The 288358-nt window shown below is 45.1% G+C and overlaps 3 protein-coding genes across 3 annotated transcripts in view; 1 reads left to right on the forward strand and 2 right to left on the reverse strand.

Annotated features, from left to right (window-relative positions):
• Positions 1-21182: 21182 nt before the first annotated feature.
• On the reverse strand, positions 21183-22166 carry LOC138351479 (uncharacterized). Its single transcript, XM_069303310.1, has one exon. It carries the CDS (start codon positions 22164-22166, stop codon positions 21183-21185), a length of 984 nt encoding a protein of 327 aa, XP_069159411.1.
• A 2654-nt stretch (positions 22167-24820) lies between these two features.
• LOC123763246 (Enoyl-CoA hydratase, short chain 1) lies at positions 24821-218034 on the reverse strand. The gene is given in 9 exon segments (XM_045750353.2): positions 24821-25212; positions 46005-46112; positions 56280-56347; positions 100707-100826; positions 159424-159566; positions 163816-163955; positions 163957-164003; positions 209733-209933; positions 217873-218034. Coding segments are annotated over 8 exon segments (921 nt in total). The 5' UTR covers positions 218009-218034; the 3' UTR covers positions 24821-25212; positions 46005-46046.
• Positions 218035-259763: 41729 nt separating this feature from the next.
• The window catches only part of LOC138351372 (longitudinals lacking protein-like), a 44914-nt gene continuing 16319 nt past the window's right edge, over positions 259764-288358 (forward strand). Inside the window, exons 1-5 of the mRNA XM_069303177.1 lie at positions 259764-259898; positions 274202-274376; positions 276866-276962; positions 281616-281677; positions 283866-283935. Coding sequence (XP_069159278.1) covers positions 274212-274376; positions 276866-276962; positions 281616-281677; positions 283866-283935 — 394 coding nt within the window. The 5' untranslated portion in view covers positions 259764-259898; positions 274202-274211. The remainder of the gene's footprint in view (positions 259899-274201; positions 274377-276865; positions 276963-281615; positions 281678-283865; positions 283936-288358) is intronic.

Consider the following 288358-nt stretch of genomic DNA (forward strand, 5'->3'; position numbering starts at 1 on the left):
ACATACAAAAGAGGGAGACGGCTGCTGTGTACCACACTCACGGGCGTTAATCACCACCACCACGACCAGCCCACTACCTGGAGGTCACGGCTCCACCACCATCACCACCCCAGGGGACCCCAAGATGCAGCCCTCTCGGTCAGTCAACATTGGTCTACCCAGTGGACCCCAGGTCGTTCTGCAGACGACCCCAGACGACCCAGTAATGATGGAAGAGGAGCAACAACGACTCCAGTCTGTCCCACCAACATCGGTCTACCCAGGATGGACCCCAGGACGGACAGACCCCCAATGGACCCCAGGTCGCTTGTCTAAGACCCATGGGAGGAGGAAGAGAGAAGAAAGAAGAGAGAAGAAAGAAGAAAGAAGAAAGAAGAAAGAAGAGAGAAGAAATAGAGAGAAGAAAGAAGAGAAGATAAGACAAGCTGAGTGAGACATGATACCTAGTGTCCCTTGCTGGTGTCAGCATCATTGCATGGAGCGTAATTGCAAGACAGGATCGTTTGCCTTGACTGGCCGCCCCTCCTGCAAGCAGGTAGCTCTGTTGAGTGATTCTTCCTGTGTCATGCAGACTTGATGTGGCTGTCAGAAGTAGCTCTCTGAAGGAGGCGTGCTGGAGCAACAGGGAGGAAGAAGAGTAGGATGGGATTTCTACTGTTGGCAACTATATGAAGGTCTCGAAACTTGTAGTCCCTATAGCTGTGAAGAACCCCAATATACGTCTCTCATGGTGACTGACGTAGGGCCAATTACAGATCAGCTGGGACAACCGAATTCCACGGTCCTGTGCGCAGTTCAAGTAGTAACGGCTTTCGGGTTGACCAAGGGTTGTTGTGCGTTAACGACGGAGAAGCGACGGAGGCAGTTGTGTTGAAGAAATGTGGTACAGGATTATCTACAAGACCAAGCAGTGACGTCGCCCAGCCAGAGACAATGGACGTCTGTCTACATATTTCATTTTTTAGAGTAGGATGATGTATATTTGTTTAGCTAGGATGTATTTTTTTTTCGTTAATAAAGTTGTTGCACACAGCTAGCTTGCTTTAGCAGTGTTGCAAAAACTTTATTTCGGGGAGAAGGGGAGATGTAACACTGTAAAAGTGTTTGGGTTAGTTTATTTAAAATATATATAGAGTACACGAGTCACAGACAAGGATCTGAGAGGCGCCAGTTGTCTGCCTGAGATCTCACACCTCTAACCGTTAATGACCCCAAGTGACCTGAGGTCAGATCATGATAATTTCACCTTGCTTCCGCTAAGCGTATAATTGGAGCCGGGTAGCCTTCAAACATGCCGACGTTTAAGGAGTGGCTTGGTAGTGCCGGAGGCTATCTACTTGTGGGCGGAGTTAGCTACTAGGTTCCCCAATATAAACTCGGAGAGCTATCCAGCAAAAAGCATTAACAGACAGAGCAGCAGACGAGCCAGGAGAGCAGAGAGAAGACAGCCCTATCAGGGAGGCTGTCGGCCGGCAGGGCGGGAGTCTCTGTCAACTACAGACCCCCCCCCCTCTCTATCCAGCTATAGGCAGAGACACTTGGTGAGTTGAGCATTAAGGTGACTTGTCGTGTTTTACAAGTGTTGTGTGACGATCAGGGGCAGTCAAGTTGTAGGGTTCTCGAATTCTTGGATGATGACTCACTTTGCATATTAAACTGGAACATTTTAATTGGATTGCTAAATTATGATACTTAATGTGAAATATAATTGTTGAATTTATCATTTAAATGGACTTTATTTTGTTCCCTAGAGATTTGAGTTGAGGTGAGAAAGCTTCTGTGGTTACTGGTTTCATGGTTTAGAATGAGTACATGATAAAGATGGGAACTACTAATAATGAACTCATGATAACATCCTTTGAGAATTTTGTGATACAGGCAAGTTCCATTCCTTGTCTTGTATGTAATGATCATGAATGGATGGTGGCAGCATTTCGTCTTCTACTATCTACTCTTCTACTTCTACTATCTACTCTTCTACTTCTACCTATCTACACCTCTCCCTCCACCCCTCTCTCAACTCTCACTTTCAACTAATGACCATCCTCGCTCCTCCCACCTCTCTCCCTCTCACCCCAAACCCTCACTAATTACTTCACTATTCATTTCTTTCCTTTCGTTTTCTCTTATACGTTTGTGGCAATGATTCTGTATTCTAGAGTTCTCTCTAGAGTTTCGGGTAACTGATCAAGTTACGGCGCCTTGTAGTCTTAGCACCTAGGTAGTCAAATACCTAGGTTACAAGGTGTTGAACGAGAGAAGCTGCCTTAGGAACTCTGGAGGTGCTCTAGAATAGTTAGCTAACTGGGGACGGGATAACGGACTAGAGAGAGCTGTTTCCCCCGGCCTCGTTAGTTAACTGGGGGGGATGGAATAATGGACAAGATAGAGCTATTTCCCCCACCCCCCGTTACAATGTTGGCAGCGGTGTTGAACAATGTTGTAGGTAGATGGTGTTCTTTTAACATTGTTCAGTCCCACGTGTCTTTTTGCCGCTCAGGCGCTATCAGGGAGATCTTGACAGGTGTTTATTATTCGCGATTTAGCGAGCTTTGTTCAGGTTAGGAGATAGTGATTCTCGGGTGTTGTGTTTAGTGATTTTGTGAGTTTTGTGGTATTCAGAGAATGTTCACCAGAACTTGCGTGTGTAGTGATTTATGTTAGTAATAAGATTTGGTGATTTTGGAACTTAGCGGTTGGTGGGTAGTGGAGCTTACCTGAGTGTGACAGGTGACCTCGCATGTCCCACGGGGACACCCAGCCACCGCTGGTCTCCAGGTCAGTGGGGAGTGGCAGGTGTAGTTTTTAAGTAGTGGTTCTGCTCAGATTATTGCGATCGACTGTTTACTCCATTTGAACGCAATAACCCGAGGTGTACTGGTATTGTACAGCATGCTAGTGTGGACTAGTGTGTCAGTTGACTCACGTCTAGGGACGCCTGGCGTTTGAAGTCTGGTCACAGGGGTGGCAACAGTTTGGAGTTGTTTACCGGCGGAGATGCTAGGGAGACACTCTGGGTCACGTAGGTGGCTGTAGGTTAAGGGTGGGAGTAATGGTTAATTATGTACTTAAGATTAGGAACGGTACAGTTAAGTTTAGGCTAGTGTTTTGTCTATTAGTGTTGATTTTTTTTGTGACAAGTTAAAGGTAGTGATGACCTTATTCTCTCTTCTCTAACTTTCCTCTGTTACTGTCTTATGTTCCACCAAGTCAATATCATTCAGAGTTAATTGGATTATTTTTAAAAAATTTAAGTGTAGTTGTTGCCAGGAGGAGAGCGGTATAACTGGACTGTGTAACCCTATACAAACTACAGGGTCACATAACATATCTTGGGAGCACGATATTGTCGCCTTTCTGTTCACCCACAGGTGGGAGCCAGAAGAGAGGAGAGACGCACATACAAAAGAGGGAGACGGCTGCTGTGTACCACACTCACGGGCGTTAATCACCACCACCACGACCAGCCCACTACCTGGAGGTCACGGCTCCACCACCATCACCACCCCAGGGGACCCCAAGATGCAGCCCTCTCGGTCAGTCAACATTGGTCTACCCAGTGGACCCCAGGTCGTTCTGCAGACGACCCCAGACGACCCAGTAATGATGGAAGAGGAGCAACAACGACTCCAGTCTGTCCCACCAACATCGGTCTACCCAGGATGGACCCCAGGACGGACAGACCCCCAATGGACCCCAGGTCGCTTGTCTAAGACCCATGGGAGGAGGAAGAGAGAAGAAAGAAGAGAGAAGAAAGAAGAAAGAAGAAAGAAGAAAGAAGAGAGAAGAAATAGAGAGAAGAAAGAAGAGAAGATAAGACAAGCTGAGTGAGACATGATACCTAGTGTCCCTTGCTGGTGTCAGCATCATTGCATGGAGCGTAATTGCAAGACAGGATCGTTTGCCTTGACTGGCCGCCCCTCCTGCAAGCAGGTAGCTCTGTTGAGTGATTCTTCCTGTGTCATGCAGACTTGATGTGGCTGTCAGAAGTAGCTCTCTGAAGGAGGCGTGCTGGAGCAACAGGGAGGAAGAAGAGTAGGATGGGATTTCTACTGTTGGCAACTATATGAAGGTCTCGAAACTTGTAGTCCCTATAGCTGTGAAGAACCCCAATATACGTCTCTCATGGTGACTGACGTAGGGCCAATTACAGATCAGCTGGGACAACCGAATTCCACGGTCCTGTGCGCAGTTCAAGTAGTAACGGCTTTCGGGTTGACCAAGGGTTGTTGTGCGTTAACGACGGAGAAGCGACGGAGGCAGTTGTGTTGAAGAAATGTGGTACAGGATTATCTACAAGACCAAGCAGTGACGTCGCCCAGCCAGAGACAATGGACGTCTGTCTACATATTTCATTTTTTAGAGTAGGATGATGTATATTTGTTTAGCTAGGATGTATTTTTTTTTCGTTAATAAAGTTGTTGCACACAGCTAGCTTGCTTTAGCAGTGTTGCAAAAACTTTATTTCGGGGAGAAGGGGAGATGTAACACTGTAAAAGTGTTTGGGTTAGTTTATTTAAAATATATATAGAGTACACGAGTCACAGACAAGGATCTGAGAGGCGCCAGTTGTCTGCCTGAGATCTCACACCTCTAACCGTTAATGACCCCAAGTGACCTGAGGTCAGATCATGATAATTTCACCTTGCTTCCGCTAAGCGTATAATTGGAGCCGGGTAGCCTTCAAACATGCCGACGTTTAAGGAGTGGCTTGGTAGTGCCGGAGGCTATCTACTTGTGGGCGGAGTTAGCTACTAGGTTCCCCAATATAAACTCGGAGAGCTATCCAGCAAAAAGCATTAACAGACAGAGCAGCAGACGAGCCAGGAGAGCAGAGAGAAGACAGCCCTATCAGGGAGGCTGTCGGCCGGCAGGGCGGGAGTCTCTGTCAACTACAGACCCCCCCCCCTCTCTATCCAGCTATAGGCAGAGACACTTGGTGAGTTGAGCATTAAGGTGACTTGTCGTGTTTTACAAGTGTTGTGTGACGATCAGGGGCAGTCAAGTTGTAGGGTTCTCGAATTCTTGGATGATGACTCACTTTGCATATTAAACTGGAACATTTTAATTGGATTGCTAAATTATGATACTTAATGTGAAATATAATTGTTGAATTTATCATTTAAATGGACTTTATTTTGTTCCCTAGAGATTTGAGTTGAGGTGAGAAAGCTTCTGTGGTTACTGGTTTCATGGTTTAGAATGAGTACATGATAAAGATGGGAACTACTAATAATGAACTCATGATAACATCCTTTGAGAATTTTGTGATACAGGCAAGTTCCATTCCTTGTCTTGTATGTAATGATCATGAATGGATGGTGGCAGCATTTCGTCTTCTACTATCTACTCTTCTACTTCTACTATCTACTCTTCTACTTCTACCTATCTACACCTCTCCCTCCACCCTTCTCTAAACTCTCACTTTCAACTAATGACCCTCCTTGCCCCTCCCACCTCTCTGCCTCTCACCTCAAACCCTCACTAATTACTTCACTATTCATTTCTTTCCTTTCGTTTTCTCTTATACGTTTGTGGCAGTGATTATGTATTCTAGAGTTCTCTCTAGAGTTTCGGGTAGCTGATCAAGTGACGGCGCCTTGTAGTCGTAGCACCTAGGTAGTCAAATACCTAGGTTACAAGGTGTTGAACGAGAGAGGCTGCCTTAGGAACTCTGGGAGTGCTCTAGAATAGTTAGCTAACTGGGGACGGGATAACGGACTAGAGAGAGCTGTTTCCCCCGGCCTCGTTAGTTAACTGGGGGGTGGAATAATGGACAAGATAGAGCTATTTCCCCCACCCCCCGTTACACCAGTGTAAATACATAGGTCCGAGAAATATAGGGTTGTTTGATGTTTCCTTTTGTATTACATTTGTGTTCTTGTAAACAATTGTCGATAGATAACAAGGGCCAAGATTGAAGGTCCTGTCTACACCGATGACAAAAGGGTTGTCTTTTCCGGCAGCACACAAATGTTGCTTGAAATCTTCCAATTGCTCCTTGGAATATAATACCACACAGGGAACTTTGTTCTGTTTATGAATTATCTCCTTTACATATTCATGACCATTTAACATGCAAATTACAGTTAAAAGATCATCTGCAACATTGTGCCTATGGATAGGCTTACATTCCTTTTTCCTCTCATTGTATTTTTTATTCCTTATTTGCTTGAAGTCTCGTGGGGCTAAATCTGAATCTTCCATGAGCATATTTTGATAAACCTCTTGCGGAGGATGGCTCTTATAACCATCTCCCCTATCTTTTCTAAAACTTCAGGCCTAGTCCGAATATATGGAATTGTTTTTTTGGAATTACCATGCATGGTAGCTCCTGTAAACTTGCCAGAGTATTCTACGATAGCTACACTCTGCATCTGTTTAATAACCGTTACTCTTTTTTCAAAGCATTCTTGACCTTTGAGGGCTGTGTAATACTTGTGCATGTTGATGATAGTATCTGGGGAGGGCTGTGGATCTAAGGGTAAATAAATTGTTTCTCATATATATCATCCGCAAACTTTTGTTAGTGTTCAATACATAGTAACTGTTCACTGTGGCAGTTTTAGCACTGTTCCACACTCCACAGTCGTCAGGAAAGTTATTTCGTATTTTGTCACCCCTATTAAGATTATGTGAATTGTCAACCACATAAAATGTGTCTTCTTTAGCTCCACGAGGGATCTCTTTAAACACATTGCGTTTCTCTTGCAAATGCCAATAGATTTCTTCTGCAAGTAAAAATCTTCCATTGTGCAGCTTACCAGAATTTTCAATCTCGATATCATTCAACAATTTTTGCTTCTTCAAAACAGGTCCTGTCTCTTCAGTGTCATAATATATTTTGGACACACAGGGCATAGAGTAATTTCCAATTGGAGTTGAAGTGTATACAATTTGTGCAGATGATGTTGATCGACCCAAACTTTGAGGTGTAGATGCAATAGTGTTTAATAACGGGGTACTATCTATGGATATGTGACCCAGTGGAGGCAATAACATTAATGGAACGAAATGGTTAGGTGTCCATATTTGTTCTCCTAGCTTAAGATTGCCGCTCCACATAATGTAAATGGGATCCTGCCTCACTTCACACCGAGGCAAAAATGCTCTATTGAGAATAGACATATATTTGTCAAAGAGGCCGTTGATAGCCGGGTACACAGATATTATTTCTCTACTTACAACAGAACTCGTGCATGCATTGTCCAACCTGATGAATACTCTCTAGGCAAGGCACAATTGAGACAAGCTTCTTCGAAATCGGGAGACGCTAGGTGTAATCTTGTATCCGCATTGTGTGTTATATACCAGTCCCATTGGTCTACAAGCTCAATAGTTGTCCTTGCTTTAATTTCTACTGATCTAGTCTCATCCCCACATACAGCAACTGAGATGGCATTAAATAAACAATTCCGATCTCCTTTAACACTAACTGGCATACGTGTGTTGCTCTTAGTACTTCCAACACGTCTAATAATTTCTGCAGCTGTAATGTCCTTCGAAAATTCGACATTTTCAGGAATCTTAATAGAATCAAAAGAACATGCAGTCCGCATAAGTATTTTCTAACGACTGACTGCTATTTTCAGTTTCTCTATGCCTAAAGAAGCCGATTTCGCCAGGCGGGCTTGAGCCTGCTCAAAACAAAATTTGCCATGTGACTGGCAGCACCTGATACATCTTAATTTGTTTTTTGTGCGGTTAAGCTCAATCATGTGTTCAGTTGACAACTTCTGGCAATGTAAATGGTAGCGCAGATGACAAGTGCCGCACTGGACACTATGTGGGCCACAAGCATCTTGACAAACACCACATGAAGTAGCCTGAAACAAGAAATTATCCTAAGAGTCAGTAATGGTAAATGTTCAAATGCCTCAGTTCAAGGAAACACCACTTTCAATTTAAATGGAATTCACCCACAAATCCAGGCAACCCTGGAAAGCCTTAAAACACAGGTAAAGCAGAGAACCCATGGTAACCTTACAAAAACACACAGGGAGGCGCTACGCGCCCTTAAGGCTCGCCCAGACATTATAATTAAACCCGCGGATAAAGGCGGTACTGTAGTAGTCTGGAGAAAAACGAACTACACAAAGGAAATGGTAAGGCACCTCTCAGACGAGACGACTTACCAAAAAATACAGCAAGGCCACACAGCCCTGGAGAACGCCAGGACAAGGAGTAGAAACCTGGTCCTGAAATTCTTTAACAATAAACAAGCAAACTCAACAGGAGGTATACTTAGCTCAGCAGCAAGAGACTATTACCTTGCCTTTAAAGCAGAGCTTCCGAACCTATACCTCCTTCCTAAGATTCATAAAGATTTACACCCTCTTACAGGTACATGGCAGGGCAGACCAGTCCTTAGCGGTTGCAAAGCACCAACTCGCCCAATTGACTTGATCTGCACAGCATTACTAAACCCCCTTCTCTCTCTTTTAGATGAACGTCTGAAAGACACAACTGATCTTTTGCTGAAACTGAGGGATTTGAATGCAAGCAGAGGACCCGTCCCAGAGAACACGACCCTGTTCACCCTTGACATAGTCTCCCTCTACCCAAGCATCCCCCAACGGGAGGCAGCGAGATTGGTCTCGACGTACTTCGACGACCATAAACACCTCATACGCCAGCCCCTCAGAGACGCAGGAGTTTGGAGGCCCCCATTGTTATAATATAAAATGGTGGGCTGCTATGGGGGAACTGGTACTACTAAGGGGTAAGGGTAGTTAGAAGACAGAGTATCAAATATGGGAGAGCTAAAAGGCCCGGCCCCCAAAATAAACTATCCACAGTAATAATAACTTGCTACTAGACCATATATGTCAGTCTAAGGGTTGATCAATGCACTCCCACACAGGAAGAAGGGACACTCTGTTCTAAGGTACTTATTTATTAACCCCTTAACAACCCCCCATATACACTCACACCAATAACAATAATAATAATAACTTTACCACACTACCTTACGTTAAAAGTCTTGGTCCACATAAGCAGGATACAAGGTTTTACACTGAGCACAAGCTAGGGTAAAGCTCTACTATTGAATAACTTGAAGTTAGAGTCAGCTTAGGGGTAGGGGACCACGTGGTTCCAATGGGACCCCCTTTTGAATAACTAGTAATATAAACCCTAAAAACACCTACTACACACAAAATATAATACCCTACACATAGAACATGAGTATGCCAGATATTGAATAATGATGTGCTCAATATACTTATCTTGAACAAGACACAGAAATAATGAAACGAAGAGGAAGGGTAGGAGGTTCCTGTCCACACCACGCCAGCTCAGAAAAAGATGGAGTCTCACCTCCTTCCCCACAGCTGCCGGCAGACTGCTCAACTAATCGTACCGCAGCCCTATACCAAGTTTACCTGGTTGATACCTGGTTGATGGGGTTCTGGGAGTTCGTCTACTCCCCAAGCCCGGCCCGAGGCCAGGCTCGACTTGTGAGAGTTTGGTCCACCAGGCTGTTGCTTGGAGCGGCCCGCAGGCCCACATACCCACCACAGCCCGGTTGGTCCGGCACTCCTTGGAGGAATAAATCTAGTTTCCTCTTGAAAATGTCCTTGACATAGTCCTTGATGTCCTTGTCCTTGACCTTCGGGAAAATCTGAAGTTTACTCAGGTTTACTTTACAAATGATTAGAAAGTATTAGTAAGCAAAGTTGGTGCCTATGTTATTATTTAATAATCAACCCCCAGCTCAGTCTTTAAATGCTCTTTGAGAAACAATAATAGTCTTACGTCTGGCAGGGAAGATACAGACAATGACGCATAGGGTTGCATTCAGTTATACTATAGTTAAGTTTAATAACTCAATTTTGACCTCTGGTTTCCACTAAAGAACCCAGGGTCGTAACACCCATCAAGGGCTCTCCTGGAGGAAGCGATTCTGCATGTCATGAGGGATACAATTCTATCCTTCGATTCAGCAGCGTACAGACAAGTAAAGGGAACGGCAATTGGAGCATCAAGTAGTGTGGCTATAGCGGAAATCTTTGTTCACGTGGCCTTTGAGCACCAGAGAGCACTCCGCTCAGATAAACCAGAAGTGTACTTCCGTTATATTGATGATATTTTCGGTATAATGACTGGACAAGACACACTCCTCCAGTCTTTCTACGCCTGGACAAATACAGCCCACGAAAATCTGAAGTTCACCTTGGAGCAGAGTAAAACAGAGATAAACTTCCTGGATACGACAGTGTTCATTGGCAGTGAGGACAGGCTCCTTCACACGAAGGCCTACTACAAGCCCACGAACCTGCACACGTATCTACGATACGACTCCAGTCATCCCTCCTCCTTGAAGAACTCCCTACCCTACTCCTTAGGTCTATGTTTGAAGAGGATAAACAGCCTTGAAGACACACTTGCTACTCAACTTCTAGACCTCTGGGACATGTTCTCAGCCAGAGGATACCCAGAACGAGTAATAGCAACGGCTAAAAACAAACTAGACCTGAAGACGAGGTCAGAGCTCCTCATACAGGCCCCCACTCCAGACCCTCAGTCGAGATGGATCCTCCCATCGCTGTATTTTAACGGCCTAGCAAGCCCTCTCCATAATGCCCTGACTGACATCTGGAACTGGCTGAGAAACACCTATGGGGATCACCCTTCTTGGCCTAGGTTTGCCCAAACACCTCCAATGCTGGCCTGGAGATGAGGAAAGTCACTTAAGGATCATCTAGTACATTCCTGCCTCCACAGGACACACTGCCTTTAACCGAACCTGACACAGACCGATGGTGCAAGAGAATACCCCCTGGTTCCCTGGGTTGGGGCCACGAGGTTGAGAGGGCCCCCACAACACAATGCCTAGGGCCATTTTGTTCCCCCTAGTGCACCTTATCCCCAAGAGCAGTTTTTCGGGCCGTGGGAAGAGCCTACTTTCAAAATAGTAATAGAAAGTCTCCCAATGAAAAAGGCTGCCTATGATCCGACAATCCTAAGGCGCATAATAGAAGAGCAAATGTATAGCATAGCAGTAGCAGGAGCCACCCACATCTTCACAGACGGATCGGTGGACACAGAATATGAGAGTGCTGGCGCTGCTCTTTGCACGGCCAGCGTACAGGCATACTGGAGACTGGGAGGACTAGTATCATCAACCCAAAGTGAGCTGTTTGCCATACAACTGGTATTTGCATATGTGATTGCACAAAACACTCAAAATGCATTCATACACACAGACTCAAAAGCTGCACTTCAAATACTAGGACAAAAACAGTGGAAAGATAATGTGGAAATAATTACCACTATTTTGTATCTTGGAGCAGTCGCTAAAGGCAAAGGACTCAACATAACTTTAAACTGGATCCCATCCCATATTGGAATCCCATTAAATGAAAAAGCTGATGAAATTGCTAAATTGGCAACTCGTCATCCAGTGATACATAAAACAATTCAACCCAGCCTAGAGAACATAAAAAACATCATCACCAAAAAACTCTCACATCTCAACAAAGCCTACCTGCACCAGAGAATAGCTGAAGGTTCACCATCTGCAACATGGTATCTTCAGGCAACCAAATTAGAAAGGTTAAATATCCCAAAAGGAATCCACAGGGAATAGCAGTTAGGTTATATAGACTATGTCTAGGTTATAGATGCAGCTGGGAGATTGGTGAACCCCGACAGAGAGAGTGCATCTTCTGCCAAACTGTCACAGAAAAGCCATTACTTCACTATCTTCTGAAATGTGAAGCAACCAATGACCTTAGAAGAGCTTTAAGAGTTCCTGAATCATGCAGTGGCCACCCTGAAGCCATCAACACAGCCACTCTCCTGGTCAACAAAGGTGTTCAGCAGCTGGACACCCTCATAAAGACTGTGAAGCAGTATCTTCCCCCGCGATAACAGCTTGATGGTTAAATGGAAACTCAGAATACTGAGAAAAAAAAATTGTACCACTTACGGGCTATTCATGCCCGTGCCACCTCTTGGGTGGCTTAATCTTCATCAATCAATCAATCTTCCTCATCACGACCATTTGGTCACCATTTGGTCCGGGAGACATCTCCCGTCACGCAGGGTGTAGTCGCACCACCACAGATCTCCAGTATCATCTATTGATACTGGTGATGGCTCAAAAGGGCCACCACTTACGAGCTACTCATGCCCGTGCCACCTTTTGGGTGGCTTCATGTTCATCTTAACACATTCACTCAGGAGACATCTCCCGTCACGCAGGGTGCAGTCGCACCTCCACAGATCTCCAGTATCATCTATTGATACTGGTAATGGCTCAAAAGGGCCACCTCTTACGGGCTATTCATGCCCGTGTCACCTATTGGGTGGGCTTAATCTTCATCAATCAATCAATCTTCCTCATCACAATTGACTTGAGAATGGTCCAGGACGGACCGAAACGTCGTCATCCCTTCACCTTCTAGTGTGTGGTCTGGTCAACAACCATTGGTAAAACTTTTATCATGCGTAAAATAACTTATTTACATTAAATAAGTTAACAATGCACTGTACTGGTTTGATTAACATGGCTTGAAGGTTAACATCCTGAGAATAACCTTTTTTTTTTTTTTTTTTTTGAGATATATACAAGAGTTGTTACATTCTTGTACAGCCACTAGTACGCGTAGCGTTTCGGGCAGGTCCCTGGAATACGATCCCCGCCGCGAAGAATCGTTGTTACAACCAAGTACACATTTTACTGTTGAGTTAAACAGAGGCTACAGTTAAGGATTTGCGCCCAGTAAATCCTCCCCGGCCAGGATACGAACCCATGACAAAGCGCTCGCGGAACGCCTGGCGAGTGTCTTACCACTACACCACGGAGACTGTATATTAAACTTAGTAAGTGTAACAAGGGTAAATGTAATAATGTGTAACTTCCAGAGAATAAGTCTAACAATGGGGCTATTACATTTTACATTAGTAAAAGTGCTACCTTCGGTAAAATGACAGTGTAATACTGTAACATTCTATGCGGTTAACATTTAATTGCCGGGAAAGGGGGGGCGCCAGACGGCCCCCCCCCCCTGATAGATTAAGCACTTGCCCAAAACTATGTGGCTTTACAATAATTGTAAGAACACCACTGTTATGTACTCTGACAAATCCAATGTACCTTCTTGTATATAACACAAACAAATAGATAGTAATTTCTTCGGAAGAACAATATTGGATGAGAAGGGAGGATAGTAATTTACAGGATCCTCATGAAATGAATTGTTTGTGTATTTGCTATTTGTATCCATAGGCTAAAGCTGTTAGCTCTTGGATTCCGCCTTTCTAACCCTCTGCTGTCTAATGTACTGACTCCAGACCTAATTTTCTCTCGTATCTAGTATTACACACACACATTCCCAGGATAAAGATTCAGAGAATTTAATTCCTTTCACATCACTAATCTGATGTCTTTCTGCTCACTTAAAAAGTCCTCTGTCATATATGGTGAAATAAACCCATCTGGCCTTGTTGCTTTCTATTGATAATAACTTTAGTCTACACAAACATGTGTGCTTGGGTAACATTTAAGAGACATTCTTAATGGTTCAACTATAGACGAATGTGATAGAAATGCTACTGGATTTTTGTGGTCTCAATTCTTACCTGATCTGAAATGTTAATTAAAATGTTTTAATGGTTACTGGTAAAGTAGTAGTTCTGCTTAGAGCTAGCTATACGCTACTAATTTCAATTGAATACATTAATTCTAAAACATATTTTCATGTACTCAAAAGATCTTGAATTTATCAAGCGAGGAGTGAATGTAAATAATCTTCAAGGAATGAGTATGGGGTGCAAAATAAATTACTAATCACAGGATATGACACTATGATATTCGTGCTCTACTTTGGGGTAAATAAAATAATACATAATTGTTTTCAGAATATATACTTTAATAACAAATATTTGAAAAGATATTTAAAGTTGAAATATTTATCTTTAAAAAAGATAAAACCTCCTTGCATTACACAAGTATTGATGAAATATGACATATTTTCCGACTATAATGATGGCATTGAATGTAGTGTTCATGTGTCCGGATACCGGCGATTATGTAGTATTATTTATTTAAAAATATAATGCCTTTCACATAAATTATATATATTACTTGAAATGTAGCTACAGTAATGTCTACATCTCTGCCTTTCTTCTGACATATAAATCTTGAAGGTTAATTAGCATATATATGCATGTTAATTAGACAATTGATTTGCTGGTGTGTAGCTCTCCCCACACCCAGAGCGGGTCCATGTATTTTCCCAAAGCTATATCCATAGTTACCTAGTGCTACTCCAGCCTTCTAGCATTACACAAGTAATGAAGATATGACATATTTACCCCCTATAATGATGTTATTGAATGTATATCACACTACACACACACACACACCCAGAGCGAGTCCATGTATAGCGAACGCATACCAGTGAATAATCATCAGCATCTATATAACAAAACTATTGTCCCATGGAGTTAATTTCACTTCCAGACACCTATTTTTCAATACAATTTCAATATTTTCTGGCTATTTATGCTAAATATTATTGTAACTATGCATTATTGTAGTTTATACTATTACTGTATTTCAATTTGTGACGACGTGTGTACAAGAGGCTGATATGCCAGCAAACACTCTCCAGGCAACAATCTGTCTTGGATAAGTCGCTCCACAACATTGACGCTTGGATCGTCGACTTGATTTGGCGTCACCTGCTCTTTATTTTCGTCTAATTTCTTTATAAAAAGATACTTTTTCAGATTAAAATTATGTTTTTTCATGTTGTATGTTTAGCACCAACATTGTATTGAGTAAATATATCATATTTATTCATTACTAACGTATTGCCAGGAAGCTTTCGGAAGCTTGTGTAGCTTGTGTTAGTTTTTAATAATTAGACGGACCCAGGGAGGGAGGTGTTTGGTTAATCTGGTTCACTTGTTATATGGTCCACTTGTCCACTTGTGTGATTCAACTTGTGATGTGAAGGAATTATTAATTGTAACCTGTAATAGAATGGGCACTAACACAGGAACTAACTTGGAATGCAATTACACAATGAACTTTATTTAATTTTAGTTATACAGTATAAAATATATCCTACCTGAATGTTACTTGAAAAATTACAGACATCATAACTTCGGAAATACCGGAGCTGTGGGAACCGACCTGTGAGATTTATATATATTTAATTTATATGAATTTATATAGAATTTATATTAATGTTAATTTATATTTCGATAGCAATTTGTATGATGTTAAGTGGACTGTATTTCTGCAATAATCTCACAAATCGATCCATACACATTAGGGGGTTTATATTATATTTATATATATGCAGCCAATCAAACTACAATATTAAACTACATATATTAGTATACATTGAGGAGGTTCCTTATCTTATTATACAGCAGGATTAGTCCACCAGATATAACTAGGATGTAGACACCAAATTATCCTCATTTGAGGCTGCTTCCATCACCCAGTAACTGATTTACCAAGCTTGCTTCCTCTTCTTGTTCCTGTCAAAGGGCGCTAGTTGTAAAGCCAGAATCCTAATATATGACAGGTATATCAGAGAAAACACTGTATAATGAATCAGATAAGGACCAAGGCTTAAATTACCTTTAGTATGAGGCGAGTTCGCATTCTAACCGGTTCGCCCAATATCTACCTAACATTAATGGCCAAAAATCATTAGATAAGCGGGTTTCGGTAGAACACTTCCCTTCAATACAGTATTGTCGACAGCGTGTTGATGATGGTAGAGCACTAATATGATCTCCATTACACTTCGTCCAAGAGAAATTAATAGGAGCCGAATTTGCTCCCTGCGCCTCAGGTCTAACAACAATGGCTGACCTCTCCTTCCTCACTGACGCCTCCCTCACTTTGTAGAGATGTCAGTAACTGATAGAAGGGTCACATTTACTTTATTTTGATACTAATAATTAAGTTAATTTAAATGAGATGTTTTTATGATGGTAAAGTCCAAAGACTAATGTATTTAAAAATAATTCCCAACAGAATAGTTGGTGAATATATAATAGTACGTGGCAATGATATCCCGTTTTTTATAGACGGAAAATTCCACTACAAGCTACATTTTCTATGGGTTAACTTGTGTATACAATGGCAGCAAATATTATCTGAAATTGCATGTAATATTATTAAATGGTGTCGGATTTTCCGACAGGAGCCCCGGAAATAACGACCAGGGTACAACCCCCATATAGGTCATTAAATCGAGTGGATACTTATTTCTTTTTTGTCTCTTCGTAGGTTTACTTCGCTTTCCATTGAGGTAGTCTTGTCCTTTCTCTCGTGGCTGTTTCCAGACCGTCATCTTATGCCAAATACTGTTGCCTCTTACTGTGTGACGCTTGCGGAGCCGCTGCAGCTTGCTTTCGGCACCGATGTTACTTCTGCACCGTTTTGCAAGCTGTCTCAGGCGTTGTTTCACCTACGGTCTGCTCATGCACCGCTTGAGCTGTCCTGGTCGTTGGACAGGGTGCTCTTCTCTCTCTCTCTTTCCCTCGGTTTGTAGCGGCCCCTTCAGTTCAGGTTTCTCCAAGACTCTTTTTCCTGTTGGCATTGGCTTCTGGGGTGTCGGGTCGGTGCCTGACCCGGTCAGTGGCAGACATAGAATGCTACAAATCACATGTGCAATTAATTCTATATGCCACTGCTCCTCGTGCCTCTATGAGGGTGGCCAGGTTCTGGCTCGTGGTCCCCGGTAGGCCTAAGCACTCTATTCACACTGATGCTAATGTCTAATATACTGCTACCATATCAGCCTGGATAGCTCCGGGTCTCGCCCAGAAAATGGGATTTCATTACATTTAACGCTGTTTTTTGTTGTTTTGTTTTTGGGGGGGGGGGGCAATCTACCCATCCTTTCTACCCCTTGCCTTATTTTTGTGACAAAATTCAGTAAAGTTTGTTAACCAGGATTTTCCCTATCTAAAGCCATGTCATGCCTCTTATAATGTTAACTCCCAAAACATTCTACAATCCTTTTTCTGATTACAGTACTCTCTATAAACCTGCATAGAGTGCATGTTAATGACACTGGTTTATCAATCTGTCCTCGACCCAAGTTCATTCCATCCAGTGGTCGACCCCAAAAACACATTCATCAATTTTAACATGCTGTTCATTCAAAACAGTAATTTTCTAAAATATAAATGAATATTATAATATGTTAGCATATTGTACATATATTGGCATAGGTTAGGTTAGGTGTTTAAGTTCTGTTGGTGATTATTTGTTTGTAGTATGTGGGTGAAGCATTTACATTGTTGTGGTTCGAACAAAAATTTGTCTGTGAAGCAGAACAAAAATTTGTTCTGGAAGTGTTCGATCGTCATCAGTTAAGAGTCGTGTGTAAACCGTTTTTCATTCATAAACGGGGTTTGGTGGGTGGATGATATCACTTCCGTGTCTGTTTGGAGGACGGGCTAGGTTTATAGTTTAGTGCTTCATGTCTGTCTTGAATATTGGAACTACATTTGCCTTTTTCCAGATTTCTGGTACCTCTCCCATCTCTAGTGTAATATTGAACACAATAGCTAAGGGGCAACCCAAGATCCATGTGGCTTTCTTCTGTAACTATAGTAAGCAAGACAAACGCTCATCCTGAAAGTCAGGACATTCAACAAGGATATGCACAACTGTAAGAGGGACAACGCAATTTGGACAGTAAGGAGCAGGGTGGGGCTCTATTAAGTGACCGTGGGTTAAGCGAGTATGGCCAGTCGCAGCCTTGCTAAAGAAGTTTCCCACCGCCGGTTACAGTGGTAGGAGGAAGGCCACAGGGACACACTACATTTGAGAGTATGCAGCTTGTTACTAACTACAGAGGACCAACAACCCTGCTAACGGGCAAGGATGGAGGCAATAACAGGATAAAAGTTGGAATAAGGAATACCTTTACAGGAGATGGGAGAAGAACGGATAGCTTCCCTAGCGGCAGCATCCACACGCTCATTTAAAGAAACACCAATATGGCTGGGAACCCAGCAAAACTCTACTGACTTAAATTTACAAGAAATAAGAAACAGCCAATGTTGAATCTCGATGGCCACCGGATGGACAGGATTAAAGGATCCTAGAGCCATGAGGGCACTACAAGTCAACTACAACCACAAAGGAGGAATGACAATGAGAAAGCAAGAGACGGAGAACATAGAGAATAGTATAAAGTTCTGTTGTGAAGACGCTAGTCTCCGAAGGGAGGCGACACATACAAGTGCGGTCAGGAAAAACAACAGAGTAGCCCACACCGTCCGCAGACTTAGACCCATCGGTGAAGATGAAAATAGAGTGGGAGTGCGAAGAAAAGTGCTCAAGGAAAAGGCATTTCAGAACCGTAGGAGGGGTAAAAGCTTTAGTGATGCGGGTCAAGGACGTACAAAACTTTGGAAGAGAGGGGGGGGGGACTCCATGGAGGGAAGGAAGGAACAATACGAGGAAAAACATTAGAAATACAAACAGAAAGAAAATCCTGTAAGCGAGATAACCGGACAGAAAGAGGGAGGCGATGAAGAGAAACGGGAACCACAGGAGGGGTAAAAGTTAAAGAACGACAGAGGCGAGAGGAAGGATGTTGTAAGGACTGCGCAAGATAGCAAAGACAGTAGCGATCATGGTGGTCCTGGAGAGAGAGGAAGCCAGTGTCAACATACAAACTGAAGGCAGGAGTCGGACGAATGGCACCAGAGCTGAGACGCAACCCAGTATGGTGCAAAGCATCAAGACGGCGAAGAGTAGAAGGAGAAGCAGAAGAGTATGCAGGGCAACCATAATCGAGTTTAGACAGGACGAGAGAGGAGTGCAAATAGAGGAGCGTGCGCCTATCCGCTCCCCCAAGAAGTATAGGACAAAACTTTTAAGTAGGTTAAGGGCCTTAAAGCATTCAACTCGGAGGTAAGAGATATGTGTTGACCAAGACAAACAAGTGTCAAAGATTAACCGCAAAAGCTTAGCGGAATCCCTGTACACAATGGGATGACCATAAAGTGACAAAGAGGGACGAAGAACGACATGCTTCCGAGTAAAAGTCATAGCACAAGTCTTAGACGCAGAGAACTTGAAGCCATGATCGGTGGCCCAAGATGACACGGCATCAATCGCAAGTTGAAGCTGCCGTGGAAGGAGAGGCGAATCATCACCCCGACAGCAAAGGGTAAGATCATCAACATAGAGAGCGGAGAAGATGCCAGAGGGAAGAGAGGAAAGAAGACCGTTGAGGGCAACTAGAAAAAGAGTAGTGCTCAGAACACTACCCTGGGGTACAACCTCATGCTGCCTAAAAGGGGCAGAGAGAGTGGTACCAAGCCGCACACAAAAGGAACAATGAGAGAGGAAACTCTGGAGGAAGAGAGGGAGATTCCAACGAAGGCCAAAAGAATGAAGGCGAGACAGAATGATACTGCCAGGTAGTGTCATAAACCTTTTCCAGGTCAAAAAGGATGGAAACAACGGAGGTCTTCGCAGCAAAAGCAGTACGAATATAGACCTCCAAGTTCACCAGGACATGAACAAATCCACAAGGGCTGTGACGAGGATTCGAACCTGCATCCGAGAGCATCCCAGACGCTGCCTTAATCAACTGAGTTACAACATGGTCAAAAGGTTTGTGCCTCAGAGAGGCTGCAGGATCCAGTAAGTTCAGTAGAACTTCGGTTTCAACTCCTTTTGACCATGTCATTAGCCGAGTCGATTAAGGCAGCGTCTGGGATGCTTTGAGACGCAGGTTCGAATCCTCGTCACGATCCTTGTGGATTTGTTCATTTGATGCATCACGCAATTGTGATTTCTGTCTGTCACCAGGACATCCGTTGTGCTGCGGAACTTACGAAAACCAAACTGAGAAGGGGAGAGATGGCGATAGTGTTCTAAGAACCACATGAAACGAACGTTAACCAAACGTTCAAAGAGCTTGCAGACACAACTCGTGAGGGCAATAGGGCGGAAGTCCTTGAGAGACCTCTGGTTTCTAAACAGAGAGGACAACAGCATCGAGCCAGTCCTCAGGGACTGACGATGACTCCCAGACCCGATTGTACAGACTCGGTAAATACTGAGACGTGCACGGAGGGAGATGGTGAAGCATTTCATAATGAATGCCATCGGAGCCCACCGCCGTAGAACCGCAAAGGGCTAGGGCAGACTGAAGCTCAGAGAGAGAGAGAGAGAGAAGGGATCATTATAGGGAAGTCAAAGATGAGTACAGAAATTTAAAGGACGAGATTCAAGAATAGGCTTACGAAGAAGGAAGGATTGGGGAAGATGAGAACCAGAGCAAACAGACGAAAAGTGGGAACCCAGTTCGGTCACGACTTGCAACGGGTCCGCCACAAGAGCACCACGGAGGCGAAGGACCGGAGAGACATCGGGAACAAATTTACCCGCAATCTTGCAGATACGCTTTGGGAGCCGGTCGGCCGAGAGGACAGCACACTGGGCTTGTGATCCTGTGGTCCCGGGTTCGATCCCGGGCGCCGGCGAGAAACAATGGGCAGAGTTTCTTTCACCCTTTGCCCCCTGTTACCTAGCAGTAAAATAGGTACCTGGGTGTTAGTCAGCCAACACGGGCTGCTTCCTGGGGGTGGAGGCCTGGTCGAGGACCGGGTTGCGGGGACACTAAAGCCCCGAAATCATCTCAAGATAACTCAAGATAAGGCGACCCCAGGTGTTTGTCAGCACATCACCCCAAAGGGCATGACAACAATTGAAATCACCCAGCAGGAGCACAGGCTCCGGCAAGGAGTCTAGGTGGTGTTTAAGATCGGGAAGAGAAAGTGGGACTTAGGGGGTGGGGGGGAGATAAATGGAACAAACCATGTACCATTTACACACAAAGACACGGGCAGCAGAACAGTGGAGAGGCAAAGAAAAAAGTAAGGGGACGAAGGGAACATCTGAGCGAATCAAGAGAGCAAAAGAGTTATGGGCCCCCAGCTGGGTGGGGGGGGGGGGGAGAGAAAAGAATAGCCACGGAAGCGACCAGGACGAGCACCAAGCATCGGCTCCTAGAGACAGACACAAAGGGGCGAAAATTGTGAAATTGGAAGTTGGAGGTCAAGGAAATTGGCGTAATATCCACGGATGTTCCATTGAAGAATATACATCGGCAAAAAGAGAAAGAATAGCAACAGAGAGCAAAGAAGAAACAAAGGTGAAAAAGGAACACAGCACGTTAAAGAAGCACAGGGTCAGGATCAGGGTCAGCGAAGTCAGGGTTACGGGGGACATGGGTAAACTGAGTAAAGGAGGAGCGAAAGAAGTGGGGGGACAGACCAGAGGTGGACGGACAGGATCTGTAGGAGGAGGAGGAGGAGGAGGAGGAAGGGCAGAAAGAGGGGGAGCGCACCTCAGCAAGGGCAGTAACCGAGACGGAACTCGGGGCTAAAGAAACCCCCACAGTAGGAACAGGGGGCTCCACCACCAAAGCGGGAAGGGAGGGAACGATAGAATCAGAGATAGGGGGCGAAGAGAAAAGTGAAGCCTTTTTACCTACCGGGGAGGAGAAAGGAGAGGAGCCAGGTTTCCGTTTCTGACTCAAAGAGACAGGTGTCCCAGCAGCAATGTACTGGGCAACAGACTCTAGTGTCTCGATAGGAGAAGAAGAGCGAGAGCGAACAACATGACCACCAGGAGAGCGAACAACATGACCACCAGGAGAGCAATGGACATCGGCCTGCACAGTCAGGTGGCGTGGAGAGCCAAGAGACGGAGAATGACGGGAAGGAGGACAAGTGGGTGAGGAGAAAGAACACACAGGAGACATGACAGACTGGGTAGAAAGAAGGGGAACCCTAGACAGAGAACCTGGAGAGGGACCCTCCGGGACAGAACGGTGGGAAACAGGGGAGGTGGTGGTGGGCGTGTCCTGGTCTAAGGCGTGGAAATGGTTGTGAGACTGCGGAAGGCGGGAAGGACGAGGCGAGGAAGAGCGCACCACGCTAGCATAGGAGAATCCAGCGAAAGAGGGGAGACGATGAACTTGGCGCCGAGCCTCAGGAAAAGACAAACGGTCCCGGTGTTTCAAGTTGAGGACGGTCGCCACAAGTTTGTAACGTATACACGTGCAAGAGAAGATAGGGTGGGCCTCACTGCAATTGAGGCAGTAAGCCTGGGCAGAAGTGCACTCCAACTTAGAGTGACCCTCGCCTCCACACATGGCACAGAGACAGACAGGACTAGAGCATTTGAGGACACCATACCCTAACCTCCAGCACTTATTGCAGAGCTGAGGAGATGGAATATACTTCTGAACGCAGCATCTGGCACCAGCAAGAATGACAGAGGGCGGAAGGGTCTTACCATCAAAGATAATCTTCACCACCCAAAGGGGCAGACGGCGATGACCATGAGGGGGACAAGTAAACGTATCCACCTAGAGGACAGAATGACCCTGGGACTCGAGGATATGCTTGATATCCTTGTGACAGTCTTAGATTCCTAACACTGGTCACAACATGGTGCGGGACGAGAACAGTGCCAACACTGGCATTTAACCGAGCGTTTTTTGAGACCCGAACAGGGGTATCGCCAAGACAGAATAAGGCGGCGAAGCGGGTGACTGCATCCTGAGAAGGAGCAGCAACGACACAGGTACCAAGACGGGTGGGGTTGAAGGTAACAGTGGCATCTACTGAATCTACAAGATGCCTATGAAGGGAAAAATCGTCAGGAGGGGTTGAATCTAAAGGATGGAGGTCAAAGTACTTAGGCCACATAGCAGGACCAAACAAAGCATGGTACGAATTAGCATGGGAAGGGAGCATACGAGAGCGGCTGTGGTGGGGACGGTGATGAGAACCTTTAGAGAGACGGGTCATAAGGCGCAGTAGTCACAATAAGAGATGGAGCCGTGCAAGGGGACAGGGCGGTCACCACAGCAGGCTTGGGGCTCGACCCAACCACAGAGGAGGGGAGCAGGGAGGAAGAGTCCGATCTGGGCCTAAACCGGGCCCTGTAGTGGGGGCTACATCCGTGGGGGAAGATCCCGGTCTTCCAGGACAATCCGACTCGGGGGCCAGGGGCCAGATTCATGAAAGCACTTACGCAAGCACTTACGAACGTGTACATCTTTCCTCAATCTTTGACAGCTTTGGTTACACTTATTAAACAGTTTACAAGCGTGAAAACTTCCTATTCAACTGTTATTGTTATAAACAGCCTCCTGGTGCTTTGGAGCTCATTAACTGTTTAATAATTGTAAACAAAGCCGCCAAAGATTGAGAAAAGATGTACAGGTTCGTAAGTGTTTGCGTAAGTGCTTTCGTGAATCTGGCCCCTGGTCGCCCACCCCATGAGCCTGGGTAAGAGAAGTCGTGTCGTCATCCATGCAGCAAACAATATCAAAAGTTTGGGACCTGGAACCAAGGGATACCACCTACCAGGGAAGCCAGGGAGGCCGAGCACGGGTCAGTGCAGGAAGGGTGCGTCGTCCCCAGCAGTGCTCCCCCTTTTCAACAGGGGAGTCCTACTACATCGTCCATTCTCCCACACTGGTGCTAAGACCCCATTCCCCCTATCTCCCCAGCCTGGACACCCAACCATTCACTCAGGGCGACCCCTCACAGGCCAACCCATTCTCGCACTTTCTTACAGTCAATATTGACTTATTAAATACGTGCATATGTGTCATACTAAACATACTAGTTTACCTTGAAAAGCTTCATAAAAAACACCGACCTTACCTAACCTTCTTAGTATGTTAAGATAAGCATCTTATTGCTTATTACAATTATTACTTAACCTATACCTATAATAAGTTTATATAGGTTTAATATAGGACTTAACCTATACCTATAATAAGTTAAGTAATAATTGTAATTACGAAGCAATAAGATGCTTATCTTACCATACTAAGAAGGTTAGGTAAGGTCGGTGTTTTCTATGAAGCTTTTCAAGGTAAACTAGTATGTTTAGTATGTCACATATGCACGTATTTAATAAGTCAGTATTGACTATATGAAAGTGCGAGAACGGGTTGCACAGGCTACCCCTCCAGCGGGTGGTCTGATAGCTCACAAGGCCCCTACGTGGTGACCCTCAGCACGTGCACCACCCAAGGTGGGGGCAGGAGAGGGGGCAAAGGCAACCCACACCGGCCCCAGAGAGGTGTACACGAGCCCCTCACCACGGAGGGGCCCCTATCTGATCGGATGGTCTCGTACTGTTATTTTCCTCTGAATATGGCTATGCAATAGCTCAGGGTGGCTCTCTGCTTCTGCTACAATGTCATTTTCAAACTGCTGCCTCTGTACTATATAGTCCCTATATTTTTTCTATGCCTTTTTGCCTTCTTTTCCTCCTTATTCTGTTGAACATGGATTTGCTGTGTTTCTTCGTCAACTTCTCTTGTGAGAGGTACGAATTGTTCTGTTGCTTTTTTTCATTTTTGTGCTACGAGTATCATTTAATCTGCTGATTTTCCTTCCATTCAGTCTCCCACTGACCCTCCTGCAAACAGTCCCTAACCTTCTGTATTTTTTCATGTTCCGTGTCCTATTCCCAATTTGCTCTCAGCTCTTTAATATATTCAAACACAATAATGTAGTGGTCACTGGCTTCTAGTGGCACCTCATATTTAAAGCTCTCTACACCTTCATTTTGAGTAAACACCAGGTCTAGCGTAGCTGGTAGATCACCACCTCTTTCTCATATTCACTCCTTGATATGCTGCATGGTTGAAGTGTTTGCAGTGTCCACAAATCTTGTTCACCTTGTTTCATCTTCAATAATTAAAATACCACTGTGTCAGGATCTTTGCTCTGGCTCTCCTTGTTACTGTGGCAAGCCCTTGCAGGAAACAGAAGCACAACATTCATGTTTACAAATTTAATGGTAAACTTACATTTAGTAGCGTACATGATTTAAACATCACACCAAAAGTTCCTCAGATAAAATTGCTGTTATATACATTAAACTTATTAGTACTTTTATGTACATAATTATATATGACAGTATGGTAAATAACAGTATGGTAAATAAATGTAAATAACAAATTTTACTATGCATATAAAGCTTTGTTAGTAACCATTTATCTGTTCAGTGTTCCAATTTATTATGCAAGCTATTAGAAATTACATATGCAACACTCAAGTTTGCACTTCCTTAAATAATTTTTTGCAGAGCAGTACTGTATTCTAATTTGATACTTTAATATTGCTGCCCATTATAAACAGTCTAACTCTGCTGGACATGCCTCTTCTCTTCTGAAAAGAAAGAACATTAGTATTAGCTATGACACTTTTTCAAATTTATCCTAGTTTATGTAAGAAATATTTCATGGGCAAAATCTGAATTTTTTTTAGAGAAATGGAGAGGTTTCTGCAGAAACAGCCAAGTTGAGATGAATATGCAGCTTCCAAACTGCTGCCAGCCACTTTACCAATCAAGTTACCATGAAGTAAGCAAGCAATTATCAAAAGAAGGCACCAAACTGGGAAGGCTATATAGCACCATCAAATGTGCGGGATAATCAGAGGGCGCTAAATATCACCAAGGATGCCAATACGAGAACAGAAACGCATAAGGCGAACGATATCAAAAGTATCTGAATCACCAAGAATACTATCAAGGGACAAGCGACAGTGGGGGACGATCGGAAAACAAAACACACCCTTGTCCTGGAAGTCAGGGCATTCAAAAGGATATGCACGACCGTAAGAGGGACAATGCAATTTGGACAATAAGGCGCAGGGCGGTGCTCCATGTGACCATGAGTTAAGCGAGTATGGTCAATACGCAACCTCGCCAGAGCCGTTTCCCTTCGCCGTTTACGGTGGTAGGAAGACGGCCGCAAGGACACACAACTCTTAAGTGTACGCAGTTTGTTTCCAGTAACCGAAGACCAACAAGCCTGCCAACGGGTATGGATGGAGGAATGGATAACCGGGTAAAAATCGGAATAAGGAATACTGTACCTTTACGAGAGATGGGACAAGAGCGGACAGCTTCGCTGGCGGCAGCATCCGCACGCTCATTTAAAGAGACACCAACATGGCTTGGAACCGAACAAAACTCAACCGACTTAAATTTACTGTGAACAAGAAACAGCCAATGCTGGATCTCAACAACCACTGGATGAACCGGATTAAAGGACCCGAGAGCCATGAGGGCACTACGAGAGTCAACAAAAACTACAAAGGAAGATTGACCATGAGAAAGCAGGAGAAGAAGAGCATAGAGAATAGCATAAAGTTCCACTGTGAAGATGCTAGTCTCCGGAGGTAAGCAACACATATAAGTGCAATCAGGAAAAACAACGAAGTAGCCTACACCGTCTGCAGACTTAGACCCATCGGTGAAGACGGAAACGGAGCAGGAGTGAGGAGAAAAGTGCTCAAGGAAAAGGCGTTTTAGAACCGCTGGAGGGGTAAAAGCTTTAGTGATGTGGGTTAAGGATGTACAAATCTGCGGAAGGGGGACTCTCCACGGGAGCAAAGAAGGAACAACATGAGGAAAAATATTAGAAATACGAACTGAAAGAGAATCCTGTAAGCGAGATAACCGGACAGAATGAGGGAGGTGGTGAAGAGAAACAGGAACAGCAGGAGGGGCAAAAGTTAAAGCACGACAGAGGCGAGAGGAAGGATATTGCAAGGACCGCGTAAGATAGCAAAGGCAGTAGCGATCACGGCGGTCCTAGAGATATAGGAAGCCAGTGTCAACATACAAGCTGAGGACGGGAGTTGATCGAAAGGCACCAGAACTGAGGCGCAACCCAGTAAGGTGCAAAGCATCAAGACGGCGAAGAGTAGACGGAGAAGCAGATGAGTAAGCAGGGCAACCATAATCGAGCTTAGACAGGACGAGAGAGGAATGAAAAACGAGTAGAGTGCACCTATCTGCTCCCCATGACGTATGGGACAATACCCAAAGGAGGGCCAAGGGCTTTAGTGCATTCAACACGGAGGTAAGAGACATGGGGCGACCAAGACAAATGAGTGTCAAAAATCAACCCCAAAAGCTTAGCAGAATCCTTGTACACAATGGGGTGACCACAAAGCGACAAAGATGGACAAAGAACGACACGCTTACAAGTAAAAGTCATAGCACAAGTCTTAGAAGTAGAGAACCTGAAGCCATGATTGGTGGCCCAAGACGACACGGCATCAATCGCAAGTTGAAGCCGGCATTGAAGGAGAGGTGAATCATCACCCCTGACAGCAAAGGGTGAGATCGTAGACATAGAGAGCGGAGAAGACGCCTGAAGAAAGAGAGGAAAGAAGACCATCGAGGGCAACCAGAAAAAGAGTAGTGCTCAGAACACTACCATGTGCACACCTTCGTATTGCTGAAAAGAGGCAGATGACCATGCAGGCCAAAAGAATGATGTTGGGATAGAATATGATATCGCCAAGTGGTGTCGTAAGCCTTCTCCAGGTCAAAAAGGACGGTAACAACGGAGGTCTTCGCAGCAAAAGCAGTACGAATATAGACCTCCAAATTCACCAGGACATCTGTTGTGCTGTGGCACTTGCAGAAACCAAATTGAGAAGGAGAGAGGTGGTGATGGTGTTCTAAGAACTACATCAGACGAACGTTAACCATACGTTCAAAAAGTTTACAGACACAACTTGTGAGGGCAATAGGGCGAAAGTCCTTAGGGGATGTTCCCAGAGACCCTGGTTTATGAACAGGGACGACAACGGCATCGAGCCAGTCCTCAGGGACTGACGACGACTCCCAGATCCGATTATACAGACTCAGTAAATACTGAGACGTGCACGGAGGGAGATGGCGAAGCATCTCATAATGAATGCCATCGGATCCCGCCGCCGTAAAGCCGCATAGGGCCAGGGCAGACCGAAGGTCAGAGAGAGAGAAGGGATCGTTATAGGGAAGGCGAAGAAGAGTACAGAAATCCAGAGGACAAGATTCAAGGACAGATTTACGAAGAAGGAAAGATTGGGGAAGATGAAAACCAGAGCTAACAGAAGAAAAATGGGAACCCAGTTCGGTAGCGACCTGCAACGAGTCCGCCACAAGAGTACCACGGAGGTGAAGGACCGGTGAGACATCGGGAACGAACTTACCCGCTATCTTGTAGATACGCTTCCAGATCTGTGGCAGAGGAGTTTCAGACGTAATGGTGGGTACATAAGATGCCCAACATTCACGTTTAGCCGTATGGATGGGGCCACTGCATTTTGCCTTCCGAAATAAAAGAAAAGAATCGGCTGTCTGCCGGCGGTGGTCTCTCTTCCAGGCTGCATGCTTACAGTGGACAGCCCGTGCACAGTCTGTATTCCACCAGGGAACACACTTCCGTGGGCCCCGATAGGAAGAGCGAGGAATAGAGCGGAGGGCAGCGTCGAAGACAGTGTCATGAAAAAGGAGGAGAGAGCGAGTAAGAGGCAGAAGGGAGAGGTCAGAGAGAGCAGCATGGAGGGTAAATAGGTACCAGTCTGCCTTAGCAAACTGCCACCTAAGGAAGGAGAGGGGGAGGGTGAAAAGAGAAAAAGGTAACAAGGATGGGGAAATGGTCACTGCCATGGAGGTCATCTTGAGGTTATCTTGAGATGATTTCGGAGCTTTTTAGTGTCCCGGCGACCTGGTCCTTGACCAGGCCTCCACCCCCAGGAAGCAGCCTGTGACAGCTGACTAACACCCAGGTACCTATTTTACTGCTAGGTAACAGGGGCATAGGGTGAAAGAAACTCTGCCCATTGTTTCTCGCCGACGCCTGGGATCGAACCCAGGACCACAGGATCACATGTCCCGCGTGCTGTTCGCTCGGCCGACCGGCTCCCTCAAGAAACTGCCACATGAAATCTAAGTAAAGAGAAGACGAGCAAAGAGAAAGATCAAGACAGGAAAGGGTGCGAGTCCAAGAGTCCAAATGCAGTGGGCTCACCAGATTTCAGAAGAGACAGGGAAGAAGAGAGGATGAACGGCTCAAGAAGGCGACCCTGGGTGTTCGTCAAAACATCACCCCAAAGAAAATGACAACAATTGAAATTACCTAACAGGAGCACAGGCTCCGGCAAGGAGTCCAGTGGGTATTTCAGGTCGGGAAGAGAAAGCGGAACACTCAGGAGGAGATAAATGGAACAAACGGTGTACCATTTCCTCACAAAGATACGAGCAGAACAATGGAGAGGCGAAGGAAAAAGTAAGGGGACAAAGGGAACACCAGAGCGAATCAAGAGAGCAGAAGAGTTAGGAGCCCAGCAACAGCTGACGGGGGGGGGGGGGGGGAAGAGAAAGGAATAGCCACAAAAGCGACCAGGACGAGCACCAAGCATCGGCTCTTGGAGACAGACAAAGGGGCGAAAACTGCAAAATCAGAAGTTGGAGTTCAAGAAAATTGGCGTAATAACCACATACATTCCATTGAAGAATAGACATCGACAAGAAGAGGAAGGCCAGCAACAAAGAACAACGAAGAAACAAAGGCAAAAAGGGAACACAACATGTTAAAGAAGCACAGGGTCAGGGTCAGTGAAGTTGGGGTTAGAGGGCATTGGTAAACTGAGTAAAGGAGGAGGGAAGGTGGCTAGAGGACCGACCAGGGGCGGACGAGTAGGGTCCGGAGAAGGAAGGGAGGGGGGATAACCGAGGGTCAAGGACAGCAGCAGGAGGGGCAGAAACCAGGGGATGCACCTCGGCAAAGGCAACAACCGAGAGGGAAGCGGGGGCCAAAGATACCTCCATAGCAGGAACAGGGGGCGTAACCACTGAAATGGGAGGGGATGGAGCGAGAGTCAGAAGTAGGGGGGCGAGGAAGAAAGGGAAGCCTTTTTACCCGCCGGGGAGGAGGAAGGAGAGGAGCCAGGCTTACGCTTCTGACTCAGAGACAGGTATCCCAGCAACTACATACTGGGCTGGTTGATACCTGGTTACCTGGTTTATGGGGTTCTGGGAGTTCTTCTACTCTTCAAGCCCGGCCCGAGGCCAGACTTGACTTGTGAGAGTTTGGTCCACCAGACTGTTACTTGGAGTGGCCCACAGGCCCACATACCCACCACAGCCCGGTTGGTCCGGCACTCCTTGAAGGAAACAATCTAGTTTCCTCTTGAAGATGTCCACGGTTGTTCCTGCAATATTTATGATGCTCGCTAGTAGGACGTTGAACAACCGCGGACCTCTGATGTTCATACAGTGTTCTCCGATTGTGCCCATGGCACCTCTGCTCTTCACTGGTTCTATTCTGCATTTTCTTCCATGTCGTTCACTCCAGTACGTTGTTATTTTACTGTGCAGATTTGGGACCTGTCCCTCCAGTATTTTTCATGTGTATATTATTTGGTATCTCTCTCGTCTCCTTTCAAGTGAGTACATTTGGAGAGCTTTGAGACGATCCCAATAATTTAGGTGCTTTATCTCGTCTATGCGTGCCGTATATGTTCTCTGTATTCCCTCTATTTCAGCAATCTCTCCTGCTCTGAAGGGGGAAGTGAGTACTGAGCATTACTCAAGATGGGACAACACAAGTGATTTGAAGAGTACAACCATTGTGGTGGGATCTCTGGACTTGAAGGTTCTCGTAATCCATCCTATCATTTTTCTGGCCTGACGCTATACTTGCTTGGTTATACTCCCTAAATGTTAGGTCGTCGGACATCATTATTCCCAGATCCTTGTCATGTTGTTTTCCTACTATGGGCTGATTCGATTGTGTTTTGTACCCTGTATTATGTTTAAGATCCTCATTTTTACCGTATCTGAGTACCTGAAATTTATCACCATTAAACGTCATGTTATTTTCTGCTGCCCAATCGAAAACTTTGATAAACTACAAACAGATATTAACAATGTCTTCAGCAGAGGTAATTTTCATGCTGATTTTTGTATCATCTGCAAAGGATGACACGAAGCTGTGACTTGTGTTTTTGTCTATATTTGATATGAGAATATGGAACAGCAGTGGTGCAAAGACTGTACCTTGAGGTACAGAGCTTTTAACTGCGCTTGGACTCGATTTTACTTGATTGACTGTTACTCTTTGTGTTCTGTTCGACAGAAAATTGAGTATCCAGGGTCCTACTTTACCAGTTATACCCATTGACCTCATTTTGTGTGCAATCACTCCATGGTCACATTTGTCGAATGCCTTTGCAAAATCTGTGTATACAACATCTGCATCATGTTTTTCCTCTAATGCCTCAGTGATTTTGTCATAGTGGTCAAGTAGTTGTGAGAGGCATGATCTACCTGCTCTAAATCCATGTTGGCCTGGATTGTGGAGGTCATTGGTTTCCATGAATCTAGTGACCTGACTCCTGATCACTCTCTCAAATACTTTTATTATGTGGGACGTTAGTGCAACTAGTCTATAATTCTTTGCCAATGCTTTGCTACCACCCGACCGGCTCCAGGGAGCCGGTCGGCTGAGCGGACAGCACGCTGGACTTGTGATCCTGTGGTCCTGGGTTCGATCCCAGGCGCCGGCAAGAAACAATGGGCAGAGTTTCTTTCACCCTATGCCCCTGTTACCTAGCAGTAAAATAGGAACCTGGGTGTTAGTCAGGTGTCACGGGCTGCTTCCTGGGGGTGGAGGCCTGGTCGAGGACCGGACCGCGGGGACACTAAAAAGCTCCGAAATCGTCTCAAGATAACCTCAAGATAACCCTTGTGTAGAGGGGCAATGTCTGCTGCTTTAAGCGCATCTGGTATCTCTCCTGTGTCCAAGCTCTTCCTCCACACTATACTGAAGTGCCTGTGCTATTGGCACTTTGCATTTCTTTGTAAATATTGAATTCCATGAGTCTGGACCCAGGGCTGAGTGCATGGGCATATTGTCAATTTCTCTTTCAAAATCTGCCACGCTCGTGTTGATATCAATTATATTTACAGGTGTTTGAGTATCATTCATAAAGAAATTGTCTGGATCTTCCACTTTCATGCTGAGTATCGGAGTGCTAAACATGTCCTCATACTGCTTTTTTAGGATTTCACTAATTTCTTTGTCATCCTCAGTGTATGAACCTTCACTAATACGAATAGGTCCAATACTGGCAGTGGTTTTTGCTTTTGATTTAGCATATGTGAAGAAATATTTTGGGTTTTTCTTTATTTCTTGAATTGCTTTCTGTTCTAGTTGCCTTTCTTCAGTCTGATAGGAATGCTTCAACCTCTGTTCGATTTCTTCAATCTCCCTTCTTTAAATTATTTCTTCTTTGTATGGAGAGTCGTGTCTGCTTCAGCATTTCCGTTAATTTCTTCCTTCTTTTGTAATGTCGTCTGCGTTCTCTTTCTGCGGGCAACGGATTCCAGCGTCTCAACAGAAGCTGAACGTGAGCATACACGACGGCCGTTGGGAGAGCGATGGACATCAGTCCGTACTGACAGGCGGCATGGAGAGCCAATAAATGGAGGAGAAGGATGGTAAGGAGGATCGGAGGGAGACGAGGAAGAAGACAAAGGAGACATGACATACCGGGCAGAAAGAAGGGGAACCCCAGACAGAGGACCAGGAGGGGGACCCTTCGGGACAGAACTCAAAGGAATAGAGGAGGGGGCAGTGGGCGTATCAGGGTCCAAGGCCTGGAAACAGTTTTGAGTCTGAGGAAGGTGGGAACGATGAGAAGAGGAAGAGCGCAACATGCGAGCACAAGAGACATTAGCATAAGGTGGGAGCCGGCGAACTTGGCGCCTCCCCTCAGGAAAAGATAAACGCTCCTGGTGCTTCAAGTTGAGGATGGCTGCCTCAAGCTTGTAATGTATACACGCACGGGAGAAGGTAGGGTGAGCCTCGCCGCAACTGAGGCAGCGAGCCTGGGGAAGAAGTCCACTCCAACTTAAGAGTGACCTTCTCCCCCACACAAAGGACAAAGAGAGTTTTCCAGAGCAGCGGAGGGCACCATGCCCAAACCTCCAGCACTTATTACAGAGCCGAGGAGAGGGAATGTACTCCTGGACGGAGCACCTGGCACCAGCAAGAATGACAGAGGGCAGAAGGGTCTTACCATCAAAGGTAATCTTCACAACCCGAAGGGGTTGACGGCGACGACCACGAGGGGGCCGAGTAAACGAGTCTACCTGGAGGGCAGAATGGCCCTGGGCATCGAGGATATGACGAATATCTTCGTGGCAGTCCTGGAGATTCTGAACACCGGTAGCAACATGGGGTGGGAGGAGAATAGTGCCAACACTGGCATTCAACCGAGCGTTCTTGGAGACCCGAACAGGGGTCTCGCCAAGGCAGGACAAGGCGGCCAAGCGGGAGGCTGCATCCTGAGAAGGAGCAGCAACGACACGTGTATCGAGACTGGTGGGGTGGAAAGTAACAGAGGCATAGATAGAATCAACAAGGTGCTTAGGGAGGGAGAAATCGTCATGAGGCGCATAATCAAGAGGGAGGAGATCAAAGTATTTGGCCCACGAAGCGGGACCAAACAAGGCATGATACGCATCAATATGGGAAGGAATCGAGCGAGTGCGGCCGTGTCGATGACAGCGTTGAGAACCCCCCAGAAAGAGAGGGGGTTTAAAAGGCGCAGTAGTCACAACTAAAGACCGAGCCGTGGCAGGGGACGAGGTGGTCACCACAGGGGGCTTGGGACTTGACCCAACCACAGAGGAGGGAGGGGAGCCGAGAGGAGTAGTCGGAAAGGTCAAAGGAGGAGCAAGGTCGGGGCCCAACCCAGTGGGGGCTATAGAGCCCAGGTCCTCCAACAGGGTCCAACTCGGGGGCTTGGTCGCCCCCCCACGAGCCTGAGAAGGTAAAAGAGGAACAGAATTTGACGTAAATATGAAAAGAAAAACATTCATTCATGAATGCGCCCCTATACCCACTATGGAGCCACAATTAGAGGCAGGACACCCAACAAGAAGCTATTGCCGATCATGTCGGGGCACCCCTACGGATGCGTCGTGAGTATATGCCCCATAAACCTCACCTTAAGAACCGTTAGTCCAGTCGAGATCGGGTTTAGTGACGAAAGGAGGATTGACAATAAAAGGTTCCTCTCGCTCTCTATGTTGGGTACTACAGATCTACGGGTGCAAGTGTATGCCTCCTCAAGCACCCGAGCGTCAAAATAGAAGTAGTCCTAAAGGAATAACCAAAACAAGCAAAAGGTCGGCAGGAAACGACAAGCAGATAGGAGAAGAGTGGGGAGAAAACCGAAACATAAGGAAAAGTGATCCGGCACAATTGGAGAAGACAGCAGCAGGAGCATAAGGCCATAAAAGGACAGAGGACTGTCCTATGGCGCATCACACTCTGGCAGCCAATCACCAAGTCCCCTCACGGCGCCAATGGGCCGGACGAGGAGGGGGTACCACTAAGTAATTACAGTAATTATCCTCTGTTGTCTTTCGAGACCAAATTTGCATGTGCCGCCTACCTCTAAAGGCTAGCATCTTCACGGCTGTACTGTATGCAATCTTGTATACCCATCGTCGATTGTTTTCCGTCATCAGCATTCTTTCATCATTCTGGTTAACGCTCATAGTGCTCACATGGCATTGGAGTCATTTAATCCTATACATCCTGTGGTAGTCAAAATCCAATCTTGGCTGTTTTTAATCTCTAGCAAATTTAACCCTTAGACAGCAGTTATTATCAATTGTTAACCACTTAACTGCGCCAACCAAGTATTCTCAGTTGGTGGGAAACTGCGTTGAGAAAACTCTTTTAACCATTTTACCCTCTTTGTACCCATTTTAACACTTTCGCGCTTTATATTAGAGATAACTCGTCACTGGTTTTTCTTACGATTCCGCATAACTGCCTACTTTTCTCGTCAATCGAAAAAATATTTCTATAAATTCCATTTTTTAACCGAAATGGATAGGGATACTTTTGTTTTGTAGAGAATTTATTTGCGAATTTTTTGGTACCAGAATGAATATTATATCACATAAACTTCTATGAGTAAAAAAAAAATACACAAAGTATGTTTGGGGGTGTGGCGAGCGTGTGGCAGTGGGTTCCCTTTAGCCGTTGATATATCCAACACGTGGGAAATATTTGTTTATGTATATGTCTGTGTAGGGAATTTTACTGCGATCACTGTCATACAAATTATAAAATGTTTCAACAAGTATAAACATGACAAACATCAAACGAACGAAAACAATGCGTTCGTTTCTGCCGCGAACGCATACTGAGCGACGTGGTTCTATATTTGGCGCTTCTCTTACACATGCTTTGTACCAATGTTATACAGTTCATCTTATAGAAAATTTTATTGCAAACACATTGGTATAAAAAAGAAATACGTACATAGAAAAGTAGGGTCAGGAAACTTATAAACTTTCCAAGCATGATTTCCCCCCTGTGTTTTCGCCAGTGCGCTCGCGGCTAACTACTCTCCACTTCACACACTCTTGCGGGTGGGCAATTACCTATATTAAACATTCATATGCATATGTCCGTGTAGAGAATTTTATTGCAATTCCAATGATACCAAAATTAGCGATGTAGGACAACTGTAGGCTTCACAACCATTAAGAAAGTGGAAACATTTTGTTGCTGTTTGGCGCTCTCGGCGAGTGATCTGCATAGTTTTTTATTTGGTGTTGATACTCCTTATGCTTGGGCGGCATTTTATAGGTATGCTCTTATAGACAATTTCATTGCGAACACAGTGATACCAAATTTAAATACGTGCGCCTTCAATTATTGTCAGGACAGTCAAAAGAGTGTACACTTTTTCGGTCTTACCGCGTAGGCGCGCGAAGTGCCGAAAGCATCTGGGGTATTGTTTTTTTTTTGAGCGCCGAGAGCGCGAAAGTGTTAAATGTGTGCGCGGTTGGTTGTGTACGAAATGGACTCTTAGGACCTCCAGTGAGAGGCAGTCATCTTGGAAAAATTCCCAGAATGCCCTAGGGCTGCTGGGTGGGTTAGTACTGAGTAAGCAACCATGGGTGGCACACGCGCCTCAGGCTCCAAAACACCTTTCCGAAGCGGTGTGTAAAGATCGCACTGTCGGTGAAATTCAAACCTTATTGTATGAAGAACATGATGGTCATAATATTGAAGCTAAGCGCAATAAGGACCTAACACAAAGGTCGGATGCAAGTGATACAGCACCTATGAGGACGATACAGCGAGCGTATCCAGTTGTAACTCTGAGCGTCACCCTTGCCCACCTATGCTATCTCCAATTTATTTAAGATGACACATAGATGAATCGTTTTCTGCGTTCAGTGATGATGCATCTGATATAAGTAGCATAGATGAAGTGTTAGTGGTTTCCATGGTGGTGTTTTCCATAGATATTTTCAAGAATAGCTGAATCTCTTCTTGACTGACAGACACTCTTTGAGGCTAGCTGAATCTCTTCCTGTGTGTGACCTTACAAAGCGATCTTTTCAAGACTACCTTACAAATTTATCTTTTCCTGTAATCTTTTCAAAACTACTTTATGTTTTACAAGCTTGGCTACATACCACCTACAGGTACTAATGCCAAGGGTGTAGGTGAGTGCGTTATTTGCAAGCACACAGAACGAAGAAACAGGAAGCAAAAATCTATCTGTACCTGGTGCAACTGAGAGCGAAGTCGCTCTGTGTACCATGGACTACTTCGTTGATTATTACTCACTTCCGAAGTACTGAGTGTGTAATACAGTGTATTACTGTGTAAATTAGTGTGTGAAACTGTACATAGTGTAGTTTTAGTGAATTTTTAACAAGTAATATTGCGACAATAAACATTTATTGTGGACACATGTATCACAGTTCCACGGAACATTATGAACGTTCTACTGTATACATATTGTAAAGGACACAAATATGCATCATATACGATAAAAAAACAACAAATAAAACTGCATTGGAATTACATAAAACAAATAATTTAAAATATATTTGTGGCAACACCCAGTGTTTGAATGGCACGCGCGACCGTGTCTGGGCATGCCACGCACGGGCTACCAGCCCCTGATGACGTCACAGCGCACCTTGTCCACGTCCCTACAGCCAAAGTAAGTGGAATTTGGTATTTATTTTTACATAGACATGTTCAGGGAAGGGAATTTATCATTTTACGAAGAAAAAAAACAAGGTTGAATGTAATGAAAAGCCATTTTCTGGGCGAGTCCCGGAGGCTCTCTGGAGCTTACCCGGCTGATATGCTAATGTCAGACTTTGGCATCAGTCATATGTATGGAGTTCTTACAGGCCTACCAGGGACCACGAGCCAGAACCTGCCCCCTCAGAGAGGCAAGGGGAGCAATGGCCTATAAAAAACCCCGTGTGGTTGGAAGCATTCTGTCTGCCATCGACCGGGTTAGGCACCCAAAGAGGTAGGCGTCCCAAAACAAACCCCCTATTCTGGTGAAAATTGCAACCAAAAACCGAACGAGTGGATAGAACTCCCCAAACAAAAACGATCAAATTAGTATGACGTCATTCGTCGTCACGCCGCTGTCTGCGCAGCCCCCCTCCCTGGGAGGGGAAAGGGGGAGCCCCAGACTTACCGCGCCAGCGATCCACACCCCAGTTCTGAGGATGGACGTCAAAAACATGCGAAAAAGCGCCGACCGGAGGGGAGGGAGGGATGCCGGGTTGCCTCCGGGACTCAGCCAGAAAATGGCATTTCATTACATTCAACGCTGGTTTTCTGAGGGAAGCCCCTACGGCTCCCCGGACCTAACTACCCACAGAGGAAAAGAATAGGGATTGACCCAGGAGGCGGTCGCCACACACTACACAATTCGAAGTCGAGACAACAGGCCGCATCCGCTGTCCCAAAGCGACACAGGCCCGTCTGGGCCCAGGAACGTGTACAAGGTAATGAACAGCCATGGATCCTGTTCGACCTACCAAAATCCATGTGCCTGAACAGTCCTCCCAGGACACAGTACCAAAGATAGCGGCAAGAGCCGCGAACTTGCGGACGTCATGCACACGGAGATAGATCGCAGGCAGGAGAGCCTGAAGGACCCTGCAGACGACCTGGGAGACCTGCGCCCTCTAACAGGGAAGAAGGGAACCGGAGCATCCCAAACCGCGTCCATGGACCCAGAAGCCATGGCATGCCAACCACGGCAGAGAGCTGCAACTGGACAAAAACAAATGCACCCCCGGCCCAATCAACCAAGCATCAACAACCCATGGACCCCTTTGGAAAGCAGCAGTCTCATCCGTCTCCAGAAAAGAAGGAGAAGGCAGCAGACGACCAAACCAAACACCTCAACCGAAGGAGCAGAAAACCTCTGCGCAGGAGGAGAGCATGAAGCTCACCTACCCGACCGCCAGAGGCCAACGCCAACCGGGAAAGGGGCCAACGAGAAACAAACAGGAACCGAAGGGGCCACAAGAAAACGAGAAGAAAGAAAAGAGCACTATGTCCAATTACCAGGACGGCTCAGGCGGCGCAAGAACAGGCCGGAGGTGAAACAAGCACGAGACAGCTTACCAACGGCGCAGAGGAAATTCCAAAAGCACGCCGAAGCGGCTCCGCCAGCTTAAAACCTCCAGCAGAAAAGCCAAGCCCACGCCAACAAACGCAGCCACCGAAAAAGGGACAGAAGGAAAAGGAAGGACCTCCAAACCCCCCCTTACTGCTGCCAAGAAGCACACAGGTGGGACACCAACAACGAAGCCACCAGACCACCAACGGACGCGAGATCCCTGAGGCAGAACGTAATCAGCACTGCCAAGGATCACCCGAGCCTAGGAAGAGGCGGAGCTGCAGGAAGATCTTGGGTGCGACCACCAAGGAAGCAGAGCCGGTAGCCCAAGCCGGCAAGGAGACAGAACGTCCCGCCGAACAGAAAACTCTCCAACACGAGCAAGCTTGCCAGGGGACAGAAACCATGGGTCAGACGTGACACACCAGAGAAGGGACATCGCAAGACCCTGAAAAAAAAAAACAGGCAGGGCAAGCCAGGAAAACAAACCTGGCAACAAGAAGGCCAAAACCCACCAACAAAACACACAACAGTGTGAAGAAGGAAATGATAAAAAGACTAGCAGAAACACCCCAGCACCAGCGGCCAGGACAAGAGTGAAGCAAAAAACCAGCGTTGAATGTAATGAAACGCCATTTTCTGGGTGAGACCCAGAGGCTCCCCGGAGCTTTACCGGCTGATATGCTAATGTCAGACTTTGGCATCAGTCATGTGTATGGAGTTCTAGGGCCTACCGGGGACCATGGCCAGAACCTGGCCCCCCCTCAGAGGCAAGGGGAGCAATGGCCTATAGAAACCCCCGTGTGGTTGGAAGCATTCTATGTCTGCCATCGACCGGGTCAAGCATCCAGAAAGGTAAGCATTTCCAAAACAAACCCCTATTCTGGTGAAAATCGCTACCTAAAGCCGAACTAGTGGACAGAACTCTTCAACAGAAAATAAGGAAACTAGTATGACGTCATACGTCACCGCGCCGCTGTCTGCACAGCTCCCCCCTCCCCGGGAGGGGGAAGGGGGAGCCCCAGACCTTCCACGCCGGCTATCCACCCATCAGTTCTGAGGCTGGATGTCAAAACACGCGAAAAACCGCCGACCGGAGGGAGGGAGGGTTGCTGGGGGAGCCTCCGGGTCTCACCCAGAAAATGGCGTTTCATTACATTCAACGCTGGTTTTCTGGGGGGAGCCCCGTCGGCTCCCCGGAGCTAACTACCCACAGAGGAAGGTCAAAGGGACAGAACCGGGAGGCGGACACCACACACCCCCCCAAGGAGGCGAGACTAACTGGCAGCAAACGCCTAACCCAAGGCGCCACAGCCCCGAAAAATCCCTGGAACAACACGAGAACAACGAGCAGCAAGGCCCCTGCACGAACACCAAAAATCCACGCCCGAAAGACCGCAAGGCCACGTCGCCCAGACGGCAGCGAGAGCAGCGAAGCCACGAACGCCACAGGCATGAGGGAAGAACACAGGCAGCTTAGCCGCAAGAACACGGCTGACCACCCGGGAGACTATCACCCGCGAACCGGGAAGAACAGAACCGGATCAACGCAAAACGCGCTCCGGACCCAAACGCCGTGGCACGCAAACAACAGCGGAGGGCCGCCACTGAACACACAACACGACACACCCCCGGCCCGACCAACGAAGCACCAACAAACCATGGACCCCTCCAGAATGCAGCAGCCCCACCCCGCGCCAAAAAAGATGGAGACTGCTGCCACCGAACAACCAAAACGCTAAAACCGAAGGAGCAAGAAAACTCAGCGACTCGACCCCCAGAGGCAAAGGCCAAAAGGAAAGAGCAGACGAAAAAACACACCGGAACCGAAGGGGCACTACACACCGAGGAGAAGACAGAGCACGCTGACCAGAGACCAGGATGGTGCAAGCGGAAAACACATGAAAATGGCGTTTCATTACATTCAACGCTGGTTTTCTGGGGGGAGCCCCGTCGGCTTCCCGGAGCTAACTACCCACAGAGGTAGGTCAAAGGGACAGAACCGGGAGGCGGACACCACGCACCCCCACGGAAGTGAGACAACCGGCAGCAAACGCCAACCCAAGGCGCCACAGCCCCGAAAAATTATTTTTCTGGGCTGAGACCCGGAGGCTCCCCGGCAACCCTCCCTCCCTCCCTCCGGTCGGTGGTTTTTCGCGTGTTTTGACATCCAGCCTCAGAACTGATGGGTGGATAGTCCGGCGTGGGAGGTCTGGGGCTCCCCCTTCCCCCTCCCGGGGAGGGGGGAGCTGCGCAGACAGCTGCGCAGACAGCGGCGCAGTGACGTATGACGTCATACTAGTTTCCTTGTTTTCTGTTGAAGAGCTCTATCCACTAGTTCAGCTTTAGGTAGCAATTTTCACCAGAATAGGGGTTTGTTTTGGAATGCTTACCTTTCTGGATGCTTGACCTGGTCGATGGCAGACATAGAATGCTTCCAACCACACGGGGGTTTCTATAGGCCATTGCTCCCCTTGCCTCTCTGAGGGGGCAAGGTTCTGGCCATGGTCCCCAGTAGGCCCTAGAACTCCATACACATGACTGATGCCAAAGTCTGACATTAGCTTATCAGCCTGGTAAAGCTCCAGGGAGCCTCTGGGTCTCACCCAGAAAATGGCGTTTCATTACATTCAACGCTTGTTTTTTGCCACACTTCCCTACTCTATTGCGGCTAAAATATGCCACCTACGATTTTTTTTTGTTATTTTTTCCGTGATCAGGGAACAAAAATGAACACTTCTATAAGACGAAAGAATTTTTTGTATTTTTTTTTTTTTTTTTTGCGCCTAGTGGGTGTGAATTCCATTTGGGCCCCTAGCGGTTTGAGGATTAAAATTAACTACAAATTTGCGTGTCTAGCTGTAAAACGGAAGATCCATCAGCTGCGATATTCTCACATCAATTTCTGAAAATTGTGAACGGAAACGTGCCAGTTGATCTGACCTCAGGACAAATTTCATTGCCTCATAACTTCTGCAATTTAGTGACATCAAAAGAAGAATTGGTTGAAAAAGTATTTCCCAATATTCAAACCAATTATAAGAATCACGATTGGCTGAATGATCGAGCTGTTCTTGAGGCCAAGAACAAAGATGTCTACGAACTTAACAATATTATTCAGTCTAACATTCAAAGCGAGGCTGTCACATATAAGTCCGTCGATACTGTTGAGGAAGCAGATAAAGTGGTTAATTATCCAACAGAATTGTTGTATTCACTCGATCTGCCTTGCAGTAAAAAAATTAATCAGCAACGTCGTAGAAGCAACAATCTTGACAGGACTTTTCAATGGTGAAGATGTCCTCATTCCTCGCATTACTATGAATCAAACAGATATGCCATTTCAATTTAATAGATTGTAATTTCTAATTCAATTGGCGCTTGCAATCACCATCAATAAAGCTCAGGACCAATCTTTAGAATTGTGCACTTTATATCTAGACATGGATTGCTTCTCACATGGACAATTTTATGTTGCGTGTTCTCGAGTCGGCAATGTCGGAAAATCCGACACCATTTAATAATATCATACAGACAGATAATATTGCTGTGTTGTATAAACAAGTTACCCATAGAAAATGTAACTTGTAGTGGAATTCCCATCTATAGAAAACGGGATATCATTACCACATACTATTATAAATTCACCACCTATTATGGTGGGAATTATTCTTAAATACATTAGTCTTTGGACTTTACCATCATAAAAACATCTCATATAAATTAACTTAATTATCAGAATTAAAATAGAGTAAATGTGACCCTTCTATCACTTACTGTCATCTGGACAATGTAGACCAGTAGCGTCAGTTGTGAGGGAGTGGTCAGCCATTGTTATTGTACTTAGACCAGAGGCACGGGAGCAATTCGGCTCCTGTTAATTTTACTTGGACGAAGTGTTATGGAAACCAAAGGTGTACCATCATCAACACGCTGTCAACAAATACAAGTTAAGTGTTCTGCCGAAACCCATTTATCTATCATTTGTGGCCATTAATGTCATTAGATAGGGTGATCCGGTTAGATCACGAGATCGCCTCATACTAGAGGTCAAGACGAGGAAGCATGCTTTGTGTACCAGTTACTGGGTGATGGAAGCTACCTCAAAGAGGATAATTTGGTGTCTACATCCTAGTTATACCTGGTGGACTAAGGCCTGCTGTACAATAAGATAAGGAACCTCTTCAATGTATGTAGTCTAATACTGTAGTTTGATTGGCTGCATATATATAAATTTAATATAAACCCCCCTAATGTGTAGAGGATCGATTTGTGAGATTATGAGATTATTGCAGAAATACAGTCCACTTATCATACAAATTGCTATCGAAGTATACAAATTAATGTAAATATAAATTCTATATAAATTCATATAAATTAAATAAATATAAATCTCACAGGTCGGTTCCCACAGGCAAACCAGACAATCTCTATATCTCCACAGACAATGGAACAGCAAAAATATTGTATACCCACAAGCTTTGTGAAATTAAGCATATTAGAAATGTGCGCTTTCTCTTTTCTTTCTTTTGCATTTAAACAGACTGAGCCACAGCAACTAGTGGTGGGTACAGCTAGTGATGATTAAAATAAGTAACTGCAATTATTTTGCATTGATAGTATCATAGATGATCCTGAGTGTAATAATTATGATGTTCATAACACACTGCGGAGGTTTGTGAATCTAAGCATCATGCAACATGACATCATGATCCTTTAGAAAATAATCTTGTGGAAAATTTAAATAAAGATTTAAAAATTTTAACCCTTAAACTGCGCAACGCGCCTGCAGGCTCACGTCTGGTTTGCGCAACGCGCCTCCGGGTATTTGTATTTTTCACGTTCCATTCAAAACTCCCGCGGCTACATGGGGTTCACATCAGCTTCCTCAGGGCTCTTGTAAACAGACGCCATCTTTAAAAAAAATCGTGGTCCACATTCCCAGGTGTGGGAGCCTCAGTAGTGTGTGAGCAACCAAGGCTGGCGCTCGCAGCATGAGCGCACAGCACTGCTGTTCAGCATGTGACCACAGCATCGCCTAATAATGTCAAAATATATATATAACTTGTATTATTTAGCTATGATAGTGTTATATTAGAGCCTGAGTGTGATAATGACTGGGTACAATGTTCAAATATCAGTGACTCAATGCTGTTCACGATGTTCACAGCTCTAGTCACAGCACCACAGCATTATTTCGTTCATCTAGGAATCTTCAAATGATTTCTTAGGTTCCTTTTCAAAATAAACGTGTGGTCAATTATTCATTTACAGGAATTAGTGACCAGGAATGTGATAATAGCAGGATTGTGGTTATAATTAGCATTGTGCGTAGTACTGTGGAAGGAGGAATTTTGATGAGGGAGGGAGGGCGAGAATTGAGGTAGCCTCATTGTGTGTGTGGCTGCCACTCTTGTTTTGCTCTCCATACTAGCTTAGTGGTTCGCTATGGGCAACACATATGTACATGGGAATATATAGTGTGTGTATATAGTGTAAGAACAGCAACAGGAGAATGTTGAGAGGAGCTATTTTGGCGAGGGAGGTGACGTAATCGTAGCGTCGTCTGCTGTGTGATTTTTCATGCAGTGTATGGTGGCCACTGTACTGTTTGGACACAATACCGGCTTACTTGCATAGTTCTGGTAAATAAAACATGTAGATAGGTATATAGAACATGTGTAATAAGAACTATAACAATATGGTGGGAGGAGCAATGTTGGCGAGTAAGATGTTGGAGTGAGGGAGACTGGCTGGTTGTGGCTGCTCTCACTCGAGGTGTTCTGAATGTGTTCATGACCAAATGCTCCTATTGGCCCATACGAGGCAGCTGCTATTGGCCCTTACGAGGCAGCTGCTATTGGCCCATACGAGGCAGCTGCTATTGGCCCATACATAAGAACATAAGAACATAAGAACAAAGGTAACTGCAGAAGGCCTATTGGCCCATACGAGGCAGCTCCTATTCTATAACCACCCAATCCCACTCATATACTTGTCCAACCCGTGCTTGAAACAATCGAGGGACCCCACCTCCACAATGTTACGCGGCAATTGGTTCCACAAATCAACAACCCTGTTACTGAACCAGTATTTACCCAAGTCTTTCCTAAATCTAAACTTATCCAATTTATATCCAAACGGGGCAGCTGCTATTGGCCCATACGGGGCAGCTGCTATTGGCCCATACGGGGCAGCTGCTATTGGCCCATACGGGGCAGCTGCTATTGGCCCATACGGGGCAGCTGCTATTGGCCCATACGAGGCAGCTGCTATTGGCCCATACGAGGCAGCTGCTATTGGCCCATACGAGGCAGCTGCTATTGGCCCATACGGGGCAGCTGCTATTGGCCCATACGAGGCAGCTGCTATTGGCCCATACGAGGCAGCTGCTATTGGCCCATACGGGGTAGCTGCTATTGGCCCATAGGAGGCAGCTGCTATTGGCCCATACAAGGCAGCTGCTATTGGCCCATACGAAGCAGCTGCTATGCGGTGTTCTGAATGTGTTGATGGTGAATGTATATAGTGTGTGACAGTGTATAGTGTGTAAATAGATTGTATATATACACATATTAGCATGATACATAGTAAATATGTACTGCATATGTGTACACAAGTTTCATGCACGTAACACAGTGTCTACGGACAGTACGGATGTTGTACTGCGATATTATAGTGTGCGTGTTCATTACCCGCCAAACACACACCGAAACTACGACGTTGGTACAACGTTCGAACAAGTTTTAACACCTCCTAACCAGTTATAACAACCAATATAGCAAGTTGTAACAACGTTCTAATACGTCATAAACACGTTAAGCCAAGATGTAACAACTTTATTACAAGTTGTAACAAGCGGAAAATAGAGACAGTTTCGGTTTGTGTTTCCAGGGTATACATTGGATTGGCACATAAAAACAATGAAAATGTATTTGGAAAGGTGCGCCAAAAATGAACGAAAATATATTCGCAGCAACTCGCTCGCCCTGCCCCGGGCGCCCCACCGCCCCCGAGAGCTTATGGCACAGGCGCACGGGGAATGATGACGTCACGCCCCAACTTCCGGACCCCATAGCAGCCAAAGTAAGTACTATTTCGACTTTTTTTTTTTACATACCCATACTGAGGGAAGGGTTTTTGACACTTTAAAAAGAAAAAAGAATTTTTTCCAGAAGAATTTATTTCCTGCGCACTGCGGGGGTGTCACATTTGGAGGCAACGCAGTTAAGGGGTTAAGGAGTACTAATAATTTAGATGTTTTATTGAGTGGATTCTAGCAGTAAATGAGCTTTGCACTCTCTCCAGGTCAGCAATTTCTGCAGCTTTGAATGAGGCTGTTAGTGTGCAACAACATTCCTGTCTAGAAAACACCAGTGTCTTCAAAAGCATCATCACTATTGTGGCATCTCTTCTTTGAAAGACAAAAGGTGAAACCTTTGAAATTTTCATGTTGTGTTGTCCTTCCTTATTGTGGAGCCATCTTTGTTGTTGATACTGCTTATGTATTGAAATAACTTTACCTATTAAAATTTTTTACTTACTTTTGCATATTTGTTGAATCTCAGATATTATTCAAATTACCAATACAGTGCCTTCATGTTCCCTGGGACACAGTTCATGGTCCTCAACATGTTTCACAACACAGTACTTACATAAATTAATACAGTAACTAGAAGAATGCAACAAACCTTTAAAAAAGTGAACCTCTTGAATATTTGGAACCAGAAACCTTAGCTGTCAGTGAAGTTTGGTTTTCTCTTCTCAACAAATGCAGTCATACCTTCACTACGGTCATTCTGGAAGAAAAATAAAAGTAACTAATTCAAGAAATTACAATTATTTTGCAATGACATTTAAATTAGTTTATGACAGCTTACCACAATGAAGATATCAATCCTTAAACCGCTCAATACATATATAGACGATGGGAAGTAACTTTACAGAAACGTCGTCGCGCCGCTGTGCAGCTCCTCCCCTCCCCAGGTGAGGGGGGGTCGGGGGGGAAGCTCCAGTCCCCCGCATCGGCTATCCACCTCTCAGGTCTAAGATTGATGCTAGAGGCAGAGGTTGTGTGCTCTGGCTCCAGTGATTTTTCAGCACTGTTTAGAGTGTGGTGGCTGTCTTCTAGGGGGTACGAGAGCCAGGAATTATTCTACAGTACTCGGGCTGCATGCTCCTAGGGTTGCCTTCCCTAGGTGCCCTGTTAGTACTGCCCTTGGGACTACCTTCCACAGGTTGCTTGGGTCCTGCCTCTGCTGGGCTGTTTAACTGCATGGTTTTTCGGCCTCCCTTTTGGTGCTTGGATGATTTGTCTCCCTTGTTTACCTTAGGGTGAGAGGCAGCTTGCACTCGTACAAGGTGCAGGGTGCTGCACAGCTTGTTTTCACCATTCATAGCGGCCGGCTCTGTTCCCTTGGGTGCGTTGTCCTCTTGCATTTTTTTTCTTTTTGTTTGTGCCTTGTGGGGGAGGTCTGCCTTGCTTGCCCCTTGGTATCTGACCTAATACGGTTTTCTTCTGGTGGTGCCCCCTGCTAGATCCCTGTGAGTGTACATGTCCCTGAGGTTCAGCTTTAGAATGTTGCTTGGTAGTTTTGGGTGCCGGTTAGCAGTACCCTGCCTGGGATTCCCTGAGCTTGAGTTCCATCTTAGGACCCTGGGAAACCCCACGGGGGCGCGTGGGTCTGATGGATGTGACCCCGGAGTTCCACCCTCGCTTCGTGCAAGTTCGAGGGTTGCTCGGTCCCCTTGTCTCAGGGTGACTCTGTTTTTGCCTGTCATGCTGCCTGTTAGGTCGGTGACACTTTCGACCCCGAGTCCTGCTGCTTGCTGGTGATTCAGTTTACCCAGTCTAATGATCATCTTCTACAGGTACAAGTGAGGCAGGCATTGCATGTGCACTTTGGGTTGTTGCAAAGCGCTCGGTTGGTTGCTCACCCGGATGCCCCGAGGCTGCCCCGTTTTGCTTATAGGGACCGGGACTTGGGGGTGGGGGTCATTTCGACCTTGGTTCAGCCTGCACCTTCCCTCGTCCTTTCCCCGTTGTGGTTCATCCCGGTCCCCCCACCCCCTCGCCCCTGCTTCTGGCCCCAAAGCGTCTGAGGGTTTTGGAGTTGGGGCAGGGTTTAGACGGTCTTGAGACTCGGGCAGTCATGGGGAATGTCCCTTCTGGTGTGGCGAAAGAGGCATTCGAGTCCCGATCTCCCTGCCGCAGCCTCCGAGTCTGACCAGTGGACTCCCTTCCGTCCGGCTTACGAGGCTGTGCCGGCCTTTTCTTTAGAGGCCGGTGCTCTGGTGGATGACTCGGCCCCATGCCCTGTTGAGGAGGATCCTGGGGTGGGGGAGGGGCTGACTTGGAGGCCTTGGGCCCCGCTGGACCCCGCCTGGATTTTTCTGCCCTCTGAGCTAGGTTTATTGTTACAAGGAGTGGGGTTCTCTTTTCACCCCTCTGTGTACGAGTTGGATTTGGTGTCTGCCCCTCCCCGGGATCGGTTCCGTTTCCCCCCAGGTGTGTTGGTTCTTTCTTCCCGGAGGTTTTCGGCTTACCACATCCTACTGTCTGCAGATCGGGCAGGCAGCCCTAGCGGCTTACCTCCTACGTGATCCGGATTATGCCTCGCTTATGGATCCGTCTTCTTTCAAGTTTGGGACGTCGTTCCCTTTCTGGGTCCGTTACGAGATTCTGGAGTTGTCCTGGCTGGCAGACTGTCCTGTTTGCTTTGGAGGCTTGGCATTCCTTCTGTCGTTCCCACACGTTTGAGTGGCGCGAGGCTTCGACGGTGGTTCAGGTTTTCCTGGGGGACGACCTTGAGCATCTCAATGAGTGCTTGTTTGCCCCTGCCCTTCTCTGGGATGCTGACATCATGCAGCTCCATGTGCAGGTTCCCTCCCTTTCGGCTGCGCACCTTACTGAGGACTTGCGCGCCTGTGGCCTCTTGGCTTCGGCCTTGCATTTCTTTTCTCTCCTGGAGCTGTCTTCGTACTGGCTTGCGGAGGATGTGGGGGCGCTTGTGGCCGTTCCTGGGTTCGGTGCCTTGGGCTCGGCAGCTCACTCGTTGGCTGCCTTGTTGAAGCTCTTTGCGCCGATCTTGCGGGATGCAGTTTCACTGTTTTATGCTTCCCGGCTTGCGTGTCATGTCGGCAGGTGGTGCTTGCCTCCTCTTTGGAATTGGCCTGGGCCCTGGCTCTTAGGATGTCTTTGCCGTTTTGTCCACTGCTTTTTGAGGATTCTGCCGTGGAGCAGTATAAACAGGCTGCTTTGGCTACTTGTCACCCTATGTCTGACATGTTGGTTGTTCCGGGGTCCTTGGGGGACGTTCCCGGAGGGGTTGTGCCAGGGCTCGGGGTTCCTCTCATCACGGAAGGCCACGAGTGCCAGTTTCGGGTCCGGCGCCATCTTCGGACTCGCCTTCGTCTGGTCGGTGCGGTGGTCGCTCTGTGCGAGGTTCTGGGTCTCGTAAGGGGCACCGGCCTTTTAGCGGTTTACTACATTGACGGAGCGATGGGGGAGAGGCTTGTGCTGCTCACTCACTCCTGGTCCCACGATTTGTGGGCATTTCATGTCGTTTCTTTCAGCCTGAGGTGGCACTGGGTGGCCCCTCCTCCTTTAAGGGGGTTCGGGGCCAGCGAGGCAGGCCTCTTCTCCTGTGCTCTGTTGGGTCATCTGAGTGGGTTCGCTTGGGCGTGGTCGAAACAACAACGTCCTTCAGATGGGTTTCCAGTCTGTTCCCAGTACTGAAACAGGGATGTGTGGACCTGCAGTTCATTCTGGATTTGTCCCGCCTGAACCCCTGGTTTCATTGCCCCTCCTTTTCGGATGACTACGCTGTCCCAGGTTCGGCTTTGCCGGGCTCTTGGATGGTGTCCCTGGACCTCTGGGACGCTTATTGGCCCATCCCGATTCATCCGGGGTTCAGGGACTGGCTAGGTTTTGTTGTGGGGCGTCAGAGTTACCGCTTTCGTTGTCTCCCGTTTGGGTTGAACCTGGGACCTCGCATGTTCATACGCCTTACCCAGGGTCGTTGTGGCCCGTCTGCATCTCTTAGGTGTTCAGGTGTTGGCCTACCTCGACAACTGGCTGGTTTGGGCTCCCAGCCAGTCCTCTTGTCTGCTAGCCAGGGACTTGGTTCTTTCCCAGCTCGCCGGGTTCGGGTCCCTGGTGAACTGGAGGAAGTCCCATCTGGTTCCCTCCCAGGCTCGAACCTGGCTGAGTCTTGTGTGGGACTCTCGGACCGCTTCCTCCTGAGTTTCTCCTACAGCTTCGGTCCCGCATGATACTGTTTCTGGGGGGGCTCCCGGGTCACCCGGTGGTTGCTCAAGGATCTGTGTGGGAGCCTGAACTTCGTGACGATGGTCTACCCACCGGGTTGGGTTTGGCTTCGTTGGCTGTTCTGGTTCCTTCAGGGACATCCCTTCCGCCTCTCTCGCGATAGCCGAGTTCGGCCCCTGGGGGCCTTGCGTCGGCTGCTGCATCGCCGGCTTCCTCTTCAGGTTTTTCGGGGTTCAATGCTTTAGCGCCTGCCTGAGCCCTCGCTCGATGTGTTCACGGACGCGTCGTCTCTTGGCTGGGGTTTTGTGACCAATGCTCACCAGGCCGGCCAGGGATGGTGGTGTCCGTCCTTCTGTCGAGCCCACAGCATACGGTGCGGGAGTTCGCGGCGGTGTAGTTTGCTCTTCGGAGGCTTCAGGTCGCCCATGGATCGACAATCTGGGTCCATTAGGACTACTCCCCAGTGGTTCATTGCCTGAACCAGGGGGATTCGATGGGGTCCTTGGCTTTTTGGCGCTAGTCGCTTCGGGTGACTTGTCTGCCGAGTTCTCGGGGTTTGGCTCTCCTGGCTGTTCATGTGCGGGGAGTGTCAAACGTCTTGGCTGACGGCCTGTCTCGTTTCGTTCCCCTGTCTACGGAATGGACGGTCAACACCGACTCCTTCCGTTGGCTTTGCCAGACGTTCAGGGCGCCCCGAGGTGAACCTCTTCGCGTCGGCATGGTCGTGGCGCCTTCCTTCTGTATGTGGCTCCCTTCCCCAATTGCGAGGCCGTCAAGGTCGATGTCTTTCGGCAGGACTGGTTGAGGTTGTCGTTCCTGTACCTCTTTCTCCCGGTTCAGCTGTTGCTCCAGGTCCTGACTCACTTGGAGACTTACCAGGGGAGAGTAGTCCTCTTGGCCCTGTGGTGGCCGACCCAGCCGTGGTTTCGGGCGCTGCTTGTCCTAACCCGGAGGTTTTTCCATGGCTCCAGTCTTTTCCAGTAGATCGGACCAGAGCGTCACATGGCTGGTTCGATCTTCTCCTCGAGTCTTCACATATGGTATTTTATATTCAGGTTTATCATCATCTGTATGGTGATCAGGTGGCTTCCTTATTAGTGTCCCACCTGCGGGCTTCTTCTCGGCGGCAGTATGAAGTTCCCTGGCGGTCCTTCCGGTTCTTTTTGCGTCTTCGTTGTTGTGCTTTACTGTCTGTTAGGGTGGTGGTGTCCTTTCTCTCTTGGTTGTTCCATGGCGGTCATCTAATGCCTAACACTGTCGCCTCGAATCATGCGGCGCTGGCAAAGCTGCTTCAGCTTGCTTTTGATATTGATGTTATGTCTGCACCATTACACTAGCTGTCTCGTGCATTGTTTTCACCTCCGGCCTGCTCATGCACCGCCTGAGCCGTCCTGGTCATCGGACAGAATGCTCTCTTTTTCTTTCTTCTCTGAGGTTTGTTGTCGCCCCTTTGTTTCGGGATTGTTTCTCGAAGACTCTTTTTCTGTTCGCATTGGCCTCTGGGGGTCAGGTTGGTGAGCTTCATGCTCTCCTCCAGCACAAGGGGTTTCTGCTCCTTTGGTCGTGGCTATCGATTTGTTCGTCTGCAGCCGTCTCCTCCTTTTCTGGCTAAGAATGAGACTGCTGCTTTCCGGAGTTTTGTTGATGCTTGGTTCGTCAGGCCGGGGGTGCATCATGTTCTGTGTCCAGTTGCGGCCCTCTGCCGTTATTTGCACGCCATGGCTTCTGTGTCCGGGGACGTGTTTTGGGTTGATCCCGTTTCCCTTCTTCCCTGTTCACGGGTGTGGGTCTCCCAGTCGTCTGCAGGGTTGTTAAGGCTAGCCAACCTGCGGTCTATTACCGTGCCCATGACGTTCGCAAGTTTGCTGCTCTTGCTGCCGTCTTTGGCAACATGTCCTGGGCTGACATTCGGGTGCAGGGATTTTGGCGGTTGAACAGGGTCCTGGCTGTTCGATATCTCGTGAACATTCCTGGGCCTAGTCGGGCCTGTGTCGCTTTGGGTTGACGGTTGCAGCCAGTTGTCTCGACTTTGAGTTGAGGAGTGAGCAGGGACTGCCGCCCGAGTAAGTCCCTCTACTTTTCCTCTGTGGGTAGTTAGCTCCGGGAGGCCAACGGGGCTCCCCCCAGAAAACCAGCGTTGAATATAATGAAACACCATTTTCTGGGCGAGACCCTGAGGCTCGCCCGCATTCCGTTCCTCCCTCTGGTCGGCGTTTTTTTCGCGTGTTTTGACATCCACCTTCAGAACTGAAGGGTGGATAGCCGACGCGAGGGTCTGGGTGTCTGTTTAAGGGGTCAAGGGTCTGTTGTTGTTGTTGTAGCCGACCCGGGGGTCTGTTGAAGTAAAGCTGGCTGCGCCTCACCCAGCCAATAACACTCCCTTACCCTGGGCAAGACTGAAAGCCCTAGACCACCGACATACCCCAAAGGGATAAGACAACATCATGCATGAAGTCCTAAAACGGGGAGTGATTATCTTAACACCCCAAGGAAGATATCCCTGACATGCAAGGGCAGTACTCACTAAGCACCTAAGGAAGGAAGGTCACCCTAGCCTGTACATTAAGACACCTGGCCACCACACCATACATAGCTGGTACAGCTACACAAGGCAATAATCCAGAACAGGAACTTGTAGCCAGAGGTGACTGTCTGACCATTAGCACATCAGTTCAAGAACTGGAGTGGTGGGCTGCTGGTTTACCTTCCCCTCTCAAATGGGGGAGGGGGGGATAATGCTAACGAGCAGAAGAGCTAGTTGCCGAAGTGTTGCTTGTTGGGGTTCTTTCTAAGGGGAGTTATTTTTATCTTTTCAGATGTAGATTGCACAGGTTAACCAGACACGTCCGTTTTGATTCGCCTACTTTTCTGGGTCCTTTCCTGGTCGATGGCAATTATGACATACTTTAAATGTAAAGTGCTCATAGGCCATTGCTCCCTGCGCCTCTCAGAGGGGGGCCAGGTTCTGGCTCGTAGTCCCCGGTAGGCATAAGGACTCCTGTGACTGATGCCCTTAAACTGATATAGCACATACCAGCTCAGATAGCTTCAGGGAGCCAATGGGGCTCCCCACATTAAAAGTATTTTTAGGTTAATGTATCTGGATGTCTGGAACAGATTAATTAAATTTACATTATTTCTTATGGGAAAATTTAATTCGGTGTACAAATTTTTGGATTACGATCCGTCTCTTGGTATGGATAAAATTTACAGACCAAGGTTCCACTATACTGTATATAGTTTTTTAGTGAACAAATCCACAAGAGCCGTCACGAGGGTTCGAACCTATGTCCGAGAGGATCCCAGACAATTAACCACTTAACTGCGCCAACCGAGTATTCTCAGTCGACGGGAAACTGCGCCAACCGAGAAAGCTCTTTGATTTTTCGGTACCAATTCTAAATGTGTACAAGGTTGGTTGTGTACAAAATGGACTCTTAGGACCTCCAGTGAGAGGCAGCCATCTTGGAAAAAAATTCCAGAATGCCCTGGTCAAGGCCTGGTCAAGGACTGGGCTGCGGGGACACTAAAAAACCCCAAATCATCTCAAGATAACCTCAAGATAATCAAGCCCTAGGGCTGCTGACTGGCTTAGTACTGAATGAACAACCATGGGTGGCACACGCGCCTCTGGCTCCCAAACACCTGTCTGACGCGGTGTTGAAAGATAACGCTCTGTCGGTGAAATTCAAACCTTATTGTTTGAAGAACATAAGGGTCATAATATTGGTGAAGTTAGGTGCAATAAGGACCTAACACAAAGGTTGGATGCAAGTGATACAGCACCTATGAGGACGATACAGCGAGCGTATCCAGTTGTAGCTCTGAGCCTCACCCTTGCAATCCTATGCTATCTCCAATTTATTTACATGATACATTGATGAATCGTTTTCTGCTTTCAGTAATGATGCATCTGATACAAGTAGCATAGATGAACAGTGTTAGCGGCTTCGATGGTGGTGTTTTCCATAGATATTTTCAACAATACCTGAATCTCTTCCTAACTGACTGGACACTCTTTGAGGCAAGCCGAGTCTCTTCCTGTGTGGGACCATACAAAGTGATCTTTTCAAGACTTCCTTACAAACTGATCTTTTCCTGTAATCTTTTCAATACTACCTTATGCTTTACAAGCTTGGCTACATACAGCCTACAAGTACTAAAGCCAAGGGTGTACGTGAGTACGTTATTTGCAAACACACAGAATGGAGAAACAGGAAGCGAAAATTTATCTGTACCTGGTGCACTGAAAGCGAAAGTCGCGCTGTGTACCATGGACTACTTCGTTGATTATTACTCACTTCCTGAAGTACTGAGTGTGTAATACAGTGTGTTACTGTGTAAATAGTGTGTGAAACTGTACATATTGTAATTTTTGTGATTTTTAACAGGTAATATTGCGACAATAAACATTTATTATGGAAACATTACAGACACATGTAATCACAGTTTCATGGAACATGAACGTTCTACTGTATACATATTGTAAAGGACACAAATATGCATCATATACAATAAAAAAATAAATAAAACTGCATTGGAAATACATAAAACAAATAATTGAAAATATATCTGTGGCAACACTCAGTGCTTGAATGGCACGCGCGACCATGTCTGGGTGATTCACGCACGGGCGACCAGGCCCTGGTGAGGTCACAGCACACCTTGTCCACGTCCCTACAGCAAAAGTAAGTGGAATTTGGTATTTATTTTTACATAGACATGTTCAGGGAAGGGAATGTATCATTTTACGAAGAAAAAAGGAATTTTTTGGGAACACTTTATTTCATGCACACCGGGGGGAATTTCACAATAAACTCAGCGCAGCATGGTGGTTAAGGCAGCGTCTGGGATCCTCTCGGACATAGGTTTGAACCCTCATCACGGCCCTTGTGGATTTGTTCATTTGATGCATCACACTATTGTGATTTTCTATGTGTATTTTTTTAGTCCCTTGTCAACATCAGTAACTTCCCTGTGTGTATGGAGAATGACGACTATCCTACCTACAAAGGAATTCTTCATAGACTTTAACCGTGCTCCACCAACTCCATACTATACTTGACCTCTATCCAATCTCTACAATATCATATTAACACTTTGGCGTACCCCGCGCGCCACCCCTTAACTGTGCGATTTGGGTCCCAGGGTGTCACAGGAGCGCGCGTAAATTTTGAAAAGTGTATACTCTCTTCAACTTTGTCACCTTAATTCTCGTCCTACGAGATTAAATTTGGTATCATTGTGTTCGCAATAAAATTTTCTACAGCACTAAATGCATATAAACTCCAAAAGCCAGGCTAATTACCCGCAGCAAACAGAGAAAGTGCGAATGAGTTACCCAGGAGCGCGCAAACGCGATAAAATGTTTTCACTATTTTCACTCTGGTCACCTCAATTTTCGTCCTAGGTCTTTCATTTTGGTCTCAATGGGTTCGCAATAGAATTCTCTAGAGGAACATTAGCATATAAAATAAAAAACCTGGTCACGCTCCAACCGCCGACGAGTTGAAGACGGGCCACGCGTTAGCCGCGAGTGAGCGCTCAGACGCCTTCCAGCTACATTCCCAATTCCCGCCCCTTTCAAGCCTTTCTTTCGCAATTTTCTTCCTGGAAAGGCCTTGTTCATGATCACTATCCATCGTGGAGTAAGCGTAGATAGTTTCTAAAGCCGCAGTAAGAAATATAGCCACGGAAAATAGCAGAAATGTTCACACGTTTGAGATGCGAGGGGAGGCGACATTGGTCACAACAGTGGAGCGAAAACAATGGGCCCACGGCGTGTGCCAAGCCGCCTGAGGGCCACGAGGCTCAACAAAGAAAATGGGAAGACATCGGCGCCCATTTTAAAACCAGTCCCCCCAAAACTGGATAAAAACCTGATTTTTGGCGATTATTTAAAGTGGATGACACAATGCTGCGTCATCCCCGGTATTACCGCCAGTAAACGGATGACGCAATGCTGCGTCATGCCCGGGCGAAAGTGTTAAATTGGGTATTAATTTTCAATAAGACATTGCCACATTTTTTCTCTCCTGATTAATACAAGATTCAGTATTGCTGGGATATAAAGTTATCTTACTCATACTTTCCTTTAGAGGTAGATACACAAATGCCCTCAGGCTAGGGCACTTATGCCCTAGTCTGAGGGCATTTATGAATCTGCGACTAATTTATGTATCGGCGACATTTACGTATCTGAGACTAATAAGTGCAAACAAACTGCACTTATTAGTGAGGTGTTGGAGGCACACTTCATACATAACTTCAAATTCAATTAACGAAGCCTAAAAGGCTTGGGAACTTGTACACTGTTGGTTTTAAGTTTAAAATGCAGGCCCAAAGAGTTGATGCTGAACCCCCATAAGTATAAAAATGTTAAAGCACATGCTACTTCAGGCTATTTCCTGTTCTTCCCTGTGCGTGACCGGTCAACTGGTACTACACACATCATCTTAAATTTTCAGTCACACCAGAATAAGTGCGACAGTGGAATCCACAAAAATTTACATGGATGCTGCCTCCATTCACAACTTTAAGAGCAAATACAGCACAAAACCTAAACACGAGATTTAATAGCTTACTACAGTAGACATAAAAAAAGCTTGGAGGCAGGGCATATAGGGATAAATCACATTCATCATTGTCACTGATAGATAAGATAGGCACACTCACAAATGGTAATAAATATACTCACAGTAGCAAAGGTGCAATGGAACAATCTCTTCTCAAAGTGGAGGCCTTCACTCAGAGGTAGCTCATAAGCTGAAAGTGTAAAATAATATGTATTATATTCATCAGGTGCAAAGGAGTAAACTGATTTTGAAACCACACTACTGTATTTTAAATATTTTCCTGAACAACAAAAATTGTTGTGAAAATAAGTACGTATGAGGGAACTGAGAATTTAGTTAGCAATGAACGAGAGGAGTTCAAAGTCAAGATTTTGTGGATCAGATATTTGCATCAAGACAACTAGAAGAAAAAGCCTATTAGGAAATTATAAGGTTTAAATGGCCATTATGGAGATTTTAGAATGTTAATAACACTTTACCCTACAGCTGCACATGTTGAACAGGAACAGTTGCGGCATATCTGACCACATTGCGCAAGTCAGAAATGATTTAGAGAGGAGTATAATATTCAAAAATCCTACGCAGGTACTAGTTCGGTACCGTGTGGTACTGGTACTAGAACACATGGCCGTGGTGTTGGTGGTGTCACCAACAGAACAGGTGTACTTTCAAAGTACAAGGATACCTAAGTTTTTGTAGTTAATCCATTCCCAAAGACAGTACGAAAACCGAAATGAATTTTTCCATAAAACCAGCGTTGAATGTAATGAAACGCCATTTGCTGGGTTAGACCCGGAGGCTCCCTGGAGCTTATCCTGGCTGATATGTTAATGTCAGACTTTGGCATCAGTTATGTGTATGGAGTTCTATGGGCCTACCGGAAGCATGGTAGGAAGCATGGTGTGGTTGGAAGCATTCTATGTCTGCCATCGACCGGGACAGGCACCCAGAAAGGTAAGCGTCCCGAAACAAATCCCAATTCTGGTGAAAATTGCTACCACAAGCTGAACAAGTGGATAGAACTCCCCTAAAAGAAACGAGCAAAAGATCATGACGTTACAAGTCGCCGCACCACTGACTGCGCAGCTCCCCATCTCCCTGGGAGGGGGAAGGAGCCCCAGACCTACTGCACTGGCTATACACCTGTTCTGAGGCTGGATGTCAAAAAATGCAAAAAACCTCCGTCCCTCCCTCCCTCCGGTCGGGAGGGATGCCGGGGAACCTTCGGGTCTCACCCAGAAAATGGCGTTTCATTACATTCAACGCTGCTTTTCTGGGGGAGCCTCTTCGGCTCCCCAGAGCTAACTACCCACAGAGGAAATAAGAGAGACCTATCCGGGAGGAGGTCGCTGCACACTCAACTCAAAGTCGAGACAACTGGCTGCAACTGCCAACCCAAGGTAACATAAGCCAGAAATGGGCCCGGGAACGACCACGAGATATCGAGCAGCCAGGACCCTGTACGACCGCCAAAAGCCCCGTGGCCAAGTGTCAGCCAGGACATGTCGCCAAGACGGCAGCAAGAGCAGCGAATCTACGAACGTCATGGGCACAGGGATAGAACGCAGGCTGGCTAGCTTTAATAACACGGCGGACAACCTGGGAGACCCTCACCCACAAATAGGGAAGAAGGGAACCAGATCAATCCAAAGCACGCCCCGAACACAGAAGCTGTGGAGCGCAAATAACAGCGGAGGGCCGCAACCGGACACAAAACACGATGCACCCCCAGCCCGACCAACCAAACACCAACAAACCAAGGACCCCTCCGGAAAGCAGCAGTCTCATTCTGTGCTAGAAAAGAGGGAGACGGCCACAACCGAACAAACCTATCGCCATGACCGAAGGAGCAGAAACCCCTGCGCCGGAGGAGAGCAGGAAGCTCAACGACCCAACCCCTAGAGGCAAATGCCAACAGGAAAAGAGCCTTCGAGAAACAAACCCGAACCAAAAGGGCTGCAACAAACCGAGGATAAGAAGAAAGAACACGCAATCCAAAGACCAGGACAGCTCAGGAGGCGCATGAGCAAGCCGGAGATGAAACAAAGCAGGAGACAGCTTACGAAACGGCGCAGAAGTAACACCAAGACCGAAAGCAAGCTGAAGCGGCTCCGCCAACGCCGTACGAAACGAGGCGACAGTATGCGGCAAGAAGACGGCCCCAAACTTCTACTAGAAAAAGACAAGGCAACACCAACAAATGCAGCTACCTAGGATGGGACAGAAGGAAAAGGAAGGACCGCCAAAAAAAACCATACTGCCGCCAAGAAGAAGCACGCAGGTGGGACACCAACAACGAAGCCACCTGACCACCAACCTAAGTTGAGAGACTCGAGGCAGAACCTCAACAGCCCTGTCAAGGTTCATTCGAGCCTAGGAAGAGGCGGAGCTGCGGGAAGATCTCGGGTGTGACCACCGAGCAAGCACAGCCGGAAACCCAAGCCGGCAAAGGAGGAGATGGAACGTTTGACGAACAGAAAACTTCCCAACGTGAGCAAGCTCGCCAGAAGATCCGAGACTACGGGTCCGACGCCAGAGAAGGGACACCACGAGATCCTGAAAATGCCAACAGGCAGGGCAAGCTAGGAAAACAGGAACCCAAACCTGGCAACAGAAGGGCCAAAAGCCACAAACAAAACACACAACAGTGTGTAGGAGAAAACGAGAAAAAGAAAAAACAAGAAAAGAGAAATTCTCCAAAAAGAATTCAAGCATGATCATTATTAGGCAGGAGACACTGGTAAACTGAGTGTGGTGGACCCATACACGTGTATGAACAAACTCCAAACACCGAGGCAAACAACGAGTACCGAATCGAATTTTTCGGAGAAATTTGAAAAACCGAGTACCAAAAAATACGAGAACAGGGGGCATACTAGAACCGAGGTTCCACTGTACATCTGCACACCAAGTAAGGCAAAGTAGGGAGATTGAGTGTGAACTTTGTGCCACAAATTCCAACATTTGATGATACAGATGTTGGGGTTATTGACCTTTTCCCTTATATGATTCATATGAACTACTGTATTTTTGGTACACTTTGACAAGCCACGCATGGCACATAATGCTCAGAAAACAAAGAGGTATGCTCACAAGCTCAATGGAACAGAGGATATAACACCATATTCACAATTGCAGCAGTGGAGGAACACCACAGTACCAAAATTTTGTGTGTTTTTTGCTCTCTCTATGACGAAGCATTCAGTGAAACATGTAATCCAGTAAAACATGTAAGGCCTTGGTAAGTTAGGCAGGCCACCACCCTCCAGCTCTTTTACTGATGTAGTCGTGCTGAGTGGTCGCTGTCACTCTGGCTCCATGTTCTCGTTTTCTTTGGTGTTTCGCCCTTGCAGCAGTGTCATGAAACGAATGTGCGCATGTTACCAGGAGTTTCGAGTACTGGAGCAGCATGTGCCTAAGGCTTTCTTTCCTAGGTGCTCCGTGAGTACAATACTGCCCTTGCATCTCAGGGTAATCTTCCCTGTGGCATTTGGGAAACACTCCCCATTAGAGGACCTTCTTCGCTTGTGGTTGTTCTTACCCTTGGGGTGAGTTGGGAGTCTTGGGCTTTCTGCCTTGCCCCCAGGTAGGGGCGTGTTTGTTTGCTGTTGGGGCACACTGTGGCTAGCACAACCTGTATTGCTATCATGCGGCGGCAAATGTTTCTCTCTGGCTGTTAGTTGTGAGGTTTGGGGGAGTCTTTCGTTTTCACTTTGGAATTTTAGCCTGTTGTGGCAGTGGAGGTCTGCCTAGCTCCTTATTAGGCTTAGCCTAAGTTGTGGTGGTGGTCATCTTCTGTTGCCCCCAAGGTATCACAACTGCTACTTGCAGTCAGTTTGCCTGCTTCGGACAGGGTTTATCGGCTTAACTGGCCCCAGTGCCTGGGCTTCCCATGGGGCTTATTCACTCTACGGGCCCTGCAAAACCCATGGGCTCGGTCGTACCTTCGTGGTACTTCCGAGCTCACTCTCGCCTTGGGCGAAATTGTGGGTTGTCCATCGCCCCTGCCTCAGGGAGACGAACATCCATCATGCTGCCTGTGGGTCGGGGACACTTGTGACCCAGGGTCTGGCGGGATTTGTTCCCCGCTAGTGCACCTATTATTTATTTCCTTCTTTAGTGATCTTTGGGATCAGGCGGCAGCCGTGTTGCACGATCGGTTCTCCTTATTGCAACAGGCCAGGTTGGTTGCCTAGTTGCAAGCCCATGCAGCTGCCCCGCTTGGGTTTTTGGGCATTGGTTGTTTCGGTCTTGGTTCAGGCCTTGGTTCAGTCTTTTCCTCCTCCCCTTTTTCCAGCTCCCAAATGTCTGAGGGGTTTGGAGTTGGGGCGGGTTTTTGTTCTTCGGGGGCTGCCCCTTCCAATGTGGTGAAACCCCCTCTTTCCCACCAGGACTTCTGCGTCGATCCAGCAAACTCTTCTTCGAAGCCTATTCCCTGGACTCTGCCTTCCCTTTTGGGGCGGTCGGCATGGATAAGGGCTCTGCCTCCCGGGGCTGCTTCAGCAGGGGAGGTTTTTTTTTGTACCCTCTTTCTCTTTATGAGTGTGTTAGGTGCAGCTCCCCCTCCCCCACCCCCCAGTTCATTTTCGAGGGCCTTTGGTTTTCTCGGATTTGTTCCTTCTGAGGTTTTCTTCCTCTTGAATTACCTCTGCGGAGGTTCAGGGGGATATTCCATGCTTACCTCCTGTGGGACCCGGCTTCCACTTCAGTGCTGGATCCGGTTTCTTTTCAGTTCAGCTCCTCTTCCCATCTTGGGGGCATTCCGTGGTGCCTATGTTTTCTGGGTGGCAGACTCTTCCTTCTTTCTCTCTGGGCTCAGCGTAGCTATTGTCATACCTGCACTCTTGAGTGGCGGGAGGTTTCCAAGGTGTTGCTGGTGTTTTTGGGGGGCTCTTTGGAGTTTATCAATGAGTAATCAATGAGTTTATCAATGAGTTTATCAATGAGTGAGGGTGAAGAGTACCTCTTCACCCTCACACTTCCTTGTGATGTTGGTCTGGTGCAGCTGCATTCTTGGGCTCCCACTCTTTCGGCTGCTTTGGTGGCTGATGACTTCGACCTTTTGGGCTTTAGGCCACTGTCTTGCATTTCTTTCTTCTTCTGTAGCTGTCTTCGGATTGACTTTTGGAGAAGGTGAGAGCGCGGGGTGGGGAGACCTCGGCTCGGGTCCTGGTCTCTGCTGCTTGTAATTACCTAAGTGTAGTTACAGGATGAGAGCTACGCTCGTGGTATCCCGCTTCCCAGCACTCTTTGTCATATAACGCTTTGAAATTACCGACGGTTTTGGCCTCCACCACCTTCTCACTTAACTTGTTCCAACCGTCTACCACTCTGTTTACAAAAGTGAATTTTTGTATATTTCTCCGGCAGCTTTGTTTCGTTAGTTTAAATCTATGACCTCTTGTTCTTGAAGTTCCGGGTCTCAGGAATTCTTCCCTATCAATTTTATCGATTCCTGTTATTATTTTGAACGTAGTGATCATATCGCCTCTTTTTCTTCCATCTTCTAGTTTTTGCATATTTAATGCCTCTAACCTCTCCTCGTAGCTCTTGTCCTTCAGTTCTGAAGCCACTTAGTGGCATGTCGTTGCACCTTTTCCAGTTTGTTGATGTGCTTCTTAAGATATGGGCACCATACAACAGCTGCATATTCCAGCTTTGGTCTAATAAAAGTCATGAACAATTTCTTTAGTATTTCGCCATCCATGTATTTAAAAGCAATTCTAAGGTTAGAAAGTGTAGCATAGGCTCCTCCCACAATGTTCTTAACACTTTCGCGCTTTCGAGTAGAGATAACTCGTCACTGGTTTTTCTTACGATTCCGCATAACTGCCTACTTTTCTCGTCAATCGAAAAAATATTTCTATAAATTCCATTCTTTAACCGAAATGGATGGGGATACTCTCAGATTGTTCTCCATGAAATTCCCGTTCTCCCTCACCGAACACATGGCATCTCGGCCTACCCAGTCACGTGGTCGGCCCATTGTTTTGTTGACACGCCAAGTGCCCACACTGTGCTCCCCTCTCGCGGCAAACGTGACCCGTTTTACGCATTTATTTCCGTTCCGTTTCCGTTCTCGTGTACCTAAAACCCATTCAATACCTTCAACATGGATGCTGCACCAGGAACAAGCAGTGGAACGCAAAACAAAGGTAGGAAATCTAGGAAAGTAGAAGAGATCGCCAGGATTTTCGATCTGTATCGTGGGGTCAATCTCACTCCATCCAAGATTCCCGACGTTGTTGAAGCCTTTTCAGGGTCTTCTGATGATGATTTGGAGGCTGACGAACTGGAAAATGATGTTCTTTATGAGGTTTCCTCAAGTGATGAAGATATTTCGAGTGAGAGTGAGGATGAGAGTGATGAAGAAGCCCCAGCCCCGCCACGCGGTGACCGCACGTGTCCGGTACCAAAGAGGGCTAGGCTGGGTGATGAGTGGAATCGTAGCAATACTCCTCCCATCGTTGATAACTTTACTGCAACCCCTGGCCTAACAGTTCCACTACCTGCTACTCCATTGCAGTTTTTACAATTATTTTTCACTAGAGCAGTGGTTGAATACTTAGAGTATGAAACAAATTTGCATGCCACACACGTCATACATCTCATGGCTGAGTCAGCAAGAAAAACGTGGAAACCAGTGTCGGTGAAAGAAATGGCCCGATATTTGGCCCTGTGCATACTGATGGGCATAGTGAAGATGCCTACAATGAGGATGTACTGGCAGACGAATCAGATGTGGCATTGTCGATTCTTCAACTTGTTTATGTCGTCTGCTCGGTTCCAACACATTTCTAAGTTCTTCCACATGTTTACACATGTGGCACACTTAGACTACAACGTGGCGCCCCCAAGGATCTGCAACAAGTTGTAAAGGGTAAAATGGCAACCGACACGACCGTATACATGCGTAAGGATAACACCTTTGTTATAGTTTGGAAGGACAAGCGCCCCGTCTCTGTCATCACCAATATCCACAATGCCGACACTACTCAAGCACAGCGCAGGAAACGCGTTCGTAAAGGTGACGGGAGAACTGGAGTAGAAACTGTGAAAATGAACAAACCCAAGGCCATAGTGGATTACAATAAGTTCATGAAAGGTGTTGATCATTTTGATCAAATGGTCAAATATTATGAGTTTGCAAGAAAAACCCACAAATGGACCAAGAAGATCACTTTCTATTTTCTGCAAATGGCCATGCACAATGCATACGCATTGTATAACCACTACTCAACAGATACAAAAAAACTAACACTATTAGAGTTTCACGCAGTAGGAATAAAAGCCTTATTGGCGTGGAACAGCAAGGAATGGCCAACAACAACAAGTATACCACATGTTCCCGACATAGATGCCAGCGCAACTCCTCCTGCTGACGCGGCAGTTTCAACACCCGGGCCATCTGGTGCTAGGCGTCCTCTGTTCACCTCAACACCTCAAGCCCACTCATCAACCACAAATTCTGAAATGGACATTGAGGACATAGAACCACTTGATGTTTCTGATTTCATAGAAGATTCTACTACAAGTTTGGTGGTTCCTGTAGAAGACAATATTCTTCCAGTGAATCCAAAAAATACAAGAATTATAGATTCAGAACAACGTCTCAACTACAAGTTGACGCATGAACTCGTGCACTTGGCTAAAAAAAAAAGATGCCGTGTTTGTTACAAGTCTGGCAAAAGGAGGGACGTGATATATGGATGTAAAACTTGTGATGTGGCACTGTGCGCTGCGCCTTGCTACACAAGGTACCACCGAAGAAAGATATTTTGGGTGGAGAAAAAATAACCACCGGCAACAGCTTCACTCCACCTAAGAAACATCAGATGAGCAACTTCAGGATCAGAAGCCTGAAGATGGTGGAGTGAAGAAAAAATGCTCAACTGTTGATCTTCAATCAACATAGACAGGGTAAGTACACCTATTTGGAATTTTTTATCATCTATAAGAAGTTGTATTATATACGTTTTGTAGAGAATTTATTTGTGAATTTTTTGGTACCAGAATGAATATTATATCACATAAACTTCTATGAGTAAAAAAAAAAAACACAAAGTATGTTTGGGGGTGTGGAGGGTGTGGCTCTGGGTGTGGCGGTCGTGTGGCAGTGGGTTCCCTTTAGCCGTTGATATATCCAACACGTGGGAAATATTTGTATGTGTTATGTATATGTCTGTGTAGGGAATTTTGCTGCGATCACTGTCATACAAATTATAAAATGTTTCAACAAGTATAAACATGAGAAACATCAAACGAACGAAAACAATGCGTTCGTTTCTGCCGTGAACGCATACTGAGCGACGTGGTTCTATATTTGGCGCTTCTCTTACACATGCTTTGTACAAATGTTATACATTTCATCTTATAGAAAATTTTATTGCGAACACATTGGTATAAAAAAGAAATACGTACATAGAAAAGTAGGGTCAGGAAACGTATAAATGTATAAACTTTCCAAGCATGATTTCCCCCCTGTGTTTTCGCCAGTGCGCTCGCGGCTAACTACTCTCCACTTCCCACACTCTTGCGGGTGGGCAATTACCTATATTAAACATTCATATGCATATGTCCGTGTAGAGAATTTTATTGCGATTCCAATGATACCAAAATTAGCGATGTAGGACAACTGTAGGCTTCGCAACCATTAAGAGAGTGGAAACATTTTGTTGCTGTTTGGCGCTCTCGGCGAGTGATCTGCATAGTTTTTTATTTGGTGTTGATACTCCTTATGCTTGGGCGGCATTTTATAGGTATGCTCTTATAGACAATTTCATTGTGAACACAGCGATACCAAATTTAAATACGTGCACCTTCAATTATTGTCAGGACAGTCAAAAGAGTGTACACTTTTTCGGTCTTACGCGTAGGGGCGCGAAGTGCCGAAAGCATCTAGGGTATTGATTTTTTTTGAGCGCCGAGAGCGCGAAAGTGTTAATGTGGTCCTCAGGGCGACAGTTTTCTATCTACAACCACCCCTAGATCCCTTTCTTTGTCAGAATTCTTTAAAGATTTCTCACATAATTTATTGGTTGTGTGGGGTCTATGTTCTCCAATTCCACATTAAATAACATAGCATTTATTCACATTAAATTCCATTTGCCAAGTATTGCTCCATATACTTATTTTGTCCGGGTCTTCTTGAAGGGCATGAAAATCATCTTATCTTACCTATTATCTTAGCATCATCAGCAAACACATTCATGTAATTCTGTATTCCCACTGGCATATCGTTTATGTAGACAATGAACATTACCAGTGCAAAACTGAACCCTGTGGTACTCCACTCGTGACATTCCTCCAATCCGATACCTTGCCTCTGAATACAGCCCTCATTTTTCTGTCAGTTAGGAAATTTTTCATCCATGTTAGTAGCTTACCTGTCATCCCTCCAATATGTTCCAGTTTCCAGAACAACCTCTTATGGGGAACTCTGTCGAAAGCCTTTTTTAGGTCCAGATAGATGCAGTCAACCCAACCATCTCTTTCCTGTAAAATCTCTGTGGCTCGATCATAAAAACTGAGTAAGTTCGTTACACAGGATCTTCCAGTTCGAAAACCATACTGTCTGTCTGATATTACATCGTTTTCCTCCAGGTGTTCTACCCATTTAGTTTTAATTATTTTTTCCAATATTTTCACTATTACACTTGTCAATGATACAGGTCTATAATTAAGGGGGTCTTCCCTGCTTCCACTTTTGTAGATTGGAACTATGTTAGCCTTTTTCCACACATCAGCTACAACTCCTGTACACAGGGATGCGTGAAAAATCAGTTGAAGTGGAATGCTGAGCTCAGTTGCACATTCTCTCAGAACCCATGGTGAAACTGCATCTGGACCAACTGCTTTGTTCTTACTTAGCTCCTTGAGCATTTTTTCCACTTCGTCTCTAGACACCTCTATGTGCTCTATGTTATTCTCTGGAATTCTTATTGTGTCTGGTTCCCTACAGATTTCATTTTGTACAAACACACTTTGGAACTTTTCGTTTAGTGTTTCACACATTTCCTTTTCATTTTCCATGAATCTATTTTCCATTTTCAACCTCTGAATATTATCCTTTACCTGTAATTTGTTGTTTATGAATTTATAGAATAGACCTGGTTCTGTTTTACATTTGTCTGCAATCCCTTTTTCAAAATTTCTTTCTGCCTCTCTCCTCACTGCAGTGTAGTTGTTTCTCGCATCTTTGTATCGTTGGTATGTTTGGGGGTTTGGCCTCTTCCTGTATTGATTCCATTTTTGTGTCTTTTGGTCTCTGGCCCTCTCGCAATTTCTATTGAACCAATCCTGTTTCCTACTTCTGCATCTCTGTTTTGGTATAAATTTTTTTGTGCCTTTATCATATATTTCCCAAAACTTAACATACATCTCATTCACTTCCTTGCCTAGTAACAAGTCTGTCCAATTATACTCGCTAAAAAAATTTCTAAGGTTGCCATAATGTCCTTTCCTGAAGTCAGGTTTTCAACTGCTTCAACCTCCTTATTTTCTTCCAGATTATAACACATTGCATACTTTATTCCCAAAAAGACATGGTCACTTTTACCCAAGGGAGGAAGGTACTGAATGTCAAATCTCTCTTCCTCCTTCCTGGTAAATATCAAATCTAGCATGGAGGGAACGTCCCCTTTCCTCATCCTCGTAGCTTGCTTAACATGTTGATACAAGAATGTTTCCAGGATGAGGTCTACAAATCTACAGGTCCAAAAATCTTCTGTTTTAGCTTCATATGCTTCCCAGTCTATGGATTTCAAGTTGAAGTCACCGACTATCAACAGTCGTGATCTATCATTATCCACTCTCGCTATAATCTCTCTCATTATTGTTATAAGTAAGTAAGTAATTATCAAAAGAAGGCACCAAACCGGGAAGGCTATGTAGCACCATCAAAGACGCAAAATAATCAGAGGGCGCTAAATATCACCAAGGATGCCAATACGAGAACAAAAACGCATAAGGCGAACGATATCAAAAGTATCCGAGTCACCAAGAATTCTATCGAGGGACAGGTGACCGCGAGGGGCGGTCGGAAAGCAAGACATACGCTCGTCCTGGAAGTCAGGACATTCAAGAAGGACATGCACAACCGTAAGAGGGACAATGCAACTAGGACAATAAGGAGCAGGGCGGCGCTCCATCAAGTGACCATGGGTTAAGCGAGTATAGCCAATACGCAACCTCGCCAGAGCTGTTTCCCACCGCCGGTTACGGTGGATGGAGGACTGCCACGAGGAAACACAACATTTAAGAGTACGTAGCTTGTTACCAGTAACAGACAACCAAGAAGCCTGCCAACGGGTAAGGACTGAGGAATGGATAACCGGGTAAAAGTCGGAATACGGAATGCCCTTACGAGAGATGGGACAAGAGCGGACAGCTTCCTTGGCGGCAGCATTCGCACGCTCATTTAAAGACACACCAATATGGCTGGGAACCCAACAAAACTCAACCGACTTAAATTTACTATGAACGAGAAACAGCCAATGCTGGATCTCGACAACCACTGGATGAACTGGATTAAAGGACCCGAGAGCCATGAGGGCACTACGAGAGTCAACAACAACTACAAAGGAAGACTGACAACGAGAAAGTAGGAGACGAAGAGCATAGAGAATAGCATAAAGTTCCGCTGTAAAGATGCTAGTCTCCGGAGGCAAGCGACACATATAAGTGCGATCAGGAAAAACAACAGAGTAGCCAACACAGTCCGCTGACTTAGACCCATCGGTGAAGACAGAAACGGAGTGGGAGTGAGAAGAAAAGTGCTCGAGGAAAAGGCGTTTTAGAACCGTAGGAGGGGTAAAAGCTTTAGTGATACGGGTCAAGGAAGTACAAAACCGCGGAAGAGGGACCCTCCACGGGGGCAAAGAAGGAACAACACGAGGAGAAACATCAGAAATACGAACGGAAAGAGAATCCTGCAGGCGAGATAACCGGACAGAAAGAGGGAGGTGGTGAAGAGGAACAGGAACCGCAGGAGGGGTAAAAGTTAAAGCACGACAGAGGCGAGAGGAAGGATGTTGCAAGGACCGCGCAAGATAGCGAAGACAGTAGCGATCACGGCGGTCCTGGAGAGACAGGAAGCCAGTGTCAACATATAAGCTATGGACGGGAGTCGAACGAAAGGCACCAGAACTGAGGCGCAACCCAGTATGGTGCAAAGCATCAAGACGGCAAAGAGTAGAAGGAGAAGCAGACGAGTAAGCAGGGCAACCATAATCGAGCTTAGACAGGACGAGAGAGGAATGTAAAGCAAGGAGAGTGCGCCTATCTGGCCCCCAAGAAGTATGGGACAAGACCCGAAGGAGGGTAAGGGCCTTAGAGCACTCAACACGGAGGTAAGAGATATGGGGAGACCAAGACAAACGAGTGTCAAGAATAACCCCAAAAGCTTCGCGGAATCTTTGTATTCAAGGGGATGACCATAAAGTGACAAAGAGGGACGAAGAACAACCCGTTTCCGCGTAAATGTCATGGCACAAGTCTTAGAAGTAGAGAACTTGAAGCCATGATCAGTGGCCCAAGACGACACGGCATCAATTGCAAGTTGAAGCCGGCGTTGAAGGAGAGGCGAATCATCACCCTGACAACAAAGGGTAAGATCATCGACATAGAGAGCGGAGAAGACACCAGAAGGAAGAGAGGAAAGAAGACCATTGAAGGCAACCAGAAAAAGAGTAGTGCTCAGAACACTACCCTGGGGCACACCTTCGTATTGCTGAAAAGAGGGAGAGAGAGCGGTACCAAGGCGCACCCGAAAGGAACGACGAGAGAGGAAGCTGCGGAGAAAGAGAGGGAGATGACCACGAAGGCCAAAAGAATGAAGTTGAGATAGGATATGATAACGCCAAGTGGTGTCGTAAGCCTTTTCCAGGTCAAAAAGGACGGCAACAACGGAGGTCTTCGCAGCAAAAGCAGTACGAATATAGGCCTCCAAGTTCACCAGGACATCTGTCGTGCTGCGGCACTTGCGGAAACCAAATTGAGAAGGGGAGAGGAGGTGATGGTGTTCCAGGAACCACATCAGACGAACGTTAACCATACGTTCAAAGAGTTTGCAGACACAACTTGTGAGAGCAATAGGGCGAAAGTCCTTAGGGGAAGTACCCAGAGACCCCGGTTTGCGAACAGGGAGGACAACGGCATCGAGCCAGTCCTCAGGGACTGACGACGACTCCCAGATCCGATTATACAGACTCAGTAAATACTGAGACGTGCTTGGAGAGAGATGGCGAAGCATCTCATAATGAATACCATCGGAGCCCGCCGCCGTAGAACCGCAGAGGGCCAGGGCAGAACGAAGTTCAGAGAGAGAGAAGGGATCATTATAGGGAAGCTGAAGATGAGTGCAGAAATCTAAAGGACGAGACTCAAGGACAGGTTTACGAAGAAGGAAAGATTGGGGAAGATGAAGACCAGAGCTAACAGAAGAAAAGTGGCAACCCAGTTCGGAAGCGACCTGCAACGGGTCCGCCACAAGAGTATCATGGAGGTGAAGGACCGGTGAAACATCGGGAATGAACTTACCCGCTATCTTGCGGATACGCTACCAGATCTGGGCCAGAGGGATTTCGGACGTAATTGTTGGGACATAAGATGCCCAACATTCACGTTTAGCCGTACGGATGGCCCTACGGGCCACCGCACTCGCTTTCCGAAAGAAAAGAAAAGAATCGGTCGTCTGCCTACGGCGGTGCCTCTTCCAGGCTGCACGCTTACAGCGGACAGCCCGAGCACAGTCCGCATTCCACCATTATGGTGACCCTAGAAATTTTTTCAGTGAGTATAATTGGACAGACTTGATGCTAGGCAAGGAAGTGAATGAGATGTATGGCAAGTTTTGTGAAATATATGATAAAGGCACAACAAAATTTATACCAAAACAGAGATGCAGAACTAGGAAACAGGATTGGTTCAATAGAAATTGCGAGAGGGCTAGAGACCGAAAGACACAAAAATGGAATCAATACAGGAAGAGGCCGAACCCCCAAACATACCAGCGATACAAAGATGCGAGAAACAACTACACGGCAGTGAGGAGAGAGGCAGAAAGAAATTTTGAAAAAGGGATTGCGGACAAATGTAAAACAGAACCAGGTCTATTCTATAAATTCATAAACAACAAATTGCAGGTAAAGGATAATATTCAGAGGTTGAAAATGGGAAATAGATTCACGGAAGATGAAAAGGAAATGTGTGAAACACTAAACGAAAAGTTCCAAAGTGTGTTTGTACAAAATGAAATCTTTAGGGAACCAGATACAATAAGAATTCCAGAGAACAACATAGAACACATAGAGGTGTCTAGAGACGAAGTGGAAAAAATGCTCAAGGAGCTCGGTAAGAACAAAGCAGCTGGCCCAGATGGCGTTTCACCATGGGTTCTGAGAGAATGTGCATCTGAGCTCAGCATTCCACTTCACCTGATCTTTCAGGCATCCCTGTGTACAGGAATCGTAGCAGACGGGTGGAAACAGGCTAACATAGTTCCAATCTACAAAAGTGGCAGCAGGGAAGACCCCCTCAATTATAGACCTGTATCATTGACAAGTGTAATAGTGAAAGTATTGGAAAAACTAATCAAAACTAAATGGGTAGAACACCTAGAGAGAAATGATATAATATCAGACAGACAGTATGGTTTTCGATCTGGAAGATCCTGTGTATCGAATTTACTCAGTTTCTATGATCGAGCCACAGAGATATTACAGGAAAGAGATGGTTGGGTTGACTGCATCTATCTGTACCTAAAAAAGGCTTTCGACAGAGTTCCACATAAGAGGTTGTTCTGGAAACTGGAAAATATTGGAGGGGTGACAGGTAAGCTTCTATCATGGATGAAAAATTTTCTGACTGATAGAAAAATGAGGGCAGTAATCAGAGGCAATGTATCAGAATGGAGAAATGTCACAAGTGGAGTACCACAGGGTTCAGTTCTTGCACCAGTGATGTTTATTGTGTACATAAATGATCTACCAGTTGGTATACAGAATTATATGAACATGTTTGCTGATGATGCTAAGATAATAGGAAGGATAAGAAATTTAGATGACTGTCATGCCCTTCAAGAAGACCTGGACAAAATAAGTATATGGAGCACCACTTGGCAAATGGAATTTAATGTTAATAAATGTCATGTTATGGAATGTGGAATAGGAGAACATAGACCCCACACAACCTATATATTATGTGAGAAATCTTTAAAGAATTCTGATGAAGAAAGAGATCTAGGAGTGGTTCTAGATAGAAAACTAATAGAAAACTATCACCTGAGGACCACATAAAGAATATTGTGCAAGGAGCCTATGCTATGCTTTCTAACTTCAGAATTGCATTTAAATACATGGATGGCGATATACTAAAGAAATTGTTCATGACTTTTGTTAGGCCAAAGCTAGAATATGCAGCTGTTGTGTGGTGCCCATATCTTAAGAAGCACATCAACAAACTGGAAAAGGTGCAAAGACATGCTACTAAGTGGCTCCCAGAACTGAAGGGCAAGAGCTACGAGGAGAGGTTAGAAGCATTAAATATGCCAAAACTAGAAGACAGAAGAAAAAGAGGTGATATGATCACTACATACAAAATAGTTACAGGAATTGATAAAATCGACAGGGAAGACTTCCTGAGACCTGGAATTTCAAGAACAAGAGGTCATAGATTTAAACTAGCTAAACACAGATGCCGAAGAAATATAAGAAAATTCACCTTCGCAAATAGAGTGGTAGACGGTTGGAACAAGTTAAGTGAGAAGGTGGTGGAGGCCAAGACCGTCAGTAGTTTCAAAGCGTTATATGACAAAGAGTGCTGGGAAGACGGGACACCACGAGCGTAGCTCTCATCCTGTAACTACACTTAGGTAATTACCAGGGAACGCACTTCCGTGGACCCCGAGAGGAAGAGCGAGGAATAGAGCGGAGGGCAGCGTTGAAGACAGTGTCATGAAAAAGGAGGAGAGCGCGAGAGAGAGGCAGAAGGGAGAGGTCAGAGAGAGCAGCACTGAGGGTAAATAGGGTCCAGTCTGCCTTAGCAAACTGCCACCTAGGGAAAGAGAGGGAAGGGCGAAAAGAGAAAAAGGAAACAAGGATGGGGAAATGATCACTTCCATGGAGGTCATCAAGAACCTGCCACGTGAAATCTAAGTAAAGAGAAGAAGAGCAGAGAGAAAGATCAAGACAAGAAAGGGTGCGAGTCCGAGAGTCCAAATGAGTGGGCTCACCAGAATTCAGAAGAGACAGGGAAGAAGATAGGAGAAACGGCTCAAGGAGGCGACCCCGGGTATTCGTCAGAACGTCACCCCAAAGAGAATGACGACAATTGAAGTCACCCAGCAGGAGCACAGGCTCCGGCAAGGAGTCTAGAAGGTGTTTCAAATCAGGAAGAGAGAGCGGGACACTCGGGGGGAGATAAATGGAACAAACTGTGTACCATTTCCCCACAAAGATACGAGCAGCAGAACAATGGAGATGCGAAGGAAAAAGTAAAGGAACAAAGGGAACATCTGCACGAATCAAGAGAGCAGAAGAATTAGAAGCCCCAGCAATGGCTGGGGGGGGGGGGAGAAAGGAATAGCCACGAAAACGACCAGGACGAGCACCAAGCATTGGCTCCTGGAGACAGACACAAAGGGGCGAAAACCGCGAAATCAGAAGTTGGAGTTCGAGGAAATTGGCGTAATAACCTCGAACGTTCCATTGAAGAATGGACAACGACGAGAAGAGAAAGGACAAAAACAGAAAACAAGGAAGAAACAAAGGCGAAAGAGCAACAGAGCACGTTAAAGAGTATCAGGGTCGGGATCAGGGTCAGCAAAGTCAGGGTTAGGGGGCATGGGCAAACTGAGCAAAGACGGAGGGAAGGAAACGGGAGAACAGATCAGAGGTGGGCGGGCGGGGTCCGGAGGAGGAGGAGGAAGAGGAGGAGACAACGGAGAGGAGCAGTCAAGGACAGCAGTAGGAAGAGGGGGAGTAGAAAGAGGGGAGCGCACCCCAGCAAGAGCAGCAACCGAAAGGGAAGCAGGGGCCAAAGAAACCTCCATAGCAGGAACAGGGGGCGCAACCACTGAAACGGGAGGGGAAGGAGCAACAGAGCCAAAAGTAGGAGCTAAGGAAGAAAGCGAAGCCTTCTTACCCGCCGGGGAAGAGGAAGGAGAGGAGCCAGGCTTACGCTTCTGACTTAAAGAGACAGGTGTCCCAGCAACTACGTACCGGGCAACGGATTCCAGTGTCTCAACAGGAGAAGCCGAACGAGAGCACACACGACGGCCGTTAGGAGAGCGATGGACATCCGCCTGCACCGACAGGCGGCGGGGAGAGCCGATAGATGGAGGAAGAGGATGGGAAGGAGGATCGGAGGGGGACGAGGAAGAAGACACAGGAGACATGACAGACCGGGTTGAAAGAAGGGGAACCCCAGACAGAGGACCAGGAGGGGGACCTCTCAGGAAAGAACTCAAAGGAACAGAGGAGGGGGCAGTGGGCGTATCAGGGTCCAAGGCCCAGAAACGGTTGAGAGTCTGAGGAAGGGGGGAAGGACGAGGAGAGGAAGAGCGCAACACGCGAGCATAAGAGATGTTAGTATAAGGCGGGAGCCGGCGAACCTGGCGCCTCGCCTCAGGAAAAGACAAACGCTCCCGGTGCTTCAGGTTAAGGACGGCCGCCTCAAGCTTGTAATGGACACAGGCACGGGAGAACGTAGGATGGGCCTCACCGCAGTTCTGGCAGCGAGCTTGGGGAGAAGTGCACTCCGACTTAGAGTGACCTTCACTCCCACACAAAGGACAGAGAGAGACAGTCCCAGAGCAGCGGAGGGCACCATGCCCAAACCTCCAGCACTTATTACAAAGTCGAGGAGAAGGAATATACTCCTGGACAGAGCACCTAGCACCAGCAAGAATGACAGAGGATGGAAGGGTCCTACCATCAAAGGTGATCTTCACAACGCGAAGGGGTTGACGGCGACGACCACGAGGGGGGACGAGTAAACGAGTCAACCTGGAGGACAGAATGGCCTTGGGCATCAAGGATATGCCGAATATCATCGTGGCAATCCTGCAGATTCCGAACACCGGTTGCAACATGGGGTGGGAGGAGAATAGTGCCAACACTGGAATTCATCTGAACGTTCTTGGAGACCCGAACAGGGATCTCGCCAAGGCAAGATAAGGCAGCCAAGCGGGAAGCCGCATCCTGAGAAGGAGCAGCAACAACACGTGTACCGAGACGAGTGGGGTTGAAAGTAACACACGCATCCACGGAATCTACAAGATGCCGATGGAGGGAGAAATCGTCAGGAGGCGCAGAATCAAGAGGGAGGAGATCAAAGTATTTGGCCCATGAAGCAGGACCAAACAAGGCCTGATACGCATCAGCACGGGAAGGAATCGAGCGAGTGCGGTTGGGGCGCGAACGGCGTTGAGAACCCCTAGAGAGAGAGGGGTCAAAAGGCGCAGTAGTCACAACGAAAGACTTAGCCACACCAGGGGACGAAGTGGTCACCACCGGGGGCTGGAGGCTCGACCCAACCTCAGAGGAGGGAGGGGAGCTGGGGGAAGAAGTCAGGATGGTCAAAGGAGGAGCAAGGTCGGGGCCCAACGCAGCGGGAGCTACAGTGCCTGGTCTTCCAATACAGGCCGACTCGGGGGCTTGGTTGCCCACCCCACGAGCCTGAGAGGGTACAACGGAAACATTCAACGACATAGAGACGAAAAGTGACAAATTCATCCACGAATGTGCCCCCATACCCACCATGGAGCCACAATTAGAGGCAGGACCCCCAACAGGAAGCTATCGCCGATCATGCCGGGGGCCCCCTAGGGGTGCGTCGTGAGTATACGCCCCACAAACGCCACCTTAAGAACCGTCAGTCCGTCGAGATCGGGTTCAGCGACGAAAGGGGGATTGACAATAAAAGGTTCCCCTCGCTCGAGACGTCGGGTACTACAGTTCTACGGGTGCAAGAGTATGCCTCCTCAAGCACCCGGGCGTCAAAATAGAAGAAGTCCAAAGAAATAATCCAAAACAAGCAAAAGGTCGGCAGGAAACGACAAGCAGATAGGAGAAGAGGGGGGAGAAAAACGAAACATAAGGAAAAGGAAAAGCGATCCGGCACAATTGGAGAAGACAGCAGCAGGAGTGCAAGGCCAGAAAAGGACAGAGGACTGCCCAACGGAGCATCACACTCCGGCAGCCGTCCACCAAGCCCCCTCACGACGCCAACGGGCCGGAAGGGGAGGGGGCATTATTGTTATAAGACCTTGTTTACTATCTAGCTCCTCCTTTGACCATGTGCTGCTTGGCGGTGGACTATATGCATTTATGATCATTAGTTTATCATCCTCATGGCAGAGCTCTAGTGCTATTATGTCAACTTCTTGTGGATTGGCAGTCATTATTTCCTTCACCTTTAGGTGTTCTTTCACCAGCACAGCAACGCCACCGCCTTTCCTATTTTTTCTGACCCGTCTCTAAATTGAGTAGCCCTTTGGGAATATGACCTCATTTAAAATAACATCTTCAAGTTTTGTCTCCGTGAGTGCAACAATGTTTGATGTCTGCAGCTGTATTACATCACTTAACTCCAGAATCTTCGATCTCACTCCATCTACGTTGGTGTATGCAATCTTCAGGAACTTCTCCCCCCTCTCCTTATTCTTCACTCCCCCTCTCTCTATTGATTTTGTTGGTTTGCCTTTATGTACCACTTTACTGGTCTGCCTACCCCTAACACTTTGTAGAAAAAAGAATTGATTTCTTCTTCATTCCTGCTCTCATTTAAACGTTTTGCCTCGGCGAGGTTCAGTTTCAGCTTCTCTGTCTTCTTTTGAAAGATCTCGTCTTAACGACCACACTTTCCCATCCTTACCACTTTGTAATTTTCTAGCATTCCTTAGTACTTCTTCCATCTGTTTGGCACCTGTTTAGGGTGATCCTCAAAGGTTGATCTTTCCCTTTTACGTACCTGCCTATTCTCCTGTAGTTGCACACATTCTCTATGGTTGTAAGACCTTCTACGAAGCCAACAATTTTATCTACTACTTTTTCTTCTTCTACAGTTCTTTCTGACCTAGATGTTATCTCCTTTTCTTTGCAACCAAAAATTATCAGGGACTTACTCCGATCAACTGAGTTTTGCACCAACTTCGGATTAGATGCCAATTCCTTTCTCACTTCCAGCCTAATGTTTGTTTTATCCTGGTTGCTGCAGTGTTTGGCTTCCTTTCCTGCTTCTTCAATTTTTTCCTTCTCCTTGGCCACTTGTGCATAGGTGAGTTGCCTATCTTTCTTGCACTGTTCTATTCCCTGTGTAACTTCCTCCATCTGTGCTAACAAAAACTGTTTCTCTTGTTGAATTTCCTTACCTAACCTATTGTAGTCATTTATGTTTAAATTTACTTTAACTTCTTCCAAAGCTATTTTTAAGAGTTTATTTTCTTCTACCATGGCTTTGCAATTTGTTTAAAATTGATTTTTATCCATGCGCAAGTCTTTCACTAAACCCTCAAGACATAAAACTTTGCTATTCAAATGGTCATTACTCTCTTTCAATTTACTAATTATTTCTACATGAGAGTTCACTATAGTATCTAAGTTTACCAACTTGTTGTGTAGACTGCTAATATCAACGCTTTCTTCATTGAATCCTGCAAAATCAAGCTCTGTTTTGTTTTTCCTCTTGCCGGCGACCATCTTAAATGTTCTTCTCTGCACTGGAAACACTAGGGCAACTTTTTTTCATCCGATTTTTCACTGCCCTTAGCACATTCCTGTTATCTCACCTATTTTTCAAAAGCACTATAACTTTATGTTCTCTGGGACACCACTCACTATCATCAACCTGTACTACAATACTTATAATTGTTGAAATATGCTGGAGCTCCTCTGATGCAAGTGTTGACTCTAGGGGTGTCACCTTTTGAATCTCAAAAGTCGTTGAGCGTCGTTTGCCTTGCTGAAGCAGGGGGTGCCACCACACAAACGACCCTAATATAAAGGGGGGGGGGGGGAACACAAGGCAAACCACCCCACCAGGCAAAAACAAATATAAAAGAAAAACCACAAAAGTGAACAACATACCCAGAGGGAACAGAGCCGGACGCTGTTATAGGTGAAAACTAGCTACGCAGTCCCCTGCGCCCCACCAGTGCTATAACTACCACTTACCCCAAGGTAAACAAGGGAGGAAAACCCCCAAACACTCGGAGCGGCCAACCAACAGAGGTAGACCCAAGGTGACTTGTGGAAGGCAACCCCAAGCCCCAAGGGCGGTACTTACAGGGCACTCAGGGAAGGTGACCCTAAGCACATGCAGCCCGAGTACCTGAGACTACTACTACCAGCTCACACGACCACCGTAAGAGCAGCACTGAAAACAAGCCACAGCACTGAGACAAAACCGAAGCTGGAGCCACACGATCATGCACTATCCCATCAGCCGAGGAACTGAGGCGGGGATCGCCGGCGCGGGGGTCTGGGGCTCCCCCTTCTCCCTCCTGGGGAGGGGGGAGCTGTGCAGACATGTGGTGCGGCTCGTGTGACGTCGTGCTTGTTTGTTCGTTTTTCTTGATGAGTTCTGTCCACTCGTTTGTCGATTTTCGTTGTTAACCAGAATAGGAATTTGTTTTGTGGCGCTTACCTTTCTGGGTGCCTGTCCCGGTCGATGGCAGATATAGAATGCTCCAAATCACATGTGCATTTCTATGGGCCATTGCTCCCCGTGCCTCTGTGAGGGGGGCTAGGTTCTGGCTCGTGGCCCCCAGTAGGCCTAGAACTCCACCTTGTCAGCAGTTCTTCGTGTTGACAAGGGTGGACTTTCTTTCTAATGGGCAACTGACCAATCCTATGCAAACATTTCGGTGCCAGTATGTTAAAAATACAAGGATGGACTTTGTATTTGCACTTATTTGGACTTATTTGTCCAAATAATTTTGGATTTATTGCATTTGCACTTATTTGCATCAGTATAGACTGATGCAAAATAGTTAGGGTATCCATATCAGCCATGGATAGCTCCGGGGAGCTGTATGGGCTCCCCTCAGAAAAAGCATGTTTTTTCTGTTACAGGTGAAGCATGTATATAGTAGGCATATAAAAGAACTCGCCTATTCGAATGCAATGTTGTGTCAAAATTTCAAAGCAATCGGTAAAGAGGTTTCGAAGATTTCCCACAAATGAAAAACACACGAAAAACATAGCTTTTCAAAACAGCATGTTTTTTCCCGTCACCGACGTGACATCTATAAAGTATGTATATATAAACCCACTCGGATGCGCATGGAACGTTGTGTGAAAATTTCAAGGCAATTGGTTCAGAACTTTCGGAGATTAGCGATTCTGAACAAACGAACATTTCCATTTTTACATATATCGATGTGTAGCGAATAATTGTATTTTTAACATACTAGCACCGAAATGTTTGCATAGTATTGGTCAATTGCCCATTAGAAAGAAATCAAAGATTGCATAATACTGTATAAGTATTTTCTGTTAATTTAGAAACCACTTTAAAATCACTTTCAATGCATGCCTAGAAGAAAAAACCAACATTGAATGTAATGAAACACCATTTTCTGGGAGAGATCCGGAGGATCCCGGAGCTATCCGGGTTGATATGAATGTATTAGACCCTGACATCAATATGCATGGAGTTCTAGGCCTACCGGACACCACGAGTCAGAACCTGGCCCCCCTCAGAGAGACATGAGGAGCAATAGCCTACAGAAACCCCCGAGTGGTTGGAAGCATTTTATATCTGCCATCAACCGGGTCAGGCACCCAGTAAAGTAAGCGCCCCGAAAAAAAACCTCTATTCCGGTTAAAATATTGCTACTGAAAGCCGAACGAGTGGACAGAACTCCCCAAATGAAAATAAGCAAATGAGTATGACGTCACCTTGCCGCCGTCTTCACAACCCCTCCTCCCCAGGAGGGAGAAGGGGAAGGCCCAAAACCCCCCCCCCCCCCCTGGCTATCCACCTTGCAGTTCTGATGCTGGATGTCAAAACACATGAAGAACTGCTGACCGGAGGGAGGGTTGTCAGGGAGCCTCCAGGTCTCACCCAGATAATGGTGTTTCATTTAATTCAACGCTGATATTTTGGAGGGAGCCCTGTTAGCTCCCGAGACCTACTTACTCAAAAATAACACAAGAGAGAGAAACCCGGGAGGCGATCGTTAACGCAGCAAACTGGCCGCGATGAGGTCCACTTCCGGCAGAGCCAACTGAACAAGTTGGTGTCGACTATCCATTCAGCAGGTTTATTGGGCAGGGAAATGAACCTTGACAGGCTGTCCGCCAAGACGTTGGACACCCCAGAACGTGAACGACCAGGAAAGCCAAACCCTGAGAACTCAGCAAATAAGTCACACGAGGCGACCAGCCCCAAGGAGCCAAGGACCGCATCGAACCGCCACGGTTCAGATAATGAACCACAGTGGAGCAGTCCGAATAGAGCCGAATCGTCAATCCGCAAACGACCCGAACCCACTGAAGAACGATGGGTTCAGGTAACGCCGCCCACACCACCACAAACTCCCGTACCGTGCTGTCCGCCCGACGAAAAAACGGACCTCACCATTCCTAGCCGACCTGGTGAGCACTGGGCATAAAGCCCCAGGCAAGAAATGACACATTCGTGAACACATTTGAGCAAGGGCTCGGGTAGGCGCCAAGACGCTGAATCCCCCAAAAACGAAAAGGAAGCTGGTGACGCAGCAGCCGAAATTAGTCACCCGGAGGCCGAACCCAGAAATCGTGAGAGAGGCAGAAGGGACGTCCCCGAAGGAACCAGAACAACCGAAGAAACCAAACCCAACCCGGCAGGTAGACCATCATCACCTCACGGGTTGAGGTTACCGTGATGGTAGACCATCACGGTAACCTCAAGCATATCCTTGAGGTTACCTTGAGGTGATTCCGGGGCTCAGCGACCCCGCGGCCCAGTCGTCGACCAGGCCTCCTCGTTGCTGGACTGGTCAACCAAGCTGTTGGACGTGGCTGCTCGCAGCCTGATGTATGAGTCACAGCCTGGTTGATCAGGTATTCTTTGGAGATGTTTGTCAAGTTCTCCCTTGAACACAGCGAGGGGTCGGCCAGTTATGCCCCTTATGTGTAGTGGAAGTGTGTTGAACAGTCTCGGGCCTCTGATGTTGATAGAGTTCTCTCTCAAGAGTACCTGTTGCACCTCTGCTCTTCAACGGGGGGTATTCTGCACATCCTGCCATGCCTTCTGGTCTCATGTGCTGTTGTTTCTGTGTGCAGGTTTGGGACCAGCCCCTCTACTATTTTCCATGTGTAAATTATTATGTATCTCTCCCGCCTGCATTCAAGAGAATACAGGTTTAGGTTCTTTAGTCGGTCCCAATAGTTAAGATGTTTTACTGAGTGGATTCTAGCAGTAAAGGATCTCTGCATGCTCACCAGGTCAGCAATTTCTCCAGCTTTGAAAGGGGCTGTCATTGTGCAGCAGTATTCCATTCTAGAGAGCACTAGCGTCTTGAAAAGTATCATCATCGGTATAGCATCTCTAGTGTGAAACGTTCTTGTTATCCAACCTGTCATTTTTCTTGCCGTTGTGACGGCTACTTTATTGTGTCCTTTAATTTTTTTTTTTTGAGATATACACAAGAGTTGTTACATTCTTGTACAGCCACTAGTACGCATAGCGTTTCGGGCAGGTCCCTGGAATACGATCCCCACCGCGAAGAATCGTTGTTACAACCAAGAACACATTTTACTGTTGTGTTAAACAGAGGCTACAGTTAAGGATTTGCGCCCAGTAAATCCTCCCCGGCCAGGATACGAACCCATGACAAAGCGCTCGCGGAACGCCAGGCGAGTGTCTTACCACTACACCACGGAGACTGGTAAATGACTGGTAAATGGTAAATGTAAGTTCTTCCGACATCAGTACACCCAAATCCTTTACATTGCCTTTCCGTTCTATGTTACGATTTGACCGAGTTTTGTACGTGGTTTCCGTTTTTATATTTTCATTTTTTTCCATAGCGCAGAGCTAAAACTTATCTTCATAAAATACCATGTTATTTCTGTAGCCCATAGAAAGACCTGATTTACATCTGATTAGAGGTTTGCCGTGTCCTCTATGTTGTCTACTCTCTTAAAAATCATAGTGTCATCTGCAAAGGATGATACAGTGCTATAGGTTGTGTTCTTGTCTATGTCCGATATGAGGATGAGAAAAAGTACTGGAGCAAGCACAGTACCCTGGGGGACTGAGCTCTTCACGGTTGATGGGCTGGATTTTATTTTGTTGACTATTATTCATTGGGTTCTATTAGTCAGGAAATTGTAGATCCATCTGCCTATTTTTCCAGTAATTCCTTTTGAACGTATTTTATGTGCAATAACACCATGGTCACATTTGTCAAAGGCTTTTGCGAAATCTGTGTAAATTACATCAGCGTTTTGTTTGTCTTCCATGTCATAGTGGTCCAGCAACTGTGATAGGCAAGAGCGCCCTGTTCTGAAACCATATTGTCCAGGGTTATGGAGATGCTGTGATTCCATGTATTTTGTGATCTCATTTCTTAGCACTCTCTCAAAGATTTTTATGATGTGCGATGTTAGTGCTATCAGTCTGTAATTTCTTGCCTCTGCCTTATTTCCTCCTTTATGGAGCGGTGCTATCTCTGCTGTTTTTAATATGTCAGGGATAATGCCAGTATCTAGGCTTTGTCTCCAAAGAATGTGAAGGGCCTGCGATAGCATTTTTTTACAGTTCTTGATGAATATAGAGTTCCAAGAGTCAGGGCCTGGTGCAGAGTGCATAGGCATACTGTCTATGGCTTCTTTAAAATCCAGTGGGGATAGGGTGACATCTGATATATGATTTGATGTTGGAATCATATCCATGAAAAATTTATTTGGGTTATCAATCTTCAGCGTGTTCAGTGGCTCGCTGAAAACAGAGTCGTACTGATTCCTCAATATTTCGCTCATTTCTTTGTTGTCATCAGCGAAAGTTCCATCTCCCTTTCGCAGGGGGCCCGATACTAGATGTGGATTTTGATCTTGATTTTGCATAGGAGAAGAAATATTTCGGATTTCTCTCTATTTCACTGATGGCCTTTTGCTCTCTTTGCCTCTCCTGGGTTTTGTATGATTCTTGTAGCTTTAGTTCAATTGTTTCTATTTCTCTACCTAGCCTTCTTCGCTCTTCTTGAGATAGGGTGCGACTCAAGTTGTTACATGATTTGTTTTCTTTGCCTATAGAGAGAATGACGTTCCCATTCCAATCTGCATCTCTTCCTCTTTTTACTTAGGGGTATACGGTTTGAACATATTTCTAGTGCTACTGAGCTTATTTTTTCCAGGCACTGGCTCAGGTTTGCATTTTCTAGCTGTTCTTCCCAGCTTATTTCTGTGAAGTCTTGGTTTATTTGTTCCCAGTTTACCTGTTTATTATTGAAGTTGAATTTGCTGAAATCTCCTCCATCGGGACTGTTTTGAAGATTTATTCCCCATGCTAGTCAGAACTTCAATTAAGTTGTGATCTGAGTAACAGGTATTTGTAATCATTATGTTCCGGATCAATTCATCATTATTAGTGAAAATGAGGTCCAGCGTGTTCTCCTTCCTAGTTGGTTCTACTATTTGCTGGTTTAAGGCAAACCTGTAGCACATCCGTAGCAGGTCATTTGCATGTGACTGTTCATTTAGGTTACTTCCTGGAATTCTCTCTGATACAACCGTATCAGCTATGGTCTTCCATTTCAGGTGCCGTAGGTTAAAGTCCCCAAGCAGGATTCTGTTTGGGGCTGGATTTGTAAGGTTTTCCAAGCAGTGCTTGTTACGACCCTGGGTTCTTCAGTGGAAACCAGAGGTCAAAATTTAACTAAATAAGCTACTTTAGAGTAGGAAATCGCAACTCGATGCATCATTGTTTGTATCTTCCCTGCCAGACATAAGACTATTCTTGTTTCTCAAAGAGCATTTAAAGACTGAGCTGGGGGTTGATTATTAAATAATAACATAGGCACCAACTATGTTTACTAATACTTTAATCATTTGTAAAGTAACAATATGTTGCATAGGGGAAGATTTTTAATGTGCTTAGCTGCACGATCAATTAGGCTCCTTCCGGCACCACCACATGCGGGAGGCCTAAGCTGGTCACTGGGAGCGTTCTTCTTCTGGCTGGCGTTCGTGGGGACGAGACCTACTCTGTGGCTGCACCCCTACTCTCCTCCCTTCTCCTCTTACTTATTTCCCTTACCTGAAGTTCCTGTACCATTAAGTTAAGTACGGGGCATTTTTAAGTGTACCTACTCTGGTAGTAAATATTGGCGAGACCTGGGGGTAGTACTTGCCAGTGTTTTGGGTACCCCCTAAGTGTTGTGTTTTGTATTAGGGTCCCACGTGGTTTCATTACCCTAAGCTGCATCCAGCTTCAGTGCTTATCCAGTAGTACTTTACCCTAGCTTGTTCTCTGTGTAAACCTTGTATCCTGCCTACGTGGACAAAGGCTTTAATGTAAGATAGGGTGGTAAAGTAATTATTATTATTGTTATTGGTGTGAGTGTGTATGGGGGGGTTGTTAACACTTTCGCGTTCCACAGACTGACTATCTCGTCACTCATTTTTCTACTGAATGGGTTCCAACGACGCAATACTGAGTCACTCATTAAAATATTTTTTAAAAATTTAAATTTTATCAGATCAATCTGGTAGTGGTTTTAAAATAAGCGCCTTTAGATTGCACACAATTTGATACCAAAATCAAAGATATAACATGAAACTTGATGTCCAAACACTTGAAATATTATAAATAGGCCTATGGTCCGAATATTAAAATATTTGTTAAAATTCTATTTATTGTCCTATTATCTTGGGACTTGTTTTAAAATGTGCGCCTTTTTATTGCGAACAATTTGATACCAAAATGAAAGATGTAACACAAATATTTATGTCAGAACACTGGAAAGATATAAATAAATTTGTGATGATGAGCGTCCAGAACTAAAATATTTGTTAAAAATCCAGTTATTGCTCTATTATTCTGGGACTAGTTTTAAAATAATCGCCTTTTTATTGCGAACAATTTGATACCAAAATGAGCGACGTAGCACGAAATTTGATGTTATCAAATTGAACGAGTTGAACATTAGGTTGCAATGTACAAAATGGTGCTCGTTCACGGGTAACTTTAGGCTTTTCTGCGGGGTGGCACTCCAGCCTTTTGTACATTTTATTCATACACATCTGTAGGGAATTTAATTGCGAACACAATGATACCAAAACGAGCAACGTAGCACGAGAATTAGGGTAAAAAAATGGAACGAGAATGCACATGTTACTGATTTTGTGGGTTTTTGCCGACTTTACGCTTTGCTGTTGGGAGTCACGCTAGGCTTTTGGACATTATATTTATACACACCTGTAGAGAAATTAATTGCGAACACAATGATACCAAAACGAGCAACGTAGCACGAGAATTAAGGTGAGAAAGCTGGAACGAGTATACACATTTGGGTGTCACCGCGCGCTTACCCGCACGGAGGGGCTACCTAGCCCCTGTCAACCGCGAGTTTCCACGGAGCGCGAAAGTGTTATGGGGTTAATAAATAAGTACCTTAGAACAGAGTATCCCTTCTTCCTGTGTGGGAGTGTATTGATCAACCCTTAGACTGACATGGTCTAGTAGCAAGTATTATTACTGTGGATAATTTATTTTGGGGGCCGGGCCTTTTAACTCTCCCCTATTTGATAACTCTGTTTTCTAACTACCCTTTCCCCTTAATAGTACCAGTTCCCCCATAGCAAGCCCACCACAATTTATATTTATAACAGTGCTCTATTTTCATTAGTTGGTCTTTAAATTGCTGATGATTTGCCTCCGGTGACTTATATACAAGGGCAATAACTACATTTAAGATCTCTATTTTGATTATCAGCACTTCCACCATATCATTTGTGGTGTTTAGCAGCTCAGTACAGACGAGTGTGTCTTTGATGTAGAGGCTGACCCCACCCTGAAGCTGGTGTTTCCTATCACATCTGAAAAGATTGTACTCTGAAATCCATATTTCACCATCATGGTAGTCCCTGGTGTGAGTTTCCATTAGGGCTGCAAACCTCAAGATTTGCCTCATGTACGAGGTCATCTATGAAGTTGCTCCCCCGATAAGCTCCCCGGAGGCTCCCTGGAGCTTATCGGGCTAATGTATGTTATATTAGACCGGGACATTAGCTATGGAGTTCAGACCTACCAGGGACCAGTGCCAGAACCTGGCCCCTTCAGAGAGGTTTCAGGGAGCAATGGCACTGGAAAACCCCCTTGTGGTTGGGGTTTTCCTTATCTGCCATCGACCGGGGTCAGTCTCCCAGAAAGGTAGGCATGAAAAAAACCCCACATGGTAAAAAACTAAAACAAAAAACTGAACAGAGAGGTAGAAACTCCCTACAATCCTAAGGAAACAAGCAAACATCACACTTTACTGCCGCACCAATCGTCCGCGCAGCCCTCCCTGCCCCGAGAGGGGGAGGGGGGAGCCCCGGACCTACCGCGCCGGCTGCCAAGCTTCAGTTCGGAAGCTAAGCTTCAATCAACGCGAAAAAACCGCCGACCGGTTGGGGGGAGGGTTGCTAGGGAGCTTCCGGGGCTCACCCAGAAAATGGCGTTTCATTATATTCAATACTGATTTTCTGTGGGGAGCCCATACGGCTCCCTGGAGCTTCATACCCAAAGAGAAGAAAAAGAAAGGGCTAACTAGGGAGGCGGCCGCCACAAACTCTGCAACGCAAAGCCGAGACAACAGAATGCAACCCGTGACCCAAGGCAACAAGAACGCACAGGAGCAGACGCCCAAAAAAGAAGGGGCGGCCAAGAACCTGTACGACCCTCAATTCCCTGCACCCGAAATAAGCCCTAGACGTCGCCAACACAGCAGCAAAAGCTGCAAACGTCCGAACAACATGGGCACAAAGACAGACCGCAGGCTGGAAGAATAAAAAACTCTGCGGACGACCTGGGAGACCCGAGCCCTGAAACAGGGAACGAGGGGAACCAGATCAAACCAAAAGGCATCCCAAGACACGGTACGCAGGTAACGGCAAAACGCACAACCGGACAACACAGGACGCACCCCCGGCCAAACCAATCAAGCATCAATAACCCAAGAACCCCTCCAGAAACCAGCCGTCTCGACCGTCGCCAGGACGGAGAAAGGCTGCACACGTACAAATCTACCACCAGTACCAAAGAGCAGAAACCTGAACCGAAGGGGCTACCACAAACTGAGGGGAAGATAAGAAGGCACCCTGATCAAGGACCAGGACGGCGCAGGCGACGCATGAGCAAGCCGGAGGTGAAACAAAACACGAGAAAGCATACGAAACGAGGTAGATGTGACGTCCACCCCGAACGCAAGCCGGAGCGGCTCCGCCAGCACCGCACAAAACGAAGCAACAGTAAGAAATATCAAATAACTGTAGCCCTGAAAACCCAAGAAAGGGCAAGACAACCCGATGTGAAAGAGAAGACAACGTACAAAGAGCAAGAAAAAGTGCATAGAAACACCAGGAACATCATACTGTCGCCAAGACGAAGCACGCAGGTGGGACACCGTCAACAAGGCCACCTGAACACCACAGAGATAGTGATACCCACGTCAAAATACCAGACGTGAAGAGCCGAGGAGAAGGCCGAACCAGTCATGTACAGGACCGGTCCGACCTGCCGAAAGAGGCAGAGCCGCGGGAAAACGCCCCGGGTTTGGACACCTATGAAGCAGCGTCTGTAAAGAAAGCTGGGCCAGCCACCAAGGAACCATAAGGACTGCAACCGAGCCAGAACCCGAAAAGCATCCAACGTGAACGCCTCGCAGGTGGGTAAGGGCGCCACATAAAATGGGCGACGCCTAGACCACGCCGACTCGAAGACGTCCATGGCCAGGCGTCCATACGTCCGGCAGAGCCAACGAAACAAGTCGGCGACGACTGGCCAATTCGCGAACAGAGGAATGAACCGAGACAGCTGTCCGCCAGGACGCAGGACACACCCCGGACAAACTCACGGTTAGCCAAACCCCGAGAATCCAGCAAACGAGACACTCTAAGGAACCAACCCCCAAAGGTCAACACCTAAGAGAAACCCTGTGGTTCCGGCAAGAACCTGCCAGAGAACAGTCCGAATGGAGCTGAATGAAGCACCAAGTGACCCAAACCCTCCGAAGTGCAAACCAGACAGCCACGAACTCCCGAACCGTGCTGTGAACCCGACGGACGAACAGACTCCACCATCCCCGGCCGACCTAGTGAGCACTGGTCACAAAGCCCCAGCCGAGAGATGACCTGTCCGTGAACACATCGAGCGAAGGCTCGGGGAGGTGCCAAGGCACAGAACCCCGAAAACTCCAAAGAGGAAGGTGGTGACAGCACCAATACAAGATCCCCGGAGGAACGAACCCAACGATTGCAAGAGGCGAAAGGGGAGTCTACGAAGGAACCAACAGACGCCGAAGCCAAACCCGACCCCGCGGGCAGACCAGTACGTCGGACTCCCGCACACCCACTCGAGCAACCCGGGTCCCCCTCACGAACCGCCGAAGGCAGGACCACAGCCGCAGTAACACTTCTGGAGGGAAAGACAAGGAGTAGCCCAATAGCCCTAAACAAGGCCCAGGTCCGAACCCAGGACGGAAACCGATGGAATGGCCTCCAGATCACCAGGAAACGAAACCCAGCGATCTGGAAAGAACAACACCCCTGGCGAGCAGACAAGCGGACTGACTGGGAGCCCACACCAGCCAGTCGTCGAGGTAGGCCAGACACCGAATCTCAAGTAGACTCAGACCGGGCACCAAGATCCCGCAAAAATGCAAAAATACACCAAGTGCCAATAATTGACCTGGAGGTCTAGGGCCACCATCCAGGCACCCGGCCCCAACAGAAGCCGGACAGGAGACAACAGTCCTCCGAGGAGGGCATAGAAACCAGGGCGCAGACTGAAAAAGTCCAGAAGAACTGCAGATTCGAAAGGCCCATGTCTGCAAAGAGCAGACAGGAATCCCCAGAAGTATGGGGCAGATCGACCATGCCCAACGCACCCACCAAGATGACATGACGAAGCGCAGGGGAAGAAGCTCACCCCGCCAGCCCTGAACCCCCTTAAAGGGGAGGAAGCCGTCCACCGCTGCCACCAGAGGCTGGAAGACAACCAAACGAGCCCCCAATAACAGCAGGACCATACGAGAGTCAACAGAGCAAGCTGCTCCCCCAGCGCCCCGTCGACAGAGAAGGGAACAGAGCCCCTTCCGAAAGAAAAAGGAAAAAGTATACATACATATATACATATCATGTATATACACATACATATACACACACGTGTGTATGCACATACACAACAAAATCACAAAAAAAAGGCAAACCAACAAAATCATTAGAGAGAGGGGAAGTGAAAAATAAGATAATGGGGAACAAGTTCCTGAAGATTGCATACACCAACATAGATGGAGTAAGATTGAAGATACTGGAGTTAAGTGATGTAATACAGCTGCAGACACCAGACATTGTTGCACTCACGGAGACAAAACTTGAAGATGTTATTTTAAATAAAGTCATATTCCCAAGGGGCTACTCAATTTGGAGACGGGACAGAAAAATTAGGAAAGGCGGTGGCGTTGCTGTGCTGGTGAAAGAACGCCTAAAGGTGAACGAAATAATAACTGCCAATCCACAAGAAGTTGACATAATAGCACTAGAGATCTGCCATGAGGATGATAAACTAATGATCATAAATGCATACAGTCCACCGCTAAGAAGCACATGGTCAAAGGAGGAGCTAGATAGTAAAAGAGAAGGTCATATAACAATAATGAGAGAGATTATAGCGAGAGCGGATAACGATAGTACACGACTGTTGATAGTCGGCGACTTCAACTTGAAAGCCATAGACTGGGAACCATATGAAGCTAAAACAGAAGATTTCTGGACCTGTAAATTTGTAGACCTCATCCTGGAAACATTCTTGTATCAACATGTTAAACAAGCTACGAGGATGAGGGAAGGGGACGTTCCCTCCATGCTAGATTTGATATTTACCAGAAAGGAGGAAGAAATATTTGACATTCAGTACCTTCCTCCCTTGGGTAAAAGTGACCATGTCTTTTTGGGAAAAAAGTATGCAATGCGTTATAATCTGGAAGAAAATATGAAGGTTGATGCAATTGAAAAACCTGACTTTAGAAGAGGACATTACGGCAACCTTAGAATTTTTTTTAGTGGGTATAATTGGACAGACTTGTTGCTAGGTAAGGAAGTTAATGAGATGTATGTCAAGTTTTGTGAAATATATGATGAAGGCACAAAAAAATTTATACCAAAACAGAGAAGCAGAACTAGGAAGCAGGATTGGTTCAACAGAAAGTGCGAGAGGGCCAGAGACCAAAAGACACAAAAATGGAATCAATACAGGAAGAGGCCAAACCCCCAAACATACCAGCGATACAAAGATGCGAGAAACGACTACACGGCAGTGAGGAGAGAGGCAGAAAGAAATTTTGAAAAAGGGATTGCAGACAAATGTAAAACAGAACCAGGTCTATTCTATAAATTCATAAACAACAAATTGCAGGTACAGGATGATATACAGAGGTTGAAAATGGGAAATAGATTCACGGAAAATGAAAAGGAAATGTGTGAAACATTAAACGAAAAGTTCTAAAGTATGTTTGTACAAAATTAAATCTTCAGGGAACCAGATACAATAAGAATTCCAGAGAACAACATAGAGCACATAGAGGTGTCTAGAGACGAAGTGGAAAAAATGCTCAAGGAGCTAAATAAGAACAAGGCAGTTGGTCCAGATGGAGTTTCACCATTGGTTCTGAGAGAATGTGCACCTGAGCTCAGCATTCCTCTTCAACTGATTTTTCAGGCATCCCTGTTTACAGGAGTTGTAGCTGATGTGTGGAAAAAGGCTAATATAGTTCCAATCTACAAAAGTGGAAGCAGGGAAGACCCCCTTAATTATAGACCGGTATCATTGACAAGTGTAATAGTCAAAATATTGGAAAAAATAATTAAAACTAAATGGGTAGAACACCTGGAGAGAAATGATATAATATCAGACAGACAGTATGGTTTTCGATCTGGAAGATCCTGTGTATCGAATTTACTCAGTTTCTATGATCGAGCAACAGAGATATTACAGGAAAGAGATGGTTGGGTTGACTGCATCTATCTGGACCTAAAAAAGGCTTTTGTCAGAGTTCCACATAAGAGGTTGTTCTGGAAACTGGAAAATATTGGAGGGGTGACAGGTACGCTTCTAACATGGATGAAAAATTTTCTGACTGATAGAAAAATGAGGGCAGTGATCAGAAGCAATGTATCGGACTGGAGAAATGTCACAAGTGGAGTACCACAGGGTTCAGTTCTTGCACCAGTGATGTTTATTGTCTACATAAATGATCTACCAGTTGGTATACAGAATTACATGAACATGTTTGCTGATGATGCAAAGATAATAGGAAGGATAAGAAACTTAGATGATTGTCATGCCCTTCAAGATGACCTGGACAAAATAAGTATATGGAGCACCACCTGGCAAATGGAATTTAATGTTAATAAATGCCATGTTATGGAATGGGGAATAGGAGAACATAGACCCCACACAACCTATATATTATGTGAGAAATCTTTAAAGAATTCTGATAAAGAAAGAGATCTAGGGGTGGTTCTAGATAGAAAACTATCACCTGAGGACCACATAAAGAATATTGTGCGAAGAGCCTATGCCACACTTTCTAACTTCAGAATTGCTTTTAAATACATGGATGGCGATATACTAAAGAAATTGTTCACAACTTTTGTTAGGCCAAAGCTAGAATATGCAGCTGTTGTGTGGGGCCCATATCTTAAGAAGCACATCAACAAACTGGAAAAGGTGCAAAGACATGCTACTAAGTGGCTCCCAGAACTGAAGGGCATGAGCTACGAAAAGAGATTATAGGCATCAAATATGCCAAAACTGGAAGAAAGAATAAAAAGAGGTGATATGATCACTACATACAAAATAGTAACAGGAATTGATAAAATCGATAGGGAAGATTTCCTGAGACCTGGAACTTTAAGAACAAGAGGTCATAGATATAAACTAGCTAAACACAGATGCTGAAGTAGTTTCAAAGTGTTATATGACAAAGAGTGCTGGGAAGACGGGACACCACGAGTGTAGCTCTCATCTTGTAACTACACTTAGGTAATTACACATGTGCACAAATACAAAACATTAACAGGAATTGATAAAATCGATAGGGAAGATTTCCTGAGACCTGGAACTTCAAGAACAAGAGGTCACAGATTTAAACTAGCTAAACACAGATGCCGAAGAAATATAAGAAAATTCACTTTCGCAAACAGATTGGGTAGACGGTTGGAACAAGTTAGGGGAGAAGGTGGTGGAGGCCAAGACCGTCAGTTGTTTCAAAGCGTTATATGACAAAGAGTGCTAGGAAGACGTGACACCACGAGCGTAGCTCTCATCCTGTAACTACACTTAGGTAATTACACACACAGTGTACACATGTACATGCGTACACACACACATACAGAAGGAAAACAACAGTGAAAGAACAGGTATTGAAACTTAGAACAGGCGAGGACAGGTATACAGAGAATGACAGAGAGGTGTGTGAGGAACTCAACAAGAGGTTCCAGGAGGTCTTCACAATAGAACAGGGTGAGGTCACTGTGCTAGGAGAAAGGGAGGTAAACCAGGCGGCCTTGGAGGAGTTCGAAATTACGAGAGAGGAGGTCAAGAGACACCTGCTGGATCTGGATGTTAGAAAGGCGGTTGGTCCAGATGGGATCTCACCATGGGTACTGAAAGAGTGTGCAGAGGCACTTTGCTTGCCACTCTCCATAGTGTATAGTAAATCACTAGAGACGGGAGACCTACCAGAAATATGGAAGACGGCGAATGTGGTCCCAATATACAAAAAGGGCGACAGACAAGAGGCACTGAACTACAGGCCAGTGTCCTTGACTTGTATACCATGCAAGGTGATGGAGAAGATCGTGAGAAAAAACCTGGTAACACATCTGGAGAGAAGGGACTTCGTGACAAATCGCCAACATGGATTCAGGGAGGGTATATCTTGCCTTACAGGCTTGATAGAATTCTACGATCAGGTGACACAGATTAAGCAAGAAAGAGAGGGCTGGGCGGACTGCATTTTCTTGGATTGTCGGAAAGCCTTTGACACAGTACCGCATAAGAGGCTGGTACATAAGCTGGAGAGACAGGCAGGTGTAGCTGGTAAGGTGCTCCAGTGGATAAGGGAGTATCTAAGCAATAGGAAGCAGAGAGTTACGGTGAGGGGTGAGACCTCCGATTGGCGTGAAGTCACCAGTGGAGTCCCACAGGGCTCTGTACTCGGTCCTATCTTGTTTCTGATATATGTAAATGATCTCCCGGAGGGTATAGATTCATTTCTCTCAATGTTTGCGGACGATGCTAAAATTATGAGAAGGATTAAAACAGAAGAGGACTGTTTGAGGCTTCAAGAAGACCTAGACAAGCTGAAGGAATGGTCGAACAAATGGTTGTTAGAGTTTAACCCAACCAAATGTAATGTAATGAAGATAGGTGTAGGGAGCAGGAGGCCAGATACAAGGTATCATCTGGGAGAGGGAATTCTTCAGGAGTCAGAGAAGGAAAAAGACTTGGGGGTTGATATCACGCCAGACCTGTCTCCTGCAGCACATATCAAGCGGATAACATCAGCGGCATATGCCAGGCTGGCCAACATACGAACGGCATTCAGAAACTTGTGTAAAGAATCATTCAGAACTTTGTATACCACATATGTCAGGCCAATCCTGGAGTATGCAGCCCCAGCATGGAGTCCATATCTAGTCAAGGATAAGACTAAACTGGAAAAGGTTCAAAGGTTTGCCACCAGACTAGTACCCGAGCTGAGAGGTATGAGCTACGAGGAGAGACTACGGGAATTAAACCTCACTTCGCTGGAAGACAGAAGAGTTAGGGGGGATATGATCACCACATTCAAGATTCTGAAGGGGATTGATAGGGTAGATAAAGACAGTCTATTTAACACAAGGGGAACACGCACAAGGGGACACAGGTGGAAACTGAGTGCCCAAATGAGCCACAGAGATATTAGAAAGAACTTTTTTAGTGTCAGAGTGGTTGACAAATGGAATGCATTAGGGGGTGATGTGGTGGAGGCTCACTCCATACACAGTTTCAAGTGTAGATATGACAGAGCCCGATAGGCTCAGGAATCTGTACACCTGTTGATTGACGGTTGAGAGGCGGGACCAAAGAGCCAGAGCTCAACCCCCGCAAACACAACTAGGTGACAACTAGGTGAGTACACACACACACACACAAATGGTGGTTGACAAATGGAATGCATTAGGAAGTGATGTGGTGGATGCTGACTCCATACACAGTTTCAAGTGTAGATATGACAGAGCCCAATAGGCTCAGGAATCTGTACACCTGTTGATTGACGGTTGAGAGGCGGGACCAAAGAGCCAGAGCTCAACCCCCGCAAACACAACTAGGTGAGTACAACTAGGTGAGTACATAAAGAGAGACTACGGGAATTAAACCTCACTTCGTTGGAAGACAGAGGAGTTAGGGGGGACATGATCACCACATTCAAGATTCTCAAGGGAATCGACAGGGTTGATAAAGACAGGCTGTTTAACCCTTAAAGTGCGCATCACTTCATATGAAGTGTAAATCGTTTTACCAGTCAACTGCGCTTCACTTCATATGAAGTGTATGGGTACCGCGCACGATTTGAATGGCCCGCGGTGTAGCTGGGGGTCCCATACGCTGCCCAGGGGCTCTAGTAAACAGCGGCCATTTTGAAAAAAAATCCAGCTCACGATCCGATGGAATGGGAGGCCTCAGTTTAGCGAGAGTCACCATGGCGAGCGCACGGTCAAACACCTCACGGGCACCCCCACTCAGTCCCTCACCCCAGAGCAAATAGCCCACGAATTATTCTCTGAAGGTGAAGAAAGTGTGTTTGACGATTCAGACAACGATGAGGATTATACACAGTTGTCGGGTGATAGTAGCAGCAGCAGTGAAAGTGAGAATGACCGCCATGCCATGGCGAGGCCTATACGCTCTCCCATGCCTCCTCGCCCATTTTCTACCCCAATTCTACCACGACCTCACAGTTCCTGTGGATATTTTCTGTTTGAGGGTGACGAGTCAGAGGGAGGTGACTCCTTTTCTGGGTTTAGTGACTCAGATCAAAGTTTTATTGAGCCTGTGGCTGGTACCAGTGGTGTAACTGGGCGAGAAATTGTCGCGTCAGCAGCATCTCGCCCGGCCAAGCGCCACCGCATGGCACCACATGAGGGACCAAGACCCTCGTGTTCACGTGCACCCACCTCACGTGCACGTAGCCGCCGTGCTTCTCGCAGACGGTATTCAGCTCCTGGTCGCCGGTATGCATCGCTTCCTCGCCGTCTTTCCTCTGCATCTCGCAGGACGCCTGGTGTACTTGAGTGGAGTGATGGTGACGATTTTATTCCTAATATTCCTCACTTTGACGATAAAGATGTAGGGATTACAAACCTTTTCCCTAATCAAGGTGAGGACATGGCTGAGATGGAATATTTTACAGCATTCTATGATGAACCACTCATGGAATACATTGTACACCAAACGAACCTGCATGCTGCTTACCTGATTGAGAGGGAAATCACAGAATTTTCACGACTGCAGCGTTGGAAAAATACCACAGTGGCGGAAATGTATGTGTTTTTGGCACTCTGTTTGTTGATGAAGCACTGTCACAAACATGCAATAAATGACTATTGGAGCAAGGACAAGACAATACCAACACCTTTATTCGGGAAATATATGTCACGAGACAGGTTTCAGATACTCCTCAGGTGTCTACATTTTGGAAGTGTTCAGGACCGAACACCTGATGATAGACTGTGGCGAGTGAGGCACTACATGAACGATGTTATTGGAAAATTCAGAGATTTTTACGTACCAGCACAGAAGCTGGTGGTTGATGAATCTCTCATACTTTTCAAGGGACGTGTTCCATTCAAACAGTACATTCCCTCAAAACAAAACCGATTTGGCCTGAAATTTTTTGTTCTTTGTGATTGTGAGACAGGATACGTGTTACACATGATTCTGTACTCGGCTAGTGATGTAGACATTCCCGGTAACGACGAACATGGATTCTCGGGGAGTGTAGTGAAGACCATCATGGCTCCGTGGATGAACAAGGGACACATTTTATACACAGATAATTACTATACAAGTCCCTTGCTAGCTCGGTTCTTGCTAGAAAATAGAACCGGATTGGTTGGTACAGTAAAGCCACAACGAAGGGAAATGCCTGTGTTTGACAACGACATTGCAGTTGGTGAGTGTCAGAGAAGGAAAAGTGATAACATTCTGTCAGTTCGGTGGAAAGACAAAAGAGAGGTGAACTTGTTGACAACAATTCATGATGGAACAATGGTGAACAGTGGGAAAGTGAGCCATAAAACAAACGCACCACTATATAAGCCAGACTGTGTTTTAGACTATAATATCAACATGCGGTTGATTGATAAATCAGACATGATGATTGGCACTGCAGAGTGTGTGCGGAAGACATGTAGGTGGACGAAAAAAGTGCTCTTCCATCTTGTGGACATGAGCATGCTGAACTGTTTCAACATGTACCTTGTGAGAACTGGACGTAAGCCCACTTTCCGTGACTTTCTATTTGATGCTGCAATACAGTTATTAGGAAAGTTTGCAAAAGATGTCCCAGGTATTCAGCGGCCCATCATAAACCTACTGTTGCAGCATGCTGGTACTCCACGCCTCGCTCACACTGAAGGCTTCCTAGCACACAAACTTAAGTATTTGCCACCTGGTGTGAAGCGTGCAATAGCCCAACGTGATTGCTTGGTGTGTAAAACAACGACACGTAGAGACAAGAAACGGAAGCTTGTGCAAACATGGTGTGAAACGTGTGGTATCCCATTATGTGCTGTCGACTGCTTCAATGACTACCACAGTCTAGAAATCTTCTAAGTGTGCTTCAAAGTGTGTATAGCGTGTGCGAGTGTGTAAATATGTAAACATATAAGCAGATAGCGTGTGCGTGTGTGTAAATATATACAAATATAAGCAGAACATACAATATAATAGACTGTAATGACATATTATATTGCCGTAATTGAAAACATTTGTGTGCGCCTGTGTATACTCAAATATGCAACAATTATTGATTCAAAATATGTTCAAACAGTATTTGAAACACAATTAGTGAAAAAAAATTAGATAAAATGCGCTTAGACATTGTAAATAAATAGCGCGAAAATATATTTGTGGCAACTCTGGCTGTTTGAGGACCACGCGCAACACCTCCCGGGCGTGTACTGCATGAGCGAACATGCAGATTGTGACGTCATCACCGAGCTTCTCGGCTCTATTGCAACAAAAGTAAGTACAATAGAATTTTTTTTTTATTTTTCCCGTGATCAGTGAACAGAACTTAACAGATTAGCAAAAAATTCAAAATGACATGGGCCTGTGTGGATAGCAGGATATTAGACCCCGAGCACGTTAAGGGTTAACACAAGGGGCACACGCACTAGGGGATACAGGTGGAAACTGAGTGCCCAAATGAGCCACAGAGATATTAGAAAGAACTTTTTTAGTGTCAGAAGAGTGGTTGACAAATGGAATGCATTAGGAAGCGATGTGGTGGAGGCTGACTCCATACACAGTTTCAAGTGTAGATATGATAGAGCCCAATAGGCTCAGGAACCTGTACACCTGTTGATTGACGGTTGAGAGGCGGGACCAAAGAGCCAGAGCTCAACCCCCACAAGCACAACTAGGTGAGTACAACTAGGTGAGTACATACACTTGAAAAGAAAATTACAAGCCGCCAACCAGTGGGCACAGCACACGCCGGCCAGGTAAAGAAGGCACAAAACTGCATCAAAAGGCCCACCTCGTCAACAAAACCTCCCAAAAGTCCCAGCACGACCACAACACGTCCCAAGACCCAAAAAAATCAGTCTGCAAGCCAAGAAGACCCCGGAACTCCAGAAGGCAGAAACCGGGTCACACACGAGGAAACAAAGCCCCCTTAACCCACAAAGGGGGCCCCAAGAGGAAGAAACCTCCGGAATGAAACCAAAGAACCCAAAGGAACCTGGAATCGAACCAGGGGGAGCCCAAACCACCACATTTTGCCGGCAGAGAAACACCACAGAAAGGCAAAGCACAGCCCCCAGACAGAACCCCTGGGAAACGGTCATAACAGACCGAAAACCGAGGGACAAAGTGTGGGAGCAAGCATAACAGCCAGGGACACTAAGCCCAAACCCAAAGGCCCAGACCCAAAACAGGCAAAATGGGAAACCCGGTGTAAAATCAACACTCAAATGTTCCCAGAGGAACAGGAAACGGGCAGAAAACACCAGAAAAGCAAGGAAATGACAACAGGAGAATAAAACCCCTGAAAAAAGGTGAAAACTCACCCAAGAAGCTCACTCGCACACCCAGGCGCATGTAAATAAACCGCAACGCCGCCCTGGTGGCCACGCCGGGAAACCGGCAGACGAAAATGGCCGCCAGAACAGAAGGCTGTGACCGACGCTGAAGATACGAAAACACGCCAGCAAAAGTGGGAAGCAAGCAGACTGGATGGGCGAAAAAACGCTGCCCAAAAGTAGAAAACCCAGGCAGGGGCAAACCACCCCAGAACTGCTAGCAGGCATCCCCCACAGCCCCAGGAACCAGCAACAGAGGCCCCGGGGCAGAGGCGTCCTCCAAGCCCTCCGCCCTTAAAGAAAAGCAAGAGTTCATGGGAAAGGCAGCAAGAAAGGGCCACTGGTAAGTCCCAGAAGCCTTGGCAGGAGGAACAGGCTCGAAAACCTCCGTCCCCCAACCCGAATAGGGCAGCCCTCGAAAACTGCTCGAGTCTCGGCCCCAACGAAACCCCGCTGTGACCCCGAAACCTGCAGATGGTCCGGAGCCGGGAACAGAGAGGGAAAGGGGCGAACTGCACCTAACCAAAACGGGGCAGCCTCGGGGCATCCGAATGGGAAACCAACCTAGAATGTTGCAGCAACCAAACCTAGCTTGCAACACGGATGCCGCCTGTACTCTGAACAGTAATAACATCAGGAAAGTACTGGAGAACAAGCAGAGAAAATCTCTCGCACGACTCCAGGTCAAGGTGTCCGTGACCCAACAGGCAACATGACAGAGGTAAAAGTGGCGACTGTCACCCGGAGACAAGGGCACAGCAACCAACGATCCCATACAAGACGGGTTGGAACCCGGAAGACACATTCAATGGTCCACCGAGCCCAGACAGGGGTTTCCAGGGCCCGTAGGCTGACTGCTACGGGAAGCCTGAGCAAAGTGTTGCTAAACCGGTTAAGAAACCCAAAAATAACAAGAGGGTAGAGGATAGCACTGAAAACCCCCTGCGACGTGTACAATCATGGGGGCCTAGCAGAGGGCTGCCAAACACTACCAGTGGAACTATAGCCACACTGGGCAGACCCCCACCAGGCAATTGAAAATAAAAACAAAAGAAAACCCCTGCAAAAGTACACCGTCTCTTAGAGGCAACAGGAACTGGTCGCCGCTTGGGTGGCAGGCCGCGCAACACCTTGACGCCCTAACCAGCACAATACCAGTCCCTACCCAAGGTCAAACAAGGGCCCCAAGCCCCACCTTGTCCCAAGGGCGAGGGAAATGCAGAGCAGCAAGAACCTCTACAGGAATGGTTCCCGAACGCCCCAGGGAAGATAACCCTGTTACGCAAGGGCAGTACTCACAGGGCGCTTAGGGAAGTCAGCCACTAAGCGCATGCAGCCCCGGCACTGATGAGGTACTCCTGGCCACCGCACAACACAACACACGGCAGTGAACGCCACACAAGGCAAACACTGCCTAGGAAACTGAGGGCAGAGAAGCGTCTATCCGGGTTCACATTAGCTCACGAACTGAAGCTTGGCAGCCGGCCCAATAGGTCCGGGGCTCCCCCCCTCCCCCTCTCAGGGCGGGGAGGGCTACGCGGACGATCAGTGCGGCAGTAAAGTGTGATGTTTGCTTGTTTCCTTGGGAGTGTAGGGAGTTTCTATCTCTCTGTTCGGTTTTTTGTTTTAGTTTTTTACCATGTGGGGTTTGTTTTGTCATGCCTACCTTTCTGGGTGCCTGACCCCGGTCGATGGCAGATAAGGAAAACCCCAACCACAAGAGGGTTTTCCCAGTGCCATTGCTCCCTGAAACCTCTCTGAAGGGGCCAGGTTCTGGCGCTGGTCCCTGGTAGGTTTGAACTCCTTAGCTAATGTCCCGGTCTAATATAACATACATTAGCCCAATAAGCTCCAGGGAGCCGTAGGGGCTCCCCACAGAAAACCCTGGTTTGTGTCTCAGAAAGACTGCAGGAACCATTAGTAGATCAGGATTTCCCGGGTTGCAATTCTTTTACCATGTCTTAGCTCAATCGATTAAGGCAGTGTCTGGGATCCTCTCGGAAGTAGGTTCGAACCCTCGTCACGGCCCTTGTGGATTTGTTCATTCGAGACAAGAGTACTTAGTACACAGCGGGGGCAATAACCAAGGTAGATCCCATGCAGGCACACAAAAAAGAAAATGAAACCCTGCAAAAGGACAGCGTACCTAGGCGGAACAGAGCCGGCCGCTATGATTGGCGAAAACAAGCTGCGCAGTACCCTGTGCCCCTTACCAGTGAAAACTGCCCCCTACCCCAAGGCAAACAAGAAGACAGAACACCCGAGCACACAAAGGGCGGCCAAAAACCAAGCAGTAAGCGGCCTAGCAGAGGCAGAACTCAAGGAACTTGTGGAAGGTGATCCCAAGCCCCAAGGGCAGTACTTACTGGGCACCTAGGGAAGGGATCCCTAGGTGCATGCAGCTCGAATACTGAAGAATAACTTCTGGCTCGCGCACCACTTCGAAGAGTCACCACAAACAAGGCACAGTGCTGAAACAACCACTGGAGCCAGAGCACACGACTTCTGCCTATAGCATCAGCCTCAGAAATGGTCTGGATGGCCAGCGCGAGGGTCTGGGGCTCCCCCTTCTCCCTCTCGGGGAGGGGGAAGCAGCACAGACGGCGGCACGGCGACTTGTGACGTAATACTCGTTTGCTCGTTTCTGTTTGGGGAGTTCTATCCATTTGTTTGGCTTTTTGTAGCAATTTTCACCAGAATAGGGGTTTGTTGTTGGATGCCTACCTTTCTGGGTGCCTAACCTAGTCTATGACAGACATAAAATGCTTCCAACCACACGAGGGTTTCTATAGGCCATTGCTCCTCGTGCCTCTGTGAGGGAGCCAGGTTCTGGCTCATGGTTCCTGGTAGGCCCACAGAACTCCATACACATGACTGATGCCAAAGTCTGACATTAGCATATCAGCCTGGATAGCTCTGGGAAGCCGACGGGGCTGCCCCCAGAAAGAGAGGTTAATGAATAGTATATATACCAACTCAAAAGAACATTTCATTATTCCTACTCACCATTGTTTACTGATTCCTTGCACATGGCAACAATTAGCTTAGAATGTTGAGCAATTTTTACCCCAAGCTTGACAGCTTCATCTACAAGCTGATCAGGTGGGTGCACCGAGCTTACCAGCCCTGAAAGAATTGGAGAAAAATGGAGAATTAGATAACATGACCTTTAACCAACTTTAAAATAACCCCTTACTAATCTTTAATCTCTGTGCTACGCTGCATTTATTGTGACATTCTGATGGTGTGCTGTTAATAAAATGTTCCCAAAATTTCTTTTTTTATTTGTAAATTGTTAAAATCCCTTCCCTGAACATATACATGAAAAAAAAAACAAAAAAAAAACATCTACTTTGGCTGTTGGGGATGTGGAGAAAGTGCGATGTGACGTCATCGGGGCTGTGCACCCATGTGTGGAGCTCCCACAGGCAGTCGCGGGACGTCAAGTCTCGCGAGTGGCCACAGAAATATTTAATATATTTATTTATTTTTTCAATGCATTTTCAATTCTTTATAATTTGTTATAATTTGTTTTTATTATCGTATATGATGCACATTTGTGTCCTTTACATTATGTATACAGTAGAACGTTCATAATGTTTCAACGAACTGCAACACATATGATACTAATGTGTCCACAACAAATTATGCAATATTATCTGTTCAATATTCAATATATTTACAATACGTACACTTTCACACTACTGTATTTATACAGTCACACACTGTATTACAAACTTAAGAAGCCGTCGTAGACCAGCTGTGGGAGCGTCCTCAGCGGTCTCGCAGTCCAAAGTTCCACCCAAAGACCAAAAGGTGTCGTCTATTACTGTTCATGTAATGTATGTTTTTTTTTTAAATTTTTGGTTAGAAAGAGAAGGAGATAACATCTAGGTCAGAAAGAGCTGTAGAAGAAGCGAAAGTAGTAGATAAAATTGTTGGCCTCGTAGAAGGTCTTACTACCATTGAGAATGTGTGCGACTACAGGAGAATAGGCAAATACGTAAAAGGGAAAGATCGACCTTTGAGGATCACCCTAAACTGTGCCAAACAGATGGAAGAAGTACTAAGGAATGCTAGAAAATTACAAAGTGATGAGGATGGGAAAGGGTGGTCGTTAAGACGAGATCTTTCAAAAGAAGATAGAGAGAAGCTGAAACTGAACCTCGCCGAGGCAAAACGTTTAAATGAGAGCAGGAATGAAGAAGAAATCAATTCTTTTTTCAACAAAGTGATAGGGGTAGGCAGGCCAGTAGAGTGGTACATAAAGGCAAACCAACAAAATCAATAGAGAGATGGGGGGAGTGAAGAATAAGGAGAGGGGGAACAAGTTCCTGAAGATTGCCTACCCCAACATAGATGGAGTGAGATCGAAGATACTGGAGTTAAGTGATGTAATACAGCTGCAGACACAAGACATTGTTGCACTCACGGAGACAAAACTTGAAGATGTTATTTTAAATGAGGTCATATTCCCAAGGGGCTACTCAATTTGGAGACGGGATAGAAAAATTAGGAAAGGCGGTGGCGTTGCTGTGCTGGTGAAAGAACACCTAAAGGTGAAGGAAATAATGACTGCCTCCCTTGGGTAAAAGTGACCATGTCTTTTTGGGAATAAAGTATGCAATGCGTTATAATCTGGAAGAAAATAAGGAGGTTGAAGCAGTTGAAAACCTGACTTCAGGAGAGGACATTATGGCCACCTTAGAAATTTTTTTACTGAGTATAATTGGACAGACTTGATGCTAGGCAAAGAAGTGAATAAGATGTATGTCAAGTTTTGTGAAATATATGATAAAGGCACAACAAAATTTATACCAAAACTGAGATGCAGAACTAGGAAACGGGAATGGTTCAATAGAAATTGCGAGAGGGCCAGAGACCAAAAGACACAAAAATGGAGTCAATACAGGAAGCGGCTAAACCCCCAAACATACCAGCGATACAAAGATGCGAAAAACAACTACATGGCAGTGAGGAGAGAGGCAGAAAGAAATTTTGAAAAAGGGATTGCAGACAAATGTAAAACAGAACCAGGTCTATTCTATAAATTCATAAACAATAAATTGCAGGTAAAGGATAATATTCACAGAGGTTGAAAATGGGAAATAGATTTACGGAAAATGAAAATGAAATGTGTGAAACACTAAACGAAAAATTCCAAAGCGTGTTTGTACAAAATTAAATCTTTAGGGAACCAGACACAATAAGACTTCTAGAGAACAACATACAGCACATAGAGGTGTCTAGAGATGAAGTGGAAAAAATGCCCAAGGAGCTAAGAAAGAACAAAGCAGTTAGTCCAGATGCTGTTTCACCATGGGTTCTGAGAGAATGTGCATCTGAGCTCAGCATTCCACTTCAACTGATTTTTCAGGCATCCCTGTGTACAGGAGTTGTAGTTGATGTGTGGAAAAAGGCTAACATAGTTCCAATCTACAAAAGTGGAAGCAGGGAAGACCCCCTTAATTATAGACCTGTATCATTGACAAGTGTAATAGTCAAAATATTGGAAAAAATAATTAAAACTAAATGGGTAGAACACCTGGAGGAAAACGATATAATATCAAACAGACAGTATGGTTTTCAATCTGGAAGATCCTGTGTAACGAACTTACTCAGTTTTTATGATCGAGCCACAGAGATTTTACAGGAAAGAGATGGTTGGGTTGACTGCATCTATCTGGACCTAAAAAAGGCTTTCGACAGAGTTCCCTATAAGAGGTTGTTCTGGAAACTGGAACATATTAGAGGAGTGACAGGTAAGCTACTAACTTGGATGAAAAATTTCCTAACTGACAGAAAAATGAGGGCCGTAATCAGAGGCAAGTTATCGGATTGGAGAAATGTCACGAGTGGAGTACCACAGGGTTCAGTTCTTGCACCAGTAATATTCATTGTCTACATAAACGATCTACCAGTGGGAATACAGAACTACATGAACATGTTTGCTGATGATGCTAAAATAATAGGGAAGATAAGAAACCTAGATGATTGTCATGCCCTTGAAGAAGACCTGGACAAAATAAGTATATGGAGCACCACTTGGCAAATGGAATTTAATGTGAATAAATACCATGTTACGGAATGTGGAATTGGAGAACATAGACCCCACACAACCTATAAATTATGTGAGAAATCTTTAAAGAATTCTGACAAAGAAAGGGATCTAGGGGTGGTTGTAGATAGAAAACTGTCACCTGAGGACCACATTAAGAACATTGTGCGAGGAGCCTATGCTACACTTTCTAGAATATGCTAGAAAGTGTAGCATAGCTTTCTTTCTAGCTAGAATATGCAGTGGTTGTGTGGTGCCCATATCTTAAGAAGCGCATCAACAAACTGGAAAAGGTGCAAAGACATGCTACTAAGTGGCTCCCAGAACTGAAGGGCAAGAGCTACGAGGAGAGGTTAGAGGCATTAAATATGCAAAAACTAGAAGATAGAAGAAAAAGAGGCGATATGATCACTACGTACAAAATAGTAACAGGAATCGATAAAATTGATAGGGAAGAATTCCTGAGACTGGGAACTTCAAGAACAAGAGGTCATAGATTTAAACTAACGAAACAAAGCTGCCGGAAAAATATACAAAAATTCACTCGTGTAAACAGAGTGGTTGACGGTTGGAACAAGTTAAGTGAGAGGGTAGTGGAGGCCAAAACCGTCAGTAATTTCAAAGCATTATATAACAAAAAGTGCTGGGGAGACGGGATACCACGAGCGTAGCTCTCATCCTGTAACTACACGTAGGTAATTACTTAGTACTTCAGAAGCGAGTGATAATCAAAGAAGCAGTCCATGGTACACAGCAACTCTTCGCACTCGATGAACCAGATATAAACAGATTTTCGCTTCCCGTTTCTTCATTCTGTGTGCTTGCAAACAACGCACTCACGTACACCTTTGGCTTTAGTACCTGTAGGTGGTATGTAGCCATGTTTGTGAAGCGTAAGGTAGTCTTGAAAAGATTATAGGAAAAGATCAATTTGTAACATAAGTCTGAAAAAAATCACTTTGTAAGGTAGTCTTGAAAAGATTGTAGGATTGATAGGTAGGATTGAAAAGATCCAGGTATTCTTGAAAACATCTAGGAAAAGCTCAATGACAAAATTGTCTTGGTATCTCATAACTGTCCTGGTATCACTCATATCTTCACCTGTTTAAGTAAATGTGGGTACAACACCAACATCAGAATCATCAAATTGTGGTTTGTGTTACAGAATTATCACAGTCTTCCCTCGCAAATTCACCCGTGCTCTTTGTATTGCCACCACCAACCCTGTCAATAACCACCACCATGGAACCTCCTAACATACTGTTCATCTATGCTACCTGTATCAGATGCATCGTCACTGAATCCAGAAAAGATTCTTCTATAGTATCATCCATAAAAATTGGAGATGACATGGGTGAGCATGGATGGCACTCAGAGCTACAACTGGATACGCTCGCTGTATCGTCCTCATCAGTGATGTATCACTTGTATCCAACCCTTATGTTAGGTCCTTATTGTACCTAGCTTCATCAATATCATGATCCTTCTGTTCTTCAAACAATAAGGTCTGAATTACACCGACAGAGAGCGATATTTCAACACCGCATCCGACAGGGCATTGGGAGCCAGAAGCGCGTGTGCCACCCATGGTTGCTCACTCAAAACTGAGCCAGCAGCCCTAGGGCATTCTGGGAATTTTTGCCAAGGTGGCTGCCTCTCACTGGAGGTCCCAGGAGTCCATTTTATACCCAACCTTCCGTGTGCTCATTCTGATCAAATCTTAAATTCATGTTTTCTCGGCCTGCTCTTTGCCTGCCACAAGTATTGTCGGCCAGCACAGTTTAGTGGTTAATATTAAGGTGCCGTTAGATTAGTTTTGGAAAAGTTGTTCAATGTCAACCAATATTTTTTGACTAGTTGTATATGAAAAGGGCTGCAATTGTTCCAAGTTTCAGTACTGCAGCCTAAATAGAAAGGGAGAAATAAAAATAAAAAATTCAACAAAAATTACACATTTTCAAGTGAGTTCAAACCTTTCACCTTTTCAGATACTGTATAATCATTCTATGACACTTTTCTGACACATTAGCATATAATAAAGGATCTGTAGTTTGGGAGTTTCCAAAACATCTTCAGCTTTCCCAATACAAATAGCCAAAATTTGTATTAGGCTACAAATAGCCTAATACAAATAGCAATAGTGTATAGCCCCAAAAATTATGCAAATATGTCATGTTTATTGATATCATAAAATCAATAAATGAACTTGGAGAAACAAAACAACTTCAGATTTTAGAGACAAACTTTACATATAAGGTGTAAGGTTCATGTAAATTGAATAAAAATGAAAGAGTTTGAAGTCGTTTATGATACTTGAAAAATAAATCATTAAAATATAAAGTCTAAGGTGCTGCCATCTGTGGCCGAGGTTGACATCAACCAATTTTCTCCAAAATTGGCACCCTTACAGATAGGCTTATGTGCAGTCAGGTGTTCAAGTTTCATGCAAATCGTCCGATAAAAAAAAAAAATGAAAAAAAAAAAAAAAATAGAAAAAAATTATCTTCATTTTTTTAATAAAACTAATTATAATATTTTTTAATATATGCTATTGTGATAGCCGAGAGTCATAGACATGATTTCAGTTGACACTTGTATTTGATAATCGTTTTTGATCATTTTGGAAAAATTTTGACACCTACTTTAATATTTTTTTTCTCCCTTCCTATTTATGCTACGATGTTGAAACTTGGACCAGATGAAACCCTTTTCTTATACAACTAGTCGAAAAAGTTTGATTGAAATTGAACCAGTTTAAATTTTTGGCATATTTGAATCAGACAGCCCCTTAAATGCCTCCAAATATTTAAAACCAGTGAACTTTTTAATTAAAATTTTTAGATTTGAAAGCACAACAGAACTTGAATGATCAAAATAGTGTGAGGAAGATGAAGCCCTATTCACAGTGAGAATTAATCCCCTGCATTTTTGTTTATGAGCCTGAACAAAATCAGTGATAATATCTAGGACAAAAATGATGCAGGCTCAATCAGCAACAAACCTATGTTTCAACCCGTTCTCGCACTTTCGTATAGTCAATATTGACTTATTAAATACATGCATATGTGACATACTAAACATACTAGTTTACCTTGAAAAGCTTCATAGAAAACACCAACCTTACCTAACCTTCTTAGTATGTTAAGATAAGCATCTTATTGCTTCGTAATTACAATTATTACTTAACTTATTATAGGTATAGGTTAAGTAATAATTTTAATTACGAAGCAATAAGATGCTTATCTTAACATACTAAGAAGGTTAGGTAAGGTCGGTGTTTTCTATGAAGCTTTTCAAGGTAAACTAGTATGTTTAGTATGTCACATATGCACGTATTTAATAAGTCAATATTGACTGTAGTAAAGTGCGAGAACGGGTTGCATGTTTATACACAAATATCTCAAGCTTGGTAAATAAATTTGGCACAATACAATCCAACTTTGAATAGGGCAACTACTGTAACCCCGCGATTATCCGGGATTCAAACATCCGGAAAACGCCCTTATACGGCCAAAATCGTGATCGGATAAAGTTATCACAATATCCGGCCAAAATGGCCACAGGAACCGGATAAAAGCTGGTTTGGCCGGATAAAAATACGGCCATACCGTATTAATCCCGTCTGTGGCTCTAGACGCACTGTGGAGGAGGGGGTGGGGTGGGTGGGTGGTGTTTTGGTGCGTCAGGAGGGACCACCTGGGTACAGGAATTACCATTAATTTTAGAACAATTAATCATAGACAAAAACAAATGAAATAAGTACTAGTAATTAAGTAATAACAAATAAATAAGTTTCCTAAAAGCATTGTGCACAGGCTGAAGTTTCCTTCAAAAATATTGTGAATTTTTTTCCTCCTGGCGGCCTACGTAACGTGCTATAGCTGCCCCACCCCAAGTGGACCCGTCCAACACTGGTCAACCCATGTGCGTCCGTCCCTTGTGTTATACACAGTGCTGCGCCATTAGTGAAATAATTTTTTACATAACTCTTTTATTTTCAAAGTAACTTTGAACATTTTTGGCCAAGACTATGTCTGGTAGCAGCATCAGTCGTTCTGAAGGTGTTAAGAGGAAGAAAGTTGTCCTAACAATTAAAGACAAGTCACTGTTATACACCTCAACCAGTGCGGCCTCACAGTGCTGCGCCATTAGTGAAATATTTTTTTAAATAACTTTCTTAATTTTCATAGTAACTTTGAACATTTTTGGCCAAGAATATGTCTGGTAGCAGCATCAATCGTTCTGAAAGTGATAAGAGGAAGAAGATTGTCCTAGCAATTAAAGACAAGCTATGTGTTGTTCAACCAGTGAGGCGTCACAGGCAGCCAAGCGCCTTCAACAAGTGAGGCGCTACAGGCAAGCCAAGCACTTTCAACAAGTGAGGTGCCACAAGCAAGCAAGCGCCTTCAACAAGTGAGGCATCACAGGCAAGCAAGCTCCTTCAACAAGTGAGGCATCACAGGCAAGCCAAGCGCCTTCAACAAGTGAGGTGCAAGCAAGCGCCTTCAACAAGTGAGGCCTCACAGGCAACCCAAATGCCTTTAACTAGTGAGGCTTCAGCAGCTGGCAGTCAAAACTAACTTAGCTTAATGAACTGTACAGTGATTTTAAGTAAAAATCAGATTTTAAGTAAAAAACCTGTAATTTTAAGTGTTAATTTTAGTGTTGTGTTAGTATAGGTTACGTAAATTGTTAAGAATTTTTAACTTCAAGATGTGTGGCATCAATCAACACCAACAAGGTAAGTTGAGGTTTCTAGTTGAATATTTAATAATTGTATGTGGTAAGGGAATTCAAATTATGTCGTTTGTAGTATAAAAATAGTTGGAAATGGTCACTTTTGGACTCGTAGGTGAAAAAGTACCATTATCCGAAAAATGTGATAATCCGGCTGGGGGTCCTTCCCATATAGTCCGGATGATCGAGTGGAGACAGTATATGGGACCATCCTCAATTTAATTCGTTAGAGATATTTCTTGCAACCACAGATGTCTTCAGAAGGCTTTGTGAGATTCTATTTTTTTAAGGCAAGAATACATTACTTTCCGTTTCTTTCTTCAAATTTGTTCATTTACGGCTACCATTATAATGTGATTGAATCCATATTATACCCTAATATTATCCACACACACACTAATTTCACTAAGTGAAATTTTAGTTTGAACCTGTCTGTAACGAGATTTCACTATATCTAACATATTTCCTACATTGAGGTGAGGTGACAAGGGCAAAAATACCCGATGCACCTGAAAGGGGAAGGGAGAATCCAGGGAGCCAACAATGACCCACCAGAATGAGGCATTTCATTACATTCAATAATGGTCTTCTAGAAGGGCTCCATATTGCCTTCTCTCCACAAAGTATAAAAACACAAGGGAAACACATTACGCATGGAGGTGAGCAGAAGGCCACAACCCCCAAAGATGGGAAAATAGGGATAGGAAACCCAACCCAAAGCCACATAGGGCAGGCACAGATCTGGTATGAACCAGGAATCGAGTCGCCAAGATCCTGTCAAAACACAAGAAAACCCCAAGCCTGAAACCATCCCAAGACACTTTGACAAAACACAGCTGACAAAGCCACAAACACGTGCGCTCATCATGAGTATGAGGGTAAACTGCAGGATGGCAAAACTCAATGACACTGCAGACAACAAGAGATATACACTCCCTAGAACATGGCACCCAAAAAACTAGAACCACCAAAGAAAATGAGGAACAGGCGAAAGAAAATGCCCAAGACCCCCACACAATCGCTATGATAAACATGACCAGTGGACCTCCCACATACGTCAACTGGCCAAGACCCAGAACAATTGTAACCACAGCTGAGCCAATAGAAAAACCCCAGTCTACAAACACACGAAGCAGGAGCCAAAATAGCTATAATAGAGAACCCCCAATGGAGCCACGAAGGATGGAAACCACCCCATAGTGTCAGGTAGACACACCTTTTGTGAAATTCACCAGTGTTTAAATCCTGAAATTAGAATTCCCACCAGTACAGCAGCCAGTTCTGCATATGCACAGTGTAATTACCCAAGTGTAATTACCTAAGTGTAGTTACAGGATGAGAGCTACGCTCGTGGTGTCCCGTCTTCCCAGCACTCTTTGTCATATAACGCTTTGAAACTACTGACGGTCTTGGCCTCCACCACCTTCTCACTTAACTTGTTCCAACCGTCTACCACTCTATTTGCGAAGGTGAATTTTCTTATATTTCTTCGGCATCTGTGTTTAGCTAGTTTAAATCTATGACCTCTTCTTCTTGAAGTTCCAGGTCTCAGGAAGTCTTCCCTGTCGATTTTATCAATTCCTGTTACTATTTTGTACGTAGTGATCATATCACCTCTTTTTCTTCTGTCTTCTAGTTTTGGCATATTTAATGCTTCTAACCTCTCCTCGTAGCTCTTGCCCTTTAGTTCTGGGAGCCACTTAGTAGCATGTCTTTGCACCTTTTCCAGTTTGTTGATGTGCTTCTTAAGATATGGGCACCACACAACAGCTGCATATTCTAGCTTTGGCCTAACAAGTCATGAACAATTTCTTTAGTATATCGCCATCCATGTATTTAAATGCAATTCTGAAGTTAGAAAGCATAGCATAGGCTCCTTGCACAATATTCTTTATGTGGTCCTCAGGTGATAGTTTTCTATCTAGAACCACTCCTAGATCTCTTTCTTTATCAGAATTCTTTAAAGATTTCTCACATAATATATAGGTTGTGTGGGGTCTATGTTCTCTTATTCAACATTCCATAACATGACATTTATTAACATTAAATTCCATTTGCCAAGTGGTGCTCCATATACTTATTTTGTCCAGGTCTTCTTGAAGGGCATGACAATCATCTAAATTTCTTATCCTTCCTATTATCTTAGCATCATCAGCAAACATGTTCATATAATTCTGTATACCAACTGGTAGATCATTTATGTAGACAATAAACAGTGCACAGAACTGCCAGTGTCATAGTAGGAAAATGTCCTCCCAAAAACAGTGGAAACATCAAGAAAATACATACTGTAGACACGTGATTATCCGGAATCTGACCATCTGGAAAACGCCCTTATCCGGCTAAAATCGTTGCCGGATAAAGTTATCTCACTATCCGGCCAAAATGTCCATGGGAGCCGGAAAAGCAGGTGTTTGGTGGATCAGTGGCCTAACACTCGTTGTACACCACCACCAGATAGGGAGGGAGTCACCCCTCACTGCTGTTCACTTTCTCTATCCCCCCCCACATTCACTTTCCCTCACTCCCTCCCTCGCCAAGAGATCCTTCTGTAGGTGGCAGTAGATTGCCAGCCTGGAGAAGTTCCATCTACTACAATAAAGCATTCATGAAACTAGTAGTTATATAACTCTTTATTATCCTAATAATATTGCTAAATAAAATCTGTAACCAAAAATACATATGATCTTGTACTGTACATCCAGAATTTAAAAAACAATTCTGGCTACCGGTGACGAGTGTAGGGTTATCTGAGTGAGCCCGTCCCTCCCCCCACCAGCCCTACATCCCATAAACACACTGCTTAAAGGTCACAGTTCAACTGTCCATAATTCCCTCCCTAAGGGAAGGAGGGAGGAGTCGATCAGGAAGGGAAGGGAAGGGGAGGAGGGAGGGAGTCGATCAGGAAGGGAAGGGAAGGGAAGGAGGGAGGGAGTCGATCAGGAAGGGAAGGGAAGGGAAGGAGGGAGGGAGTCGATCAGGAAGGGAAGGGAAGGGAAGGAGGGAGGGAGTCGGTCAGGAAGGGAAGGGAAGGGAAGGAGGGAGGGAGTCGGTCAGGAAGGGAAGGGAAGGGAAGGAGGGAGGGAGTCGGTCAAGAAGGGAAGGGAAGGAGGGAGGGAGTCGGTCAAGGAGGGAGGGAGTCGGTCAAGAAGGGAAGGGAAGGAGGGAGGGAGTCGGTCAAGGAGGGAGGGAGTCGGTCAAGAAGGGAAGGGAAGGAGGGAGGGAGTCGGTCAAGAAGGGAAGGGAAGGAGGGAGGGAGTCGGTCAAGAAGGGAAGGGAAGGAGGGAGGGAGTCGGTCAAGAAGGGAAGGGAAGGAGGGAGGGAGTCGGTCAAGAAGGGAAGGGAAGGAGGGAGGGAGAAGTGTTTAGTGTAATTACCCAAGTGTAGTTACAGGATGAGAGCTACGCTACACTTGGGTAATTATGTGGCTACACTTGTGTGGGGGGTAACAGATGTGACTCGCTTAAGCCTACCAAGGAAGGTGGCATTGGAGGTGTTGCAAGAATTATATTGTTTTCTTATTGCTGTGGAGAGCTAGTTACGAATATTAAATAACACACTATAATACTTGAACAGTACAGTACAGTATTTGGTTTGCTATTTATTCATTTCAATATTTACAAGAAAATAAAGCTTGGGATTTAACAGAACTTAAGGAGCATATGTTAAAAGTCATCATACAGCGTGTCAACACCCACATGTTGACACACGTGGCAACAAGAAACTTTCTAAGTCAACACGTCAAGGGACAGACAAGAATGAGAGGAGGGGATGAACCAGCCTTGCTTGATCTGATATTTACCCCTAAATGAGTCGGATATAAGGGAAGTTAAGTTGGAAGCCCCCTTGGGAATGAGTGATCATAGTGTATTGAGCTGTGAGTACCTGGTTGAGCTAGGAATTATCACCCCCAAAAAAGAACTGGGAAACAAAGGGCTGGCGTACCGAAAGGGAAACTATGAGGAGATAAATAAATTCCTATGGGATATACATTGGGACACAGAACTCGGAACCAAGTCCGTACAAGACATGATGGACTATGTCACCCAAAAATGTCAGGAGGCTGTAAGCAGGTTTGTCCCAGCCCGACAGGAAAAAACAGAGAAGCAAAGGAAGAATCCATGGTTTAATAGGGAATGTATGAAAGCAAAGGAGCTGAACAAAAGGGTATGGAGGAACTTCCGTAATAACAGAACACCAGAAAGTAGAGAGAGATACCAGAGAACCAGGAACGAGTATGTTAGTGTGAGAAGAGCAGCTGAGAAAAGGTATGAAAATGATATAGCTAATAAAGCCAAGACCGAACCAAAGCTACTACACAGTCACATCAGGAGGAAGACAACAGTGAAGGAACAGATGATGAAACTTAGGGTGGGTGAGGACAGGTACACAGAGAATGACAGAGATGTGTGAAGAACTCAACAAAAGGTTCCAGGAGGTCTTTACAACAGAACTGGGAGAAGTCACGGCGCTAGGAGAGGTGGCAGCAAACCAGGTGACCTTGGAAAGGTTCGAAATTACAAGAGATGAGGTCAAGAAGCACCTATTGGAGCTGGATGTGAGAAAAGCTGTTGGGCCGGACGGAATTTCCCCATGGGTATTGAAAGAGTGTGCAGGAGCACTTTAATTGCCACTCTCCATAGTGTATAGTAGGTCACTGGAAACGGGAGACCTACCAGAAATATGGAAGACTGCTAATGTAGTACCAATATACAAAAAGGGTGACAGACAAGAGGCACTGAACTACAGGCCAGTGTCCTTAACTTGTATACCATGCAAGGTGATGGAGAAGATTGTGAGAAAAAACTTAGTAACACATCTGGAGAGAAGAGACTTCATGACAACCCATCAACATGGGTTCAGGAAGGGTAAATCTTGCCTTACAGGCTTGATAGAATTCTACGATCAGGTGACAAAGATTAAGCAAGAAAGAGAAGGATGGGCGGACTGCATTTTTTTGGACTGTCGGAAAGCCTTTGACACAGTACCCCATAAAAGGTTGATGCATAAGCTGGAGAAACAAACAAGCAGGAGTAACTGGTAGGGCGCTCCAGTGGATAAGGGAGTGCCTAAGCAATAGGAAGCAGAGAGTTACAGTGAGGGGTGAGACCTCAGAATGGCGGGAAGTCACCAATAGAGTCCCACAGGGCTCTGTGCCTGGACCTATCCTGTTTCTGATATACGTAAATGATCTCCCAGAGGGTATAGACTCATTCCTCTCAATGTTTGCTGACGACGCCAAAATTATGAGAAGGATTAAGACAGAGGAGGACAACTTGAGGCTTCAAGAAGACCTGGACAAGCTGCAGGAATGGTCGAACAAATGGCTGTTAGAGTTTAACCCAAGCAAATGTAATGTAATGAAGATAGGGGTAGGAAGCAGGAGACCAGATACAAGGTATCATTTGGGAGATGAGATACTTCAAGAGTCAGAGAGAGAGAAAGACCTGAGGGTTGATATCATGCCAGACCTGTCCCCTGAAGCTCATATCAAGAGGATAACATCAGCAGCATATGCCAGGTTGGCTAACATAAGAATGGCCTTTAGAAACTTGTGTAAGGAATCTTTCAGAACATTATATACCACATATGTCAGACCAATCCTGGAGTATGCAGCTCCAGCATGGAGTCCATATCTAGTCAAGCATAAGACTAAACTGGAAAAGGTTCAAAGGTTTGCCACCAGACTAGTACCCGAGCTGAGAGGTATGAGCTACGAGGAGAGACTACGGGAATTAAACCTCACTTCGTTGGAAGACAGAAGAGTAAGGGGGGGGACATGATCACCACATTCAAGATTCTCAAGGGAATCGACAGGGTTGATAAAGACAGGCTATTTAACACAAGGGGAACACGCACTAGGGGTCACAGGTGGAAACCGAGTGCCCAAATGAGCCACAGCGATATTAGAAAGAACTTTTTTAGTGTCAGAGTGGTTGACAAATGGAATGCATTAGGAAGTAATGTGGTGGAGGCTGACTCTATACACAGTTTCAAGTGAAGATAGGATAGAGCCCAATAGGCTCAGGAACCTGTACACCTGTTGATTGACGGTTGAGAGGCAGGACCAAAGAGCCAGAGCTCAACCCCCGCAAGCACAACTAGGTGAGTACACATGGAGGGGAGATGGGAAGGCCAGCATGAGGTGGGGGGGGGGGAGGAGGCCAGCGTGAGGCGGGGGGGGGGGGGGAAAGGCCAGTGTGAGGTGGGGGGGGGGGGGGAAGGCCAGTGTGAGGTGGGGGGGGGGGGGAAGGCCAGTGTGAGGTGGGGGGGGGAAAGGCCAGTGTGAGGTGGGGGGGGGGGGAAAGGCCAGTGTGAGGTGGGGGGGGGGGAAGGCCAGTGTGAGGTGGGGGGGGGGGGGGGAAGGCCAGTGTGAGGTGGGGGGGGGGAAGGCCAGTGTGAGGTGGGGGGGGGGGGGAAGGCCAGTGTGAGGTGGGGGGGCGGGGAAGGCCAGTGTGAGGTGGGGGGGCGGGGAAGGCCAGTGTGAGGTGGGGGGGCGGGGAAGGCCAGTGTGAGGTGGGGGGGGCGGGGAAGGCCAGTGTGAGGTGGGGGGGGCGGGGAAGGCCAGTGTGAGGTGGGGGGGCGGGGAAGGCCAGTGTGAGGTGGGGGGGCGGGGAAGGCCAGTGTGAGGTGGGGGGGCGGGGAAGGCCAGTGTGAGGTGGGGGGGCGGGGAAGGCCAGTGTGAGGTGGGGGGGGAAAGGCCAGTGTGAGGTGGGGGGGGGGGAAAGGCCAGTGTGAGGTGGGGGGGGGGGAAGGCCAGTGTGAGGTGGGGAGAGGCCAGTGTGAGGTGGGGGGGGGGGGGAAGGCCAGTGTGAGGTGGGGGGGAAAGGCCAGTGTGAGGTGGGGGGGGGGAAGGCCAGTGTGAGGTGGGGGGGGGGAAGGCCAATGTGAGGTGGGGGGGGGGAAGGCCAATGTGAGGATGGGGGGGGGAAGGCCAATGTGAGATGGGGGGGGAAGGCCTAGCGTGAGGGGGGGAAGGCCTGCGTGAGGGGGGGGGAAGGCCTGCGTGAGGGGGGGGGGGAGGGGGTGGGGGAAGACCAAGCAGGACGTGTGATCTGTCTCTGTCCAGTCTCGCCCACCAACCTGCCTGCATGCCCACCTACCCACCTGCCAACCTAGGCACCTGTTCACCCCACCTGCCTGCTCGCCCACCCACCTGTTCACCCACCAGCCTGCATGCCCACCAGCCAACCCACCCACCTGCCTGCCTGCATGCCCACCTGCCAACCCACCCACCAGCCTGCATGCCCACCAGCCAACCCACCCACCTGCCTGCATGCCCACCTGCCAACCCACCCACCAGCCTGCTTGCCCATCCGCCAGCCTGTATGCCCACCTGCCTGCTTGCCCATCCGCCAGCCTGCATGCCCACCTGCCAACCCACTCACTTGCCTGCTTGCCCATCCGCCAGCCTGCATGCCCACCTGCCAACCCACCCACCTGCCTGCTTGCCCATCCGCCAGCCTGCATGCCCACCTGCCTGCCTGCCCATCCGCCAGCCTGCATGCCCACCTGCCAACCCACCCACCTGCCTGCTTGCCCATCCGCCAGCCTGCATGCCCACCTGCCAACCCACCCACCTGCCTGCTTGCCCATCCGCCAGCCTGCATGCCCACCTGCCAACCCACCCACCTTCCTGCTCGCCCATCCACCTACCTGATATGCTTGCAAAGACAGCCTGTAGAAAACCAGTGGTAGACATTGATATGGGTGTTTCATTAGCAGTGACAAAGAGAATACTTAAACAAATATATAATGAAGATCTCACCAACCTAACAAATTCACAAAGACCTGAAAGTTGCAGCATTAAATATTATGATAGATATCGTGAGGAGACATTCACATATGGGACTAATGGAACAAGAACCCGGCAATGTGATGTTATAGTGGTCAGAATACGCCTGGGATATAGACGTATCTGGCAGCTTTCTCAAAACCCAAATGTCGAGTACACAATATATCAACTTTGTGAAAGAGAAAACATGCACTCACTTGAACATTATATTGTAGAATGTCCCATATTGACTGACTTTCGCCCTCCTGGGCTAAGGTAAACTGAACTCTGTAATTACTATACGAGTACTGGAACACTTGATGATATATAGGACTTGTACCCAAAATTGACCATGTATGTGATGTAACTATATAACCTGATCTTGTAAAAGCACCTTAATCACCTTCAGTGATTAAGGGCTTAATTGCACACTAGTTTCTCTATCAGCTATCTCACCCTGTCAGAGTAAAAGAGACAAATGTATGTGAATGCATGCGTGTAATTACCTAAGTGTAATTACCTAAGTGTAGTTACAGGATGAGAGCTATGCTCGTGGTGTCCCGTCTTCCCAGCACTCTTTGTCATATAACGCTTTGAAACTACGACGGTCTTGGCCTCCACCACCTTCTCACTTAACTTGTTCCAACCGTCTACCACTCTATTTGCGAAGGTGAATTTTCTTATATTTCTTCGGCATCTGTGTTTAGCTAGTTTAACCCTTAAAGTGCGCATCACTTCATATGAAGTGTAAATCGTTTTACCAGTCAACTGCGCTTCACTTCATATGAAGTGTATGGGTACCGCGCACGATTTGAATGGCCCGCGGTGTAGCTGGGGGTCCCATATGCTGCCCAGGGGCTCTAGTAAACAGCGGCCATTTTGAAAAAAAATCCAGCTCACGCTCCGATGGCATGGGAGGCCTCAGTTTAGCGAGAGTCACCATGGCGAGCGCACGGTCAAACGCCTCACGGGGCACGCATCACTCAGTCCCTCACCCCAGAGCAAATAGCCCACAAATTATTCTCTGAAGGTGAAGAAAGTGTGTTTGACGATTCAGACAACGATGAGGATTATACACAGTTGTCGGGAGATAGTAGCAGCAGCAGTGAAAGTGAGAATGACCGCCATGCCATGGCGAGGCCTATACGCTCTCCCATGCCTCCTCGCCCATTTTCTACCCCAATTCTACCACGACCTCACAGTTCCTGTGGATATTTTCTGTTTGAGGGTGACGAGTCAGAGGGAGGTGACTCCTTTTCTGGGTTTAGTGACTCAGATCAAAGTTTTATTGAGCCTGTGGCTGGTACCAGTGGTGTAACTGGGCGAGAAATTGTCGCGTCAGCAGCATCTCGCCCAGCCAAGCGCCACCGCATGGCACCACATGAGGGACCAAGACCCTCGTGTTCACGTGCACCCACCTCACGTGCACGTAGCCGCCGTGCTTCTCGCAGACGGTATTCAGCTCCTGGTCGCCGGTATGCATCGCTTCCTCGCCGTCTTTCCTCTGCATCTCGCAGGACGCCTGGTGTACTTGAGTGGAGTGATGGTGACGATTTTATTCCTAATATTCCTCACTTTGACGATAAAGATGTAGGGATTACAAACCTTTTCCCTAATCAAGGTGAGGACATGGCTGAGATGGAATATTTTACAGCATTCTATGATGAACCACTCATGGAATACATTGTACACCAAACGAACCTGCATGCTGCTTACCTGATTGAGAGGGAAATCACAGAATTTTCACGACTGCAGCGTTGGAAAAATACCACAGTGGCGGAAATGTATGTGTTTTTGGCACTCTGTTTGTTGATGAAGCACTGTTACAAACATGCAATAAATGACTATTGGAGCAAGGACAAGACAATACCAACACCTTTATTCGGGAAATATATGTCACGAGACAGGTTTCAGATACTCCTCAGGTGTCTACATTTTGGAAGTGTTCAGGACCGAACACCTGATGATAGACTGTGGCGAGTGAGGCACTACATGAACGATGTTATTGGAAAATTCAGAGATTTTTACGTACCAGCACAGAAGCTGGTGGTTGATGAATCTCTCATACTTTTCAAGGGACGTGTTCCATTCAAACAGTACATTCCCTCAAAACGAAACCGATTTGGCCTGAAATTTTTTGTTCTTTGTGATTGTGAGACAGGATACGTGTTACACATGATTCTGTACTCGGCTAGTGATGTAGACATTCCCGGTAACGACGAACATGGATTCTCGGGGAGTGTAGTGAAGACCATCATGGCTCCGTGGATGAACAAGGGACACATTTTATACACAGATAATTACTATACAAGTCCCTTGCTAGCTCGGTTCTTGCTAGAAAATAGAACCGGATTGGTTGGTACAGTAAAGCCACAACGAAGGGAAATGCCTGTGTTTGACAACGACATTGCAGTTGGTGAGTGTCAGAGAAGGAAAAGTGATAACATTCTGTCAGTTCGGTGGAAAGACAAAAGAGAGGTGAACTTGTTGACAACAATTCATGATGGAACAATGGTGAACAGTGGGAAAGTGAGCCATAAAACAAACGCACCACTATATAAGCCAGACTGTGTTTTAGACTATAATATCAACATGCGGTTGATTGATAAATCAGACATGATGATTGGCACTGCAGAGTGTGTGCGGAAGACATGTAGGTGGACGAAAAAAGTGTTCTTCCATCTTGTGGACATGAGCATGCTGAACTGTTTCAACATGTACCTTGTGAGAACTGGACGTAAGCCCACTTTCCGTGACTTTGTATTTGATGCTGCAATACAGTTATTAGGAAAGTTTGCAAAAGATGTCCCAGGTATTCAGCGGCCCATCATAAACGCACTGTTGCAGCATGCTGGTACTCCACGCCTCGCTCACACTGAAGGCTTCCTAGCACACAAACTTAAGTATTTGCCACCTGGTGTGAAGCGTGCAATAGCCCAACGTGATTGCTTGGTGTGTAAAACAACGACACGTAGAGACAAGAAACGGAAGCTTGTGCAAACATGGTGTGAAACGTGTGGTATCCCATTATGTGCTGTCGACTGCTTCAATGACTACCACAGTCTAGAAATCTTCTAAGTGTGCTTCAAAGTGTGTATAGCGTGTGCGAGTGTGTAAATATGTAAACATATAAGCAGAACATATAATATAATAGACTGTAATGACATATTATATTGCCGTAATTGAAAACATTTGTGTGCGCCTGTGTATACTCAAATATGCAACAATTATTGATACAAAATATGTTCAAACAGTATTTGAAACACAATTAGTGAAAAAAAATTAGATAAAATGCGCTTAGACATTGTAAATAAATAGCGCGAAAATATATTTGTGGCAACTCTGGCTGTTTGAGGACCGCGCGCAACATCTCCCGGGCGTGTACTGCATGAGCGAACATGCAGATTGTGACGTCATCGCAGAGCTTCTCGGCTCTATTGCAACAAAAGTAAGTACAATAGAATTTTTTTTTTATTTTTCCCGTGATCAGTGAACAGAACTTAACAGATTAGCAAAAAAAAAAAATTTTTTTTTTTTTCAAAATGACATGCGCCTGTGTGGATAGCAGGATATTAGACCCCGAGCATGTTAAGGGTTAAATCTATGACCTCTTGTTCTTGAAGTTCCAGGTCTCAGGAAATCTTCCCTGTCGATTTTATCAATTCCTGTTACTATTTTGTATGTAGTGATCATATCACCTCTTTTTCTTCTGTCTTCTAGTTTTGGCATGTTTAATGCTTCCAACCTCTCCTCGTAGCTCTTGCCCTTCAGTTCTGGGAGCCACTTCGTAGCATGTCTTTGCACCTTTTCCAGTTTGTTGATGTGCTTCTTAAGATATGGGCACCACACAACAGCTGCATATTCTAGCTTTGGCCTAACAAAAGTCATGAACAATTTCTTTAGTATATCGCCATCCATGTATTTAAATGCAATTCTGAAGTTAGAAAGCATCGCATAGGCTCCTTGCACAATATTCTTTATGTGGTCCTCAGGTGATAGTTTTCTATCTAGAACCACCCCTAGATCTCTTTCTTTATCAGAATTCTTTAAAGATTTCTCACATAATATATAGGTTGTATGGGGTCTATGTTCTCCTATTCCACATTCCATAACATGACATTTATTAACATTAAATTCCATTTGCCAGGTGGTGCTCCATATACTTATTTTGTCCAGGTCTTCTTGAAGGGCATGACAATCATCTAAATTTCTTATCCTTCCTATTATCTTAGCATCATCAGCAAACATGTTCATATAATTCTGTATACCAACTGGTAGATCATTTATGTACACAATAAACATCACTGGTGCAAGAACTGAACCCTGTGGTACTCCACTTGTGACATTTCTCCATTCCGATACATTGCCTCTGATTACTGCCCTCATTTTTCTATCAGTCAGAAAATTTTTCATCCATGATAGAAGCTTACCTGTCACCCCTCCAATATTTTCCAGTTTCCAGAACAACCTCTTATGTGGAACTCTGTCGAAAGCCTTTTTTAGGTCCAGATAGATGCAGTCAACCCAACCATCTCTTTCCTGTAATATCTCTGTGGCTCAATCATAGAAACTGAGTAAATTCGATACACAGGATCTTCCAGATCGAAAACCATACTGCCTGTCTGATATTATATCATTTCTCTCCAGGTGTTCTACCCATTTAGTTTTGATTAGCTTTTCCAATACTTTCACTATTACACTTGTCAATGACACAGTGTGTGTATATATGTATGTATATATGTATATGTATGTATATATGGATGTATATGTATGTATATATGTATATGTATGTATATGTACTCACCTAGTTGTACTCACCTAGTTGTGTTTGCGGGGATTGAGCTCTGGCTCTTTGGTCCCGCCTCTCAACCGTCAATCAACAGGTGTACAGATTCCTGAGCCTATCGGGCTCTGTCATATCTACACTTGAAACTGTGTATGGAGTCAGCCTCCACCACATCACCCCCTAATGCATTCCATTTGTAAACCACTCTGACACTAAAAAAGTTCTCTCTAATATCTCTGTGGCTCATTTGGGCACTCAGTTTCCACCTGTGTCCCCTTGTGCGTGTTCCCCTTGTGTTAAATAGATTGTCTTTATCTGCCCTATCAATCCCCTTCAGAATCTTGAATGTGGTGATCATGTCCCCCCTAACTCTTCTGTCTTCCAGCGAAGTGAGGTTTAATTCCCGTAGTCTCTCCTCGTAGCTCATACCTCTCAGCTCGGGTACTAGTCTGGTGGCAAACCTTTGAACCTTTTCCAGTTTAGTCTTATCCTTGACTAGATATGGACTCCATGCTGGGGCTGCATACTCCAGGATTGGCCTGACATATGTGGTATACAAAGTTCTGAATGATTCTTTACACAAGTTTCTGAATGCCGTTCGTATGTTGGCCAGCCTGGTGTGTATGTATATGTGTATTAAGTATATATGGAAGCTGATCAGAATTACATTTCACCTTTGTAAATGCACATTAATGACACTATGTAAAAGACACATCGAACACTTTATGTAGGACATGCGTAAATCTGTGTATCTATGTATTTATGTATGTAGGTTAGCTTAGCATTTTAAAAGCACCGAATCACCTTCTGTGGTTGATTGTTCAATAAATCCCTGAACTATATGTTTAACACATCTCTAACCCTGTCCATGGAGGACAGAAGAAAATGTATATATGCTGCTTAGCATTGTAAATGTGTGGCCACGTCTGTGGTAGAAAATAATAATAAAAAAAGCCCACCCACCCACCCACCTTCCTGATAGCCCACCCCAACCACCTGTTCACCCACCTGCCTGCTTGCCCACCCACCCACCCGACAACCCACCTGCCTGCTCGCCCACCCACCTGCCTGCATGCCCACCTGCCAACCCACCCATCTGCTCACACACCTTCCTGCTCGCCCACCCACCTGCTCACACACCTTCCTGCTCGCCCACCCACCTGATAGTCCACCCACCCAGTCACCTGTTCACCCACCTGCCTGCTCACCCATCCACCTGCCTGATAGCCCTCTCAGCCACCTGATCACCCATCTGCCTGCTTGCCCACCCACCCACCTGAATGCTTGCCCACCTACCTGCACACCCACCTGCCTGCTCACCCCACCCACCCACCTGTTCACCCACTTCCCTGCCCCCTCACCTGTTTACCTATCTGCCTGCATGCCCATTTACCCACCTGGCAATCCATGCACCCACCTGTTCACCCACCTGCCTGATAGCCCCACCCACCTGCCTGCTCACCCACCCACCCACTTGCTTGCTTGCTTGCTCAAACCTGTTCACCCACCAAGCCCATCTGCCTGCCATCCACCCATCCAAAACCCACCTGCCTGATACCACCTATCCCTGCCTGCCCACCCACTTTCCCTGCCCACCTACCAGCTAGGTTACTAACCACCCACCCAGCCCCACACACTAATTAGTGTGTGTCAATTCAAATCATGAGCGTGGTATAAAAATTGTTGGAAATAGTCCCTTCTGGACTCAAGAGGTGAAAAACTACTCTTATCCGGAAAACGTGATTATCAGGCTGGGGGTCCTTCCCATATAGTCCGGATAATTGACTGGAGACAGTATCTCAAGTACATTCAGTGATTGATTGAAAATATATAGAAACAGCAGTGTTAAGTTTTGAAAACCAGTCTGGAACTTTAATAAGACATAAAAAGGAAAAATTTGGAGATATGAGTTTGTATTAAACATTGTTGGAACCCAGGGTGGTGCACAGAGAAACACACAAGAGGACTTGTTCACACAGGCGGCAGCAACGTCAGATCAGTCGACAACAGCATGCCATTCAGGTGGTCTCCTACATTTATAATAAGTGCATAGTAAAGTCTGTTTAGCAGTTAATAGAATCAGTTAGTTTAGGTATAGGATTCTATTTTTAAGTTGTGTACATGACCCTGTGTTGGCCCCTTTCAGGGAGCCAACACAGGGGAATGTGTGATTTTGGTTCATTCATCCCAGTGTGGGTATTGCTGAACATGTGTTCCGTGTTCTACCAGTCTTGGTTCCTATTAGTCAACTGTTCAAGTGTAAAGCCTTTGTGTTGTTATAAGTAATATTTAATGGTTGAATTGTGACGAGACTGCAGAGTAAAGTAACGACCTTTAGTCCAGATTTGTGGGACCAGTATTTAAAATAATCAATTTAAGTGCTAACTCTCAATACAGTATAAGTGATCCCACAAAGTAACTATGTCCCAGATATATCCTTGTAACTTAACTTTAAGACAGTTAAATGAAGCCCATTTGCAAACTTCAGACCCAAGGTGGTTATTGTCCAACTGAAGACTAAGATAACTTGAACTTTATTTCATTATTATTTATTGTGTATATATTTCCTCTTATTTACTTTTTTTTTTTTTTTTTTTTTTGAGATACAGTATATACAAGAGTTGTTACATTCTTGTACAGCGACTAGTACGCGTAGCGTTTCGGGCAGGTCCCTGGAATACGATCCCCTGCCGCGAAGAATCGTGTTTTCATCCAAGTACACATTTTACTGTTGTGTTAAACAGAGGCTACAGTTAAGGAATTGCACCCAGTAAATCCTCCCTGGCCAGGATACGAACCCATGACATAGCGCTCGCGGAACGCCAGGCGAGTGTCTTACCACTACACCACGGAGACTGGTGGAGACGGAGTCCGTCCATACTTCCATGAAGTATGGACGGACTTCGATAGTCTGTATTCTAGAGTACGGTTTAAATGCTCGTGCCCTTGTACTGGACTAAATGGATGCACATGAAATTGAACAAAGAAACAGCCCACACAAAGGAGGCTGTGTGGGCTGTGAAGGACACAGATCAGCATAAAGTGCGAGCATGGAGCCCCCAAAGACAATGCAGAAACTGACAGCCAGCCACAGTGTGGTGAAATACTGTAGCTGTGTATCAGACAAGAGGAACCGAGTACCCTCCCAAAGAAAACCTAAGGAACATAGGGCATAAAACCTCCAACCCAGAGCAAAGGAGAGAAAATGAGCTAAAGGGAAGGCCAGAAAAATGGCAAAAAGCCAAAAGAGCCCTGCTACACAACCCACAGAATAAAGGCAAACATTGAGCTGGCAGAGCTAAGAGCCAAAATACTAACAAGGGACAAAACAAAGGAGCCCATACTCCATCTGTCGTGCACTGAGCACCAACCGAGAACCCATGAAACAAAGAAGGTGTAGGAAGCAGAGACGAATTCCTCACAATGCAATATGCATATACAGTGGAACCTCTATTAACGAGTTTAATCCGTTCTGGCACCGAGCTCGTTACCTGGAAAACTCGTCTTTGGAAACAAATTTCCCGATTTAAAATAAAGGAAATAAATTTAATCCGTTCCACTCCCAAAAACATCCATACTTGTATGACTTTTTATGTAAATATAATATTGCACATGTAAATATAAATGTTTTGTTGTAGTGTTTTAATATTTACTTTACCTTATGAAGAGTAGTTGCTGGCTTGAGGGAGACGATGAGGAGGTGGGAAGGATGAGAGGGGTTATGGTGTGGAAGGAGAATCCACCTCTGAGTCAGGCGGACTCTCTCTTCTTGGGAATTTCACCCAAATTTCATTTCAAATGTCACACAAGGATGCGTTAGACCAGCACCAAATAAAAAACTACGTTGATTACACTCGTCGTGTCAACAATATAATAGTCTTACCACGAAGATACAATACAATGTCGTTTTCTCAAATAAGCAATGTGGTTATTAAAGAAAACGGAAATTTCATGGCAAACATGTATACAATCCCCAAGTCGATCGGATAAGAATTGGATTTTATAGAAATATTTGCTCAAATGACGCTTGAGCGCGGTGTTTGGGTGCATTCAAGAGAAAAAAAGTGTGTCACGTTTAAGCGACATATACCTGCGAAAGTGATAACACTTTCATAAAGTGTTATCACAAAGTGATAAATTAATTAAACATTTTCACACACCGGGTTGTCACTGCTTTATCAGGGCAGCTTTTCCAAGAATGCGTTCACCTTTTCAAACATTCCAAACATTTCCCTGATCTCAGTGGAAGAGGCAGCATCCTCCCTTACCTCCTCATTCCCTTACTAATGGTGTAAATTGTTGATGAGGACCTGCCATACTTCCTTGTGAGATCAATCACACAGACACCACACTCATGCTTTGCTATAATTTCCTTCTTTAAATCCACAGTAATTGTGTCTTTCTTCCTCTTGACAACACTATCTTTAGCAAGCAGCTTCTTTGGAGACATCGTGTGTTACAAATTGTAGTCGCAAAACCACTAAAAACCCAAAGAAAAGCTCAAATAAATCCAGAGGGATGCTTGTCGTGTGAGATACAACAACAACACTGGCGTCGGAGGCGTCCGAGAATTTGCGAGAACCCGCGAGACGCTAGGAAGCACCATGTGGTTTCACTCGTTCATAGAGGCGAGCTCGTCAATAGAGACAAATTTGCTGCGAGTGGCTTGCTCGTTTCTGGAAAAACTTGTTAATAGAGCCACTCGTTAATAGAGGTTCCACTGTACAGTACAACCTCAATTCAACGAATCTCCAGCTAGTTCGCACACTAGTCAAAGTCGTTGACTAGTCGTCGCTACTATCTGCTAGGAGTGCGACTAGACACACTAGTCGCACTCCTAGTCAAAGGAGGAGCTAGATAGTAAACGTGAAGGTCTTATAACAATAATGAGAGAGATTATAGCGAGAGCGGATAACGATAGATCACAACTGTTGATAGTCGGTGACTTCAACTTGAAATCCATAGACTGGGAAGCATATGAAGCTAAAACAGAAGATTTTTGGACCTGTAAATTTGTAGACCTCATCCTGGAAACATTCTTGTATCAACATGTTAAACAAGCTACGAGGATGAGAGAAGGGGACGTTCCCTCCATGCTAGATTTGATATTTACCAGGAAGGAGGAAGAGATATTTGACATTCAGTACCTTCCTCCCTTGGGTAAAAGTGACCATGTCTTTTTGGGAATAAAGTATGCAATGCGTTATAAGCTGGAAGAAAATAAGGAGGTTGAAGCAGTTGAAAAACCAGACTTCAGGAGAGGACATTATGGTGACCTTAGAAAATTTTTTAGTGAGTATAATTGGACAGACTTGATACTAGGCAAGGAAGTGAATGAGATGTATGTCAAGTTTTGTGAAATATATGATAAAGGCACAAAAAAATGTATACCAAAACAGAGATGCAGAACTAGGAAACAAGATTGGTTCAATAGAAATTGCGAGAGGGCTAGAGACCAAAAGACACAAAAATGGAATCAATACAGGAAGAGGCCGAACCCCCAAACATACCAGCGATACAAAGATGCGAGAAACAACTACACGGCAGTGAGGAGAGAGGCAGAAAGAAATTTTGAAAAAGAGATTGCAGACAAATGTAAAACAGAACCAGGTCTATTCTATAAATTCATAAACAACAAATTGCAGGTACAGGATAATATTCAGAGGTTGAAAATGAGAAATAGATTCACGGAAAATGAAAAGGAAATGTGTGAAACACTAAACGAAAAGTTCCAAAGTGTGTTTGTACAAAATGAAATCTTTAGGGAACCAGATACAATAAGAATTCCAGAGAACAACATAGAGCACATAGAGGTGTCTAGAGACGAAGTGGAAAAAATGCTCAAGGAGCTAAGTAAGAACAAAGCAGTTGGTCCAGATGCAGTTTCACCATGGGTTCTGAGAGAATGTGCACCTGAGCTCAGCATTCCACTTCAACTGATTTTTCAGGCATCCCTGTGTACAGAAGCTGTAGCTGATGTGTGGAAAAAGGCTAACATAGTTCCAATCTACAAAAGTAGAAACAGGGAAGACCCCCTTAATTATAAACCTGTATCATTGACAAGTGTAATAGTCAAAATACTGGAAAAAATAATTAAAACTAAATGGGTAGAACACTTGGAGGAAAACGCTATAATATCAGACAGACAGTATGGTTTTCGATCTGGAAGATCCTGCGTAACGAACTTGCTCAGTTTTTATGATCGAGCCACAGAGATTTTACAGGAAAGAGATGGTTGGGTTGACTGCATCTATCTGGACCTAAAAAAGGCTTTCGACAGAGTTCCCCATAAGAGGTTGTTCTGGAAACTGGAACATATTGGAGTGACAGGTAAGCTACTAACATGGATGAAAAATTTCCTAACTGACAGAAAAATGAGGGCCATAATCAGAGGCAAGGTATCGGATTGGAGGAATGTCACGAGTGGAGTACCTCAGGGTTCAGTTCTTGCGCCGGTAATGTTCATTGTCTACATAAACGATCTACCAGTGGGAATACACAATTACATGAACATGTTTGCTAATGATGCTACGGTAATAGGGAAGATAAGAAACTTAGATGATTGTCATGCCCTTCAAGAAGACCTGGACAAAATAAGTATATGGAGCAACACTTGGCAAATGGAATTTAATGTGAATAAATGCCATGTTATGGAATGTGGAATTGGAGAACATAGACCCCACACAACCTATAAATTATGAGAGAAATCTTTAAAGAATTCTGATAAAGAAAAGGATCTAGGGGTGGTTTTAGATAGAAAAATGTCACCTGAGGACCACATTAAGAACATTGTGCGAGGAGCCTATGCTACACTTTCTAACCTTAGAATTGCTTTTAAATACATGGATGGAGAAATACTAAAGAAATTGTTCACGACTTTTATTAGACCAAAGCTGGAATATGCAGCGGTTGTATGGTGCCCATATCTTAAGAAGCACATCAACAAACTGGAAAAGGTGCAACGACATGCCACTAAGTGGCTCCCAGAACTGAAGGACAAGAGCTACGAGGAGAGATTAGAGGCATTAAATATGCAAAAACTAGAAGATAGAAGAAAAAGAGGCGATATGATCACTACGTTCAAAATTGTAACAGGAATAGATAAAATTGATAGGGAAGAATTCCTGAGACTCGGAACTTCAAGAACAAGAGGTCATAGATTTAAATTAACGAAACAAAGCTGCCGGAGAAATATACGAAAATTCACTTTTGTAAACAGAGTGGTAGACGGTTGGAACAAGTTAAGTGAGAAGGTGGTGGAGGCCAAAACCGTCAGTAATTTCAAAGCATTATATGACAAAGAGTGCTGGGGAGACGGGACACCACGAGCGTAGCTCTCATCCTGTAACTACACTTAGGTAATTACACTTTTCAGGCCGGATTTAATCACCCGATTCGACGAACAATGTTTCACCAAAGCGGGGGATGTTCGGATTTGCTTACGATGTTGAGACAAAGTTCACAGACTGGTGGAAAACTTTCCCATTCTATCACAGATTACAATTAATAATTCACTCATATGACAAGTTCAATCACACAAGTGGACCACACAAGTGGTCCACAAGTGGTCCACAAGCTTACGATGTTCGGACAGAGTTCACAGAGTGGTGGAAAACTGTCTTCATTTTATCACAGATTACAATTAATAATTCCTTCATAGGACAAGTTGGATCACACAAGTGGACCACACAACAAGTGAACCATATAAACCAAATACCAACAAGAATGGTCCACACAAGTGAACGACTGAGTTTCAATGATTTTCGTTCACCGATTTGTGGCACACGTATCTTTGTAAATTAATTTAAAGGCTGAAACGTGAATAGCTAGTTAATTTGTTGAAATCTTCTTATATACATTTTTTGTGATGAAACAAGATAAGTGAAGGTGGACAGATAACTGAATACTGTACTGTAAACTTCACTTTACAGTGAGTTTCACTCACTTTCGTCTGTGTCGTCATAGTTCATTGACCCATGACTTTGAACGTTTCAGATTAATAAATCATTTCTAAAACTGGTTTTAATAACTCTTTATTATCCTAATTAAATAAACTAAACTAAATAAAACTAAAAATATACTGTAATATGATAGATATCTGCTATTTTAGAAATTATTCATGTTATTAGCAGCTCAAGTCCAGCGCGAGTGGACAGGTCTATTCCGTGTCCACACCACCATGCGTGTTTCGTTCGATTTCGTCGCCATAGATCAGTGACTTATGGCTTCAAAATAATCAAATTAATAAATCAGTTCTAAAATAAGTATTTTTATAGCTCTTATTACAGTACAACCTCGATTCAACGTACTATATGGGACCAATCCCAGTTCGTTGGAGCGTTGGATTCGTTGCAAGAGGTGACCTTCAGGAGGCGTTTGCGTCAGTGTCTTTTTTTTTTTCTTGTACACAATAAAAATGCATTGTATCATATTACTTACTGTACCTATATTTTACTACTCTACTAAAAATACTGTAATTCGTGTATTTACCTTATTGTTGGAGTTATGTCCATCTTGAAGTTTTGTAAAGTTGTGAATGCTCTACAGTAAATACGTACTGCAGTGCATTATGCTGTTAGCACTGTGTTGATTAAAAGTAGTTCTGCTGTATGTTGAGTACTACAATATAGTTTATGAAAACTATTGTACACTAAAATTACTGCAACATTAATTTTAACATTGTGTACACACTTAAATTTAACACTTGTTCTAACTGTTCACGCCACACAAGATGTTTTTAGATGTTTGCATCAGCTTTGCTGGTGCTCGCTGCTGCTGTGGGTTCAGCATCTTCTGAGCTGGTGCTGGCTGCTGTTGTACCAGTGCTGGGTACAACTATGCTCGTGCTGGGTACGGCTGTTCTCGTACTTGGTACGGGTGTTCTCTTGCTGGGTATGGCTGTTCTCTTGCTGGGTACGGTTGTTCTCGATCTGGGTACGGCTGTTCTCGTGCTTGGTACGGCTGTTCTCGTGCTAGGTACAGCTGTGCTCGTGCTGGTTGATTTTCTGCTACTAGTTCTTGCAAAATATTGCTTCATTTTTGGCATTAATAAGGCACTATTAGTAAGCCCCTGAGACATTTTGTTTTATAACCAAAGAGCTGTAGTAAAAAAATGGCCGATTCCACAATTATTCTTCCACCGGCGGATAAATACTGTACGTTAATCGCAGACAAAGCTAAGGGCACTGGGTGTGTACGAACGCAGACTAAGTCTATACGTACACCCTTCAGTAGGCTGGTGTTCATGCCAGATCCAGTAACATAAATTTCTCTAAAATATTCGATTTACATCAAATTATATATTTTTGGGTTATATATTTAGTTTAGCAACACTATTATGGTAATAAGTGCTATAAAAAATACTTACTTTGGAACTGATTTATTAATTTTATTTAGAAGCCGTAGATCACTGAACTGTGGTGACGAAATCAAACAAGACAAGCATGGTGTTGTGTGGACAGGGATTAGACCCGTTCACTCGTGCTGGAGTTGTGCCGCCAATGACGTGAATAATTTCTCAAATAGCAGATATCTATCATAATACAGTATATTTTAGGTTTTATTTAGTTTACTTTAATTAGGATAATAGAGAGTTATTAACACTTTCGCGCCCCCTGGGATGGTAAAAAAAAAAAACGGTATGTGCGCGCGGCGTTTTTGCCGCGTAAGCGTAAAAACAAAAATGTGTATACTCTTTTTACTCTCCTGACCTTAGTTCTCGAGCTACGTATTTCATTTTGGTACCAACGTGTTCGCAATAAAATTCTCTAGAAGAACATCAGTAAAAAAAGTCACGAAACGTATAGGGATACCAGCACCAAATAAATAACTACGAAGATGACTCGCCGTGAGCGCCCAACAGCAACAAAATGTTTTTACTCTTGGGATTGTTATCACCTCCACACTTGTCCTACAGCGTTAATTTTGGTATCAATGGACTCGCAATGAAATTCCCAACACGGTGATATGAATATAAACGTAGAATAATGATTGCGGCCCACCCGCAAGAGTGTGGGAAGTGGTGAAATTGTTACCCGCTATCGGTGACGGGACGACACATGTGCGATACGGCGCTTTGAAAGTTTATACTTATTTCACTCTCCTGACATTATTATTCTATGTACGTCATTCATTTTTGTGTCAATGTGTTCGCAATAGAATGTTCTATGAGCCCGTAGGTAAAAAAGATCAACAAAGCGTAAGATAGAATAGCGCCAAATATAAAACAACGCTGGAACATATCAGTGAGCGTCAAACACACACGAAATGTTTTTACTTTTGTTATGTTTGTCAAGTTTATACTTGTTGCACACAGTTATTTTTGGTTGTACATTGATCGGAATAAAATTCCCTAAACAGACATATGCATATAATACATGATATGGGGGAAGCATTACCAGTATAAACGGCTAAAGTCACCCACCTGCAACCCGTTTGGGACGCTCGTGCACACACACGCTACACCCAAAAAAAAATCTATGAAGGTTCGAGTCTACTTATGGCAGTTTATGTGATACAGTGTTCATTCTGGTATCAAAATACTCGTTTCAGTTTGTAGTTCATGCGATTTTCAGAATCAACTGAATCGCTGGAGGTTCAACATTTGAGTCAGAGTCATCTGACAAAACCGTCTCGTCAAATGGCAGTGTGCCAGACATCTCGGGTTCTGATTCAGTTGCTGCTTCAGCTTGAGGTGTTGAAGTGAACAAGGGCCGCCTTACACCAGATGGTCCAGGAGTTTGCATGGCGTCAGCATAGGCAGGACCTGTGTCATCATTTATGTCTGGAGCGTGCCGCAAGTGTTGAGATACTGTTGCTGTTTGAGGCCAATCTTCCGGGTCCCAGCACAATAGGGCCCAATTTGCCACCTCGTGGAACTGTATCAATGTTAGCTTTTTTTGATCAGTTGTGTTGTATTTGTACAAAACAAAGGCATTATGCAAAGCCATTTGCAGGAAATAAAACGTTATCTTTTAGGTCCACTTGTGAGTTTTCCGGGTAAAATGGTAATACCATTTGATCGAAGTGGTCCACACCTTTCATGAACTTATTGTACCATGCAGCCTAGTGGTGAGAAAGAGAGCCTCATGGCGCGCAGTTTGAAACAAACCCAAAGTAAATCGGATTAAAATTGAATTTTATACAAATATTTTAAAAGAGGACATAAATTTATGTCCACCATGCGGAAGCGGTGAGGCGAAACAGGACTCCGGGGGGAGTCCTCATCAGCAGAAAGTGTTAAAACACCAGTTTTAGAAATGATTTATTAATGTGAAACATTCAAAGTCATGGGTCACTGAACTATGACAACACAGATGAAAGTGAGTGAAACCTCACTGTAAAGTGAGGTTTACTGTACAGTATTCCCTTATTTGTCCCCCCTCACTCATCTTGTTTCATCACAGAAAATGTATATAAGAAGATTTCAACACATTAGCTAGCTATTCACGCTTCAGCCTTTAAATTAATTTACAAACATACATGTGCCATAAATCGGTGAACGAAAATCATTGAAACTCGGTCATTCACTTGTGTGGACCAATCTGGCTGGTGTTTGGTTCATATGATTCACTTGTTGCATGGTCCACTTGTGTGATCCAACTTGCCTTATGAAGGAATTATTAATTGTAATCTGTGATGGTATGGGAAAGTATTCCACCACTCTGTGAACTCTGTCCCAACATCGTAAGCTTGTGGTCCACTTGTGTGGTCCACTTGTGTGGTCCACTTGTGTGGTCCACTTGTGTGGTCCGCTTGTGTGGTCCGCTTGTGTGATTGAACTTGTCATATGAAGGAATTAATAATTGTAATCTGTGATAGAATGAGAAAGTTTTCTACCAGTCTGTGAACTCTGTCTCGACATCATAAGCAAATCTGAACATCCCCCGCTTCGGCGAACCATTGTTCGTTGAACCGGGTGAGTAAATCCGGCCTGAAAAGTGTGCAAACTAGCCAGAGATTCGTTGAATCGGGGTACATTGAATCGAGGTTGTACTGTATCATAATAATGTTGCTAAACTAAATATATAACCCAAAAACATATAATTTGATGTAAATCCAATATTTGAGAGAAAGTTATGTTACTGGATATGGATATTTATGTTACTTAAACCCCAGCGTACTGTAGGGTGTACGTATAGACCTAGTCTGCGTTCGTACAGTATGCACCCAGTGCCCTTAGCTTTGTCTGCAATTGACATACAGTATTTAACTGCCGGTTTAAGAATAATCGTGGAATTTACAATTTTTTGACTACAGCTGTATTGATATACAAAATGTCTCAGGAGTTTACCTGTTGTTTTAGATTCAGCTACTCGGAACAAAAGTTCCAAGTAGCGTGGGCTATGGAGAGCCCGTAGTGAACTTACCTGGCACAGGATCGGGGCTGTTTTTTAGGAGTTTACCAATAGTGCCTTATTAATGCCAGAAATGAAGCAATATTTTGCAAGAACTAGTAGCAGAAAATCAACCAGCATGAGCACAGCCGTACCCAGCACGAGAACAGCTGTACCCAGCACGAGCACAGCTGTACCCAGCACGAGAACAGCTGTACCTAGCACGAGAACAGCCATACCCAGCACGAGTTTTAAGTGTGTACATAGTGTTAAAATTAATGTTGCAGTCATTTTAGTGTACAATAGTTTTCATAATCTGTATTGTAGCACTCAACATACAGCAGAACTACTTAATCAACACAGTGCTAACGACATAATACACTACAGTACATATTTAATGAACAGCATTCACAACTCCATGAGACTTCAAGCTGGACATAACTCCAACGATAAAGTAAATAACAAATGTAACAGTATTTTTAGTAGGGTAATAATATATAGGTACAGTATATAATATGATAATGCACTTTTATTGTGTACAAGATAAAAAAATACACCGACACAAACGCCGCCTCTTGCAATGCATCCAACGCTCCAACGCACTGGGGTTGGTTCCATATAGTACGTTGAATGAAGGTTGTACTGTACTGAACTGTACTACACAGTATTGAGAAGATGGGAAACCTCGAGCATGGCCCTTATCCTGCAATTACACTCGGGTAATTATGTGCTCAAAGGATGCAACATCAGCCGAACAAAGGGCATGCATCCAAACCACCTTCAGACAAATAATCTACAAAACCTGGAGACCCAATGGGCCTATATCTTGAGTATACCTTGAGTTGGTTTCAGGGCTTAGTGTCTCCGCGGCCCAGTCCTTGACCAGTCCTCCTCATTGCTGGACTGGTCAACCACACTGTTGGATGTGGCTGCTCACAGCCTGACGTACGAGTCACAGCCTGGTTGTTCAGGTATCCTTTGGAGGTATTTATAGAGTTTTCTCTTGAATACTGCGAGAGGTTGGGCATTTATGCCCCTTATGTGTAGTGGAAGCGTGTTGAATAGTCTCGGGCCTCTGATGTTGACAGTTCTGTCTCGGGGTACTTATTGCAGTCACTATATGGGAAGGAACCCCCCAGTCACTATATGGGAAGGAACCCCCCAATCACTATATGGGAAGGAACCCCCCAGTCACTATATGGGAAGGAACCCCCCCAGTCACTAATGGGAAGGAACCCCCCAGTCACTATATGGGAAGGAACCCCCCCCCCAATCACTATATGGGAAGGAACCCCCCAGTCACTATATGGGAAGGAACCCCCCAGTCACTATATGGGAAGGAACCCCCCCCCCCTCAGTCACTATATGGGAAGGAACCCCCCCTCCCCAGTCACTATATGGGAAGGAACCCCCCCCCCAGTCACTATATGGGAAGGAACCCCCCCCCCAGTCACTATATGGGAAGGAACCCCCCCCAGTCACTATATGGGAAGGAACCCCCCCCCAGTCACTATATGGGAAGGAACCCCCCCCAGTCACTATATGAGAAGGAAACCCTTCCCCCAGTCACAATATGGGAAGGAACCCCTCCCCCCAGTCACACTATGGGAAGGAACACCCCAGTCACAATATGGGAAGGGAACCCCCCAGTCACTATATGGGAAGGAACCCCCCCCCAGTCACTATATGGGAAGGAACCCCCCCCCCCCCCCGTCACTATATGGGAAGGAACCCCCCCCGTCACTATATGGGAAGGAAACCCCCCCCAGTCACTATATGGGAAGGAAACCCCCCCCCAGTCACTATATGGGAAGGAACCCCCCCCAGTCACTATATGGGAAGGAACCCCCCCCAGTCACTATATAGGAAGGAACCTACCCCCCCAGTCACTATATGGGAAGGAACCCCCCCCGTCACTATATGGGAAGGAACCCCCCCCCCAGTCACAATATGGAAAGGAACCCCACCCCCCCAGTCACAATATGGGAAGGAACCCCCAGTCACTATATGGGAAGGAACCCCCAGTCACTAAATGGGAAGGAACCCCCCCAGTCACTATATGGGAAGGAACTTCCCCCCCCAGTCACTATATGGGAAGGAACCCCCCCCCCCAGTCACTATATGGGAAGGAACCCCCCCCAGTCACTATATGGGAAGGAACCCCCCCAGTCACTATATGGGAAGGAACCCCCCCCCAGTCACTATATGGGAAGGAACCCCCCCCCCCAGTCACTATATGGGAAGGAACCCCCCCCCCCAGTCACTATATGGGAAGGACCCCCCCCCAGTCATTATATGGGAAGGAACCCCCCCCCCAGTCACTATAAGGGAAGGAACCCCCCCCCCCAGTCACTATATGGGAAGGAACCCCCCCCAGTCACTATATGGGAAGGAACCCCCCCCAGTCACTATATGGGAAGGAACCCCCCCCAGTCACTATATGGGAAGGAACCCCCCCAGTCACTATATGGGAAGGAACCCCCCCCCCCCGTCACTATATGGGAAGGAACCCCCCCAGTCACAATATGGGAAGGAACCCCCCCAGTCACTATATGGGAAGGAACCCCCCCAGCCACTATATGGGAAGGAACCGCCCCCCCAATCACTATATGGGAAGGAACTCCCCAGTCACAATATGGGAAGGAACCCCCCAATCACTATATGGGAAGGAACCCCTCCAGTCACTATATGGGAAGGAACCCCCCCCCAGTCACTATATAGGAAGGACCCCCCCAGTCACTATATGGGAAGGAACCCCCCAGTCACTATATGGGATGGAACCCCCCAGTCACTATATGGGAAGGAACACCCCCCAGTCACTATATGGGAAGGAACCCCCCCAGTCACTATATGGGAAGGACCCCCCCCAGTCACTATATGGGAAGGACCCCCCCAGTCACTATATGGGAAGGAACCCCCCAGTCACTATATGGTATGGAACCCCCCCCCCAGTCACTATATGGGAAGGAACCCCCCCAGTCACTATATGGGAAGGAAGCCCCCCCCCCAGTCACTATATGGGAAGGAACCCCCCAGTCACAATATGGGAAGGAACCCCCCCAGTCACTATATGGGAAGCAACCCCCCCAGTCACTATATGGGAAGGAACCCCCCCCAGTCACTATATGGGAAGGACCCCCCCCCCCAGTCACTATATAGGAAGGACCCCCTCCAGTCACTGTATGGGAAGGAACCCCCCCAGTCACTATATGGGAAGGAACCCCCCCAGTCACTATATGGGAAGGAACCCCCCAGTCACTATATGGGAAGGAACCCCCACCCCAGTCACTATATGGGAAGGAAACCCCCCAGTCACTATATGGGAAGGAACCCCCCCCCCAGTCACTATATGGGAAGGAACCCCCCCAGTCACTATATGGGAAGGAACCCCCCCAGTCACTATATGGGAAGGAACCCCCCCTCCCAGTCACTATATGGGAAGGAACCCCCCCCCAGTCACTATATGGCAAGGAACCCCCCCAGTCACTATATGCGAAGGAACCACCCCTCCCAGTCACTATATGGGAAGGAACCCCCCCCAGTCACTATATGGAAAGGAACCCCCCCCCCCCCCCGCAGTCACTATATGGGAAGGAATCCCCCCCCCAGTCACTATATGGGAAGGAACCCCCCCCCAGTCACTATATGGGAAGGACCCCCCCCCCCCCAGTCACTATATGGGAAGGAACCCCCCCCCCCAGGCACTATATGGGAAGGAACCCCCCGTCACTATATGGGAAGGAACCCCCCCCCCCGTCACTATATGGGAAGGAACCCCCCCCCAGTCACTATATGGGAAGGAAACCCCCCCCAGTCACTATATGGGAAGGAACCCCCCAGTCACTATATGGGAAGGAACCCCCCCGTCACTATATGGGAAGGAACCCCCCCCCATCACTATATGGGAAGGAACCCCCCCCCAGTCACTATATGGGAAGGAAACCCCCCCCCCGTCACTATATGGGAAGGAACCCCCCAGTCACTATATGGGAAGGAACCCCCCCCCCCCTGTCACAATATGGGAAGGAACCCCCCCAGTCACAATATGGGAAGGAACCCCCCCCCCCCAGTCACTATATGGGAAGGAACCCCTCAGTCACTATATGGGAAGGAACCCCCCCCCCCCCCCCCCGAGTCACTATATGGGAAGGAGCCCCCCAGTCACTATATGGGAAGGAAACCCCCCCAGTCACAATATGGGAAGGAACCCCCCCAGTCACAATATGGGAAGGAACCCCCCCAGTCACAATATGGGAAGGAACCCCCCCCCAGTCACAATATGGGAAGGAACCCCCCCCAGTCACAATATGGGAAGGAACCCCCCCCAGTCACAATATGGGAAGGAACCCCCCCAGTCACAATATGGGAAGGAACCCCCCAGTCACAATATGGGAAGGAACCCCCCCCCCCAGTCACAATATGGGAAGGAACCCCCCAGTCACTATATGGGAAGGAACCCCCCAGTCACTATATGGGAAGGAACCCCCCAGTCACTATATGGGAAGGAACCCCCCCAGTCACTATATGGGAAGGAACCCCCCCCATCACTATATGGGAAGGAACCCCCCGTCACTATATGGGAAGGAACCCCCCCAGTCACTATATGGGAAGGAACCCCCCAGTCACTATATGGGAAGGAACCCCCCCAGTCACTATATGGGAAGGAACCCCCCCAGTCCCTATATGGGATGGAACCCCCCCAGTCACTATATGGGATGGAACCCCCCCCAGTCACTATATGGGATGGAACCCCCCCAGTCACTATATGGGATGGAACCCTCCCAGTCACTATATGGGAAGGAACCCCCCCCCCCCAGTCACTATATGGGAAGGACCCCCTGCCGGATTATCACGTTTTCCGGATTAACATATTTTTTTTACCGCAGTCCAAAAGGGAACATTTCCAGCAATTTTTATACCATAATCATGATTTGAACTGACACACACTAATCAGTGTGTGGGGCTGGGTGGGTGGTTAGCTGCCTGGCTGGTAGGTGGGCAGGGAAAGTGGGTGGGCAGGCAGGTGGGTGAGTGGGCAGGCAGGTATGGGTGGGTTCAGCCAGGTAGGTTTTGGATGGGTGGATGGTGGGCAGATGGGTTTGGTGGGTGAAAAAGTAGGTGGGTGAACAGGTTTGAGCAAGCAAATGGGTGGGTGGGTAAGCAGGCAGGTGGGTGAACAGGTGGGTGGGTTTGGCATGCAGGCAGGCGAGTGAACAGGTGGGTGGGTGAACAGGGTTTTATACTAACCTAACCTTCAAATTATGTGAATATTTTGTTTAAATTTCTGATAAAGAAACAAATCTAGGGGTGGTTCTAGAAAGAAAACTTCAGGTATCACCTGAGGACTACATAAAGAGCATCATGTGAGGGGCCTATGCTACACTTTCCAATTTCAGAATTGCTCTTAACCCTTAAAGTGCGCATCACGTCATATGACGTGTAGACGTTGTACCAGTCAACTGTGCTTCACATTATATGACGTATATGGGTACCGCGCACGATTTGAATGTCCCGCGGTGTAGCTGGGGTTCCCATACGCTGCCCAGGGGCTATAGTAAACAGCTGCCATTTTGAAAAAAATTCCCACTCACAAACCAAAGGCGTGGGAGGCCTCAGTTTAGCGAGAGTCACCATGGCGAGCGCACGGTCAAACGCCTCTCGGGCACGCACCACTCAATCCTTCACCCTAGAGCAAATAGCCCACAAATTATTCTCTGAAGGTGAAGAAAGTGTGTTTGATGATTCAGACAACGATGAGGATTATACACAGTTGTCGGGTGATAGTAGCAGCAGCAGTGAGAGTGACAATGCTCGCCATGCCATGGCGAGGCCTCTACGCTCACCCATGCCTCCTCAGCCAGTTTCTACCCCAATTCTACCACGACCTCACAGTTCCTGTGGATATTTTCTGTTTGAGGGTGACGAGTCAGAGGGAGGTGACTCCTTTTCTGGGTTTAGTGACTCGGATCATAGTTTTATTGAGCCTGTGGCTGGTACCAATGGTGTAACTGGGCGAGAAATTGTCGCGTCAGCAGCATCTCGCCCAGCCAAGCGCCACCGCATGGCACCACATGAGGGACCAAGACCCTCGTGTTCACGTGCATCCACCTCACGTGCACCCACCTCATGTGCACCCACCTCACGTGCACGTAGCCGCCGTGCTTCTCGCAGACGGTATTCAGCTCCTGGTCGCCGGTATGCATCGCTTCCTCGCCGTCTTTCCTCTGCATCTCGCAGGACGCCTGGTGTACTTGAGTGGAATGATGGTGGCGATTTTATTCCTAATATTCCTCACTTTGACGATAAAGATGTAGGGATTACAAACCTTTTCCCTAATCAAGGTGAGGACATGGCTGAGATGGAATATTTCACAGCATTCCATGATGAACCACTCATGGGGTGGTTCATTGTACACCAAACGGACCTGCATGCAACAGGTACTCTGAGAGAGAACTCTATCAACATCAGAGGCCCGAGACTGTTCAATACGCTTCCACTACACATAAGGGGCATAACTGGCCGACCCCTCACAGTGTTCAAGAGAGAACTGGATAAGCACCTCCAAAGGATACCTGATCAACCAGGCTGTGACTCATACGTCAGGCTGCGAACAGCCGCGTCTAACAGCCTGGTTGATCAGTCCAGCAACCAGGAGGCCTGGTCGACGACCGGGCTGCGGGGACACTAAGCCCCGGAAGCACCTCAAGGTATGCTGCTTACCTGATTGAGAGGGAAATCACAGAATCTTCACAACTGCAGCGTTGGAAAAATACCACAGTTGCGGAAATGTATGTGTTTTTGGCACTCTGTTTGTTGATGAAGCACTGTCACAAACATGCAATAAGTGACTATTGGAGCAAGAACCATACAATACCAACACCTTAATTCGGGAAATATATGTCACGAGACAGGTTTCAGATACTCCTCAGGTGTCTACATTTTGGAAGTGTTCAGGACCGAACAGATGATGATAGACTGTGGCGAGTGAGGCACTACATGAACGATGTTATTGGAAAATTCAGATTTTTACGTACCAGCACAGAACCTGGTGATTGATGAATCTCTCGTACCTTTCAAGGGACGTGTTCCATTCAAACAGTACATTCCCTCAAAACGAAACCGATTTGGCCTGAATTTTTTTGTTCTTTGTGATTGTGAGACAGGATACGTGTTACACATGATTCTGTACTCGGCTAGTGATGTAGACATTCCCGGTAACGACGAACATGGATTCTCGGGGAGTGTAGTGAAGACCATCATGGCTCCGTGGATGAACAAGGGACACATTTTATACACGGATAATTACTATACAAGTCCCTTGCTAGCTCGGTTCTTGCTAGAAAATAGAACCGGATTGGTTGGTACAGTAAAGCCACAACGAAGGGAAATGCCTGTGTTTGACAACGACAAGGCAGTTGGCGAGTGTCAGAGAAGGAAAAGTGATAACATTCTGTCAGTTCGGTGGAAAGACAAAAGAGAGGTGAACTTGTTGACAACAATTCATGATGGAACAATGGTGAGCAGTGGTAAAGTGAACCATAAAACAAACGCACCACTATATAAGCCAGACTGTGTTTTAGACTATAACATCAACATGCAGTTGATTGATAAATCAGACATGATGATTGGCACTGCAGAGTGTGTGCGGAAGACATGTAGGTGGACGAAAAAGTGTTCTTCCATCTTGTGGACATGAGCATGCTGAACTGTTTCAACATGTACCTTGTGAGAACTGGACATAAGCCCACTTTCCGTGACTTTGTATTTGATGCTGCAATTAGGAAAGTTTGCAAAAGATGTCCCAGGGATTCAGCGGCCCATCATAAACCCACTGTTGCAGCATGCTGGTACTCCACGCCTCGCTCACACTGAAGGCTTCCTAGCACACAGACTCAAGTATTTGCCACCAGCTGGGAAGCATGCAATAGCCCAACGTGATTGCTTGGTGTGTAAAACAACGACACGTAGCGACCAGAAACGGAAGCTTGTGCAAACATGGTGTGAAACGTGTGGTATCCCATTATGTGCTGTCGACTGCTTCAATGACTACCACAGTCTAGAAAACTAAGTGTGCTTCAAAGTGTGTATAGCATGTGCGAGTGTGTAAATATGTAAACATATAAGCAGATAGCGTGTGCGTGTGTGTAAATATATAAAAATATAAGCAGAACATACAATATAATAGACTGTAATGACATATTATATTGCCGTAATTGAAAATATATGCGTGCGCCTGTGTATACTCAAATATGCAACAATTATTGATACAAAATATGTTCAAACATTATTTGAAACACAATTAGTGAAAAGCATTGGATAAAATGCGCCTAGACATTGTAAATAAATAGCGCGAAAATATATTTGTGGCAACTCTGGCTGTTTGAGGACCGCGCGCAACGCCTCTGGGGCGTGTACTGCATGAGCTAACATGCAGATTGTGACGTCATCACTGAGCTTTCCGGCTCTATTGCAACAAAAATAAGTACAATAGAATTTTTTTTTATTTTTCCCGTGATCAGTGAACACAACTTAACAGATTAGAACCAAACAAAATTTTGTTTTTTCAAAATAGCATGCGCCTGTGGGGATGACAGGATATTAGACCCCGAGCATGTTAAGGGTTAAATGCATGGATGGTGAAATACTAAAGAAATTGTTCACAACCTTTGTTAGACCAAAGCTGGAATATGCAGCGGTTGTTTGATGCCCATACAGGTATCTTAACACTTTCGCGCTTTAGATTAGAGATAACTCGTCGCCGTTTTTTCTTACGATTCCGCATAACAGCCTACTTTTCTCGTCCATCGAAAAAATATTTCTATAAATTCCATTTTTTAACCGAAATGGATGGGGATACTCTCAGATTATATACGTTTTATTTGCGAATTTTTTGGTACCAGAATGAATATTATATCACATAAAACTTCTATGAGTAAAAAAAAAAATACACAAAGTATGTTTGGGGGTGTGGCGAGCGTGTGGCAGTGGGTTCCCTTTAGCCGTTGATATATCCAACACGTGGGAAATATTTGTATGTGTTATGTATATGTCTGTGTAGGGAATTTTACTGCGATCACTGTCATACAAATTATAAAATGTTTCAACAAGTATAAACATGACAAACATCAAACGAACGAAAACAATGCGTTCGTTTCTGCCGCGAACGCATACTGATCGACGTGGTTCTATATTTGGCGCTTCTCTTACACATGCTTTGTACAAATGTTATACATTTCATCTTATAGAAAATTTTATTGCGAACACATTGGTATAAAAAAGAAATACGTACATAGAAAAGTAGGGTCAGGAAACGCATAAACTTTCCAAGCATGATTTCCCCCGTGTTTTCGCCAGTGCGCTCGCGGCTAACTACTCTCCACTTCACACACTCTTGCGGGTGGGCAATTACCTATATTAAACATTCATATGCATATGTCCGTGTAGAGAATTTTATTGCGATTCCAATGATACCAAAATTAGCGATGTAGGACAACTGTAGGCTTCGCAACCATTAAGAGAGTGGAAACATTTTGTTGCTGTTTGGCGCTCTCGGCGAGTGATCTGCATAGTTTTTTATTTGGTGTTGATACTCCTTATGCTTGGGCGGCATTTTATAGGTATGCTCTTATAGACAATTTCATTGCGAACACAGTGATACCAAATTTAAATACGTGCGCCTTCAATTATTGTCAGGACAGTCAAAAGAGTGTACACTTTTCGGTCTTACCGCGTAGGCGCGTGAAGTGCCGAAAGCATCTGGGGTATTGTTTTTTTTTGAGCGCCGAGAGCACGAAAGTGTTAATAAGACCTACATCAACTTCACCTGGAAAAGGTGCAAAGATATGCAACTAAATGGCTCCCGAAACTGAAGGTCAAGAGCTACGAGGAGAGGTTAGAGGCATTAAATATGCCAAAACTAAAATATAGCAGAAAAAAGAGGTGATATGATCACTACGTACAAAATAGTACAGTAATGGGAATCGATAAAATTGATAGGGAAGAATTCCCGAGACCTGGAACTTCAAGAACAAGATTTAAACTAACTAAACAAAGCTGCCGAAGAAATACGGAAAATTTATTTTCGCAAACAGAATGGCAGACGGTTGGAACAAGTTAGGCGAGAAGGTGGTGGAGGCCAAAATCGTCAGTAGTTTCAAAGCATTATACAACAAAAGAGTACTGGAAAGATGGGATACTATGAGCATAGCTCTCATCCTGTAACTACACTTATGTAATTAAGAGTATCCACTCAATTTAACGGCCTACATGGGGCTGTACCCTGGTCGTTATTTCTGGGGCTTCGGTATTTCCGAAGTTAAGATGTCGGTAATTTTTCGTGTATCATTTAGGTAGGATATATTTTATAATGTATAACTAAAATTAAATAAAGTTCATTGTGTAATTGCATTCCAAGTTAGTTCCTGTGTTAGTGCCCATTCTATTACAGGTTACAATTAATAATTCCTTCACATGACAAATTGGATCACACAAGTGGACAAGTGGACCATACAACAAGTGAACCATATTAACCAGACACCTCCCTCCCTCACCGTCACTCTTCCCTTACCCCCACCACCACCCTCCCTCCCTCACTGCCTCTCCCCCTCAATGCCTCACTCCATTACTGCCTCCCATCCCTCCTTCAATGCCTCCCTCCATCACTGCCTCTCTCCCTTAATGCCTCCCTCCATCACACTCTCTCTCTCCCCCTCCCTCAATGCCTCCCTCCACCATTTTCTCTCCCCCTCAATGCCTCCTTCCATCACTGCCTCCTTCCATCACTGCCTCCCCCCCCCTCAATGCTCCCTCCATCACTGCCTCCCATCCCTCCCTCCCTCAATGCCTGCCTCCATCACTGCCTCTCCCCCTCAATGCTCCCTCCATCACTGCTTCCCATCCCTCCCTCCATCACTGCCTTCCTCATAACACGAGAACAGCGGGCTATAGAGGAGGGAGCTGCTAACGGGGTCGAGGGAGCTACTAACGGGGTCGAGGCTAAGCGTAGTGTAGCTGGACATATCTGTCAGCGCCTGCTCGCAGATGCCAACTGTGCATAATTCATAAATAAAACTATATTTGTTTAATTAATAAATAGGAAACTATAAAACATGTTAATGATTAATAATGTATAGTAATATACAAAAATTAACATATTATGGCATAAATATTTTGCAACTAAGATTAAAAATTTTAATACAGTATGGGTGAGAGGTTTGGCAACCATCACGTAGTCAGCAAACCTTCCCTCCTCCGCCTCCCTTCCTCACCACCACCACCCCCAACACTCTCCCTGCCTCCCTCACCACCACTCCCAACACTCTTGCTGCCTCCCACACCATCACCCCCAACACACTCCCTGCCTCACTCACCACCATCACCAATGCTCTCCCTGCCTCTCCTCCTCAATGCCTCCCTCCATCAATCACTGCCTCCCATCCCTCCCTCTATGCCTTGGAGGTCGGTGGCCTGTTGCCATGTGAGGGCCCACCGATGCCAAAACAAACCCAATACCGAGCTTTGGTAATATCGACCACCAGACCGGTATGAGACTCCATTTACCGGTCTCTCAAACTGGTCGTTGTTACTGGCAGATCGGTATAAAAGAGACCATTAACCCTCAAACCGCTAGGGGCCCAAATGGAATTCACACCCACAGGCGCAACAAAAAAAAAAAATTCCAAAAAATTCTTTCGTCTTATAGAAGTGTTCATTTTTGTTCCCTGATCACGGAAAAAATAACAAAAAAATCGTAGGTGGCATATTTTAGCCACACTAGGGCAGGGAAGTGTGGCAAAAAAGGGGCGCTGGCAGAGCCTTCGCCAGACGAGGTCTACTCCGCCCGAGCTGTCAGACGGCAGTTGCCACAAATATATTATTACCTAATTATTTCAATGTCTCTGATTGATTTTTTCTTAGTTTTTTTGCAGTAATATTATTCCATACAGTGAATTGTGGTATATTTATATTATAAAATGTGTGAACCATCGCTGTACTCAAAATTATGGTGTGCATATTAGTGATTCAATTATTATGTTCATAAAACAATAAACAAATAGTTTTGCTGTTGTTACACTATATACACAGGTTATATATAACTATTTGCATGTTTTGTACACCATAACGAACTACTAAGTTGGTCTTGTGAGTCAAAAAGCAACGAGGAGTGACCGCCAAACACCAGCGAGCCACTCATTGCCACTCCCTCCCTCAACACCACCTCACTCGCCCTCATTCACCTCCTACAATACTCTTTCTGTATTTATTCACTATACACAGACGTTATATATACGCATTTACATGTTTTGTTCACCATAACTGTACATCTAAGCTTGTATGGTGAGTAAAGGCCACAAAGACGTAGCTACTCACAGTCAGCTGATCGGCGGCCGCCCTCAAGGCCAGACGCACTAATATTTGTCCTTCAACAATACTGTTTGTGGTGTTATTACGCTATATACACATATTATATATAAGTATCTACCTGTTTTATTCACCATACCTGAACAAATAAGCTGGTATGGTGCCCAAAGACTATTGTGGTCACCAGTAAACAACATGATAAGTCGTGCAGACGACGCCACCGCCCTCACCAAAATGGCGGCTCCCAACCTACTCCTCTTGCTGTTTATACCCTATATAAACACGTTATATATAAGTATCTACATTTGTGTTCACCATATCGAACCACTAAGCTGGTATGGCGAGTGCAGTCAATAAATGGTGGCCACACAGTCAGAAGACGACGCCACAACCCTCCCTCGCACAGCCTTACGCCTCCCTCCATGGAGCACAGCGCTAAATATCACCACAATCCTGCTATTATCAGAATCCTGGTCAGTTTTATCACAGTCAGGGGGCTTCAGTAATACTATCACTGCTAAATAATAGCAGTATCATATATATTATGGTATTTGTAGGCGATGCTGTGGTCACAAGCTGAACAGCGGTGCTGTGAGCTCGTGCTGCGTGTTTACTAGTTGTGTTTTTACGGGGGTTGAGCTTTGCTCTTTCGGTCCGCCTCTCAACTGTTTACTAACTATTTTTTTTTTTTTTTTTTTTCTACACCACACACACACACCCCAGGAAGCAGCCCGTGACAGCTGACTAACTCCCAGGTACCTATTTACTGCTAGGTAACAGGGGCATTCAGGGTGAAAGAAACTTTGCCCATTTGTTTCTGCCTCGTGCGGGAATCGAACCCGCGCCACAGAATTACGAATCCTGCGCGCTATCCACCAGGCTACGAGGCCCCGCTTGCGTGCGCCAGCCTTGGTGGCCTGCTCAGTACTGACGCTCTCACACCCAAGAATGTTGGCCTGGATTTTTTTTCTAGGTGGCATCTGGCAACTATCGGTCGTGGCTGTACTATAGCTGCCCCTATCCCAGGCGGGGAGTTTAAATTATAGCGCTAGACACGAAATCATATATAAATGATGTGTGCGGTTTCGGTTTTGTCACTGATATCATTTATATATATGCGCGGTTTGAGGGTTAAATTGAGTGGATACAACAAGCCCTGATGTTGATCTAGCACCAGAATGACCCAGTCGGTTCAATTTGAAAACTTTCCCACTCTGCTGGTGCAAACTGCCAGGTTGCCCTAAATGTGCTGGATCTTAACCAGAGGTTAAGCACCTCCAAAGGATACCTGATCAACCAGGCTGTGACTCATACGTCAGGCTGCGAGCAGCCGCGTCCAACAGCCTGGTTGATCAGTCCGGCAACCAGGAGGCCTGGTCGATGACCGGGCCGCGGGGACGCTAAGCCCCGGAAACACCTCAAGGTAACCTCAAGGTAAGGTAAGGGAGGTTAGTGGGCTCTTGATTTATGGAACAACTAAGTGGTATGGCCACAAAATAAAAAGGAGAACCTTGCTGTAAAGCACTAACAAGCATGATTGACCAGACCACTGTTACGAACCCGAATCCATCGTCGGAGCATGGAGCAGCGACGTCAATGCCATCTGTGAGTCCGCTCCCGAAACCCCCACAAATTGGACGACGCCATCTAGTGGTGACAGGATTATACCAGCAAGAGGCACTAGATTCCTGTCCTAGTCAGCTCGAGAGGTAGCTGGTGCTAACCTCTGGTGAGGTGGCGCCTAGAAAATCAGCACCATCTATTATAGGAGGAGTTGTATGTCTATGTCAGAGTACATAAGTGATGTTTCCTAGTGTCCCATGTACTGACCAGTGTACTGATGACGTGTCTGTATCATCAGAGTCGACGTAAGGCTGCTGTGGTACGAGGACAGTCAGTCTACCCAGGGCAGCCAATGTGTCTCTACTTCATTCTGCTTTACGGAAACAGTGAGCCGCCGCCGGAGAAGAACTGTGAAGTGTTCTATTGTCTGCCTGTGCAAACCAGTGACGGAATTCGGCATACCCGGGACTGGCTAACGGAAGAGACGACTGACAGTTAAGGTGCTACTGAGGAGTGTAACCAGCGAGTTGCAAGAAGCTCCTGCCAGGGGTACCCTTGTATTTTGTACGTGAAGAGGCCCAGCAGCGCGAGGCTGATGTTCTCTGCCAGCTCCAGGCTGGAGTCATTGTGGGTGTGCATGGAGAGCACCTAGTGAGACTATGTTTTGGCTGGCCCGTGGCCAGGGTAGACTTGTTGGCGTTTTCCAGTACTGGTTGAGGACGGTACTGTGTCGAGGAAACACGGAAGCTGACAAGACTGCATCGATTGAGCATCGAATAGCGCTTAGTGTCCTATGAGAGAGACACTTGTGTACATATTAAGTCTAGTAATACTTCTTTAAGGATTATATATGAGGTGATGGGAAAGTGATTATATATGAATATATTGATAATTAATGAAGTGTAGTATTCAATGCACCTCCCCTAGTGTGTTTTACTTGCATTACCGAGCTCACTCCTTGAAAGCCACTACTAACTTGGGGTTGGATACCAGAACTTTAGTACCACCAGAAAAGAACCCGGTTGCGACCCATTGTGGCCGTAACAACCCAACCCGTCCTCTTAAAAAGAACGTCACTTTTGGCTGGTATGCGCGATATGGCTAAATTTGGACGTAATTTGAAATGAAATCGACTCACAAAAGTGACATTGTGTTCCGTTTTCTATTTGAGTCGTCCGCCTTACGCGCAGAGGTTATAAGAGGACACTTTAAATTCACGTTTTTCATAACGTTTTGAAACTTTATGAGAATTTCCTGCCCACCTAACCTATCAGAGGACCCTTAACTTACTGTTGTTGAAAAAACAAATCCCAAATTTATTTTAATTTTTTTTTCATTTTCAAATTACGTCCAAATTCGGCCATACGGGCAAACGGCCAAAAGCGACGTTCTTTTTAAGAGGACAGGTTGAACAACCACCAACCAGGATGTTTAGTTAGAGACTGGGCCGAGGGGATGTTGATCCTGAAACTAACACAAAGTAAACACAGGTTAACCCTTAAAGTGCGCACCACGTCATATAACGTGTTGGAAGTTGTTCCAGTGAACTGCTCATCACGTCATATGACGTGTTGGAGTACTACGCAAGATTTAAACAGCCCGCGGACACGGGGTTCACCACACACCACAAACTGGAAAAGGTGCAAAGACATGCTACTAAGTGGCTCCCAGAACTGAAGGGCAAGAGCTACGAGGAGAGGTTAGAAGCATTAAATATGCCAAAACTAGAAGACAGAAGAAAAAGAGGTGATATGATCACTACATACAAAATAGTAACAGGAATTGATAAAATCGACAGGGAAGACTTCCTGAGACCTGGAATTTCAAGAACAAGAGGTCATAGATTTAAACTAGCTAAACACAGATGCCGAAGAAATATAAGATAATTCACCTTCGCAAATAGAGTGGTAGACGGTTGGAACAAGTTAAGTGAGAAGGTGGTGGAGGCCAAGACCGTCAGTAGTTTCAAAGCGTTATATGACAAAGAGTGCTGGGAAGACGGGACACCACGAGCGTAGCTCTCATCCTGTAACTACACTTAGGTAATTACACTTAGGTAATTACCTTCATCAGGGCTCTTGTAAACAGACGCCATTTTTTTTTAAAATCGTGGGCCAAACTCCCAGGTGTTAGGGGCCTCAGTATTGAGTGAGCTACCAAGCCTGACGCACGCAGCATGAGCTAACAGCACTGCTGTTCAGCTTGTGACCACAGCATCGCCTAAAAATGCCATAATATACTTGTTCATGCTATTATGTAGCAATGATATTATTACAGAAGACCCCTGACTGTGATAAAACTGAGCAGGGTTCTGATAATAGCAGGATTATGGTGATATTTAGCGCTGTGCGCCATGGAGGGAGGAGTAATGCTGTGGGAGGGAGGGTGGTGGCATTGTCTTTTGATTGTGTGTGGCCACCTGTTATTGACTGCACTCACCATACCAGCTTAGTGGTTCGCTATGGTGAACACAAATGTAGATACTTATATATAACGTGTGTATAGAGGGTATAAACAGCAAGAGGAGAAGGCTGGGAGCCACCATTTTGGTGAGGGCGGTGGCGTCGTCTGCACGACGCCACCGTGCAGACGGTGTTGTTTACTGGTTATCACGATGGTCTTTGGGCACCATACCAGTTTACTTGTACAAGTATGGTGAATAAAACAGGTAGATATTTATATAAAATGTGTATATATAGCGTAATAACACCACAAACAGTATTGTTGGAGGAGAAATATTAGTGCGTCTGGCCTGGAGGGCAGCAGCCATCAGCTGACTGTGTGAGGTCCTACGTCTTTGTGCCTTTACTCACCATACAAGCTTAGATGTACAGTTATGGTGAACAAAACATGTAAATACTTACAGTATATATAACGTCTGTATATAAAAACAAAAATAGTATGGTGGGTGGAGATTGGTGGCAAGTCAGGTGAGGTGAGGGAGGGAGTGGCAGCCAGTGGTGGGCTGCCACTGCCTGTCACTGCCACTGCCACTCAGCATACCAACTTAGTGGCTCGTTATGGTGAACATGAATGTAGATACTTACATATAGCGTCTGTATATAGTGAATAAAAGCAAAAACAGTATTGTGGGAGGAGAATGTGGGTGAATCAGGTGACTTGAGGGAGGGAGAAAGTAGCAACCAGTGGCGGGCTGGCACTGGCACTGCCACTCAGCATGCTAACTTAGTGGTTCGTTATGGTTAACACGAATGTAGATACTTACATATAACGTCTGTATATAGTGAATAAAAACAAAAACAGTATTGTGGGAGGGGAATGTCGGTGAGTCAGATGACTTGAGGGAGGGCGTGAGTGGCTGGCTGGTACACGGCGGTCACTCCTCGTTACTTTTTGACTCATAATAGCTACTTAGTGGTTCGTTATGGTGAACAAAACATGCGGATACTTATATATAACCTGTGTATATAATGTAATAACCGACAAAGTATTTGTTCACTGATTGATGAACATACCTTGAGGTTACCTTGAGGTGCTTCCAGGGCTTAGTGTCCCCGCGGCCTGGTCGTCGACCAGGACTCCTGGTTGCTGGACTGATCAACCAGGCTGTTAGACGCGGCTGCTCGCAGCCTGACGTATGAGTCACAGCCTGGTTGATCAGGTATCCTTTGGAGGTGCTTATCCAGTTCTCTCTTAAACACTGAGGGGTCGGCCAGTTATGCCCCTTATGTGTAGTGGAAGCGTATTGAACAGTCTCGGGCCTCTGATGTTGATAGAGTTCTCTCTCAGAGTACCTGTTGCACCTCTGATTTTCAATGGGGGTATTCTGCACATCCTGCCATGCCTCCTGGTCTCATGTGATGTTATTTCTGTGTGCAGGTTTGGGACCAGCCCCTCAATTATTTTCCACGTATAAATTATTATGTATCTCTCCCGCCTGCGCTCAAGGAAGTACAGATTTAGGCTCTTTAGTCGGTCCCAGTAATTTAGATGTTTTACCGAGTGGATTCTAGCAGTAAAGGATCTCTGCACGCTCTCCAGGTCAGCTCTCCAACATAATTGAACCAACAATATGCACACCATATTTTTGAGTACAGCGATGATTCACTCATTTTATTATATAAATATATCAAACTACATACTATTGAATAATATTACAGCAAAAAAACTATGAAAAATCAATCAGAGACATTGAAATAATTAGGTAATTATCTCTTTGTGGAAACTCTGGCCTGACAGCTGGCGATCAACAGACCGCCTGGGACGCACGCTCAGTCAGCGCCTGATTTTTGCCAGACTTCCCCGCCCTATAGCGTGCAATATATGCCACTTACGATTTTTTTATTATTTTCACGTGATCAGTGAACACAAATTAACAGCTTAGGAAGAAAAAATAATTTTTGTTTTTTGTCAAAATTACATGCATCTGTGGGGAACAAAGGATATTACACCCCTAGCATGTTAAGGGTTAAGGTACTAATAAAAATATTAATAATGATTACGAAAAAAGTTTCCTAATGAGGAAAAGTTTTGCGAGTAGGAAAAGTATTTCTCTAGCAAAATAAGGCCTTCACTTGCTATTTTTATTAACCCTTTAACTGCGCAGCCTATAAATATGACACCCCCCCAGTGCACAGGAAATAAATTCTCTTGAAAAAATTCTTTTGTTTTTTAAAGTGTCAAAAACCCTTCCTCCAGTATGGGTATGTCAAAAAACCAGCGTTGAATGTAATGAAACGCCATTTTCTGGGCGAGTCCCGGAGGCTCCCCGGAGCTATCCCAGGCTGATATGCTAATGTCAGACTTTGGCATCAGTCATGTGTATGGAGTTCTTAGGCCTACCGGGGACCACGGCCAGAACCGGGGCCCCCTCAGAGAGGCAAGGGGAGCAATGGCCTATAGAAGCCCCCGTGTGGTTGGAAGCATTCTATGTCTGCCATCGACCGGAACAGGCACCCAGAAAGGTAAGCACCTCAAAACAAACCCCTATTCTGGTTAAAATTGCTACCAAAAACCGAACTAGTGGATAGAACTCCCCAACCGAAAACAAGCAAACTAGTGTGACGTCACACACCGCCGCGCCGCTGTCTGCACAGCTCCTCCCTCCTCGGGAGGTGGAAGGGGGAGCCCCAGACCCCCCGCGCCGGCTACCCACACCTCAGTTCTTGAGGCTGGATGTCAAAAACGCAAAAAACTGCCGACCGGAGGGAGGGAGGGATGCCGGGGAGCCTCGGGGACTCACCCAGAAAATGGCGTTTCATTACATTCAACGCTGGTTTTCTGAGGGGAGCCCCGTCGGCTCCCCGGAGCTAACTACCCACAGACAGAAAAAAGAGGGACTTACCCGGGAGGCGGTCGACGCTCGCTCCTCAACTCGAAGCCGAGACAACTGGCTGCAACCACCAACCCAAAGCAACACAGGCCCGACGAGGCCCAGGGACATTCACAAGGTAACGAGCAGCCAGGACCCTGTTCGACCGCCAAAATCCCCGCGCCCGAATATCAGACCAAGACATATTCCCAAAGACAGCAGCAAGAGCCGCAAACTTACGAACGTCATGGGCACAGGGATAGACCACAGGCTGGCTGGACTTAATAACCCTGCAGACGACCTGAGAGACCCGAACCCGCGAACAGGGAAGAAGGGAAACCGGATCAACCCACAGCGCGTCCCCGGACACAGAAGCTATGGCGCGCAAATAACGGCGAAGCGCCGCAACCGGACACAAAACATGATGCACCCCCGGCGTGACCAACCAAGCATCAACCACCCATGGACCCCTCCGGAACGCAGCAGTCTCATTCTTCGCCAGAAAAGAAGGAGACGGCTGCAAACGAACAAAACAATCACCACGACCAAAAGAGCAGAAACTCCTGCGCCGGAGGAGAGCATGAAGCTCCCCTACCCGACCCCCAGAGGCCAAAGACAACAAGAAAAGTGCCTTGGAAAAACAATCCTGGACCGAAGTGGCCACAACGAAACGAGGAGACGAAAGGAAAGTGAGCACTCTGTCCAAGGACCAGGACAGCTCAGGCGACGCATGAGCAGGCCGGAGGTGAAACAATGCACGAGACAGCTTGCGAAACGGCGCAGACGTAACATCGATACCGAAAGCAAGCTGAAGCGGCTCCGCCAGCGCCGCACGATACGTAGCGACAGTGTTAGGCATAAGATGACGGTCCTGAAACAACCATGAGAGGAAGGACAAGACCACCCGAACAGACAAGGAACTAACACGACGAAGACGCAAAAAGAAACGGAAGGACCGCCAGGAAACTTCATACTGCCGCCGAGAAGAAGCCCTCAGGTGGGACACCAACAAGGAGGCCACCTGATCACCATAGAGATGATGATAGACTCGAGTCAAAAAAACCACACGCGAAGACTCGAGGAGAAGATCAAACCAGCCACGTGACGTACCGGCCCGATCTGCTGAAAGAGGCGGAGCCGCGGGAAAACCCTCGGGTTCGGACACCGAGCAACCAGCGCCTGAAACCAAGGCTGGGCCGGCCACCAAGGGGCCAGAAGGACAACTCTCCCCTGGTAAGTCTCTAAGCGAGTCAGGACCTAGAGCAACAGCCGAACCGGGGAAAGAGGTACAGGAACCCCCACCTCGACCATTCTAGCCGAAACGCATCGACCCCGACGGCCTCGCGATCGGGGAAGGGCGCCGCATAAAAGGGAAGACGCCGCGACCACGCCGACGCGAAGAGGTCCACTTCGGGGCGCTTGAACGTCTGGCAAAGCCAACGGAAGGACTCGTCGTCGACCATCCACTCCGTGGAGAGGGGAACGAAGCGAGACAGGGCGTCGGCCAAGACGTTGGACACGCCCCGTACGTGAACCTCCAGGAGAGCCAAACCCCGAGAACTCAGCAGACGAGTCACCCGAAGCGACCAACCCCAAAGAGACAAGGACCACATCGAACCCCCACGGTTCAGGCAATGAACCACCGGAGAGTAGTCCGAATGGAGCCGAATCGTCGATCCTTTCCGGGAAGACCAACCCGGGACCCCCGGAAAACCAAGAAGTCCGACATCGGACGACAAGCCGCCGATGCAGCCTGAATAAACTGCGCCACGGCCGACTCCTCAAACAGAAGAGGACAAAAAGGTGAAGAACGCCTGAGAGCCAAAGCCCAAGCAGATTCCACGGAGGAACTCAGCACCGCCTGCCGACACGCGAGACGGGAAGCATAAAACAGGGAAACCGCATCCCGCAAAATCGGCGTGAACAGCTTCAACAAGGCAGCCGACGAACGCGCAGCCGAGGACAAGGTGCCGGACCCCGGGACGGACCCAAGCATCCCCACATCCTCCACGAGCCAATCCGAAGACAGCTCCAGGAGGGAAAAGAACCGCAATGCCGAAGCCAAAAGGCCCCGGGCGCGCAAGTCCTCCGCAACGAGCGCCGCCGAAAGGGAGGGAACCTGCACATGGAGCTGAATAACACCCACATCGCGGGGAAGGGCAGGGGCAAACAAGCACTCATTCAGGTACTCAAGTTCGCCCCCCAGGAAAACCTGAAGCACCGTGGAAGCTTCCCGCCACTCCAGCGTGCGGGAACGACAGAAGGAATGCCAGGAATCCAGACCAAACAAGGGGCAGTCTGCTAGCCAGGACGACTCCGGAACCTCGTAACCGAGCCAGAAAGGGAACGAAGTCCCAAACCTGAACGTGGCCGGATCCATTTCCGAGGCATAATCCGGATCACGCAGGAGGTAAGCTGCAAAGGCCGCTCGCACCACACCAGGTTGGATGCGATAAGCCGAAAACCTCCGGAAGGACGGAACCGACGTACCCGGGGGAACACGGAACCGAACCCGGGGAGGGGCCGACACCAAATCCAACTCGTACGCAGAGGGGGGAAAAGAAAACCCCACTCCTTGTAACAATAAGCCCCGCTCAGAGGGAAGAAAAACCCAGGCGGGGTCCAGCGGGGCCCAAGGCCCCCAAGTCAGCCCCTCCCCAGCCTCGAGGTCCTTCACCACAGGACTCGAGGCAGAGTCCTCTCCCCAAGCCCCGACCCCACAAGACAAGGACGGAGCAGCCGGAAAAGCTGGAGGAAGGGGGGCCCACTGGTCAGACCCTGAAGCTTCGGCCGGGAGACAAGACTCGAATGCCTCTGCCGCCCCCCCGGAAGGGGCATCCCCCGAAGCTGCCCGAGTCTCGAGATCAAGTAACCCCTGCTCCGACCCCGAAACCCTCAGACGCTTTGGGGCCGGAAGCAGGGGAGAGGGGACCAGAACGAACAGAAGGGGAAGGACGAGGAGGTGCGGACTGAACCAGGATCAAAGCGACCCCCACCCCCAAGTCCGGGTCTCGAAAAGCAAAGCGGGGCAGCCCCGGGGCATCCGGGGGAGCAACCAACCGAGCATGTTGCAACAGACGAAACCTAGACTGCAACGCATGCGCCGCCTGTACCCGAATAGAATCATCAGAGGATTGGGTAAATTGAGCCACAAGCAAGCAGCAACACTCACAGGACTCAGGGTCGAAAGTATCACCGACCCAACAGGCAGCGTGGCAGAGGCAAAAACAATGAGGGTCACCCTGAGACAAGGGGACCGAGCAACCCTCAAACTCGCACACAGCGAGTGGGGACTCCGGGGTCACATCCATCGGACCCACGTGCCCCCTAGGGGATCCCCAGGGTCCTGAGCGTTTACTTTAAGAGGACTCGCGCTCAGGTAGTCCCAGGCAGGGTGCTGCAAACCAGCACCCAAAACTACCAAGCAAACTTCTAAAGCTGAAACCCAGGGATGTGTACTCTCACGGGGACCTAGCAGGGGGCGCCACTGAGGAGAACAGTGGAAGGGCAAAAACAAACTGAATAAAATGACAGAACCCCCCACCAGGCAAAAACAAAAAGAAAAACAAAACCCCGCAAGAGGACAGCGAACCCCAAGGAACAGAGCCGGCCGCGATGTCGGGAAATACAAGCTGAGCAGCACCCTGCGCCCCTACCAGTGCAAACTGCCTCTTACCTGCCGGTAACAAGGGAGAACAGAACACCCAAGAGCCCAACAGGCGGCCGAAAAACCGAAAGGTAAAACGGACCAGCAGAGGCAAACCCCGAGGAGCCTGTGGAAGGTGGCCCCAAGGGCAGTACTTACAGGGCACCTAGGGTGTAACACCACTCTTTTGTACCACTACTATAATCGAACACCACAATAATGGATACTAAACTAATAATGTAAACACTACTTATCCTGAGTAACACTTCCCCATCGGTTGCACTTGATGACACTTATGAAACAGGGTAATGTGAGCTGACATATGATGGTTACACCGGAACCAAAAGATACACTGCCAATAAGGAAATGCTAACACAAGGATTAAATACGCTGCCACCATCAGCCTTTGACCATTGAAACTATATCAAGCAACGAGGCAAGAAACATTGCTTGACTTGGAGAGTACTTTCTATGACTGTCATTAATTATGAAAATGGTTGTCAGCCACTATATCCACAAGGCCAAGAGGATTCAACAATTGACACAGACGGGAAATTTAACATGAGTTTATTAAAGACCAAAATTATGTCAATCACCACTTATAAATCCTACTCTAACTTTGGCAAAAATTTAAGAAATTTGGACATGGAACAAAACCTCAGAGATCACACACAGTACCTTAAGACCTCTGTCTCTCCCTGGCTGAGATGTTCTTCACAGCCCTCTCTGGGCCCCGGTGTCCGGCACTCTGTCCTTACCAAGTCCCTACAGGACCTCTATATACAACCCCCAGAGAGGGAGGGGGAGATCTGCTGTTGCTACCTGCCCCAAGAATGTAAAAGATCGGCCACACGTGTACAAACACTCAAGAAATATGTCAATAAGCTTGTTTGACATTCACCATACACTCTTCAAGAGAGGAGTTATTAATTACGTGTGTGACTGACCTCTGACCTGGCCAAAAGGGGGAGATCCAGGGATGTTTACACATAAGAATCTGGAGTCTAATTCCCTTGCATGAAATATTACATACTTGAAACTATGCTGACTAAGACTAACCCAGGAATTTTTTTAATCAACATATAAGATAAACCGGAGGTCATCTGGGCTGACCTCTTGGAGAAGGCTTCCCTGGGTGTGAACTCTAAGGGGGGGTGGGGGTCCTGGGTGTTACAAGGGAAGGCAGCCCTATTCGCATGCAGCCCGAGTACTGAAGATAACTCCTGGCTCTCGCACCCACAAAACCAACACCACACGCAAAGCACAGTGTAGTAGCGACACCGGAGCCAGAGCACACGACTATCGCCTATAGCATCAGCCTCAAGAACTGAGGTGTGGGTAGCCGGCGCGGGGGGTCTGGGGCTCCCCCTTCCCCCTCCCGGGGAGGGGGGAGCTGCGCAGACAGCGGCGCGGCGGTGTGTGACATCACACTAGTTTGCTTGTTTTCGGTTGGGGAGTTCTATCCACTAGTTCGGTTTTTGGTAGCAATTTTAACCAGAATAGGGGTTTGTTTTGAGGCGCTTACCTTTCTGGGTGCCTGTTCCGGTCGATGGCAGACATAGAATGCTTCCAACCACACGGGGGCTTCTATAGGCCATTGCTCCCCTTGCCTCTCTGAGGGGGCCCGGTTCTGGCCGTGGTCCCCGGTAGGCCTAAGAACTCCATACACATGACTGATGCCAAAGTCTGACATTAGCATATCAGCCTGGGATAGCTCCGGGGAGCCGACGGGGCTCCCCCCAGAAAAATTTTGAACTTGAACTTACTTTGGCTGCTATGGGATCCGTAAGTTGGGGCGTGATGTCATCATTCCCCGTTCGCCCATGCAGTAAGCTCCCGGGACCGGTGGGGCGCCCGGAGCAGGGCGCGCGAGTTGCCGCGAATATATTTTTGTTCATTTTTTGTGCACAGTTCCAAATAAATTTTATTTGTTTTTACGTGCTAATCCTATGTATAATGAACATGTACACTATATTATGGCAGTAAAACATCCGTACTGTCTGAGGACACTGTTACGTGCATGACACTTGTGTACACATATGTTGCACATATTTACCATGTATCAATCTAATTTATGCATATATACAATCTATTTACAGACTATACACTGTCACACACTATATACATTCACCATCAACACATTCAGAACACCGCGAGTGTGAGCTGTCACACCCAGCCAGCCCTCCCTCACTCCTCCTACATCTTACTTGCCAACATTGCTCCTCCCACCATACTGTTATTGTATTTATTACACTATTTACACATGTTCTATATACCTATCTACATGTTTTATTTACCAGAACTATGCAAGTAAGCCGGTATTGTGTCCAAACAGTACAGTGGCCACCATACACTGCATGACAAATCACAAAGCAGACGACGCCACGATTACGTCACCTCCCTCACCAAAATAGCTCCTCACAACATACTCCTGGTGCTGTTATTACACTATTCCACACACACTGTATATATCTATGTACATGTGTGTTCCCCATAGCGAACCACGAAGCTAGTATGGTGAGCAAAACAAGAGTTTCTGCCACACAGTGAGGCTACCTCAATTCTCTCCCTTCCTCACCAAAATTCCTCCTTCCTACACAACGCTCATTATGACCACAATCCTGGTCACTAATACCTGTAAATGAATAATTGACCACAAGTTTATTTTGAAAAGGAACCTAAAAAGTCGTTTGAAGATCCCTAGATGGACGAAATAATGCTGTGGTGCTGTGGCTAGCGCTGTGAACATCGTGAACAGCATTGAATCACTGATTTGAATATTGTACCCAGTCATTATCACACTCAGGCTCTTCTATAATACTATCATGGCTAAATAAAACAGATTATATATATATTTTGCCAATACTAGGTGATGCTGTGGTCACACGCTGAACAGCAGTGCTGTGCGCTCATGCTGCGAGCGCCAGCCTTGGTTGCTCACTCACTACTGAGGCTCTGACACCCAGCAATGTGGACCATGATTTTTTTTTAAGACGGCGTCTGTTTGCAAGAGCCCTGAGAAAGCTGATTTGAACCACATGTATCCGTGGGAGTTTTGAATGGAATGTGAAAAATAAAAACACCCGGAGGCGCATTGCGCACCTGAAGCCTGGGCCTGCAGGTGCGTTGCGCAGTTAAAGGGTTAAACATATTTGAATAGGACACTAAATTATAAGACAAATCACATCTCACCCCACGCATTTGCTTCTTGTGCTGATATCATATCTCCGGTTAGACACATCTGCATGGAGCGAGATTTGCCAATAGCTTTTGTAAGACGTTGAGTGCCGCCTGCCCCTGGAATTGTTCCAATTGCAATTTCTGGTTGGCCAAACCTAAGCAAAAAAAAATTAAACGTCAAATCAACTCAATAATTATAAATTTCTAATACAATCTCCAATATTATCATTTTTAATTAACAAGCAGAGTTAATAGCAAGAATAAAAAAAAAAGACATTAATAAACACCTCAGCATTCCAAGGACATTAAAATGAGTCATCCGTACTCTGACAGATAAACCTTCCGATGATGTTTAAACACATCATCCATGTTTAAATTCATTAAAATAACCTTTTCTGTAGGGAGCCCCTACGACTCCCTGGAGCTTATCGGGCTAATGTATGTTATATTAGACCAGGACATTAGCTAAGGAGTTCAGACCTACCAGGGACCAGCGCCAGAACCTGGCCCCTTCAGAGAGGTTTCAGGGAGCATTAGCCCTGGAAAACCCCCTTGTGGTTGGGGTTTTCCTTATCTGCCATCGACCGGGGTTAGGCACCCAGAAAGGTAGGCATAACAAAACAAACCCCGATGGTAAAAAACAAAACAAAAACTGAACAGAGAGGTAGAAACTCCCTACAATCCCAAGGAAACAAGCAAACAAGCAAATATCACACTTTACTGCCGCGCCGATCATCCGCGCAGCCCTCCCCGCCCCGAGAGGGGGAGGGGGAAGCCCCGGACCTCACCGAGCCGGCTGCCTAGCATCAGTTTGTAAGCTAATGTCAACTGGGATAGACGCTTCTCTGGCCTCAGTTTCCTAGGCGGTGTTTGCCTTGTGTGGCGTTCACTGCCGTGTGTTGTGTTGTGCGGCGGCCAGGTGTTCCTCATCAATACCAGGGTTGCATGCGCTTAGGGGCTTCCTTCCCTAAGTGTCCTGTGAGTACTGCCCCAGCGTGTCAGGGTTATCTTCCCTGGGGCGTTCGGGAACCATTCTCGTAGAGGTTCTTGCTGCTCGGCATTTGCCTCGCCCTTGGGGCGAGGCAATTTGTCACTGTTAAACATCATGTTATTTTCTGCTGCCCCGTCGAAAACTTTATTAATATCTGCTTGTAGTTTTTCAATGTCTTCAACAGAGGTAAGGGGGACCAGGGAATCCGAACTGAGGCCAGGTCCATCGGCAAGGCATAAGCCAGGTCACGCAGGAGGTATGTAGAAAGGGTCTCACAAAGAACCTGCGAGGTAGGACACCTCCAGAAAGATGCTCCCGGCATGTGCAAAGGCCTCCAGAAGCAAACCTTAGGGAGAGCCACAGGCAAATCCAACCCATGGGAGGAAGGAGGGTACGAAAACCCCACACCCTACAACCAAAGACCCTCCATGGAAGACGCTAGGAACCACAAAGGGTCAAAGGTGACCCACAACCCGATGTCCAACTCTTCCCAAGCTCTAGAAACTGAAGATGAGAGAGCCCCCGGGCTGGGCCATCGTCCATAGCCAGGGGCCCGGAAGACCAGCGGAGTTCAGGGGAAGCTTCGAAGGAAAGGGCCAGCTAGTCAGAAGGTCCTGAAACCTAAGCGGGACAGAGGCTCAACTCCCTCCGTGCCCAAAAACAGAAGGAGCGACCCCTGAAGCGACCCAAGCCACAGACTGAGCTAAATTCTGCTCGGGGAAGGACTAGAGGAGAGCAAACCATGCCCAAATGGGGAAGGAAGAGGAGGTCCAGACAGAGCCTATGTCGAATTGACAAACACCTCCAAATTCAGGTCCCTAAAAACCAAATGGGGCAGCGCCTGGGCTTCTGAACAAGCACACAACCTAGACCACTGTAGCACAGAAACCTAACACAAAAAGCAGTCGCTGCCTGGTAAGCTTGATCATCATCAGGAGGGCTAGTAAGAAGAGCAACGTGACAGGAGCACTCCCCGCACAACTCAGGGTCAAAGGTGTCACCGACCCAACAGGCAGCATGGTGGAGACAGAACAAAGGAACATCGCTATGTGGCATCGAACATGTACACCATTCAAACTCGCATACAGCAAAGGCGGGGCTCAGGAGGAATATTCATGGCCCCCCGAGCCCATGGGATTACCATACACATACATAACATGCAAGAATCAGCCACCATTTCCAAAGAAAACCACTGAGGCCAGAGGGACAGTGGCAGACCCAGCACACATCAGAGAACTGGTGGCGGTGCAACTAATGAGCCGCGGCCTGCCTCCTTCTCACCCCAAACCAGGGGGAGAGAGGGGCAAATGAGCGGGTGCTGGGTTATAAAATTTTTGGTTATAACACGTTTGATATTTGTTTACATAGTTTGGGGAGATCAAAAGCCATTTTTGAGTGTCAGTACCAGTAGCAGCCAGCTCTGTTTTGTCTTGCTGACTTTTTGGGTGATTTCCTTGGTGGTGGCAAAAATGAATAACTTAAAATGGCGCTGGCACTCAAGAGAATACAGATTCAGGCATTTTAGTCGTTCCCAATAGTTTACATGTTTTACAGAGTGGCTTCTAGCAGTAAAGGATCTCTGCATGCTCTCCAGGTCTGCAATTTCTCCAGCTTTGAAAGGGGGGTCATTGTGCAACAGCACAATGAGAGCACTAGCATCTTGAAGTGTCATCATTGGTATAGTATCTCTAGTTTGAAAAGTTCTTGTTATCCAACCTGTCATTTTTCTTGCAGTTGTGACGGCTACTTTATTGTGTTTTTTTGAGGGTAAGGTCTTCCGACACGAGTACACAAGTCCTTACCACTGCTTTTTCATTTGATGTTATGATTTGACTGCAATTTGTACATGGTTTCTGTTTTTATATTTTAATTTTTTCCATAGCGCAGAAGCTGGAACTTATCTTCATTTAATAAATGACTTTTGCAAGATTAAAATTGGAATACACAGCAGTTGTACGGTGCCCAAATTTCAAGAAGCACATAAATAAACTGGAAAAAGTGCAATGGCATGTTCCATATGGCTTCAGGAACTGAAAAACAAGAGTTAAGAGGAGAGGCTAGAGGCGTTAAACATGCCAAAACTAAAAGATAGTATTTTATAAGTGGTGATCTTATCACCTCTTTTTCTTTTAACAGGAATAGACGAAATTGACAAAGAGGAATTCCTGACACCAACAACTTACCGATCAAGAGAACACAGATTCAAGCTAAGGAAACAAAGGTGCCGAAAAAATATTAGAAAGTTTTCTTTAGCAAACAGAGTGGTAGATGGTTGGAGCAAGTTAAGTGAGAAGGTGGTGGAAGCCAAAACCATCATTGGTTTCAAAGCGTTATACTACAAAGAGTACTGGGAAGACGGGACACCATGAGCATAGCTCTCATCCTGCAACTACACTTGGGTAATTACACTTAGATAATTACACACAATGAGCATCAGCATATAGCAAGGCTGACGAACACCCTTCAAACTCTCATGCAGCAAGAGTGGACTCAATTGGTCGATCCATTATGAGCCACACAGGGGTTACCAGGACCTAAAAGATCTTAACCAAGAAGGACACCCAGGCACCAGATATGTTCGCATGATGAACAGAAACCAAACGCAGACTAATGGATAAATTCTGCTACAATGGGGTATCCACAGCATTCCATATGAACAAAGGAACAATCCCTAGCACACCCCACAAAAAACTAACAGAACACACCCAACCATAGGATCACACAGAGGAGGCAACAACTTGTGCACTACCTACAGCGAGGCTCTCGACCCCAATGGCCTGGCCTCTTGGAGGTGAACTCCCAAACACACCATCACTGGTGTGTCCATAGGGAAAGGAAGATCCCTATGAACACACCAGATCCATTCAAATACCGCCCTGTCCCATTAAAATACCTATACAATCAATTTTATTTATTTTTTTTTTGAGATATATACAAGAGTTGTTACATTCTTGTACAGCCACTAGTACGCGTAGCGTTTCGGGCAGGTCCCTGGAATACGATCCCCTGCCGTGAAGAATTGTTTTTTCATCCAAGTACACATTTTACTGTTGTGTTAAACAGAGGCTACAGTTAAGGAATTGCGCCCAGTAAATCCTCCCTAGGCCAGGATATGAACCCATGACATAGCGCTCGCGGAACGCCAGGAGTGTGTCTTACCACTACACCACGGAGACTGTAATTCTTGAAGCCAGATAAACTGTTCATCTTCATTCAAGCTGGCAGCCCATTCTACTCGTACACATTATTTTTAAACCAGTACTGAACTTCACTGTATCCACCCCATCCCCCCTCCTGCATTTTAATATTTTTTCTCAAGAGATATCTTGTTGCAAGGCACATTAGATATTACACAAAAAAATTCTAAAATATTTTAAGCCATCACAGTCAAAGAGGTAGAATAATATCCTTACTTTGCTTTCTCTCCAGCCAAGATAATATCACACATCATAGCCAGTTCACAGCCTCCACCAAGAGCATATCCATTCACTGCAGCTATGATTGGCTTCTTGGCTTTGCTCACAGCATCCCAGTTACCAAGAAAGTTCGTACCAGTAGCATTCTACAAATCTTCTGTTCTGCATCTCCTTTATATCAGCACCTGAAATTCAAAATACAGATACAGATACTTCAACATTTTTAATGGCATAAAATGACTATTTCAAATTGTGGAATATTCCCTCCATGCATGCTGGAATTGAAATCAGGATATACAAAAGGAAGGAAGGAAGGAAGAGTAGGAAAATAAAAGCAAGAATGTGAATGATCATAAATGTGAGCATAATTACCCCATGTACTCACCTAGTTGTGCTTGCGGTTTACAGAGCAGTTGAGCTCTGGCTCATTGTCCCGAAAGTGTAATTACCTAAGTGTAGATACAGGATGAGAGCTACGCTCGGTGTCCCGTCTGCCCAGCAATGTCATATAACACTTTGAAACTACTGTACTGACGTTTTTAGCCTCCATCACTTTCTCACATAATTTGTTCAACCATCTACCACTCTGTTTGCAAAAGAAAACTTTCTAATATTTTTGGGGCACAGTCACATAATTCCCCTGAAAGCTGCCTCTTCCAACCACATTCAACACCTTAATGCTACTATCCATCTCTACAACAGCATAAACCAGACAGCTGGCCAGACATCTGTCTGGATACTCTCCACCCGGCCACCTTCCACCAACCCCGTGAGCCCCGGCTAAGTGTGTTTGCCGGTGACCCGTTAGCGCCCACTAACTGCTCATTATCTCGCCGGCTTCTCGTCAACAATTGCACTGACACCAGATGTGACGTCACCAGTGGGCGTATATATATAGATCTGCTGATGGCCTAAGAAGACAGTCTACTCTCTGGTGCTCCTGGGATGCTCACGTCTTCCCCTTCACTCGCTGTTATTTCCTGCTACAATGTGTGATGGTGATCGTGTGGATTATGTACACAATTTAAGTCATCATTATTTTCTTTGCAAGTAGAGTAGCATATTCATTTGGGTTTTTATTATAAAAGAATGTGTAATTGCCAAATATTGTTTCAGGAATTATTATTTTATGTTTAAGGTTACAGTAAATTGTTTTAATTTTTCATATGTTTATTGTTTAACCCTTAAACTGCGCAACACATCATACGATGTGTTGAGTAACTTGCTATAAATTGCGCATCACATCATATGATGTATTGGAGTACTACGCAAGATTTAAATGTCCCACAGATACACAGGGTTCACCTCACCTTCATCAGGGCTCTTGTAAACAGACACTATTTTTTTTTTAAATCGTGGGCCAAATTTCCGGGAGTGAGGGGTCTCAGTACCGAGTGAGCCACCAAGCCTGATGCACGCAGCATAAGCTCACAGCACTGCTGTTCAACTTGTGACCACAGCATCGCCTAAAAATGCCATAATATATATGTTCATGCCATTATTTAGTGATGATATTATTACAGTAGACCCCTTACTGCGATAAAAATTACCAGGATTCTGATAATATCAGGATTGTTGTGATAATTAGCGCTGTAGTGGGAAGAGTAATCTTGGTGGGGAGGGAGGTAGCATTGTCTGCTGACTCTGTGTGACCACCTTTTACTGTCTGGACTCACTATACCAGCTTAGTTGTTCGCTATGGTAAACAAAACATGCAGATACTTATATATAACATCTGTATATGGTGAATAAAGGCAAAAACAGTATTGTGGGAGGAGAATGGTGGCGAGTCAGGTGAGGTGAGGGAGAAAGGAAGTGGCAGCCAGTGGCGGGCTGCCAGTGGCGGGCTGCCAGTGGCGGGCTGCCACTGGCTGCCACTGCCACTCAGGCATACCAACTTAGTGGTTCGTTATGGTGAACACGAATGTAGATACTTATATATAACATGTATACACAGTGTAATAACAGCAAAAGGAGTGTGGGGGAGAAGCTATTTTGGTGATGGGGGTGGCAACATCTGCATGATTTGTCATGTTGGTTGTGGTAGTAACTATGCTCTTTGGGCACTATACAGGCTTAGTTGAACAGTTATGGTGAACAAAACATGTAGATACTTATATATAGTGTGTGTGTGTGTATATAGGGTAATAACACCACAAACAGTATTGTTGGGGGTGAAATTTTAGTGCGTCTGACCTTGAATGTGTGAGGGAGGCAGCCGCCAGCTCACTGTGTGTAGTAACGTCTCTTAGTGCCTGAACTAACTATATCAGTTTAGTTGTACAGTCGTGGTGAACATAACATGTAGATACAGTACAACCTCGATTCAACGTACCCCGATTCAACGAATCTCCGGCTAGTTCGCACACTTTTCAGGCCAAATTTGCTCACCCGGTTCGACGAACAATGGTTCACCTAAGCGAGGGATGTTCGGATTTGCTTACGATGTCCAGACAGAGTTCACAGACTGGTGGAAAACTTTCCCATTCTATCACAGATTACAATTAATAATTCTCTCATATGATAAGTTGGACCACACAAGTGGACCACACATGTGGACCACAAGTGGTCCACAAGCTTACGATTTTGGGACAGAGTTCACAGAGTGGTGGAAAACTTTCTCATTCTATCACAGTTAATAATTCCTTCATAAGAAGTTGGATCACACAAGTGAACCATATGAACCAAACACCAGCCAAAATGGTCCACACAAACACCAGCCAAAATGGTCCACACAAACACCAGCCAAAATGGTCCACACAAACACCAGCCAAAATGGTCCACACAAACACCAGCCAGTGATCCACACAAGTGAACAACTGAGTTTCCATGATTTTCGTTCACTGATTTGGGGCACACGTATCTTTGTACATTAATTTAAAGGATGAAGCGTGATTACCTAGCTACATGTGGTAAAATCTCCTTATAGACATTTTCTGTGATGAAACAAGATGAGTGAGGGTGGACAGATAAGGGAATACTGTACTGTAAACCTCAATTTACAGTGAGGTTTCAGTCTTTTCGTCTGTGTGTCGTCATAGTTCAGTGACCCATGACTTTTGAAAGTTTCATATTAATAAATAATTTCTAAAACTAGTGTTTTAATAGCTTTTTATTACCCTAATTAATGGGGCATTAGGTTCCAATTTGCCCCAAAAATGCAATAAATGAAAACTCGTTCGATTTCAATCAAACTTTTTTGACAAGTTCTATATGAAAAGTGTTTCATCTGGTCCAAGTTTCAGCATCGTAGCATAAATAGGAAGGGAGAAAAAAAATATTGAAGTAGTTGTGAAAATTATGCAAAAATGGTCAAAATCGATTATCAATCAAAAGTGTCAACTGAAATCATAACTACGACTCTTTGCTATCACAATAGCATATATTAAACAAATATTATAATTAGTTTAATTGGAAAAAAATTTAAGAAAAAAAAAAAAAGGATTTTCTTTCTTTTTTCAAAAAATTTTTTTTTTCATTTTTTGGGGGGCGATTTGCATCAAACTTACACACCTGACTGTACGTAAGCCTATCTGTAAGGATGCCAATTTTGGAGAAAATTGGTTGATGTCAACCTCAGCCACAGATTTTAGAACCTTAGACTTTATTCATTTCTGTTTTTTTTCAATTGACACAAACGTTTACAAAACCGATTCATTTTTTATTCAATTTACATGAAACTTACACATTATATGTGGAGGGCATGTCTCTACATTGGGGGGCTTTCATTTTTCTCTAAGTTTATTTATTGATTTTATAATAGCAATAAACATGCCATATTTGCAAAAAAATTTTGGGGAACTTTGAACATTTGTATTAGGAAAACTAAAGATGTTTTGGAAATTCTAAAGCCCCAAATCCTTTATTATATGCTAATGTGTCAGAAAAGTGTCACAGAATAATTATATCTGAAACGTGTGTTCTGAAGTGTGGACTTGAAAATGTGTAAAAAACGTTGAAAAAAAAACAAAAAAACTCCCTTTCTATTTACGCTGCAGTACTGAAACTTGAGACAATTTAAGCACTTTTCATATACAACTAGAAAATTAATATTGGTTGACATTGAACAACTTTCACTATAATACTCAGACGCCCCCTTAAACTAAACTAAATAAAACCGAAAATATACTGTAATATGATAGACATCTGCTCTTTGAGAAATTACTGTATGTTATTGGAACAACTCCAGCGTGAGTGAGTGGACGGGTCTAATCCCTGTACACACAGCATCATGTGTGTTTGATCCCTCCCTCCCTCCCTCTCTCCATCCCTCCCTCTCTCCATCCCTCCCTCTCTCCATCCCTCCCTCCCTCTCTCTCTCCATCCCTCCCTCCCTCCCTCTCTCTCTCCATCCCTCCCTCCCTCCCTCTCTCTCCCTTTCTCCATACCTCCCTCCCTCCCTCTCTCCATCCCTCCCTCCCTCTCTCTCTCCCTTTCTCCATCCCTCCCTCCCTCTCTCCATCCATCCCTCCCTCTCTCCATCCATCCCCTTTCTCCCTCCATCCATCCAGAATTGAAGAAACAAATAAAGTTAAAAAAAAGTTAACTGGGTCAGAGTTAGGGTTATCACCGAGTCGGTCCCTTCACCACCACCGACACCTTCCCCCCCCCCCCCCCCCCACCCCTACAGCCCATACACACACACACCCTCAAATCATCCATCCTTCCATCCCTCCCTCCATCCTTCCATCAATCCATCTCCATCCTCTCCTTCCCTGGCTCCCTCCCAAGCTCTGCCTGCCTCCCTCCGTGCCTGTCTCCCTCCATGCCTGCGTCCCTCCCTGCCTCTCCCTCACAAGCTCTGCCTGCCCGCCTCCCTTCCTGCCTACCTCCCTCCCAATCTCTGCCTCCCTCCCAAGCTCTGCCTGCCTGCCTGCCTGCCTGCCTGCCTGCCTGCCTGCCTGCCTGCCTGCCTGCCTGCCTGCCTGCCTCCTCCCTGCCTGCCTGCCTGCCTGCCTGCCTGCCTGCCTGCCTGCCTGCCTCCCTGCCTGCCTCCCTGCCTGCCTCCCTGCCTGCCTCCCTGCCTGCCTCCCTGCCTGCCTGCCTGCCTGCCTGCCTGCCTGCCTGCCTGCCTGCCTGCCTGCCTGCCTGCCTGCCTGCCCATCCACCCACCAGTCAGCCATCACTGACACAATGAGTGCATTTGGAGCCGACATGGTGCACGGATGTTCCTTGATTGTGCCGATATGTCCAACAAAGTCGCGGAATGAACACTCCAGCCTCTTGACAAATCAAAATATAGTGTTAAAATTAAAGCTGCAGTAATTTTAGTGTACAATAGTTTTCATAAACTTTATTGTAGTACTCAGCATACAACAGAACTACTCAACACAGTGTTAACGGCATAATACACTAAAGTATGTATTTACTGTACAGCATTCACAACTCCATGAGACTTCAAGATGGACTTAACTCCAACAATAAGGTAAATAACAAATGTAACAGTATTTGTTAGTAGAGTAATAATATATAGGTACAGTATATAATATGATAATGCATTTTTATTGTCTACAAGAAAAATAAAGACACTGATGCAAACGCCTCCTGAAGGTCACCTCTTGCAACGAATCCAACGCTCCAACGAACTGGGGTCGGTCCCATATAGTACGTTGAATCGAGGTTGTACTGTACTTATATATAACGTCTGTATACAGTATAGTGAATACAAGCAAAAACAGTATTATGGGAGGGGAATGTGGGCCAGTCAGGTGAGGTGAGGGAGGGAGGAAGTGGCAGCCAGTGGCGGGCTGCCACTGGCTGCCACTGCCACTCAGCATACCAACTTAGTGATTCATTATGGTGAACACGAATGTAGATACAATACAACCTCAATTCAACGCACCCCGATTCAACGAATCTCCGGCTTTTTCGCACACTTATCAGGCTGGATTTACTCACCCAGTTCGACAAACAATGGTTCACCGAAGTGGGGGATGTTTGGATTTGCTTACGATGTCGAGACAGAGTTCACAGGCTGGTGGAAAACTTTCTTATTCTATCACAGATTACAATTAGTAATTCACTCATATGACAAGTTTGATCACACAAGTGGTCCATACAAGTGGTCCACAAGTGGTCCACAAGTGGTCCACAAGCTTACGATGTTGGGACAGAGTTCACAGAGTGGTGGAAAACTTTCCCATTATATCACAGGTTACAATTAATAATTACTTCATAAGATAAGTTGGATCACACAAGTGGACCACTCAACAAGTGAACCATATGAACCAAACACCAGCCAGAATGGTCCACACAAGAAGTGACGCATATTAACCAAATACCAGCCAGAGTGGTCCACACAAGTGAACGACTGAGTTTCAATGATTTTCGTTCACTGATTTGTGGCACACGTATCTTTGTAAATTAATTTAAAGGCTGAAGCACGAATAGCTAGCTAATGTGTTGAAGTCTTCTTATATACATTTTCTGTGATGAAACAAGATAAGTGAAGGTGGACAGATAAGGGAAGAGTGTACTGTAAACCTCACTTTACAGTGAGTTTCACTCACTTTCGTCTGTGTCGTCATAGTTCATTGACCCATGACTTTGAACGTTTCAAATTAATAAATCATATCTAAAACTGGTGTTTTAATAACTCTTTATTATCCTAATAAAACTAAACTAAATAAAACCAAAAATATACTGTAATACGATAGCTATCTGCTATTTGAGAAATTATTCATGTTATTGGCGGCTTACAAGTCCAGCGCGAGTGGACAGGTCTATTCCGTGTGCACACAACACCATGCTTGTTTTGTTCGATTTCGTCGCCATAGTTCAGTGACTTACAGCTTCGAAATAATCAAATTAATAAATCAGTTCTAAAATAAGTATTTTTATAGCTCTTATTATCGTAATAATGTTGCTAAACTAAATATAGAAGCCAAAAATATATAATTTGATGTAAATCCAATATTTGAGAGAAATTTATGTTACTGGAAATCGAACACAACACCATGCTTGTTTTGTTCGATTTCGTCACCACAGTTTAGTGACCTACGGCTTCGAAATAATGAAATTAATAAATCGGTTCTAAATTAAATAAATTATTTTTTATATCTCTTATTATCGTAATAATGTTGCTAAACTAAATATATAACCCCAAAATATATAATTTGATGTAAATCCAATACTTGAGAGAAATTTATGTTACTGGATCTGGCTTAAACACCAGCCTACTGTAGGGTGTACGTATAGACCTAGTCTGCATTCGTACAGTATGCACCCAGTGCCCTTAACTTTGTCTGCGATTGACGTACAGTATTTAACCGCCAGTGGAAGAATAATCATGGATTTTTTTTTTTACTACAGCTGTATTGATATGCAACAAAATGTCTCAGGGGTTTACTAATAGTGCCTCATTAATGCCAAAAAACCAGCGTTGAATGTAATGAAACGCCATTTTCTGGGCGAGTCCCGGAGGCTCCCCGGAGCTATCCTAGGCTGATATGCTAATGTCAGACTTTGGCATCAGTCATGTGTATGGAGTTCTTAGGCCTACCGGGGACCACTGGCCAGAACCAGGCCCCCTCAGAGAGGCAAGGGGAGCAATGGCCTATAGAAGCCCCCATGTAGTTGGAAGCATTCTATGTCTGCCATCGACCGAAACAGGCACCCAGAAAGGTAAGCGCCTCAAAACAAACCCCTATTCTGGTTAAAATTGCTACCAAAAACCGAACTAGTGGATAGAACTCCCCAACCGAAAACAAGCAAACTAGTGTGACGTCACACACCGCCGCGCCGCTGTCTGCGCAGCTCCCCCCTCCCCGGGAGTGGGAAGGGGGAGCCCCAGACCCCCCGTGCCGGCTACCCACACCTCAGTTCTTGAGGCTGGACGTCAAAAACGCGAAAAACCGCCGACCGGAGGGAGGGAGGGATGCCGGGGAGCCTCAGGGACTCACCCAGAAAATGGCGTTTCATTACATTCAACGCTGGTTTTCTGGGGGGAGCCCCGTCAGCTACCCGGAGCTAACTACCCACAGACAGAAAAAAGAGGGACTTACCCGGGAGGCGGTCGTTGCTCACTCCTCAACTGGAAGCCGAGACAACTGGCTGCAACTGCCGTCCCAAAGCAACACAGGCCCGACGAGGCCCAGGGACATTCACAAGGTAACGAGCAGCCAGGACCCTGTTCGACCGCCAAAATCCCTGCGCCCGAATATCAGACCAAGACATATTCCCAAAGACGGCAGCAAGAGCCGCGAACTTACAAACGTCATGGGCACGGGGATAGACCGCAGGCTGGCTGGACTTAATAACCCTGCGGACGACCTGGGAGACCCGAACCCGCGAACAGGGAAGAAGGGAAACCGGATCAACCCACAGTGCGTCCCCGGACACAGAAGCTGTGGCGCGCAAATAACGGTGAAGCGCCACAACCGGACACAAAACATGATGCACCCCCGGCCTGACCAACCAAGCATCAACCACCCATGGACCCCTCCGGAACGCAGCAGTCTCATTCTTCGCCAGAAAAGAAGGAGACGGCTGCAAACGAACAAAACAATCACCACGACCAAAAGAGCAGAAACCCCTGCGCCGGAGGAGAGCATGAAGCTCCCCTACCCGACCCCCAGAGGCCAAAGCCAACAAGAAAAGTGCCTTGGAAAAACAATCCTGGACCGAAGGGGCCACAACGAAACGAAGAGATGAAAGGAAAGAGAGCACTCTGTCCAAAGACCAGGACGGCTCAGGCGACGCATGAGCAGGCCGGAGGTGAAACAATGCACGAGACAGCTTGCGAAACGGCGCAGACGTAACATCGATACCGAAAGCAAGCTGAAGCGGCTCCGCCAGCGCCGCACGATACGAAGCGACAGTGTTAGGCATAAGATGAAGGTCCTGAAACAACCACGAGAGGAAGGACAAGACCACCGAACAGACAAGGAACTAACACGACAAAGACGCAAAAAGAAACGGAAGGACCGCCAGGAAACTTCATACTGCCACCGAGAAGAAGCCCTCAGGTGGGACACCAACAAGGAGGCCACCTGATCACCATAGAGATGATGATAGATTCGAGTAAAAAAAAACACACGCGAAGACTCAAGGAGAAGATCGAACCAGCCATGTGACGTACCGGCCCGATCTGCTGAAAGAGGCGGAGCCGCGGGAAACCCTCGGGTTCGGACACCGAGCAGCCAGCGCCTGAAACCAAGGCTGGGCCGGCCACCAAGGGGCCAGAAGGACAACTCTCCCCTGGTAAGTCTCTAAGCGAGTCAGGACCTGGAGCAACAGCCGAACCGGGGCAAAGAGGTACAGGAACCCCCACCTCGACCAGTCTAGCCAAAAGGCATCGACCCCGACGGCCTCGCGATCGGGGAAGGGCGCCGCATAAATGGGAAGACGCCGCGACCACACTGACGCGAAGAGGTCCACTTCGGGGCGCCCGAACGTCTGGCAAAGCCAACGGAAGGACTCGTCGTCGACCGTCCACTCCGTGGAGAGGGGAACGAAGCGAGACAGGGCGTCGGCCAAGACGTTGGACACGCCCCGTACGTGAACCGCCAGGAAAGCCAAACCCCGAGAACTCAGCAGACGAGTCACCCAAAGCGACCAACCCCAAAGAGACAAGGACCGCTTCGAACCCCCGCGGTTCAGGCAATGAACCACCGGAGAGCAGTCCGAATAGAGCCGAATTGTCTATAGCATCAGCCTCAAGAACTGAGGTGTGGGTAGCCGGCGCGGGGGGTCTGGGGCTCCCCCTTCCCCATCCCGGGGAGGGGGGAGCTGCGCAGACAGCGGCGCGGCGGTGTGTGACGTCACACTAGTTTGCTTGTTTTCGGTTGGGGAGTTCTATCCACTAGTTCGGTTTTTGGTAGCAATTTTAACCAGAATAGGGGTTTGTTTTGAGGCGCTTACCTTTCTGGGTGCCTGTTCCGGTCGATGGCAGACATAGAATGCTTCCAACCACACGGGGGCTTCTATAGGCCATTGCTCCCCTTGCCTCTCTGAGCGGGCCCGGTTCTGGCCGTGGTCCCCGGTAGGCCTAAGAACTCCATACACATGACTTATGCCAAAGTCTGACATTAGCATATCAGCCTGGGATAGCTCCAGGGAGCCGACGGGGCTCCCCCCAGAAAACCAGCGTTGAATGTAATGAAACACCATTTTCTGGGTTAGGCTAACATGCTAATGTCAGACTTTGGCATCAGTCATGTGTATGGAGTTCTAGGGCCTACCGGGGACCACGGCCAGAACCTGGCCCCCTCAGAGAGGCAAGGGGGAGCAATAGTCTATAGAAACCCCGGTGTGGTTGGAAGCATTCTACGTCTGCCATCGACCGGGTCAAGCATCCAGAAAGGTAAGTATTCCAAAACAAACCCCTATTCTGGTGAAAATTGCTACCTAAAGCCAAACTAGTGGATAGAACTCCTCAACAGAAAACAAGCAAACTAGTATGACGTCATACGTCGCCGCGCCGCTGTCTGCGCAGCTCCCCCCTCCCGGGGAGGGGGAAGGGGGAGCCCCAGACCTCCCACGCCGGCTATCCACCCATCAGTTCTTCGGCTGATACTATAGGCACCGGTTATGTGCTCCGGCTCCAGTGGTTGTTTCAGCACTGTACCTAGAGTGTGGTGTCTGTTTTCTAGAGGGTGCGTGAGCCGGGAGTGATTCTCCAGTACTCGGGCTGCATGCGCCTAAGGTTCCCTTCCTTAGGTGCACTGTAAGTACTGCCCTGGGGGCTTGGGGTCACCTTCCACAAGTTCCTTGGGTCCTGCCCCTGCTAGGCCGTTTACTGCTTGGTTTTCGGCCGCTCTTTGTGTGCTCGGGTGTTCTGTCTCCCTTGTTCGCCTTAGAGTAAGGGGCAGTTTTTGCACTGGTGGGGCGCAGGGTACTGTACAGCTTGTCTTTACCAATCATGGCAGCCGGCTCTGTTCCACTTGGGTACGCTGTCCTCTTGCGGGGTTTTCTTTTTCTTTTTGTTTATCTACCTGGTGGGGGGTCTGCCTTCGTTCTTGCCCCTTGTGTCCCTTCTGTTCTGAGTATTTTCTGGTGGTACCCCCTGCTAGGTCCCCGTGAGTGTACACGTCCCAGGGTTCAGCTCTTAGAAAGTTGTTTGGTAGCTTTGGGTGCCGGTTAGCAGTACCCTGCCTGGGATTACCTGAGCGCGAGTCCTCTTATAGTAAACGCTCGGGACCCTGGGAAACCCCTGGGGGCACACGGGTCCGATGGATGTGACCCCGGAGTCCCCCCTCGCTTCCAGCGAGTTTGAGGGTTGCTCTCACCCTTTGTGTCTGGGTGACTGTTTTGCCTCTGTCTGCTGCCTGTGGGGTCGGTGACACCCCTTCAACCTGGAGTCCTGCGAGTTTGGTTGCTCGTTGTGGCTCGGTTACCCGGTTGTGCTGACTAAGCGGGTGCGGGCAGCAGGGGCGTTGCACTTGAGCCTTGGTGGTGGCAACGTTCTCGTGGTTTACTCCCCAGGAGCCCCGGGGCTGCCCCGTTTTGGTTTGTTTTGGGACTTGGGGGTGTTGGTTGCTTCGGTTCCATCCACGCCCCCTTGTCTTTCTTGATTTTAGAGAGTTTCTACCTCTCTGTTCGTTTTTTTGTTTTAGTTTTTTACCATGTGGGGTTTGTTTTGTTATGCTTACTTTTCTGGGTGCCTGACCCCGTTCGATGGCAGATAAGGAAAACCCCAACCACAAAGGGGTTTTCCAGGGCCATTGCTCCCTGAAACCTCTCTGAAGGGGCCAGGTTCTGGCGCTGGTCCCTGGTAGGTCTGAACTCCTTAGCTAATGTCCCGGTCTAATATAACATACATTAGCCCGATAAGCTCCAAGGAGCCGTAGGGGCTCCCCACAGAAAAAGGTTCGTTTGGTGGTCGCCAAGTAGGCTGCTCCATGTTTCTTAAATAAAAAATAAAATAAAAAAAAAAAGGTGAAAAAATTTGACAAACGGACAAATGCCATAAAGGTTCGTTCAGTGTTTGTCAGGTAGGCTGCTCCATTATTGAGACGTAAGTGAAAAATACAAAACAAATGTAACACATTTGAAACAAAGAAAGATTGCTATAATGGAGCAACATACCCAACAAACACTGAACAAACCTTTATGGCATTTGTCCGTTTGTCAAATTGTTTCAACCATTTTTTTATTTTATGTTTTTTATTTTTTTTATTTAACCCTCAAACCGCTAGGGGCCCAAATGGAATTCACACCCACAAGCGCAACAAAAAAATAAAATCCAAAAAATTCTTTCGTCTTATTGAAGTGTTCATTTTTGTTCCCTGATAACGGAAAAAATAACAAAAAAATCGTAGGTGGCATATTTTAGCCGCAATAGGGTAGGGAAGTGTGGCAAAAAAGGGGCGTTGGCAGAGCCTTCGCCAGACGAGGTCTACTCCGCCCGAGCTGTCAGACAGCAGTTGCCACAAATATATTATTACCTAATTATTTCAATGTCTCTGATTGATTTTTTCTTAGTTTTTTTGCAGTAATATTATTCCATACAGTGAATTGTGGTATATTTATATAATAAAATGTGTGAACCATCGCTGTACTCAAAATTATGGTGTGCATATTAGTGATTCAATTATTATGTTCATAAAACAATAAACAAAAAGTTTTGCTGTTGTTACACTATATACACAGGTTATATATAAGTATCTGCATGTTTTGTACACCATAACGAACTACTAAGTTGGTCTTGTGAGTCAAAAAGCAATGAGGAGTGACCGCCAAACACCAGCGAGCCACTCACTGCCACTCCCTCAACACCACCTCACTCACCCTCATTCACCCCTACAATACTCTTTCTGTATTTATTCACTATACACAGACGTTATATATACGTATTTACATGTTTTGTTCACCATAACTGTACATCTAATCTTGTATGTTGAGTAAAGGCAGAAAGATGAAGCTACTCACACAGTCAGCTGATCGGCGGCCGCCCTCAAGGCCAGACGCACTAATATTTGTCCTCCAACAATATTGTTTGTGGTGTTATTACGCTATATACACACATTATATATAAGTATCTACCTGTTTTATTCACCATACCTGAACAAATAAGCTGGTATGGTGCCGAAAGATCATAGTGGCCATCAGTAAACAACATGCCAAGTCGTGCAGACGACGCTCCTCCCTCACCAAAATGGCGGCTCCCAACCTACTCCTCTCGCTGTTATCACACACTATACACACGTTATATATAAGTATCTACATTTGTGTTCACCATGGCGAACCACTAAGCTGGTATGGTGAGTGCAGTCAATAAATGGTGGCCACACACAGTCAGAAAACGACGCCACAACCCTCCCTCCCACAGCCTTACTCCTCCCTCCATGGAGCACAGCGATAAATATCACCACAATCCTGCTATTATCAGAATCATGGTCAGTTTTATCACAGTCAGGGGGGCTTCAGTAATACTATCACTGCTAAATAATAGCAGTATCATTTATATTATGGTATTTGTAGGCGATGCTGTGGTCACAAGCTGAACAGCGGTGCTGTGAGCTCGTACTGCGTGCGCCAGCCTTGGTGGCTTGCTCAATACTGACGCTGTAACACCCAAGAATGTTGGCCTGGATTTTTTTCTAGGTGGCATCTGGCAACTATCGGTCGTGGCTGTACTATCCCAGGCGGGGCATTTAAATTATAGCGCTAGACACGAAATCATATATAAATGATGTGCGCGGTTTCGGTTTTGTCACCGATATCATTTATATATGATATGCGCGGTTTGAGGGTTAAGAAACATGAAGCAGCCTACCTGGCGATGACCGAACGAACCTTTTTGACATTTGTTCTGTTTTTCAAAATTTTTCATTTTTTTATATTTTCATTTTTTTCAAGGGCAAAAACCAGTGGAATAATAGGGCAGAACCCCCCACCAGGCAAAAACAAAAAGGAAAAACAAAACACCGCAAGAGGACAGCGAACCGCAAGGAACAGAGCCAGCCGCTATGTCGGGAATACAAGCTGTGCAGCACCCTGCGCCCCTACCAGTGCAAACTGCCTCTTACCTGCTGGTAACAAGGGAGAACAGAACACCCAAGAGCCCAACAGGCGGCCGAAAAGGTAAAACGGACCAGCAGAGGCAGACCCCGAGGAGCCTGTGGAAGGTGGCCCCAAGCCCCATGGGCAGTACTTACAGGGCACCTAGGGAAGGAAGCGAAGCCCTAGGCGCATGCAGCCCGAGTACTGAAGATAACTCCTGGCTCTCGCACCCACAAAAACAAACACCATACGCAAAGCACAGTGCTGTAGCGACACCGGAGCCAGAACACATGACCTTCGCCTATAGCATCAGCCTCAAGAACTGAGGTGTGGGTAGCCGACGTGGAGGGTCTGGGGCTCCCCCTTCCCCCTCCTGGGGAGGGGGGAGCTGTGCAGACAGCGGCACGGCAATGTCACACTAGTTTGCTTGTTTTCTGTTGAGGAGTTCTATCCACTAGTTCGGCTTTTGGTAGCAATTTTAACCAGAATAGGGGTTTGTTTTGAGGCGCTTATCTTTCTGGGTGCATGTTCCGGTCGATGGCAGACAAAGAATGCTTCCAACCACACGGGGGTTTCTATAGGCCATTGCTCCCCCTTGCCTCTCTGAGGGGGCCCAGTTCTGGCCGTGGTCCCCGGTAGGCCTAAGAACTCCATACACATGGCTGATGCCAAAGTCTGACATTAGCATATCAGCCTGGGAAAGCTCCGGGGAACCGACGGGGCTCCCCCCAGAAAAAGAAATAAAACTGTATTGGAAACACAGAACAAATAACTGAAAATATATTTGTGGCAACAAGCAGTGCTTGAATGGTTCGTGCGACCACCTCGGAGCTCCACACATGGGAGACCAGCCCCTGATGACGTCACAGCGCACCTTGTCCACGTCCCCACAGCCAAATTTGTATGGAATTAAAGTGGAAAAGTGGACAGTGGAATTTGGTATTTATTTTTACATAGACATGTTCAGGGAAGGGTATGTTAATTTGTTAAGTTAATTTGACAATTCTCATTTATTGGTTCGCCTACAGGGTATTGTATTACAATCAAGTTTGTATTACAATCAAGTTTCGTCTAGCCAAGGGAGCCGGTCGGCCGAGCGAACAGCACACTGGACTTGTGATCCTGTGGTCCCGGGTTCGATCCCGGGTGCCGGCGAGAAACAATGGGCAGAGTTTCTTTCACCCTATGCCCCTGTTACCTAGCAGTAAAATAGGTACCTGGGTGTTAGTCAGCTGTCACGGGCTGCTTCCTGGGGGTGGAGGCCTGGACGAGGACCGGGCCGCGGGGACACTAAAGCCCCGAAATCATCTCAAGATAAGCTCAAGATAAGCCACTTTCCGTTCCAGCCCGGAGGAGGAATTTCCTAATTTAATTCGTGCTACTAAAGCGGTACTACTGACATTATCCACAGAGTATCATCTCTCTCTTCCCCATGGTGCCACCAAAAATGAACTACATAACAATAATGGAATATTTAGCTGAAAATGATCTCATCACTTCAGAACACCAGGAACGACATCAAATCGCCGATAAAGCTGCATTAGAACTAGTGAAGCTGAAGATCAAATTAGCCCGCTTGGAAGCCGAGAATGATGAATGAAAACGGGAAATGAGAAGATAGGACACTGCATTAGTTCGTGAACAAGAACTAGAACAACACCAGATTGAAGAAAAAGAAGCTACCCTCCAATGTGAACACGAGCATGAACAACTCAGGCTCCACGAACAAAGACCAGAAGTAGAACATCATCAACAAGCAGAAGCTGGCCTGCAATGTCAATGAGAAGCAGAACGACTCCAGAGCTTAGCGCAAGAAATTCAACTCGAGAGAACACGGAAAAATTAAAGCTGCTATTGCACTACTGTACGCTTAGAACAAGAGACAGCTGCCTCTGTGCTCAATTACCGACGTCAAGAGGCGAGACTTGGCACTGCCCACATCTCTCGGCACCAGGAAGCAGAAGCCAACCTACCGGTATGTTTTAACCCCACACACTGTATCAAAATGATGCTGCCTTTTGCAGAGACCGAGGTGGATTCATTTTTCACTTCATTTGAGACTGTCTACTCAACTCATTTGGCCTCAGAACTAATGGTTGGTACGTCTCAGAGCTCATCTTCACACTATCGCTTGCTATCGCTTGAACTGATCACGTCCATTTTTTCTCTATTGAGTTCTAGCTGTGGACGGGACTCGCGTCCACTACAAAAATATTTGTATAAAATTCATTTTTTATCCAATCAACCTCAGGATAGTTTCAAAATAAGCGTCTTTAGAATGCGCACAATTTGATACCAAAATGAAACATGTAACACGAAACTTGATGTCAGAACACTGGAAAGATTATAAATACGTTTTTGGGTCTAAATTTTAAATTTTAAAATATTTGTTAAAATTCTATTTAATGTGTTATTATTATGGGACTAGTTTTAAAATGCGCGGCTTTATATTGCGAACAATTTGATACCAAAACGAGCGATGTAACATGAAAATTGATGTCAGAACACTGGAAAGATATAAATAATTTTGATGACGAGCGTTCAAAATTAAAATATTCATTAAAATTCCAGTTATTGCTCTATTATTATGAGACTAGTTTTAACACTTTCGCCCGGGCATGACGCAGCATTGCGTCATCCGTTTACTGTCGGTAATGACGGGCATGACGCAGCATTGCGTCATCTACTTTAAATAATCGCCAAAATTCAGGTTTTTATCCGATTTTTTGAGGACTGGTTTTAAAATGCGCGCCGATGTCTTCCCATTTTCTTTGATGCACCTCATGGCCCGCAGGCGGCTCGGCACATGCTGTCGGCCCATTGTTTTCGCTCCACTGTTGTGACCGGTGTCACCTCCCCTCGCATCTCAAACGTGTGAAAATTTCGGCTATTTTCCGTGGCTATATTTCTTACTGCGGCTTTAGAAACTATCTACGCTTACTCCACAATGGATAGTGATCATGAACAAGGCCCTTCCAGGAAGAAAATTGCGAAAGAAAGGCTTGAAAAGGGCGGGAATTGGGAGTGTAGCTGGAAGGCGTCTGAGCGCTCACTCGCGGCTAACACGTGGCCCATCTTCAACTCGTCGGCGGTTGGAGCGTGACCAGGTTTTTTATTTTATACGCTAATGTTCCTCTAGAGAATTCCATTGCGAACCCATTGAGACCAAAATGAAAGACCTAGGACGAAAATTGAGGTGACCAGAGTGAAAATAGTGAAAACATTTTATCGCGTTTGCACGCTCCTGGGTAACTCGTTCGCACTTTCTCTGTTTGCTGCGGGTAATTAGCCGGGCTTTTGGAGTTTATAGGCATTTAGTGCTGTAGAGAATTCTATTGCGAACACAATGATACCAAATTTAATCTCGTAGGACGAGAATTTAGGTGACAAAGTTGGAGAGTATACACTTTTCAGAATTTACGCGCGTTCCCGTGAAACCCTGGGACCCAAATCACAGTTGAGGGGTGGCGCGCGGGGTACGCCAAAGTGTTAAAATGCGCGCCTTTATATTGCGAACAATTTGATACCAAAATGAGTGATGTAACATGAAAATTGATGTTATCAAACTGAACGAGTATACACATTAGGTTGTGGTGTGCAAATTGGTGCTCGTTCATGGGTAATTTTAGGCTTGCTGTGGGGAGTCTCGCCAGGCTTTTGGCATTATATGCATATACATCTGCAGGGAATTTAATTGCAAACACAATGATACCAAAACGAACGACGTAGCACGAGAATTAAGGTGAGAAAACTGAAACGAGTATACACATCTAGGCGTCGCCGCACGCTCGCCCGCACCACTAGCCCCATGACGTCAAAGTCTGCGGCGCTCTCGTGGCACATGTGATAGTGTTAAAGGAAGAGCCACCTTGACCCTCGGTACTCTTGCCACCGAAACTGACTACGAGATACTAAAGCAAGCAGTACTTGATGCACATCTACTATCCACAAAGTTATCAACAACGTTTCAGAGATTATGTCAAATACAGTGCCACCACCAATGTTGAATATGTACAAACTAAGACTGGGCATTTCATGAACTGGATGGATTCAGCTCAGATCACAACTTTTTCTGATTTAATAAACCTAGTGTTAATGGAAGAATTCATGTGTCTTGTACCAAACCCAATATGCCTCTATCATGCAGATAAGGAAGAGACGATCATCAGTAAATGTGCTCAGTTGGCTCATACTTATAGTCAAATTGACAAATTATTTGATTCCCATTCCAGCAAACCATTCCACTCCCATTCCAGCAAACCATTCCACTCCCATTCCAGCAAAGCGAGTCATACAGATGTTGGGAAAGCACGAGAGGGTGAGGGGAATGAGCACGAGAGGAGGGCAAGAGCATGTAAAGGGGAAAAGAGCACAATAGAAAGGAAAGAGCACGAGAGGTGGGGTAGAAAGTGCACGAGAGGAGGGGGGAAGGGCACGAGCGGGAGAGTGAGAAAGGGCACGAGCGGGAGAGTGAGAAAGGGCACGAGCGGGAGAGGCAGAAAGGGCACGAGAGGGGGGGGAGAAAGGGGGGGGAGACAGGGGGGGAGAAAGGGCACGAGAGAGGGGGGGGAGAAAGGGCACGAGAGAGAGGGGGGGAGAAAGGGCACGAGAGAGAGGGGGGGAGAAAGGGCACGAGAGAGAGGGAGGGAGAAAGGGCACGAGAGAGTGGGGGGGAGAAAGGGCACGAGAGAGAGGGGGGAGAAAGGGCACGAGAGAGAGGGGGGGGAGAAAGGGCACGAGAGAGAGAGGGGGGAGAAAGGGCACGAGAGAGAGGGGGGGAGAAAGGGCACGAGAGAGAGAGAGGGGGAGAAAGGGCACGAGAGAGGGGGGGAGAAAAGGGGGGAGAAAGGGCACGAGAGAGGGGGGGAGAAAAGGGGGGAGAAAGGGCACGAGAGAGGGGGGAGAAAGGGCACGAGAGAGAGGGGGGAGAAAGGGCACGAGAGAGAGGGGGGGAGAAAGGGCACGAGAGAGAGGGGGGAGAAAGGGCACGAGAGAGACGGGGGGAGAAAGGGCACGAGAGAGGGGGGAGAAAGGGCACGAGAGAGAGGGGGAGAAAGGGCATGAGAGAGAGGGGGTGAGAAAGGGCACGAGAGAGGGGGGAGAAAGGGCACGAGAGAGAGGGGGGGAGAAAGGGCACGAGAGAGAGGGGGAGAAAGGGCACGAGAGAGAGGGGGGGAGAAAGGGCACGAGAGAGAGGAGGGAGAAAGGGCACGAGAGAGAGGGGGGGAGAAAGGGCACGAGAGAGAGGGAGGGAGAAAGGGCACGAGAGAGGGGGGAGAAAGGGGGAGAAAGGGCACGAGAGGGGGGAGAAAGGGCACGAGAGGGGGGAGAAAGGGCACGAGAGAAGGGGGGGAGAAAGGGCACGAGAGAAGGGGGGGAGAAAGGGCACGAGAGAGGGGGGGAGAGGGGGGAGAAAGGGCACGAGAGAGGAGGGGGAAAGGGGGGAGAAAAGGCACGAGAGGGGGGGGGAGAAAGGGGGAGGGAGAAAGGGCACAAGAGAGGGGGGGAGAATGGGGGGGAGAACGGGCATGAGAGAGGGGGGGGGAGAAAGGGGAACGAGAGAGGGGGGGAAGAAAGGGGGGGAGAAAGGGCACGAGAGAGAGGGGGGGAGAGAGAGGAGGGGGAGAAATGGGGAGAAAGGGCACGAGAGAGGGGGGGAGAATGGGGGGGAGAAAGGGCACGAGAGAGGGGGGGGAGAAAGGGCACGAGAGAGGGGTGGGAGAAAGGGCACGAGAGAGAGGGGAGGAGAAAGGGCACGAGAGAGAGGGGGGGAGAAAGGGCACGAGAGAGAGCGGGGGGAGAAAGGGCACGAGAGAGAGGGGGGGAGAAAGGGCACGAGAGAGAGGGGGGGAGAAAGGGCACGAGAGAGAGGGGGGGAGAAAGGGCACGAGAGAGAGGGGGGGAGAAAGGGCACGAGAGAGAGAGGGGGGGAGAAAGGGCACGAGAGAGAGAGGGGGGGAGAAAGGGCACGAGAGAGAGGGGGGAGAAAGGGCACGAGAGAGAGGGGGGGAGAAAGGGCACGAGAGAGAGGGGGGGAGAAAGGGCACGAGAGAGAGGGGGGGAGAAAGGGCACGAGAGAGAGGGGGGGAGAAAGGGCACGAGAGAGAGGGGGGGAGAAAGGGCACGAGAGAGAGAGGGGGGGAGAAAGGGCACGAGAGAGAGAGGGGGGGAGAAAGGGCACGAGAGAGAGAGGGGGGGAGAAAGGGCACGAGAGAGGGGGGGGAGAAAGGGCACGAGAGAGGGGGGGGAGAAAGGGCACGAGAGAGGGGGGGGGGAGAAAGGGCACGAGAGAGGGGGGAGAAAGGGCACGAGAGAGAGGGGGGGAGAAAGGGCACGAGAGAGAGGGGGGGAGAAAGGGCACGAGAGAGAGGGGAGAAAGGGCACGAGAGAGAGGGGGGAGAAAGGGCACGAGAGAGAGGGGGGAGAAAGGGCACGAGAGAGAGGGGGGAGAAAGGGCACGAGAGAGAGGGGGGAGAAAGGGCACGAGAGAGAGGGGGGGAGAAAGGGCACGAGAGAGAGGGGGGGAGAAAGGGCACGAGAGAGAGAGAGAGGGGAGAAAGGGCACGAGAGAGAGAGGGGAGAAAGGGCACGAGAGAGAGGGGGGAGAAAGGGCACGAGAGAGAGGGGGGGAGAAAGGGCACGAGAGAGAGGGGGGGAGAAAGGGCACGAGAGAGAGGGGGGGAGAAAGGGCACGAGAGAGAGGGAGGGAGAAAGGCACGAGAGAGGGGGGAGAAAGGGGGAGAAAGGGCACGAGAGGGGGGAGAAAGGGCACGAGAGGGGGGAGAAAGGGCACGAGAGAAGGGGGGGAGAAAGGGCACGAGAGAAGGGGGGGAGAAAGGGCACGAGAGAGGGGGGGAGAGGGGGGAGAAAGGGCACGAGAGAGGAGGGGGAGAGGGGGGAGAAAAGGCACGAGAGGGGGGGGGAGAAAGGGGGAGGGAGAAAGGGCACAAGAGAGGGGGGGAGAATGGGGGGGAGAACGGGCATGAGAGAGGGGGGGGAGAAAGGGGAACGAGAGAGGGGGAAGAAAGGGGGGGAGAAAGGGCACGAGAGAGAGGGGGGGAGAGAGAGGAGGGGGAGAAATGGGGAGAAAGGGCACGAGAGAGGGGGGGAGAATGGGGGGAGAAAGGGCACGAGAGAGGGGGGGGAGAAAGGGCACGAGAGAGGGGTGGGAGAAAGGGCACGAGAGAGAGGGGAGGAGAAAGGGCACGAGAGAGAGGGGGGGAGAAAGGGCACGAGAGAGAGCGGGGGGAGAAAGGGCACGAGAGAGAGGGGGGAGAAAGGGCACGAGAGAGAGGGGGGGAGAAAGGGCACGAGAGAGAGGGGGGGAGAAAGGGCACGAGAGAGAGGGGGGGAGAAAGGGCACGAGAGAGAGAGGGGGGAGAAAGGGCACGAGAGAGAGGGGGGAGAAAGGGCACGAGAGAGAGGGGGGGAGAAAGGGCACGAGAGAGAGGGGGGGAGAAAGGGCACGAGAGAGAGGGGGGGAGAAAGGGCACGAGAGAGGGGGGGAGAAAGGGCACGAGAGAGAGGGGGGGAGAAAGGGCACGAGAGAGAGGGGGGGAGAAAGGGCACGAGAGAGAGGGGGGGAGAAAGGGCACGAGAGAGAGGGGGGGAGAAAGGGCACGAGAGAGAGGGGGGGAGAAAGGGCACGAGAGAGAGGGGGGAGAAAGGGCACGAGAGAGAGGGGGGGAGAAAGGGCACGAGAGAGAGGGGGGGAGAAAGGGCACGAGAGAGAGGGGGAGAAAGGGCACGAGAGAGAGGGGGGAGAAAGGGCACGAGAGAGAGGGGGGAGAAAGGGCACGAGAGAGAGGGGGGGAGAAAGGGCACGAGAGAGAGGGGGGGAGAAAAGGGCACGAGAGAGAGGGGGGGAGAAAGGGCACGAGAGAGAGGGGGGGAGAAAGGGCACGAGAGAGAGAGAGAGGGGAGAAAGGGCACGAGAGAGAGGGGGGAGAAAGGGCACGAGAGAGAGGGGGGAGAAAGGGCACGAGAGAGAGGGGGGGAGAAAGGGCACGAGAGAGAGGGGGGGAGAAAGGGCACGAGAGAGAGGGGGGGAGAAAGGGCACGAGAGAGAGGGGGGGAGAAAGGGCACGAGAGAGAGGGAGGGAGAAAGGGCACGAGAGAGGGGGAGAAGGGGGAGAAAGGGCACGAGAGAGAGGGGGGGAGAAAGGGCACGAGAGAAGGGGGGGAGAAAGGGCTCGAGAGAGGGGGGGGAGAAGGGGGAGAAAGGGGGGGAGAAAGGGCACGAGAGAGGAGGGGGGAGAAGGGGCCGAGAAGGGGGGGAGAAAAGGGCACGAGAGGGGGGGGAGAAAGGGGGAGGGAGAAAGGGCACGAGAGAGAGGGGGGGAGAAATGGGGGGAGAACGGGCAGAGAGAGGGGGGGAGAAAGGGGAACGAGAGAGGGGGAAGAAGGGGGGGAGAAAGGGCACGAAGAGAGAGGGGGGAGAGAAGAGGCACGAGAGAGAATGGGAGGAGAAAGGGCACGAGAGAGAGGGGGAATGGGGGAGAAGAAAGGGCACGAGAGAGAGGGGGGAGAAAGGGCACGAGAGAGGGGTGGGGAGAAAGGGCACGAGAGAGAGGGGGGGGAGAAAGGGCACGAGAGAGAGGGGGGGAGAAAGGGCACGAGAGAGAGGGGGGGAGAAAGGGCACGAGAGAGAGGGGGGGAGAAAGGGCACGAGAGAGAGGGGGGAGAAAGGGCACGAGAGAGAGGGGGGGAGAAAGGGACAGAGAGAGAGGGGGGGAGAGAAAGGGCACGAGAGAGGGGGGGAGAAAGGGCACGAGAGAGAGGGGGGGAGAAAGGGCACGAGAGAGAGGGGGGGGAGAAAGGGCACGAGAGAGAGGGGGGGAGAAAGGGCACGAGAGAGAGGGGGGGAGAAAGGGCACGAGAGAGAGGGGGGGGAGAAAGGGCACGAGAGAGAGGGGGGGAGAAAGGGCACGAGAGAGAGGGGGGGAGAAAGGGCACGAGAGAGGGGGGGAGAAAGGGCACGAGAGAGAGGGGGGGGAGAAAGGGCACGAGAGAGAGGGGGGAGAAAGGGCACGAGAGAGAGGGGGGGGAGAAAGGGCACGAGAGAGAGGGGGGGGAGAAAGGGCACGAGAGAGAGGGGGGGAGAAAGGGCACGAGAGAGAGGGGGGAGAAAGGGCACGAGAGAGAGGGGGGAGAAAGGGCACGGAGAGATGAGGGGGGAGAAAGGGCACGAGAGAGAGGGGGGGAGAAAGGGCTCGAGAGAGAGGGGGGGAGAAAGGGCACGAGAGAGAGGGGGGGAGAAAGGGCACGAGAGAGAGGGGGGGAGAAGGGCACGAAGGACTGAGAGAAGAGGGGGAGAAAGGGCACGAGAGAGAGGGGGGGAGAAAGGGCACGAGAGAGAGGGGGGGAGAAAGGGCACGAGAGAGAGGGGGGGAGGAAAGGGCACGAGAGAGAGGGGGGGGAGAAAGGGCACGAGAGAGAGGGGGGGAGAAAGGGCACGAGAGAGAGGGGGGGAGAAAGGGCACGAGGAGAGGGGAGAAGGCCGAGAGAGAGGGGAGAAAGGGCACGAGAGAGAGGGGGGAGAAAGGGCACGAGAGAGAGGGGGGGAGAAAGGGCACGAGAGAGAGAGGGGGGAGAAAGGGCACGAGAGAGAGGGGGGGAGAAAGGGCACGAGAGAAGGGGAGAAGGGCTCGAGAGAGGGGGAGAAAGGGCACGAGAGAGAGGGGGGGGAGAAAGGGCACGAGAGAGAGGGGGGGAGAAAGGGCACGAGAGAGAGGGGGGGAGAAAGGGCACGAGAGAGAGGGGGGGAGAAAGGGCACGAGAGAGAGGGGGGGAGAAAGGGCACGAGAGAGAGGGGGGGAGAAAGGGCACGAGAGAGAGGGGGGGAGAAAGGGCACGAGAGAGAGGGGGGGAGAAAGGGCACGAGAGAGAGGGGGGGAGAAAGGGCACGAGAGAGAGGGGGGGAGAAAGGGCACGAGAGAGAGGGGGGGAGAAAGGGCACGAGAGAGAGGGGGGGAGAAAGGGCACGAGAGAGAGGGGGGGAGAAAGGGCACGAGAGAGAGGGGGGAGAAAGGGCACGAGAGAGAGGGGGGGAGAAAGGGCACGAGAGAGAGGGGGGGAGAAAGGGCACGAGAGAGAGGGGGGAGAAAGGGCACGAGAGAGAGGGGGGGAGAAAGGGCACGAGAGAGAGGGGGGGAGAAAGGGCACGAGAGAGAGGGGGGGAGAAAAGGGCACGAGAGAGAGGGGGGGAGAAAGGGCACGAGAGAGAGGGGGGGAGAAAGGGCACGAGAGAGAGGGGGGGAGAAAGGGCACGAGAGAGAGGGGGGGAGAAAGGGCACGAGAGAGAGGGGGGGAGAAAGGGCACGAGAGAGAGGGGGGAGAAAGGGCACGAGAGAGAGGGGGGGAGAAAGGGCACGAGAGAGAGGGGGGGAGAAAGGGCACGAGAGAGAGGGGGGGAGAAAGGGCACGAGAGAGAGGGGGGGAGAAAGGGCACGAGAGAGAGGGGGGAGAAAGGGCACGAGAGAGAGAGGGGGGAGAAAGGGCACGAGAGAGAGGGGGGGAGAAAGGGCACGAGAGAGAGGGGGGGAGAAAGGGCACGAGAGAGAGGGGGGGGAGAAAGGGCACGAGAGAGAGGGGGGGAGAAGGGCACGAGAGAAGAGGGGGGGAGAAAGGCACGTGAGGGGGGGGAGAAAGGGCACGAGAGAAGGGGGGGGAGAAAGGGCACGAGAGAAGGGGGGAGAAAGGGCACGAGAGAGGGGGGGGAGAGGGGAGAAAGGGGGAGGAGAAAGGGGGAGGGAGAAAGGGCACAAGAGAGGAGGGGAGAAAGGGGGGGGAGAAAGGGCACAAGAGAGGAGGGGGAGAAAGGGGGGGAGAAAGGGCACGAGAGAGGGGGGAAGAAAGGGGGGGAGAAAGGGCACGAGAGGGGGGGAAGAAAGGGGGGGAGAAAGGGCATGAGAGAGGGGGGAAAGGAGGGGAGAGAAAGGGGGGGGAGAAAGGGGGGAGAAAGGGCACGAGAGAGGGGGGGGAGAAAGGGCACGAGAGGGGGGGGGGAGAAAGGGCACGAGAGGGGGGGGGAGAAAGGGCACGAGAGAGGGGGGGGGAGAAAGGGCACGAGAGAAGGGAGGGAGAATGGGGGGGGAGAAAGGGCACAAGATGTAACACTGTAAAAGTGTTTGGTTTAGGTTAATACATACATAGAGTACATGAGTCACAGACAAGGATCGGAGAGGCGCCAGTTGTCTGCCTGAGATCTCACACCTCTAACCGTTAACGACCCCAAGTGACCTGAGGTCAGATCATGAGAATTTCACCTTGCTTCCGCTAAGCGTATAATTGGAGCCGGGTAGCCTTCAAACATGCCGACGTTTAAGGAGTGGCTTGGTAGTGCCGGAGGCTATCTACTTGTGGGCGGAGTTAGCTACTAGGTTCCCCAATATAAACTCTGAGAGCTATCGAGCAAAGCAATAGGAGACCGGCCAGCGGAGCAGAGCAGAGGCCAGCCGTCGAGATAGGCCGTCACCAGACGGGGGGTGACGCTGCCTGAAAATTGCAGACCCCCCCCCCCCCTCTCTATTCAACTTAGACTCAGTCCTCGGTGAGTGAACATTTAGGTGACTTGGTCGTGTTTACATATGTTGTGTGATGATCAGGGGCAGTCAAGTTGTAGGGTTCTCGAATTCTTGGATGATGACTCACTTTGCATATTAAACTGGAACATTTTAATTTAATTGCTAAATTATGATACTTATCATGAAAAATATAATTGTTGAATTTATTATTTAAATGGTCTTTCACTGTGTTCCTTAGAGTTTTTGAGTTGAGGTGAGAAAGCCTCTGTGATTACTGGTTTCATGATTTAATGAGTACATGTTTGGAGTTGATACATGGTAATAACATCTTTTGAGAATATTTTGATACAGGCAAGTTCCATTCCTTGTCTTGTATGTAATGATCATGAATGGATGGTGGCAGCATTTCGTCTTCTACTATCTACTCTTCTACTTCTACTATCTACTCTTCTACTTCTACCTATCTACACCTCTCCCTCCACCCTTCTCTAAACTCTCACTTTCAACTAATGACCCTTCTCGCTCCTCCCACCTCTCTGCCTCTCACCCCAAACCCTCACTAATTACTTCACTATTCATTTCTTTCCTTTCGTTTTCACTTATACGTTTGTGGCAATGATTTTGTATTCTAGAGTTCTCTCTAGAGTTTCGGGTAGCTGATCCAGTTACGACGCCTTGTAGTCTTAGTACCTAGGTAGTCAAATACCTAGGTTACAAGGTGTTGAACGAGAGAGGTTGCCTTAGGAACTCTGGAGGTGCTCTAGAATAGTTAGCTAACTGGGGACGGGATAACGGACTAGAGAGAGCTGTTTCCCCCGGCCTCGTTAGTTAACTGGGGGGTGGAATAATGGACAAGATAGAGCCTTTTTCCCCCCACCCCCCGTTACAATGATGGCAGCGGTGTTGAACAATGTTTAAGGTATTGGTGTTCTTTTGAACATTGTTCAGTCCCACGTGTCTTTTTGCCGCTCAGGCGCTATCAGGGAGATCTTGACAGGTGTTTATTATTCGCGATTTAGCGAACTTTTTTCAGGTTAGGAGATTGTGATTCTCTGGTGTTGTGTTTTAGTGATTTTGTGAGTTTTGTGAAGTTCAGGGAATGTTCACCAGAACTTGCGAATGTAGTAATTAATGTTAGTAATAAGATTTGGCGATTTGGGAACTTAGCGGTGTTGGTAGTGCAGGGCAGCTGAGTGTGACAGGTGACCTCGCATGTCCCACGGGGACACCCAGCCACCGCTGGTCTCCAGGTCAGTGGGGAGTGGCAGGTGTAGTTCTTAAGTAGTTTAAGTGTGGTTCTGCTCAGATTATTGCGATCGACTGTTTTACTCCATTTGAACGCAATAACCCGAGGTGTACTGGTATTGTACAGCATGCTAGGGGGAGGCTTAGTATGTCAGTAGACTTCACGTTGGGGACGCTCGACGGTAGATAGTCTGGTCACAGGGGTGGCAACAGTTTGGAGTTGTTGACCGGCGGAGATGCTAGGGAAACACTCTGGGTCACGTAGGTGGCTGTAGGTTAAGGGTGGGAGTAACGGTTAATTATGTACTTAAGATTAGGAAAGGTATAGTTAAGTTTAGGCTAGTGTTTTGTCTATTAGTTTTGATTTTTTTTTGTGACAAGTTAAAAGTAGTGATGACCTTATTCTCTCTTCTCTAACTTTCCTCTGTTACTGTCTTATGTTCCACCAAGTCAGTATCATTCAGAGTTAATTGGATTATTTTTAAAAAATTTAAGTGTAGTTGTTGCCAGGAGGAGAGCGGTATAACTGGACTGTGTAAACCCTATACAAACTACAGGGTCACACAACAGCATGGAACACGGGTATTGTCGCCTTTATGTTCATCCACAGGTGGGAGCCAGAGGAGAGGCGCGACGCATATGCAGAAGAGGGAGACGGCTGCTGTGTACCATACTCACGGGCGTTTATCACCACCACCACGACCAGCCCACTACCTGGAGGTCATGGTTTCACCACCACCACCACCCCAGGGGACCCCAAGATGCAGCCCTCTCGGTCGGTCAACATTGGTCTACCCATTGGACCCCAAGACGGACGGACCCCAGTGGACCCCAGGACGGACGGACCCCAATGGACCCCAGGTCGTTCTGCAGACGACCCCAGACGACCCAGTAATGATGGAAGAGGAGCAACAACGACTCCAGTCTGTCCCACCAACATCGGTCTACCCAGGATGGACCCCAGGACGGACAGACCCCAATGAACCCCTGGTCGCTTGTCTAAGACCCATGGGAGGAGGAAGAGAGAAGAAAGAAGAGAGAAGAAAGAAGGAAGAGAGAAGAAAGAAGAGAGAAGAAAGAAGATAAGACAAGCTGAGTGAGACACGATGCCTCGTGTCCCTTGCTGGTATCAGCATCATTGCATGGAGCGTAATTGCAAGACAGGATCGTTTGCCTTAACTGGCCGCCCCTCCTACAAGCATGTTGCTCTGTTGAGTGATTCTTCCTGTGTCATGCGGACTTGATGTGGCTGTCAGAAGTAGCTCTCTGAAGGAGGCGTGCTGGAGCAACAGGGAGGAAGAAGAGTAGGATGGGATTTCTACTGTTGGCAACTATATGAAGGTCTCGAAACTTGTAGTCCCTATAGCTGTGAAGAACCCCAATATACGTCTCTCATGGTGACTGACGTAGGGCCAATTACAGATCAGCTGGGACAACCGAATTCCACGGTCCTGTGCGCAGTTCAAGTAGTAACGGCTTTCGGGTTGACCAAGGGTTGTTGTGCGTTAACGACGGAGAAGCGACGGAGGCAGTTGTGTTGAAGAAATGTGGTACAGGATTATCTACAAGACCAAGCAGTGACGTCGCCCAGCCAGAGACAATGGACGTCTGTCTACATATTTCATTTTTTAGAGTAGGATGATGTATATTTGTTTAGCTAGGATGTATTCTTTTCGTTAATAAAGTTGTCGCACACAGCTAGCTTGCTTTAGCAGTGTTGCAAAAACTTTATTTTCGGGGAGAAGGGGAGATGTAACACTGTAAAAGTGTTTGGTTTAGGTTAATACATACATAGAGTACATGAGTCACAGACAAGGATCGGAGAGGCGCCAGTTGTCTGCCTGAGATCTCACACCTCTAACCGTTAACGACCCCAAGTGACCTGAGGTCAGATCATGAGAATTTCACCTTGCTTCCGCTAAGCGTATAATTGGAGCCGGGTAGCCTTCAAACATGCCGACGTTTAAGGAGTGGCTTGGTAGTGCCGGAGGCTATCTACTTGTGGGCGGAGTTAGCTACTAGGTTCCCCAATATAAACTCTGAGAGCTATCGAGCAAAGCAATAGGAGACCGGCCAGCGGAGCAGAGCAGAGGCCAGCCGTCGAGATAGGCCGTCACCAGACGGGGGGTGACGCTGCCTGAAAATTGCAGACCCCCCCCCCCCCCTCTCTATTCAACTTAGACTCAGTCCTCGGTGAGTGAACATTTAGGTGACTTGGTCGTGTTTACATATGTTGTGTGATGATCAGGGGCAGTCAAGTTGTAGGGTTCTCGAATTCTTGGATGATGACTCACTTTGCATATTAAACTGGAACATTTTAATTTAATTGCTAAATTATGATACTTATCATGAAAAATATAATTGTTGAATTTATTATTTAAATGGTCTTTCACTGTGTTCCTTAGAGTTTTTGAGTTGAGGTGAGAAAGCCTCTGTGATTACTGGTTTCATGATTTAATGAGTACATGTTTGGAGTTGATACATGGTAATAACATCTTTTGAGAATATTTTGATACAGGCAAGTTCCATTCCTTGTCTTGTATGTAATGATCATGAATGGATGGTGGCAGCATTTCGTCTTCTACTATCTACTCTTCTACTTCTACTATCTACTCTTCTACTTCTACCTATCTACACCTCTCCCTCCACCCTTCTCTAAACTCTCACTTTCAACTAATGACCCTTCTCGCTCCTCCCACCTCTCTGCCTCTCACCCCAAACCCTCACTAATTACTTCACTATTCATTTCTTTCCTTTCGTTTTCACTTATACGTTTGTGGCAATGATTCTGTATTCTAGAGTTCTCTCTAGAGTTTCGGGTAGCTGATCAAGTTACGGCGCCTTGTAGTCTTAGCACCTAGGTAGTCAAATACCTAGGTTACAAGGTGTTGAACGAGAGAGGCTGCCTTAGGAACTCTGGAGGGTGCTCTAGAATAGTTAGCTAACTGGAGACGGGATAACGGACTAGAGAGAGCTGTTTCCCCCGGCCTCGTTAGTTAACTGGGGGGTGGAATAATGGACAAGATAGAGCTATTTCCCCCCACCCCCCGTTACAAAGAGAGGGGGGGGAGAAAGGGCACAAGAGAGGGGGGGGAGAAAGGGCACGAGAGAATGGGGGGGAGAAAGGGCACGAGAGAGAATGGGGGGGAGAAAGGGCACGAGAGAGAGGGGGGGGAGAAAGGGCACAAGAGAGAGGGCACAAGAGAGAGGGGGGAGAAAGGGCACAAGAGAGAGGGGGGAGAAAGGGCACGAGAGAAAGGGGGGAGACAGGGCACAAGAGAGGGGGGAGAAAGGAGAGGGGGAAGAAAAGGGGGGGAGAAAGGGGGGGAGAAGGGGGGGAGAAAGGGGGGGGAGAAAGGGGGGGGGAGAAAGGGGGGGGGGAGAAAGGGGGGGGAGAAAGGGGGGGGGAGAAAGGGGGGGGGGAGAAAGGGGGGGGGAGAAAGGGGGGGAGAAAGGGGGGGAGAAAGGGGGGGAGAAAGGGGGGGCGAAAGGGGGGAGAAAGGGGGGGAGAAAGGGGGGGAGAAAGGGGGGGAGAAAGGGGGGAGAAAGGGCACGAGAGAGGGGGGAGAATGGGGGGAGAAAGGGCACGAGAGAAGGGGGGGAGAATTGGGGGGAGAAAGGGCACGAGAGAGGGGGGGAGAAAGGGCACGAGAGGGGGGAGAAAGGGGGGGAGAAAGGGCACGAGAGAGGGGGGGAGAAAGGGGGGGAGAAAGGGCACGAGAGAGGGGGGGAGAAAGGGCACGAGAGAGAATGGGGGGAGAAAGGGCACGAGAGAGGGGGGAGAATGGGGGGAGAAAGGGCACGAGAGAAGGGGGGGAGAATTGGGGGGAGAAAGGGCACGAGAGAGGGGGGGAGAAAGGGCACGAGAGGGGGGAGAAAGGGGGGGAGAAAGGGCACGAGAGAGGGGGGGAGAAAGGGGGGGAGAAAGGGCACGAGAGAGGGGGGGAGAAAGGGGGGGAGAAAGGGCACGAGAGAGGGGGGGAGAAAGGGCACGAGAGAGAATGGGGGGAGAAAGGGCACGAGAGAGAGAGAGAGAGGGGGGGGGAGAAAGGGCACGAGAGGAAGGAAAGAGCACGAGAGGAAGGAAAGAGCACGAGAGGAAGGAAAGAGCACGAGAGGAAGGAAAGAGCACGAGAGGAAGGAAAGAGCACGAGAGGAAGGAAAGAGCACGAGAGGAAGGAAAGAGCACTAGAGGAAGGAAAGAGCACGAGAGGTAGGAAAGAGCACGAGAGGAAGGAAAGAGCACGAGAGGAAGGAAAGAGCACGAGAGGAAGGAAAGAGCACGAGAGGAAGGAAAGAGCACGAGAGGAAGGAAAGAGCACGAGAGGAAGGAAAGAGCACGAGAGGAAGGAAAGAGCACGAGAGGAGAAGGACCAGAGAGCGTGGAAGGGGTTGAAGCGACTAACGCCCCCATGTCCATGTCCCTAAAACCAAAGCGGGGCAGCCGCAGAGCATCCGGGTGGGAAACCAACCTAGCGTGTTGCAGTAACCTAAACCTAACATGCAGCGCGGATGCTGCCTGTACCCTAACGTCAACACCATCAGAATAAAACTGGAGCACAAGCAGAGAACACGACTCGCAAGACAAAGGTGTCGTTGACCCAACAGGCAGCATGATGGAGACAAAACAGGTGACTGTTACCCTGAGACAAGGGCACACAGCAACCTTCAAACCCGCACAAGGCAGGCTGGAACTCTGAAGACGCATCCATGGGTCCACCGCACCCCGACAGGGTTTCCCAATGCCTATGGGGTAACAACTACGGGAAGCCCGGCCAAGGTGTTGCTAACTGGTTAACACCAAAAATAACAAGGGGGAGATGACAACATTGTGACATATACAAGCACGGGGGCCTAGCAGAGGGCCACCAAAACAGTATCAGGGTAACTATAGTCCCACTAGGCAGACCCCCCCATCAGGCAAACAAAAAGAAAAGAAAAAAAAAACCCGCAGAAGTACACCATCCCTAGAAGAAAAAGGAACCGGTCGCCACGTAGGTGGCAGGTGGCCCAACACCTTGACGCCCTAACCAGCACAACAACACTCCCTACCCAAGGCCAAACAAGGGCCCCAAGGGCGAGGCAAATGAGTCTCGGAGTCTTACAAATAAGCAGCAAGAACCCCTATTGGAGCGGTTCCCGAACAACTTAGGGAAGAGAACCCTGACACACAAGGGCAGCACTCACATGGCACTTAGGGAAGGAAGCCCCTAAGCACATGCAGCCCCAGGACTGAAGAGGTACTCCTGGCCACCACACACCACAAGACAGCAGAAAATGCCACACAGGCAAACACCGCCCAGGAATTTGAGGCCAGAGAAGCATCTGTCCCGGTTGACATTAGCTTACGAACTGGGCAGCCCTTCGCTCCCCCTCTCGGGGAGAGGAAGGCTGCGCGGACGAGCGGCACGGCAGTAGAGTGTGACATTTGCTTGTTTCCTTGGGATTGTAGAGAGTTCTACCTCTCTGTTCACTTTTTTGTTTTAGTTTCCTTCCATGTGGGGTTTGTTTTGTCATGCCTACTTTTCTAGGCGCCTAGCCCAGGTCGATGGCAGATAAGGAAAACCCCCAACCAAAGGGTGGGTTTTCCAGGGCCATTGCTTCCTGAAACCTCTCTGAGGGGGCCAGGTTCCAGCTCATGGTCCCAGGTAGGTCTGAACTCCATACCTAATGTCCCGGTCTAATATAAAACACGTTAGCCCAATAAGCTCCAGGGAGCCGTTGGGGCTCCCCACAGAAACATGCAAAAACACCACCAACCGGAGGGAGGGAGGGATGCAAGGGGAGCCTCTGGGTCTCACCTAGAAAGTGGCGTTTCATTACATTCAACGCTGGTTTTCTGGGGGAAAGCCCCATCGACTCCCCAGAGCTAACTACCCAAAGACAAGGAAAAAACCCACATGGAAGGCGGTCAGTCCTTGCTCCTCAATGCTAACTCGAGACAACTGGCTGCAATCGCTGACCCAATGTAATGCAGGCCTGACCAGATCCAGGGACAGTGACAAGATAGCGAGCGACCAGGACCCTGTTCGACCTCTATAAACCCCGTGTCCTAGTGTCAACCCAAGACATGTTGCCAAAAATGGCAGCCAAAGCAGCAAACTTACCAATGCCATGGGCACGGGGATAGACCGCAGGCTGGCTAGACTTAACACTTTTGCGCTCTCCGCGAAGGTCATCGAAACAACCGTAAGTGCTCACGGCGTTTTGCCGCGTAAGCGTAAAAACAAAAATGTGTATACTCTTTTTACTCTCATGACCTTAGTTCTCGAGCTACGTATTTCATTTTGGTACCAACGTGTTCGCAATAAAATTCTCTAGAAGAACATCAGTAAAAAAAGTCACGAAACGTATAAGGATACCAGCACCAAATAAATAACTACGGAGATGACTCGCCGTGAGCGCCCAACAGCAACAAAATGTTTTTACTCTTGGGATTGTTATCACCTCCACACTTGTCCTACAGCGTTAATTTTGGTATCAATGGACTCGCAATGAAATTCCCAACACGGTGATGTGAATATAAGCGTAGAATAATGATTGCGGCCCGCCCGCAAGAGTGTGGGAAGTGGTGAAATTGTTACCCGGTGTCGGTGACGGGACGACGCACGGCGCTTTGAAAGTTTATACTTATTTCATTCTCATGACATTATTATTCTATGTACGTCATTCATTTTTGTGTCAATGTGTTCGCAATAGAATGTTCTATGAGCCCGTAGGTAAAAAAAATCAACAAAGCGTAAGATAGAAGAGCGCCAAATATAAAACAACGCTGGAACATATCAGTGAGAATCAAACACACACGAAATGTTTTTACTTTTGTTATGTTTGTGAACCTTTCATGAACTTATTGTACCATGCAGCCTATTGGTGAGAAAGAGAGCCTCATGGCGCGCAGTTTGAAACAAACCCAAAGTAAATCGGATAAAAATTGAATTTTATACAAATATTTTAAAAGAGGACATAAGTTTGTGTCCACTATGCGGTGGCGTTAGGCGAAACAGGACTCCTCGGTGAGTCCGGTTAGCGCGAAAGTGTTAATTAATAACCCTGCGGACAACCTAGGAGACCCAAGCCCGGGAACAGGGAAGGTGGGAAACCAGGTCAACCCAAAGCGAATCCCCGGCCACCGAAGCCATGGCACGCAAATAATAACGGAGAGCTGCAACCAGACAACACATGATGCACCCCCGGCCTGACCAACCAAGCATCAACAACCCAAGGACCCTTCCAGAAAGCAGCAATTCTCATTCTCTCATTCCTCCCCTCTCATTCTTTCTCAGAGGAAAGACCTCTCTCATTCTTTGCCAGAAAAGAAGGAGACGACTGCAAACAAACAAGCCTACCACCATGACCGAAGGAGCAGAAACCCCTACGCAGGAAGAGAGCATGAAGCTCCCCCTACCTGACCCCCAGAGGCTAATGCCAACAGGGAAAAAAAAAAAAAAAAAAAAAAAAAAAAAAAAAAAAAAAAAAAAACCTAGAAAAACAATCCTGAACTGAAGTGGCCACTACAAACTGAGAAGGAGAGAGAAGAGAGAACACCCAGTCCAAAGACCAGGATGGCTCAGGAGGCGCATGAGCCGGCTGGAGGTGAAACAACAGGCGAGACAGCTTGCGGAACAGGGCAGAAGTAACATCAATACCAAATGGCAGCTGCAGCGGCTCTGCCAGAGCCGCACGATACGAGGCAATAGTATTCAGCATAAGATGACAGTCCTGGAACAACCACAAAAAGGACTAGACAACACCCTATCAGAGATGGAAGTACACCTATGCAGTGATAGGAAAAACTGGAAGGACTCCCAGGAAACTTCATACTGCTGCCAAGACGAAGCACACAGGTGGGAGATCAACAACGAAGCCACCTGCTCCCCATACAAGTGATGATAGAGTCGAGTCAGAAACTCCAGACGTGAAGACTCAAGGAGAAGAACGAACCAGCCTCTTACCGTGCTGGACCCACCTGCTGAAAGAGGCGGAGCCGCGAGAAGACCCTCAGGTTCGGACACCGAGCAAACAGAGCCTGAAACTAAGGCTAGGCCAGCCACCAAGAAGCCAGGACAACTCTCCTCTGGTAAGTCTCCAAGCGAGCCAGGACCTGGAGCAACAGCTGAACCGGGAAAAAGAGGTACAGGTAAAACCACCTCGTCCAGTCCTGCCTGAAGGCATTGACCCCGACGGCCTCACAGTCGGGAAAGGGCGCCACGTATACCCGGAGACAGGTGAAGAGATCCACTTCCGGACGCCTGAACGTCTAGCAGAGCCAACTGAACGAGTTGGCGTCGACCGTCCATTCAGTAGACAGGAGAATGAACTGGGACATGCCGTCTACTAGGACATTGGAAAACCCCTGAACGTGAACCGCCAGGAGAGCCAAAGCGAGAACTCAGCAGATGAGGCACTCGAAGCGACCAGCCCCAAAGAGTCAAAGACTACATGGAACCCCCCCTCGGTTCAGGCAAAGAACCACCGGGGAACAGTTTGAATGGAGCCGGATTGTCAATCCGCAATCCCAAATCCTCCGGAGCATTCGACATCCACACAGCCGCGAACTCCCACACCGTGCTGTGAGCCCGATGGAAGGACGGATCCCACCCTCCCTGGCTGGCCTGGTGAGCACTGGCCACAAAGCCCCTGCCAAAAGACAACTTGTCCATGCACATCGAGTGAGGGCTTGGGTAGGTGTCAAGGCACTGAACCCCGAAAAACACGCGCCACACAACCCAAGTAAGGCATGTGAAAACGAGAGGTACCAGATTCAAGCCGAATGAAAGGCAACGAAAGTGGTAACCTTGACACCCCACAACAAAACCGAGCCAGTCCCTGAACCTCGGATGAATTGGGACATGCCAATACGTATCCTTGAGGTCCAGGTACACCATCCAAGCACCCGACTCCAACAGAAGATGGACCTGGGACAGAGTAGCCATTCAAAAGGAGGGGCAATAAACCCACGGGTTCAGGACAAATCCAGAATGAACTGGAGGTCCGTGCAGTCATGTTTCAGGACCGGAAAAAGGCGGGAAACCCACCTGAGAGATGAGGTGCGACCACGCCAAGTGAACCCACTCCAAGATGACTCGATAGAGCACAGGGAGAAGAGGCCTACCCCCGCCAGCCCCAAACTACCCCCCCCCCCGGAAGGAGGAGGAGCCACTCAACACCACTACAGGCTGCACAAAAAAAAACGAAAGACCCACAAATCATGAGACAAAGTGCGAGCAAACAGAGTGAGCCTCCCCCCATAGCCCATCAATGGAACGAACTGGAAAAGGGCCGATTACAAGAACCTAAGCTGTGAACAGGACGATCCCCGCGCCGACCAAAAATAAAAAAAAAGATGGAACCGAAGGCTGCACCTGCCCCCAAATCTGGCACCAATGGCCTACCATGATGGGAAGAACCCTGAGCCCTGGCACAACCCTTCCGGGAAGGCCCACCACAAATCCCCCTCTGGAGGACTAACAAGTCCGACATAGGACGGCAACTAGCCGAAGCTGCCTGCAAATACTGCACAACCGCAGACTCCGCAAACAGCAATGGACAAAAAGGCCTAGACAACCTAAGAGCCAGGGCCCAAGTGGATTCCAAGGAAGAAGCGAGCATCGCCTGCCGACACTCGAGTCGAGAAGCAAAAATCCGCGAAACCGCATCCCGCTAGAATGACACAAACAACTTCAACATTGCAGACGATGCACACACCGCCAAGGGTAATGCACCAGACCCATAGGCAGCCGCAAGCACCTCCACATCCAACTCAGGCCAATCCAAGGACAGCTTGAGGAGGAAGAAGAAACACGGGCCGAAGCCAGCAGGCCCCGTGAAAGCAAATCCTCCGCATCAAAGGCAGCCGAAAGGAAGGGAAGGAACCTGCACATGAAGCTGCATCATACTGTACTTTTTCATACTACAGCTGCATCATGCATCAACTTCTTTATGTGGGATATCCAAACCCCTATAAATATAACTGATATCAACACGAGCATACTAGACTTTGAAAGAGAAATTGAAAACACGCCCATGCACTTGTCCCCGGGTCCAGATTCACGGAATTCAATATTTATAAAAAAATGCAAAGTACCGGTAGCACAGGCACTCAGTATAGCGTGGAGGAAGAGCTTGGACACGGGGGAGATACCAGATACCAGATGCACTTAAAGTAGCAGACATAGCTTCTCTACACAAGGGAGGGAGCAAAGCATTGGCAAAGAATTATAGACCAGCTGCACTATCGTCGCACATAATAAAAGTACTCGAGAGAGTGATTAGGAGTCAGGTCACCAATTTCATGGAGACCAATGACCATCACAACCCAGGCCAACATGGATTTCGAGAGGGAAGATCATGCCTCTCACAGCTGCTTGATCACTACAACAAAGTCACTGAGGCATTAGAAGAAAAACAGAATGCTGATGTGACATACACGGACTTCTCAAAGGCTTTCGATAAATGTAACCATGGAGTGATAGCACACAAAATGAAGTCAATGGGAATAACCAGTAAAGTAGGACGCTGGATACTGTTTTCTGTCAAACAGGACTCAGCGAGTAACAGTCAACCATATAAAATCGAGTCCAAGCGCAGTTAAAAGCTCTGTATCTCAGGGACAAGTTCTTGCACTGCTGCTTTTCCTTATTCTCATATCAGATATAGACAAAAATACAAGTCACAGTTTTGTATCATCCTTTGCAGATGACACAAAAATCAGTATGAAAATTACCTCGGCTGAAGACATTGAAAAACTTCAAGCTGATATTAAGAGTTTTCAACTGGGCAACAGAAAATAACATGATGTTTAACAGTGATAAATTCCAGGTACAATGGGGCCTCGGCTTACGATGCTAATCCGTTCCCAGAGACGGATCGTAAGTCGAAGCGATTTTTCCCATAAGAAATAAAGGGAATTGAATTAATCCGTTCCCCACCCTCCAAAATATTAACATACAAATACATTTTATACTGAATACAATGTTTTTTTTTCTAACTACAATACAGTACCAAAGTGTGTCTTACCTTTATGGAGGGCTCTTGATGGCATATGGAAGATGGTGATGAAGGGGGAGGAAGAGAGTTGTTACTGTTTGGAAGGGGAGTCCCCTTCCATTATCACATCAGGCAGTGATGTTTTCTCTAGGGTACTCTCTCTCCTACGTTTTGCCTGAACACCACTAGGACCTGGTTGTGGTTCAGTGCTTGTTTGTCTCACTACAAATTTGTCAAGAGGCATTTGTTGTTCCCTTAATTTTAACATTTGTCTGTAATGATGCATCACAGTGTCATTGAATAGGTTAAGGCAACGACCTACTGCAGCTTGATTTGGGCGAGTCGTTTCAGCAAAGGTTTGCAATTCTTCCCATGCTGCACACATTTTCTTAATTGTTGAGGAAGAGACATTCTGTACTCTTGTTTCTGCTCTATGGCCATCCTTACATGGGTTTTCATATGTTGAGCCTTACCACTGACTTTCCTGGGACTCATGGCGTGATATATAATAATTACTTTAATGTTCAAAATGCAAAAAATCACCACCAAAGCGAAATTTCTTATAGGCGCGATCATCACTAAGCGGGCAGCTGTAGTAAACTGAGGCAGGTCAGCCGCGTGACTGGGAACCACACGCTCGGTCGACCCGAACGTGTACCAACAAATATCGGAAGTCGACGACACCCTCGGATGTCGAGTCACATTTTTCGATGAAATTTACATCATAACTCGAAATTATCGTAAGTAGGGGCAATCGTATGTCGAGGTGCCACTGTACTCAGGTACGATAAAAATGAGGACCTTAACCCTTAACATGCTCGGGGTTTAATATCCTGTCATCCCCACAGGCGCATGTCATTTTGAAAAAAAAAAAAAATATTTTTTCTTCCTAACCTGTTAATTTGTGTTCACTGATCACGGGAAAAATAATAAAAAAATCGTAAGCGACATATATTGCCCGCTATAGGGCTGGGAAGTATGGCAAATTATAGGCGCTGACTCAGCATGCGTCCCAGGCGGTCTGTTGCTCGCCAGCTGTCAGACCAGAGTTGCCACAAAGAGATAATTACCGAATTATTTCAATGTCTCTGATTGATTTTTCATAGTTTTTTTGCTGTAATATTATTCAATAGTTTGTAGTTTGATATATTTATATAATAAAATGAGTGAATCATTGCTGTACTCAAAAATATGGTGTGCATATTGTTGATTCAATTATGTTCATCAATCAGTGAACAAATACTTTGTTGGTTATTACACTATAAGCACAGGTTATATATAAGTATCTGCATGTTTTGTTCACTATAACGAACCACTAAGTAGCTATTATGAGTCAAAAGTAACGAGGAGTGACCGCCGTGTACCAGCCAGCCACTCCTGCCCTCCCTCCAGTCATCTGACTCACCCACATTCTCCTCCCACAATAATGATTTTGCTATAATTCACTATATACAGACGTTATATACAAGTATCTACATGTTTTCTTCACCATAACTGTACATCTAAGCTTGTATGGTGAGTAAAGGCACAAAGACGTACTAGGACCTCACACAGTCAGCTGATGGCTGCCGCCCTCAAGGCCAGACGCACTAATATTTCTCCTCCAACAATACTGTGTGGTGTTATTACGCTATATTCACACATTATATATAAATATCTACCTGTTTTATTCACCATACTTTTACAAATAAACTGGTATGGTGCCCAAAGACCATCGTTGTAACCAGTAAACAACACCGTCGTCTGCACGGTGGCGTCGTGCAGACGACACCACCGCCCTCACCAAAATGGCGGCTCCAAACCTTCTCTTGCTGTTTATACCCTCTATACACACGTTATATATAAGTATCTACATTTGTGTTCATCATAGCAAACCACTAAGCTGGTATGGTGAGTGCAGTCAATAAAAGGTGGCCACACACAGTCAGAAGACATCGCCACCACCCTCCCCCCCACAGCATTACTCCTCCCTCCATGGAGCGCAGCGCTAAATATCACCACAATCCTGCTATTATCAGAACCCTGGTCAGTTTTATCACAGTCAGGGGTCTTCTGTAATAATATCATCGCTACATAATAGCATGAACAAGTATATTTTGGCATTTTTAGGCGATACTGTGGTCACAAGCTGAACAGCAGTGCTGTTAGCTCATGCTGCGTGCGTCAGGCTTGGTTGCTCACTCAATACTGAAGCCAATAACACCTGAGAGTTTGGCCCACGATTTTTTTTTAAAATGGCGTCTGTTTACAAGAGCCCTGATGAAGGTGTGGTGAACCCCGTGTATCCGCGGGCCGTTTAAATCTTGCGTAGTACTCCAACACATCATATGACGTGATGCGCACTTTAAGGGTTAAAGATAATACAGGGTACAAAACAATCAAATGTGCCCATAGTAGGAAAACAGCATGTAAAGGATTTGGGAATAATGATGTCTGACGACCTAACGTTTAGGGAGCACAACCAAGCAAATATTGCATCAGCCAGAAAAATGATCGGATGGAATACGAGAACTTTTAAATCCAGGGATCCCATCACAATGGTTGTACTCTTCAAATCACTTGTGTTGTCCCGTCTTGAGTACTGCTCAGTACTCACTTTCCCCTTCAGAGCAGGAGAGATTGCTGAAATAGAAGGAATAGAGAATATATACGGCACGCATAGACGCGATAAAGCACCTAAATTATTGGGATCGTCTCAAAGGCCTCCGAATGTACTCACTAGAAAGAAGACGAGAGATATCAAATAATATACACGTGGAAGATACTGGAGGGCCAAGTACCTAATCTACACAGTAAAATAACAACGTACTGGAGTGAACGATATGGAAGAAAATGCAGAATAGAACCAGTGAAGAGCAGGGTGTGCCATATTCACAATCAGAGAACACTGTATAAACATCAGAGGTTCATGGTTGTTCAACACCCTCCCAGCAAGCATAAGAAATATTGCCGGAACAACCGTGGACATCTTCAAGAGGAAACTAGATTGTTTCCTCCAAGGAGTGCCAGACCAACCGGGCTGTGGTGGGTATGTGGGCCTGCGGGCCACTACAAGCAACAGACTAGTGGACCAAACTCTCACAAGTCAAGCTTGGCCTCGGGCCGGGCTTGGGGGAGTAGAAGAACTCCCAGAACCCCATCAACCAGGTATCATACCAACATCCTGCGGAAGGGCAGGGGCAAACAAACATGCATTGAGATGCTCAAATTCTTCCCCAGAAAAACATGCAATGCCATCTGAGCTTCCCTCCACCCAAGCTAGTGGGACAGACAGAACATGTGCCAAGCCTCCAATGAGAAGAGCAGGCAGTCTGCTAACCAGGATGACTCTGGAATTTCATAACGAACCCAGTACAGACACGAAAATCCATACACAAGGGAACCAGGATCCATCACGAAACCATAATCCGGGTTGCGCAGTAGGTAAGCCGCAAAAGCTTCCCGCACCACATGTGACGGGACGCAGGAAGCCGAAAACCTCCTGAAGGATGGGACCTAGGAACCCACGGGATCACGGAACCGAACCCCGGGGAGGGGTAGATGCCAAATCCAATTCGTACAAGGAGGGAGAAAGAGAACGCCCTCTCCTTGTAATACCAAGCCCTGCTCTGAGGATACAAAAACCCAGACGAGGGTCCAATGGGACCCAAGATCCCCCAAGTCAACCCCTCCTCCGCCTCGGGAACCTCACCCCGAGGTCCCACTCTGTCCTCTAAACCCTCTTGCCTCTAAAGAAAAGGCAGGATCAGCCGTAAAAGCAGGAACGAAGGGGGCCCACTGGTCAGACCCAGAAGCTCCGGCTAGAGGACTTGGCTTGAATGCCTCCACCGCCACCCCGGAAGGGGGACTTCCCCGACACTGCTCAAGTCTCAACACCAACTGAACCCTGCCCCGAATCCGAAACCCTCAGACATTTCGGAACTGTAAGCAGGGGGGGGGGGGAGTGGAAGAGAACCGGATGAACCACCAAAGGGAAAGGGCAAGGAGGGGCGGACAGAACCAAAGTCGACACAACCCCTGCCCCCAAATCCGGGTCCCTATAGCCAAAACGGGCCAGTCTTGAGGCATCTGGGGAGGTTATCTTGAGGTTATTTTGAAATGATTTCGGGGCTTTAGTGTCCCCGCGGCCCGGTCCTCAACCAGGCTTCCACCCCCAGGAAGCAGCCCGTGACAGCTGACTAACACCCAGGTACCTATTTTACTGCTAGGTAACAGGGGCATAGGGTGAAAGAAACTCTGCCTATTGTTTCTCGCCGGCGCCTGGGATTGAACCCAGGACCACAAGATCACAAGTTCAGTGTGCTGTCCGCTCGGCCGACCGGCTCCCGAACCTATCGCATTGCAGCAACTTAAACCAAGCAGGCAATGCCTCTGCTGCCAGCACCCTCATATCATGTTCAATAGCTTAGGTGAACTCGAACATGTACAAAGAACAAACATTGCACGACTCCGGGTCAAAAGAATCACCGACCCGACAGGCAGCATGGCAGAGGCACAACCGGTGATTGTCACCCTGAGACAAAAGAACAGAGCAACCATCAACCTCACATGAAGTGAGAGAGGAGTCAAGTCACATCCATCGTACCACAGAGCCCCCACGGGGTTTCCCAGGGCCCTTAGCCTTGATACCACACTAAGGTAAGCCCAGGCAGGGTTCTGTGACCCGGCACCCAAAACTACTGAGCAAACTTTTAAAGCTGAACCCCCGGGACGTTTCCACTTACTGAGGCCTAGCAGGGGATACCACCAAGAACACACACACACATCTATAGAAAGACCCGAATTATAGATAGGGGGCAACCAACCAAAGGTAGACACCCCCCACCAGGCAGGAAAACAAAAACAACAGAAAAACCTCCCGCAAGAGGACAATGTACACAGGTGGAACAGAGCTGGCCACTATAATACATGATAACTAGCTGTGCAGTACCCTGCGTCCCTACCAGTGACGAAAACCACCACCTACCCAAAGGCAAACAAGGGCAACAAACACCCCAGCTGACTCCAAGGGCGGCCAAGTACCGAGCAGTAAAAGACAAAGCGGATGTAGACTCCAAGGTGACTTGTGGAAGGTGGCCCTAAGCCCCAAGGGCAGTACTTACAGGGCACCTAGGGAAGGAAACCCTAGGTGCATGCAGCCCGAGTACCGTATAATATTACTCCTGGCTCACACATCACCTGTAGTAACAGACCACACCACAAGGCACAATAACTGGAATTAAAACAGGAGCCAGAGGCATATGACCTGCCAGTATCACATCAGCCAAGAACTGCCGGTTGGATCGCCAGCGTGAGGGTCTGGGGCTCCCCCTTCTCCCTCCCGGGGAAGGGGGGAGTTGCACAGACAGCGGCACAGCAACGTGAGCATGATGTGACATCACGCTCGTTTGCTAATTTTCGTTAGGGGAGTTCTGTCCACTCGTTCGGCTTTCAGTAGCAATATTCTAACCAGAATAGGGGTTTTGGGGCAACTATCTTTCTGGGTGCCAGACCTGGTCGATGGCACACATAAGCATACTCCCAACCACTCAGGGGTTTCTATAGGCCATGCTCCTCGTGCCTCTCTGAGGGAGCCAGGTTCTGGCTCGTGGTCCCCGGTAGGCAAGAACTCCATGCACTTTGATGCCTAAAGCTAATACAGTGGAACCCCAAGTTACGAGCATCCCTGTTTACGAGTTTTTCAAGTTATGAGCTCGATTTGTTCGGAAAATTTGTATCGAATACGAGCATTGCAATGGGTAATGAGTTTGTTGATACACGTACGGGCCAACCTAGCGCGTGGTGGCACGGCGATAACGCCTCAGTTTACCAGTTCCTCACGCCCAGTGACTATCCCACCTGAATTCTTCACAAGGATTTACAATTTTTTGTCGGATATTTGGCCATTTGACCATAAAAGTTGTTTTAATATATCTCGCAATGGGTCTCAAGAAAGCCAGTGGTAAGGTTCAAGCCAAGAAATTGCATGTGAGGATGACAATAGAGGAAAAACAAGAGATCATTCGGAAGCATGAAAATGGTACGCGTGTTGTTGAACTTTGTAGGCAGTACAACAAATCCACATCAATGATATGCACTATACTTGCAAGAAAAAGGACATTATGAGTGCTAAAGTGGCAAAAGGCGTTATCTTCAGGTTATCTCGAGATGATTTCGGGGCTTTTAGTGTCCCCGCGGCCCGGTCCTCGACCAGGCCTCCACCCCCAGGAAGCAGCCCGTGACAGCTAACTAACACCCAGGTACCTATTTTACTGCTAGGTAACAGCATATCAACAATCACAAAACAAAGACCACAAATACTTTAGGATGTGGAAAAGTTGTTATTAATTTGGATACACAACAAGGAGTTAGCAGGTGATAGTGTTTCAGAGGCCATCATTTGTGAGAAGGCCAGGGTATAGCACGAAGATCTTGTAACCCCTGGAACGAGTGCAGATATGATAGACTTTAAGGCAAGTAGGGGATGGCTTGACAAATTTAAAAAAAGGAGTGGTATTCATAGTGTTGTGAGGCATGGGGAGGCTGCCAGCTCAGACAAACCAGCAGCTGAAAGATTTATTGAAGAATTTAGAGTATGTAGAGGCTGAGGGATACCTACCGCAACTAGTTTAATTGTGATGAGACAGGACAGTTCTGGAAAAGATTGCCTAAGAAGAAATACATTACCAAGGAGGAAAAATCATTGCCCAGACACAAGCCTATGAAAGATAGGTTTACGCTTGTGCTGTGTGGAAATGCGAGTGGCGATTTGAAAATTAAACCCCTGCTTGTGTATCATTCTGAAAATCCAAGGGTTTTCAAAAAGTATGGTGTACAGAAAAACCAAATGTGTGTGATGTGGAGGGCTAATAATAAGTCATGGGTGACTAGGATTATTTTTTACGGAGTGGGTGAATGATGTGGTCTGTCCTGCCATACAAAAATATCTGCAAGAGAAAAATTTGCCACTCAAGGCCCTGCTTCTCCTCGACAATGCTCCTGCTAGTCCTCCAGGCTTGGAAGATGCATTGTTGAACAGATACAGTAATTTTCTCACAGTAAAGTTCCTTCCTCTTAATACCACTCCCGTATTTAAGCCTATGGACCAGAAAATCATAGTGAATTTTAAGAAACTTTATGAAAGGGCACTTTTCTGGAAATGTTTTGAAGTAACTGAAGCCACAAACCTCACCCTCAAAGAGTTCTGGAAACACCATTTTAACATTTGTAGTGCTTTAAAACTTGTTGACAAAGCCTGGCAAGAAGTGACTCAAAGAACCCTGATCTCTGGCAGGAGAAATTTGTGGCCTAAATGTGTGCCAGAACTAGACTTTGAGGGGTTTGAGCCTGTAAATGAAGTGCCCACTGTTGAGGAAATTGTTACTCTGGGCCGGAAAATGGGCTTGGAATTGGATGGTGCTGATGTGGAGGAGTTGGTGGAAGAACACAACGAAGAACTGACCACCAAAGAATTCCAAGCCCTTTAAAAGGAGCAGCAACAAGAGGCAGCTGAGGATATTTCTCCAGTGGAGGAGGATGAGGCAGAAGAGGATGTCCCTTTTGCAACCATTAGAAATGGGTGTCAGATGTGGGAAGAAATGCAAACTTTTATTGAAACGACTCACTCAAAGAAAGCTGTAGTAAGCCGTTGCATTAATCTTTTCAATGACAACGTGATGCCGCACTACAGACAAATGTTGCGAAGAAGGGAAAAACAATCTTCAATGGATCGTTTCGTTGTGAGAAAAATCAAGCAGTGAGCCACAACCAGGACCTAGTGGTAGGCAGGCAAAACATGCCAGAGAGTGCACTCCAGAAAAATCTTCACTGCCTGATGTTATAATGGAAGGGGACTCCCCCTTCCAAACAGTAACACCTCTCCTCCCCATCTTCCATATGCCAACAGCAGTCATCAGCAAGGGTAAGTAATAACTTGAACATACTTTTGTAGTGTAGATTTTGATGAATTGGGTATAAAATTTAGTTTGAAGTGAGGTTTTTGGGAAGTCAGGAACAGATTAATTCATTTTCCATTATTTCTTATGGGGAAATTAGCTTCGGTTTACAAGTTTTCGGGTTACGAGCTGTCTCCAGGAATGGATTAAACTCTTAAACCGAAGTACCCTGTAGTTACATATCAGCCTGAATAGCTCCGGGGAGCCCTGTCGGCTCCCCCCAACCCCCAGAAAAACAGTAACTGCCTACATTGCTAATGCATGCGACAATACAACTAACCTGCAGCAAAGGCTTTTTCACTGCCAGTAAGAATAACGGCAGCAATACTGGGGTCACTTTCCAGATCTGTCAATGCCTGCTGGACTTCATTCATAAGCGGCGCACACAGAGCATTCAAGGCTTTCGGACGATTCAGTATAATCAAGCCAACACATCCAGCCTCTCCTTTCTTCTCAACCAGGATGTGTTCATACACAGGAGCTGCCAAGGAAACAACACACCTAAGAATTATACTTGGAGAAAATATTATGTACAGTAAAAAATTAAAATAATAATATTTTATTTATATACCACTCGCCCAGCAAATGTGATATGTTGGGTGAGTTGGTAGCACAAAACAGTGTGACTTAGAAGCACAAGGTGGGATACTATAGAGATGAAATTAGGTACTTTGTAGTTCTACTTTTGAATAAAGTATAGCTTGGACAATTGTTTAATTCATTAGGGAGTATGTTCGATATATTGGCCCATTTATTTGCGCAACGTGTTTACATAGATTTGGTCTGACTCTGGGAATATCGCAGATATTTATTTCTGGTATGATACTAATGGGATCTATTACATCTATCAAGGCTAAGTTTCAAAATTGGATTAGAACTTAGGAATAAGGCTTTGAAAGTGTAAATAGCACAAGAGAATGTATTAGGTGTATGGTCATCATGTTTAGGGATTAACCCCTAAACTGTGCAAAAACTGCATATGAAGTTTTGAGAAACTGACGCAAAAGTGCACATTACTGCATATGCAGTTTTGGAGTACAGTACTACGCAAGATTTAAACGGCTCGCGAATACACAGGGTTCACATCACCTTCCTCAGAGCTCTTGTAAACAGACAACATTTAAAAAAAAAAAATCGTGGGCAACATTCCCAGGTGTGAGGGGCCTCAGTACTGAATGAGCCACCAAGGCTCATGCACACAACATGAGCTCAAAGCACTGCTGTTAAGCTTGTGACCACAGCATTGCCTAAAAGTGCCAAAAATATATGAAACTGGTATTACTTAGTGATGATGATATTACAGAAGACCCTTGACTGTGATATAAATGACCAGGATTCTGATAATAGCAGGATTGTTGTGATAATTTATGCTGTGCTGTGGGAGGAGTAATGTTGAGCGGGAGGGCTATAGCGTAGTCTGCCGAATCTGTGTGGCTACCTGTTGCTGTCAGCACTTACTATACCAGCTTAGTGGTTCGCTATGGTGAGCAAAACATGCAGATACTTATATATAACGTCTGTATATAGTGAATAAAAGCAAAAACAGTATGGGGGAGGAGAATGTCAGCGAATCAGGTGAGGTGAGGGAGGGAGTGGCAGCCAGGGGCCGCCACTCCCTGGCTGGCTGGTGTGCCGGCCACTCCTTGCTGCTTTTTGATTCAGCATACCAACTTAGTGGTTCGTTATGGTGAACATAAATGTAGATACTTATATATTACGTGTATATATATAATGTAATAACAGCAAAAGAAGTGTTGGGAGAAGCCATTTTGGTGAGGGAGGTGACATCTTCCTGACTTGTCATGCTGTGTAAGGGTGGCAACTATGCTCTTTGTTCACTATGCCAGCTTAGATGAACAGTTATGGTGAACAAAACATGTAGATACTTATATATAACATCTGTATGTAGTGAATAAAAGCAAAAACAGTATAGTGGGAGCAGGATGTTGGCAAGTGAGGAGTTTTTGAGGGAGGGAGTGGTAGCGAGTGGCTGGCTGGCTGGTGTGTGGTGGCCACTCCTCGTTGCTTTTTGACTCACAATATCAACTTGGTGGTTTATGTTGAACAAAACATGCAGATATTTATATATAACCTGTGTATTTAGTGTAGTAACTGCAAAAGTATTTGTTTATTGTTTTATAAACATAATAATTGAATCAATAATACGCACAGCATAATTTTGAGTACAGCGATGATTCACACTTTTTATTACGTATATAAATATATCACACTACACACTATTGAATAATATTACTGCAAAAACCTAAGAAAAAATCAAAGACATTGAAATAATTAAGTAATAATATCTTTGTGGCAACTCCCGCCTGACAGCTGTAGCAGAGCAGACTGCCTCCGACGCTTGCTCGGTCAACGCCGCCTCTTTTTTTTGCCAGACTTCCCACCCTATTGCGGCCAAAATATGCTACTTACGAGTTTTATATTATTTTTCCTGTGATCAGGGAACACAAATGAACACTTTTATAAGACAAAATCTTTTTTTTTTTATGCGCCTGTGAGTGTCAAAGCCCAAATAGCCTAGAGCAGCTTAGGGGGTTAAGGATATCAGGAAAAGTATAACACTCTAGAGATTTGTTGAATATCAGGGCTATGAGTGGTACAAGAGCAGGGGCAGCACTCTCATATATCATAGATTTTATTTCATTAATGTTCCCAGCTTTGGTTTTAAATGATTGAATTAAGGATATAATGTCTGTCGGGCTGACAGGTAAAAGGAGTAGAGAGTTAGGATAGCTGCCGGCGAGATATGTAGTAACATGTGTCTGGGACTCTGGGATTTTTCTGTTTTTTAGACCCTAGTTTTTTTATCCTAGATCAAAATGCAAGATTTTGTTTATAACCCTTTTGAAGTATTAGTGGCTTTAGGCATTATACTTTTGTCCTACCCCATGAATAATAAAATCTTCTGGTATCCAATGTAGAGTATGTACTTTCTGCTTGAATAAAAATTATTATTATTAAAAAAAATTATTTTGTAATTGCCTTTTTTTCCTACAACCAGCCCTCTTATGCAAACAAGTATAGCCCAGAACTAAACCTCTTATCTAGTATCTATGACAATCATAGGGAGCCGGTCGGCCGAGCGGACAGCACGCTGGACTTGTGATCCTGTGGTCCTGGGTTCGATCCCAGGCGCCGGTGAGAAACAATGGGCAGAGTTTCTTTCATCCTATGTCCCTGTTACCTAGCAGTAAAATAGGTACCTGGGTGTTAGTCAGCTGTCACGGGCTGCTTCCTGGGGGTGGAGGCCTGGTCGAGGACCGGGCCGCAGGGACACTAAAAAGCCCCGAAATCATCTCAAGATAACCTCAAGATCATCACTTTAATGATCAAAATTGCAGATATTTTACAGCACATGATATAAACAATGTATTAACACAAAATCACAATATGTCTGTAATTAACTTGAATGTAAGATCTCTAAGCAAACACTTTGATGATGATAGTACCTTGATTCAAACTGTTGACAACAAATTCTCTTTTGATATACTTATTGAAACCCTGGTTAAAAGAGGATACTACTCAGCTCTTTAACATGCCAAACTACTCAGCAATTCAAAACTGTCGACCAATTCAGAGAGGTGGTGGTACTGCTCTTTACTACCACCAAGAACTGACATGCTTAAAAGTAATTAGAACTAGAGACTCCTGTGGGGAGTATATCTTTGCAAGTTTCAGAGTCAAGGGTGCTGAGTCTGTCCTGACTGTGGGAGCAGTCTACAGAATTCCTAACACTGATGTGTCCAAATTCAACTCTACCCTTAGAAATCTAATACTAGATAACAGACTGAACAAAATCCACCTAATTATTGCAGGGGATTTTAATATTGACCTCTGCGAGCCTGAAAACCCTCCTGCTGCTAGTTTCCTCAACTGAATGAATTCCTGCTTCCTCATACCCTTCATCACTAGACCTACTAGAATCACTTATAGTACTGCCTCTGCTCTTGACCACATCTGGACTAACATAACCTCTTCACTCACTTCAGGGATAATCATTGATAGGACCACAGATCATTGCCCCTCATTTCTCCTAACCAACATTAATAAACCACCTCTAGATACAAGGAAAATAAGCTTTAAGCTGCACGATGAAACTTCTATAAGCAACTTTATTGCTGCTGCTGATGCTAATATCAACTGGGAAGCTGAATTAGGTGACATAGTGAACATCAACCTAGCAGTGTAAACATTTCTTCAGAAAACTCTAAACCTTTATAACTTTCACTGTCCAATCTTAACGAAACAAGTTACAAATAAAAGGTTAAACACTCCATGGCTTACAAAGGGTATACTTAAATCTATTAATAAAAACCATGACCTTGAAAAGAAGTATAGGTTAGGAGTCTTCTCCAAAGAATTTTCAAAGATTTACTCATCCATGCTGTCTAAAATAATTAGAAGAGCCAAAGTAAAATACTACAAAAATAAATTTACCCGCATTAAGGGCAACATTAAGAAAACATGGAGCACTATCTCCCAAATATTAAGTTCAAAAAAGATTTTGAATAAAAAACAAATTCTCCTATCCAATGACGATGGTGTGCTTTCGGCCTCAGGCACTGCTATTGAATTCAATAGGTTCTTTTCATCCATTGGTACATCCCTTGCTCACGATATTCCATCCTCACTCACTAATATTAAAAGACTACCTTACAGGTAACTATCCAGAGTCTCTGTACCTAGCTCCCGCTACTTCCTCTGATGTTAATTTTATTTATTTATTTATATACAAAAAGGTACATTGGGTTTGTGAGTATACATAGTATAGTATTTACAATCTTGTAAAGCCACTAGTATGCACAGCGTTTCGGGCAGGTCCTTAATCTAACAGATAATTTTAAGTAGGTAAATTCTAGCAGAATTAATAAAATGATAACAGATACATTGCAAGAAAAAAATGAGATGAGAGAGATTAGTAAGTACTGTATATTAAAGCACATTGGTATATTAAAGCTCTGATTGATTACATTGATAGCTTGATTGGTATTAATGAGGTAATCCTTTCCCTTAAAATTAAGTCAAGCACCCTTAATGAGATACCATCTCTAATTTACAAAAAAAGCCTCCAGATTTCTAGCTCCTGCCATTGCATTGCTCTTCAACAAATCACTTGAACTCCAAACCTTTCCGGATAATATTCTGAAAAAAGCGAGAGTAAACCCAGTCCACAAATGTGGTGATCTCACTGATGTCAACAATCACAGACCTATCTCAATTCTGCCAACCTTGTCAAAAATATTTGAAACGCTAATCTACAAGCAGCTTTACTCATATCTAGCCAAACACAATATACTTAGCACTTGTCAATATGGTTTCAGACCCAATATTTATTTATTTATTTATTTATATACAAGAAGGTACATTGGGTTTGTGAGAATACATAGCATAGTATTTACAGTCTTGTAAAGCCACTAGTACGTGCAGCGTTTCGGGCAGGTCCTTAATCTAATAGATAATTTTAAGTAGGTAAATTCTAGCAGGATTAATAAAATGGTAACAAATACATTGCAAGAAAAAAAATGAGATAAGAGATATTAGTAAGTATATTAAAGCACATTGGTATATTAAAGCTCTGATTGATTACATTGACAGCTTGATTGGTAATTTAAACAAGATTAATAGACACCATACAGCAAATTGACAGCACATATAAGAAGACAGCAATGATCACAATGGTAAGGATGTTTGGATTGGGTACATAAAGATTGGGAGATTGGGTAGCAATAGATACAGTGCAATTTTAAAGCAAAAGAAAAAAAAACTATGAAGATGAAATTAGGTACTTTTTAGTATTGTTTTTGAATGATGCAAAAGTTGGACAGCTTTTCAATTCAGTAGGGAGTGAGTTCCATAAAAGCACTAACGATGCACTTATTAGTATGATTAACTTGATACATACAGCTCTTGATAAATATGAGTTCCCTGTTGGATTATTTGTGGACCTACGTAAGGCTTTTGACACTGTCAACCACCAAAACCTTCATCTTAAATTACATCATTATGGAGTCAGAGGTCACTCCCTGCAATACCTTCAGTCTTACCTTACTGACAGGCTCCAGTATGTTTGTGAATAATTCCATTTCTCCTACACTACCCATAAACATTGGTGTTCCACAGGGAAGCATATTTGGCCCTCTTTCTCATCTACATTAATGACCTTCCAAATGCCTCTCAACACCTCAAACTAATCTTATTTGCTGATGACACAACTTTCATCTTCTCTAGTCCTGTCCCGCTTGCTCTAAATGTCACTGTGAACACTGAACTAAATAATGTCCATCTTTGGCTAACTGCTAACAAACTCACCCTTAACATTGACAAAACTTTCTATATTTTGTTTGGTAATAAATCCTCTAATAAAATTAAATCTAAGAATAAACAATATACAAATCAGTAGTAAAGTCGATGGTAAATTCCTTGGTGTCCTCATCGATAACAAACAATTTCCAGGGACATATTCTAAATATAGCAAAAAAAAAGTTTCTATAAAACTGTTGGCATTCTTTCTAAGATAAGATACTGTATTATGTACCTCGCCCTGCCCTGGTGACACACTATTACTCTCTCATCCATCCTTATCTCAACTATGGTATTTGTGCTTGGGGTTCTACTACCCAAAATCATTTACGTCCTCTAATTACTCAACACAAAGCTGCTACTAGAACAATATCTAACTCTGCCCCCAGACAGCACTCGGTACCCTTACTCAAATCTCTGAATGTTAGATATTAAGTCACTGCACATACTCTCATGTGTACTCTATATATTTAAAACTCTGAATTGTAATGTCAATCCTGACCTTAAAAGCTTCTTAGAAAGTTGTAACAGAACTCATGGGCACCATACCAGAAACAAATACCTATTTGATATTCCATGAGTACAACTTAAACTAGAAATGCTCTACAAATCAAGGGACCCAGAATGTGGAATGACCTTCCCAATCATGTTAAAGACTGTACCTCTCTCAACCAGTTTAAGATGAAAACTAAGTACTACCTATTTAACTCCATGTAACCTACCTTACCCCTAAATGTCAACCCATGTCTTACTATTTTCAAACAATGCTGTTTGTTGACCAACTTGTATATTGGCTATTTTCTACCATGTTCCCCACCCCCTTTTTTGTCTTTTATTTTATTTATTTTTAACGCAATTTATACTTAAAGCTCAATTACTATTAAGTTTTAGTCTAAGTGTTTTTCCCCACCTCACCTTGCCCGAAATGCTATGCGTACAAGTTTTATTTATTTATTTATATATATACAAGAAGGTACATTGGGATTGTGAGGATACATAGCATAGCAATTACATTCTTGTAAAGCCACTAGTACGCACAGCATTTCGGGCAGGTCCTTAATCTAAAAAAATTTTAAGTAGGTAAATAATAGCAAAATTTATAAAAATGATAACAGTTACATAGCAAGAAAAAAAAATAAAAGATAGGAGAAAAATTGTAGGTATATTAAGCACATAGGTAGCTCAGATTGAGTGCAATGACAGCTTGAATGGTAGTTTAACAAAATTTAGCAGGTACAATACAGCATATGGCTAGCACATAAAAGAAGACAGCAACGAACACAATGATAAAGTTGTTTGGGATAAGTACATAAAGATTGCGAGATTGGGTAACACTAAATACAGAGCAAATTTAAAGCTCAGTGTAGGAAACTATAAAGATGAAATTAGGTACTTTTTAGTTTTGTTTTTAAATGAGGCAAAAGTTTGACAGCTTTTAAATTCACTAGGGAGTGAGTTCCATAGACTAGGTCCCTTAATTTGCATAGTGTTTACACAGATTAAGTTTGACCCTGGGGATATCAAAGAGATATTTATTTCTGGTGTGGTGATAATGGATCCTATTACATCTGTCCAAGAAGAGTTTCAGAGCAGGATTTGCATTTAAGAACAGGGTTTTGTAAATGTAATTGACACAAGAGAATTTGTGGAGTGAGATTATGTTTAGCAAGTTTAGGAATTTAAACAAGGGGCTGAGTGTTGTCTGAAAGCAGTTTGTTATTATTCTGATAGCAGATTTTTGCTGGATGATGGACTTGAGGTGGTTTGCAGTGGTAGATCCCCATGCACAGATACCATAATTATGATAGGGATATATTAGTGCATAATATAGTGAGAGGAGAGCAGAGTTAGGAACATACCTTATTTTCAAGTGGTTTTAGGTATTGGATGTACTAGCTCTATCTATAAATCAATGTTTGTAACTCTGCATCTATGTATGTACGTTTCCTAAATTAATAATAATAATAATAATAATAATATTATTATTATTATTATTATTTTGAGATGTGTGGGTGTGGTACTGGGAGTGCAGCAGCGCCTCCCAGCCGGCGGTCATGCTGATAACTCATTACTCGCCTCCACACTATTAATTCTTAGCTAACCTGTTGACATATGTTTGGCGTCAGCAGCAATAAGTGCCGCCTTAGCTTGGGGACAGTTGACATTAGTGCGGGCGAGGGCTGCTGGCCGCAGCAGGGACTGAAGATGCAGGAGCCTGACCGCTGCCACTCGTGCCATCTTACAGGGGATACTGAGGCAGGTCACTTCGTACACAACACGGAACCTTCACCATGACGGACACACAATTTTCCGTTTCGTGTATTTCCCTGAGGGCCAGTGACACTATTTATTTATTTATTTATTTATTTTATTTATTTATATATATACAAGAAGGTACATTGGGATTGTGAGGATACATAGCATAGTTTAGTTTAGTTCATTTATTATGCACCCCATACCCATCTTGTGGGCGGTAGTGGAAAGGGTTACAGAGACACATAACGGGCTCAGGGACTGAACTCCACAATTCATTTAGCTAAGCAAGTTACAATCTTGATGAGCTAGTTACAAAATTCAATATAAGTCATCACATCAACAATGGGTTCGAGATCGACCTCAAGTACAGGTTCTAAATTAAGCAACTGACATATGTGGAGAGTTAGTGTCAAAATTTATATGTTTGTCCTGCACACCGCCCCCCATCCAGTGGGCAGCGGTGGATAGGTTACAATCACTTCGTTACTACCTACAGTTAGCAAACTGGGGATATTTGGCTAAAATTTCTGGTAGCAGATCATTTTGAATGAAATATTGACACATCGCTGGAACATTGGTTATAGAATTGTCTCTAAATTCACGTATCTTTTCGCACTCCATCACATAGTGACGGAGGGTGTGCGAATAATTTTGTTGACACAGTTTACATTTGGTCAGGTCTACATCAGCAGATAATGAGAATTCCCAGATATACTTGTAACCGAGTCTAAGCCGAGCAGTAGTGAATTAACTTAATTAACCCCCTGTCAACTAGTGGGGCTAGGTTTCCTAAGTCACATTGTTTCATTTTCTGACTTAATTTTTAACTTACTCTTAACTAGTCATTTACTGAAATTATTTAATTGAGTGCATAAATAGTTTTTCAGGTCTTATTAATTATACAGTCATAACTGAACTATTTATACAATACAATACAATACAATTTTATTTAGGTAAGGTACATACATACAATAAATATTTACAAGGATTGTTTGACTTATAGGTAGAGCTAGTACATACAATGCCTAAAGCCACTATTACGCAAAGCGTTTCGGGCATGATAAACTTAAATGACAAGCTTAATACTAATTGAGCATAATGAGTAGAATGAAAACAAGAAATGAAAACATAGATGAAAAAGCAGCACAAATACAATTATGTCGACAAACAGCGCTCTTTAAAGAAAAAAACAGACATTGGTTGACAATAGAAGGGTAAGGTAGGTTACAGGGAATTTATTAGGTATAGCTTCGCTTTAACTTAAACTGGTTGAGAGAGGTACAGTCTTTAACATGGTTGGGAAGGTCATTCCACATTCTGGGCCCCTTGATTTGTAGAGCATTTCTAGTTTGATTAAGTCGTACTCTAGGAATATCAAAACTGTATTTATTTCTGGTGTGATGCTCATGGGTTCTGATACAACCTTCTATGAAGCTTTTGAGATCAGGATTGGCATTATAGTTTAGCGTTTTATATATGTATAATACACATGAGAGAATGTGCAGTGACTTAATGTCTAACATATTCAGAGATTTAAGTAGGGGTACCGAGTGATGTCTGGGGCCAGAATTGGATATTGTCCTAATAGCAGCTTTGTGTTGAGTAATTAGAGGACGTAAGTGATTTTAGGTAGTAGAGCCCCAAGCACAAATACCATAGTTGAGATATGGATAGATAAGGGAGTAATAGAGAGTCACCAGGGCAGGGCGTGGTACATAATATCTGATCTTAGAAAGAATGCCCACAGTTTTTGAAACTTTTTTTGATATGTTTAGAATGTGTCCCTGGAAATTAAGCTTGTGGTCAATGAGAATGCCAAGGAATTTGCCATCTAATTTGTTACAAATTTGGGTATTGTTTATTTTGAGATTTATTTGATTAGAGGATTTATTGCCAAACAGAATATAGAAGGTTTTGTCAATGTTAAGGGTGAGTTTGTTGGCAGTTAGCCACAGATGGACTTTATTTAGCTCAGTATTTACTGTGGCATTTAGAGCAAGGGGATCAGGACTGGAGTAAATGAAGGTTGTGTCGTCAGCAAATAGAATTGGTTTGAGGTGTTGGGAGGCATTTGGAAGGTCATTAATGTAGATGAGAAAGAGGAGAGGGCCAAGTATGCTGCCCTGGGGAACACCAATGTTGATGGGTAGGGTGGGAGAAATTGTATTATTCACAGAAACATATTGGAGCCTGTCAGTAAGGTAGGATTTGAGGTATTGTAGGGAGTGTCCTCTGACTCCATAATGATGTAATTTAAGAAGAAGGTTTTGGTGGTTGACAGTGTCAAAAGCTTTACGCAGGTCCACAAACACCCAACAGGGAACTCATTTTTATCAAGAGCTGTATGAATCGAGTTAAGCATACTAATAAGTGCATCGTTAGTGCTTTTTTTGGGTCTGAAGCCATATTGGCAAGGGCTAAGTATATTGAGTTTGGCTAGATATGAGTAAAGCTGCTTATAGATTAGTTTTTCAAAAATTTTTGACAAGTTTGGCAGGATAGATATAGGTCTGTAGTTGTTAACATCTGTGAGATTACCACATTTGTGGACAGGCGTTACTCTCGCTTTTTTAGAATATCTGGGAAGGTTTGGAGTTTGGATTTATAGTTAATAATCATTAGCTTAAATTTGCCTATGCTTATTATTCAACTTTTCTTTGATTTCATTTATTACCTAGGTTGCCTAGCCTCGCCATGCTCCCTTACTCCATTGTACCCCTGGCTTTGCCTGCATCTGAAATTGCAAATTGTTACTTACAGTGTACCTGAGGGTACTTGTAAGCAATCTACCTCATTTTTCCTTTTTGCTCAATTTGTTTTTGTATTGCTTAGTCTTGTTTATATTTTTGTTTTGTATTTCTATATCTTGTGTTTTGTATAGTCCATGTTTATATGTTTTTTCGTTAATCTCATTTATTACCTAGGTTGCCTAGCCTAGCCATACTCCCTTACTCCATTGTACCCCTGTAAGCCCCTTTTGTGTTTGCTTTGTACAGTATTGTGTACATTTTTTTCCCTATTTTATAGCTTATTTCTACCTTGTTATTTGCCTTTCTTCCCTTGTTTTTCCTGCAATCAGCTTTTTTTTTATGCAGACAAGTATAGACCCTGAACTTAACCTCTTATCCACTATCTATGACAATTATCACTTTAATGATCTAAATTGCAGATATTTTGCAGCACATGATGTAAACAATGTATTAACTCATAATCACAATATCTCTGTAATCAATTTGAACGTTAGATCCCTAGGTAAACACTTTGATGATGTTAGTGCTTTGATTGAAGCTATTGACAACAAATTCTCTTTTATTATACTTACTGAAACATGGTTGAAAGAGGATACTACTCAGCTCTTTAACATGCCTAACTACTCAGCAATTCACAACTGTCGTCAACTTCAGAGAGGTGGTGGCACTGCTCTTTACTACCACCAAGAACTAACATGCTTAAAAGAAATTAGAACCAGAGACTGCTATGGGGAGTATATCTTCGCCAGCTTCAGAGTCAAGGGTGCCGAGTCTGTCCCGACGGTGGGTGCAGTTTATAGAATTCCTAACACTGATGTGTCCGAATTCAACTCAAACCTTAGAAATCTAATATTTGATAACAGACTGAACAAAAACCACCTAATTATCGCAGGGGACTTTAATATTGACCTCTGCGAACCTGAACACCCTACTGCTGTTAGCTTCCTCAACTGTATGAATTCCTGCTTCCTCATACCCTTAATCACTAGACCTACTAGAATCACTGATAGCACTGCCACGACGCTAGATCACATCTGGACAAACATAACCTCTCCGCTTACTTCAGGTATAATCACCGATAGCACTACAGACCATTACCCCACATTTCATTAGCAAACCACCTCTTGAGTCAAGAGTGATACGTTTTAGACTACACAATGAAACTGCTATAGACAATTTTATAACTGCTGCTGATAATGTCAACTGGGAGTCCGAGTTAGGTAACATAGTGGACATCAACCTAGCAGTGCAATCTTTTCTTCAAAAAACTCTTAGCCTTTATAATACCCACTGTCCTATGCTTACAAAACAAGTCACAACCAAAAGGCTAAACAATCCCTGGCTTACAAAGGGAATACTTAAATCTATTAATAAAAAACATGACCTTGAGAAGAAGTATAGGTTAGGAATTGTCTCCAAAGAATTCTCAAAGAATTACTCATTATTGCTGTCTAAGATAATTAGACGAGCCAAAACTAAATACTACGAAGATAAATTTACCCAAATAAAGAGCAACATTAAACAAACTTGGAGAACAATTTCTCAAATATTGGGATCAAAGAAGTCTTTAAATAACAAACCGACTCTCCTGTCTAATAACGATGGTCAGCTTTCAGCCTCTGATTCTGCTATTGAGTTCAATAGGTTCTTCTCTTCCATTGGTTCATCCCTTGCAAATGATATTCCATCTTCCAGTACAGACATTAAGGACTATCTTACAGGTAACTATCCACAGTCTCTGTACCTAAAGCCTATTAATTCCACTGACGTCAATGAGATAATCCTTTCCCTTAAAACCAAGTCTGGTGCCCTTGAGGAGATACCAACTTTTATTTACAAAAAAGCCTCCAGATCTTTAGCCCCTGCTATTGCTTTGCTCTTCAACAAGTCACTTGAACTCCAAACCTTCCCAGATATTCTAAAAAAAGCGAGAGTAACGCCTGTCCACAAATGTGGTAATCTCACAGATGTTAACAACTACAGACCTATATCTATCCTGCCAAACTTGTCAAAAAATTTTGAAAAACTAATCTATAAGCAGCTTTACTCATATCTAGCCAAACTCAATATACTTAGCCCTTGCCAATATGGCTTCAGACCCAAAAAAAGCACTAACGATGCACTTATTAGTATGCTTAATTCGATTCATACAGCTCTTGATAAAAATGAGTTCCCTGTTGGGTTGTTTGTGGACCTGCGTAAAGCTTTTGATACTGTCAACCACCAAAACCTTCTTCTTAAATTACATCATTATGGAGTCAGAGGACACTCCCTACAATACCTCAAATCCTACCTTACTGACAGGCTCCAATATGTTTCTGTGAATAATACAATTTCTCCCACCCTACCCATCAACATTGGTGTTCCCCAGGGCAGCATACTTGGCCCTCTCCTCTTTCTCATCTACATTAATGACCTTCCAAATGCCTCCCAACACCTCAAACCAATTCTATTTGCTGACGACACAACCTTCATTTACTCCAGTCCTGATCCCCTTGCTCTAAATGCCACAGTAAATACTGAGTTAAATAAAGTCCATCTGTGGCTAACTGCCAACAAACTCACCCTTAACATTGACAAAACCTTCTATATTCTGTTTGGCAATAAATCCTCTAATCAAATAAATCTCAAAATAAACAATACCCAAATTTGTAACAAATTAGATGGCAAATTCCTTGGCATTCTCATTGACCACAAGCTGAATTTCCAGAGACACATTCTAAACATATCAAAAAAAGTTTCAAAAACTGTGGGCATTCTTTCTAAGATCAGATATTATGTACCACGCCCTGCCCTGGTGACTCTCTATTACTCCCTTATCTATCCATATCTCAACTATGGTATTTGTGCTTGGGGCTCTACTACCCAAAATCACTTACGTCCTCTAATTACTCAACACAAAGCTGCTATTAGGACAATATCCAATTCTGGCCCCAGACATCACTCGGTACCCCTACTCAAATCTCTGAATATGTTAGACATTAAGTCACTGCACATTCTCTCATGTGTATTATACATATATAAAACGCTAAACTATAATGCCAATCCTGATCTCAAAAGCTTCATAGAAGGTTGTAACAGAACCCATGAGCACCACACCAGAAATAAATACAGTTTTGATATTCCTAGAGTACGACTTAATCAAACTAGAAATGCTCTACAAATCAAGGGGCCCAGAATGTGGAATGACCTTCCCAACCATGTTAAAGACTGTACCTCTCTCAACCAGTTTAAGTTAAAAGCGAAGCTATACCTAATAAAGTCCCTGTAACCTACCTTACCCTTCTATTGTCAACCAATGTCTGTTTTTTCTTTAAAGAGCGCTGTTTGTCGACATAATTGTATTTGTGCTGCTTTTTCATTTATGTTTTCATTCTACTCATTATGCTCAATTAGTATTAAGCTTGTCATTTAAGTTTATCATGCCCGAAACGCTTTGCGTAATAGTGGCTTTAGGCATTGTATGTACTAGCTCTACCTATAAGTCAACCAATCCTTGTAAAAAAATTTTGTATGTATGTACCTTACCTAAATAAAATTGTATTGTATTGTATTGTATTGTGGTAACATCTAGAAGTCTGCTGATTTTATTGGATGATCCACAGATGTGTGGCTCCTCTTGCATGATAGTATGATGATAGATGGAATTACTGGTGTCAATTTCACTTTGCCTCAGATCTACAAGATCTTGTTGAAGTTCTCGGTGTACTGCTGCTCTCAGATTGCTCATTGACAATCCAAGGTTACACTCAACGGCTCCTTTAAAGGCAGATTCTTTGGCTAACTTATCAGCTCATAGCATAGTAATAACATTCTTGTAAAACCACTAGTACGCGCGGCGTTTCGGGCAGGTCCTTAATCTAAGAAACTTATAAGTAGGTAAATACTTGCAAAATTTATAAAAATGATAACAGTTACATAGCATGAAAAAAATAAAAGACGAGAGAAAAATTGTAGGTATATTAAAGCACATAGGTAGCTCAGAGTGCCCCGTCAAGTATGTTTATTGAGATAAGCAATAAATACATCTCAAAGGGATAGAGTAGCTTAGGCTATTTCTACCCCCCTCTACTTCAAGTCCCTCAAGGGGCGCACAAATGCGATGAGTACAAATAGACAAATAACATTACAAGAATCCCATTTAACATTGCAGGTTAATATAGTAAGTACAGCATATAATTGTTACACTCTTGGGGCAAAATTCTTGTAGCTCCTAAGTATACTGTCTATCATACCATTATCACACATCCAAACAATTTGATGTGATACACTATTTATTTCCTTATTTCTATAGTTTTCAATAAGTTGACACTCTAATACATAATGTTCTAAGGTGTGGGCGTGCGGCATACTACATAATTTACACTCCTTATCTTTTTCACTGACATCAACACCGTATTGCCAGATATATTTGTATCCTAATCTTAATCTCATGTAAATTGAATCCTTCCAAGTAGACTTTCCTTTACCATAAGTGAAGGACGAATTTGTATTTATTATTGAATAATTCTTAAGTGTGTTACCACTCTCCACCATTGCCATTCTCTTTATCATTTCTTCACCCTCTTGGATCATCTTGATTCTTGTTTTTATTTGTTTCAAGGTTAACTGACATACAACATCAACAAGAGTTTTTTCAGTGGCTCTCTTCGCTATGTCATCAACTACCTCATTCAACAGTATTCCCACATGTGAAGGGATCCACATGAATCTTACTTTATACCCAGTTTTTTCTAATTTCTTAACATTCTCTCTACACTCTATCACAATATTCTGATATACTGGGCGTCTGCTATTTAAAGACTCTAACGCTCCTCTGCTGTCAATAAAGAGGCAAGCATTTTTACCACATTTGACTACTTCCTGTAATCCTGCTAATACATCTTGGAGTTCAGCCTGCGTTGAAGAGACATTGTCAGTTAAGCGGCGTCCAATAACAGTATCTACAGTGCCGATGTCAGTGTACTCCCTGATCAAGACTCCACATCCTGCCTTCCCATCCCTAGCTACTGACCCATCACAATATACATGTAGAGTGTTTTCTGTAGGCAGTTTTCTAATTATACAATCATATGTTGCCCTCAGCTCTCCTATTTCATACATACTTTTTTCCTTTGCAAGGGAGTAATTACTACATCTACATTACAATCCTCCCATGGTGGTGTGAATTTTCTCTTGGGCACAACAATACACTCTGTAATAACATCGTACTTTATAACATTAGTGCATATGTTATTCATATATACTCTCTTCTTCATCATACACTGTTCACTACTTCCCACCTTTTGAACCGAGAGGATTAATTCATTAGCTCCCCCACCTCTCATTAATCTAATGGCAGAGGCTACATTTATCTCTACAATTCTATCCCCAATAGATTGTAAGAGAAGAATAACCGAGATACAGCTGAAAGGTTATAGTGTGAAATTCATGTGGATTCCATCTCATGTTGGAATAGTGCTCAACGAGGTGGCGGATGATTTGGCCAAACGTGCCACATCAAAACCACAAGTTGACATTGAATGTGAATTCACAATGAGACAAATAAGAAGCAAAATCAGAAATATTCAGGCACAGGCGGGAGTGGAGAGGAGAGAGATAATGTATGAGAGAAGTCAAACCATGCAACACTACATGTATGTGAGTCAAAACACCCATTTCACTTATGGTAAAAGGAGAAATGCTTGGAGTGACTCTGTGTACATGCGGCTCAGGCTTGGGTACAAATATTACTGGGAATATGGGATAGGTGTTCATGATAATGACACGAAGTGTAAACTATGTGGTATGTTAAGGTCTCACACCCTTGCCCATTATGGTCTTGATTGTCCGTTGATTAATGTATATAGAAACACTGAGATAAGGACTGTTCCTGAGCAAATAGCCTGGATGTGTCACAAAGGAAAGGTTGATGATATTCTTGAGAGATATAAGAATTTTGCACCAAGACTGTAATATTTTGTTGAATTATCTGCATGTCTCTTGCAAATTGTCTATACAGTATAACTAGGTCATAAAAGTATTTGTGTGTACGTCTGATACCATACTACTTGTGAAGGAGGAAATGTATATGTTTATCTCTCAGAATGTTTGGTAACAGGTTTATTGTTTGTGATGTGTGTCTATGTATGTACTAACACGTTGTACTGAACGGGGTGAGAATAGCTTGAGCTACCTCATCCCTTTGTGTGTATTTTACCTCAATAAACTTATTTCAATTTCAATTTCAATCCCCAATACTCTGTAGATTCAACTCCATCCTCATTATCTCATTTGCCCCGTCAAGGCACTATAGTAGCCCCGTCGAGGCACTAGTAGCCTCGACGGGGACAGGAAGCCGGCGGCGTCTCGAAGGAACCCCCAATTGCGTTGATAATCGTTTCCAGCTAGATTTTGAAATTCAAAAGAATCTTGGCATTTACGGCGAGGGTAGTAAGTAAGTAATTATCAAAAGAATGCACCAAACCGGCAAGGCTATGTAGCACCATCAAATGTGCGGGATAATCAGAGGGCGCTAAATATCACCAAGGATGCCAATACGAGAACAGAAACGCATAAGGTGAACGATATCAAAAGTATCAGAGTCGCCAAGAATTCTATTGAGGGACAGGTGACCGCGAGGGGCGGTCGGAAAACAAGACACACGCTCGTCCTGGAAGTCAGGACATTCAACAAGGATATGCACGACCGTAAGAGAGACAATGCAATTTGGACAATAAGGATCAGGGCGGCGCTCCATGAAGTGACCGTGAGTTAAACGGGTATGGCCAATACGTAACCTAGCCAAAGCCGTTTCCCACCTCCGGCTACGGTGGTAGGAGGAAGGCCACTGGGACACACGACTCTTAAGAGTACGCAGTTTGTTACCAATAACAGAAGACCAACAACTCTGCCAGCGGGCAAGGATGGAGGCATGAATAACTGAGTAAAAGTCGGAATAAGGAATACCTTTACGGGAGATGGGACAAGTGCGGATAGCTTCCTTAGCAGCAGCATCCGCACGCTCATTTAAAGAGACACCAACATGGCTGGGAACCCAGCAAAACTCAACCAACTTAAATTTACTGGAGATAAGAAACAGCCAATGTTGAATCTCGATGACCACCGGGTGGACTGGATTAAAGGACCCTAAAGCCATGAGGGCACTACGAGAGTCAACTACCACCACAAAGGAGGATTGACACCGGGAAAGCAGGAGACGAAGAGCATAAATAATAGCATAAAGTTCTGCTGTGAAGATGCTAGCCTTCGGAGGAAGGCGACACATATAAGTGTGGTCAGGAAAAACAACAGAGTAGCCCACACCGTCAGCAGACTTAGACCCTGTTATAAATATATGTGTGGTGCTTCTATGGGGGAACTGGTACTATTAAGGGGTAAGGGTAGTTAGAAGACAAGAGTATCAAATATGGGAGAGCTAAAAGGCCCGGCCCCCAAAATAAACTATCCACAGTAGTAATAACTTCCTACTAGACCATATATGTTAGTCTAAGGGTTGATCAATGCGCTCCCACACAGGAAGGGATACTCTGTAATTCATGTACTTATTTATTAACCCCTTAACAACCCCCCATATACACTCACACCAATAACAATAATAATAATAACTTTACCACACTATCTTACGTTAAAAGCCTTGGTCCACATAGGCAGGATACAAGGTTTACACTAACAACAAGCTAGGGTAAAGTACTACTGGATAAGCACTGAAGCTGGATGCAGCTTAGGGTAGTGAGACCCCACGTGGTACCCTAATACAAAACACAACACTTAGGGTTACCCAAAACACTGGCAACTACTACCCCCAGGTCTCACCAATCGTTACTACCAGAGAAGGTACACTTAGAAATCATACAATACTTAACTTAATGGTACAGGAACTTAAGGTAAGGGAAATAAGTAAGAGGAGAAGGGAGAAGAGTAGGGGTGCAGCCACAGAGTAGGTCTCGTCCGCACGAACACCAGCCAGAGAAGGAACCTCCTAGCGACCAGCTAGGCCTCCCATGTCGTAGTGCCGGAAGGAGCCTAATTGATCGTGCAGCTAAGCACATTAAAGATCTTCCCCTATGCAACGTATTGTTACTTTACAAATGATTAGAAAGTATTAGTAAGCAAAGTTGGTGCCTATGTTATTATTTAATAATCAACCCCCAGCTCAGTCTTTAAATGCTCTTTGAGAAACAATAATAGTCTTACGTCTGGCAGGGAAGATACAAACAATTGCCGCTCGAGATGCACTCAACTGTACTACCAGAAAGTTTAATAGCTCAATTTTGACCTCTGGTTTCCACTGGAGAACCCAGGGTCGTAACACTCCTCCCCCCTTCAGAGAAAAAAAAATGTGACTACTAGAATAGTAGTCATATTTTTTTGTAAGAGTATACAGAGAATAAAAAGAAAAAACATGACAAAAACAAAAAATCAATCAAAAACAACAATTTCTCTGCAAGAAAAATACAAAGGAGTTCTCTGAAAGAAAAAAAATAAATAAATAAAAGAACAGGGAAGTAAATAAATTGGACACGGAATATTTAATGTCACAGGAGAACCTAAAAAAAATTAACTAAAGCATGACAGTTGGTACATGGCTTTCTGTGGCTCAGATGAATGTTATTCAGGCAACCGGGACAGAGCGTCGGCTATCACGTTGAGTCTGCCCGGTAGGTGGGTAATGGAAAGGTTGAAGTCCTGTAGGTACAACGCCCACCTGAGGATGCGTTTATTCTTACCCTTCATCTGAGTCAGGAAGACTAGTGGGTTATGGTCCGTGTACACTTCCACTATATTACCTGTGAGGTAAACTTCGAACTTTTTACATGTTAACACTAGCGCCGACGCCTCTTTTTCTACCACTGAATAATTGCGTTGCGCCTTGTCGAATTTCACAGAGTAATAATATACTGGGTGTTCCACCTGATCATCCCCAGTTTGCAACAACACTGCACCAGCACCCGAGTCAGACGCGTCAACATGAATTTTAAACGGTCGGTCGAACCTTGGACTAGCAAGCACTGGGGCGGAAGCTAAGATCAATTTCAAATTTTTAAATGCCTCTGCACAGTCTGATGACCACTTAAATTTAACGGCTTTCCGCAACAAGTCTGTGAGAGGAGTGGCAACACTGGAAAAGTTCTGACAAAAACGTCGATAGTACGCACACATACCGATAAATCTTTGAACGTCCTTTTTAGACTTTAGTACTGGATACTCCAGAATGGTACTGATTTTATCTTGCCGAGGTAACACTTTTCCTTGGCCCACTTCATAACCGAGGTACGTCACTGTGCCTTGGCCAAAATGACACTTTTTAGCATTTAAGGTAAGATTTGCCCTTTTCAAGATTGCAAACAACTGGCGTAACCTAGCTATGTGGTCAGCCCAATTACTGTCAAAGAGCACGATATCATCTAAATACGCCCGACAATTTGGCACCTTAGCGAGCAGAGAGTTCATGAGTCTCTGGAACGTGGCAGGAGCATTACGCAAGCCGAATGGTAACACTTGATACTCAAAAACACCCTCGGGTGTCACAAACGCAGTTAGTTGTTTAGCACGTTCAGTGAGTGGGATTTGATAATACCCCCTCGAGAGGTCGAATTTCGAAACGTACTTGGCATTTCCCAATTCGTCGATGTAGTCCTCAAGGAGGGGCAGCGGATAGGCATCCACAATGGTCACCTTGTTGAGCTGCCGATAGTCGGTGCATAATCGCCAGGAGCCGTCTGGTTTGGGGACCAAAAGGCAGGGCGAGCACCAAGAGCCTTGGCTCGGCCGGATGAGGCCGTGCTGGAGCAAGAAGTTGACCTCCTTCCGTACGATGGCCTTCTTTTCTGGACTCATCCGATAGGGTTGAAGGCGAATGGGAGTGTAGTCCGTCAACTCGACATCATGGCAAATGGCATCAGTCTGGGTCGGGACCTCCCCGAACAGACTGGAGAATTCATCAACCAACGACTGCACCTCTTCACGTTGGGCCATCTGCAAATGGGACAGTCCCTCCTCCACAGCATTCACAGAACTAGAATTATTGAAAATGAGATTAGTTGGGTCCCCAGAACAATCATCTCCTCTCTCACTGGAAATAGAAACATTGGTTAGTGCAATGGGTCTGGGGCCCTGGAACTTCTTCAGTCGATTTACATGTATGAGCATTACCTGGTTACGTTTGTCAGAGTGTCTCACTTTGTACGTGAGGTCCCCAGTCTTTTCTGTCACAATGTAGGGGCCTTCGTACTTGTGGGACATAGTGTTCCCTAGTCGAGGCTTTAATACCAGGACAGGGTCGCCAGGCTGAAATACCCGTAACTTAGATTTAGCATCGTTACGTTCTTTCATCTTTTCTTGGGCCTTGCCAAGATACTTTAATGCAGCCGCCTTGCAGTCCTTGAGTCTCTGGTGGTGTTGCGCAAAGAAAGCCGAACCTTCGGTTAACGTTACGTTCCCTAACAGATTCTCCTGTAACATTTGCAAGGGTCCACGAACTTTATGGCCAAAGACTAACTCAAACGGAGAACAACCCAGTGAACTTTGTAATCCCTCTCTAGCCGCAAACAAAACATATGGTAAATTCTCATCCCAGAAGGTGTGGGAACTCTCGCACGATGTCTTCAACATCTGCTTCAGAGTTAGATGGAAATGTTCAATTACCCCCCTGACTCTGTGGATGGTATGGGCTGGAAACCTTATGAGTTATTCCATGTTCCTTACAAAATTGCTCAAAAACATCAGACTTAAAATTAGTACCATTGTCAGTTTGCACGACCCAAGGCAGTCCAAAAGTGGAAAAAAATTGCAACATACGAGCAACAACAGTTTTTGCTCGGATCTTCCTTACAGCAAAAGCCTCTGGGTAACGAGTAGTGATACACATCATTGTGATTAGGTAAATATTACCAGACTTAGTTCTAGGTAATGGTCCAACACAGTCCATTACCACATGAGAAAATGGTTCCTCTGGCACGACAATAGGCCTTAGAGGAGTTTTAGGTGGAGTCTGGTTTGGTTTCCCAACCAGTTGACAAACAATACACGCATTACAAAATTTTGCCACATCGCTTTTCAGCTTGGGCCAGAAAAAATACTTTAAAATTTTGTGATACGTAATATTTATACCTTGATGTCCCCCCATAGGATCATCATGAGCAGCTGCCAAAACACTTTCTCTATAGCAGGTCGGCAACATAACCTGGTGGACTACCTCCCACTCATTTGAAAAGGGAGCACTCTGTGGTCTCCATTTTCTCATCAAAATCCGATCATTGTAGTAGTACCCAGTTGCTGCGTCTACAATTTCCTCCATAGAGACAGCTGTCTCATGACAATCTGCAAGAGTGGGGTCAGCTTTCTGTAACTCACTCAAGGAGGCATCTAGGCCTTGGTCAGATGCCATTGGCCGAGGCTCAACAGTGTTCTCCTCCACCTCCCCACTACTCTCGGTAGATGGCGGTGGCAGGCTCTCCACAATGTCCTCGGCCACGTCATCGAGTCGGGCCATGAATGTGTCCGCGAGGTCCACTTGGTTTTCACCACTCGGAAAGCTCCTCGTGACCTCGGGATTTACCACCTTGGCAAGCACAGGGCTGCCCTTACATTTAAGTCCCATAGACCTGGTCACCGCGCACGCAGGGTACACAACATTATCCTCTGCGGCGGGTGGATCCAGGCAAACCTTAGGGGTAGGCAACATAATAGGCAGTCTGGAGTCCCCTACCTTATCCCCTGCTAAATCATTACCAACTATTACATCAACATTAGGGAAAGGTAGGTATGAAGTGACTCCGACTGTACAAACACCCTTGTGAAAATCAGATTCCAGGGTAACCTTATGGAGGGGTACTGCTCGAGTATCACTAGTGACACCCTCGACCAGTACCACCTCTCCAGTGTCGAGAGTGTTGGCACCTTGCAACGCACTCTCTAAAATTAAAGTCTGGATGGCACCGGTGTCTCGGAAGATCACCACGTCCTTCCAGGAAGAACCCTCAGACAAAAGTAGTTTCCCTTTCGATAAGAATTGGGTAAGCAAGTCCAACCACTGTGGGTTGGAGGTCTTATACTCCCTAACCCTTCTGAAGGCCTCAAGCCCTGTGTCACAACTAGAGCATTGGGTCTTTTTTCCGGGTACAGTTGCCAACAATGGCTAATAGTGTGGTTTGGACGATTACAGTGACCACAAAAACGTCAGGGAGAAGAGACATTACTAACAGAATTACCCTTCGGTTCACCCTTAGGTGCCGTGGGGCTAGACACTTTAACAGGGTTAGTTATGTCTGAAACAGAAGGTGCATTAGGTAAAGGGTTAGAATGAGCTGGTCTGGACTGGCTGTGGGTATAAGTTTTGTTACTCTGTGGGGTACAATTATTTTTATTGGGCCTTTTGCCCGCCAATTGGTAGTTTTCTGCCAACTTGGCCAAATCCCCTATTTTAGAATTTACCTCTACCCTTCCTCTAATATACTGTGAAACATTCTCTGGCATAATATCTATAAAATGCTCCATTAAAATTAAGTTCCTGAGAGCCTCGTATGTTTCGGCTTTCGCCGAGCGAATCCATCTATCAAACAATCGAATTTGATCATTCACAAATTCAGTGAGCGGTTGGTTGTGAGTAGGCCTAAGGTTGCGATAAACTTGGCGGTGAGCTTCAGGAGTAATTTCATATGCCCGCAAAATACATTCCCTGACTTTATCATATTCAAAACACTCGTCGTCAGGCATGTTTATAAAAATATCTTGTGCTTTACCCCTAAGTCTTCCCTGTAGGATTTTCACCCACTCTTCCTTTGGCCAGTTCATGGACATGGCCAATCTCTGAAAATGGTTGAAAAACCTTTCAGGGTCTGACTCGGAAAATTCAGGCACATTATGCTTTTTCTCATAATGCCTGGGGTTTGAATCCCCGGCAGGTGGAGGTCCAGTGGCATTCGCTCTAATTCTAGCCTCCTCGGTTTTGAGTCTTTGCTCCTCTAATTTTATTTTTGCTAACTCTAGAGCTAAATCTCTATCCCTATGAGTTGCACTTTCTGCTTGGCTAGGCTGGCATAAAGGTGTATCACTTGCCAATAGTTCTTCATCAATACAATGTTGTAATATTTCATTCACCAAAGTCCACTTTTTATCCGCGTCATTTAATTCTAGGCCAAATTCCTTGCCTAACAATACTAAATTAGACTTTTTAAGTTTCTTTATCTCTACCACTGAAGGCTCGCTTGCCAGTCTCTGCATTTCAGAAGACATCACTAATAATTTTAGATCCCAGCCAAAGAAAAAATTAAAAAAATAAAAATTGGAAAAAAAAACAAAAATTTGCACGGCCCCTAACACAAGGCCACACTAACCTTAATCGTGAAGGGATCCAGCTGGGTGTCCAGTCAGTGCAAGAATGTCCTTTGCTAGAAGAGCTGGACCCTAGGCTAGCACAGAACCGTTCTGCGGAAACAAAAAATTTTAGTTTTGGCACTCAAGAATCTAATTTTTTACACTTATAATGTTCCTCCCGGACTGGCCAACCACTTGTTATAAATAATGGTGTGTGGTGCTTCTATGGGGGAACTGGTACTATTAAGGGGTAAGGGTAGTTAGAAGACAAGAGTATCAAATATGGGAGAGCTAAAAGGCCCGGCCCCCAAAATAAACTATCCACAGTAGTAATAACTTGCTACTAGACCATATATGTTAGTCTAACGGTTGATCAATGCGCTCCCACACAGGAAGGGATACTCTGTAATTCATGTACTTATTTATTAACCCCTTAACAACCCCCCATATACACTCACACCAATAACAATAATAACTAAGACATAAAAGTATTTGTGTGTACGTCTGATACCATACTACTTGTGAAGGAGGAAATGTATATGTTTACCTCTCAGAATGTTTGGTAATATGTTTATTGTTTGTGATGTGTGTCTATGTATATATTAACACGTTGTACTGAATGGGGTGAGAATAGCTTGAGCTACCTCATCCCTTTGTGTGTATTTTACCTCAATAAACTTATTTCAATTTCAATTTCAATTTCAATAATAACTTTACCACACTATCTTACGTTAAAAGCCTTGGTCCACATAGGCAGGATACAAGGTTTACACTAACAACAAGCTAGGGTAAAGTACTACTGGATAAGCACTGAAGCTGGATGCAGCTTAGGGTAGTGAGACCCCATGTGGTACCCTAATACAAAACACAACACTTAGGGTTACCCAAAACACTGGCAACTACTACCCCCAGGTCTCACCAATTGTTACTACCAGAGAAGGTACACTTAGAAATCATACAATACTTAACTTAATGGTACAGGAACTTAAGGTAAGGGAAATAAGTAAGAGGAGAAGGGAGAAGAGTAGGGGTGCAGCCACAGAGTAGGTCTCGTCCGCACGAACGCCAGCCAGAGAAGGAACCTCCTAGCGACCAGCTAGGCCTCCCATGTCGTGGTGCCGGAAGGAGCCTAATTGATCGTGCAGCTAAGCACATTAAAGATCTTCCCCTATGCAACGTATTGTTACTTTACAAATGATTAGAAAGTATTAGTAAGCAAAGTTGGTGCCTATGTTATTATTTAATAATCAACCCCCAGCTCAGTCTTTAAATGCTCTTTGAGAAACAATAATAGTCTTACGTCTGGCAGGGAAGATACAAACAATTGCCGCTCGAGATGCACTCAACTGTACTACCAGAAAGTTTAAAAGCTCAATTTTGACCTCTGGTTTCCACTGGAGAACCCAGGGTCGTAACAGACCCATCGGTGAAGATGAGAACGGAGTGGGAGTGAGAAGAAAAGTGCTCAAGGAAGAGGCGTTTCAGAACTGTAGGAGGGGTAGAAGCTTTATAAATAATAAATAAATAAATAAATAAATAAATGTTTATTTAGGTAAGGTACATACAAGAGATTTTACAAAGATTGATGGAATTATAGATAGAGCTAGTACATACAATGCCTAAAGCCACTATTACGCAAAGCGTTTCGGGCATGAAAAACATTAATGACCAAATCTTAATACTAATTGAGTATAAAGAATAAAATGTGTTGAGAACAAAATAAAAATAGAGATAAAAAAGGGGGGAACATGGCTGAAAAAGCAGCACAAATACAATTAGGTCGACAAACACCGTTGTTTAAAAAAAAACAGACATGGATTGACAATAGAGGGGTAAGGTAGGTTACAGGGAATTTATTAGGTAGTGCTTCGTTTTTATCTTAAACTGGTTGAGAGAGGTACAGTCTTTAACATGGTTGGGAAGGTCATTCCACATTCTGGGTCCCTTGATTTGTAGAGCATTTCTAGTTTGATTAAGTCGTACTCTTGGAATATTGTTACGAATCTTACTAGGATTCTGCCATTACTCTTGATTCTCATATTACTTTATTGTCTTGTTCTCTAATTAATATTGCATCCAGTTGTATGATATAAGATTTTGTATGTTATATATATAACATAGCATGCTGTGTAGTGTGTGTGAGGCTTTTGGTGTTAGATTTCTCATGTAGTTTCTCCGTGTGGGCGATTGACCATATTTGGATATGGCCAGTGTGGGAACATTGTTGTCAACCGAGTGTTTATAGTTTTACCTTGATTTATTCCCATATTTGGTTGCCGTATTATTGTATGGAATGTTGTACCAGTGTTTACTACTCTTTAGTTTGACAATGTGTTGAATATTAGTGCTGCATTTTGTTATTAGAATTTCCACAATGTTTATGTGCACGTTTAGTTGATTTTTTGGTAGACGTTTAGTCGACTATTATTTTATTCAAAATATGGGAGATTGGTATCAACATCAGTTGTATCCAGACCACGGTTGTGTGCGGTCGCTAGGTTGGCGCTCTTGGCGTCCGCTGGTTGGTGGGAGGTGGAGGATTGCCCCACACTCTTCGTTTTTGCACGTGGTGATACAGGATATTGTGCATTTGTTCTCGATTATTGACAACGTCGAAGAAATGGCTGAGGCGTTATGCCTAAGTGGTAGTGAGGAGGACAGACAAGATGATAATCGACCGTTTGAATTAGTAGTGAACAAAAAGAAACGGAGAAATAATAACAGACAGCGAGACAGTGAGAGTGACGATGAGATTGCAAAGAGACCAAAGAATGAGACCTTACTCAGCAAGACTCAAGACAAGCAAGACAAGACAAGAAGGAAGAGGCTGTTGTTCCCTACAACATGCCAATTGAATTTCCACCAAAAGCTAAAGTGGACGGTACGTCTAGCTAAACAATGTTTGGAATACGAACCACTTTTCAAGGAGGGTCTTCACTGGCCCTACATAATAGTTGGGACTGAACAGGCCGTGGAACGCCTCACGACGGTTGGTTTTGAGAATGTAGTGATGGTTCCTCCAGAAGAAGGTATGTTGCACACAAAGATCATAGTTTTCAAGTTTCCAACTTACTTGGATCCTGAGTGTCTTCTTCTTAACAATGATAATGTTGTCTGGGCGAAGAGGAATAGTGTTCGTGGTGACAAACGAAGCCAGGTTGATGCCTTGGTAAAGGGTGAGGCGCCGGAGAAAATTTTTGTGCAAGGACTAGGCTATAGGAACGTTGCAAAATACGTTGAGGAGCCCATACTGTGCATGAAGTGTTCACGTTGGGGACATATGGCATGGAAATGCCAGTTTGACCCCAGGTGTCGGTATTGTGGGAAAAATCACGACTCGCGAGAGTGTAGAGTCAAGATTGAAAGAAGTGAAAAAATCATCCCATTTTGTTGCAACTGTCGAGGCAGCCACAATGCTGGTTCCTCTCTATGCCCCATGAAGCCTCATCTGAAAGAGACTAGAACGGGTCCTACAAGCAGGATAGATGTATCCTCGCAGCAAGGAAAAATTGTGCAAGAGGAACATGGAGGAAACAGTTGGAAGCCAACGGCAGCCCCTATGATCAATGTGTGGGAAAAAGGGACGGAGAAAGTAAAGGCGAGCTTAGGGAAAGTACATCATGCAGTGGAAAAACTGAAACCTTGTGACGACAAGGTTCAGGACAATATGGTCACCTCTGAGGTTGGTAATCAAATTTTGGAGTATCTAAAAAAACTAGATAAGAGGATTGAGGCATTGGAAAAATTGGCTATGGAAGGTGGACGGGGTGCAGATGGTGGTGAAACAGGATGTGTAATTGAAAGTAAAACGAGACGTGAAATGGAAAGTGAAACGTGCGTAGAAGAAAGTAATGATGTGCATGAGGTAACGATGATAGAGGATAGTCAGGAGAATACACTTTCTAGTAGTGTTAGCGGTGTTCAACCTCCTGTTGTGACAAATGGTGAAAGAACGGTTAAAGTAAAACGGGTTACAGAAATAACAAAGAAAATAGATATGAAAAATATTACCTGCGATGTTAGTAGTAGTTGTGAAGGTGAGGAGAAAGAAAAAATGTTACGGTGTTGGAAGGAAGATTCTAAGGTACTCTTGTAACTCATGGAATGTGACGGACAGGGCAAAGGTAGTTTTATTATTAATCATGGATGAAAGTAAATTGAGAATATTATCTTGGAACATTAATGGATTAAAAACTAGAGCGGTGGATGTACACTATTATACTCTTAGAGAGGATATTGACATAGTAGCACTCCAGGAAACTGAGGATAGGGATGGTAGCATACTGAGGCTAAATGGCTATAGAGGCTTTCACTTATATGCTGATGGAGGAACTAGGGGGTCTCATGTTATGTCAAAAGTACCATACCTGCCGAGATAACTGGAATCCCTCAGAGATATAGAGGTATTGAAAGTATTAGCTTGCGGATACAATTAAAGGACCGAGAGTTAAATTTCATTAATCTATACATCTCTGATAGCTCCCTTGATTTACGATACTTGCCAGATTCCTTCTTTTCTGAAGATACACTTGTGGTAGGGGATTTTAATGCCAGACATCCAGCTTTAGGATCAAGGGGTAAAGCAAATAGGAATGGTTGCAGATGGTACCAGTTTTTGCAGGAACATGAAGATGTTCAACTGCTGGGCGAGCCCTCTCCTACTCATTTGAGGGGAGGGAGATTAGATTATGCTTGTTTAATAAATGCTGAGGGCATAGAGGGGAATTGTCTTACTGTGGATGAAATGCTAAGTGATCATTTTGCATTACAAATACAGCTTAAACTAGATAAAAAGCATGCCTGCCTTCAGAGGAAAAGGTTAAAGTTTAATGAGGGAGAATTAAGGGGTCTTGTTGGCCATATTAAGTCTTGGTATGATACTTATAAGCCGGTTTCGGCAGAAGCATTTTATGAAGATTTAATTAAGGAGGTAGATGTATTTAATGCAACATTGAACCGGAAACCATCTAGTATAAAAAGGCATCCACCCAGAAAAGAAAATTATACACATGACAAGATGCTTAAGGGGTGGACATTAACAATGAGGAGAGCTCACAGAGATTGGAATAGGAATGGTAGGACTGAGGAAGGGAAGAATGCTTTACTGGCAGTTGCTAGGCTGTGTGGGGAGAAGAGAAAGGAAATTAGGGGCAAGTATTGGCAGGAATTTGCAGAGAAAGTTGGGAGAACATAAGAACATAAGAACATGTGGGGATTTCGATGTGGATTCAGTATGTAACTTGTTTGGGAGTATTCTAGACGGAGCACAGGAGCGTGGTGTGCCATGCAGGTTGAATGGATCGAGTGCTAGTGACCCGGGGTGGATGGCAGGGAGTTTGGGGAGCCTTGTAGGTGGGGGGAGAGCTTGGTACAGGAGGATTGAGGGTGGGGAGGTCGCTTTGGAACGGGAGTTCGTGCAACTGGTTGGAGGTGTTAAGGGGGAGATGGGGAGAGCGGGGAGAGGCTGTGAAGTTCGCATGGCGGGGCGAGCAAGGACGGGTCCTGGAGGTTTTTTTCGGTTGTATCGTGCTGGGACTGGGGAAGGGATGGGTCCATTAGGGGCTGAGACGGGTCAAGTAGCAGATGGTGGTGGGGAGATGGGTGGTATTTTTGATAAGTGTTTTGTATCTGTATTTGCTAGGGAGGAACTTGGCAATATGCCTTCGGCCGAGCAGGTCTGTGTGGGTGGGGGCGAGGACGGGTTGACGAGTTTGGCAGTTGCCAGGGAGGATGTTCTTAAACAAATGGTGGGGCTCGGGCCGGGCAGGTCCCCGGGGCCGGATGAGGTGTTTGCTGGGGTGCTTGGGGAGTGCAAGGAGGAGCTTTGTGACCCACTGTCAACCATGTTTGGTGGATCAATAGGGTCGGGCAGAGTGCCGGAGTTTTGGAGGGTTGCTGGTGTGATGCCAGTTTTTGGGAAGGGAGATGGATCACTTGCGTCTAGCTATCGACCAGTTGGCCTGGCGTCTGTTGTGGGAGGGTTGCTCGAGTCTATGATGGCGGATGGAGTTCGTCTTCATCTTGAAAAACATGGATTGGTAGTTGAGTCGCAGCATGGTTTTGTAGGTGGCCGTTCGTGTTTGACGGGTTTGTTATCTTTTTGTTCTAGCATTGTTGAGGCGGTTGATAGTGGTGGGGATTGCGATGTTGTGTGCCTTGACTTTGGCAAGGCTTTTGATACAGTGCCACATGAAAGACTGATTAAAAAAATAGAGTCTCATGGTATTGGGGGTGCTATATTAAGCTGGATTAGGGCATGGCTATACCAAAGGAAACAGAGAGTTAGTATAAATGGAATCAAGTCAGAGTGGGAAAATGTTGTAAGTGGAGTGCCTCAAGGCTCTGTCCTGGGACCTCTGTTGTTTATAATATATATAAATGATTTAGATTCAGGTTTGAGTAGCAACATTTGCAAATTTGCCGATGATACGAAAATCGGTAGGGAAATTAATTCGGAGGAGGACTCACTATCACTTCAAGTTGATCTAGATAGGGTTTTGAAATGGTCAAAGGATTGGCAGATGCAGTTTAATGCTGATAAATGTAAAGTTCTGAGGTTAGGTAATGATGATAGAGTTACAAGATACGAGCTAGATGGTGTTGTGATTGCGATGTCGGATTGCGAAAGGGATCTGGGAGTTATGATTAGTAAGAATTTAAAACAAAAGGATCAATGCATAAATGTTCGTAATAAGGCAAATCGGACACTTGGATTTATTAATCGCAGCGTTAGTAACAAGACACCTGGTGTGGTTCTCAAGCTATATCTTGCTCTAGTTAGGCCCCATTTAGATTATGCAGTTCAGTTTTGGTCGCCATATTATAGAATGGATATAAATTCACTTGAACGTGTCCAGCGTAGGATGACTAAGTTAATTTATGGAATAGACCAGTAGGAGAAAATTCTGTTAAAGTGCCAGATTTTCGAAAAGCTGATTTTAATAGCCTAAGAAATTTTTTGGGTCAAATTGATTGGAATGGCTTGGGTATGGGGTGTGGGCCGGTCTTGGAGCGAGACATGAACCCAGCGATAGGTGACTTAAATGGGGATTTCGATGTGGATTCAATATATAACTTATTTAAGAATATTCTAAACAAAGCACAGGAACGTAGTATACCATACAAATTGAATAGATCGTATACTAATGACCCAAAGTGGATAACAAAGAATTTGAAGAACCTTATAGGTAAAAAGAGAGCTTGGTACAAAAGGATTAAAAATGGGGAGGTCACTTTAGAACAGGAATTCGTACAACTGGTTAGAAATGTTAAAAAAGAGATAAGGAAAGCAAAAAGAAACTATGAAGTTCGCATAGCAGGGCAAGCAAAGACAAATCCTAAAGGGTTTTTTCAGTTATATCGTACTAAGACTAGGGAAAGGATAGGTCCATTAAAAACTGAGACAGGTCAAATAACAGATAGTGATGAAGAGATGAGTAGTATTTTTAATAAATATTTTGTATCTGTATTTACTAAAGAGGAACTTAACAATATGCCTTCAGCCGAACAAGTCTATGTGGGTGGGGACGAGGACAGGTTGACGAGTTTAGCAGTTACCAGGGAGGATGTTCTTAAACAAATAGTAAAACTCAAACCAAACAAATCCCCAGGGCCGGATGAAGTGTTTGCTAGGGTGCTTAAAGAATGCAAAGAGGAGCTTTGTGACCCACTGTCAACCATATTTAATAAATCAATAGAGTCAGGCAGAGTGCCAGAGTTTTGGAAAGTTGCTAATGTGATACCAGTTTTTAAGAAAGGAGATAGATCACTTGCGTCTAACTATCGACCAATTAGCCTAACGTCTATTGTGGGAAAGTTACTCGAATCTATAATAGCAAATAAAATTCGTCTTCATCTTGAAAAACATAAATTAATAATTGAGTCGCAACATGGTTTTATAAATGGCCGTTCATGTTTAACAAATTTGTTATCTTTTTATTCTAGCATTGTTGAGGCAGTTGATAGTGGTAAGGATTGCGATGTTGTATACCTTGACTTTAGCAAAGCTTTTGATACAGTGCCACATGAAAGACTGATTAAAAAAATAGAGTCTCATGGTATTGGGGGTGCTATATTAAGCTGGATTAGGGCATGGCTATACCAAAGGAAACAGAGAGTTAGTATAAATGGAATCAAGTCAGAGTGGGAAAATGTTGTAAGTGGAGTGCCTCAAGGCTCTGTCCTGGGACCTCTGTTGTTTATAATATATATAAATGATTTAGATTCAGGTTTGAGTAGCAACATTTGCAAATTTGCCGATGATACGAAAATCGGTAGGGAAATTAATTCGGAGGAGGACTCACTATCACTTCAAGTTGATCTAGATAGGGTTTTGAAATGGTCAAAGGATTGGCAGATGCAGTTTAATGCTGATAAATGTAAAGTTCTGAGGTTAGGTAATGATGATAGAGTTACAAGATACGAGCTAGATGGTGTTGTGATTGCGAAGTCGGATTGCGAAAGGGATCTGGGAGTTATGATTAGTAAGAATTTAAAACAAAAGGATCAATGCATAAATGTTCGTAATAAGGCAAATCGGACACTTGGATTTATTAATCGCAGCGTTAGTAACAAGACACCTGGTGTGGTTCTCAAGCTATATCTTGCTCTAGTTAGGCCCCATTTAGATTATGCAGTTCAGTTTTGGTCGCCATATTATAGAATGGATATAAATTCACTTGAACGTGTCCAGCGTAGGATGACTAAGTTAATTCCCCAAATTAGAAATCTTTCATATGAAGAAAGATTAACAAAGCTTAAGTTGCATTCACTGGAAAGGCGAAGAGTTAGGGGTGACATGATAGAGGTTTACAAGTGGATGAATGGACATAACCGGGGGGAAATTAATAGGGTATTAAAAGTATCAACACAGGACAGAACACGAAACAATGGATATAAATTGGATAAGTTTAGATTTAGGAAAGACTTGGGTAAATACTGGTTCAGTAACAGGGTTGTTGATTTGTGGAACCAATTGCCGCGTAACATTGTGGAGGTGGGGTCCCTCGATTGTTTCAAGCACGGGTTGGACAAGTATATGAGTGGGATTGGGTGGTTATAGAATAGGAGCTGCCTCGTATGGGCCAATAGGCCTTCTGCAGTTACCTTTGTTCTTATGTTCTTATGTTCTTATGAGTAGCAACATCTGCAAATTTGTAGATGATACAAAAATCGGTAGGGAAATTAACACGAAAGAAGACTCGCTATCACTTCACGTTGATCTAAATAGGGTTTTAAAATGGTCAAAAGATTGGCAGATGCAGTAATGCTGATAAATGTAAGGTTCTGAGGCTAGGTAATGATGATAGAGTTACAAGATACGAGCTAGATGGTGTTGAGATTGCGAAGTCGGATTGCGAAAGGGATCTGGGAGTTATGATTAGTAAGAATTTAAAACAAAAGGATCAACGCATGATTATTCGTAATAAGGCGAATAGGACACTGGGGTTTATTAATCGAAGCGTTAGTAACAAGACACCTGGTGTGGTTCTTAAGCTATATCTTGCTCTGGTTAGGCCCCATTTATATTATGCAGTTCAGTTTTGGTCGCCGTACTATAGAATAGATATAAATTCACTTGAACGTGTCCAGCGTAGGATGGCTAAATTAATTCCCCAAATTAGAAATCTTTCATATGAAGAAAGATTAACAAAGCTAAAGTTGCATTCACTGGAAAGGCGAAGAGTTAGGGGTGACATGATAGAGGTTTACAAGTGGATGAATGGACATAACAAAGGGGGATATTAATAGGGTATTAAAAGTATCAACACAAGACAGAACACGAAACAATGGGTATAAATTGGATAAGTTTAGATTTAGGAAAGACTTGGGTAAATACTGGGTCAGTAACAGAGTTGTTGATTTGTGGAACCAATTGCCGCGTAACGTGGTGGAGGTGGGGTCCCTGGATTGTTTCAAGCGTGGGTTGGACATGTATATGAGTGGGATTGGGGGTTATAAATAGGGGCTGCCTCGTATGGGCCAATAGGCCTTCTGCAGTTGCCTTTGTTCTTATGTTCTTATGTTCTTATTCCCCAAATTAGAAATCTTTCATATGAAGAAAGATTAACAAAGCTTAAGTTGCATTCACTGGAAAGGCGAAGAGTTAGGGGTGACATGATAGACGTTTACAAGTGGATGAATGGACATAACCGGGGGGATATTAATAGGGTATTAAAAGTATCAACACAGGACAGAACACGAAACAATGGATATAAATTGGATAAGTTTAGATTTAGGAAAGACTTGGGTAAATACTGGTTCAGTAACAGGGTTGTTGATTTGTGGAACCAATTGCCGCGTAACATTGTGGAGGTGGGGTCCCTCGATTGTTTCAAGCACGGGTTGGACAAGTATATGAGTGGGATTGGGTGGTTATAGAATAGGAGCTGCCTCGTATGGGCCAATAGGCCTTCTGCAGTTACCTTTGTTCTTATGTTCTTATGGCTATACCAAAGGAAACAGAGAGTTAGTATAAATGGAATCAAGTCAGAGTGGGAAAATGTTGTAAGTGGAGTGCCTCAAGGCTCTGTCCTGGGACCTCTGTTGTTTATAATATATATAAATGATTTAGATTCAGGTTTGAGTAGCAACATTTGCAAATTTGCCGATGATACGAAAATCGGTAGGGAAATTAATTCGGAGGAGGACTCACTATCACTTCAAGTTGATCTAGATAGGGTTTTGAAATGGTCAAAGGATTGGCAGATGCAGTTTAATGCTGATAAATGTAAAGTTCTGAGGTTAGGTAATGATGATAGAGTTACAAGATACGAGCTAGATGGTGTTGTGATTGCGAAGTCGGATTGCGAAAGGGATCTGGGAGTTATGATTAGTAAAAATTTAAAACAAAAGGATCAATGCATAAATGTTCGTAATAAGGCAAATCGGACACTTGGATTTATTAATCGCAGCGTTAGTAACAAGACACCTGGTGTGGTTCTCAAGCTATATCTTGCTCTAGTTAGGCCCCATTTAGATTATGCAGTTCAGTTTTGGTCGCCATATTATAGAATGGATATAAATTCACTTGAACGTGTCCAGCGTAGGATGACTACGCTGGACACTCGCAAGTCAGAGTGGGAAAATGTTGTAAGTGGAGTGCCTCAAGGCTCTGTCCTGGGACCTCTGTTGTTTATAATATATATAAATGATTTAGATTCAGGTTTGAGTAGCAACATTTGCAAATTTGCCGATGATACGAAAATCGGTAGGGAAATTAATTCGGAGGAGGACTCACTATCACTTCAAGTTGATCTAGATAGGGTTTTGAAATGGTCAAAGGATTGGCAGATGCAGTTTAATGCTGATAAATGTAAAGTTCTGAGGTTAGGTAATGATGATAGAGTTACAAGATACGAGCTAGATGGTGTTGTGATTGCGAAGTCGGATTGCGAAAGGGATCTGGGAGTTATGATTAGTAAGAATTTAAAACAAAAGGATCAATGCATAAATGTTCGTAATAAGGCAAATCGGACACTTGGATTTATTAATCGCAGCGTTAGTAACAAGACACCTGGTGTGGTTCTCAAGCTATATCTTGCTCTAGTTAGGCCCCATTTAGATTATGCAGTTCAGTGTTGGTCGCCATATTATAGAATGGATATAAATTCACTTGAACGTGTCCAGCGTAGGATGACTAAGTTAATTCCCCAAATTAGAAATCTTTCATATGAAGAAAGATTAACAAAGCTTAAGTTGCATTCACTGGAAAGGCGAAGAGTTAGGGGTGACATGATAGAGGTTTACAAGTGGATGAATGGACATAACCGGGGGGATATTAATAGGGTATTAAAAGTATCAACACAGGACAGAACACGAAACAATGGATATAAATTGGATAAGTTTAGATTTAGGAAAGACTTGGGTAAATACTGGTTCAGTAACAGGGTTGTTGATTTGTGGAACCAATTGCCGCGTAACATTGTGGAGGTGGGGTCCCTCGATTGTTTCAAGCACGGGTTGGACAAGTATATGAGTGGGATTGGGTGGTTATAGAATAGGAGCTGCCTCGTATGGGCCAATAGGCCTTCTGCAGTTACCTTTGTTCTTATGTTCTTATGTTCTTATGACTAAGTTAATTCCCCAAATTAGAAATCTTTCATATGAAGAAAGATTAACAAAGCTTAAGTTGCATTCACTGGAAAGGCGAAGAGTTAGGGGTGACATGATAGACGTTTACAAGTGGATGAATGGACATAACCGGGGGGATATTAATAGGGTATTAAAAGTATCAACACAGGACAGAACACGAAACAATGGATATAAATTGGATAAGTTTAGATTTCGGAAAGACTTGGGTAAATACTGGTTCAGTAACAGGGTTGTTGATTTGTGGAACCAATTGCCGCGTAACATTGTGGAGGTGGGGTCCCTCGATTGTTTCAAGCACGGGTTGGACAAGTATATGAGTGGGATTGGGTGGTTATAGAATAGGAGCTGCCTCGTATGGGCCAATAGGCCTTCTGCAGTTACCTTTGTTCTTATGTTCTTATGTTCATAAGAACAAAGGTAACTGCAGAAGGCCTATTGGCCCATACGAGGCAGCTCCTATTCTATAACCACCCAATCCCACTCATATACTTGTCCAACCCGTGCTTGAAACAATCGAGGGACCCCACCTCCACAATGTTACGCGGCAATTGGTTCCACAAATCAACAACCCTGTTACTGAACCAGTATTTACCCAAGTCTTTCCTAAATCTAAACTTATCCAATTTATACCCATTGTTTCGTGTTCTGTCCTGTGTTGATACTTTTAATACCCTATTAATATCCCCCCGGTTATGTCCATTCATCCACTTGTAAACCTCTATCATGTCACCCCTAACTCTTCGCCTTTCCAGTGAATGCAACTTAAGCTTTGTTAATCTTTCTTCATATGAAAGATTTCTAATTTGGGGAATTAACTTAGTCATCCTACGCTGGACACGTTCAAGTGAATTTATATCCATTCTATAATATGGCGACCAAAACTGAACTGCATAATCTAAATGGGGCCTAACTAGAGCAAGATATAGCTTGAGAACCACACCAGGTGTCTTGTTACTAACGCTGCGATTAATAAATCCAAGTGTCCGATTTGCCTTATTACGAACATTTATGCATTGATCCTTTTGTTTTAAATTCTTACTAATCATGACTCCCAGATCCCTTTCGCAATCCGACTTCGCAATCACAACACCATCTAGCTCGTATCTTGTAACTCTATCATCATTACCTAACCTCAGAACTTTACATTTATCAGCATTAAACTGCATCTGCCAATCCTTTGACCATTTCAAAACCCTATCTAGATCAACTTGAAGTGATAGTGAGTCCTCCTCCGAATTAATTTCCCTACCGATTTTCGTATCATCGGCAAATTTGCAAATGTTGCTACTCAAACCTGAATCTAAATCATTTATATATATTATAAACAACAGAGGTCCCAGGACAGAGCCTTGAGGCACTCCACTTACAACATTTTCCCACTCTGACTTGATTCCATTTATACTAACTCTCTGTTTCCTTTGGTATAGCCATGCCCTAATCCAGCTTAATATAGCACCCCCAATACCATGAGACTCTATCTTTTTAATCAGTCTTTCATGTGGCACTGTATCAAAAGCTTTGCTAAAGTCAAGGTATACAACATCGCAATCCTTACCACTATCAACTGCCTCAACAATGCTAGAATAAAAAGATAACAAATTTGTTAAACATGAACGGCCATTTATAAAACCATGTTGCGACTCAATTATTAATTTATGTTTTTCAAGATGAAGACGAATTTTATTTGCTATTATAGATTCGAGTAACTTTCCCACAATAGACGTTAGGCTAATTGGTCGATAGTTAGACGCAAGTGATCTATCTCCTTTCTTAAAAACTGGTAACATTAGCAACTTTCCAAAACTCTGGCACTCTGCCTGACTCTATTGATTTATTAAATATGGTTGACAGTGGGTCACAAAGCTCCTCTTTGCATTCTTTAAGCACCCTGGCAAACACTTCATCCGGCCCTGGGGATTTGTTTGGTTTGAGTTTTACTATTTGTTTAAGAACATCCTCCCTGGTAACTGTTAAACTCGTCAACCTGTCCTCGTCCCCACCCACATAGACTTGTTCGGCTGAAGGCATATTGTTAAGTTCCTCTTTAGTAAATACAGATACAAAATATTTATTAAAAATACTACTCATCTCTTCATCACTATCTGTTATTTGACCTGTCTCAGTTTTTAATGGACCTATCCTTTCCCTAGTCTTAGTACGATATAACTGAAAAAACCCTTTAGGATTTGTCTTTGCTTGCCCTGCTATGCGAACTTCATAGTTTCTTTTTGCTTTCCTTATCTCTTTTTTAACATTTCTAACCAGTTGTACGAATTCCTGTTCTAAAGTGACCTCCCCATTTTTAATCCTTTTGTACCAAGCTCTCTTTTTACCTATAAGGTTCTTCAAATTCTTTGTTATCCACTTTGGGTCATTAGTATTCGATCTATTCAATTTGTATGGTATACTACGTTCCTGTGCTTTGTTTAGAATATTCTTAAATAAGTTATATATTGAATCCACATCGAAATCCCCATTTAAGTCACCTATCGCTGGGTTCATGTCTCGCTCCAAGACCGGCCCACACCCCATACCCAAGACTTTCCAATCAATTTGACCCAAAAAATTTCTTAGGCTATTAAAATCAGCTTTTCGAAAATCTGGCACTTTAACAGAATTTTCTCCTACTGGTCTATTCCATTCTATGCTAAATCTGATTTCTTTGTGATCACTGCTCCCTAGCTCACTCCCTATTTCGATGTCATTAATTTGCGTTTCCCTGTTAGTTAACACTAAATCTAAACAACAGAAACAGAAACAGAAACAGAGTAACAGAAACTTGAAGGAAATCTGGCAAGACGTAAATAAAATAAGGGGTAAAAAGCACAATTTTGTTGCACATCCAGACCCGCAAGGAATTGCAAATGGGCTCGTAAATAAATGGGCGGAAGCTGCCAAACTTAGTTCATTACCCGCTGTAACGAGAGAGTCATTAGATTCTTGGAAAGATCTAAGAAAGGATTTTATACTTATAGCAGGTAACAGTGGTGATGTCACTTGCACAGGTATTACCAGAGAAGAACTAATAACGGCGATTAAAGTTGGGAAATCTACCGCCCCTGGGGAGGATGGAGTAACTTATGAAATACTTAATGAACTTGCCACTATGACGAAAAGCCCACTTTTAGACCTCTTTAATATTAGTTATAAAGAGGGCAGTATTCCCAGTAAATGGAAAAAAGCTATGATCATCCCCATCCCTAAAGCCAATGGAGAGTATAGACCTGTGTCTTTAACCTCGTGTTTTTGTAAAATGATGGAGAGGATCATTTTAAATAGACTTTTATATATAATAGGTGATCAGCTGTCTAGTAATTTGTTCGGGTTCCTCAAAGGAAAAAGTACCTCTGATTGTATTATTAAATGTCTAGCTAATGAAACTGATTATTATAGAATTTTCATTGATTTACAAGGAGCTTTTGATAAAGCCAACAAAGAGGTTATTTTATATGAATTAGCTAGTCTTGGTGTTAAAGGGAAATTATTGCGCTTGATAGGGGATTATCTTTACGAAAGGAAGGCTCAGGTGTGGTATCAAGGTTGTATGTCAGGTGTGAGGTCTTTTGAACTCGGCACACCTCAGGGAGGAGTGTTGAGTCCCACCCTGTTTAATGTACTAATGAATAAGATAGCATCTGAGAGATACTCAAATGGGGTAACTCCGATCATATATGCCGATGATATTTTGTTTCAGGGCAAAGATATTTCAAAGGTTCAAACAGTGTTGGACAATTTCGGAAACCTGTGTCACCATATGGGACTGGTGGTTAATGAAAACAAAACTAAGTTTGAATGTAGAAGTCGGAGCCCCATTGTTTTGAAAATAAACGATAAAAATATAGAGAGAGTTAATATATATAAATATTTAGGCATATATGTTGGATATACCCATGAGAGTTTGGAAGCTGAGATGAACAGACTGTTGGGTCAATGTCGGAAGAGATTACAACCTCTGAAGGCTTTGGCATGCTGTGGAAAGGGAGTGGGAGTCCCTGTGCTACGAATGTTATACTTGAGTACTGTAAGATCTCTTATTGATTATGCTGCACCTGTCATTTCTTGTTTTGGTAAAGGTAGGATGGGCAAGTTGGAGAAGGTACAAAATGAAGCAATGAGAATTATCTTAGGATGCCCAAGAAATGCTATGATTGAGATAATGAGGATGGAGTTGAATCTGCAGAGTATTGGGGATAGAATTTCAGAGATAAATGTAGCCTCTGCCATTAGATTAATGAGAGGTGGGGGAGCTAATGAATTAATCCTCTCGGTTCAAAAGGTGGGAAGTAGTGAACAGTGTATAATGAAGAAGAGAGTATATATGAATAAATTATGTTATAATGTTATAAAGTATGATGTTATTACAGAGTGTATTGCTGTGCCCAAGAGAAAATTTACACCACCATGGGAGGATTGTAATGTAGATGTAGTAATTACTCCCTTGCATAAGAAAAAATGTATGTATGAAATAGGAGAGCTGAGGGCAACATATGATTGTATAATTAGAAAACTGCCTACGGAAAACACTCTACATGTATATTGTGATGGGTCAGTAGCTAGGGATGGGAAGGCAGGATGTGGAGTCTTGATCAGGGAGTACACTGACATCGGCACTGTAGATACTGTTATTGGACGCCGCTTAACTGACAATGTCTCTGCAACGCAGGCTGAACTCCAAGGAGTATTAGCAGGATTACAGGAAGTAGTCAAATGTGGTAAAAATGCTTGCTTCTTTATTGACAGCAGAGGAGCGTTAGAGTCTTTAAATAGCAGACGCCCAGTATATCAGAATATTGTGATAGAGTGTAGAGAGAATGTTAAGAGACTAGAAAAAACTGGGTATAAAGTAAGATTCATGTGGATCCCTTCACACATTCACAAGGGAGACATCTCCCGTCACGCAGGGTGCAGTCGCGCCTCCACAGATCTCCAGTATCATCTATTGATACTGGTGATGGCTCAAAAGGGCCACCACTTACGGGCTATTCATGCCCGTGCCACCTTTTGGGTGGCTTAATCTTTATCAATCAATCGATCATTCACATGTGGGAATACTGTTGAATGAGGTAGTTGATGACATAGCGAAGAGAGCCACTGAAAAAACTCTTGTTGATGTTGTATGTCAGTTAACCTTGAAACAAATAAAAACAAGACTCAAGGTGATTCAGGAGGGTGAAGAAATGATAAAGAGAATGGCAATGGTGGACAGTAGTAACACACTTAAGAATTATTCAATAATAAATACAAATTCGTCCTTCACTTATGGTAAAGGAAAGTCTACTTGGAAGGATTCAATTTACATGAGATTACGATTAGGATATAAATATATCTGGCAATACGGTGTTGATGTCAGTGAAAAAGATAAGGAGTGTAAATTATGTAGTATGCCGTACGCCCACACCTTAGAACATTATGTATTAGAGTGTCACCTTATTGAAAACTATAGAAATAAGGAAATAAATAGTGTACCACATCAAATTGTTTGGATGTGTGATAATGGTATTATAGACAGTATACTTAGGAGCTACAAGAATTTTGCCCCAAGAATGTAACAATTATATGCTGTACTTGCTGTATGCAATGTTAAATGGGATTCTTGTACTGTTATATGTCTATTTGTACTCACTGAATTTGTGCGCCCCTTGAGGGACTTGAAGTAGAGGGGGGTAGAAATAGCCTAAGCTACTCTATCCCTTTGAGATGTATTTATTGCTTATCTCAATAAACATACTTGAACTTGAACTTGGTATCAACATTACACGCCGCTCTGCGTTGATAGTTTTTACGAGGACATGGTCGAGAACATAGAGAAATTAGTACAGAGGGAAAATAACGGGGGCAGGGGAAGCAAGACGCACGGACCTAAGAAATTTAAATATTCCAATGATCAGCAAGCCAAGGGGTGTGAGAGAATGCTACGGAGTGCGCATAAAGAATGGTTAAAAAATGGAATGAGGGATGAAGAGAAAAATACAATGTTGGAAGTGGCTAGGGAATGCAGTCAGGTGAGGAAGGAGGCGCGGGACAGATACTGGCAAGAATTTGCTCAGTCCATTGGTAATACTAAGAACCTTAAAGACATATGGAGAGCAGTAAACAAAATCAGGGGTTGTAAGACCAAATTCATTGCTCACTCAGATCCAGGGAAAGTTGCTAATGAGTTAGTAGATAAACGGGCAAGTGCTGCTGGTATGGAGTCCTTACCTGCAGACACGAGAGTCACCATTGAGTCATGGGAAAATATTAGAAATGGAGTAACTTTATGTGCCTTAAATACAAGATCTATAACATGCACTGAGATAACTCACGATGAGCTACTAGATGCTATAAAAAGTGGCAGCTCTACTGCTCCAGGAAAAGATGGAGTAACGTATGACATACTTAATTATTTAGCCGGTATGAAACCTAGTCCCTTACTTGATTTGTTTAATATGAGTTATAGAGAGGGAAAGTTACCAAGAAAATGGAAAGAGGCTGTCATCATTCCTATCCCTAAGTCTAACGGAGGCTACAGACCTGTCTCCTTAATATCCTGCTTTTGTAAAATGATGGAAAGGATTTTGTTAAATAGGCTCCTCTACCTTGTAGGTGATAACATGTCCAGTAATCTCTTTGGTTTTATCAAAGGCAAAAGTACTGCGGATTGTCTCTTAAAGTGTTTGTCTAATGTGGATGACAATTGTAGAGTTTTTGTTGATCTACAAGGAGCATTTGATAAAGCCAATGGGGAAGTAATCTTATACGAATTAGCCAATCTGGGAATAACAGGGAGATTGCTACACTGGATAAGGGATTATCTACAAGGCAGAAAAGGTCAGGTGTATTACCAGGGATACATGTCTGAGGAACGGAGGTTTCAGTTAGGTACCCCACAAGGGGGAGTATTAAGTCCCACCTTATTCAATGTATTAATGAACAGATTAGCATCAGAGATGTATCCTCCAGGGGTCACGACGATCATATATGCTGATGACATTCTTATACAAGGCACTTCTGGGAACAAAATTCAAACTGCTCTTAACATACTTGGTACAACCTGTCACAAGTTAGGCTTAGTTATAAATGCAGATAAAACCAAATACGAGTATAGGAAACGAAGAAGTATAACACTTACTCTAAATGGTGTGGAACTGAGCCGTGTTCAGAAGTACAAGTATCTGGGCATGTATGTTGGATACACATGTGAGAGTAAAAATGCTGAAATAAATCATATCAGCACCTTATGTAAAGCCCGTCTGCATCCTCTGAAAGCACTGGCTCTTTCTGGTAAAGGTGTTGGGGTACCTATCTTGCGGATGTTATACATAAGTACTGTTCGGTCCCTGATAGACTACGCAGCACCCGTATTGTCTTACACAGGCCAAGGCAGAATTAAAAAACTAGAGCTGATACAGAACGAGGCTATGAGGATTATTCTTGGATGTCAAAGAAATGCAATGATTGAAATAATGAGAATGGAATTAAATTTACAGAGTGTGTGTGATAGAGTCCGTGACATTAACACTAGAGTATCTATTCGTTTCATGCGGAGAAAAGGAGGGGATAAGCTGTTTGAGGGCGTTCAGACCTGCTTGAGTGACGTACACACTTCCAGGAAACTGAGGGAGACACGCTACACGAGGGGATTAGCTCATGACCTACAATACAATACAATACAATACAATTTTATTTAGGTAAGGTACATACATACAATAAATATTTACAAGGATTGTTTGACTTATAGGTAGAGCTAGTACATACAATGCCTAAAGCCACTATTACGCAAAGCGTTTCGGGCATGATAAACTTAAATGACAAGCTTAATACTAATTGAGCATAATGAGTAGAATGAAAACAAGAAATGAAAACATAGATGAAAAAGCAGCACAAATACAATTATGTCGACAAACAGCGCTCTTTAAAGAAAAAATACAGACATTGGTTGACAATAGAAGGGTAAGGTAGGTTACAGGGAATTTATTAGGTATAGCTTCGCTTTTAACTTAAACTGGTTGAGAGAGGTACAGTCTTTAACATGGTTGGGAAGGTCATTCCACATTCTGGGCCCCTTGATTTGTAGAGCATTTCTAGTTTGATTAAGTCGTACTCTAGGAATATCAAAACTGTATTTATTTCTGGTGTGATGCTCATGGGTTCTGATACAACCTTCTATGAAGCTTTTGAGATCAGGATTGGCATTATAGTTTAGCGTTTTATATATGTATAATACACATGAGAGAATGTGCAGTGACTTAATGTCTAACATATTCAGAGATTTAAGTAGGGGTACCGAGTGATGTCTGGGGCCAGAATTGGATATTGTCCTAATAGCAGCTTTGTGTTGAGTAATTAGAGGACGTAAGTGATTTTGGGTAGTAGAGCCCCAAGCACAAATACCATAGTTGAGATATGGATAGATAAGGGAGTAATAGAGAGTCACCAGGGCAGGGCGTGGTACATAATATCTGATCTTAGAAAGAATGCCCACAGTTTTTGAAACTTGAAACTTTTGAAACTTTTGACCTCAGGGAATACGACGTACTTGACTGCTGTAAACCCTCTCGACAGTGTAATATGTCTGCTCCCTGGAAAGTACAGAAAATAGACGTCGAAATTGTACCCCTCAAGGTGAAAAAGATTCATCATGAACCGGGACAATTACGGTGTTTGTATGGAAGCATGATATCTCGGTTACCAAGAGGCAACAGTTTACATGTATATTGCGACGGGTCGGTGGCGGAGGATGGCAGGGCCGGGTGTGGTGTCCTAATAAGGGAATATACGGAGTTTGGGACTGTGGACAGGATAATTGAACTCCGGCTTAGTAATTATATATCATCCACACAAGCTGAACTGCAGGCCATTCTGGCGTGTTTGGAGGAAGTACGTCATGACGACAAAAATGTTTTTGTATTTGTCGATAGCCGAGGAGCACTGGAGTCCTTAAACAGTCGAAACCCAGTCTTCATGTCTATAGTTGAGGACTGTAAGAGAAGAATAACTGAGATACAGCTGAAAGGTTATAGTGTGAAATTCATGTGGATTCCATCTCATGTTGGAATAGTGCTCAACGAGGTGGCGGATGACTTGGCCAAACGTGCCACATCAAAACCACAAGTTGACATTGAATGTGAATTCACAATGAGACAAATAAGAAGCAAAATCAGAAATATTCAGGCACAGGCGGGAGTGGAGAGGAGAGAGATAATGTATGAGAGTAGTCAAACCATGCAACACTACATGTATGTGAGTCAAAACACCCATTTCACTTATGGTAAAAGGAGAAATGCTTGGAGTGACTCTGTGTACATGCGGCTCAGGCTTGGGTACAAATATTACTGGGAATATGGGATAGATGTTCATGATAATGACACGAAGTGTAAACTATGTGGTATGTTAAGGTCTCACACCCTGGCCCATTATGTTCTTGATTGTCCGTTGATTAATGTATATAGAAACACTGAGATAAGGACTGTTCCTGAACAAATAGCCTGGATGTGTCACAACGGAAAGGTTGATGATATTCTTGAGAGATATAAGAATTTTGCACCAAGATTGTAATATTTTGTTGAATTATCTGCAAATTGTCTATACAGACAATTTGCAGATAATTCTTATCTGCAAATTGTCTGTCAATTTGCAGACAAATTATCTGTCTTGCAAATTGTCTATACAGTATACCTAGGTCATTAAAGTATTTTATTTATTTATTTATTTATTTATGCATATACAAGAATGTACATAAGGAATGTGAGGATACAATTATGGTAATTACAGTCTTGTAAAGCCACTAGCACGCGCAGCGTTTCGGGCAGGTCCTTAATCTAAGATCGTATTTGTGTGTACGTCTGATACCATACTACTTGTGAAGGAGGAAATGTATATGTTTACCTCTCAGAATGTTTGGTAATATGTTTATTTGTGATGTGTGTCTATGTATATATTAACACGTTGTACTGAATGGGGTGAGAATAGCTTGAGCTACCTCATCCCTTTGTGTGTATTTTACCTCAATAAACTTATTTCAATTTCAATTTCAATGTGTAGATAAACATTCTGGATAATTCTTACAACAAACCTAGTTTGTTACACCCCTATGGATACCGCCTAGGGGCAAGAAAACCACCGAATGCCTGGCCACGTGGGGGCGACGCCTGCAGATGGGGTGACGCCAGCCTACGTACGTGAAGGAGCCTCACACGTGCACGCCCGGGCGCGGCACGAAAGGCGGAAAACCGCGCCCAAAAACCCGCAAGACTAGCGCCCAAGAAGAGGGCAAATAGACCTGGGAAGGAAGCTAGCTAGGGCGGCGCAACACGCACCACAAGGAACACGACGCTGTTCACACGCCTGACATTGGGAACATCGCTAACTAAAACGTGGTGGGGAAAACATGGATACGACTGTACCTTAGGATTTGTTGAGATGGGCAGGCCACAGCTGGCGGGTCGCACTGAGACGTTGATGGGCCCACGACGACAATGTCGAACAGGGTGAGGTCTGGGACCGAGGCAGCTGGCGTAAGATCCATTAGGTTTGAGAACACAGTTAAACAGACTAAACAGAAGGTACCGTCGGCTGGTCCACGCAGTGCATATGTGCATTTCGTTGCGAAGTAGGCCGTGGCTACAGCATAAGTGGGGGAGGGGACTCTCCTTCCAGTCCCTTAAATACACCACCCATACTGCGCGTGCCATTCCAGAGACGGCACTGTTCCTGTGCCAGGTAAGTTCACTACGGGCTCACCATAGCCCGTGCAACTTGCCCCGCTACTGTGCCAGGTAAGTGATCAGCTCACCATAGCCCGGGCTACTTGGAACTCGTTCCGAGTAGCTGAATCTATAACAACACAACACAACTGCGCGCGCAGCGTCAATGTCTTTTCTCCTCTTTCAGAAATTCCCCCGCTTTCGGGGAAAGCGGTGCCCATATTTGATATCCCCAGAGTCAAACTAAATCTGTGTAAACACTCTATGCAAATAAAAGGACCATTTATGAATCTCACCCCTAACGAATTGAAAAGCTGTCTACCCTTTGCCTTATTCACAAATAAAACCAAATAGTATCTAATTTCATCTTCATAGGAGTGTAACAAGAGACTTTGAACTAGGTACCCCGCAGGGTGGTGTCCTCAGTCCTACCTTATTTAATATCTTAATAAACACGCTGTTAAACTCTATACCGAGCAAACCCAACGTCCACATCATTAGTTATGCTGATGATATAATGATACACACCACTGTGTATGCTAACACGCAGAACACTCTTAACTCTGTATTAGACTCATGTCAGGACCTAAGTTTAATTAACTCAGCAGAGAAAACAAAGATACTAAATCGGCGCCCACCCAGGCAGGGAGGAGCTGTTGGCAAGATGCAACTGTCTAATGGCTCCCAGCTTGACTATGTAAACAGATTCAAATACCTTGGCCTTGAGGTGCCACTGTATGGTCCTGTTGTATTCAGACTCTGTCGTCAGTATAAAGAGAGGCTCCGAGCTCTCGAGGCTGTTGCAGGTTATCACTCAGGCTATGGTGCCAATGTCAGATTTGCCAAAATGATGTCCCTTGCATACATCAGATCTTTAGTGGATTATGCTGCACCTCTGCTTGTTTTGATGCCTGAAAGAAAACTTGGAGGGCTTGAAAAATTGCAGAACGAAGCCTTGAGGATAATCCTTGGGTGCCCTCGTACCACAAAGATACTTAATATGAGAAAGGAACTTAATATTCTGAGCGTTGTTGATCGTGTTACTGAAATTAACTGTCAAATTGGTATAAAAATGCTTAGGCTAACTCATCCTAATCCTTGCACAGAAGCCCTCCAGAATTTCTTTATTGAAGATCAGCATTGTTCTAAATGGATAACAAAAACTGGAACTCAACTCAGAATGTATCAGGTTCATGATTTGTACCAAGAGAAACAACAACGGCACTTTCCTGCATCGTGGGAGGTTACACCCTTTCCAGTTTTAATTGCTCCCTTTCCACCCAAGAAGCAAATTAGAGATCAGCCCAAGCTTCGTCTTGAGGCAAAACTCAACGCCTTAAGCCATATTGATGCTCTGTCCACAGAGCATTCTCTCTCTCAAATCATATACACTGATGGTTCCCTACACCGCACCACGGGTGCAGCTGGAAGTGCAGTTGTCCTGACAATGGGCGATGGCTTGTACTTTGAGTGGGGGAGTCCGTATAAACAATTGGGCCTCTACCCTTCAGACCGAACTATTTGCCTTGATCCTTGCACTGAAATGTGTACAAGTCTCCAAACTTGATACATTAATTGTAAGTGACTCCTTATAAATCCTTAAATGCTCTCAACTCTTTAAGACATAACTGTAACATGCTTGTGTTCGAAGCTAGACACAAATACAACAAAATTATTAAGGATGGTAACAGAGTCCATTTCATGTGGTCTCCATCTCATGTTGGCCTCCGAATGCATGACAGAGCTGATAAGTTAGCCAAAGAATCTGCCTTTAAAGGAGCCGTTGAGTGTAACCTTGGATTGTCAATGAGCAATCTGAGAGCAGCAGTACACCGAGAACTTCAACAAGTCTTGTAGATCTGAGACAAAGTGAAATTGACACCAGTAATTCCATCTATCATCATACTCATGCAAGAGGAGCCACACACCTATGGATCATCCAATAAAATCAGCAGACTTCTAGATGTTACTACTGCTCGGCTTAGACTCGGTTACAAGTATCTCTGGGAATTCTCATTATCTGCCGATGTAGACCTGACCAAATGTAAACTGTGTCAACAAAATTATTCGCACACCCTCCGTCACTATGTGATGGAGTGCGAAAAGATATGTGAATTTAGAGGCAATTCTATAACGAATGTTCCAGCGATGTGTAAATATTTCATTCAAAATGATCTGCTACCAGGAATTTTAGCCAAATATCCCCAGTTTGCTAACTGTAGGTAGTAACTAAGTGATTGTAACCTATCCACCGCTGCCCACTGGATGGGGGGCGGTGTGCAGGACAAACATATAAATTTTGACACTAGCTCTCCACATATGTCAGTTGCTTAATTTAGAACCTGTACTTGAGGTCGATCTCGAACCCATTGTTGATGTGACGACTTATATTGAATTTTGTAACTAGCTCATCAAGATTGTAACTTGCTTAGCTAAATGAATTGTGGGGTTCAGTCCCTGAGCCCGTTATGTGTCTCTGTAACCCTTTCCACTACCGCCCACAAGATGGGTATGGGGTTCATAATAAATGAACTAAACTAACTAAACTAAGCCCGAAACGCTATGCTAGTGGCTTTACAAGAATGTAAAAAATCAATGCTATGTACTCTCATAAACCCAATGTACCTACTTGTATATATATATAAATAATGAAATAAATAAATAAATTTTGAAATTTTAATTTAAGTGAAGTTCCCGCCTCGAGTTGAGTCAGCCAATGAGAATGTGCTGGCTTGTCTTGGCTGTGATTGGCGGGCGTCGCGCTTCGTTATGTTATATCTACAAAATCCCTAATAAGGTGTATCAGTGAATAATGCAATAAGTATATATATATTTTTTAAATATTTAAAAGTCATTATATTTTTTTAGATTTTTGTACTTAGGTAGTAAGGTCAGTAGTTGTGAAACTCGCGGAAAATCTCTTCAATATTTCAGAGGTTTGTTTCCAACGTCCGCTCTCTTACTGTTATTTGGAGAAGGACGATTGTTTTGTTATTGAACAAACACTGGCATCTCCAAGTACTCTGTGTAAGTATTGGTGCACACTTGGGTGTAATTATTAACTTGTCAATGTCTGGGAGGCGAGGGAAAAAGTGTAGGTTGTATTAGTAAGGTAGAGGAGTGTGGTGAAGGTTGCGTGGAGGGGCGAGAGGTGGTGGCGTCGGCCCCGAGTGGAGGAGAGCCGCGCCATCACCTCCAGCCTGGGCTGTCCCTGCCACCCCCACGCTCTCTCTGCCACCAACACGCTCTCCCTGCCATCACTATACATTTTTCCTACCACCACATTGTTCTTCCTGCCACCACTATGCTCACACAGCTATGGCCACATAATTTTCTCACCTCTATGCTGTACCTGCCACCACTATACTCTCTCTACCACCACCTCACACTTTATTCTGCCCTCTCCATGCCCTCCTTACCACTTCCCACGCTCCCCCTACCACAACCATGCTCTCCCTACCACCACCACTCCTTACCACCACAACACTCCCTGACACCTCCACACTCCATGCCACCACCACTCTACCATCAGCACCCCACTCCGTGCCACCACCGCCGCTTTTCGCCACTCTACTTGCTGGTAGTGCCACTCTCCGTTCTGCCACCGCCACTGTCGCCACACCACCACTCCGTGCTGCCACACCGCCATTCTCCGTGCCGCTACCAGCTCTCACAAGTTGAGCCTGGCCTTGGGTCAGGCTTGGGGAGTATAAGAACTCCCAGAACCCTATCAAGCAGGTATCAACCCGCCACACTGTAACTCTCAGGGTTGTGGCAGCATTGAGACATGACCACCGCCTACAAAATTCTCAGAGGAATTCAAGAGGGTGGACAAAGATAAACTATTTAGCATGGGTGGAACATGAACAAAGGGGGGGGGGGGTGCAGGACAGACTTTTTTAGACCAAAATTGGAATTTGCAGTAGTTTAAGGGTGATCATATCTCAAGAAGCACATAAATAAACTGGAAAAGGTGCAAAGGCATGCTACAAAATGGCTTCTTGAGCTGAAAAACAAGAGTTACGAGGAGAGACTAGAGGCGTTAAACATGCCAAAACTAGACGATAGAAGCAAAAAAAAGAGGCGATATAATCACCACTACAAAATTAATAACAGGAATCGACCAAATTGAGAGAGGAATTCCTGAAACCACCAACTTTAAGAACGAGAGGACCCAGCTTCAAGCTAAGGAAACAAAGGTGTCGAAAAAGTACTTAGTAGAAAGTTTTCTTTGCAAACAGATTGGTAGAAGGTTGGAACAAGTTAAACGAGATGGTGGTACCTACTATATTCAGTATGGTGGTGCAGGCCAAAACCATCAGTAGTTTCAAAGCGTTTCTGTGACAGAGTACTGGGAAGATGGGACACCTTGAGCATAGCTTTCATCCTGTAGTTACACTTGGGTAATTACAGGTGGAAACTTAGTAAAAAAAATTTCAGTGTCAGGGTAGTTAACGAATGGAATGCACTAGACAGTGATGTACTGGAGGCAATCTCCATTATGTGAAGGCTAAGTGGAGGCTTAGGGGCCTGAGCTGAGTGGACAACGCTTCAGATTCGTAGTTCCAAGGTTCTGGGTTCGATCCCCAATTGAGGCGGAAACAAATGGGCAGTTTCTTTCACCCTGATGCCCCTGTTACCTAGCAGTAAATAGGTACCTGAGAGTTAGACAGCTGCTACGGGCGGCTTCCTGAGGGTGTGTAACAAAAAGTAGACCTGGTCGAGGACCGGGCCGTAGGGACGCTAAGCCCCGAAATCATCTCAAGATAACCTTAAGATAACCTCCATACACAGATTTAAATGTAGATAATATAAGAGCCCAATAGGCTCAGGAACCTGTGCACCAGTTGATTGACAGTTGAGAGGCGGGACCAGATAATCAAAGCTCAACCCCTGCAAGCACAACTAGGCAAGTACAGGAGTTTGGGCTAGTAGCTGCTGCTGTCTGGCAACTGGGAAAGAAAATTACACTTCGTGTAATTGATCTAAATTTGTCAAAACTATCTACTTTGTTCTTGTTCATCATTATGATTGTTAAAGTAATTTTAAATATGAAAAGAACAAACTTTTTAACTTAAAAAATACTTAACATAAGGAATACATAAAAAAATATTTTGTAAAACTATGAACTGAATATTTATTTTACTAAAATAAAATTTTTTGACCATTTTGTAAATTTTTTGAAATTGTTGTTCTAGTTCTATGCATTGGAAATACGTTCGTTATTTTACTGAATTAATTGTACCAGAATGTCTATTATAGCTGTTCAGTGATACAAAATAATGTTTTGTGTAGTTTGTTTTACTATTTGTTTTTAGAATGTATGAAAAAGAACACACTGTGGTGTACAGAAATATTGTGTTTGGAACAGTTAGGGTATTGAATTAATTGGACCATATTTTCTATTGTGAAATAAGCTCAAAAACATCTTGTATTTAGTTAATTTTTTAATTGAATTTACTTTTTAATGGTATCACTAGAAAGGGTAGGTAATTTTCATACAATATGCAACAGACATACTGTATCTATATAAATAAAAATGTAAATGTTCGTTTTGTTCAAAATCGCTAATCTCCAAAAGTTCTTCACTGATTGCTTTGAAATTTTGACACATTCCATTCAAATACGCAAGTTTTTTATATACCTATTATATAGATGTCACGTCTGTGACAGGTAAAAACGTACTTTTTTTGGAAAAACTGTTTTTCATGCAAGTTTTCATACGAGGGAAATATCTGAAACCTCTTTATCGATTGCTTTGAAATTTTGACACAATGTTGCATTCGAATACACACACGTTTTTATATACAGTACCTACTATATAGATGCCACATCTGTGATGGATAAAAACTTTTTTTTTTAAACAGCGCCATCTGTTCGACGTAAAAGCAACATACGCTATACAAAATATTTTACGATTCCATTTCAATGTTTCTGATTGCATTGTTAAATTAAATTTTCATTGATTTTGATTTATTTTCATTTTGATTTATTTTGTGTGATATTGTGTTGGAATTAAGCCATGTCGTTTACCATACAGTTCATTTCGTGAGTATAGTTTATTTTTTTTTTTTTTTCATTTTTTAACTAATTATTTTTCAGTGATGGGAACATCAGGACATTTGATGTTCCAATTTTTCTGATGGGAACATCAGATCATTTGGGAACACATCCGACAGGGGAGTGGGGAATGGCGGGGAGGACGAGGAGACGGGGGAGGGGGAGAATGGTGAGGATGACGAGGGGACTTGGGAGTGGGAAATTGTTAGGAGGATGAGGGGACGGGAAGGGAGGGAATGGTGGAGAGGACAGGGGGAACGAAGGCGGGTTGCTGTGGCTCGGCAACACCCATGCGTTGATGAGCCACAGCAACGCACGGCCGGGTACAGCTAGTAAATAATAAAAATAAAAATTTAAATTGAATTGAATTCAGTATGGAGCCAAAACAGAAGTGCCACAATGAAAGGATTAAAAGCAACCAAGCATCCTAAGCTGTTGGATAACATGGAAAGTAATATTTCACTGGGACATTAATCAAAAACCTATTGTGACGCGTAATTGTGCATCACTTTTGTTTTTATTTTCAATGTGCATTTTCATGCATATATATTAAGCATTAAATAAAATCTTAAGGATTCCACTTGATAATATTTATTTTTGTTATTTAAAAAATTTTTAGATAAGAAAACAGTACAGTGGTTGAATATTTGTTAAATAAAATGCATATTTAATTAAGCCACTAGTTTGCAGAGCATTTCTGGCAAAATGTACCATTTCTTATAATGATATACTGTACTGTATAGTATATGTGCATTGCTAATTAGGAGATATGCATGTTGTATTTTGTATATTTAATTTATTTTTTCAATATAAATAACTGCAGTACAGTTTTCATGCAGTACAGTATTTATGCGGTACCTGCTTAACCTGCTTGATGGGGATCTGGGAGTTCTTCTACTCCCCAAGCCCGGCCTGAAGCCAGGCTCGACTTGTGAGAGTTTGGTCCACCAGACTGTTGCTTGGAGCGGCCCGCAGGCCCACATACCCACCACAGCCCAACTGATCCGGAACTTTTCTTTGAAAACAGTCCAGTTTTCTCTTGGAGATGTCCATGGTTGTTCCGGCAATATTTCTTATAGTCGCTGGGAGGACGTTGAACAACCGCGGGCCTCTGATGTTTATACAGTTTTCTCTGATTGTGCCTATGGCACTTCTGCTCTTCACTGGTTCAATATTGCATTTTCTTCCATATCGTTCACTCCAGTATGTTGTTATTTTACTGTGTAGATTTGGGCCCTCGCCCTCCAGTATTTTCCATGTGTACAGTATATTATTTGGTATCTCTCTCGTCTCCTTTCTAGAGAGTACATTTGGAGAGCTTTGAGATGATCCCAATAATTTTGGCGTTTTATCTCGTCTATGCGTGCCGTATATGTTGTCTGTATTCCCTCTTATTTCAGCAATCTCTCCTGCTCTGAAGGGGGAAGTGAGTACTGAGCAGTACTTGAGACGGAACAACACAAGTGACTTGAAGAGTACAACCATTGTGGTGGGACCCCTGGATTTGAAAGTTCTTGTAATCCATCTGATCATTTTTCTGGCTGACGTAATATTTGCTTGGTTATGCTCCCTAAACGTTAGATCGTCGGACATTATTATTCCCAAATCCTTGACATGCTGTTTTTCTACTATGGGAAGATTCGATTGTGTTTTGTACCCTGTATTATGTTTCAGATCCTCATTTTTGCCGTACCTGAGTGCCTGAAATTTATTACTGTTAAACATCATGTTATTTTCTGCTGCCCAATCGAAAACTTTGTTGACATCTGCTTGTAATTTTTCAATGTCTTCAGCAGAGGTAATTTTCATGCTGATTTTTGTGTCATCTGCGAAGGATGACACGAAGCTGTGACGTGTATTTTTGTCTATGTCTGGTATGAGAATAAGGAACAGCAGTGGTGCAAGGACTGTACCTTGAGGTACAGAGCTTTTAACATCGCTTGGACTCGATTTTATTTGATTGACTCTTACTCTTTGTGTTCTGTTTGACAGGAAATTGAGTATCCAGCGTCCCACTTTTCCAGTTATTCCAATTGACCTCATTTTGTGAGCTATCACCCCATGGTCACATTTGTCGAACGCCTTTGCAAAGTCTGTGTATACAACATCTGCATTTTGCTTTTCTTCTAGAGCTTCTGGGATTTTATCATAGTGGTTGAGTAACTGTGACAGACAGGATCTTCCCGCTCTAAATCCATGTTGTCCTGGGTTGTGCAACTCATTGTTTTCCATAAAACTAGAAATTTGATTCCTAATCACTCTTTCAAACACTTTTATTATGTGTGATGTTAGTGCAACTGGCCTATAATTTTTTGCCAAGGCTTTACTCCCCCCCTTGTGCAATGGAGCTATATCTGCAGATTTAAGTGCTGCTGGTATCTCCCCTGTATCCAGGCTCTTTCTCCATATTACGCTGAGTGCTCCCACTACTGGTACTTTACATTTCTTTATGAATATTGAATTCCATGAGTTATGCCCAGGAGCTGAGTGCATAGGCATATTGTCAATTTCTCTTTCAATGTCTTCCGTGTTTGTGGTAATATCCGGTATATTATCTGCAGCTTGAATGTCATTCATAAAGAAGCTGTCTGGGTCATCAACTTTCATGTTGTTTATTGGTGTGCTAAACATAGCCTCATACTGGCTTCTTAGAATTTCACTAATCTCTTTGTTGTCATCTGTGTACATACCTTCATTTGTAATTAACGGTCCAATACTGGTCGAGGTTTTTGATTTTGCGTATGTGAAAAAATATTTCAGATTTTTCTTTATCTCTTGTGTCGCTTTCTGTTCCAATTCCATTTCCTCAGACTCATATGATTGCTTCAACGTTTGTTCTATTTCTTCGATCTTCCTGCTTAGACTTATTTTCCTTGCTTGTGATAGTTGTGTCTGCCGAAGCATTTCCGTTATTTTTTTCCTTCTCCTGTACAGTCGTCTGCGTTCTCTTTCTAGAGTGGTCCTCTTTCTGCCCCTCCTCACAGGCACGTGCTTCAAGCAGACCTTGTAAGCTTCAGCTGTCAGTTGAGCTATTCCCTGGGTGGGAGTTTTCTCGCTTAAGATCGTCTCCCATTGAATGGTTGTAAGGTCTACATTTATTTTTTCCCAGTCGATCCTCTTATTGTTGAAATTGAATTGATTGAATATTCCTTCTCGCTTGTTGGGTCTCTTAGACCTACTACCGTTATTTATGGTAGTTCGCACTTCAAAGAGCTTATGGTCTGAGTATGAAGTATCTGAGATTGTAATGTCTCTGATTAGTTCATCATTGTTTGTGAATAACAAGTCTAGTGTGTTTTCGTTCCTAGTTGGTTCTGTAATCTGTTGATTGAGCGAGAATTTGTCACAGAATCTCAAAAGTTCTCTGATCTGTGGTTGGTTATTTCCCGGGTCAATCCCTGCTATGATATTTGTGTTTGCCATTCTCCATCTTAGACTCGGTAAATTGAAATCTTCAAGGAATATCTGGAGCTGGGTTTGCTAGGTTACCAAGTATGTTCTCTATTTTGTGCATCTGCTCTGTGAATTCCTCAACCGTTGTATCTGGCAGTTTATATATGAGAATAATAATTAGGTTTAGTTTCTCTACCTTAATTCCAAGTACCTCTACCACCTCATTAGTTGATTTTAGTAGTTCTGTACATACCAGGTCGTCTTTAATATACAGACCTACTCCTCCATTTGACCAAGTTTTTCTATCACATCTATATAAACTATAATTTGGAATCCAGATTTCACCATCCATGTAATCTTTTGTATGAGTTTCCGTGAATGCCCCAAATATTGAGTTTGACTAATAGGAGGCCATTTATGAACTTAACTTTATTTCTTGACTTTGGCTTTAAACCTTGAATGTTTGCAAATATGAATGATTGTCCATATTGTGTGTCACTTCTGGAAGGTTTTGGTAGTTCTCCCTCCTCTCTACCCTGACCCAGGGTGTGTTGTTGTGGCAATGGTTTGTCCAGTTTTGGAAGTGATACTGGGGAGTGAGGTAGTCTCTGTGTAGTTGGGGGGGTGTAGTATGTGTGGGCTTGATGACGAACTGTAGTCCAGTCTTGGGCATTTCTCCCTCTCCATCCGTACTTTTGCCACGTTTCTGTCTTGTCTGTTTCTCCCTCTGTTTCTGCCTGTCTCTAAAAATATTTCATGGCTATTGTATTGGACTTCCTCTCTTATATAGTGCTGTGTACCTCTGACGTGGAAATCAGGGCAATGAAGATTGTAGCATTTCCTTTCATTAACTGAGAGTTTGCATAGCTTAGGGTGAAAATATCTACACTCTGTATCAAAACGACATCTGCCTTTCCCTAACCAGTTTCGGCATTTCCGTGGGTGCATGAATGTGCATTCCGTGCCTCTGGGCCCATATCTGCACTGTCCTTTTGCATAATACCTGCAAATATTTTCATCTGTGAATGTATTCTTCTTGTTTGTACCCGTGCACGACTTGGCTACCTATGTGTTTTTTGTTCCAACTTTCTCGTTTCTGCATTCATTCTCGGTATTGCCCTTATCTGGTACTTGGGCAATAGTTTGGTGCAGTACAGTATTTATGCGGTACTTGGGCAACAGTTCGGTGCAGTACATTATTTATGCGGTACTTGGGCAACAGTTCGGTGCAGTACATTATTTATGCGGTACTTGGGCAACAGTTCGGTGCAGTACATTATTTATGCGGTACTTGGGCAACAGTCTGGTACAGTACAGTGTTTTTGCAGTACTTGGGCAACAGTCCAGTGCAGTACATTGTTTATGCGGTACTTGGGCAACAGTCCAGCGCAGTACAGTGTTTGTGGTATTTGGGCAACAGTCTGGTGTGGTACAGTGTTTATGCGGAATCAGTCCGGTGCCGTTCAGTGTTTATGCGGTACTTGGGCAACAGTCTGGTACAGTACATTGTTTATGCAGTACTTGGGCAACGGTCTGGTACAGTACATTGTTTATGCAGTACTTGGGCAAGAGTCCTGTACGGTACAGTGTTTATTCAGTACTTAGGCAACAGTTCGGCGCAGTACAGTGTTTATGTGGTGCTTGGGCAACAGTTCAGTGCAGCACATTGTTTATGCAGTACTTGGGCAACAGTCCTGTATGGTACAGTGTTTATGTGGTGCTTGGGCAACAGTTCAGTGCAGTACATTGTTTATTCAGTACTTAGGCAACAGTTCAGTGCAGTACAGTGTTTATGTGGTACTTGGGCAACAGTCTGGTGTGGTACAGTGCTTATGCGGAATCAGTCCGGTCTCGTTCAGTGTTTATGCGGTACTTGGACAACAGTCTGCAATAATTAGTATTGTTTAAATTTTTTTTACATGGCGATGAGTGTAGAGTAATGAGGCAGTATTAACCTAATTCATAACAAAAATTTATTATTTGCTATTTTACCTGATTTTACCTGAGGCCACTAACCTAGTGGTCTTAATGAGGACAGGAAGCCAGCAGCTTGTTGAAGGTCCACTCATTTGCCTGGATGGTCTTTTCCAGATATATTTTAAAACAACACAGTTTTGACTGTTACGGTTTCGGCGGGCAGGCAGTTTCTTGGGTTTATAAACCGGTGGGTAAAAAAATCATCTTTTCTCAGTCTTACAGTATGACTTGAGCTTGAAACCATTGCTCCTTGTTTGTGTTACATCTAACCTTCTGAAGAAAATATCTATCTTTATCCTCTAACTTGTTCAGTATTATAAAAGTTTCTATGAGATCCCCCTGTCATGCCTGGTTTGCAGTGTTGTTAGCCCTGTGACCTTCAAGCGTTCTTGATCCAAGAGATGACTTGACTCTGGAATGACTTTTGTTGAAAGAAAAAATGACAGGTTGAGTAACAAGAACCTTTCAAACTAGAGATGCTATTCCAGTGTTGATACTTTTCAAGATGCTAGTGCTCTCTAGAGTAGAATACTGTTGCACAATGACAGTCCATTTCAAAGCTGGAGAAATTGCTGACCTGGAGAGCATGCAGAAATCCTTTTTTGTTAGAATCCACTCAGTAAAACATCCAAATTACATTAGGACCGACTAAAATCCCTAAATCTCTATTCTCATGAGTGCAGGCGGGAGAGATACATAACAATTTACACATGGAAAATATTAGAAGGCATGGTTCTAAATCTGCACCCAGAAATAACATCACATGAGATCAGAAGGCATGGCAGAATGTGCAGAATAACTTCGTTGAAAAGCAGAGGTGTAATAGGTGCCCTGAGAGAGAATTCTATTAATATCAGAGGCCCGAGACTGTTCAACGCATTTCCACTACACATAAGGGGCATAACTGGCCGAGGTGCCATAGGCACAATCAGAGAACACTGTATAAACATCAGAGGTCCGCAATTGTTCAACGTCCTCCCAGTGACTATAAGAAATATTGCCGGAACAACCGTGGATGTCTTAAAGAGAAAACTAGATTGTTGTCTAAAAAAAAAAAATGCTGAACCAACCGGGTTGTGGCGGGTATGTGGGCCTGTGGGTCGCTCCAAGCAACAGCCTGGTGGACCAAGCTGTCACAAGTCAAGCCTGGCCTAGGGCTGGGCTTGGGGAGTAGAAGAACTCCCAGAAACCCATCAAGCAGGACCCATCATAGTGTTCAAGAGAGAACTTAATAAACACCTCCAAAGGATACCTGATAAACCAGGCTGTGGTTCATATACCGTATCAGGCTGCGAGCAGCTGCGTCCAACAGCCTGGTTGAGCAACGAGATTGAGGACCGGGTCGCTGGAACGTTGAGCCCTGAAATCATCGCATGTTAATGCAAGGTAAGTCCGGTGTTGCATCTTCTCCAGAGCAGCTATGTCCTTCTGAAAATAAGGTCTCTGTGCTTAAGGACATAAGAATAAAGGTAACTGCAGAAGGCCTATTGGTCCATACGAGGCGGCTCCTATTTAAAACCACCCAATCCAACTCGTATACAGGTCCAACTCACGCTTGAAACAATCAAGGGACCCTACCTCAACCACGTTACACGATAATTGGTTCCACAAACCAACAACCCTGTTACTGAACCAGAATTTACCCAGATCTTTCCCAAATTTAAATATCCATTGTTTCGTATTCTGTCATGTGTTGATACAATACTTTTAATATCCTATTAATATCTCCATTGTTATGTCCATTCATCCACTCGTACTCTTCTATCATGTCATCCCTAATTCTTCTCCTTTCTAGAGAATATAATTTATGCTTTGTCAATCTTTCTGCGTCCTGCCTTCCCAATACGCTTTGTCATATGACGATTTGAAACAAATGATGGATTTGACAATCACTGCTGCCTCGCTTAACTTAATCCAGCTGTTTACCACACTGTAAAAAGAGAAAGTTTTAATATTTTTTTGACACCAACCTACCATTTCTTCAATGGTCTTTTCCTCTTCTGCTACAGTGTCTATCCTAGATGGTATTTCCTTTTCCAGACAACCAAAAATGATTATGGAACTGTAGTGTTTTGTACTAATTTACTTTTGTTAACCAGTTCCTTCTTAATTGCTTGTCTGATGTCTGTTCTTGTTGCTCATTTCTGTTTTTGAATTCCAAACATACTTCTTTGATTGTTTCTTGTTTACAACTTGTGCATATGTTTCTTTTATTTACCTTTTTTTTTTTACTTTTCCAATCCTTTGGTAACCTGTTATTTGAGCTGTCATTGAAGTTTTTCTTTGCCTAACATCCTCTTTTAGCTAGGCTGTAGGATTGCCGAGATTTTTTTCTCCGTATGTGTCTGTTTTCCTGTTAACACTTTCACAGTATAGCCTCTTCACATGTGAACTGTAAATGATCTGTGCTCCTCAGGCAGCTTGCTGGCCACTCGATGATGCAAAAAATGTTTAGAATCATTTAATGTTTTCTAATTTATTTGTTGGGTTATAACAGATTTGGTGTCGAAATGTTAGCATATGAATTGTCTAGAGCAGGCATGTCAAGCATGCAGCCTTTTACAAGCATACCTGTAGTCCGCATAAAGGATACTGTAATTTGGTATATAATATAATACAGTATACAGTAATAGAAAAAAATATTCTGCAATAATTTTTATTAAATGACTTCAATTAGTTTCCGTGTGTGGCCCTCGTGATAAAATAGTTGTGACCCATATGGCCCTCGAGTTTGACATACCTGGTCTAGAGCTAGATGCAAAACCAAACGTGTATAATAGATTTTGGTCCTTTCTGTACATTACAGAACAAAACCTAGTGGTAAGACCTCCTTCTGGTAAAAGTTTGATCCTCATAAATGTAAATACTGTACTGTACAAGAAACAAAAACAATAATTAACAACAATGTACAAAATCAAAGTAATATAAATTTAAATGAATTTTATCTGATGCTCTAAGCTATCATAATTGCATTTAATCTTAATTCTGTAAAAAGACCTGAGGGCCTATAAGATTATATTCAGACTATATTCAATGTATAAAAAGACTATTCAAAGTATAGTTGCCATAAAAAAATATTTAAATGTGCCCCGCTGCATTTATGCACCAAATTTCTGGATTTGAAAATGTCTAATGTCTGCATTAATTTAAAATCCATTTTTACAAGTTGTAGAGCTAAGTATTTTGCACATACAGTAATCTGTAGAATTGATGAGAAGTACAATACTGTACTTGTAAATTGAGAGCCAGTTAGAAGTTGTACAAAAATTACCTAGAAGATATAATGTCAAATATTCTGGCAATCTTTCAGGGCACTTCTAATACACTGATTTTCTTCTAATTTCCCATACCTATTGCATATGGTGTGTACTCCAAAGTGTTGAAGTTTCAGCTAAATATCTCGGGTAACAAGTTTAAACCCCCCCCCCCCTGAAAAAAATTATGTAAATTCCAAAGGTATTTAGTGATATATTCTCATTATAAATATTATTAGCATATGCCATATATATTTGATATCCAATGGCATTATTATCCCGGATGTATCATTTACTAACCTGTATTTAAATTCTTGTAATATTATTGTAAATGTAAAGCACTAGTTCAACTCTCATTGTTGTAAGGACAAATATTCTTTGCCTACTAGACATGAATATTTATCTTTAAATCCATTATACCTCTGTACCACAAAAACAACCATTGAGAATATTGGATTAATATTAGTGAGCTGAAATTACATCCTAGAAGTGTACAAGTTTTGTGGCAGAGCAAGCTTTCGGGGTGGGCGGTGGGGTTGGAAAAGCTATTGTTTTTCTACAATATCATTTCTCTGGTAATGTGATGTTGAGCTTACCTTACACCCAGACTATTTTCAATGTATATTCAGTATTAATATGATATACTGTATAAATAAACAAGTGAGGTTTATAGGAAAATAATAATGGCAGGTCAAATGCTGCTAAGCTATGATAGACATTCTATCTCGCCGCCACCTGCTAGCATATTGAGGGAAGGGACTTTGCCTTGTGATAGCCTTATATTCTCTACACGGGTTTGTAATGCCAAAGGCCGCCAGAAAAATGATCTAAAACACAAATCTAATTAATTCGCATAAATGCAAGGGTTGGAAAAAAATTATGAATTATCCTCGGCAAGATAATATACCTAGGTTTATCATTCTCCCTAGGCCAGTGACTGACCTTTCTCGGAATACAGCCTACAATTATTGTCTAACTTCTTGGTTTTTATTTAATGCTAGGTCAACACTGGCATCAGGAATGGAATGCAGTTTGCTTGGTGTAGTTCCAGAAAATTTAATATTTTTATTCTTGGGCTCTTAACCCTTAGGCTGTGCTATACTGTACTTATATAGGCGATTGGAGTAACTGTCATGAAATTGTGCACATCATACATAGGCGATTGAGGGTCTCGCGCACGATTTAAAGTCGCAAGGTCCCGCGGCTACACAGGGTTCACATCGGCTTCCTAAAGGGTCTTGTAAACAGATGCCATTTTTTTTTTTTTTTTTAAATCATGGGCAACATCCCCGGGTGTGAGAGCCTCAATACTGAATGAGCAGTCAAGGCTGGCACATGCAGCATGAGCTAACAGCACTGCTGTTCAGCTTGTGACCACAGCATCGCCTAAAAATGTCAAAATACCTGTATATATGTAACTGCTATTATTTAGCAATAATAGTATTATAGAAGACCCCTGACTGTGATAAAAATGACCAGGATTCTGATAATAGCAGGATTCTGGTGATAATTACTGCTGTGCATAGTAAGTGGGAGAAGTAATCTTGGTGAGAGAGGGAGGTACTACAGTCTGCTGACTGTGTGGCCACCTGTAATTGTCTGGACTCACCATACCAGGTTCTCTGTGGTGAACACAAATGTAGATACTTATATATAACGTGTGCAATAACAGCAAAAGGAGTATGTTGGGAGGAGCCATTTTGGTGAGGGGTGGTGGTGTCTGCTAGCTGCTGTGTCACTTGTCAAGCAGTTTTTTGTGGCCACTATGTTGTTTGGACACCATACTAGCTTAACTGTACAGTTATGGTGAATAAAAAATGTAGATTCTGGTATATAATGTGTGTGTATATAGTTTAAAAACAGCACAAATAGTATAATAGGAGGAGGAATGTTGGCGAATTAGGGAGGGAGCGTCAGTTGACTGTGTGGTGACCTCAGTTATTGTCTTGACTCACCATACCAGCTTAATTGTATAGTTGATTCACACATTTTATTATATAAATATATCACACCTCACACTATTGAATGATATTACTAAAAAAACAATCACATTGAAATAATTAGGTAATAATATCTTTGTGATAGCTCCCGCCTGTCAGCGAGGTTGGAGCAGACCGCCACATTGAGAGAGAGAGAGAGAGACCATCCTGTACCTTACAACAGGATGCCTAGTCTGTCAATGCCTCAATTTTCCCAGACTTCCTCACCCTATTGCAGCCAAAATATGTCGCCTACGATTTTTTTTATTATTTTTCAGGTGATCAGGGAACACAAATGAACATTTTATAAGACAAAAAAAGAAATTTGAATTTTTATTGTTGTTGCGCCTGGCGGTGTTGAAGGCCATTAGGCCCATAGCAGCTTAAGGGTTAAGAAAGTTCATTTATGGATGTAGAAATTCACATAGGCTCCTAGGCCCAGGAGCCAAATCCCAAGTGTTTTCAATTGTTTTACATTTTGTACTTGGTGTCTTCTTATGGATGTACATGTTCATGCCTATATTTGTTGAGCTTTTATATCACTTCTTACTCTGGTTTTCAAAATTACATAAACAATACATAATACATTGTATGAATATGTTGCAGAATATCATCATACATTTGCATATTCGTTTGTCCTGGTTAATTATGTCTTTTTATCTCGCAGATCTAACAGAATGCCGCCTGTTGAAATCCAGTGGTGTGATCATTCTTCAGTGCTTTTAGAGTATCTGCGCCAGCTGTATGAAGAAGGACGTTTTGTTGATGTTGGTTTAGAATGTGAAGGTCGGCAAGTCAAGGCTCACAAGGCTGTTATTTCTGCATGCAGTCCATATTTAGAGGTAAGCAGCTTTTTGTACTCACTCCTAGTGAGAATAAAAGCTAATGTTTGTTATGTTGTGACTGCTATATTTAAAAATCAAATATTGCTGTCTTCAGAATGCTACCACATGTCAAGCATGGTGTTTGAGTCTATGGTATTAAAAGACATACACATGTATGTAGATTAATAGTACAGTATTGTCAAAATTCTTTGTGGAATTCTTGAGTCATTTTCTAATTTCGGGAAAAATTTAGTTAATTTACTGTTACTAGTATTTGTTTATCTTGCCCCTCGTGTCTGTTTAATTTTCAAAGAGCCTTAAGTAATTTGATGCATTTCTTACACGTACATAGTATGTGTAATATTATTTTTGCAATAACATTATTTGGTTGTGTGCAATTTGAGGAATTTTAGTTAAATCTGTGGAACATCGCTATGCTAACAAATTTGGTGCTCATATTTAATGACACTTATACTGTATTATATTCTTTAATCAATCAGTGTTTTTGGTGTTATTACACTACAGTATATGCACACAAGTTATATATAACTATCTACATTTTTGTACACCATAACAAATGACTAAAGTTGTCTGTTGAGAGTTTATAAACACAGAACCATGATCCAAGGTCAGCCTAGCACCTGACAGCTCAGTGTGGTGGGGCTACCACAAATACTTTTTACATAATTATTTAAATGTTTTTGAATGGTTTTATACCTAGTTCTTGCAGTAATATGCAATAGTGTGTAAATTGAGGAATTTATATAGTTAAATGTGTGGACCATTGCTGTGCTTAAAAATATGCTGCTCATGACATGTATATTATATTCTTTGATCAATGAAACAGTGCTTTCGCTATTATTGCATTATATGCACACGTTATATACTGTATGTTCTACACAATTAAGGATTTGCGCCCAGTAAATCCTCCCTGGCCGGGATATGAACCCAGGATAAAGTGCTTGTGGAACGCCAGGCAAGCGTACCACTACACCACGGGGGCCGGTTGGAATCCAATATATTTTGAAATCTAATGTTTTTATAAACCATAACGAACTACAATTGTACCTTTGTTTACGAATTTAATCCATTCCATGAGACGGTTTGTAAACTGAAACAAATTTTCTCATAAGAAATAATGTAAATTGAATTAATCCATTCCACACCCTCAAAAATATTAACTTTAAAATACATTTTATTTAGATTACTAATATGTTGTACTACAGTATATCTTAACTCTATTGAGGACTCTTGCTGGAGTATGGAAGATGGTGAGGAGGAGGAATGGTGTTTATATTAACCTTTTTTATGACTGTGATGTCTCACTACAGGCAAGTGTTAAAACATAGGGAAACACAAGTGTCCTTAGGCAGATTCTTAGTAAGAGAAACGAGCAGTGAGCTACAACCAAGTCCTAGTAGTATGTCTGTAAAACGTGAGAGAGAGAGTACCCCAGAAATGTCATCACTGCCTGATGTTATAATGGAAGGGAAGGGGACTTCCCTTCCAAACACTAACCCCCTCTCCTCCTCCTCCTCCCCCCCTCCTACTCCTACCCCTCCCCCCCTCCTACCCCTCCCCCCTCCTCCTCCCCCCTCCTCCTCCCCCTACCCCTCCCCCTCCCCCTACCCCTCCCCCCCCTCCCCCTCCTCCTCCTCCTCCTCCCCCTACCCCTCCCCCCTCCTCCCCCTCCTCCTCCCCCTACCCCTCCCCCCTCCTCCCCTACCCCTCCTCCTCCCACCCTCCCCTACCCCTCCTCCCACCCTCCTCCTCTGCCCCTCCTCCTCCTCTGCCCCTCCTCCTCCTCTGCCCCTCCTCCTCCTCTGCCCCTCCTCCTCCTCTCCCCCTCCCCCTCCTCTCCCCCTCCCCCTCCTCTCCCCCTCCCCCTCCTCTCCCCCTCCCCCTCCTCTCCCCCTCCCCCTCCTCTCCCCCTCCCCCTCCTCTCCCCTCCCCCTCCTCTCCCCCTCCTCCTCCTCTCCCCTCCTCTCCCCCTCCTCCTCCTCTCCCCCTCCTCCTCCTCTCCCCCTCCTCCTCCTCTCCCCCTCCTCCTCCTCTCCCCCTCCTCCTCCTCTCCCCCTCCTCCTCCTCTCCCCCTCCTCCTCCTCTCCCCCTCCTCCTCCTCTCCCCCTCCTCCTCCTCTCCCCCTCCTCCTCCTCTCCCCCTCCTCCTCCTCTCCCCCTCCTCCTCCTCTCCCCCTCCTCCTCCTCTCCCCCTCCTCACCATCTTCCATATGCCAATAAGAGTCCTCAATAAAGGTAAGAGATATACATATTGTAGTATGAAAATTAGTATTATTCTGTATAAAATGTATTTTTAAGTTAATATTTTTTGAGTGTGTGGAACGGATTAATTCAATTTACATTATTTCTTATGAGAAAATACGTTTCGGTTTACAAATTTTTGGTTTACGAACCGTCTCTTGGAACGGATTAAATTCTTAAATGAGGGTACCACTGTATTACTTTTTCTTTGTAGCACAGGAATTAACTGTTTCATTATTGACACAGGGTCTGCTGAAGGGCAACCCAGCTAGAAGTCATCTCATCAAATTTAATGGATATTCATACAACAGTCTTCGAGCAGTTATAGACTTCATGTACAATGGTGAGCTTTTACTTACTGCTTTATTAGTATTAATTAGTTTTTAGAATTAAGGTAAACACATTAATTCCAAAATAAGCAAATAAAATAAACACAATTTACTTTGTTACACAATAGCAAAAGTCTTAATCTTTAGATTAGAAAGGACATATTGTAATAGTGTTGCCTTTTCCAGCCTAGCTCTTGGTGGAATGCAGTTCATGCATAATTATCTAAAGGATTAGCTAATCTTTTTTTTTTAATTTCTGGTCAGATACCAGTCAGGTTAGGTGTCTAATTGAACCTCTTATCTTCAGGAATGCAGAGAACACTAGTTGGATTTTGTATTCAGATGTATGTCTTTGTTGGTACTCCGTAACATAGCAGGTACGGGTGATGGTGTTTGAGGGGTTTAATCCTTGCAGACTGCATTACCACTCACCAGACATAAGGGGGCTCTCTCTATCACCTTGTAACACTGTTTTGGCACAAAGGAAGTCATAGATTCACAGCCAATAGCAGGTTTACCCTGCAAAAATCCCATCCTCTGATTGATCATGAAGACATGCCATAAGCGTGTCCATTCGTGCCATTGAAGGTACTCTAGTCGTTATGTGAGGTCTATTCTCTTGGTCCGAGATCCCAGAACTCAATATACCACTTCACATCAAGTTAACTGCATTATATTACAGGGGAGTTGCTGTATTTATATATCAACTTGCAACATCATTGTCAGCATACTATGGATGAAGATAAGCTCCTCCCACTGCTATTCAAATCATTATAGCAGACATAGGAAAGGATAAGGCCCACCCATCTGCAGTTCACAGCATTAGAGAGAACTACGTGTCTCATATTGTGGAAAACAGTACCAGTATATTGAGTAGCATCAAGAGTCATGCGATAAATAACTGTTGAGGGTATCGAAGTGTTGTCTTACTCAGGAGAAGCACGTGTGGTTGAGCCAGTAGGTGTTCTTATGCTACGCTGCCAATTGGCTGTTGCGTAGGATGCACTGTAACATAACTTCCCTAGAAACTTTGTCCTCATTATGCATGATTGTGAAATAGTGTATAAGGTCACCGTGCTGCACCTGTCTACACGTCATCTCGGTCATAAACAGACCAGACAAGCCACATGAGGCAAAGACTTGGATGAAAGGCTCTGTAATTACCTAAGTGTAGTTACAGGATGAGAGCTATGCTCGTGGTGTTTCATCATCCCAGTACTTTGTCGTTGAACACTTTGAAACTACTGACAATTTTGGCTTCCACCACCTTCTCACTTAGCTTGTTCCAACCATCTACCACTCTGTTTGCAAAAGAAAAAACTCTAATAGTTTTTCGGCACCTTTGTTTCTTAAGCTTGATTCTGTGTCCTCTTGTTCGTGAAGTTGCTAGTTTCGGGAATTCCTTTGTCAAGTTGGTTGATTCCTGTTAGTATTTTGTAAGTGGTGATCATATCGCCACTTCTTCTATCTTCTAGTTTTGGCATGTTTAACGCCTCTAGTCTCTCCTTCTACCTCTTGTTTTTCAGTTCTGGAAGCCATTTTGTAGCATGCTGTTGCACCTTTTCCAGTTTATTTGTTTGCTTCTTGAGATATGGGCACCATATAACTGCTGTATTTTCCAAATTTGGTCTGACAAAATTCATTAACAGTTTCTTTAGTATTTCACCATCCATATAATTAAAAACAAGTGTGAAGTTGGAAAGCGATGCATATGCTCGTCTCACAATGTTCTTTGTGTGTTCCTCTGGCAACAGCTTGCTATCCAAAACCACCTCCCCCCAGGTCTCGTACCTCTATACCTTTATGGCGTGCTCTGGAATTGATATTCGGTCTGGCTCTCTGAAATCTTCATTTATTTCACACATTTCTTTTTCATTCTCAGTAGTCCTGTTCCCCGTTGTCAATCTCTGGATTTTATCCTTTACATGTATCTTGCTTTTAATGAATTTATAGAAAAGGCCTGGACCTGTTTCACATTTGTCCGCCATACGTTTCTCAAAGTTCCTTTCTGCCTCTCTTCTCACTGCTGTAATTGTTTCTTGCTGGCTGGTAGTGCTGTTATGTTTGCAGGTTAGGCCTCTTCCTATATTGACCCCATTTTCTTGTCTTTTTCTCTCTGGCCCTCTCACAGTTACACATTGTGAGAGGGCCAGTTGAACCAATCCTGTTTTCTGGTCCTGCATCTCTGTTTTGGTATGAATGTTTGTGTGCCTTCATTGTATTCTTCACAAAATTTGGCATAGATCTCATTTACTTCCATGCCTAGCAACAAATCTGTTCAATTAAACTCAATAATGAATTTTCTAAGTTCCTCATAGTTTCTCATGGTTCCTCTTTTGAAATTGAGTTTGTCAACTGTTTCAATGTCGATACTCTCTTGCAGCTTATAGTGCAAAGCATATTTAATTTCCAACAGGACATTATCACTTTTCTCCAAGGGAAGAAGGTATTGAATGTCAAATATCTCTTCTTCTTTTCTGGTAAATATTAGATCCAATACTGACGAAATATCCCTTTCCCTCATTCTTGTGGCCAGCTTGACATGTTATGTGGATGTCTCCAGAATGAGGTTCACAAATCTGCCTGTCCAAATGTCGTCTGTTCTTTCTTCGTAGGCCTTCCAGTCTACTGCCTTCAAGTTGAAGTCCCCCATTACCATCAGTCTTGATTTATCTTTTTCTGCTTTTACTGAAATCACACTCATGACCATTGTGAGGCCCTCTCGTTTGTCATCTAGTTCCTCTTTTGTCCATGTGTTGCTTGCTGGTGGGCTGTAGATATTTACGATTATCAGTTTATCATCCTGATTCCAAACCTGCAATACCATTATGCCAACTTCTCGAGGGTTTTTAATTATTAACTCTTACCTTCAGGTGTTCTTTCACCAGCACAGCCACTCCTTCCCCCTTCCAAGTTTTCCTGTCACGTCTCCAAACTGAGTAGCCCCTTGGGAATACGACCTCATTTAAAATATTTTCTTCAGGTTTTGCCTCTGTTAGTGCAACAATATCTGGGACCTTAAGCTGAATTATATCTCTTAGCTCTAGTATTTTTTATCTCGCTTCATCTATGATCTTGGTTATCTTGAGATGATTTTAGGTCTTAGCATCCCCCGTGGCTCGGTCCTTGACCAGGCCTCCTTTTTGTTACACACCCACAGGAATCAGCCCGTAACAGCTGTCTAGCTCCCAGGTACTTATTTACTGTAGGTGAACAGGTGCATCAGGGTGAAAAAACTGCCCATTTGTTTTCGCCTCCACCGGGAATCTAACCCGGAACCTCAGGACTAGGAATCTCAAGCCCTGTCCACTCAGCTGTCAAGCCCTGTCTGGCTAAATGATGGTGTATACAATTTTCAGTAATATGTTCCCTTTCCCCATTACTCCCCATTTCTCTAGTGATTGCTTTGTTTTTATTTTCCATTTCACTTGCTTCCCAGTCCCTAACACTTTATAGAAAAAAAAAATTTCTTCATTTCTTTTCCCATTTAGACGTTTCGTTTCATCGAGGTTGGTTTTCAGCTTTTCTCTGTCTTCCTTTGAGAGATGTTGTCTTATTGACCAAAGTTTGCCATCCTGAAAGCTGAGCAAACAGTGCTCGGGATGGCAAACTTCTTGTCTTCGGTCTTGTCTTTCTTATATTTTCCTATCCTAAAATTACTGACATTTTCCTTTGGATTTAGGCCTTTTCTTAAACCTATTATTTTCTCTATGATTTTCATTTCTTTTGTTTTTCTGTCCACCCTAGATGATATTTCTTTTTCTAAACACCCAAAAATTATTATGGCTTTACTTCTATCTGCAGTGTTTTGTACTAATTTACTGTTGGTAACCAGTTCTTTTCAAATTGCTTGCCTAACTTTTGCTTCTTGTTGGTCATTTCTGGTTTTGACTTCCATTCACACTTCCTTGATCATCTCTCTCTTTTACAACTTGCACTGTACTTGTCTCTAATTTCCTCTTTGTACTTTTCTAGTTATTTATTAACTTCTTCTATGTGAGTTGTCCATGAAGTTTTTATTTGCATATACTTGCCTAACTCTGTTCGCCTTTAGGGTTTCTTGGAGTTGTTCACCATACGAGTCTGTTTTCTTGTTAATTTCATCAAATTCACCACTCTTCACTTTCCATTTCTCATTTTCGTGCACTAGTTCCTCGATTTGTTCTCCTGTTTCTTTACCTTGTCTGTTAAGGTGATAATATTCCTACTTTGCTCAAATAGGATCTGTGTATGTTCATAAGAGCAGAACACACACAGGTAACTGGTATTCCGAATTTGAGCTTATTCTCCTTCATGTTAAAAATCTGGTGAAAGATAATTGAGGGTTGTCCGGTCACATACAGTCTCTAGGCTGAGCAACTTACATATGCGGTTAGCTAGTGTCATAATTGACATGTTTATCCTGTAAAGGATAAACATGTCGGGAGGAAAGGTCCTAGAAAAGGTCAGAAGAAACAGGTCCAAGGAAAGCATATATGCAATATAACTGGCTGCATTAGATTTAGATGGTGTGCCTGGAGACCTTTCTTCGGTGATAAACCCCTTGGTGGATAGTTCAGGGGTGCACAAGGTGTCCACGAATATGATAGGTAAATTCAGTATATTATTCTAATATAGTTTTTTGTTAGGGTACATTTAAAATTTTATTGATATAATATTTACTTCAGGGAAAGTGATGGTGGAACAGGAACATCTAGCTGCTTTCCTCAAGCTGGGTCGAGCTCTCCAGGTTAGTATTTTGGTCTCTTACAAGGGTTTGTAAACAAAATGTTTTTACTACCAAATTTTGGATTGATTTTCACCAAAAAATATATAGCTGTAATTTTATTGCTTGTAGAGATGCTGCATTTACCTTTTGGTTTTGATGTTTGCATGTTCAGATTTGTTTGGTTATTCATAATTATTTAGTTATTCAGATTTGAAGAGCAATTGTATGTTTTGGTATACATTATGGAAAGGTTCTTACTACCTTATCACATGGAAAAATAGGTTAAACATTATTATGATTTCCTTCTCTGCTTTTAGTGTGGAAAATTTAGGGGGAACTCTTGGGGGCGTTGTAGAAACCACACAGATTTTCTTTTATCTCAGCATGTGTAATTCTGATTTTAAAGCTTGCAATAGGTCTTGAGACTTGACCCTGAAATAATCTAATGTTTACTGTAGAATATTTTTTAGCAGTACAGTGGTACCTTCGTTTGCGATTGTAATCCATTCCCAGAGACGTCAACCAAAAATTCGTCAACCAAAATGAATTTTCCCATAAGAAATAATGTAAATTGAATTAATCTGTTTCATACCCCCAAAAATATTAACTTAAAAGTACATATTATATTGAATACTACTCATATTTTTCATACACAAAACAATCAGGTATAAATATGAACCATAAATAAAATAAGTGAACATTTAACTGCACCTCACCTCTACTGAGGACTCTTGTTGGCGTATGTGAGACGGTGAGGAGGAGGGAGGAGGTGGTGAGACCGTCCCCTGCTTGCCTTAAACGCTTTCATGTCTGCTCACTTGTTCCAGATTTTCTTTTCAAACATTTCACTGCCTCTGTTATGTGGCAGTCAGTCAGTCAGTCAGTCAGTCAAGCATTCACAGTCAGTCAGTCAAGCATTCACAGTCAAGACCAGTCACAGGCAGTCATAACAAAAGTCAGTCAAGCATTCACAGTTGTGGTAGAAATTGATCAGGCATTTAATCCTTCAGCCATTTACAGTCAATCAGGCTTTCACAGTCAATAAACAACAAGAATTTAATGTCATGCAGTCTGCCTCCTGATCCACCAGCTGGAAGCAACAAAGCCCATATTAATACCGTTCAGATGTGGCTGGGAGGGTACAGCTGGGGGGGTGGGGGTCTGGTGTGGGGTATGGAGGTAGTGAGGAGAGTCCGGTGGTGGGATGGGGGGTGTGGGGGAAGCAGGGAGGGTGCAGTGTGAGGGAGGAATTTTCACCCCACCATCCATCCAGTTCCCTCACCATCCATATGGTCCCCCTCACCATCCATCCAGTCCCCTCACCATTCATCTATCAAGTCCCCCCCCCCACCATTTATCCAGTCCCTCCCACGATCCATTCAGTCCCCCCCCCCTCCATCCATCCAGTCTATCCACCATCCATCCATTCAGTCCCCATCAACCATCCATCCAGTCCCCTCACCATCCTTCTAGTCCTCTCACCATCCTTCTAGTCCTCTCACCATCCATCCAGTCCCCCACCATCCAGTCCCCTCACCATCCATCCAGTTCCTCTATCCATTCAGTCCCACCCACCATTCATCCAGTCCCCCCTCCTCTATTCATCCAAGTCCCTTTCCTTCCATCTATTCAGTTTCCCCCACCATCCATTCATCCATCCATCCATCCAGTCCCCTCACCATCCATCCATCCAGTCCCCTCACCATCCATCCATCCAGTCCCCTCACCATCCATCCATCCAGTCCCCTCACCATCCATCCATCCAGTCCCCTCACCACCCATCCATCCATCCAGTCCCCTCACCATCCATCCATCCAGTCCCCTCACCATCCATCCATCCAGTCCCCTCACCATCCATCCATCCAGTCCCCTCACCATCCATCCATCCAGTCCCCTCACCATCCATCCATGCAGTCCCCTCACCATCCATCCATCCAGTCCCCTCACCATCCTTCCATCCAGTCCCTTCACCATCCATTCAGTCCCCCTCACCATCCTAGGACCCATGGCATAATATATAATAAGAACTTTATTGTTCAGAAAACAAAAAAGAAGAAAAATAATGAAATTCTTCACAAACAATTCAAGATCGGTAGTCACTACATGGGATAGAGTTCAGCATGCATAGTTTTTGTATTCTGGTAGCATTATTGAATCTGTAGAATTGTATTGATATTGCCATTGATTAACTGTGTAATGTATTTGGCAGGTGCGAGGGATCCTTGATATTGCTGCCCAATGTGAGGAGGCTGGCCTAACTACTGCAGAGGAGACAAAATGTTAGTAGTACTGCATTATCTATGCATGTTTTTGTGGACAATTTGGGGTCCACATTCATTTTATTTACAAACAAGAAATACACACATGTGAACATACACTACCTACTTGTTTTGTTCCTGTTGTTGGTTTTGGGGATCAATGTACCTACGGCCCGGTCTCTGACCATACTCGTGGTCTAGTCTACCAGGTCGTTGGACGAAGCTACTCATGGTCCGATGTATGAACAACACAACCAGGATTATCGGGTGTCCTTTGGAGGTGTTTTATCAAATTATCTCTTAACTATTCAACTGCATCGCATTACAATATGACACCTCAGTGGTGCACAAGAAAAAATTATTTCACAAAAATAATATTTTCTTGTACAGTATTGTTAAAATGTAGGCTCTGATCACGAGAGACTAAACAGAAATATTGTATGTAATGTACTTTAGCTGTGATGGAACTGAGAAGGTGAGCAATATATGGGCGCTGAGTGAGTAGGCTCCCGGACACACTTGCCACCGCCACCTCGTGCGGCAACAGTTACAGAAAATATACAAGTATTTTCATAGTTATTTATAAATGTCTTTCATTCATTTCTAATCTGCTTTTTTGCTGTAATATTATTCAAGAGTATGTAATTTGTGTAATTTATATAGTTAAAGTGTGAAACATTGCTATGCTAAAAATATGGGGCTCATATTTGGTGACATGTATATTATATTCTAAGATCACTCAAGCAGTGTTTTGCTGTTATTACACTATATACACACGTATATATCTAAGTACAGTATCTACATATTTGTGCACCATAATGAGCCACAAAGATCGTGTGTTGAGAGTTCATATACACGGAACAAGAATCCAAGGTCAGCCTAGTGGCCGACAGTGAGTGTGGCAGGGGCTGCCCCAAATACATTTTCACATAATTATTTCAGTGTCTGGTTTTATATCTTGTTTCTGTGGGGAGCCTCTTTGGCTCCCTGGAGCTATCCAGGCTGACATGGATATTATTAGACCTTGGCATCAGTCATTATGAATGGAGTTCTAGGCCTACTGGGGACCCTGAGCCAGAACCTGGCCCCCTCAGAGAGGCATGAGGAGCAGTGAGATAGAAACGCACATGTACTGTAGTTATGGAGCATTCTGTGTCTGCCATCAACTGGGTCAGGCACCCAGAAAAATGTAAGCATCCCAAAACAAACCTCTATTTTGGTTAAAACTACTACTGAAAGGTAAACAAATGGACAGAACTACCCAAAAGAAAACGAGCAAATGAGCATGACGTCATCACATGCTGCGACGCCGTCTGCGCAGCTCCCTCCTCCCCGGGAGGGGGAAGGGGGAGCCCCAGACCCCTCTCGCCGGCTAGCCACACCTTCAGTTCGGCTGATGTGAATGGCGCCGGTTATTATGGCTCTGGCTCCGGCTTTCTGTCCACTGTTCTGTGCCTTGTGGTGCGGTGCAGGTCTTCTCTTGTGGTGCATGAGCCAAAAGTAATCTCCCAAGTACTTGGGCTGCATGCGCCTAGGGTCACCTTCCCTAGGTGCCCTGTAAGTACTGCCCTTGGGGCTTGGGGCCACCTTCCACAAGTCGCCTTGGGATCTACCTTTGCTGGATCTTTTGCTGCTCGGTGATCGGCCGCCCTTTGTGTGCTGGGGGGTTTCTTACACCTTTGTTTGCCTTAGGGTAAGAGGTAGTTTGCACTGGTGGGGCGCAGGGTACTGCGCAGCTAGTTGTCACCTCTCATGGCGGCCGGCTGTGTTCCCTCTGGGTATGTTGTGCTCTTGCAGAGTTTTATTTTTGCTTTTGTTTCTGATGGCTGGTTGGGGGGGTGGTCTGCCTTTGGTTGTTGCCCCCCCCCCGCATATTTAGATTGCTCTGTCCTTCATGGTGGTACCCCCTGCTAGGCCCCCCTGAGTGGGCATGTCCCCTGGGGTGCAGTTTCTAAAAGTTTTGTTGGTAGAGCAGTTAGCTGGTTAGCAGTACCCTGCTTTGGCTTCCCTGAGCATGAGTTTCGTCTCATGACCTTGGGAATCCCCATGGGGATGTGTGGGTCCGATGGATGTGACCCCTGAGTCCCCTCTTGCTTTGTGAGTTTGAGGGTTGTTGTCCCCTTGTCTCCGGGTTACTTTCATTTTCTTTGACTCCGTCACTGCCTGCTGGGTCGGTGACACCTTTGACCCAGAGTCCTGCGAGTTTTGTTGCTTGTTTGTGACTCGGTTTACCTGGTCCATTGATAACTATTCGTGTACAGGTGGCGCAGTTGTTGCGGTTAGGTTTCTGCAACGTGTTAGGTTAATTGCTGTCCCAGAAGCCCTGAGGCTGCCCTGTTGGTTATAGAGACCCAGATTTGGGGGTGGTGATCGCTTTTGACTCTGGTTCAGTCTGTGCCTCCTCGTCCTTTCCCTAATTTGGTTTTGTTCCTCCTTGTCCTTTCCCTTCTTTGGTTCGGTTTGGTCCTCTTCCCCTGCCTTCGGCTCCAAAACATCTGTGGGTTTCGTGGTCAGTGCAAGGTTACCTGGGTTTGGAGACTCGGGCAGTCTCGGGGGATTGCCCCTTCTGGGATGGTGATGGAGGCATTCGAGCCTGTTCCTCCAGCCGTTGTGTATGGGTCTGACTAGTGGGGCGCCTTCCTTAATTTTTCCAGCTGCCCTGGCTTTTTCTTAGGCCGGGACTTTGGGGAAAAGGCTTGGCCCCGGGTCCTGCTGTGGAGGTTCCTGGGGCTGGGGAGGAAGACTTGGGGGCCTTAGGCCACATTGGTCCCCCACATGGGCTTTTCTATCCTCAGAGCGGGGCTTGCTGTTCTGGGGAGTTGGGTTTTCCCTCCCCCTCCGCGAACGAGTTGGCCCCTTCCCAGGTTCGGTTCCGTGTCCCTTAGGGTCCCTCGGTCCTGTCCTTCTGGAGGTTTCGGTCTCCCGTATCTGGCTTTGTGTAGTACGGGTGACCTTTGCGGTTTACCTCTTGCACGACTCGAGTTACGCCTCTCTCATGAATCCATCTTCTTAACAGTTTGGGTCTTTGTCTCTCTCCTGTATTCGTTGGGGGTTTCCGGTGTCATCCTGGCTTCCGGACTGCCTGGTGTTTTCGTTGGTGGCTTAGCATATGTTCTGTTGTTCTGCACGCTTGAGTGGCTCGTAGGGCTAAAGGTGGTCCAGGTTTTGCTGGGGGACAGGGGTTGCACCTCCATGTGTGCTTGTTCACCCCTGCCCTTCCACGGGATGTAGGCCGTGTGCGGCTTCCCGTGCCGGTTCCCTCCCTTTGGCTGCGCTTGTTGCTATGGCCTCGTGCATTCATAACCTATTGGCTTCGTTCTTGCGGTTCTTTTCCCTCCTGGAGCTGTCTTTGGATTGGCTTGTAGTGGGGGGGGGGGGGACGTGGACGCGCTTGGGGCCGTCCCGGGGTTGAATGCCTAAGTCTCTTACTTTTGCTTCGCGTCTCACGTATCAGCAGGTGGTGCTCGCTTCTTTGGAAACTGCTGGGTCCTAGCTCTTTGGTTTTCATTGCCTTTTTGTTTCTTGATGTTCGCAGGTTCTGCGGTTGTGCTATATCTGCGGGCAGCTTCTTGTTGTTGTCGTCCTTTGACGGACTTGTTGGTCCTCCACGGATCTGGGGGGGGGTATGGATTCTCTCTAGAGGGGTTGTGCTGGGGCTCAGTGGTTTCTCTCTTCATGGGCCAGTGGTGCCAGCTTCGCAGTTCACCCCATTGATGGGGCAGTGGGGGGGGATGGGGAAGCTTGTGCTGTTCGCTCACGCTGGTCTCACGAATTGTGGGTTTGTCGGGTCGTATCTTCTGGCCTACGGTGGCGTTGGGTGGCCCTTTCTCCTTTAGGGGGTTTGGGGCTGGCAGGGCGGGCCTCTTCACCTGCGCTTTGTCGGGTCTGTCTGAACCCCTGGATCTATTGCCCCTCCCTTCGGATGACTGCTTTGTCCCTGGTTCAGTTTCTCTTGGCGCAGGGCGCTTGGATGGTGTCCCTGGACCTCTGGGATGTGTATTGGCACATCCCACTTCATCCGGGGTTCAGGGACTGGCTCGGTTTGGTTGTGGGGCATCACGTTTTCTGCTTCATTGCCTTCCATTCAGCTTGATCCTGGCACCTTGCGTGTTTCCACGCCCTATTCGGGTCATGGTGACCCGCCTGCGTCTGTTAGGTTCAAGGGCTGGCCTACCTTGATGACTGGTTAGTCTGGGCTCCCAGCCGGTCTGCGTTGTCTGCTCGCCAGGGTTTTGGTTCTTTCCCAGCTTGCTGGGTTTGGGTTCTTGGTGGCCTGGCAGATGTCCCATCTGGTTCCCCTCCCGGGTTTGGTCTTTGCTGGGTCTTGTATGGTTCTTGGAGCTGGTCACTTGGTGACTTTCCGAGGAAGAGTTGTCCTTTTGACTCTTTCGAGGCCGGCCCAGCCTTGGTTTCAGGGTGTGCTTACTCGGCGTCCAAACCTGGG

The sequence above is a fragment of the Procambarus clarkii genome, chromosome 49 (genome assembly GCF_040958095.1).
Source record: "Procambarus clarkii isolate CNS0578487 chromosome 49, FALCON_Pclarkii_2.0, whole genome shotgun sequence".
NCBI lineage: Eukaryota > Metazoa > Arthropoda > Malacostraca > Decapoda > Cambaridae > Procambarus > Procambarus clarkii.

What these genes read in the sequence shown, in the direction of transcription:
- LOC138351479 (XM_069303310.1), bottom strand. Translation starts at nt 22,166, where the DNA reads ATGTGTGGAGGCGAGGGTCACTCTAAGTTGGAGTGCACTTCTGCCCAG.